Source organism: Gorilla gorilla, chromosome 8 (assembly GCF_029281585.2).
Source record: "Gorilla gorilla gorilla isolate KB3781 chromosome 8, NHGRI_mGorGor1-v2.1_pri, whole genome shotgun sequence".
In the NCBI taxonomy this organism is placed as follows: domain Eukaryota; kingdom Metazoa; phylum Chordata; class Mammalia; order Primates; family Hominidae; genus Gorilla; species Gorilla gorilla.
In genome coordinates, this window is record NC_073232.2 from 101180970 (window position 1) to 101469327 (window position 288358).

Here is a 288358-nt window from a genome sequence, read left to right on the forward strand (position 1 = left end):
CTATCACCTGATGTTCACCTGACATTCCTGGTGGGTGGGGGGAGCCCCCTCCTACTCTGCTCATGTCTGACTAGCTACTTACTGTAAAATTGGCTCCCATTGGAGAGATTTGAGTAGAGGAGTGTTGTGATCAGAATTTTATTTATATAATAAAGCTCACTCTGGCTGTTGTACAGAGAGTGGATCTGAGGCAGGAAAAAAGAAACAGCAACTAGTTAGGAGGTTATTGCATTAGGTCAGCTGCATGATAATAGTTACCTGGGGCAGAAGAGCAGCAGTGTGGATAGAGAGAATAGGATAAACTCTAGAGTTTAGGAGGTAGAAATAACAGACTTTGCCAACTATGAGTTATTAAGCTATCTCCTAGCATTGAACACACTTTTCTATGTTTGGTTCTTCAATGCCTACCCTGGCATTCTGCAAGCTAGCTTTTTTTTTTTTTTTTCCTACTGGTATGTGGAGACAAAAGTAACTTCATCTTGGATGCTAATCCACCATGTTGACTTCTCATTAACCCCAGTCCCATAAATGCCTTCGGATTCCTACTTTATTTACTGTCCTTAGTGTAAGAACACATACTTACTGTAAATCCTGCCTTTAGACCAAAGCAAACTTGATGTTATCACACAAATGATAGGTTATGATGCACATAGCACTCATGCCTGTTCTGGGGGGGTTGTCTTTAATTGTCTCTATAGAGCATGTATCCCCTTTCCTTATGATATATAAGCCCTGGGTCTGGGGTGTATTGGTGTGGAGATCTATTTGTTTTGCTACTGCAGGCCACACTTCCGTCTGTAAGTTCCCCCAATAAATTACCCTTTATTAAAAAACTGATTTTGTCTGCCTTATTATTTGGTTTCTTGGCTCCTTCCTTGTTTGGAGATTGCTTTGCATATATGACCCTTTCATGAAACCTGGTCTATTTTCTAAGGAGCACTCCATGTGAGATTACAACGCTAAAGAGGGAGAAAGAGATCTACTCATTTCTATATGCTTGCAATCCTATCGGCCTCATCCCACCAATAGCTCTTCATCCAAGAAAAAGCAATTGATCGAGCTTATTTTCCACATTCCCAGAACCAGCCTATTTATACCTTTCAGAGGTGCCCAGCACTAATTGTTTCTCTCCCCGAACCCAAATTCATGCAATTCCTTCCTTGCGATTCTGAGGTATGAGCAGCTACCAAGAAATGGCCCCTCCTCAAGGCCTGGGGCCCAGAATTTCAAGGCCCTTTTCTCTCCGAAGTTCTAATAACCCCAACCTCACTCTGTTCCCTCAGTCCAAGGGGTGGTAGCTGCTCCTGCAATTCTATCTCTGCGTTACCTTAATATTCTCTTTTTATTTTCTAGTCTTCCAATACCTACTTAACCAATTCCAGACATTTAATTCTTTGTGTTTAAATAACTAGGTTGTTTTCTTTACTTAAGTTGGACTGACATAGTACTATGGAGCTGTTTAGAAGCTAGAAATAACAGAATTATTCATCTGATATAAGATACATGGGAAATGGCAGAACAAGGATAATATGCATGTATCTGGCTTTGGAAATTTGGTAGATTTTTATCTTTCACAGAAAACTCTGGAAGAGCAAGATTAGGGAAAGGCTGGGAAGAGATGATTAGCTCAGGTATGCACAAATTTTATTTAAGGAACATATTTCTAGCACACTAAGTGGAGATGCCAATAGAAAGCTTGTTATATGATTCTGGAGTTTTAGAGTAAGGGTTACACTAGAGATTAAGCTTTTTGAGGGTCATTAGCATTAGATTAATAATCCTCAATGTAAGAAATAGAAGAGTTGGGAAACCTTATTAAAGTTATTTTTTCCCTCTAAAACTTTGTAAAGTCCTTGGTTGTACAGAGTTATTTCTTCTTTAACTCACTCAAGGACATTTTTTATTGTATGCCTTTTAATGTTGACAGTTACTATTTAATTAAATAAGTACATTTGCTAATCAGGATGTTTATGTTTCTGAGTTTTAAGCATTGGAACCCTGCTATCTTTTTCTATTTTTCTCTTACTTGTGGAGGCTTTTTGATTTTGAATGTTAACTTTAAGTTAAGTACAGGAGTCAGAGGCCAAATTGCAATAGTAATTATTGCTTTACACTAACATAGGGTCTTTATTCCTTTTAAAAGGTAAACTGAGGTACAATAAAACTCTAAAGAGTTGATTTGAACAAATAACAATTCATGTATTAGGCGGCACCAAACCAGAAGTGGTTTGGGATCTCTTTGGAGGAAATGCAAGGGGAACAAAGATGAACATGGAATTAAAGCAAAGAAAATATTTGATTGATTATAGTAATGCAGTTGCCTTATTTGGTTTATTCTGCTGAAAAGTCCCTAGCCATATGCTAATTAGCTGGTGACTTCTGATTAGCTAACTTTAAGTTTCCTTTTTCTTTAATATAGAGATTTAAAAGAAACAGCCCAAATAAGTTTTGCTTATGTTTGCTAATCAAGCAAGGTTAAGGTCACTTATGAGGCCTGACTGACTTTGTGTGCTCAGGGATTCTTCAGGCCTGGTCTCTAATTTAATTCACTTTAACTCTCCCAAGACTCAAAAAATCTTGTAAAATTTGGAATCAATTTTGAATTTTCTAGTAACTAAGAAACTTGTTCTAATGAAGGAGGAAATGGTATCAGCCAGTCCTTAAAATAAAAATATTGGCATTATAAGTTTAAATTAAAAATAAGCCACTTAATTGTTTACCACTTGTGCAACACTTAATTTCTTGCTGTGTTCTATTTCTTTGTCATCCTCTACCATGTACTTGCAGCATTAGTTATTATCATTTGCTTTAATGAAAACACACAGAGTACATGTCATGATCAAGGTCCCATAGTCATTGAAATGTTGTGATTTGTGTTTCTTAATTTATGAGATAACTTAATATATCTAAGACAAGGGAGTTTACATTTCTTGGTAAAAATAGAATAAGAAATAACTCTATTACTGATAAATCGTTACTGAGAAATCCTGTTGTGCTCGATGACTCTTTCCATAAATAGTCACCTGCTTCTGCAAACTGTCCATTACTCCTCCAGTGACTCAGGAATTGTGTAGTAAAACCAGTTTCACAGTATGAGACAAGCTATACTTTTTATGGTATAAGTCTACTACTCTGACCTAAGATGAAGGGTGCTGCCTACTTTAAACTTTGCGCTACATTTTTTTTCTTATTTCACGTGCCTTTTCAGGTTGAAAAAGAGATGTTGTATCTCAACTCCCTGACAGGTCCTTAATGTTCACGCATCACATTCCACTCTGAGTCTATAAAATGTAGTCTCACATTTTCACAAGGTTTTGTCTGTTTATTTGTTTTGTCCTTTTTTATATATAATAAAGGGCTATTTGGACTGTGTTGGAGGGAGAAGGTTTGCTTCTCTTTTTAAATTAAGTTGTTAAGGTCATGGCAGTCTGCCTTTAGGTTGGCCAGATGCCTATCCTTCCTCTCTAAAATCCGACCTACTTCCCCGCTACTTCTTGGTAATACTCCGACATTTTACAACCAACCTTTTATCATGAAATAAGGCAGCTATCCAAAGAAATACTATCACGTACCTCATTATCAAATCAAAACATTCTTTCTTTTCCTCTATCACTCACAAATCCACCAAAACAAGTGAACAGAACCCATTCACCAACCTGAAAGAAAGCATTCTATTCTGCCGACTTTAAAATTGCTTTGAAAGGACTAAGAATTGAACATCTAAAAGACTTAAAAACTATAAGACTAAAACTTCATTCATGGCCAACCATTTTATAAGGCACTTATCATACTACTATAGAAAAGATTTTTTCCATGTTCTTAGCCTCTTTTCTCCTCCTCTACTTTACATTTCTTACCCCCACAATTATGTTTTGAGCCAGGTGTATGATGCAGTATTTAAAAAGACTAATAAAACTGTGACAGAGAGAAATTCAGTTGACATTTAGTGTATAAGAGACATCACACGTCTTTATTTTTAAATCAAATTATAAGTGTCTTGAGCCTTTCCAAAGCTTTGAAGAAATCCAGTATTGAACCAGTTTCCTAGGATTTCCTTTTCCTTGAGATGAGCAAGAATTCTTGGTGTCTGGCACACAGTAATCTCTCTATGTATTTTCTCTATCATTGTCATTAGTATCATCCTCAGCATCATGGTGTAATGTGCCTAAGAATAACTTGGGGGCCACACACGGTGGCTCATGCCAGTAATGCCAGGACTTTGGGAGGCTGAGGTGGGCTGATCACGAGGTCAGGAGTTCGAGACCAGCCTGGCCAACATGGTGAAACTCCATCTCTACTAAAACTACAAAAATTAGCCAGGCGCAGTTGGCACACGCCTGTAATCCCAGCTACTTGGGAGGCTGAGGCAGGAGAATTGCTTGGACCCAGGAGGTGGAGGTTTCAGTGAGCAGAGAGCCAGCCACTGCACTGCAGCCTAGGTGACAGAGCAAGACTCATCTCAGAAAAAAAAAAAAAAAGAATAACTTGGGGGCTTACTAAAATGTAAATACCCTCCCGCCCCCCACAACATGAGAAGTAATGAATCAGAATCTCTAGGTGAGGATGTGGGAACCTGCATTTGAATAAGCATTCCAATAAGTGATTCAAAAGTTAGGGGTACGGGGCCACTTAGAAAAAAGACAATTTTTGATCTTTCCAACACAAAAGCCTAGAGAGGAAATAGCACAATCGGAAATTTCACATTTTATCTGGCTTCAGGTGCACTTTTGCACTTATATTTAAATGTGTTTGGGTTTGAGATTCTGATAATTCTTTACATAAAATTAATGAAGGTGTATAATGAATAACGTTCCTAATCTTACTCTTTCAACAGCTGTACTCATCTTTTGATGGGCATTTTTGGGGCCAGAACTGCCTGCTCATTTCTATTCCAGGCGTGAAACTCAAAACAGCCCTTGTGGTAAATAACCCATGAAATATCAACAGGTTTGTTTGTGTATCTGAATTGCTACTACCAGGATTTTGACCTACTAAACTTCCTAGACACTATAGCTTTCTTCTTTGACTATTAATATGGGGTTGTTTTTTGTATTTTAACTCATACATTCTCAATGAGAGTAATATTGTTTTCCCAGGAAATGAGATTTCTTCCTGAGGGGAAAAAAGTCTATTATCCTTATAAACATAGCACAGATAGAAATATAATATGTAGGGGAGGGGGCAAAAAACTTTCTTCTGCCTTCTTTATGTTTAGCCACCAGGGCCCGTGAATCAGACTAACAAAAAACAGATTAACAGGAGAAAATTACAATGTTTATTCATTCATGCAACATGCGTACATGTGGGAGAGCTTGGTGATGAGTAACTCAAAGGGGTGGTTAGAATTTGGGGCTTATATACCATTTTAATAAGTAAAGGGATAAAGGCACTTATGGGAAACAAATGACTTTTTGGAAAAATAAATGCATTTGCAGGAGGAAAAAACAGGCAGTAAGAAAGTTTGTGAAAATGTCTACACAGGACAAAATGGTCTTTCATCCCCTTCAGGGTCATAAAACCCTCCTGGAGAAGAGATTTGGGGTAGGTTTTATTTTCTCTCTCTCTTCTGGGAGTAGATATGCCCTGAAAAGGATTTGTGACAATCTTGTTTCCCAGAAGTTGCTCCTTTAGTCAGAAAAGGGAAGCTTCAAAGTTGCTTTTTCTTTTTCCTCTTTTCTAAATTTGTTCAATCACAAATGTCTTCAACTTAAAATTATCTTTTTACCAATGTAGCATATTTTGGAATGGCATATTCTGGTTCCCTTCAAGTACATAAATGGATATACAGTATATATATATGGTAATAAAATTTATGGAGGAAGGATAATTTAAAAGAAAAAGTCTACAAAGATTCCTTGGGGAGGGACAATGAAAAAAGATTGAGAAATACTGCTTCAACTGATCCCAACTGATTTTCTAGTCTTTAAAATAAAAACTTTGAAATTTGGAAAATAGAAAAGAAAAAAAATTCCAAGAATTCTGCCACATACATATAATACACACACACATAGCATCTTCAAATATATAGATAGTATTTGTTGTACCAGAAAATAGTCTAACCCCTTTACGTGTACTAACACTTTTAACAGGGTCAACAATCCTGTGGGGTAGGTACTATTATCATCCCCTTTTAACAGATGAGAAAGCTGAGGCACAGAGACATCAAGTAATTTGTCTAGGGTCACACAGCTAATACATGATAATACAAGGATTCAAAGCCAGGAGATTTAGCTTCAGTATCTATTACTTTAACCATTAAAGTATATGACATCTCTTTGGGTATATAACCTAATCTCCTTCATATGGATATGTACACAATTTATGTATTTGCAAAAAATGAGACTTTGTGCACATTTTACAATCTACACTTGCCTTTTAAAAGTATATAATGACATCCTTCCATGTTATAAAATAGGCTTCAATATCATTTTTAGTGACTACCTAGCATTTACTTGATACTGATAGTAACAGTCCTCATTTATTTAGCACTCAGCATATGCTGAGCCCTCTGCCACGTGCTTAACACATATTGTCTATTCAGTTGTCATGATAGTCTCTTTAGATAATAATGAAAAATAATGGCTTTTTGGAATAACGTTTGTAAAAAGTAGTAATAATGGCTAGTACTCATTGAGTGATTCCTGTTCACTGGACATAGCTCATGAACCTTATTCACATGGCACCCTTTAATGCTCTTTTACAGTAGCCCTAGAAGACTGACACTATTATTAGTCCCTTTTTACCGATAAGGAAATTAAGACTCTGAGAGGTAAAATTATCTGCTCAAGTGAACAGACATCAGGTAAAATTATCTGCTCAAGATGAACAGACATTATCTCAGACTCAAACTCAGATGTTTGCCTCTAAAGTCCTCCTCTGTACTATTATACACTCCTGCTCCCCCTAGGAACTGTAGTTTATTTCATTTGAATGTGCTTTATTCCTTAAACGCAGGTAGACTTTCTGCTATCATTAATGGTTTCTCAGCTTCCAGACCTTGACTCGCTTTGGCCTCTAAGAACCATTGAACCATTGACACTCCATATTGCTAATTGTGATCTTGCACTCCCTGACCTTTCTATTATAAAATACAACTTAACCAGCTATTGTCCTGTTGCATTACAACACTGGTGTTATTAACACTATATGTAAATGTCATGGTGGGCAAATTCGCAATTCTTAATCTTTCCCTCTCAGAGCAAAACCCCTCTGACACTGGCCCAGAGGCAAACAGCATGAGGCAGAATCCTTCACAGGTGTTCCAACAAGAAGGATGAATTAGCTAGGAGCTGATGTGAGATTTTCTGTACATTTTCCCAGCCCTTCACCTCAGGGATCCTCTCTCCCATGGCTCCTGGTCACATAGAACAGGTGGAAACAATCATTACTTCACCTCTGCCTCCTGGATCGCCAAGCACATCCAAGGGGCTCAACACTCAGCAGGTCATAACACTCAGATGTGATAATGGGGAGCCCTGCAGGCACGGCCACAGATGCTGAATTATTTGGGTGAGCCGGAGTGGCAGGTGCTTCTCTGGGGCTTTGGATGTCTAAGACCAGTATAGGACCTTGGTTCAAGCTCCTGCTCTGATCCCTGTATGAATTTAAACCTACTTAGGCTTCAGTTTTCTCTTCTGGCCCTTGAACTCAAAGTTGTTTAAATTTACACCCACATTGTATCCTAACCAATACTGCAAAAACGAGAAATGCTGTAGGTAACTAAAAAGAACACCATCTTCTTCGAAAAAAAAAAAGAGAGAGAGAGAAGGAGATCCCTTCCCTGGCTTTATCATTACAAGATTGATGACTTTGGGCATTTATTTGACCTACAGATTTCTGAATATCAGTTTCTTCATCTGAAAAGTGGAAGAATAAGCTGGGCACAGTGGCTTATGCTTGTAATCTGAGCTACTTGGGAGGCTGATGCATGAGGATTGCTTGAACCCTGGAGTTCAAGATTAGCCTAGGCAACATAGCAAGACTTTGTCTTTAAAATAAAAACCATCAAATTTGAAGAACAGTGAAATAATAGTCATCAAAATTAGATGAACTAATGATTTGAAGTGTCAAGAATATGAAGAGTGTAGGAAATTGTCTGCAAAGGTGGCCACCAACAATTGCTCCTATACCTGTGCCTGCAGACTGCTCTTGCCGTCAATATGGGCTAGCCTTGGGACTTGCTTTGACCACTAGGATGTGCCAGAAGGGATGGTATGCCAGTTCTGCACCTAAGTCTTAAGAGGTCTGCCAGTTTCTTTTCTGGCTTCTTTTGAAATCCAGCCACCACAAAAAGAAACCCAGGTTAGGCTACCAAATGATGAGTGGCCATTATCTTTCCCTGTCCTCCAAATTTTTCCCATATAATCAGAATAGGAGAAAGTAGGGATATGACTCTGGTACATATATTCAAAGTTTCTCAACAGATACAACTTACCCTGGAAACAAAGGGAGAAGCCAACCTGATTAAGTGCACTTAATATGAGTTCTCTGGACTCAAGAAGAGGCTAAACCTGGGATGAACAAGGGACCAGCCTTAGACGAGGTAACTCATTGACCTTGAATGTTTCTTTCAGCTCTTAATTCAGTTGCTTGGACCCACAGCTGGATTACCCATATGGTGTAGTCGGGATATTAAATGCTAGGTCCAACATGCTTGGTTGAAATAACTGCCACTAATGTATTTGCATCAATACATCAGCGATTCAGAGAGCCCAGAAAAACATTTAGATTCTCCTTTTAATGGATCTCCTGTCCTTCCAATCTCCATTCATCTCTTGTTTCAATAGCTCTTTATGTATCTTAATCTTGGTGGAGCCTCATCAATTAGTGTAAAAATTGAATTGAACACTTCTCTTCAATAGTACAGTGTAGAAATTAAAAGCACATGGTCTAAACTCAGAGTTGAGTCCACTTGTTGTAGAACAAATTACTTACTTTTATGTATTAATTCTGTCAATAAATATGTATTGAGTATCTACTTTGTGTGAAGCATGCTGGTCTTCCACATTTAACTTCAGTGCAGGTAGGAGTATAAGTTGCTACAAAACTCTGGATTGTTTGGAAGTATGTACTAAATTTCTACACATGAACATCCTATTACCAAGAAATTTTCCTAGAATCTACCCAATCAAAATATAAACATGCCTGCATCAAGACATACAAAAATGTTCAAGTGACATTATTTGCAGTAGACAAATGTTAGCTTAACCCCAATTCCATCAATTGTGGGACAGATAAGGAAAATTTGATACACTAATATAATAAAATACTACATAGAAATAAAATTTTAAAAATTATTATTACCTGCAAAAGCATAGATAAATTGCACAAATATAATATTGACCAAATAAGCCAGACACAAAAGAAGATGTAATTCCATTTTGATAAATTTTAGAAGAGGCAAACTAATGCATGATGTTAAAATCAGAGTAGTGGTTACTTTTGAGGAATGAAAAGGGATGGTAGTTGGAAAACAGCTTTTAGGGAGTTTCTGGGGTGTTGGCAATGTTCTATTTCTTGATTTGGGTTGTGATTTTGTAGGCATATTCACTGTAGGATAATCAGTTGACTTTATGATCTGTACATGTTTCTATATGTATGTTGCTCTTAAATTTAAAATACACACACACACACACACACACACACACACACAGAGGTCGAGCAGGACAAATGGGATTAAAATTAGTTCCCAAGAACTGTGATTTTCTAGGACCCTCTCCCCTGAGTGCTGCTTTCCCACTCCCACTAACTCACCATCCTCTAAGAGAATTCCCATCCTCAGTCTTTCCACCTTCTTGCTGTCCCAGGTAGTAGTGGCTCGGTCCCACCTATGGTTATGTAAGGGCTTGGACACCCTTAGCACATGCCTCATCCAAGCTCTGAATCACCCATGGCACCACTGGAAGCAATCTTATTTAAGAAGCGTGGTAGGAAAAACTGGGATGTATCCCTTTACTTTTCCTACTTTTCCTGGACTCCGATGTGCACTGACTTGCCCTCCCATTAATAGGCTATGGGGGATGAAAACACTTCATTCAATTTAGTTAGAAGAAAACAGAAGTAGAATTACAACTTAGAGTGCCATCTGGTGTATTTTTGCCAAGTGACACAAACAACTCTGCTAAGAGCCATGGATTGTAAGGCCTTTCCCTGAGGGATGTTATAGACCTATTTTTGTTATTGTTGTTGGAATGAGCCTTTGACAGAGTCAAGTTCCAATTATGTATCAATTTAAAAAATACAGAATGACTGCTAACAGTAGATGTTTGTCTATGATTTTGGCTGCGGTCCCAAGCAAGCTATGTTTGGAGAATTTCCTACCACGGAAATTGTAAAAAAAAAAAAAATAGACTTCTCAGATTCCTTTTCACCTTAGACATATGACCTGGGGTCCAACATTGTAAAACAATTAGAAGTACCTGCCATCTGAGCATGGCATTAGAAACTCAGAAGAGAAGAAGTTGATATTCTGCCATTTCCATTCTAGTGTCTGCCTCTAATCTCTAAAAGCAGTAATGGCAACAATTCTAGCAGAAAGATGCAAAAACTGTGAAGGTTTTGAGATTTTACACTACTCACTGGCTACCAGGTTAATCTGCCATTTTAAGGAATGCTGGTAGAAGACATGAGACCCACGGGTCATAGAAAAAAGTCTCTACTACTCAAGGCACATCAAGCCACATGAACAAAGCATGTACCCTGTTCCCCCTGACCTGCATTTTTTTAGAGAAGATATGGATGGGCTCACATAGATGCCTGAACAAACAATGGCTGTGTTACAAAAGAGGAACCTGAATCCTTTATAATGGGCAGTAAGCATGTCTGCCCTTTGCTCTGGAGGAAAATACTGTATCTTCCAAGGCTTTCGCTACATGAACATACTTGAAAAGTTAATCTGGAACAAAGGCAAACCAGTGCTTCTGCTTCTGCTTGCAAGATGTGAGGAAATGCAAGACACCAGTGAAGAATTGTCTCCTAAGACAGGTTTCAATAACCAGTGTTGGCTCAATGATTAGTGACTCAACCTGACAATGGTGCCAGTGGTATATCCACCAGACCAGTTCTGCCGCATAATTTTCATCATTGGCCCTGGCTGCATTGTCTTCAAACCTGATTCTTGGACCCATCTGGAGTTTGTGAGCTCTACCCAATATTTTCTGCTTGGTTTCTTTCATTCACAACTATTAACCCTGTCTAAAACACTAAAGAAGTGGTTGCTTCTCCTTAGAAAATGCCTATACACACCCATTTCTTGTCCTTTATTTTGGTTGATTAATTTAGCCTCTTAGACATTGGGTAAATCATCTGCCTTCCCATTTACTAAAGCCAGGTGTAAGATCTATCCTAGGTTCAATCTTAAAGAGAAAGGAACTGGGTATTTATATCATCCAGAAGGCCTGGACCTGGGGTAAACTCTTCAAACAATACAATTTATAAAAGTGTTAAATCCCTGACCTGCAAGTTTCTAGAATCTTAGAGATTTTATCTTAATCTATATGAAAAAACACTTCTTCATGAGGACCACTGATGAGAGTAACTGCTTGTTGGTTGCTTACTCTGCAACAATGCTTCCTAGAATAGTGTTTCTCAGTTCTTGTGAGATACAATTTTTGCTCCTTGATTTATGCAAGTACATTTATACTAGTTGAGTAATGATCTAAGTTTAAATATTTCTTGATTAACGTACACTTCAATGCTGAGATTATAAAATAAAGTGTTATACCTGAAGGATTGCTTCTCAAAAAGTTCACAATACAGACTTTCTGATCTAAAAGTGTTCTGCCTCGTCCTTATAGTAAAACAAAATAATATTTTTCTAGCAATTTTCCAAAGTGAATTGTACATATTATATCATCTTCCTTCTAAGATAAGTTGCTTTGATTATGTTCCCATTTCTATAACTTACATTAATTAAATGTCACATTGCACTCTGTCTTAAAGAATTATAGACTGTTAGAGTCAGAAGGGGCCTTATGGATCATCTTCTGGTTTACTGCTCAATTTAAACAGGAGGAGGGAATTCCACATGCTACAAATTCTTGTTTGTACTCTTATTTTTTTTTAAACATAACATTTGCTAGATTTTAATCAAAGCAAAAAAGTAACACTTGCTTATTTTTCTAATTGGAAAATAAAGAAACATGATTCTAAAAACTCATTTAGGGAAAATTCACTATCAATATCTATGTGCATTTTTTCCAATCATTTTATTTCTCTCTGTGTATATTTTCACATGCTTTGATTTAAAATGCATATTTTATTTGCATCTTGATTGTTTTACCAAGCTGCATGTCACTTTTTGTTATTTAAGTGCCAATGATTCTAAAGATGTAAAGATGTCCTCCCTCTTTCCCCTAAGTGGTGAGAAAAGTGTATTAGGGTTCTCTTAGAGGGACAGAATTAATAGCAGATACACACACACACACACACACACACACACACATATATGTACATGGGAGTTTATGAAGTATTGACTTACACGATCACAAGGTCCCACAACAGGATGTCTGCAAGCAGAGGAGAAAGGAGAGCCAGTCCGAGTCCCAAAACTGAAGAACCTGGAGTCCGATGTTCGAGGGCAGAAAGCATAGCACGGGAGAAAGATGTAGGCTAGGAGGCTAGGCCCATCTGGTCTCTCCATATTTTTCTGCCTGCTTTATATTCGCTGGAGGCTGATTAGATGGTGCCTACCCAATTAAGGATGGGTCTGCCTTCCCCAGCCCACTGACTCAAATGTTAATGTCCTTTGGCAATACCCTCACAGACATACCCAGGATCCATATTGCACCCTTCAACCCAATCAAGTTGACACTCAATGGTTACATTGTGATGGTTACATCACAAAAAAGTTAAGTTTTATAAAATGATTGTATGATATTACATTGTTTTCAAATTTATTTTTTGCTTTCATATGAATAGTCTGTTGTTAATTTTTTCCTAATAGTAATTTTGAATTGGGCTTCCTTAGATTTGAATGGAATGGTAGGCATACAGTGTATATGGCTATGAACAAATATAAAGTTAGATTTTATGTGTCTTTACTGATGTAAATGAAGACTGGGCTGATTATTTCCAGACCAACACAGTGGCTAATGTGCTGTGAAACTATACAATGCCCCAAGAAGGGCAAAGAAGACAGGAATTTTCACTGGAAAATGGACTACTGGGTCAGGATGATCAACGCCTTTGAAAGATATGGTAGAGACAAGCTCAATAATATTATAAATAATGCTAACAGTGATATTTAATACTGACTGTTTACTACATGCTAGGAACCTTGATCAGCACCTTAAGTGCATCACCTTAATGAATCACCCCACAAACACTAAAGTCAATATAATGTTCATTGCTATTTTAGAGATCTGGAAATTGAGACTTAGAGTCAGTAACTTACCTAAGAATAAAGAGCTTGTAAGTGGCAGAACTGGGACTCCTGTAACATCTCTCAGTGCTGGACATTTAGAAGTCATCTGGTGACAATTTGTTGAGCTGATGTAATTGGATGTAAAGATTATAAGATTTTTTTTAATGTAGGAAAATGTTCTCCATTTGTTAAAAGAAAAAAAGTTATTAAGGAGCATGTATATTCTAATACTAATTTGGTAAAATAAACATAGAGTGACATATGGAGTAGTACGTGTGTTTGTATAAATAGATGTATCTAAGAGTAGATAAGCCAAAGTGCTGGATCTTTCTGGGTGGTGAGATCACAAGATGATTTTAATTTTTCTGTTTTTAGATCTCTATTTTAAAAACATTCTAGTTTTATATGAAGAAGAGGTAAATAGTTGGCTGTTTGCCTCAAAGTTTGGTTGGGTAATTCATTAAATGGCATCCTAAAAGTCTGGGGATAAGAGAGGCGAAATGTTTGTCTGATCAGAAAAGGGGCAGTGTAGGAGGCAGATGTGAGTCCCAGCAGTTTTTCCAGAGCCCCCAGGCTCATCCTAGACCTCCTCTGTCAGGAACACCTAGTTTAAGGCAAGTCCTCAGGGGCATGTCCTAGATCCCCTCATCAGAGGACTCACTGGAGGTCATCAGCTCATGGAAATCCTTTAGAGCAACCAGATTTGTCTCCTGCAGCATTAAATATCTTTATTCTTCAATGATATATATTTTTTCTTTTTTTACAGTGAGCAGGAAGACCAAAATGAGAACATATTGGGGAAAGACCTAAGGTTTTACCATCTTAAGCCCAGATGATTGCTTCAAGTCTGTCTCCTCTCCAAATCATCTTGAACACAGTGGCCTGAAGCCACTTTCAAAATGGCCTTTTACAGTGGTGTATTAGTTAGAGAGAAGATGTATTTCTTTTACAACTTTAAAAATTTTTATTATTATACAAATAATAGATTTTTTTCAGAAATATTGGAAAAGTAGAGAAATAATACCATTCAAAAAATAAAGGAAAAAGAAGAAACTGAAGATCACACGTAATTCCATCCCCTATCATCCAAGAGCTTCTGGAATTCAAATCATTCTCCAGGCACTGAGATAATGCTAGAGGAAGTTATTTATGTTGCAAAAGCTTCCTTAGGCTAAGTCAATATAGATTTTAATCAAGCTAGTATCAAATCTTAATGAAACATGTGCTAAGAGATGCATTTTGTTTCCAAATGTCTCTTTTTGGCCCTGACATCAGGGCTGAAACAGAAACCAAATACTTAAGTAAAGTGCATCATTGTCCAGAAAAGTAAGCCTGGATATTTGCATGTTAAATTCCCTGTAAATACAAAGACAGATTTTGCTTCCCCCACCACACACAACTTCCTATTGCTGTGTGTGTGAATTAATGAACTTACAGGATAGCTCAGGGATGTCTCTTCATCTGTTTCAGCCTTGACTACTACTTCCTAATTGAGAATTGTCTTTTACTACTAACCATGATGATGATAATTTATTGGGTATCCACACACGCTAAGCACTTTAGTAGACCAGCTCACGAATATTTACAAACTTTCTTTAAATTAGGATTATTCTCCCTGTTGTATAGATGAGGAAACAGAAATTAATTTACTGGCTCAAAGGCCACAGAACTGCAAAGTGGCAACCTAAGCTTCCCAGGTCTGTCTGGTTCCAGAGCTTTTTCTCTTAACCATTGGAGTAAATAGCTTCACTTTCTGCCAAAGTGGCTTGTGCTCATGGTTCCAATAATCCAAGTAGAGAAGAACATTTTGGATCAAGAGAGTGTAAAGGGTCATCGACTCAACATTAATTTTCTAAAGATCACACCTGATGACCTAAAATTCAACTGTCTTGGGGCCAATAATGGCTGTTTGGTTGAACACAGGTGCCTATCGAAATTTTTTTTTATATATGTACTTTAAGTTCTGGGATACATGTGCAGAACGTGCAAGTTTGTTACATAGATATACACGTGCCATGGTGGTTTGCCGCACCCAACAGCCTGTCATCTACATTAGGTATTTATCCTAATGTTACCCCTCCCCTTGCTCCCCTCCCCCTGTCACGCCCCCGTGTATGATGTTCCCCTTCCTGTGCCCATATGTTCTCATGGTTCAGCTCCCACTTATGAGTGAGAACATGCGGTGTTTGGTTTTCCGTTCCTGTGTTAGTTTGCTAAGAATGATGGTTTCCAGCTTCATCCATGTCCCTGCAAAGGACATGAACTCATTTTTTATGGCTGTATAGTATTCCATGCTGTATATGTGCTACGTTTTCTTTATCCAGTCTATCATTGATGGGCATTTGGGTTGGTTCCATGCCTTTGCTATTGTGAATAGTGCTGCAATAAGCATACGTGTACATGTGTCTTTCGAGTAGAATGATTTATTATTCTTTGGATATATACCCAGTAATTAGATTGCCGGGTCAAATGGTATTTCTAGTTCTAGATCCTTGAAGAATTGCCACACTGTCATCCACAATGGTTGAATTAATTTACACTACCACCAACAGTGTAAAAGCATTCCTATTTCTCCAGCATCTATTGTTTCCAGCATCTATTGTTTCCAGACTTTTTAATAATCACCATTCTAACTGGTTTGAGATGGTATCTCATTGTGGTTTTGATTTGAATTTCTTGAATGACCAGTGATGATGAAGTTTTTTTCACATGTTTGTTGGCTGCATAAATGTCTTCTTTTGAAAAGTGTCTGTTCATATCCTTTGCCCACTTTTTGATGGGGTTTTTTTTTCTTGTAAATTTGTTTAAGTTCTTTGTAGATTCTGCATATTAGCCCTTTGTCAGTTGGATAGATTGCAAAAATTTTCTCCCATTGTGTAGGTTGTCTGTTCGCTCTGATGATAGTTTCTTTTGCTGTGCAGAAGCTCTCTCTTTAGTTTAATTAGATCCCATTTGTCAGTTTTGGCTTTTGTTGCCATTGCCTTTGGTGTTTTAGCCATGAAGTCTTTGCCCATGCCTATGTCCTGAATGGTATTGCCTAGGTTTTCTTTTAGGGTTTTTATGGTTTTAGGTCTTATGTTTAAATCTTTAATCCATCTTTAAGAAACCTAGGTAGTAGCAAGTTAATCATGTTTCCTGATCAGAATGGAACAGGTAACTAGATGTAGTACAGTCTTCAATGACTTGGATAAGTTATTGGCACTTTCAAGATCTGTTTCCTCTTTTATAAAGTAAGGAAATTGGACTAAATGATATGTCTGATACCTTCTGATACTAAAACTCGAAGGTTCTTCTTGCTCAGAGGGCACCCTGTTTTCCATCTCAAAGAATGGTAGCGGTTTCTCTGATTAAAATAAAATTATTAAGTCAAAGAAAGACAGTATCAACAACTTATTAGAAATTCTCCTTCTCTTTTTGGAGAGGGGCATGCATTTCTTTGTGTTCACTCAAGCCTCTGAAAATATAAATAATATATTATGACAGAGTGAATTCTGATGACAAAGTTTGGCATTTAATCAGAAAAATTGAATAAATTAATGTATAAAATGACCAATCCATGATTACAACTCCTTTGTAATGCTGCAGTTCCTCAGAGACTGGTATGCAACTATGTGGCTTCATCCAAGGTTTATTTTGTACTTACTTTCAAATGGCAAATAACAGGTAACCTCCCAAAATTCATATGTGAAAGTTCTAGCCCCCAATGTGACTGTATTTAGAGAAAGGGTTTTTAGGAGGTAATTAAGGTTAAATGAAGTCATATGGGTAGGCACCAATCTGATAGGACTGCTGACCTTACAGAGATCTCGCTCTCAGCCTTATGAGGGCATAGCTAGAAGGCAGCAATCTGCAAGCCAGGAATAGGACCTTTACCAGGACTGAATCAGCAGGTACCTTGATCTTGGACTTCTCTGTCTCCAGAACTGTGAGAAACAGATTTCTGTTGTTTAAACCAACCAGTCTGTGACATTTTGTTATTGCAGCCTGAACAGACTAAGACATAGTGTTGCAGCATTATGAGCCTGAGTGTTAAGCCCAGAAGCACATGCCCAAATATGTACTTAGGGATTTGCAATTTTTAATATTTGTCCTTGGAAAGGTCATGTCTTTGTTGATATAGCCATAGATAAATTTAAGAGTTGCATTTTAAGATAGCATTATTTACTCCAGTAAAATATCCAGTGGTCACATTTTTCTTTAAACAGATTTTTTTTCCTGACCAAAGAAAATTTAAATACTGATACAGTGCCATCTTGTATATCTACCACTTTTCTTTTAAAAGGAAGCTGCTCAAACCTACTGTATAGCTGTTAAATAACAGCAAAACTCTATGATGGAAGGATTTCTGTTGCACCGGAGCAGCCCCAGGGGAGATGCAATTTTTACAGAGTATATTTATATATTTTGATTGTGGGGATCAGATGCTGTTCTATGACCTCCCGCCAGGTCTCCTTCCACCGTTCTGCCCTTGTAAACATATATTTTACATTTGCAAATCAGCCTGCAAAAAAAGGTATTTTTAAAAAATCTAACACCCCAAACACTACTAATATTTGGTCCACATTTACCAATGCCTTATGTACCTAAATCGAAGAGGTTAAATAATATCAGCAGAAAAGAGAATTTACATTTTTCATCAAATGTCTGCCTGTATATTGAAATGTTTACTAGTAGTAAGCCTTATATTAATATCTGCAAAGCACATAATTTTTCAGAATGCTTTTTCACTTCCTTCATAACTACCTTAAGAGCAATCCAGAGCCATTATTCCCCGTTTTCAAGTGGGAAAAAATAAGCTCAGGTAGGTTAGGTCCAGGATAATTTGCAAATGGCAGCAGAGGAAAAGATTCCATGTATTTCCCAAACCTCATTCAGTATCCGGATATGGGGACATAATGGATACAAAATTGTCTTAGTTTAAAGTAACAGGAAGAAAGCACCAAAATAAATCACATGAGTGGAAAAAATTAACTGTGCCTGCCATTTCCAGTTTTGGAGCAATTGAGTTGCTTCCTGCATTTAATGACACGGGCTAAATTACCATAGTTATAATTCCTCAAATAAAAAAATAGGTTATTTGGAACTTATTACTCTTTAATAGCATAGACCAGTGTTTCTCAAACGTTTTGGCCTAAAGGTTTCTTTATGTTTTTAAAAACTATCTTTAAAAATGATTGAGGATTCCAGAGAGCTTTTGTTTCTGTGGGTTATAGCTACCCATGTTTACTGCATTGAAAAATAAAGCAAAACTTTAAACATATTTTATTAATTTATTTAAAAATAGTAAATTAATGACGTTAAACTAAATAAATATTCACATTTTTATTATAATTTATTTCCCAAAACGAAACAAAAATTAGTGAGAAAACTGTCATTGCTTTCTATTTTTACAAATATCTTTTGAGTCTGGCTAAAGAGATGACTGGATTCTCCTATCTGCATTTGCATTCTAGTTGTGGTGATATCATACGTGTAGCTGACACACTCCACTGCAAATCCATGAGAATGACAGTGAAAAAGCCAAATAATGTGTTTGTGGTTTTTTTAAAAAATAGTTTTGATCTTACAGGCTGTCAGGGATCCCTAAGCCATATTTTGAGAACTACTGGTAAAAACAATAACAAAGCCAGAATTTTAAAAATATGTGTTTTCAATAATATAACAATTTCTGAGGTACATACTTTAAAGTGCATAATAATCTCTGAGAAGGATATTTTTTTCCAATAGAATCATTTGAGTCCTAGTTCTTTTCTTTCCCTGGATGCTTTGTGTTTAGAGATAATCCAGAGCCAGGAAATTCTAAATTTGAAACAAAGAACAAGGACTCCAGCCTATCTGGTGTCAGCAAGAACAGTCAATGAGAACCACCACTTTGTGTGCATACACCAAACGATTCCAGTACAGTATATGAAAATAGTTTTAATCTCCTGATTAAGGTAAATTCAACACTAAATATTCTCTTTTTGTATCATCAGTTCCAAGAAATAAGATCCTAGTAGGGCATTGCCAGATGGGGAGACGAGAGATTACTCCAAGCTCATGGCCTTTGGGGTACCTTAAAGATAGAGTGACAGACCTCCATATTAAGACCAGTCAGAGGCAGGAAAGGTCCTCTTTGTCTTGAATACCAACACTCTGAGGCTATGGCAGCTTCTCAGAACAGATCTAGCTCTGATGTTGTAGAACAGAAAAAAATCTGAGTGCTGGCTACATATTCCCCTTTCAGTGAGAAAGGCATTAATGTCTTGTCACTTGTCATCAGTTGGGAAATACTCAAATGCAGCATTAGTTAATGAACCAATTTAGAATGTAATGGCCTATTTCCATGTATGGCATAAACTAAGCAAATGACAGGGGAGACACAATCACTCAATTCATCACTCTTCTTTATGAAATAATGTGCCTTTCCTTCCTTCCTCTCTTCTTTATTCTTACCTTTGTCCTTTTCTCAAATATTTATATTGTACCCATCATGAATGAGGTACTGTGGCAGATTCCACTTCATATTTATCTGGCTGCCCAATCTGTTTTCTTTTTTTTTCAATTTTTTGTTTTTGGAGACAGGGTCTCATTCTTTTGCCCAGGCTAGAGCCCAGTAGCAGTATCACAGCTCATGGCAGCCTCAACCTCCCAGGCTCAGGTGATTCCCCCACGTCTGCCTCCTGAGTAGCTGGGACTACAGGTGTGCACCACCATACCTGGCTAATTTTTTGTATTTTTAGTAGAGGCTGGTCATGAATTCCTGGGCTTACGTGATCCACCCACCTCAGCCACCCAAAGGGCTAGGATTACAGGCATAAGCCACCACGCCAGGACTGTTTATTTTTTAATTACTAAATGTTTTTTCTTCCAAATTAAAAGGAAAGCATGTCCTTTATAGAAAAATTAAAATTATAGTATAAAGAAGTCAACCATAATTGCCCATAACCAATCTCTAGGAGGCCATTTAAATAATTTCTTCTGGATTTCCTCCTGTATTCTTATCTATTTAAGATTTACCTACTTGAGATATATATGCATGCAATTTTGTGTCGTTTGCTTAACATTGTATCATAAGCAATTTCAACATCATTAAAAGTCCGTCATAAACATAATTTTAATACCCAAAGTTGGTGATAAATATCTCAGTGGAGGAATCTTATTCTTTATTTCAGATTTCCTTAGGATAAATTGCTTCTTAGAAGTGGAATTACTGTAGGCGATGGGAAGAGTACATTTTAGAATGTTCCTTGACACACTGACGAATTCCTTTCCAGCACTGTAACAGAATCACACCACTAGATAAGAGGGCTGATTTCACTGGACCCTCACCAGAAATGAAGAAATGTTTATTGATAAGCAACATTTGTTAATATTACTGGTAAGAGAAAAAAAATCCTATCTTTTAAAAAAGTCTGGAGTTGGTATAGTCTGAGACAGTATGGCTGCGGCATTTTGGTCCTCCAGATGAGCTCTTCTGCCAGCGCTGCAGATTTCAGTGTATCCCGGGATGAGAGGCTCCGGCTCCACCTGCTGCCACTGTCCTCTTGGAGCAAAAAGATATCTACTTACAGATAATATTATGAAATTAAAAGAATTTCAGCATAAGAAGGTGGCTGTTGAATATAATCTTCCTGGCACCAAAGAAATCTATTTTAGAAACTTGGAAGAGAAATTGAACTAGAACAAGCTCATCTTGAAGGGGAAGTTGAGAACCCTACTTCATTTGCGTGAGTCCTGGGACCATGTGGAACTGGCTAAAAACATCACTTGCAAGTACCATACAGAAAACAAAAATGTCACTTTGGCGGAATTTAAGTTTGGACCACTTTTCATAAGACTGTGTTACGACTCGAATCTTGAGGAATCTTCAATGGAGCTCAGGAAAGATGAGTATTTACAACGGTTCTCAGACTCCACACAATTTACTATTTTGATGGTTTTGTTATTTATCAAAAGCAAATATATAAGTGCTTTGGAAATATTGACAGAGATGAAAAACCCAGATGGAAAGTTCACCAGGATACCTATGTTCTTGATTTTGCAATTGGCTACAAACTGAATAGCTCTGAATCTTTAAAAGTCTGTACTACATTAAGAAAAGAAGCCCTAATCAAAGGAGTTCTCTCCAGGAGAGCATCCTGTTTCCTGTGACATCAGAACCAAGTGGCAAAAGCTATGTCCATTTTTTTTCCTCACATCATGAATCCAGAAAGCATAAAGTTTACTAAGTTAAACATGATCATCCATATCCAGTCAAATACGTTAGCAACTGTGATGGAGATACTAAACGGCGTTGCAGAAGGAAATGTATCAAGATTCGTTGAAAGACGTGAGTTCTCAGAGGAACTGCTGGCCAAAGTGAGGGAAAAGGGAAAGATGCGCTTGTCTTTGTGGCCAGATTTCATGAGATGTATGGAAAACTGCACATCGTTGTCCAGGTCACCACTTACACTTTGGATGTTCTGCGACATCCCTTTAAAAATGTAAGGGACGGGAAATCCCACATGTTGCCGTAAAACAACAGGATGGTCACCTGTTAGACCTTCCAGGCACTCGGCCAGTCCCTGTTGGCTGAGTAAACCCTAGTTTCAATCCACCTATGGGTATGAAGACCTGCTTCCAGTGAGTTATTGGCTTCCCTAAGAAGCAGGCATCACACTTCAGCAGACAGTACAGTGACACTTGATTTCCTCCCTAAAATCACTGAATGGTGGCATGCTGCTCTCTGAAAAGTTATGTCGTGCCACTGTAAAGATCTAGATACAAGCACAGAAAGCTCAGCTCCCTCAGAAAGCAGGCTTCCCCTGTGCACACTACTGAGGATCCGTGAAGAAACATGGTCACTGTCTCCAGTCCAGCTTCCAGTACTGGAGTGGAACCCAGTAGGCACTATCAGGAATGAATTTCACTACAAGTGTGGTCAACTCTGATTTTCAAGGGAGTAATTACTTGCAAATTATACCCTTGCTGAATTCAGGAGGTCCGAAACCCTGTTCTACCATATCAGAAAATAGCCCAGGATTTCCTCACTGCTCTGCCTTCACGTATTCTGTAACTTGAGCCCTCATTTTCTCATCTGCAAAATAATAGTGCTTATGTGTATTTGCACATACATTTGAAATCTTCATTCAAGGTTTAGTAGGGTAAAATTGTCTCAAAAATAAGAGAAACAAAGGTTCTGGAGCAAAAAGAAATCTGGATTTTAAATTACTATTGAGATTGAATCTTTAAAAATGCAAGTAAAACTATAGGTCACTTAAAAATTCTCTAAGATAAAAGTTGTATAAATACACTGGTGCTTGCTCTTCATGAACTCAATTAATAAAAGGGAAATAACTTAAATCACACCTAAAGTTGCTATATCAGAGTTCTTGGTCACAACACTGAAATCATTTCTGGCTAACTGAATCAGAAGAGAAATATATTGGAAAGTCATTAAGTAGCATACCAAAGAGACAGGAAGTTTGGCAAATAAGGCTCCTTACACAGGAAGGGAAGCTTAGCAGCTGAAATTAGAACAGGTGGGTCATCACACCATTCAAATAGCTCACTTAGGACACCACTGACAGTGCCGCAGTGTTACCTCTGGCACCACTGTCCCTGAACACAAAACCCACTTCACAGATAGTGGAGACATTTCTAAAATGTTTCTTCTTGAAACACATAATCCAGATTCAAATAACTGTACAGGAGTCTCTGAGGCTGATGTTGGGTCACAAAATGGTACTCTAGCCGCCGGGGAGCAGGGGACGATGGGTATTGGGCCATTTTGGCTTTTATGAGAATTTGGATGCCAGATAGCAAGACCATGATCAATGACCACTCTAAATACGTATGTGGAATTTTTTGTTTCATAATGCTTTTTAGGAATCTAGCTAACCTTCTTAATTACCACTGAATTTTAAATTGTCCAGTAGGTCGTGAGATTATCTGGTTCAATACTGCAAACTCAAATGCCTACCATATTCTCAAATGTCAGTGAGGTGGGGGTGTATGGGAGTGGTGGGGACTGTGGAAAACTGAAGAGTGTCTTCACAGTCTAAAGGCGACACCTGCTATTCAGCTTCAGCTGATGGTTGCTAGAACTCGCCATGGACCAAATGTCTGATGTTACAATTTTACAGAAAATGTGAAAAGGCTGAATTTCTGTGAAATTTCCTAACTTCAACATTTGGAACCAACTTCAAACTAAGCAAAACAACACTTGCTTCTTAAAAATCAAGGCTGCAGGCTGCCTCCAACAATCAAACTCTTCATTTAAAAAAAAAAAAAGAATCCAGGGAGATGAGGCTTAAGAAGGTGAAATGCCTGAGACCAAATAACTCAGTTGGTAGCTGAGCCAGGGCTAGAATTTTGGTTTCCAGAGGAAAGGCTAACTAAGAAAAGCCAGTGTTTCCCCACCCCACTCTGCAGCCATTTCTCTCACTTGGAAGTAAGCTCCCAACCAAGCTCAAGAAAAGCGACTCTATTTCATCCAGCAGCAGCAGTCTCCATAAAATGTTTATCAGTTAATAGAACCTGTGAAGCCAATAGAAACAGCTTTCAGTGTTGGATCAGAGTTTAAATTTTAGCTTCTACTGCTTTCTAGGTGAGTAACCTGGGATAAATTATTTTACTTCTCTGTCTCTCGTTCATGGAAAAAACAAAAACAAAAACAAAAAATGAGTCCCTTTTATATACAGGGTTGTGGCAGATGGAGTAAGATTTTGTGTACCGACTGCCTGACACAGTGCCAGAACTGTAGTAAGAACACCACATGTGATAGTAACATAACATCCAGGAGATAATTCTAATACTTCGTATTTTCCAAGTACACACAAATTGGGGGTAGGGGGAAGAGCTAAGATGCTTAGTAGTGGGCGTAGCCAGTTGTGGATAAATATCAAAAAGGGAATCCTAACATGAAGCATAAGTGGGATTTTCACCAAAACCCTATCCTTCCCCAGACTCCCAGTGACAGTTTAACGGTCAGCTGCATCAAGGCTTGTGTACTGTGCAGTCTTAAAAGGCACCACTCCTGTCTATCTCGGTGAAATTCATGGTGGAGCAAAAGGGAGTTTAGGTGGTTCCGGCCTGGGGAGAAGACCTGCAGGGTTTCAGATGCGAAAGTCGCACCCAACCGCTTCACTCGGGCTCTAGGCCATCCGCAGGGGCCCTGCTTCCTTCCACCTGCGAGCTTTTTCTGCAGAATGCGGGAAGCCGCCGCCGCCGCCAAAGAGGAGGGGGCGGAGGCAGAGGCGGAGGCGGCACCCAGGGGCCGGGGCAGGGGAGGCCGGGACCATCGCAGTGACAATTTATTTTCCTGCAGCAGCGGCAGCAGGGACGGTTGCTGCAGGTTCGGGGTCGGCCGGCCTGCGCGTGGGCTTGCGAGGACGCTGTTCGTCCCCTGCGCTGGGGTGTCCGACAGCGAGGAGGAGAACGACGCACGGAGCCCGCGCGACTGGAACCAGCAAAGCTCCATCTGTCGGCAGAGGAGAAGGGGGAGGAGGCACGGCCGAGGCAAACGAGCGGACGCCTAGTCGCCGGGTGCCGGTATCACCCCGCTGCAACGCCTTCCAGCAAAAGCCACCGCGGCCCGGGTTGCAGCAGCCGGACGGATGCCAAGGCCACACGGCAGGCACGGGGGCAGCCGTCGCAGTCGCCGTCCCACACGGGCTGCGGACACCGAGTGTTGCTAGTGAGTAGCGGCGCGCGCGCGTGAGTGAGAGCGCGCACCGGACGGGGAAGTGCGCACGGCGGGTGCGTCTGCCTCGTGGCCTGGCGCGCGCCGGCCCTTCCGCTGGCAGCGTCCGGTCCCGGGCTGGCTCTGGGGGAGGAAAAAATGCACTTTGGCGGCTGGTCGCTTCCTTCCTGCCAGTCATGCAATCGGCCGCCTCCAAGGGCGCCGCCTGCATGCGCCCCTCCGCTGGGCCCTCTGGGTTAGTTTCACCTTGATAGGGAGGCAGGAAGCCCTGGCTGCTGGTGGCAGGGCGGGACTCTGGCCGTGACCTATACGTGGGTGCGCCCGTTTTTTTGGTTCAGCCCTGGGTTGCAGCCTTGGAGATGATGTCGACCTTGGGAGAGACCACTGCACTGTCTCTAGCGGCGCGGTGTGGAGGAGGGAGGGGCGAGGGTTAGAAAAACGGACCTTTACCCCGGCTGAGCAGGTGCCATGCCTTTCCAGATGATGTTACTTTTATGCCGTTTATGAGCGACTAAGAAATTGCCCCTCACCTGGATAACTTAAAGCTTTCACCGAAAGCCCCCAGTGAGATGCACAAAGAAATGGAATGTCTCCAAAACATATTTTTTTCAGAACTTTCTCTAAAACAACCCACGCTGCTGATACCCCCAGAGCCTAAGGTGCCATAATTGCTGAAGTTTAAAAGAAAATTTATGTAAGGAATAAGTAATTCAGGAAACGGAACCCAATCTAGAGGTTTGAAAAAAAAAAAATCAAGTGCCTGGGAAGTGGGGTGGGGTGGCTTGCTTCCTGGAAATCAGTGTTCGGTAGTAAGTAAAAAAGACAGCTTTCAAAGTAAGCCCCAGTGAGCACACTGCTTTCCAAACATCTTGCTCATTATTGACAATAACGTGAAGTCCTGGATTTTAAGCTATTTCCGAAGACATAATAGATATCACTAGGATGCTTGTTTATGGTGTCATGATTTAAGGCCCTGTCAAGGTCGATAACGTAGATTTGTTCCAGCAGATAAATTATACCTGAATGTTTGATTGTTCGTGTCAATTTTTTTGAGGGTAGGTTTTGACGGTTGTTTTACACAGAAATTAAGCCACCGTGTTTTGTTTTTATCCCGACCTTGTTTCCATTGGAAATTTTGTGTTTTCAGGATGGATGCTACATTGTACTTCAAAAATATACTCTGCCACTGGATTATAGTGGGCATTTTGTAGCTACACTATACATATCTTTATTTTTAATACAAGTTAATGTGTCGCTGAGCAGTAGGCTTTTTTTGTTTACCATTTGCACCATGAGAGCTTCTCCATTCAAAGGCATAAAATGTTATTGGAATCTACCTGGAAAATGAATTGGCTGATTGTTTTCTGTTCAGACACAGATACAGCAAATTGCCACTAAGAATCTGCTTTTGCGTATACTTTGGCTGTAATTTATGTAGCAACTGGTTCTTGGGAATTTCAAGAAGAAACTTGTTTTCTTATCCTCACCTATAAAGTAAGCACCAAAATTTAAATTATAAGGCAGATAACCTAAGTCCTTTACCTCTATCTCAACCTTCAAGGCCTGTTTATTGGTACTCTTGCCCTGTTTCATAGGATTCTTACGGTTTGTGGGAGGCTTGGGGGGGAGTAGTGAGGAACCAGTTTCCTGAGGATGTCCTCAATAGAGAGATTTGCTTCTGGAGGAGAGAGTGTCTTTGGGGTTGATTCCTAAGAAGGACTGATAAAAATAGTTATAAAGAATTGTTAGTAATAGTTCTCTCTTCTTACTTTCAGCACATAGGACTTAATTAACACCGTTTGATCATTTCCTTCCTTTAGGACCCTTCCCAGCTGTAAGAATTTACAGCTACAATCCAAGAAATGAGATTGCATTTTACAAGAAAAGAAAACTGATAATTCTTGCCCAAAACATGAGGAGTAGAAGGAATGTGAGAGAAAATAATGTAGATTCGGTCCAGGAAGTGCTAGGTGCTTTCCTGGTGGGTACATTTACGAATTAGAGACATTTTAATTAATCTACTGGATTTGTGATTCTGTCTACTACTATCATCTTTTTCTTGACCTTATGAAAGATTTATAGATGGCTTCAACTGAAACTACAGGAAATGACTCATGGTTATCCCTGAAGATATTAGAGCCAGCTTTCCGTTCCTTAGGGCTGATGCATAGCAGCTCTTGGATAAATATTGCTAAATAAATGACAAATTTTAGAATGTCTTTTTATTATTATTGTACTTTAAGTTCTAGGGTACATGTGCACAACGTGCAGGTTTGTTACATATGTATACATGTGCCATGTTGGTGTGCTGCACCCATTAACTCGTCATTTACATTAGGTATATCTCCTAATGCTATCTCTCCCCCCTCCCCCCACCCCACGACAGGCCCCGGTGTGTGATGTTCTCCTTCCTGTGTCCCAAGTGTTCTCATTGTTCAATTCCCACCTATGAGTGAGAACATGCGGTGTTTGGTTTTTTGCCCTTGGGATAGTTTGCTGAGAATGATGGTTTCCAGCTTCATCCGTGTCCCTACAGAGGACATGAACTCATCCTTTTTTACTACATCACCTCTTCTGCTATTTTTTAAATCATAACTTTATATGAATCACCAAACATTTCATCAAATTGAATCCCAGTTCATATAATCAACTAAGAAGGCCAACATCCTCGATTGAAGAAACAGTAACAAAATCAAAACAAAACCAAAACCAAACTCTAAAACAAAACAAAAACCAACAAAAAATACTATTGGTACCTGTTGACTTGCTTATTCCACCTATCTGAACATGTGAACTGTCCAACTGAACGTGTGAATGTACATTCAGAAATCCTGAGTTGACATCAGAATGTTCAACTCGGGAATAATCTGGATGTAGCTACATCTGGATGTGGCTTTTGTCAGAAATTATTTGCATTTCTAAGCAAATCAGATTAACGTCTAGTACAATCTTCCATCTCTGCATGTCAAGTGGACAGGCCAATTTAACATTTGGCATACTGCTGAGTCTTCAAAACACATATTGTTTGATGCTCTAACTTTTAAATTAAATCCGTGTTATTTTTTTCCATTGATGTGGTTGGCTTAGAGACATTAATTTGACTGGTGGTTGCTTAGTAACTTGTGTTTATTAAAAGAAGTCCCTTGATATAAACACCAGTAATTCTTATGTCTTGATTTGCTGTAGTTAACCTTTCAAGGTACTGTTTTGGAAATGGGTGCATTGTCTTGAATATTAAGGATGTTATGACTCCTTTTTTTTGTTTTTGTTTTAGTTCTGACTTTCCATCTCCTATCATTAGAAAGTCTCCCAGTTATTCATTTTCCACTTTCAGGATGACAGATTAGAAAGCTATCTGAAATTTACCTGGATATTAACTTTCTAGTGGGTAATAATAATGCAAATTTTATTCCTGAAATTCTTCCTTTTATGTCCTCTGATCAAGCTTGTTTCATTCTGAATGAAAGTAAAATGAGATTCTCAATTTATTTTAAAAAATTGGGCTATGTCCAAAGATAAATACATTAAAGTAAAATATTATGTAAAATAAAAAACTGCTTATCACTGTTCTGAAGTAGCACAAACACTGCTATTCTCTGCATAATGAAACGTGGCCATTCCTACCAAGTATTTATTTGACAAGTAGGCTCTTGAGCACTTGAACAGAAGTGAAAAGCGGGTTTCCTCCATGTCATATTAAGGCCCTTGAAAGGTGGGGATGGAATTTTGATTTGAGGTGGTAGCCAATTGTAGGTTCCTTGAAAGGGAGCAAGTGAGGAAAGCATGTTGTCAGAAGAACACTTTGGCAGTTGGGTGGAGAGTGGATTAGTATTAGGGAGTGAAGGCAATAATCCAGTGTCTGATGATGACAGCCTGATCTCAGATCCCATTGAGATGGAGAAAAGAAAACCTTAGGCAGATATCAGGATTCTTTGTTTTATGTGAAAGAGATTGAAAACCTGTGGCACAAGTGTGATCACTAATACCTTCCACACCCACAGAGACATCACCAGTGGATTACAGCATTCTTTCCTGCGGAGCCCTGGTGTAACCTCAGAATCTTGCAAACATTTGACAAATATTCATTAATAGCTGTTAGTTATTGAAGATGTGCTATATGCCAGGCACTGTACTAAGCCTTAACACAAGTTTATCTCAATGATGATGGAGTGGTTGGAAACAGGATATTTTTTCCCCACGTACTAGTAGTGTATCCTTGGGCAAGTTACTAACTTCTGTGAGTCTCAGTTTCCTTGCTTTTCAATTGAAACGTTAGTTTCTATCTCAGAAGGTTTTAGGGAGGATTAAATAAATAGCTGTAAATGCAAAGTGTTTAGAACAATGTCTGGCACAAAATTAAGTGCTATATGTGTTCGTTGTTATTCTTGTTACTATTCTTTAAACAACCTTATGCCTAAGTACCATTGTGCAGATTAAAAAATGTGCAAATGAGCTATGTGAATTGCTCAGCATCATAGGCTGGTAAATGATAGAGCTGGCCGTCAAACCCAGGCAATATGACTCCAACACCTATTTTCCTAACTTGTATGGATCTCTGTCTCCTATACTGCATGCCAGGAGCTGGGGATACTGATTAGAGCAAGAAAAGTAGGGGCTTGTCCTCATGGATCTTCAGTGTTCCAGTCCTCTCTAATGTAGATCTGCCATCTCCAATGTAGAGTTAGTAGCCAGATTATAACGTTTTTCCTTGATGTTTTCGTATTTTGTAAGTAATGTTTTTATTAAGTTCTTTATTAAGAAGTGCTCCAATTTGTGTTTTCATATATGCTTTAAAAATGGATTATTTTCTGGGTCTTTACCCTAACACAGTTGGCATATACAATACTTATGTCTCTCCTTATACTCAAGGCTTCTTATGCCTCCCTCATATAATATATCAGATTCTGGGGCAAGCTTTAGTATTCTGAAAAACTTCTATGCCATCCACTTCCCTCCATACTCCCAGAGTCTCAGGTGTCTCCCATTGTGAGCTGTGGTGGAGTGATAATGACATTTCTAACCACCTTTTAATTCAGCTTATTCAGAATATTTTATAGAGTAATGGCAAAGCAAATTTTAGTTGTTCTTTGACTTGTTGAAGTAATTATGCCTAATTATAAGAAGACAGATTTTATTTATAGGTGGGAAGACTCCTGTGGCAGTGAAGAATAAGCAATTCTTAACTCCTTCAGAGCTTTAGGATGGAATCTGCCATCACTGATTCCAGTATTTTGACTTTATTGCATTAATTCTTATAAATGTTTGTTCTCATAACTCTCAGAAATCTATAGCTAGTATTGTGTTGTTCTAAGTAAGTGAAACTTTTTCTTGGTCTTGTATAAAGTTGAATTTGCCTCCAGCAAAAAATCATTGAGTAGAAGGAGAGATATATGTGTTGTGTATGTCAACAGTGTTACATAAAACAAAAACAAAATAATCAATTTTTTAAAGCATAGGTGAAAACGCAAATTGGAACACTTCTTAATAAAGAACTTAATAAAAAGCATTACTTACAAAATACCAAAACGTCAAGGAAAACTAGCAATCATCTGGATACTAATTTTACATTGAAGATGATAGATTTACTTTGGAGATGGTTGGAACCCTGAAGTGCCGTGAGGGCAAGCCCCCACTTTTCTTGCCCCAGTCAGTATCCTTGGTACCCAGCATGCAAGTATAAAACACTAATAATTTTGATGAGGGAAATTTTGAAATCTCACCCTTAAAAATATACTCTGCATCCTTTGATTTACCTTTTTGTGTAAGTTACACATTATATTATTTGGCAAAAGTTCAATTCTTTTTAAAGAAACATTTTAAATTTCATGAGTTTAAATTTGATTAAAGATGAAAGAATTTGAGATTTAGTGAATTTGGCTTTTTTTTTTTTAAACGGCTGCAATGCTTAGGTTTAGTGGCATCACAGTAACTAAACCAGATTCAGCAAAAGCCCAAGAAAGAGAGAACTGTTAAGAGGCCCATCAGGAATTATTCATTTTAATTGTGTGATTTGATGCTTCTCTGGGTTAATTTAGAAACAGGAGGCCAGTGATGACTCATTTTTAACCCTTTTTAGCTCCCTGTGAACACTGCCTGCCTGTTTTGCATTTGGCTGTGTTCAGAGACAGGCTCAGGTGCAGGTTCCCCTTTAGAGTGTTACATTTCAAACTTGCCTGGTAGTGCACTAATCAGCTATGCACCTTTAATTAAAAGTGTAGGGAAAACTATAGCCAGGAATGATGATTATGGCTAAATTTGGCTCATCTGAGGACCCTGTGATTCTATTTATCCTGTCACTACAACTGTATCATTTAACACTAGAAATACAGAGAGGCTGTTCTGCCTTTGGGCTCATGCTTCGGTCTTCTGGTGGGTTGACTCTGGCTTTTTTTCCCCAATCTGTTTTGTCCTTGAAAGGTTGGGTTATAAATTGTTCCACAAGATAAGTTTTCTTTAACTATAGGAACAAATGGACATGGTGGATGGAACGAGATTGGGAAAGAGAGGCCTGAAATGTGCCCTTCCTATGCTAATGTTCCTGTTAACCTGGGCAAAGAAACTGCTTACTTAATCTATAAAGTACTTAAGCTAAATAAATAAATTGATAAATAAGATGAAAATCACTCAAAATCATTGGTGGGTGTAGAACTTTGTTTTTTTTTCAATTCATGAAAAATTTAATAAATTAAAATGTGGATCTTGAAAGAAATATAACTCTATCATATTCTTATGGCACACGTAGTTATTTTTCTTTTGTCAAGTATAATATTACTGAATAACTTAGGTAACTAGGGCAGTGATTCTCAAACTAGGCTCAAAATAAGAAAATGTCCTCCATCCCACCCCTAGAGATGATTATTCAAAAGGTTTGGGTGGAGCCTGGCAGCCTTCTTTATATCTTTTTAAAACAAGGGTCGTGGTCTGTCACCCAGGCTGGAATGCAATGGTGTGATCATAGCTCACTGCAGCCTTGACCTCATGGGTTCAAGCGATTAGCCTTCTAAGTAGCTGGGACTACAGGTGCGTGCTGCCACACCTAGCTATTTTTAATTTTTTTTTTTTTTTTTTTTGTAGAGACGAGGTTTCACCATGTTGCCCAGGCTGATCTTGAATTTCTGGGCTCAAGTGATCTTTCCACCTCAGCCACTCAGAGTACTGGGATCACAGGCATGAGCCACTGCACCCAACAGCCTTCCTTTTAACAATCTTCTCAGGAGATTCTGATGCAGGTGCTCAGTAAACCACCCTTTTGAGAAGAATCTGCTTAAGAGCTAAATCTAATCTTATATTCAAATTCTTTCTTCTACTTTTATGTTTTGAACATTTGTTTCTCCTGATTTCGATAGACAGTTTCATGTAATAACATATATGTCAGTGCTGCCTTGGAGTTCTCATAAAGGTACGATATATTGCCTTTCCCAGTCTTAATATGATCTATCTTTTGATGGGTGAAATCAGGAAACCACAGGGTTGGTGGGAATTTTTAGAGATAATGTACATTCTTCTGAGTGACAGATATTTGGATAGGGCAGAGATGGATTTGATCAAAGGAAAGTAAGAGAAGACATTAGTAAGTAGTGGAAGACACAGAGAAGGGGAAAGGCTCAGATAACAGAGGGCACTGAAGGGCTGGCGAGGGTTTAGACCTCTTCTGGCAGGCGCTGAGTTACTATGGTGCAGTTTTTGAGCGGGGGACTAACTGGATGCAAACAAGTGCACACCTGAGCTAGAGACACACAGTACCTTGTCCAGAAACAGAGGATCAAGGAACAGGTGGGTGAAGCAGGCTGGTTTGTCACCATAAAGGCAGAAAGAAGCAAGGGTGAGGACTTGGGGCCCAGAATTTGGCAGGACTGACTTTCAAGGGTTTATGCAGTAGGGTTCTCCAACTCTGTGTTCCTAAAGGTCTATAGCTTTTTGGTAAATTGCTTTTTTCTACTATTGATGTTATGGTGTATACATGAAGGCCACCCAGCTCAGCTTCAGGCCAGGATTTAGGAAGTCCTTGAACAATTGCTACAACTACCAGTACCTTAATATTGTGAGGCAAGGAAGGCACAATTATTCTTAACTTTGGACGAGAGAAATAGACTCAGAGAGAGAAGTAATTTACCAGAATTTACACATGTAGAAATTGGCAGGGCTAGGATTCAAGTTCAGGGCAACCTATTCAAAACTTGTAGGTTTTATAAAAAAGTATAATTTGTCTGATTACATAAAGTGATACATACTTATAACAAATTGCACAGCAATGAATAAATAAAAAGTGAAAGTCCCTCATGATCCCACCCTTGAGAGAACAGCTGAGAAAAATTCAGTAAATGTTGTTCCAGACTTGTTTCTTAAAAAATTCCAGTATACTTAATGAATACATTTGTATTCATATTACAAGGATGGAGCTATATTTTATATGTTATTCCACAGCTAGCTGTTTTCACTTAATGCTCTAACTTGGATGACATCCTGGTTCAGTACAAATAGATGTAAGTCCTTTCTAACAGCTGCATATGCTACAGAGATTCTTTAAGTATTCCTCTTTTGATGGCTATTTATTTTTATTTCCAAAATTTTAATATTTTAAAACCATGCTGCAGTGTGTGTGTATATATTAAATGGTCAAGGAAATCTATGGGGAGATCTTAGAATTGGAATTGCTTAGTCAAGAGGAATGCATATTATTTTAAAAACTGACATTTTTTTCAATCCTCATCCATATTGAGTTGGACCAATCATATAAATTTGACCAATCAAATACATTAAATGCCTGGCTTAAATTCAGTTTCTTAATTACTAGTGAATTTAGATGTTTATTTCTTGTGACTTAACTGTTTATATTTCTCTTATTACTTGCTCATGTCACTTGCCCATTTTTACTCTTTTTCTTACTGTTATGCAAATGTTTCCTATAGTTTAGAGATAATAGATATTATAGCTGTCAGTGGTACAAACTTTTTTATTCTTTTACTTGTTGAAAAGATTTTTAAAAGTACTATTCAAGCATTTACAAAATATTTTATTTTAAAATAATTTTAGACTTTCAAAAGATTGTGGAAAGAGTACACAAAGTTTTTATACAACCTTTACCCTGATTCCTCAAATATTAACACCTTGCAAAACCACAGTAGTCATCAAAATCAGTAAATTAACACTGACACAGTACTATTGTCTAATCTACAGATCTTATTCAAATTTCACCGAAGTCCTTCTGGGCAAGGATCCTATCTGGGATCATACATTGAATTCATTTGTTATGCCTCCTTAGTCTCTTTTAATCTGCAATAGTTCCTAAGTCTTTCTGTCTTTCATGATCTTGACACTTTTTAAGAGCACTGGCTGATTGTTTCCTAGAAAATCCCTTGATTTGGGTTTATTTGATGTTTCTTCATGAGTATGTAATCAAGAGAGTGACCTAGTCTGATGATGGTCAAAAATAACTTGCCTGAAAAAGAGATGCTTAAGCTAACACCAGAAAGATGGGTAGAAAGTGGAAGTATGAACTGGGGATGGGGTGCCTTTGCATTGACTTTGCATAGTGCATCTAAGCAACTGAAAGAAGCCAGTGGAGGAGGTGGTGTGAAAGAAGGCTCTAAGGAGGCAGTCTGGTCAGACCCAGCTTTGTGGGACTTATTAAGGTTATAGGATATTAACAGCAATAGAACATCATTCAAGGGCTTTAAGCAAAGGAATGGCAATATCTGAATCAGGTTTTTAAAAGATCACTACAGGTAGATTCTTCACCAGGTAGAATTTATCAAAGGGGAGCAAGATAGAAACAAATACAACAACTAGAAGGCAGTTCTAGCAATGCAGGCAGAGAAAAGGGTGGGGTGTACATTAAGGAGCCTCCCCGCAAAGACGGTGAAAACCTGCAGTTTTGAGAGATGTTTTGGAGGGTGAATCTGAATCTGCACATGCAGGTGATAGATTGCATGTGGGGTTAAGGGAAGGGGTAGGTGCAGGATTGCTAATATCAGCGTTTGCCAGATTTTGTGTAAGTGATTGGATGTTGGTACCATCCATGGAGATGAAAGAGACAATTCTTCACCTCTGATAGTGAAGTCAGAAGCATCACCATCTCCAATTCTTTTAGATGCCAACATTTACAATATATTTGCTTATTTATGCTTCTGTATCTCATTATAGCCACTTAGCTTCCAAGTTCTATGGTTTTTCCTCAGAATCTTTCCCAATAACTGTTTGTCCTTCTCCATTTCTTTCACTGCTCTTCAGTTTGGACAAGGGTTTCCTCATTCCAGTGTTGCATACTTGCTTCCTCTCTGGGCTACCAATTCCTCTATTCTCTGTAACTTTATCCATCGCTTCCAGAGTATGTGCGTTTAATAAATATGTACTAAGTGCCTCGTTTGGGCAGATCACTTTGTTGGGAAGAGTTGGGAATAAAGTAAGTTAAGTATATTTCATGGAACTGGAGTCAATTCCGAGTTATAACTGAGGCAGAAGGAAAAAGGCCATTCTGCCTAGCGGTCAAGAAAGGACCATATTCTTCTTTCACTCCTTACAAAAAATAAATTCCACACAGGTCAAATGTATTTATCCAAAAATGACTAACCACAGAAGTACCAGAAGAAAAGATCAGTAGATGTATTTTAAAATTATGATGAGTAAGTTTGAAGACCTTTTAAAGAATGTTGAGAAACCTAGATACCATAAAGAAAATAGGTCCACTTGAAAGCTTAAATTTTAAAAATTCCATGTAAAAATTAAACAGCTTTCAAGCAAGAATGTCAGCTGAACTAATAATTATAGAAGGAAAAATGGAAATAGAAAAATGGCCACTTTCAAACACCACAATAATTGTCTCAGGGAAAAAAATCTTCAAATGCTAAAATTAGTGGGCAATGGTATATTTGCATAGTTTCCCTACAAGATACTTTTCAATTATAAAGAGAAAAATAGTATCGTGGAGAAACCTGACAGATATAACTTAAACAAATATCAAGATTAACATTATTAATAATTGAACAAATCAATAACATATGTCTCCTGATACATCATGGAGGATACACCATCACTTATAAGGTATTTTTTGCCAAAAACTCTCATTGTTTTCTGTATTTCATCTTTGTCACAGTTACCACAATCTTTATTAGATAATTGTGTAGATAATTATTTATTATTTTTACACCTCTCTGCCCCATTCCTGGTCCCTAGCAGAATGTAAGGTCCATAAAAGCACAAAGTAGGGGCTTTATAAGTAACATTGAATAAATGAATGAATAAATAAATTTATTTGGAGCTATCAGTTTTTACAGGAAAGATCCATTTAGCCTTGGATTGTATTGAATGAAAAATCACAGTTGGGTATCTTGGTGGAAGTGGATGGAGGACATTTGAAGGTACAATGCTAAAGCTCAAATTAAGCTGAAGCCATGAAAAAAAAAAAAGGTGTCTTATAGACTGAAGATATATCAAGAGAAAAAGATGAAATATTAATATTTGAGATGCAGGGTGAGGGAGGAGAAAGGAAACACTCCACTTCAGAGAGGCCAAGGCAGGAGTTGATTTTAAATAGGGAAAGTTCAGCTGATCAGGGCCAGGTGCTTAGTGGGGGTTTGTAACTGTTTAATGCTGTGAGTCTCAAGTTTTAATGTGCATAAAAACATCCTGGGCTAGAGATCCCTGGGGCACCTTTCCCAGAAATTTTGACTCAGTGGGGCCTAGAAATCTGTGGAGTGTGTGTGTGTGTGTGTGTGTGTGTGTGTGTGGCCAGCACACCCCTCCTCCACCAAGTCATTGTAATGCAGGCAGGTTATCCAGGAACCACTCCCAGAGGGAACATGGCATCCAAATCAGGGGGATGTCAGCTCTATGGCAGGAAGGTAGGAAGGGGATGAGTGGTGAGCAAATTTGAACAGCAGATGACCACTTGCTAACAACTTTGCCAGAACAAGGAGCTCTTCAAGAAAACTCTTTAAAATGGATTGCCAGGGAAAGTTAAGAAGGAAACTTTTTTCTGTTTCTGCCTACTGCATTGAAGAGATTGTCCAGTGCAAAACCAAATGTATGAATACAGCTTCTGCTGCGACATGTTAAACAGTTAAGATTCTTGTGGTTGGAGAACACTGGAGAAGCAGTGGATGAGAAGTACTTCAGGATGGCCCTCTTTTGCTTTTGAATAATAGTGCTGGACTCAGTTCATTTTGTAGAACTACTGTCCTTAAGAAAGTTATGAAAATTAAATAAAATTGATTAATAATGCCCAAGGACTAACTCCATTTCTGAGCTTTCAGACAACTGGCAGGCAGGAAAATGATGCTATTTCAAACATTTATTTGTGACTCATTATACTTCATTGAACTAAGTATCTTTTGGATAGTATTTTCTTAAAAGCAAATTCCAATAAAAAAGGAAGTATATTAAAAGGTACATTAAAGTTTAGTGCCTTATGGGTAGCTTATCTTTAGAAATGCATTATTTCCAGGAATGTTTAGCATTTTAACAGGAGGAGAGCACAGTTAGCAAGTTCACATGAATTTGTGGTGAAAAAATATCTGTGTACAAATATGAATCTCTCTCCAGCACCTCAAATTCATTTGCCAAGTGTTTTATAATGCATATCAATTGAATCATCACATTTAGAAAAGAATCTAAAATTAGCACATTGATGAGCATATGAAATGCCTTTGATATAGCACAAAAATGTAGAATTTATATTAAAAACCAGCAAATATTTTGAATTGAACTGTGTCTAGATAGAATAATTATGGATTTGAATTTCTTAGCTACATATACCATGTAGTCAGTCCACAAACACTGAATCATTCTGCCGATGAAAAAAGTGAAGGGAGCTGGGCACGGTGGCTCACACCTGTAATCCCAGTACTTTGGGAGGCCGAGGCGGGCGGATCATCTGAGGTCAGGAGTTTGAGACCAGCCTGGCCAACATAGTGAAACCCCATCTCTACTAAAAATACAAAATTAGCCAGGCATGGTAGTGCATGCCTGTAATCCCAGCTACTTAGGAAGCTGAAAGAGGAGAATCGCTTGAACCTAGGAAGCAGAGGTTGCAGTGAGCTGAGATTGCACCATTGCACTCCAGCCTGGGCAACAAGAGTGAAATTTCCAAAAAAAAAAAAAAAATGTGAAGGGAATGAATGTCCTTTTATTTCTTTGGCAGGGAGGAGATAATGAATCAGATAGTTGTAATGCTGAACTGAAATCTTCATTTCCACAGTAAATTTTTTCATTCTTGTCCAAGGCCCAAGGATGTGACCTTCTCTTGGATTTTCCTGATTATTATGAGAGGCAAGTCATTAGTGTTGCTGTGTGACTGTGAGTATGAGCCCTGAACTCCTGTGCACCTAGAGTCCCTGCTCTGTCATTTGCTTGAGTTACTTATCTCTTCTAGGCTTTAGTTTTCTTATCTGTAAAATGGAAATCATGGTCGTAATCATTTGTCGAGTGTTTCCTGGCACCAAGCATTGTGCTATATGTTTTACAAGAATTATCTCACTTCACCTTCTCAGTACCCCTATTCATTATCAACTTCCTTTGCAGTTTGGGAAGCTGCAGTTCTGCGGTTAGTGGTTCCTGGAGCCAGAATTTGAATTCAGATGTTCTAACCCTGGAGACTGCAATGTCTAATCCCAAGGCTCAACTACCTCCTATTGGAAAAGGCTAACTGAGATCATGTGTGTTCATGCATCCAGTTAGCCAGGGAACGAAAGCATTCTGCTAATGGTAGCTATTGTTTTATACAGTTTTTTTTTTTTTTGGCTATCTTTTTCTATTGAAGGCGACATAGTACCTTGCCTGCCCAGAATTCAGCTCACTCTTACCTAGAAGGCAGTCTAGAAAAAACAAGTAAGATAAAAGGCATTTTGAGCAGCAAAATTAGAAATCATGTAGCACATTCACTGTAATCAGCAGGTGGTTCACTCACAGAAGATCTCTCCTGATGCACACCTAGTCTATACTTTCATTCTGTAAATAATTTCAAATAATTTTTATCAATGAGAGAAAATAGATTAAAGGAGGAAAAAGACCAAATTCAAGAAGTTTAGTAAATAAGTTGCCTTTTAATTGATTTTTTTTCTAAATGAATGACAGATTAAACGGAGCAAATTAGAAATGGAGGGAAGCATTGTTAATGTTGAATTATGAAGAAAGGGTTAATGTTTCTATTGTAAGTTAAGGAGTAAATAATATATCTTAGAACTGTTTCCTTCAAAAATATTTAAATCTCACAACGTTTTATGATTATTATTTACTATTTTACTATTCAGAATCACCTCTTTTGTCATGGGATTCATATAGCTAAAGATTTTCTTATATTTCCAGAGGAATCCTATGCTAATTAGGGAGCATATTACAGAATCCTAAGAGTGCCTTTTGTAATGGCATTTTAAATCTTATATAATAACAATTTAGAAGAGAACAGTTTTAGGGTAAGATCAGCAGCTCAGCCATGTGAGCAAGGAGCCAGGCTCATTCCACCCTTGGGCTCTGCCATCCTCCAGACACTGGCTGTCCTTGGACTTGACCCTTCTAGGTTGCAAAATGGCTGCTGCCTTTTAAAACTTATGTGAAGTCACATGTTCAGCTGATGAAAAGGCATATATTCCCTAGGATGTCTCTTTGTATTAGAGATGAAAATTTCTCACAGAATCCTCCCAACAGATTTCCCCTCAGGTCTCATTGTCCAATATTTGGTTACTTGCCAACCAGCCAAGTCCTGACTACAAAGGAGACTGAGAAAGTGACTATCTCTAGTGGGACTGGGCCCTGCTGGTGAGGAAGAAGTAGTGGTGGCTAGGGGATAGATGACTGTCTGTCAAAAGCTCATTGCAAAGAAGCAAGTAGTTACACATCAACCAACCATCTGATATCTGTAATAGAAGTCAACTTTTAGCAGAGGTCATTAACCTCACCTCTCCAACATTTGCTGTGAGAAAGAACTGATTTTCTTTGAGTTTCTTCCTGCAAGCTGGGAACTGTAATGGAACTTTATGACCTCATTTAAGCTTTAGTTGAATTCTTCTGGAAAGCTATTGTTGTCCCTATTTAATAGATGAAGATAAGATGCACAAAAAGGTTAAATAAGCTGCTGTAGCACTCCCAACTAGTGATAGAAACTGGCCCCTCCTAAAGTAGTATACGGCCCCCAAACCTGAGCTCTTCGTGCTAAGGGCACCGAACCACTTCATCTTGGTGGCTGGATAAAAAGTTTGTATTACACTATGCAAAATAATTATTTTATGGCCCAGTGTGTGACTTTCTTGCACTCACAGTAGCCTAGATCCACCTCAAGGTAATTTAACACATGCATCAGGAGTGGTTTGTTTAATCATCTTTCCTGTAACAACTGCATTCTTGCTCATTGATCTAATATAAACCATTCTGTTGTGACTGGTATATTTAATGTGGAATATACCTCTAGAAGTAACAGACAAGCACCTGGCACCTAGTAAATGATAATATATAGTACTTACAAATATAGGGAAAAAATCCAATAAAAGCTATTTCTAATATTATGATCATTTCGTTTTTATCTTATCAATATTTTAGTAAAGATAATTTATCATCTAGGTCACAGCGTGTTTCTGATTGCAGATATTACAGAAGATAAGTGTAAAAACAAATCAATGTAATCTTTGCTTTTGATGTCTGAATTTTTAAAATCCTTCAGAAGGGACATGAAGTGTGGGCCTAGATTTATTTATTTTTCCTGAAGTAGGGCCCAATCTGTAAGACTGTGACTCAGGAGATCCTTCTTTGTGTCTCTGTCATTTAAGACATGGGAATGACCCTTTACCTCCCTTTATCTACATCAGATTAGGTCATTGCAGCCTACAGGCTGAGTTACAATAATTTTCTTTGTCTACCTCCAACTGAGTAAATTGCACCATGTTCTTCCTGGAAAACATGACCACTAACCCAGTGGCCGTTGGTTTGGCCAATTAGAAATGAGACTGCTGGAGGTGGTATAAGGTGCTCTGTCCTCTCTTAACTGCCAATGGGCCACACCTACTTATCCAGGTCACTAGGGCACTCAAGTCAAAAGAAGTGCCTGGGAGAAAATGGCACATTTGGGTGATGGTCTCGCTGGCTGTTTACTGTATGCTGAGTCTCTTAGGAGACCGTTCACTGCCTGGTAATCACCTCCTTTCTGAATTCTGGAAAATATTTCTCTGGATGAAAATGGGTCAGGATTCTGAACTTTGCCGCACACACACAAACACACACATGCACGCACACACACACACACACACACACTATTTTAAGAAAAAGAAAGAAAGAAAGAAAGAAAAGGAAATTAAGGCTGAAAAAATCACAAAATAAGCACTATGCTAGGTCAGATATTTTCCTCTGTTCATTCTTGCATTGTTTGCTGCTGATTTTAAAGGGCAGAATTGTTGAGACTCTTCCATGTTTCCCTGGGGGACTTCAGACTTGGAAACATTGCAGGGACACAAAAGCCAAGAGGATTTTGCTATGGTTATGTAGAGAATAAACTGTTACAAGCTCAGAGCTGTGAAATACCAATTTGGAGAGGATACTTACCCCCTCCCAGGCCACTTATGGATGAGATGGCATTTTGGCCACATCCCCTCTGGGCACAGTCGACTGCTCAGTTGGTTCTGGGAGCTACTTATTAGCTGAATCTCTGGGACAGGGGTTGGCCTCCATGTGCTCATTGTGAATATGTATGGTTCTGACACCATGATTCCCCACATTCTTGTGAGTCGGATTAACAGAAAGCAGACACTCCCCTACTCCTCTATAAAAGGTCAGATTAAAGAAAAAAAATGATGATGTCTTTGGAGGTTATGGTCAGGAAAAGGGGCTAGCAATAAAAGCAAGAAGGCAAGAGCTCTGAAGCAAGAACTCTCAAGAGATATCTTACAGGTTAAACAGATCACAAGGCTGTAGTTCAGATGTTCAGATGTTATCAAGCCACAGGAATGTGAGGTAGAGGTCAGGGAGTAGGCTGAGATTAAAGCGGGCGTTTCTGATGAATGTTTTCCATTAGTTTTAAGCCACTCTAAAAGCAGCGAAGTGTGGCTGTGACAAGTGCCCTGCCGAATGAGTAAAGTAAACCTTGGAGGGGGCTCAGTAAAGGATATTTAGCAAGCAAATGATAGAGCCTAGACTCAACACCCAGGCTTATCTCACTCCAAAGGCTGTTTGCACCGTGTGCTTTATAGCACTTTGGACCTCCACTTTGGAGGGGGAATTTATTTTATTCTTGCATGATACTGAATACTTCCCATTAGTTAGCATCTGTGGATCTCAAGTACTATGAGATGAAGTACCTCTTACTGTACCCTCAGTTCAAATTTTCTAATTGTTTTAGTAAGACCACAGTAGCACAAATGGAAAGTGGTACTTGCTGTTAATTTTTCCTGTTTTAGATTCTCCTGGCCCACTTTATTTCTAATTAGATTGAGGTAGCATGGTGAGTTTTTGTTTTGTTTATTCATTTGCATTGTTGATCTAGAGCCATGGTTTTCAGACTTTATTGGTCTTGGAACCCCTTTACACTCTTAATTATTAAGGACACTAAAAAGCTTTGTTTATGTGAGTTATATCTATTTATATTTACTGTATTAAAAATCAAAACAGACATTTATAAGAGTATGCAAGTAAGCATTCCATTAACTCTTGTACCCTCTGGAAATCTCCACTATACAACTGTGAAGGATTGATATTTAAAAAGTCGAATAATGTTTTAGTAATATTATGAAAGTAATATTGACCTCACAGACTCCCTGACAGGATCGTGGGGAACGTGGACCACATTTTGAGAGCCACTGAACTAGAAAACATACCTGTTTATGTTGATCTTGCAATTGTTTATAATGCAACTGTAAGTGCCAGGACTAGGGGGCAAAAGATAAAGGAATTAAGACAGGACCATCAGCTAATAAATGGTTCAAAAAATAAGTTGACTGACCAGTCTGTGAACTTCTTTCATCTTAGATTTGAGGGGAGTTGGCTTCTATTTCTGAATTATTAATATATTCATATGTGGGAGTGAATAGTTTTTATCTATAGTAATTTAATAAACTCTGATGTTTAAGATATGTTAAAACATTTCATTTTACATTTTACATTTTACAAAAATGTTTGTTTCATTGTTTCTGCTCACACTTAGCATTGTTTTCTGGTCACCCAGCCCTGAATCCACCTTTCCTCTCTTGGCATATCCCACTGCCTCCTACAGGAGGATAAAGTGCTAGATATTTACATCTTCGGCCATCTTTTCAGCCAGGCTGCAGGCATGGGGCCCAGACTTTGCCAGTCAGACACCTGCATCTCATGCTTTGAAATAGAAACTAGAGACATGCAGAAGTACATGGCGGCTGCACATCATTCCCAGGGCAGCAGCTAGTTGCTGGAGTTGCTGGTGTTGGTAGTAGAAACTATAGAATCCCCTGTTCATCAAGTGATAGAGATAGCAGAGGTATTTTCACCAGACCAATGCTGCTGTGTAGTCTGGGGCAGTGTTCTTGGATATGTAGCTTCCAAACCTGATTTCTCTGGCCTTCCTAGAAGTTTGTGTTTTTTTTCATTATCCTTCTATGAATTCAAGAGTCAGACCTTTGCCTGCAATTAAGAATCCTGCTTAATTCATTCTGAAATGCAGTGTCTCTCAAAGTATTGTTTGGAAACCTCATGTATTGGAATGACTGGGCCATATCTGACAATACCTACTTGTGGGCTTAAAACCGATGGATTCAGAATCCTTAGGGTGGGTCTTAGGAGACTGCATTTTAAACAGATCTCAGGTTTATGTGATTTTAGATGCAGTAAAATGTAAAAACCGCTATCCTAATATTTTCAACCTTTTAAAGTCTATGCTCTCTCTTTATGGATCTGAGCAATCATCAAAAGAAATAATTCTACTTTTTAAATATTTTATTTTTGAGCTGGAGTCTCGCTCTGTCACCCAGGCTAGAGTGCAGTGGTGCCATCTCAGCTCACTGCATCCTCCGCCCCATGGATTCAAGCAATTCTCCTGCCTCAGCCTCCCTAGTAGCTGGGATTACAGGCATGCGCTACCACACCTGGCTAATTTTTGTATTTTCAGTAGAGACAGAGTTTCACCACGTTGCCCAGACTGGTCTTGAACTCCTGACCTCAGGTGATCCGCCTGCCTCGGCCTCCCAAAGTGCTGGGATTACAGGTGTGAATCACTGTGTCTGGCCAATTCTACTCTTTTATAAGGCCCTAATAAATGACTTACTAGTGTTTTCTTGTTCCCCTCCCACCCCGGCTTCACATTCCCCATAAGCCTTTGCTCTGTCTTTTTAACGCTTTTAACGTCTTTTTTTACTGGTTTATTTCTTCTCACTGAGAAGTATTAATTCCTCGGTTGGGATTGCCTACATTCAGTGGTGCCAAAATTGTTAACTCAGCTTCTAAACTACACTGTGATGAACCATGTTTTTTTCTTTCTTGGGCATTTTTTAGCCTGCAGGCTTAGAGCTCAATGTTTACCCCAGGGATTACTGGAGACAATGGAGAGGAAAGACTGGAATACAAGAGTAATTTTTCTTGAAGGTCTCCTCCACCATGGATTTAGGCCAGAAAATAGCACTGGAGCTGTTGATTGATCTACTTCTGAGATTTCTAGAATCACTGAATATTATAACTGAAAAGAATCCATCTTAACCCCTTGTTTCCTAAATGAGGAACTGAGGAGAAGACCCATGTTCAAAGTCATCTAAGTGATGAGTGGGGTATAAAGGACAAAATAAATTTAGAAGTGGAAAGTGGTGATACAGAGCTTGACCTAAACTAGCATAAAAAGGATGGGAATTACTAATATTTATTGAATTAATATTTAAACTTGGGTACATTCACTTGACTTCTCTGAGCCTCAGTTGTCTCAACTATAAAATAAAGATTCTAATAATAGCTAACATTGATAAAATATTGACTATATGCTAGGAACTATTAATACTCTAAGGACTTTATGTGCTAACTCATTTGATCCTAGAACAACCACATGATGTAGGAACCACTGTTTCTCCCATTTTGTAGATGCACAGAAAGGCTATATAACTTCCCTGCAGTCACACAGCTAAACATATTTGTTTTCTATTGCTGCTTTACAAATTTTTATGAAATTAAAGGCTTAAATATACATGTATTATCTTGCTGCTTTTTGGTTCAGGAGTCTAGGCACAGCTTATCTAGGTCCTCTGCTCATGGTCTCACAAGGCAGCAATTGACTTGTTGACATGGGCTAGAGTCTCATCAGAGGCTTGCAGTCATCTTCCAAGCTGGTATGATCATTGGCAGAATTAATTTCCTTGCAGCTTTGGAACTTGTGGTGGTGAGTCTTTAAGGCCAGCAGGAGAGAATCTACTTCTTTTAAAGGTCTTACCTGATTAGATCCAGACCACTCAGGATAATTTTTCTTTTAATTAACTTAACATTATTAGGGGGATTCTTATATCTACAATATCTCTTCATCTTTGCCATGTGATTCAACATATTCACGGGAATAATATTCCATGACCTTTGCTGTCTTCTATTGGTTAGAAGCCAACTACAGGTCTTAAACACACTCAAGCGGAGAGGATTACACAAACCTACAGATATCAAGGGGCAGGAATCACAGAGCTATCTTAGAATTCTGCCTGTTATAGTTCTAAGGTTGAGTTTAAGTCCAGACTGGCTTTAGGTTTAACAGTCCATGCTTCTAATCAATATTATCTTCTTTATTCCTTTGAAGAAAGCAAACCTACTTTATAACCTTGCATAGAGTTCTAAGTAAGGTATCCCACAGCAGATTCATACTGGGTGCCAGTCAAATGTGAATTATTTTCACACCTTCACTTTTAAAGATCAGCTTCCGGAAACTATAACCACTTGCAGTTTTGTATTTTCAGGAAGAGATTTCCAACAGTCTCTCTAAACACTCAGGTTATATAGGTTATTTCAATTTGTTCCTGTTTGTCTGAGGCAGAGATAACCCTGGGGTTTGGGATTTCAAACTTGGGTCTCAAAAAATAACTTTAGTTCTGCTTCTTGTTTTTGAAACAGATGAAGTGATTGAGAAGAAACAGTGAACATCCTCATTTCACAGATAAGACAACATGGATCAGCCTTTTACTGTGAATTCTCTGGTAAGTCACACCAGCTGATATCTAACATTTGGTTGGAAAGCCCAAAAAGAAGAACAGAAACATACAAATGTGAAATGAGTCACAATTACTTTAAGAAGTTTAGCACTTGTAGTTTTTCATCCATCTGTGTGGTTGTCTTCTTTGAGGAAGTGACTAATAAAGCTATCTTTGTAAGACTTAAAAATAAATTTTATTTTCCACAAAAGTCTAAAATTTTAGTTTATCTAGCTAGATTCCAGGAGTGTAGTCCTTTGGCAAAACACTGGAGAGAAGAATTTCAGAGTTGATATCTGAGGAGCTACTTAAAGCTCTTTGTGCCTCAGCTTCTTTATGGATAAGAATTGGAGGCTCATCTTGTATGGCGTTAACTGAGAAAAACATACATAACACCTAGGTATTGCTTTGGATCCTTGTGTAAATGTCTTTGTACTTGAAGCTCTTGTTCTCACTTTTCGCCTCACTGCCCAGCACTGTGCACACTTTCTCTAGCTACATCACATGGGCTTATTCTGTGTCCTAGATCAGTCTCTGAGTGTGAATATAGACACATTATGTAATCTCCATGGCCCTGATTTTGTACTTTTTGCCCAATGACAATTGGAAACAATATTTTTTGATGCTCCTAGCCTACCAGGATGGTACGATAAATGGAAACTGTCATTCCCATTTTCCTCCTCTTGATGACCCTCCCCAGCCACTCATGGTGACCTTGTAGGAGTAGCCCTATGAGCTGCAGTATACTAAATACCCTGTACGCACAAAGACTAGCACCAGGACATAAAGGAAGAGAGGGCCTGGTTCTTGTACTGAAATAGGTTGTGACCTAATGTTTTTTCTTTTTTTTTTTGAGGCGGTGTCTCGCTCTGTCACTCAGGCTGGAGTGCCAATGGCACGATCTCGGCTCACTGCAAGCCCCACCTCCCAGGTTCTTGCCATTCTCCTGCCTCAGCCTCCTGAGTAGTTGGGACTATAGGCTGCCACCACCACGCCCAGCTAATTTTTTGTATTTTTAGTAGAGACAGGTTTCACCATGTTAGCCAAGGTGGTCTCCATCTCCTGACCTCGTGATCAGCCCACCTCGGCCTCCCAGATTGCTGGGATTATAGGCGTGAGCCACCGCACCCGGCCCCTAATGTTTTTTCTTGACTAAGAAAGTCATTCACAAAACTTAGTTGTCTTCAGAGTATGTTTGGAAAGGTAGACAATTGCAGAAACATTTTCACTTTCTGTCCCCATGTTGTTGTTCCACTATGGTTAATAAAGACTGACCCATTTCCACCTCTCCAGAGGAAGGAGTCATACTTATGAGATGTCTTCTATGTTTTTCTAGAACATTATATAACAATAATTAAAATTTTATTGTATATGTCACTGTAAAAATGAACACAAAGGCTTTTTATCTGGAAAATTTGTGTTTTCATCCAAGAAGCCTGCATGCAAATGAAATATTATAGGTTGATGAAGACTTTAGGTTATTTTCCAGCTTATCTTTGAAATCAGTATTAAATTTGGGAAGGATAGGACCATTCAGAAGAGGAAAAATCAGTCTAATTTTCATTTTCAGGGAAAAAAACTAATTATAATCTCTTGTTGCTTCCTTCTCTCACTTCCTTCTGTCTTTTATTTGATATACCTATTAATCATCACTTATGTGGCAGGGAATATGCTACATTCTAGGGAACAGAGACAAATGGAAAATGATCCCTTTTAAAACCCAAAGGAGTTCATAAGGGATCAGACACACTTGTACAGAAATAATTATAACTCAGTGTGGACTATATAGTAGTAAAATATGAACACATTACTTTCATACATATGAGAGGCTGGAACCCCCTTTAGAGAACATTCTGATTTTCATAGATTTTTTTTCTAGTCATTTTTCTGATGTCATTGAAGCAATTATCTGTGTCAAATGACAATATTTTCTTTTGGTGCTGTTGAGTTCTATAGCTGAGTGTGGTTAGGGAAAAGTGGATGGATTGCTGTAGGTTTTGAGACATCTCAATTGAAAAGACTATATACTGAATCCCGAGGCTCAAAGTTCAGAAACTCCAATTTCTGTCTCTGATGTGGGGAAGCCACATAATAAAATGTACAAGGGACATGGTATGGTTCTTACTTAATGAAGCCTTGAGAAACAAGTTTATGGGTCTCTGGTTACATATTAAACCTTTAGGACCAAGAATCATTTCAGATCTCTGGGGTTCTATTGGCTATAAAATTACCACCAAAGTAGACCAGATGGCATTGGAAGAACTCCAGATATCTAATTCACTATACCCTGTCCCTGAAGGTTGGCTCGGTAATTCATGGCCAGACTAAAAGTATGCTTACCTTGACTTCTTTTATAGCTTTCTACAGACTTGAATGAAGTGCTCCACCCACACAGTAGTCAGACTTGCAACCTACCCTTAACTGACCAAGGCGGCCTTGAGAAGCTAAATTTGCTCTAGACTAACTCTGTTCTGGGAGCATCCAGCAATGGTAGAAGGGGTTGTTTTAAAGCCTTGCTTCTCAAACTGTACAGGCATAAGTACCTCTGGAAAGATGGATTAAAACATTGATTCTCCTGCCTAACTCCAGAGATCCTGACTATAGGTCTGAGGTGAGACCTGTTAGGAATTTGCATTTGTAAGAAACTCCCAGTTGATGCTGATGCTGCCAGTACATGGACCATGCTTTGAAACATGCTGGTCTAAAGCAGGGGTCAGCAAACTATGGTGTAAGGGCCAAACCACCCACTTGTTTTTATAAATAAAAATTTAGGGGACACCGCCAGGGTCATTTTTTTCCATATTGTTTATGGCGACTTTCATGCTGAGAGCTGAATTCAAGTTGCAATGGAAACCATATGGCTAGCAGAGCCTAAGATACTTGCTATGTGGCACTTAACAGAGAAAATTTCCTTTCTGAAGCACTGACTTTTTATTGAATAATTATTCTGAATTGTATATGTTCTATGCTTTACCAAAAGTGTATAGATGCTGTTTTTATTAATAAAATTCAAATTGCTATCACTGACATTTCTTAGTAACATATCATTATTTTCTTAGTCAAGGACTAATTTAACAGTGTAATTACTATTATATGGAGGTCTGAGATTCTTTTTATGTTAAAAAAAATGGGAGGGGCATTCTTATGCTTGAAAAGGCTTCTCCAGGACTTACTTGTGGGTTGTTTTTTTTTTTTTTTAACTCAATGAAGATGGAGAGAAGCCCTGAAAACTTCTTACTAAACAACACTTATTCTGGAATAGAATTGAATCTTTATAGTAACTTGAATACAAGTTACCTCCTTGGAGACCCTTCAGAGTAGACTGACATGAACCCTACAATGGCAGGAATTCATCTTATGACCTGCTTCAGATGATCCCAGATAGAAGCATGCACAGGGATATGAGGAGCAATGATATTTTACCTAAAATGACCTGAAACATTTGCATACCCTGAAACCTAAAGTGAGATCCCACTCCAATAGAACTGTATGTTTACCCTGGAGGTTTGTCTTTTTGTTGTATAAACCATGTCTTTTTGTTGTATAAAGCATGTTTAAGCAAAAATGCTTTACTTTGATTATATCATTAACTTATGAAAAGATTTCCTTAGGTAATGGTGTTAGGTTCCTCATAAAGAACATATGTCCATAATATTAGTCATATCCTTTTCTTACTATAATCAACAGTTAATCAGAGATTTAAATTTTGCTTTGCAGAAAAAGTTAGCTGCTATGCCTGACCATACAGATGTTTCCCTAAGCCCAGAAGAGCGAGTCCGTGCCCTAAGCAAGCTTGGTTGTAATATCACCATCAGTGAAGACATCACTCCACGACGTTACTTTAGGTCTGGAGTAGAGATGGAGAGGATGGCGTCTGTGTATTTGGAAGAAGGAAATTTGGAAAATGCCTTTGTTCTTTATAATAAATTTATAACGTAAGTGTTTTAAAGGCCTCTGAAGTGAGAAAATTGGAAAAATATTTACGTAGTTATTTTGATGTGGCAGTTTGGGTATCAGTAATGTTTTCATATTCAGACCAATTGCACAGTCTCTAGGAGCATTAAATGTTCAAGTTTTTAAATTACCAACTAATGTACTCACAGTCATCCCAACACCATCTCTGAGGCTTAGGGTCAGGGAGGGCGGGAGGCTCAGGGTTATCAGATTTCCTTTCCAAGGCCAGCATAGTGATCTATTTGATACATGTTTCACTCTTCTTAAATATAATTTATTTTTTCATGCGATTTTCCCCGACAGAAATGGAAGCTTTATGAGAGCAGGAACTACAGGGCAGCTCCATTTATAGCACCTAGAACATGCCATCAGCATTTAAAAAATTTGATTTGGTGGGTTGAGTCTAGGGGACAAGTTGGGAGACACAGGAAAGATCTGATTCAGGTTCAGGGATAGGTTCAGGAAACTCATTCAAGTTTCATATAGCACTTATTATTTCTCTTTAAAAAACATTTTATTTGGCTATTAAGAACACTATGTACAAAAGAGCTGTCAAAATGTTGAGTAAAAGTGGCTACATCAAAACAGCCATGTCAAAGTATCATGTTTCCTATTAGACAGATATTTGTTAGTGACATATCCTAGTTTAAGAGTTAACAGAAATGGGACTTCATCTTTCCTTACTATAAATCTGGTAACTTACTAGTTGAAAGGATGTCCTGTCATCAATAATTATATCTTCTAAGATGAACCTTCTTTTTTTAATTGAAAGTCACATGCCGATTACTTTTGCTAGCTTATTATTTATTAATTTTATTTAAGTTGACAAATAAAAATTATATGTATTTGTGGTATGCAACATGTTTTGGTACATATATGCTTATATTGTGGAATGACCAAGTCAAGACAATTAACATATTTATTACCTCACAGACCTTTTATTGAGACAGGGTCTCCCTGTTGCACAGGCTGAGTGCAGTGGCACAATCATAGCTCACTGCAGCCTCGACCTCCCTGGCTCAAGTGATCCTCCCACCTCAGCCTCCCGAGTAGCTGGGACTACAGGCATGTGTCACCATGCTGAGCTAATTTTTTGTTTTTGTAGGGACGGGATCTTACTGTGTTGCCCAGGCTGATCTCCAACTCCTGGATGCAAGTGATCCTCCTGCTTTGACCTCCCAAAGTCCTGGGATTATAGGCATGAGCTACTGTGCCAGACCCAAGCTGCATAATTATGCAATACATTGTTATTAAGTATAATCATCATATACATTGTACCTCCTGAACTTATTCCTCCTGTCTAACTGAAATTTTGTATCCTTTGACCAACATCTCATCCCCATCCTCAACTGCTGGAACTCTGATAGCTACCAGACTACTGTCTGCCCCCCTATGAATTCAACTATTTTAGATTCTTTCTACATTATAAGTGAGATCATGCAGTATTTGTGTTTCTGTGCCTGGCTTATTTCACATATAATTTCACTAGCTTAGTCAGGGGCTTAGCCTGAGAACATTTAAGAAGTTGAAAGATACAATATTTTAAAAATTGCCTTCCATGATTCTACCGAGGGCAAAATTAAAGGCAGTTTACATGGTATGCAAAAATTGAGATCTGCATTTTATTCAAGTTACTGAACTTGAAAATTTAGAGAATGGTTGGCAACCTTCACCCTACCTGGGAAAATCACTTGTTTTTAGAAAGTTAAGTAATAAATATGAAATTAGAAGTTATTCTCCACCGTTGATAGCCAAACTTTTCCAATAATTTTTGTTTCTGAATAAGTCACCAATTAATAATATTTCTTTTTCACCTTCTGCTCTGATCTTGCATATGTTCCTATGGAATTGTGAGCCTGGTGAAAAGGAAAAGGCCCCTATATCTCAGAATTACTGTATAATCAAAATATTTGAATTCTCTTGTATTATTAGTTGTATGATAATTTGTAATTCACTTATTCTTCCTGGGCCTTAGTTCCTCATCTACAAATGAAAGATTTATGGGAGAAAATCTCTGAGGTCCCCTCTGCTCTAAATGTCTTTGAATTTATTCTATTTATAAGGGCTTAGATAGCTAACAACTTTTAAAGCTTCTTTAAGCCTTAATTTTCTCATTTAAAATGGGAATTATGCTAACATTTCTGTTTAACCTATAGCCTTGTCATCAGATGAAATTAAATGATGAGTATATGTGTGTATGATTTGATTTACAGAATCAGTAAGTATAAGGTATATTGTTTGATCAGAAATAGCATTTACAGCTCATTATGATTTATCAAGGAAGGGTTATTCATTCATTTTGCAAATATTTATTGAGCACTTATTATGAGCTGGATGCTATTCTTCAGGCTGAGGATACATCAGTGCATAAAAAAGAGAATCCCCTGCCTTTGTGGTAGCAGTTTCTTCACTTTACCTGGAAGCGATGCACCTGGTTTGCTGTAGGAATTTCCTTTCACTGCTGCTGTCTCTTGTTCCTCAAACGGTGACGAAAAATAATGAATTCCTAATTAGCAACTCCTAATTCACTAGGGATTCTGGTTGTCACTTTTCTTAGTTATGAGTTTTCGGTTAAGAGTTTTTTGATACACGATGGCGCTGCTGATTCATCAGTGGTCGTTTGAGTTTTTTTCAAGAGTGAGAAGGGATTTACATCACTCTTTCCATGCTCTGATATTTTTATGTGATTCTCTCTGTTGCCAGCAGTATGCAAAAGTAAGGTGGTGCTCTTTTGGGGTTAAGCATGCAGTACCTGAGAAAGATCAAAGTGACTTGATCTGTTTAGAAAGTACCCTGACCTTAATCTTGTTAGCTTTGGTGCTTAGTTTGTTGAGCTTAACCATTAATACCAAAATAATACTCATGCCAGACTTTAGTGAAAAGGCAGATGGCAAGACTGAAGGTAAATGAATAAGTTATTAAACATGTCATTTTTGAAAAAGGATCCTCATTCCCTTATTAGAAACCATTATTGAGCTTTTGCTGTCACATAATGCTAAGGACATGTTTTCTCTTTCTTAGCTTATTTGTAGAAAAGCTTCCTAACCATCGAGATTACCAGCAATGTGCAGTACCTGAAAAGCAGGATATTATGAAGGTATTGTGGGTTTTCTTCTCCACTGTGGAATCAAATGCTCCATAAGTATCCATTATTGATTCACCCTTCCCCTTCCTCCCCTTTCTCTTTCTCTTGAGAGTTTGAGCGCAAGAAATTCATTCCATTAACTATGATGTTTCGATTTTTTCTTAGACATTTAATGATCATCACTGAGCCAGTGTGGTTTGTCTAATTGATGCTGGGGGAAAAGAAAGAAAGAAAAACGTTACCTAATAGTGTGAGGAAGGAATTATTTTACAATAATCTCTCCCAGAGGTTAAGAGAATGTTGTATATTTCTGTGAACTTCTTTCAGATGGTCATTTTGGCTGCTTTTGATTATTTTATACAGCCCTGAACTCAATAACTGTTTGAAAATTAGTGTTAGTTATTAAGGCAGCCACAAAGTTCTAGCTATTTACATCTTATAGAACTGGAATTATAGATTATAAAGTGTTGTGGGGGAAGCAGGAGGTGGTAGACTAAAATACTATCAAGGAAAAAGAGTGTTGCAATTTATCATCAATTTTTTAATGATTTGTTTATCACCAATAATTGCTATCTCTATAATTTTGGTTATGTCTAGCTGTGAATATATTCTTTTAAATAAACATTTACAATGTTTCCCATTTATTTGTCTTTAATAGTTTGTGTTGGTCTTATATGAAGGAAGATAAAATCATGTACACAAAGCCAATTGTAGCATGAGATTTTAAATAATTTTTGAAAAACACTTTACCAAATAATGAAATAAAGGCTTTCCTATGGGTATTTTCAGACCTGAGGATGCATAAGCAAAATGCAGATTTTGTCAAATGGTCATCTACATTATTTATTTATTTATGTATTTATTTATTTTGAGTCAGAGTCTTGCTCTGTCACCTAGGCTGGAGTGAAGTGGCGCAATCTCGGCTCACTGCAACCCCCGCCTCCTGGGTTCAAGCAATTCTCCTGCCTCAGCTTCCCGAGTAGCTGGGATTACAGGCACCTGCCACCATGCCCAGCTAATTTTTGTATTTTTAATAGAGATGGGGTTTCACCATGTTGGCCAGGCTGGTCTCGAACTCCTGACCTCAAGTGATCCACCTGCCTCTGCCTCCCAAAGTGTTAGGATTACAGGTGTGAGCCACCGCACCCAGCCAACTTTTTTAATGTCTACGGTCACTTACCTGAAGTATCATTTATTATCATGTCTTTGTGTAACATTTCCCCTCAGTTCTCTTGTTCATTCAACCTCAGAGAGTTCTGTTTGGAAACCAAAGGTACCAGGCTGTCACGGTGACTCGTGTACTATAATTTAGGGTTATGCTTATTTTTTTTGTAGGAGAAAAATTCTCCAAAACCATATACATTTCCCTTGTGTATGCTTATTGAATAGATATATGAATAAATACATAAATGAATGACAAAGGATTAAGAGAATAGAAATTTGGTGAAAGAGCTAGAGTCAGGAGACTTGAGTTCCAGTCCTAAATGGGCCGCTAGCTGGTTGCATAATACCGAACAGGACTTTCAGTCTCTCCAGGCCTTTGTATCCTCAACTCTAAAAAAGAAGAGGTAGTTGGACTATATAAGAATTCGCAGATTTTCCTGCCACTGACGATCTCTGAGGAAGCTGTTTGAGATCCAGATTCCCAGACCCCTTCTCTACAGGTGTTAATTCAGTAGATCCAGATTAGGCTTGAGGGGGTCTGTATTTTTATAAAAAGTGCCCCAGCTATTCTTTTTACAGTCTAGCATGTCTGGAAATACCTATCCACCATATATTCTCTCACATCCCTTCTAATTCTGATGCTACATGATTTATGTACTATAGAACAAGTCATTGATCTCAAACTCACTGCCTAAAAATGGGGTACCACAAAGGTAGCCACAAAGTTCTAGCTATTTACATTTTATAGCATTGGGCTATAACAAAATGCTTATCTAATCAGTGGGGCCAATAAAGGTCTTATAAAAGGGATAATAGTGTTTCTTTCCTGCTGGAAAGTTATATTTTAGACCCATAAAAAAGAGAGATTTATTTTTCTGCCATCATCTTTGGTTACTCATGACTTTATTTGCAATATACCTACCAGCTGTTTTTCTTTCTCACCTGATGATCTGAAAGAGTGTATTGAAAATCCCACTAATCAGTATGTATATATATTTTTAAAAGAAACTGAAGGAGATTGCATTCCCAAGGACAGATGAATTGAAAAACGACCTTTTAAAGAAATATAACGTAGAATACCAAGAATATTTGCAAAGCAAAGTAAGTTCTGTTGGTACATTTATTTCATGACTATTTTATGTACAAGTATTTTTTGAATTTCATTTTTATGTGATGAGTTTTTCAAATGTTTTGTGCATTTAAATTAAAAATTAAAGATGCAGTGATATGAAACCAATAAAAAATTTATGCTGATATCCAGGTTAAGCAGTTGCACCGACGATGTGGTATTTCTATTTCCCTACAATATCTAACAAAGCAATGTGTTAGAAAACAGATTTCCTGCAGCGATTTAAGTAGAACTTTTTGATTAACTCTTGAGCCAGATAACCTTGAGCCAGATGGCTGCTCTTTTGCCAGATGAACAGCCAGTAGGAGGTAGGGAGAGCAGTATATGGTTTCTGATGTGCTTAATGATGTAGGCCTTAGAAATGTGAATTTGATTCTTAGAATGTTACAGTCAGTATTGCATTGAGATAGAATAACAGCTAACCTTGTGGTTGAAATGTAATCATATCACCCAAAAGTGGTGGCTTCTGGATTGTTATTAATAAAGAGTGAACATTATGATAATGTCTGAGAGGCAGAAAGGCACTGGAAGAAGAAACTGGCCAGTGAATGTATGGGATACTCACGTTCAACATAGCATCATTATAAATGTTATTTTGCTTTTTTGTTTGTGTTTTATTTGCTTTAGGGGTTACCACCTTCACTGACTCTCACTTCAGTTCAATCTCATCAGCTCTGAGAATGCTCATTGAGCTTTTTGACTTTCTATGGGCATAGGTGGAAGGCTGGCTTGAGTGGAGAGTTTTAACGAAGTGGTAGAGGGAATGGTGAAATTGGAAATGTCCCTCAAGTGTGTATATTAATAATGTGACTTGAAATATGAAAGATAGAAATTATCTTGGAGGGTAAGACAAAGCAACAACAGCAAGGGAGACGAAAGCCCAGTTCAAGTCTTCTTTCCACAGTCAGCAATGTGTATGATCTTCCTCTTCATGATCTTCCTGGGAGGAACAGGCTCTGCAGCTGTTGCATGTTCTGCCTTTGATACCAGTCACTTCATAGCCTACAGTAGTGTCCCATGTGGGAATCTCTGTGGGTTTAGAATAGCAGGACTGAGCCTAGGAGAGATGAACAGCAATGCCTGTGAGCCCTTGCTTCACCAGCATTAGCATCATTTGGAAGCTTGTTAGACACGCAGAATCTCAGGCCCCACCCCAGACCTGCTGAATCAGGATTTGCAGCTGCAATTAGCCCCAGGATGATTTGTATGCACCTGAATGTGCCACTATAAACTGTGTCCCCCATGCTACCGCCATCTTACGGTAGCTCCCAAATCTAGTTTCTATCAAAATCACCTGAAAGTCTCATTAATATTTCATATTATCTGACCTGATAAGCCTGGATATTTTGTTAGAACTGGAGAGCTTGGGACTCCTCCTTTTTAGCAAAAACTCTGGGTTAGTGGTGACAGAGAAGGTTGGAACACATTTTAATAACCATTTTTTAGTGATTCCTTCTTATCCATAAATTTCCAGCAGAGTATGAGTTCTAGAGTCAAATGCGAAAGGTTCTAGGGCAGCACTGTTCAATAGAACTCCCTGTGATGATGGAAGTGTTCTGTTTGACACTTTTCAATATGGTATCCACTAGCCACATGTGGCTTCTGGGTACTTAAATGTGACTAGCGTCCCTGAGGTACTGAATTTCTAATTTTGTTTAATTTTAATCAAGTTCAAATAATCACTTGTGGCTAGTGGCCACTATATTAGAAGTGCAGTAGGGGTGAGATATTTTGTTTCATATGGTCTTGTTGGTCTGACTGAGCAAACAACCTTGACGTTGATTTTCCCGTATTTAAAAGCATTCGGGAATGAAGGGATCCTGATTGTCATGGCCTGTCTCTGGTAAAATATCAGTGGATTTAAAACTGCTATGTTAATCAGATCAAGGGGCTTTTGCCCTGATGTTGTGTATTTCTCTCACTGTTCCCTGAGTGTCCCTGTGGGCATATCACAGTATCTAGCATTTTCTCTGTCTGCTTGAAGACTGAAAATGTCTCATTCCAGTTCAATGTTTCTCCTTGGAAACTAACCTTCTCTTCTGGCTGCCACACTTTTTAGAACAAATATAAAGCTGAAATTCTCAAAAAACTGGAGCATCAGAGATTGATAGAGGCAGAAAGGAAGCGGATTGCTCAGATGCGCCAGCAGCAGCTAGAATCGGAGCAGTTTCTGTTTTTCGAAGATCAACTCAAGAAGCAAGAGTTAGCCCGAGGTCAAATGCGAAGTCAGCAAACCTCAGGGCTGTCAGAGCAGATTGATGGGAGCGCTTTGTCCTGCTTTTCCACACACCAGAACAATTCCTTGCTGAATGTATTTGCAGATCAACCTAATAAAAGTGATGCAACCAATTATGCTAGCCACTCTCCTCCTGTAAACAGGGCCTTAACGCCAGCTGCTACTCTAAGTGCTGTTCAGAGTAAGTGATGAAATGCACCCATGTGAGACACTGAGGCTCATCGGATGGAACCATATTTCTATAGCATCTGGGAGGGTCCTTCTCATTTCATTATTAATTGTAGTACGACCCCTGCATAATATGGTATGAATGAAAGAATTAACCTTTCAATACTCTCTGGCTTTTACTATATATAATCTTAAAATTCAGGAAATATGATGCCCCCGATAGAGCAGAGACTCTATAATAAATGGGAAGTATTTTGTCATTGAACAGAGGTTTTAAATGAGAAGAATTTCAAGTACTTTTGTCTTCTATGTATTTTAACTAAGAAATACATACATCTTAAATACATCCATCTTTCTGGGGAGAAAAGGTGTGAGAAGTTGTTTACCTAGACCTTTGCTCAGCAATAAATGTTTATACTCAATATGTTTAGCATCATCCTTGGACTGAGAGAATCTCATACACATAGATAATTAACCTCCAAATGGACCGTGTGTTTCCGCAAGAATTAGTGCTGCTCAGTACTGCCAGATCAGTGCTGGCAAGTTTCCAAAACACAGAATTCTTCTTCGCAGACACTGTCAGATAGAATTTGTGTTCCCATTTATTTGAAATGAGTGATAATAGGCAACCATTTTGAAAGTTACTTTACTGCTAATTGTTTACCAAAACGTTGTGCTTTCACTTACTGATCACCAACTTTCATGAAGATAGAAGTAACATGATAAACACAATATTTATCTATGTCTTATAGGATATGAGATGCATTCTATGCAGCCTATGCATTTAACCCTATATTTGCTTCATGCCTAAAGATAACATAACATGTAAATAGTTAACCCAAGATACAAACATGTAAAAGTGCTTGTATCTTCTGATTTTGCTTATAAAATAATTTATATACATAATTTAATTTTACTTCTAGTTAATGTTTACTTCTAAGAGTTTTAAAATAAAATATGGAAAGTGGAACACCTGATACTTTTATTTTTGAAATTTATGTCCAACTGCAACTGTTTGCCAATAACAATTTTGAAATATGGGACATATAGTTTGTTTTTTAGCCTTTTCTCCCTTTTTTGTTTCTTAGATTTAGTGGTTGAAGGACTGCGATGTGTAGTTTTGCCAGAAGATCTTTGCCACAGATTTCTGCAACTGGCAGAATCTAATACAGTGAGAGGAATAGAAACCTGTGGAATACTCTGTGGAAAACTGGTATGATCTTTTTATATATGTATATATATATCTGCGTAGGATACTTTTAATAGTACTAGATTTCTTCTGATAAGTGGAACAGAATAAAACCATCCTAAGAGTTATCAATATTATGAAATTAACGTTACACAGATTAACTTTATAAAACTATTGTCATTACTAATGGAATGATCCTTTTAGAAAACAGATTGTAAAATTTCAGAGACACTATAAAAACTTGTCCTAAAGAATCAACCTATAAATTAAATCTTTGATTAGAAAAATGGTATGAAATATAGGTCTTCAGATTTCCAAATCTATCTGGTTGCCAAATCAAATTTTCATTGCAATTGTTAGTTTCACATACATTCATATAATTAACTTCATCTGTGGCATGTATTATCTTGCTGTTCTTTTTCAGATACACGTGGAATAAAACTAGGATTTTGTTGTTTCCTTTAGTTTAAGGCAGTAGTTTCAACAAAAGCCTATAAGCACAGGACATACTTAATTATGGAAGATGTCATCATAAGTATGTGATGAAAGACAATGTCATAATAGAAGGGATGAAAGAGAGGAGATGCATTCAATTTCCTATCTACAACAAAGATAACGTTTCTTTGGACGTGTCCTTTCATAGTCTGTTTTGAGTACCAGTTTATATATCTGGGTCCAGGTATATTTTCAGTTCTCGAAATTTAGCTTAGGAACCTCTGCTTTATTGAATAATAATACATTGTATTCAGTACACAATCTCCTGCTGCATTCCAGTGTTTTGTCATCACTTTCCCTCCGAGAGAGAGGAAGCCATTGGTGGCAGCACAGGAGAATGGGCGTCTATAGTCGCCTCTGTTGCACTTAAGGGGACAGTGTGCTATTGAAGCATTCACCCCCACATCGTGTTGTATTCAGATTGATTGACTGATTCATTTGTGATTCATTCACTCCATTGTCAGACAAACATTTACCGAATATCTAAATGTGCCAGGCACTGTGCTGGTTATTAGCATTTGGTATCCTGCAACAGCCACGGTCCCTGCCTCACGATGCTTACGATGCTGTGAAGACCCAGACAGATGACTAATAATAAGTAGGGCTGAGTGCTGTCTGTGCAAGTGTAGGGCATCATGGGAGTGTGTAACTGGGAAATCTAACCTTGTCTGAGGGGTCAAGAAGGGTTTCCCTGAGAAGTGATGTTTGAGCTAGGCCTGAAGAATACATAAAGGAGGAGGTTGGATGGAGGGAAGAGTTGAAATCAGGGCAAAGGAGCAGTGCATAGTGTGCAGGAAAGCCCTAAGGCTAGAGAGAGGATGGTCCTCTGGATGGGAGAAAGGCCAGCCTGCCTGGGGGAAGACAGCCTCTCATTGCACAAACATCTGTTCCTTGAGGATCCCGTGGCACTTCACAACCCTCTTCCTCTCAACTCTTATCTTTTGCCTAAGGGGGGTAATTTGTTTTTTCCTTTCTCTTTATCTGATTGCAAATCCAAAACATTATCTTAATTACAGAAGATCCTAGTAAGTCCTCCAAACATTCGAAGAATGTCTTAAGTCTTGAAGTGACATTAAATATAATTAGTAAAACAGAAACAAAACCATCAACCTTCACAACCCTAAGAAATGCCTTTTGGTAACATCACAAAATTATTTAACTAGTATCTCCCCCTCCAAATAAATCTGTCTTTGTTTTGTTCAGTTTTTCCATTATAGATATATCAAGACATCATTTATTAACTAAACTTCCACACACCAGCCTGGAATGCAAGTTCCTATTTCTGTTATGTTTTCTATTGTGAAACTGGGTTTCAAGCTACAAACAACTGATTCTCAAAGTTTTGGCAAAGAATCCATTTTTACTGTTGGGACTTTGTTTTTGAATTGGAAAGGGTGGTGTGTCCAGGTACAGGGAGGGATGATGTAAGTGGTCCCTGTACCTGGACACACCCCCCTGCTGGGGGACTCTTTAGTCTTAAACATTTCATTTCCTGTTCAGTTATTTTTTTTTTTCTGTGAGATGCATGTCATTCTTTCTGCTATTGTTTTTTAGACACATAATGAATTTACTATTACCCATGTAATTGTGCCAAAGCAGTCTGCGGGACCAGACTATTGTGACATGGAGAATGTAGAGGAATTATTCAATGTTCAGGATCAACATGATCTCCTCACTCTAGGATGGATCCATGTACGTTTGACCTTTTGGGTTTCAGTTTATTTTTGTGTGGCATGCTATTTTCCTCCTTGAAAAAAAGTTTAGCTTCATTTAAATAGCTTCTTCTTTTTAATTTTTTCAAATGTAATAAAGGTTGTCATTTAAGTAGTGGTTCTCAAGCAAAGAGAAAAGAATAACAGATATTAAAAAAATAAAGGTCATCATATTATAGCATATTTTTCAGTGTTAGACTGTGCCTAAACCTGTCAAATCTGGATTTGGAGAACGTGTATCTTATGCTTTTTTGTATCATCTAAAGTTAAAAGACATAGAAAGAAAGCGAGTAACATTTGGAAATCAGTGATTTGTTTTAGATGATTTTACATAGCCTAGTGAAGGCTTAGCCAAATTGTTAACTGATTTGGCTAGACAACTGTTAGTGTGGGTCTAAATTAGATTATTTTAAGAAAATATCTGAAAGTGTTTCTTTTAAACATGTGTTTGTATATATCAGCTACACTCCCTGACACCCCTCAGACAGGCAAACAATGTATGGATCACTGTACAAACAGCCACATAGTAAGGCAGGAGGATAGGGCCCAAAACGTTGAATTCCAACATCCACCAGGCCATCATAGGAGCAAATCAAGTAGACATGAGGTTAAATCTTAGCTCTGGTAAGAATTCACTGTAGGAGCATTGGCAAGTTATTAAGCAATCCGAGCATCAGTTTTATCATCCATAAAGTGGAGATCATAATAATTGACTTCACAGGATGTTTCATATTAAATGAGATACTATTGGTGAATTTCATAGCACATTTTTTGAGGGACTCAGAAAATTGTAACTGTTATAATTGGTGATAATAATCTATCCTTTCTAGCCATAGTGCAATCCAGCTGAGGGAAGTTTTTTCCATTCAGTCTTACATAAGCTGGATCTAGGATAATATCTTGGTGTGTTTTTGCTGCTATAACAAAATGCCTAATACAGGATAATTTAAAAAGAACAGAAACTTATTTTGTCTGGTCTTGGAGACTGGAAAGTCCAAGATCAAGGCACCAGCATTGATGTCTAGTGAGGGCTGCTCTCAGCTTCCATGAGCAGCCTTCACTAAACACCCATGACACCTTGTTGCTGTGTCCTCACAGGGTGGAAGGCAGAAGGGCAAGAGAGCACTCCCTTCAACCTTGAGCCCTTTCACAAGGGTCTTAATACCATTCACTAGAGTGGAGCCCTCATGATTAATCACCTCCCAAAGACCACACTTCTTAATACTGTTGCACTGAGGATTAAGTTTCATCATGAATATTGGTGGAGACCCCACCATTCAAACCATAGCATGTTAAGATAAGCCATCCCACTAAGATGGGATACTGGCCAAGAAAATTTCCAGGACACATTGTGGGGACCTCCAAGTGCCCTTGAGGAATGATACATGATCATTTTGTATTTTACTTGCTTTATAGAGAAGCACTGGGGAGGAGCAGCATGCACACACACACACACACACACACACACACACACACACTTCCTAAGCATTTGGTATTATGCAGTTCTGGAGGGTACAGGAGACTTTAGTCCCAACTCTTCCTGTAAATTACTATGTGCTATCAGTTAGGACTTCTAGCCTCATTTCCAGATTTCCTCATTGACTGAGTGAGGCTAATGAATACCTTCTCTCCTCACTGGATTTCTGTGAACAGGAAACAAGATACCAGGTGTGAAAGCTCTTTGAAAAGTATAAACTGCCTCTCAAATGCAAGAAATTATTTATAATGAAGAGTTTGTAAAACTCTTCATATGTCTATTTGTGTTACTTAACAGTAAGTAATATGCATTACAGTTTGCCTGGAAATTGCTATATTATTTAGCTTAACATGATTTCTGTAACAAGAATGCATTTTAAAGCAAAACAAATTCTAGCAAGAATGACAGTCCATTAAATTATGCATTTACATTGACAAGTCAATGTTAGTTTATCTAACAAAACATTTTCCAAATTAGAAACAAAAATTTTCCCCTTATGACCTACCATGGACATAATGCATGCAATTATGAAGGTAAGTTGTTTAATAAGTTTAGCATAATTCTTGAATTTTAGGACTTTTTGTTAAACTCATTTCACCGTATCAAATTATTATGGTTGGATGAAAATACAAAAATGTTACATTTCTAAACCTAAGTGATTGTAATGAGTTTTTATGATGGTTGTTATTAAGTATAATAATAGCAACAAATTCCAGAGCTGGCTTTTTTCAAATACAAATTAGTCATAGGAATAAAAGGTCTGAAACATAGTCAGACAGACATGTATTTGACTTCAGACGTTTTGGTTTAACTAGTTTTATGAGCGTCAGCAAGTTACTCACTTTCCTGCTTACCTCAGTTTCCTCATCTGCAAAATGGGGATAATAGTAGTACTTATCTTGTTGCTGTGAGAATTCAATGATATGACTCATGGAAAGTGATTAGTTCACATTATACAGTTGCAATAAATGGCATCTGCTGCCATTGTTATCATCATCATCATCATTTTCATTTCTGTAGAGTGAGGGAATGGGAGCCTCATTCTCCCATGGGAAAACTGTCCTAATTGGAATAGACATAATTCCTTTTGGTAGAAATGAAGGACTCAGGTCATGTGGTGTGCATTCTGTGTGGAAACAACTTGACAAGCAGAGTGATTTGTCTGTTTAATAACCTGCTTGCTACCTCCACAGCACTGTAGTTTCTTTGAACAATGTTTAATTTCTTACGAAGACATAGAAGGCTCTATTTTACAAAGAGAAGGTATTCCTTGTGAGATAACAGGCTGTCAGATACTCCCACTCATACCCCCTACTGAAGATTTGCATTTTAAAAGTTAGGATAATTTCCATTCCTTTGTTGATCTAAGTTTTTATATACCGTGTTATTTTTTCCTTGCAGAACATGTACCTTTCTGTAAATCATCATCTGATTTTACCTACATTCTATTAAAGCAGAAAAAAAACGTTGTCTTGCCTTTTTTTTTTTCAAGACAGGGTCTTGCTCTGTTGTCCAGGCTGGAGTGCAGTAGAGTGATCACAGCTCACTGCAGCCTCAACCTCCCTGGCTCAAGCGCTCCTCTCACCTCAGTCCCCTCAAGTAGTTGAGACTACAGGCACATGCCACCATGCCTAGCTAATTAAAAAAACTTTTTTGTTTGTTTGTTTTGGAGAGATGGAGTCTACCTATATTGTCCAGGCTGGTCTTGAACTCTTGGGCTCAACTGATCCTCTCACCTTGGCCACCCAAAGTGTTGGGATTACAGGCATGAGCCAGTATGCCTAGCCTAAAAATAGTTTTAACATCTTACATTTCTTTAATAGAATATAGTTTTGTGTAAAGGCATTTAGCTACTATTATGGCTCTGTGCCTTTTAGTTAATAAAGACATTAACATAACAATAGCAATAACAACAGCTAATGACTTTTATTTCTATGTGCTAAGCACTGTTCCAGGAATTTTAATGGACTGTCCTATTTGATCTTCATAACAATCCCATGCAGAAAATATTATCCCAGTTTTACAGGTGATGAAATGGGCAAGAGAAGGTTAAGAAATCTTCAGTGTCATATAGCTAGTGAGTAATGGAGTCAGGACCTAGATAGTGGTGCCAAGAATCTTTGTTTCATGATTAAAATAGTCACATTCTTTTTTCCAAGAGTAATTAGGGTTTAATATGAATTTCTACAATAAGTAGGCGTGCATTTATTTTTTGTATTCAAATATGAACCTCCGATTGGCCATGCATAAACACGTTTGTATATAGCCAGAAACTTGGCAGATTTCTTGTAATTTATAATCCCCCTTTTTTTCTCCTCATGTATTTAGTTGCTATGCAAGATTAGTCCCAAATACCTTCAACAAATTGGAGTCTCCCATTCTCCCATTTATAGGAAATGGCAATCCACAAACGGATACACAGCAACATGTGGTCTGTTTAGTGAAAACTTTCTTTTAATGTTCATAATGTTGTATATATGTATCTTGTGCCCAGGGTTTCCAATCACAGCTCTGCTCCTTACCAGCCGTGTGACCACAGGCAAGTTATGTAACCTCCCTTAGTTTTGGGATCCTTGTATGTAAAATTGAGATAATAAAATAAGTATCTCATAAATGAGTTGTGATAATTATATGAGAATCTATTTAAAGCCCCTAGCAAATTAATTTCCAGCTCTTTCTTTCCCAAAAAGAAGAAAGTACACTAACACTTCTAGGACTCTTCTCAAAGTTGTAGTTATTCCAAAATAGCAAATAATTGGCATAAAGGGAAGGATTATGTCAGCAAAACCTTTTTAAAAATCCTTATTTGATTAATGATGGTAAAAAATAAAAAAAACAGTGTTTTCTATTAAAATAGCCTATGGCCTTGGCTAAGACAGCTATCCTAGTAAGATTATCTTATTTTCTATTTATAGACGCATCCCACTCAAACTGCATTTTTATCCAGCGTTGATCTTCACACTCACTGTTCCTATCAACTCATGTTGCCAGAGGCCATTGCCATTGTTTGCTCACCAAAGCATAAAGAGTAAGTGTAACTCTTCAGGGGAGACCAAAGAAGGCTTTGTCCAGGGCTGCTGGGTTCCTGTGTGTCCAGACACCAGGTTGTGGTACTTGGATTGGCAGGCACACAACGCCCTCGGGAAAAAGAGATGGGTAGTAGTCAGCTGCCATAGACCTATAGCTCTGCAGTTTAAGGTCCTTTCAGTGACAGAATTACTGATTTTCTTTCTTCAGTTAGCGTGACTTTGAAGTGAACAACATTTAAGAAAGATGCTATCCCGGTTAGCCTTTTTAGGACTTATTTCTACTGTATTATGTTCTACCATAAGAAATGTTCTTGCCTTAGCTGAAAAAAAAATCTTTCTAGCTTTGGGGAACAATGATTATTGTAGAGTAGTAATGAGCATGGGAATCAAAAAAACATATTGAAATCCTGGCTCCACCCCTCAAGTGGTGTGTTAGGCAGGATACTTGACCACTGTGGGTCTCTGCCTCTTCATCCCTGATACCTGCCCATCGGGGATGGATGTAAAGATGAAATTAGATAATAGTTTATGTACAGTGCTCAGCATAGTGCCTGGTACCACAGCAGGCACTCAATACATATTTGCTATTGCTATAATCTGTATTAACATAATTAGAAGATTCGAAATATCTGCCACTTGTAATTTCCTCTCATGAGACTCTCTGGTGGGGCTTTGGCCTTTCCTCTGGGGTCACACACGATAGCTTATTTGCCTTGTTCCCTTAACGGTCCTGCAGGCTCTTAGCAGCAGCATTGCCTCCTCCTGGGTTTCTCTCCTCTGGACCAGTCATTGGTTTAAATAAAAAATCACTATGGAATTCCTAGTTTGTGATTTCTCAATCCCATCTGAGGAATATGTATGTGTGTGCTGTTCAAATAAAGCATCTGGAATGCCCAAATGATCCTTAATTTTTCTACCTTGTTTTTACTCTGAAATTTAGCACTGGCATCTTCAGGCTCACCAATGCTGGCATGCTTGAGGTTTCTGCTTGTAAAAAAAAGGGCTTTCATCCACACACCAAGGAGCCCAGGCTGTTCAGTGTGAGTACATCATATTAGTTATTTTTCCAGGTATTTCTTGTTCACTGCCCCCCCAATTTGTTTTTAAATAAATAGTAGCAGTCTAATATAAGATAAAATACTGTACTGCTTAGTTTGGAGTTTTATCTCAGAAAATTAATCTATCTGTATACTTAATTTCTGATTTATTCTCAAAATAATTGTATTTACAAGGAAACATCAATATTTCTGTAGCAGAATTAATGGTGCACAAAGTTACCTTTCCACTTATGTATATGTATGATATTTAAAAGTTTTCTTCAGAGTCCAAATAAGTAAACAATTATCATAGAAAATGACATTTAAAATGTTGCATGAATTCTTTCTGCTTGATATGGCCAAATTAGTTTTTTCATAGCAATTGGATGGAAACTACGATCATACTTCTTGATTACCTTTGCATAGTCCAAAAGAAACATTTGACTACGCCTTTTTTTTTTCTAATTTTCTTGGAGGTTCTGTGGCTATAACATCAGAGAACATTATATTGACGTTAGAATTTACTTAAAATGAAAATTATTTGGCAACCCCTGTAAATATTTTTGTTGTTGTTGAAAATGAATAAATGTGATTGTATTTGTTCTGATTGGAAATATTTTAAAAATCAGGAAGAAATTAAAATTAGGAAATCTATACTCCCTCCCTAAAGAAAATCATATGGTAAACATTATGGTGAAATCAAACATATGGTAAAACCAATTTTTTCTTTCCTAGATATGCAAACATGTGTTGGTAAAAGACATAAAAATAATTGTGTTGGATCTGAGGTGATATGTTCTGAATGTAAGCACCGTCAACATCAGACACCTACTCATGGACATGTGGTTGCCGGATTTTCTTAAGATGTTTCCAGAAATGACTGATATTTTATATTTATACATTTTAGATGACAAAGCTTGATATTTATTGCTGTCGCACATTTTGAAGTTTTCTTTTTGGGTTGCTCTGTGTCAAGAGAGGTTACATGGTGTTAAATCGGTACCTGATAATGTACCCAAATACTATGGCCAGATAATAAATTGTGCTGCAAACAACATGTCTGGTATTTATAGAGGTCTCTGCATACATTTTTAGAGCTTTAGATGATTTGCTATATTTTTTATTCATGTAAAATGTAATTTCAAATAAGAAATTCTGAGTGTATATAGTCTCCAAAGCAGACCATCTGTTTCTGAAACCTTCCCCTGAGGTAGGTGAACAGCTTCCATGTGTAGATGAAATATGGCTGCCATTGATAATGCTTGTTCTGTGTTTTCAGTGTCATGAAATCCCAGGCTCAGAGAGATATCTCTGCAGTGAATCATTGTGTAAGATACAAGAACAACAGGCTTCTATTCAGGGATCAGGTGTCAGAGGGCCTAGGATAGCAGACAATTCATTAATTTGATTTAGAAGACTAAAAGTAGAGAAGCTTGAGAGAGGATTTTTTTTAAAAAAAGACTCAGATAAAAGTACAAAGCCTGTTACTGTGAAAATGAACAGGGGTGATAGGAAGAAGAAATGAGACATAAGAAATAACTGATAATTCTTAGTCAAAAAGAATGAATCAGAAAATAATTTGGAAAGTTTTGTCATTAAAGGTATCTCTATATAAGTTAGTCCCCAGAGAGTGAGAACCAAGTAAGTTTGAAACTGAATAGGGTGACATAAATATAATGTTTACTAAGGCTTGAAATGGCATTTGTGGCCATTACCTAGATAGTACAAGCATTTATCTGGATAAAGAGACAGATTAAATAGAAGGAATGAGAAACTTGGATACTCTGTTAGTGAGTTGAATTGGTAGGAAAAACCTGAGGATGGAAACAGTGTGGAGAAATCTTAGCTGCAGATACACAGAGGGCAGAATGGAAGTGATATTGTTGAGTTATTTGAGAATAGGTCCTTCGGGACACTGAAGACTAGTTCTGCAGGTGAAATCTTTATCTTGGAAGACATCACTCCCAGGCACATTGGGAAATCCTGGGCTGACAGCCCTTTCCTTGATCGAGAAACTTGTGATCACTTCTTAGTCTCCCTTCTCATCCTTTAGGGCCTTACCTTACTCTAGTCTAGCTTTCTTCTTTTTTCTTTTCAACGTTTAAGTTTCCTTCTCCAGCCATCTCTCCCTGGATCTCCACGACTTTTCAACAGGGCCAAACTAGTCCTATGAAACCTTCTGTCTTCCCAATGTCTTCTGTGCCAGCCACAGCTCTCCCTGCCTTTGCTTTCCTCATGACATTGTATCTGAGTTGCCTAAACAACTCATGTTTCCATGTACTAGCTTCCACTGCTTAGTTCAATGATTTCCGTATTCCAGAGTGGTATTTCCTGTACTGTGTGCTTGGATGGGTTAACATCTGATATGGTTTGGCTGTGTCCCCACCCAAATCTCATCTTAAATCATAGTAGGAGGGACCTGGTGGGAGGTAATTGAATCATTGGGGTGGTTACCTCCATGCTGTTCTCATGATAGTGAGTGAGTTCTCAGGATATCTGATGGTTTCATAAGGGGCTTTTTCCCTTTTGCTCAGCATTTCTTCCTGCCATTATGTGAAGAAGGACGTGTTTTGCTTCCCTTTCCGCAATGATTTTAAGTTTCTTGAGGCCTCCCCAGCAATGCAGAACTGTGAGTCAATTAAACCTCTTTCCTTTAGAAATTACTCAGCCTTGGTCAGTTCTTTATAGTAGCATGAGAATGGACTAATGCATCATCCCTCCCTGCTTGTCTAGTCCTCAATTCTGGTATCATGTCACCTGAATTCTGTTCCTGTTCTCATTTATACAGAACCACCTACTATGGGCAGGTCAGTGGCTTGTTTCTGTTTCATGGAATCTTCTAGCTATTGAGAGCTTAGGTATCAGACTTCAGAAGTAGAGCTTGGCTTGCCTTGTGCATGGAGACTTTAGTCTATGGCCACCACTAGTTAAGAGCCGATTAACTCTGCAAGGCTGGCTCCATAGACACCTCACTTTTTCCTGAGTGGTGCTGTCCTCAGTGTCTTAACACTTAAACACACTATGATATTCTGATATGCTTGATCAAAGGAAAATGTTATATACTTTATTCAAGTAAAAATAATTGTTGGGACAATGGATAGTTGAGAAATGAGTGAGATCCTTTGTATAGAATTAAAAATTATAGTAATACACTAAGAGGATGTAAAATGAGAGTTGTCCGATGAAAAAGCTATGGACATTGAATGGTGCCTAAAGATAGAAAGGACTCAGTTGAGAGCCAAGAACATTTAGCATCTTTGATTTCCAGAAAGACTAGAAAGAGAAGCTATGAGTATGCAAAACCATTATGTCCCTTCTGAATAGCAAACTAGAAGAGAACTCATTTTCACTAAGAAAGTATATTGTATTTCCTAAATAAAGGAGACATTCTTGGCACTTTTTTTGTGGGTTTTTTTTTCTTTTTTTGCCAAGTACAAACCAAATTAACCAGGATCTCATAGAGTGGGACTGTTGGAGGCGGCAAACCAGAGCCTGACTTTGGCTGGCAGAATGAGGCCCTGGGGCTGTGTCTGAAAGAACCAACAGAAATGTGACCACATCACTAAGTAATGGACCGGTCGTGAGGCAGAGACCCTGTTAACCAACCTGGAGACGCCACTACACACACATGTGCATGAGCACCAGTGTTCATTGGACAAACTATCTATGGAAGTTCTCTTTCACAACAGGCAGACAGCACCTTCTCTTTTTTTGAGACAAGGTCTCACACTGTTGCCCAGGCTGGAGTGTAATGGTATAATCATGGGTCACCGCAGCCTTGATCTCGTAGGCTCAAGCGATCCTCCCATCTCAGCCTCCCGAGTAGCTGGGACTACAGGCACTCACCACCACACCTGGCTATTTTTTTTCTATTTTGTAGAAATGAGGTCTTGCGGTGTTGCTAGGGCAGGAGATCCTTCTTTTGAATATGAATCAGTTCCAAAGCTCCATTTGCCACATCCTAAGGCAAAGATGGTTCTTCATTTCTTTTCAGATTTGTGTTTCTGTAGAAAAAAATGAAACAATTAAGAACTTCCTTTGATTTTCAGTGCTAGTCGGTTTGCACACAGTGCCTGACACCTCATATGTATTTGTTATAGGCTGAATTGTGTCCCCCAAATTCATGTGTTGAGGTCCTTAACCCCCCATTACCTCAGAATATGACTGAGTTTGGAGATAGGGCCTTTACATAAATAATTAAGTTAAAATGAGGCTAGTAGAGTGGGCACTAATCCAGTATGAGTTGTGTCCTTATAATTAGAGATTAGGACAGACATACACAGAAGGAAGACAATGGGAAAACAGAAAGAAGACTGCCATCTGCAAGCCAAAGAGAGAGAGATCTCAGAAGAAACCAACCCTGCCAAAACCTAGATCTCAGACTTCCAGCCTCCGGAACTGTGAGAAAATAATTTTCTGTTGTTTAAGCCATCCGGTCTGTGGTATTCTGTTTGGCAGCCCTCACAAACTAATGTAGTATCCGGTAAATATTTGCTGAAGTTGTTTGTTTCCTTTTCTCTTACAGACTGAATTGGAAATGGCTTTCTTTGTTGTCATGCAGGGCAGAAATCATTCTTTCCATAGGCCTTGTCAGTTGTAGAAGAGCAAAGCAGAATGTTTGTGGATTATTCTCAGCTACTCAAATTGTTCCTAATTTCTTTTTAGTAGGATTTTGCTTGTGGAAATTTGACATTTTATTTGAGGCCACACTGGTTCACTTCTGTTTTCTCCCAATTCATTTCACATTGCAACCACATCAACTGTGTTGGAGACTTTGTTATTACAATGATTTGACCTTAGGTTGAGGTTTCTGTTGCAAAACCAGCTGAGGAGGTCCTAAATGTGGAAAGCAGATGTTTCTCTTCTGGCATGTCTTGCAGAATTATCTGGCAAGAGAATATCTTCTGTGAAAAGAATGCTTGAGAAATGTCATGCATTTGGCAATGATTAAGAAAGAAAGGTAAACCTTCAACTCTTTGTTCTTAAAAGAATTTGGCTTGTTATTTACTGGGAAGACAACTAAGATGCAAAGAGCTTTTATGCTCTTTGCAACAAATTTCTTAAAATTTGTTTTCTTTTCTACTCTTTTGTTCTTCATAAGGCCAGAATATATTTTCTCGGGGAGAGCTGATGAAAACACAACTTAGTGGCTCTTAGAGATTTAGCATACTGATGTCCAAGAAGACGTTGTTGTTTTTTAAACTATCAAAAGGCAGGCCTTCATTTGGACTGCTACAACAAAAATACCATAAACTGGGTGACGTAAACAACACTGTATTTCTGTCACCCAGTTCTGGTGGCTGGAATTTGATATCTGGGTGCCAGCATAGTCCAGTTCTTGATGAGGACTCCCTTCCTTATTCGCAGGTGGCTACCTTCTTGCCCTACCCTCAAATGGGGGAGAGAGAAATCATCTCTCTCATGTCTCTGCTTATAAGGACACAAATACTATCACGAGGGCCTGACCCTACCTTCATGACCTAATTATCTCCCAACGCCCAATGACCCCACCTCCAAATACCATCACAACGAGGATGAGGTTTCAGCATATTAATGGTGGGGGCACCAATATTCGATCCATAACTATGCGAGTGCCAACTAGCTAGTTTCTTGTCTTTTTTCAGTGCCATATGGAGGCTCTGCTGTACATCTTCTGAGATCCCATAGTTACTATATTAAAAAGTACCATTCTGATGAGAATGTGAATAGCTTTTATTATATTACCTTTGATCTGGTGTGAAGATGCCTTCAAATAGATTTAAGAAATTATTCATTAAAAGGATATTTTTCAAAAGGAATTGCCAGTTGATTAAATAATACTAGGTATTAAATTTTACTTCATGGAAGAACCAACTTGTTTGACAAAAAAAAATTCTTAATTAAAGCCATATATTTTCATATTAGTAATGTTGCTATATAATTATAATATTTTTAATTTTATAATGTTTTTATAATTAAAGGACTTAGTAAAATCCATATTCCTGTATATGTTTGAATAACCAGACAGAGAAATGGAAAAGGGAAAGAAAATCCAGGGAAGGGAATATTATTTAGAAAGGAAGCCTGTGATACTCTTAAGGTCTGTCACTACAGCTTGCTGGACTTCAGGATGGGGATAGGAGATGCAGAAGACAAGAGAGGAAAAAACAGAGAAGGACTCTGGGGGAGGGAAGGTAGATTAAGAGCATTGCAGACTGGCTTTATTTAATTTGTTTGTTTGGAGTAAATGCCTTGACATTATCTGGACGACAAGACATTCTAAAACCAAATGGAGATAATTAGATTTTTTTTTCTCAATCAAGGAGCATTACCCGTGTGTCTCTATCAGGTAGACAAGAGATGGCCGTGAAAAATTACAGTTGTTTACATGAATTAGTCATTGTCTCACTGGGTCCCAGATGTACCAATGGAATGCATGGTGAATTCATATTCTTGAGCCTGAAGAGGAGGTTTAAAAATTCTCCTTTGCACTTTTTCCAAGAGAAAAAGGCATTTACAGATTGATTTAAAAAGAAAAAAAGCTCAATTATGTTTCCTCCTAATATAAAGGCTGACGGACAAGGAAAGCAAAGCAAGCAACTAGAAGACATTTGCTGTGCTTTTGACTTTGGGAAAGACCATGGGCAAATTATATCACTTTTAGGAAATTTAATTTCCTTACCTACAGAAATAAGGCATGTGAATCAACTGATTCAGCAGGCTCTCTTCAGCAATAAAATTTTGTACTTATCAAGGTTCTTTCCAAGGCAGGATGTTTTTTATTTTTAAAAAATAACTTATTGAAGCTCAGTTCACATAACTTAAAATTAACCATTTTAATATGAACAATTTAGTGGCATTTAGCACATTCACTGTTGTGCAACCACCATCCCTATCTAGTTCCAAAAGATTTCTGTCACTCCAGAGTAAAATCCCTTGTCCACTGTACTAGTCTGTTTTCACCCTGCTGATAAAGACATACCTGAGACTGGGTAATTTATAAAGAAAAAGAGGTTCAATGGACTCACAGTTCCACTTGGCTGGGGAGGTCTCACAATCACGATGGAAGACGAAAGGCGTGTTTTACAGGGCAGCAGAAAAGAGAGAATGAGAGCCAAGTGAAAGGGGTTTCCCCTTATAAAGCATCGGGTCTCATGAGACTACCACGAGAACAATATGGGGGAACCACCCCCATGATTCAGTTATCTCCCATTGGGTCCCTCCCACAACATGTGGGAATTATGGGAGCTACAATTCAAGATGAGATTTGGGTGGGGACACAGCCAAACCATATCACCCACTAAGCAGTTGCTCCCCTGCCCTCCCTCTCCCCCCCAGCTCCTAGCAACTGTCAATCTGCATTCTATATGGATCCATCTATTTTGGATATTTCATACAAGTAGAATTGTACAATATGTGAGCTGTTGTGTCTGGCTTCTTTCGCTTAACGTATCATTTTGAAGGTTTATCCATGTTGTAGTATGTATCAGTCCTTTATTCATCTTTATGGAATAGCGTTCCATTTATGTATGTACCACATTTTGTTTATTCATCCGTTGATGGACACTGATGGACATCCATTGATGGATATTGATGACATTTTGTTTATTCATCCATTAATGGGCACAATAACCAAAAAGACATTCCTTTTGGTTATTGTGAGTAGTAGTGCTATAAACATGCAAGTACATGCATTTGTTTGAGTACCTGTTTCAATTCTTTTGGATCTATACCTAGAAGTGGAATTGCAGGGTTATCTGGTAACTCTAGGCTTAGGTTTTTGAGAGACCTCCAAACTGTTTTTCACAACAGCTGTACCATGTTATATTCCCAACAGCAACATATAAAGTATCTGATTTCTCTACATCCTATTACAGCCATCCTAGTAAATGTAAAGTAGCATCTCATTCTCCTTTTGACAGAGCAATATGTGATCAGCTTAATTCCTCTAAAGTCAAATTTTAGTAGTAAAATAAAGTTGATGATGAAAATGTCTGAGGCCTCCAGAATTCACTCACTCCAATCACTCTCTTAGTGTTGTGGGACACCAGTTCTGACTCTTTATCAAGGTCACTAGCACCATGTTTAGAGGGAGAATTTATTTTTATCAAAGATAGTCAGGTCAGCTGTTTCAGCTGGGTAGGATTAGAAATACAAAGAGAGAGCAACCAACAAAAGGCACTAGTCATAGCACTTTAGAATACCACTCTTGCTTTCCATCAAAGTCAGTGGTTTAAGCATTCATAAGGAAGAATACTATGTTGAGGCATCTCTCTGAAATCACGGACTTTTTTAAATCTTAAGAGCAAGAGCTCATGCTAAATTTGAAAAATAGAGTTTACTTGTTTAATATATTTTTGCCTGAGTAGGTGATGTCATTTTTTTTTTAAAGGAAGGCCTGAAGTTACATGATTTTAGGTCATTTTGTAGGGAATTTCAGGTTATGGCATATGCAGAGAGGTCTTAAAGGAAGAAAAATAATTGATTCAATGAAAGGACAGAGGACTAAGGCTCAAAACTAAATGTGCGGGGAAAGAAACAGAAGGCAAGAACTAAGAAGAGTATAAAAAGAACACCTGTTGATGTGGTGTGTCTGCAGTACCACATACTTTTCTCCAAGGATAAGGAAATCTGCTTAAGGACCCCTGAGTTTTAGGCCTCCGGAAAACTGTCATTAACCTCATGATACGGAAGCCTGTTCCATCATCAGTTTTCCTTAAGGATAGCATTGTTTCAAATCCAGACAAATAGTAATCATTTTTATTCCCTTTAGCCAAGAAGGGGCTAGAAATTGCTCTAAGGAGGACATTCTGGGAGAGCTACAGCCTCCATGAGTAAATTAGACTGAGAGGTGGCGATGTTTGCATGTTCATTTCCCAGATGTGAGATGAATAATTTAACCTGAAAGGTGAAATGCTCAGGAAAAGCGATAATTTAACCTGAAAGGTGAAATGCTCAGGAAAAGCAGATGGTCCAGAGATGCCATACTTCTCATTCAACATTGCTTCCATTGCATGAAATTGGTGTCTGATTTTTTCATAGAAAAAATGTTATGAATATTACTTTGGAAAATTGTAGTGAAGTCATGGTCACACTTGTGTGTGTGGTCCAGTTCTTTGGGGTTCTCTTTTTCCCAGGTATGCAGCACTCTTACATCTCTGGGCCTCTGCTGGGAACACATCCCGTGCAGGTCCTACTTCCCCTTCCCAAACCTTAACCCCTTCTAGCCCCCAGCCTTTTTTTTTTGTCTACCCAATTCTTACCCTTTAAGCTTCTGCTTAAGCACTATCTTCTCAGGGAGGCAGCCTCTCCTGAGCCCCTGGCTCAAGTTAGAGCCCATGGCTATAAAAGCCAGTACCCCATATAATTCTTCTTTTGAACCCCTTACAATGTGCCCAACTGCTTATTTAGTGCCCATCTTCCTCACTTGGCTGCAGGTTCCATCCAGGCAGAACCTTGCCTAGTTCTATTTCCTTGACACTGCTCTCTGTCCTAGCTCATAGTGCTCTTCAGACATTACTTAAGTTGACTCTGCTCTCCCAGGAATAAACATTACTTCATACTCTGATAAGGAAGAACCGTATCTCAGGCTGCCCCATTTTCTCTCCCTCTCTTTTTTTTTTTTTTGGCTGTCTCTTTCTGAATAAACTGAGCTGCGCTGCAGCAATGGCTTCTGGTTGCCTGCAAGTGTGTGTTGGTCCAGACAGCCTCCTCCCTAACTACAGTCAGACGTTCTTCTCCAGGCTGTTCTGTTAGAAATTCTTCTAAAGAGAATTTCCTAGCTGCACAAATGATACCACATTAACAACAGAGGATTATTATTATTGTTATTGTTATTATTATTATTATTATTTTGAGGCGGAGTTCCACTCCTTTTTGCCCAGACTGGAGTACAATGACGCAATCTTGGCTCACTGCAACCCCTGTCCCCGGGTTTCAAGCAATTCTCCTGCCTCAGATGCCTGAGTAGCTGGGATTACAGGTGCGTGCCACCACGCTTGGCTAATTATCTATTTTTAGTAGAGATGGGGTTTCACCATGTTGGCCAGGCTGGTCTTGAACTCCTGACCTCAGGTGATCTGCCTGCCTCGGCCTCCCGAGACAACAGAGGATTATTTTTAAGTAAATAATGCCTCTTCCCACACATCTGCTCACAGTAATGGCTGCATGATGTGAATTAATGTCATTAGAAACCCATGCTGTCCTCCAGAGTTGCAAAAGCCTGTCACAGGAAAATTTTGTAGTCATAGAAGGATGTTCCCCTCCTTTGAGAGTCTGGTTTGCTATTGTTAGAGGAGAGAAGAGGATTCAGAAGGCTGCCAAACCTGTATGTTGCTGGTTTTGTCTCCTCTGGAGATTGGTGTGACGCTCATGAAGGGGACTCAGCCACCTGTGCAAAGCCCAGCCCTTTATTAAGTCACTGGGCATCTCGTGGAATCAGGGGATGAATTACCGATCGATGACTGGGAGGAGGGTGCTTAGGCACTGCAGCTGAGTGGCTCACAAGGAGCTAACATTTCACTAACGCGTATTCAGTGGGTGGTTCTGGTTTGCCTGATTTTTGCCTCTGGGCATGGCTGTTTCAGCCTGAGAGGCTGTTCCAAGAATGTTACTTTACTAGGAGCTCATGCCGCCTGGTGGTAAATATGAAGTACAGCAGTGCAACAGACCAGTTTTACTCCAAGGAAACCCTGTAGAGATGACAGCAATGGTTGGTGATTTCTTCCTCAATTATGAAAGTGATCTGGTGGCAAGTATCTGCACACTAATCCTTAAGTTTAAATCTAGTGGCTATGAGGTGCCCCTGCATGGCAAGCATGAATTTGCAGCTGGAAGATTTCCCTCGATCATATTCCAGTGGTTCTTAAATTTTGATGTACATAAGAATCACCAGGGAAATCTGATTGAAGTTCAGGTTTCCAGCTTCAGCTCCAGAGATTCTAGCTCAGCGGGTGTTAGATGTGACCCAGGGCTCTACCCATTTAAAATGAGCTTCCGATGAGGTTGGTCCATGTAGCCTATTCTTTGGGAAATGCTGGCCTAATGGCTAAAAATATGAATTGGAAACCAAGCACAAGAAGGAGCAAGCTGATACTTCTGCCAGCAGCATGACATTGGGCTGCTGCTAGCCTCAGTTACTCTTCTGTAAAAAGGCAGTAATGGCCAGGTGCTGTGCCTCACGCATGTAATCCCAGCACTTTAGGAGGCCAAAGTGGGAGGATTGTTTGAGCCCAGGAGTTCAAGACCAGCCTGGGCAACACGGCAAGATCCCATCTCTATTTTTTTTTAAAGTCAGGTGAAATTCATAGGGCTGTTGTAGGAGAAAATGGGATCCTAATATAAAGAGCTTGATTCAGGCTCTGGTCATGGCAGGCACCAGTACATCCCAGCTCTTATTATTTGTAGTATTAATCCTAATTATCTGCAATTTACAGGGCCAGAGAAGACTAGGGGAGTTCGGGTTTTCTAGACCAAACAGACACTCAGTCCTGGGCCTGGAGGTCTCTGCAGTGAGGTGCTGCCACAGACAGAGCCACCTTAACTCCTCAGGACAACCAGTGGCTGCCGACACACACTATGCACTGGAGGGCAAGCAGCTCCCAGCTTGGGAGCAACTGAGGATGGTGAACAGCCTGGGCAAGGAGTGCTCTGAGGCTAAGACCCTGAACGGCAGGGTCAGTATTTTTTTATATCTTTGTGCCTTTCAGGCCAAATGGAAGTTGGTAGCTCTCCTATCCCATTGCTTTTCTAGAGCAATCTCTGTCTCCTCATCTATAAAGTGCGCTGATAATACTTCCCCAGATAGTTGTGAAGAACAGCTGAGAGATGATATGTGTAAAACCCTTACCTGATGATTGATGCTAATGGTCCTTGGAAAATATTGTTCTCTCTCTCATTCCTTCTGGTGTGAATATATCCATAGTATCCTTTTCAAAGACAGATAGATCAAGAGAAGGGAAACAGATGGTCCAGATGTGTAGTGAGATTTTAAGGCAGTGTTTCTCAACGTTTTTTAAAAAATCCGTGTTTCCCTCAATAAACATAAAAGTCAGACCACCTGTTTCTATATGTATATATGTATGTGTATATATATATATAAGTTTAATAGTATATGCATTAAAAGTCATATCTTGTATATTAAAAGTCACACATATATATGTATATATGTATGGGAAATGTATCTATATGTGTGTGTGTGACTTTTAATATACAAGATATGACTTTTAAGATATATAGGCACAGCGGCTTATGCCTATAATTCCAGCATTTTGGGAAGTCAAGAGGTGAGAATTGCTTGAGTCCAGAAGTTTAAGGCTTCAATGAGCTATTATTACATCATTGCACTCCAGCCTGGGCGACAGAGTGAGACCTTATCTCTAATACACACACACACACACACACACACATATATATACACACACACACATATATATATGTACACACACACATACATATATATGTGTGTATATGTGTATATATACGTGTGTGTGTGTGTGTGTGTGTAATTATTTTCTTTTCACCCATCAGGTTACCAGTACTGGGGTTATGAGTGTAAAGTAATATCACTTTGCAAGTTGTGAGGTACTGTAGATTATCCCATTGATACACTTTAATCCATGTTATTTTTTAAAATCTCCAATGTATTCTCAAATTATTCCTCTTTACAGAACCGAAGTGCAGCTCCCCACTTCAGGTAATGTGATTCTACCCTTTGCCTGAGAAACATATCTATCCTAATTGCCATGTGCTCAGCTGGACCACTAGAGGGAGCCATCCTGTAACGGGTGAAGTCAACCTAACAAATGGTATCAGTCGAGTATTGATCGGAGGCCAACGCAAGAAGTTACCAGTAGCCTATTTCAGATTTATTAAAAAACACATAGGTAACGAGTCAGAGCTTTGGCTAGGAATGATTTGGAAAAGAACTGAAGGCATAATTCCACAGAACATTCACAGTTGTGTGCTAGAGACAGAGAGGAGCAGGAAAGTGTTTTAGAAGCATTTGCGGTGGACAATGGAAGGCCCGGCTTCATCGTATTCCTGTTTGCTGATCCACATCTGCTGGAAGGTGGACAGAGAGGCCAGGATGGAGCCACCGATCCAGACAGAGTATTTGCGCTCCGGAGGGGCAATGATCTGTCAGTCAAGATGAAAAAGAATGGTCATTAATGTCATCATTAGTGCAGTCATTAGTGCCGTAGGACAGAGCCTGGATGTTCTACCATGGCCTAGTTTCTTGTTCAGCAGGGACACAGTCTTGTCTGTTAGATGCCAATTGTGTCCTAATTGTGTCATGTTCTTGGCAGGACCGCCAGAGGGAGCCATGGATTTAGAAATTCTTCAGTAAGCACATTCGTTTTTCTCACCTGTAATTCTTCGACCACATTATTGAGCAAACTGAAAGTTGGCTCCAAATCCAGCCATGGCCCCCACTTAAGAACCCTGGCAATGCCTCTGATTTCCATGAACTCTGCCTCAGAATTCAACACGATACACTTTCTATAGAAACAAACCTTAGCCTATTCAAAGGAGAAGTTTTAATTGTGCTAGGACTTAGTATACAAATGTGTTTCCACGTGGTGAAGTGAACTACCACTTTTCACCCAGATGCTCTGTTTAACATTGGGGGACTCAGGGTTCCCTGCTGGGGACATTCCCTTGCAATAGGTGCCTCTTAAGCTGCACTGGTTGGCCTTTCCCAGTGCACAGGCCTAATCTGCAAGGCATGCTCATGTTTCTTAAATAAATGAATGGTTTAGGCACAGAGAACAGTGAAAACTGGCTAACCAGTTTAATCTTTATCTTCTGAGCGTTTACTTCTTAATACAAAGTACTGATATTTACTGAGCATGTAATTATATGCCAGACACTATGCTAAGCATTTTACATGTATTATCTCATTTGATTCTCATAAACATCTTGAGGAATAAGTCTTAAATTACTCCCATATTACATATGAGGAAACAGAGGCTGAGATAGTTTAAGTAACTGGCCCAGGTTAACACCGGTTATATCAGTGTCAGATCTAATATTCAAACCTGGGTTCTCCCAGGTGGTTTTATGTTTTGGTTTGGTTTTAAAAATAACCTTTTTATTTTGGAACAATTTTAGATTTTCAGAAAAGTTGTAAAGAATTTAGTATAGTTTGGATATCTCCTCCAAATCTCATGTTGAGATGTAATCTCCAGTGTTGGAGGTGGGGCCTGGTAGGAGGTGTTTGGATCACGGGGGTGGATCTCTCATGAATGGCTTAGGACATCTCCTTGGTGATAAGTGAGCTCTTCTTCCGAGTTCACATGAAATCTGGTTATTTCAAAGTGTGTGGCACCCTCTCTGTTGCCCCTGCTTTTGCCATGTGAGGTGTCTGCCCCTGCTTCGCCTTCCACCATGATTCGAAGCTTTCTGAGACTGAGGCCTCCCCAGAAGCTGATGCTAGAGCTATGCTTCCTGTACAGCCTGCTGAACTGTGAGCCAGTTAAACCTCTTTTCTTTACAAATTACCCAAGTCTTAGGTATTTCTTTATAGCAACGCAAGAACAGCCTATGACAAATTCTATGGAAGTTCCCATAGGTCTCTCATCCAGTTTCATTTTTGCCAAATGTTATCATCTTATTGTCCCAGGTTTTTCTTGGTTCTCTATACTATCTCATTACATCGGAGCCCAGAGTTTCACATTCATTTCTATTCAAGAAACCAAGTTTGGAGAACTAGGAACTGCCCAACTCTAGCAATAGCCTCTTTCTGTTATTGACCCTCATGAGATCAACTCAGTAGTGAGCCCAGCTACTGGCTTCATTCACCTCCCTCTTGTGTGGAAGTAAAGGGGGTAAGAGCTGATCAGAATGGCATCCAAGAAAGACAAACCCTGTTGGAAAACAGTCTCTCTTCTCTCATGCTGAAGTCTTTTAGGGCAGGACTAGCCAGAGCCTATCATGGAGAGAGAAAGTGTGCATGTTTCAGTCTAGCACACTCTCTAGTGTTAGCTGCATACTCCTTCTAAAAACAGAAGGGAGTGCAAAGAGGAGAGAATTTGTTTAAATACCCACGTGTGTGAACTGCACTAGAATTGCCCCTCTACTTCCTGTGACATGGGTCAGAGGGTCCCAAGTGTGGCCTTCTGGCTTCAGAGAGTGATAATAACCTTTGAGAAGTGACCAGCCACAGGTTAAGTTTGCCTCCAAAGAATTATCTCCATTTAATCCCCGAGTTCCCTTCACTAGGGCTCAACATTCACACCACATACAGGGGCCACATACAGGGCTCAGGGACTGAGCTTGGTCATCCTGGAGTCATTCTGTGCTTTTGAGCACCTGTACCAAAAGATGTGCTAGACAGAGGAATGAGGATAAAATTTGAATTCTTGGCCACAGGATTGAGGTTAGTAGTGGAGGAAGAGTATAAACTCCTCCTAAATCTACAGTGTTTGAAGTTCTTCAGAAATAAGTCTAGGTCATCTGTATTTTTAAAAAATGTGTTACATGCACGATGCACTATTTTTTGTGTCGAGAAAAACAACAAAATGCATATTTTAAAGAGAGATGAGCATGTGGGGAGCTCTGTTGACCTTGACTGCAGCTACTGAAAGTAGCTGATAGACAAGGATAAATAGAGATCAAATTTTATATAAAGTAACTCAATTTTTCTTATGAACTAGATTGACTTACATCCTGTAAAATATGAGATTTGTGTCCACTACCTACCCCTAAAACCCACAATTCCATGTCACCAAAATACAGTCTCTGAAGAGTTCTTATCTGTGGTTATAGGGCTGACAATGCTGGTGGCATTGCTACTGGGTCTGTCACTGAACAGTACCTTGATCTTCATGGTGCTGGGTGCTAGGGCCGTGATCTCCTTCTGCATTCGGTCGGCAATGCCAGGGTACATAGTGGTGCCCCCTGATAGGACATTGTTAGCATAGAGGTCCTTCCTGATGTCAATATCACACTTCATGATGCTGTTGTAGGTGGTTTCATGGATGCCTGCAGACTCCATCCCTGGAAAAGAGACACAGGCCATGGTCCTTAAGTGGAGAATAAAACCCAGGCTAGACATGGAAGACCAGACTTGAACATCTGGATGATCTTGCAGTGGACTGAGGCTGGGAAGACATAATAATCTAGGAACCACCTGTCTGAGAGACCAAAGGGCCTTGTTATGCTCTATGTCTTCCTGCCTGCCTTCTAACGAGGAAGGCCTGCTGCAGCATCCTGAGGTGCGGGCTACAACAGGTATCACTGATTTTTTAATAGACTCTCTACTCACTCCGTGTGGTTTAAATAAGGGGTGAAGCCTTCCGATTCCCTGCAAAGCTTCCACGCTGAGCCAATGTTGCAACAACTCTTCAGAGCTCTCCCAGGTCTCCATTTAACAGCTACGTTGCATCTGCCCCAGCCCCCAAAGCTAATGGGGCTGGATTATCAGGGAAACTTATTCTATTTTTTATCCTATTGGAAAAGGCTCATTTTTCCAATCTTGCTAACATTTCTTTTGGGTGGGGGTGGGGATCTGGACTTTTGTTAATTTCTGATGCAGGTGTTTTCAAAAAACCTCTAGATGCCCTTTCATCTTCTGCAGTGCTGTGATGTAATGATAACGTTAACAATAGCATTACCTGATTATTAATTACTAGTGATATCTGGTAATTATTGAATGCTTGCTTTTGCCAGGCAGTGGGCTAAGTGCTCTTTATCTATCTCCTGTAATTCTCACAGCCATCCTAGGACATAAGTAATATTACAGTCTCCACTTTATACATGAGGAGACTAGTTGGGAAGGTTAAGTGACTTTCCCAAGATCAAGAGAACTAAGACTGAAACCCAGGCTCACCCCTCTCAGAGCCTGCCTCTGTAAACACCTATGCAAACCTGTCTCTCCAAGACAATGTGAATGTAGGAACAGACTCACTTTGAGTGCTCTTCTATTTTTCTCTCCCCCAGCATTCCCAAATTCTCAGCATTCAGCACACCCTTGCTACCCTTTCCACTGTCTCCAAAGCACAGGCATTATTTAATTCTTTCATCATACACCATGAATGCTTTGGGCTTAACTGCAACATAGATAGTGTTTTCTTAGGAAGAAAACCTCTTTCCTGGCCTCATTATGTCTTCTCACCTTGAAAATGTGGCACTTTCCCTTTTTCTGGTTTAGAAATGCTTTTGGTCTTGGGGCAACCGTCACTTGTCTCCATGTTCTGGAGGCTGGCTTGATATGGAAGAAGACAATGACTCCCCTTCCCAGGAAAAGGGCGTTTGTTGCCTACCAATGAAGGATGGCTGGAACAGGGTCTCTGGGCAGCGGAAACGTTCATTTCCGATGGTGATCACTTGCCCATCAGGCAACTCGTAACTCTTCTCAAGGGAGGATGAGGATGCGGCAGTGGCCATCTCATTTTCAAAGTCCAGAGCTACATAACACAGTTTCTCCTTGATGTCCCGGACAATCTCACGCTCAGCTGTCAACCAGATACAAACATTGTGGCAAACATTAGGGTCTGCACAGGTGGCAAAGATTCACCTGCCCTACTGCAGTCTCTCCCTCAAGACATGTGCCATCAAAAAATGTGTCAGTTCAATATTCTGCAATCCAAAATCCACAATGATAATGACGTAGTAGGGCCACCAGGGAACCACCTCTGTTCCCAGGACAGTGTCTCATGCATAGTAGGCCCTCAGCATGCATTGTCTGGGAAATGCATAACAAGAATAAAATGAGCTAGCTAGAGAAAGGCACACAGTAGGGGATCCTTTTGTACCATAACATTTTTTGGGGTGGGTGGGCAGGATAACTACTCTGTCTTATAATTATTTTATAACAGAAAGTTTATTATATTGTATTTTCAGTTAACCAGGATATCTTATGCTGAATCAGCTCCTCAGGGGCCTCACAATTTTCAAAAAGTCTGAGATCCTGTTGCCTGGGACAGTAGATAGCAGCTCAAACCTTTGGCACATTTCTCACCCTCCAGGAAAGAGGTGGTGCTGTCTCAGGACCAGGCCTAGTCCAGAAGGTTTCAGTGGTGCATACTGAACGAGATATGGAAGAAGTGGGCAGGGAGAGACCTTTCAGACTTCTGCTCTCTGAAGTTCTAGGCTATTAATTATATCTGAGGCTCTAGGAACATTTTAGAGGCATCTTGGGATTCTTTGTAGGGAGCAGAGGAGGAATGCGATTATTCAACTTCATATTGCAAGTGGAGACTTTAACATTGGCAGGGTTCAAGTCTCAAGCCTCAAATTTGGAGCATAAAATAAGCCTCAGGCATGTTCAGAAACCTAAATGTTTGGACAATACCAAATTGCTAAGGGGAGGACAGGTAGCTGGAGCCACCAGCACTGAGGTCATACAATGTTTCTGGCAATGCTGACACTTTCCTCTTGTGAGGGAGGACTGGGTGCCCTGGCTTAGAATCTGAATACACATATGTCACTGTGTTAGCTATTAATATTTATCACTGTTAATAGCTAACAATTATTGAATGCTTACTCTATGTCAAGTATTCCACATGCATTCTTCCATTTAATACTCATAACAATCATGTGATATAGGATCTATTATTATCCCCATTTTACAAATAAAGAGACTATGGTTGGTTAACTTTTCCAAGCTCACAGAGCTACTGAGTAGCAGAGTTGGGACTCGAGTCCTATCACAATATCTCCTGCCAATCACCACACCATGCCATCTTCAGTCTCTGCACAATCTTCTTCTATTTGCTAATGGAGGGGATTAAAAAAAGATCAATTATACAACACTGACTAATGCATAACACTGGGTGTCTATAACTGTTCTCCTCAAGGAAATAGTGTAATCATTTTGCAACTTCACATAGCAAAGAAAGATGTGCTTTGCTCTGTGCATTAGAGCCAGGCCTTGCCATTTGCAAATCTTCATCCCATCATCTCCTTGGATAGTGAGGATGGTCCTGGAAGTTACTGAGCAACACACTGCTCCCCTCTCCCCCTTATCTCCCACAGGCCTCACCGGTAGTAACGAAGGAATAGCCACGCTCAGTCAGGATCTTCATGAGGTAGTCAGTGAGATCTCGGCCAGCCAGATCCAGACGCATGATGGCATGGGGCAAGGCATAGCCCTCATAGATGGGGACATTGTGGGTGACACCATCTCCAGAGTCCAGCACGATGCCTGGGAAACAATTGGGCGTGATAAGTCACCATGGCAGCTGGCATGTGGTTACTTACTGGCCAAGTAGAGGGAAGCCTTGGGGAAGAGGGAATTTCTGAGCCTCTTATTTAAAAAGAGAAAACAGCATGTGATAGGAGAGGTGAGGTGGGACAGGGCTCGGGGAAGATGAAAAAAAGGAAAGAACAGGAAGAGGAAAATAGTAGAAAAAAGTTCTGCTAGAAATATGAGATCAAGGGCTTATTTTGAACACGAGAAGAAGATCTTTTAGGGCTGCGTTCAGCCATGTCCATTCTAACTCTACTCCAGTCCCTCACCCCCACGTGTTAATGACCATTCAATCCCATCTCTGGCAGTGTGCTCCGACCAGCTTGCTGTCCCTCCCAGCCACCTACCAGTTGTGCGTCCAGAGGCGTAGAGGGACAGCACCGCCTGGATAGCCACATACATGGCTGGGACATTGAAAGTCTCAAACATAATCTGCAAAGCAATCCAAAGAGCTGAGTTAGTGAAGGTGCCCATCTGACAAAGAATGGTCAGGAGAGCACACCTGGTTGATGGATGCAGAGGGGCCTGACCTGTTCTGGGCAGAGGAGGCCAAAGTAAGGAGGTTCAGAACAGCCCTGGTCACGTTAAAGAGGAGAAATGAAGGTGTGAATCGGGAGCCATCACATCAATGGCCTGACAGGGTGGGGAGGGGAAGAAGCAGTGTGCACACAAGGTTTGGCCAGGGGAAAGGAAAGTCTAGCTTTTGGCTCTGGTCCTGGCTTTGACTAATAGTCACCAAACTAATAGTTGATTAATAGTGGCTTCATTCCAGGTATCTTAACTATAAACAGAGGAGGAGTTTGGACTAAATGAGATCTCCCGTTTTTCCAATGCAGACATCCTAGGGCTTGTTAACTATGTCAAAGCCAGAAGAAAAAGAGAAGACAACATCCAGGTTTTGATTTCTCTGGTATAAAGAAAGAGAACTTTTAAATCTGAAGCTCAGGGTGGCTAGGATTAGCCCCATTTCTGTGATTTGCCTGAGGTTCTATTTAATCTATTCCACTTTTTTATGTAGTTTCTGGGTCAATGCTAACCCTAGAATCTGAGGCCATTCTGGTTGCAGTGGGAGAGGCCCTGATTCCTGGAAGACAGGACCGGCCCACTGGTAATAGAGGACCACATAGAATGTCAGTGCCCCAGTTGGTGCAGTCCAGGGACAAGATTAGAATCAAGCCCCTCCAGGTCACTTGTGAGAAGTTTGTGCATCAGGAGATGTCCGTGGGTCTTCATTTCTCCATCTGTAAGACCCTTCCTACTCTATTAACCAGAATGTCTGACATCATTTGCTAGCGAGCCATAATTTCCAACCATTTTTTTTTTTTTTGCCTTCACACCACTGAAAGGAACAATAACTCATCAGAAGCAACAGCTCTTGCGACACACAGTGATTCCCAGGCCCACAGATGTTCCCCTGTAGAGAACAAGTGCTAGTGGGTTGGTGCAAGCACCAGGAGCTCTTCTGAGGAAAAGGCCTTGCAGTTATTTACATTTATGATTCTTCAATGCTGGAAGATCGTGGATCAATCCCAGGCTCTGCCAGTTCTAGCTATGTGACCCTGGGAGAATCACTTAATGTATCTGAGCCTCAATTTCTTCATTTATGTAATCAATATAGTCATAGTTCCTGCTTCACATTGCTAGAACTTAAAGAGACAATGAATGTAAAATGCTGAGCCTAGTACTTGACCATAACAAGTATAGAATTGACATTAGATGTTGTTATTTAATAGCTCATCCAAACTAGAAAACTCAGAGCTCTGTCTGGTGGACTGGATGGGATTCTATTGTGAGGTCTTTAGCTTCAAACAAGTAATAATAATGACAATAGTAACTACTATATTTTGGATGTTTATTAGGAACCATGATATACATCTGTCATTTCACCTCATTAATGTTCACATCAATCCTTGGAAAAATGATAGTATTAATATTACTCCCAACTTATAGACAAGGAAACTGAGGCTCTGAGAAATTAATGGAGTTCTTTAAGGTCACATAACTGATAAGTGGTAGATCCAGTTTTCAAACCTAGATATGTCTGACTCTAGAACCCAAATTCCTATTGTATGTGATGCTGCATTTTGAAGTGACTTCTCCTTAGACATTATAACTTAAACGTGGCCCCTTCTCAATGAAATCTTTTAAATTTCCTATTGCTTTTGGAGACAAAGGGCTGGTCCCTGCAGGAAGGATGCAAGTGCTTTCAAGCTGTTCCTGTCCTTTGGGATCCCTGAGTTCACTGAAGGCTGTTAGTCTGTTGGTGGACTCCTAGCTCCGGCCTTCTCTCTGCTGTCCTGCATAGCCTCCTTCTAACAGAACTTTCCCCAGACCCCAAAGTGTTGTGTGCTGGGGTAGCATTCTTACTTGAGTCATTTTCTCCCGGTTGGCCTTGGGGTTCAGGGGCGCCTCCGTGAGCAGGGTGGGATGCTCTTCAGGGGCAACACGAAGCTCATTGTAGAAAGAGTGGTGCCAGATCTAGTGAGTTGGGGGACAGAGGAGAAACACAATGATGTGCTGTCATGAGGTCCTGCATTTCCCAAAAAGGGACCAGAAGCTACTTGAAACCAAGACCAAAGGAAATGCTACAAGTACTCATGCATGTGTCCATGGTTTTATAGATGCAGAGACTGAAGCTCAAAGTGTGTAAGTACCTTCCCAAAGGATTCACATCTACTAAGTGACTGAGCAGAATCCCTAACCCAGATCTGTGAGGCAGGATGGTATAGTGGTTAAGGGCACAACCCTTGATCAAACCTTGGGTTCAAAGCCCAGCTCAGACACTTCTTAGTTGTGTGAGCTTAGGCAAGTTTTTAACCCTTCTCAGCTTCAGTCTCATGATTGGTAATAGGGAGATGAAAATAATTAGTGTGTACCTCATTGGGTCTTTGTGTAAATAAATAAGGTAACCCTCGAGTTATTGTTCAGCCCAGTGTCTGGTCCAGAATCAATGTTATTATTATTCAACTCTATTTTCTTTGTTCTCTCTTCCCATTTTAATGTTCATGGGAAAATGATTTAATTTTGTAAATAAAAAGACAAATGAATGTATATATGAATAAATGACGCTTACTCGAAAACCTAATTGACACTTTTAATGCTTCTAGAGAAGTTGCCCTTTGCAGTGTACATGAAGAAGAGAACAGGGCTCTCTGACTCTTGCCTCCATCACCCTCTTTGCTCTCGAGGGATGAGGAAAGCTTCCTCTATCAGCACACTCTGGATCTTCCACTCACAGTCAGACATTTGGCCTTCAGGTGTTTCCAAAAGGCCCACGCCTGTGTATAGTGTGTCTATGTGAAGGTACTTTGGACATAACTACATTTGATTTATGGTTGAGCACTTTCTTTAATTCCTAGATGCCGAAAAGAACAAACCATTGCAAAAAGGACTAAATTAATTAATCTTTAAAAGCATGAAAATTCTCCACCAGAGCCAGGAATATGAGATTCACTCAAAATCAAAACAGAGCAAAACAAGAACTGCTGGTGAAAGCTTATAAATTAGCAAAACCAAGATTAGCTTTAAAGACTATCTTATTCCACTTTCTTTTGTTTTGGATTTGTGGTTTATAGAAGGGAAATGAAACTTCTGAAAGTTTTGTTTCTTTAGTGGAGTGAAAGCAGCAGACTGCTCAAAAAATCCTGCCAGTCACAGCAAGCAACCCTTCTCCTCTCTTTCTCTTGTCCCCACCAGAAGATACTTTGAATTTAAATTTTAGAAATAAGGAAAGTTTTTTCTTCCAATAGTCTCTCTCTAGGAGGATACATTCTAAGATGTTGTCAGCTCCATGGAGAAATTCTAAAAGAATATTTTCCTATTGATATTGATATCTTTTTCTCTGTGCAAATTGCAATCTTACCAAATGTAGAATCCTCAATTAAGCAAACCTACTGATATGAAATTTTTGTAGAAAGATAGAGCTTGGAGCATTACTGCTGATAAATTCTAACAACATTATGTATTTTTCTTTTAAGTGATAAATTGTGTGTGTAGTAGTAGTAGTGAGCCGATAGATAAATAAAAGGCCAGATGTTGTGATTCTGATATATCTTGCTGCATTTAAAATTTTTTATGTCACTTTCTCATTATTTCTTCTGTTTTTTTTCTCTGATCAGTGGTATCTGTAATGTTTAATGACCAAACATCAAAATCTTAGAATTTAGCTCTTCTTCTCATTAGCTCTTTTATTAAGTGTCTGGGAGATAAGGCCGCATGTAATGCAACACAGATAAATAATTTTTAAAATATTTATCATATAGCTGTTTTCAGTGGCTCTTGTGCTTCAGTGTGTGGAGAGGCATTCAGAAATGTACCAAATCTGCAATGTTACACTCCTGTTTACTATAGTGAAAACAAAAACATTTTTAATTTAGATGTTTAGAGTGAGTTAATGAAAACCTTTCAAGAATGGGCTGTTTAAGGCTACTCCCAGCATTTCAAGCCCCTTTAGCTGTATTGCACTGAGAGGGATAACCATGCAGCCCCTGATGAAAATGAAAGGAGGGTTTTTATTCTCTGAGCTGCTGCTCATGCACTGCTTGTCCTAGGAGGGCAACCGAGTTGACATGAGCAACAGATGATTAATTCCCTGCAGTGGCAAAGGGCTACTCTTCTCATCTACAGAACTGTCATCCTCTAATTAGTTAATAAACCCTAATAGGCAAGGACATTTTTTTCCTTTTCTGTAGAGACAGAGTCTTGCTCTGTTGCCCAGGCTAGAGTGCAACAGCTGATGGTGTGATCAGCTCACTGCAGCTTCGAACTCCTGGGCTCGAATGATCCTACCACCTCAGCCTCCTGAGTAGCTGGGACTACAGTTGCATGCCACCACACACTGTTAATTAAACCTTTTTTTTTTTTTCAGTAGAAACAGGGTTTTGCTATGTTGCTCAGGCTGGTCTCAAACTCCTGGCCTCGAGTGATCCAGTGTTGAGATTACAGGTGTGAGTCACTGTGCCCTGCAGTATTTTTTTCTTCTTTTTTTTGAGATAGGATCTCACTCTGTCACCTAGGCTGGAGTAGGATCTTGGCCCACTGCAGCCTCCATATCCCAGGCTCAAGTGATCCTCCCACCTCAATCTTTCAAGTAGCTGGGATTGAGGTGTGTGCCACCATGCCTGGCTACTTTCATTTATTTTTTGTAGAGACAGGATCTTACTATGTTACCCAGCCTGGTCTCAAACTCCTGGGCCAAGCAATCCTCCCACCTTGGCCTCCCAAAGTGTTGGGATTACATGTGTGAGCAACCATGCCTGGCAAGGGATTTTTTTTAAAAGAAACATTTTAGGATTTTTTTTCTTTTTTTTAAAATTTTATTATTATTATACTTTAAGTTTTAGGGTACATGTGCACAACGTGCAGGTTTGTTACATATGTATACATGTGCCATGTTGGTGTGCTGCACCCATTAACTCGTCATTTACATTAGGTATATCTCCTAATGCTATTCCTCCCCCTCCCCCCACCCCACAACAGTCCCAGGTGTGTGATGTTCCCCTTCCTGTGTCCATGTGTTCTCGTTGTTCAATTCCCACCTATGAGTGAGAACATGCGGTGTTTGGTTTTTTGTCCTTGCGATAGTTTGCTGAGGATGATGGTTTCCAGCTTCATCTATGTCCCTACAAAGGACATGAACTCATCATTTTTTATGGCTGCAAGGATTTTTTTTTCAATGGGTAATAACCCAGAATGAACATTAACAAGTAAAAGTACAGTTGAGCAATGTGAGCCAGTTATTTCCCCAGCAGTAGTGTGGTGTTCTGTATCAGAGAACACAGGGATTATGCATCCTGAGGGCCCAAGCTGCAGCAAACCTCCCATACCTTTTCCATGTCGTCCCAGTTGGTGATGATGCCATGTTCTATCGGGTACTTCAGGGTCAGGATTCCTCTTTTGCTCTGTGCTTCGTCACCCACGTAGCTGTCTTTTTGTCCCATTCCCACCATCACCCCCTAAAAAGGTTCAACACATTATGAGTCAGCATCTCCCAAAACGTGTGAATCAATTACAGCCAAGCCACGAAAGGTTAAATCATTGAGATGGAAAGTTCCTCTTCTGATTATCAGCAACAATAAACATATTGAGTCTCATTGCCACTATGCTCTTAAGCAAAATTCTGTAGTTGATTGGAAAAAGACCTGAATTGCCTCCAAATAACAGGAGATGTTGGGGGAAAGTCAACTTTACTTTGTATTTTTATCTCCTATGTTCCTTGATGAGCTTTTTTAGGGCAGAGATCATGTCGGTCTTGTCCATCACTATAGCAAATTGCATGGCACATATGTGGCACTCAATAATTATTTGTTGAAAGAATGTATACAATTTTACATATTTGTTAAATGGCATTTTGTGTCTTATAAATCCTTTAAACTGTACTTTTAAAGTCATCACCTACCCAAAAGAATATGAGCGTTATTTTCTATTATCAGCAAAAGCACTGCATCTACAAATAACCACTTGAGGCTTGATTTCTAATGGATAAGTTCATACCAATCAACTGTTAAGACATTTGCCTAAATTAGTCAGCTGCATTTTAAAAAAAATCATTAAGGTGAGGTTCTTAAAAAATTATTGTTACTAGATTTTAAATTGCACTGCAGTGGCTATTTTAGAACTACAAAACAGCCATGGCTACTATGGACCCATAAAATAGCGGCTTGTGCAGAATATCTCCACTGCATAAAGATCAATGAATTCAGACAGACTGCATTCATTGGGAGAGGTTTCTACTATTTATTCTCGTGAATATATCCCAAGCAGAGAGGCATAAACATCAATCAGATAGCCTCAATGCACAAACTACATTTCTGATGTGAAGGAGAATTTCTGAGATGAAATTACTGAGTTTTTACCATGTGATGCCACCAATACTTTGTTTACACATAATGTGTAAAATTACCATGCGGCTGTCCAAATATATTTTGTTGACAGCTAATATTATGTAAAATTGTATTTGGTATCAATGCTTGCTTTCATCTAACATCAGCCCTGTATGGTTAAGTGACCTGGACTTTTATTTTAGTTTCTTTCCAAACAGTAGCTTTGGTATACATCAGGATAATGTATAAGCATTTCTGATGGTGATGAAATGATTTGATGATGATGATGATGATGATAATGACTATATTTAGACAAAAAGGACATGAAAAAGGGGCAGACTTTGTATCTGATAGGCGCCCATCAGATAATCTGTCTACATTATATGTGAAATTGGCATTTACTCCTGGACCTTAATCATTAGAGGTCTATTTTTAACAAGGTTACATAACTTCTGGGCAGAAAGAGATAGACAATCTGGGGATAAACATGGACACAGAGGAACCTAATCTGTGTCCTGTTATGTTCCAATCATAATTTTCCTCACCTGATGTCTGGGACGTCCCACAATGGATGGGAAAACAGCCCTGGGAGCATCGTCCCCAGCAAAGCCGGCCTTACAGAGCCCAGAGCCATTGTCACACACCAAGGCAGTGCTGTCCTCTTCTTCACACATAGCTGGAGCTGCTTCACAGGATTCTATAGAAAACAGGGAGGAAGCAGCCTCAGCTGTAATTGGGCATTTGTGGCACTTACCTGACAACTCCCACCTCCAAGGCTGGGTTTGGGGGCCCTCCTCTGTTCTCCTAGTGCTATCCCCTGACCCTTATCTAATATAGCATGTATCTGGAAGTACTTTAGTTACACTATAAGCTTTCAGTAAGCTGAAACTCTGACTTCCAAAACTCTGACTTCTATGTTGATACGACCTTAGTGTAGTGACCGGCATATCATGTGTTCTCGTGAGCACTTTAAAGGTGGATAGAGCCAGTGAATGAATAAACAAACTGCAGAGCACAGATGGGAAATCCAGAGTCTGAGACCAGATCTTTGCAGAGACAAGTTGCCTACCTTATGTTAAAGAAGCATCTAGATTTTCCTGTCTGTATCAACCCAAATGCACATTTTTCTAGATATGCTATACCTTTTTGAATTTTTTTCAAAAAGCTAGATTTTTGAGGGAGAGGCAGCATGTAAAAATTTAGAAATGTTAAAATCGTCAAGTGTTTAATGGAAAAATCTTTTTGAATCATGAGGACTTTAACTTTACCCTCAGAGAAGCTTTGAAATAAAATTTTCTGAGAAGGTGCTTTAAATTTTAGGGGCTGCAATTATCCACCGTTAATAAAAGTCACTGTTAAGCTAACAGTCCAACAAGTGCGGGTGAGCCTGATGGATTATATATCATATGGTAGAATACTTTACTGCCATTAAAAAGGTAGAGTAAGAGGATAAGCAAAAGGTAGTTCTTATGTAAGAGTAATAGGTTAGAAAAAGTAACATTGTAAATCTCATTAAAAATGTATTTTTTATGCATTGAAAAAAGATTAATCATATTTACCAAGATGTTGACTGAGGTTATTATGAAGTGGTGGGTTTTATAGGTGTTTTTAATTATTTTCCCATGGTTCTGTCATATTTTTTAAATTTTCTATATTGAATGTGTATTTCTTTGGTAATAAAACAAAATTTTAAATAACCCATTTTATACTTGGATCTTATACTTGGATCCTTTCATAAAATTAGAAAGGCTGGAGCAGCCTATCAACTTACAAATTTGAGAAATTGAAGGCATATTAGAGGACATTTTCATCCAATGCTCTCATTTTCACAAATGAGAAAATCAGGAAGTGATTGCTCAAGGGCACACAGGGCATTAGAGGCAGAGCTCCAGCCAGACATCAGGTACTGTTTAGCCACCCCTTGGCTTCCAGTTCAAGACCTCTTCCACTTTTCTAATCACAATTAGGTCGAAATGTTCCGTTAAGAGAAGGACACCCAGAGTTATCTGCCTGGCATTGAGATCTCAATTAGGATTTCAAATTGAGAAAATTTCTTCTTCTAAATGGGTGAACTGATTGCACGTCCAAATCCATATAAAAAAGGCAGTTCTTTTAAGGAAACGTCTGAGAAGTAGGGAAATAAAATAGCTATTACAGAGTTGGAGTTCTGCCAAAACATTCCCACAAAATCAAACCTGCATCTTGCCAAAGGCCTAAAACTTCCTTAGCAGTGCTTCATGTAAAATAACTCTTTGCAAAGAACATAAAACTGCAATTGAGATGACATATTTTAAAGTCAAGGCATGTAATATTATCTTCAACTGACAAGGAAACCAAGGCTTAAGGAGTTGAAGTGACTTGTCCAAGAGCCTTGAACTGATACATTTAGGACAACGAAGATTTCAGATCACAGTGATTATGAGCTTAGACTCTGAAGTCAGACTGCCTGGATTTGAGTCCAGGCTCCAACAGTTAAAAGCTGTGTGATTTCAGTTATTTAACATCTCTAAACCACAATTTCCTTCCTATAAAACAGTAATGATATCAGGACATACCTCATGGAGTTCTTATAGAGATTGGATTTTTTAAAGTGTTTAAAATAATTTATAGTGGCAGAGACACTCTAAGTTCTCAATAAATACTAATTTCATCATCATTATTATTACTATCACTGTGTGATTATTTTCATTATCCAGATCTCTTTGTTTCTAACCTTTGCTTTCTTTCCACACTGCTCCAGGCTTAGAATAAAAATAATCAACGTGTGGATTCCACTTGCAAGAATGGACATGGGACTCATGAATGGCTTGCCCTTTCCTTTCCCGCCCTTCTTTTCCCTTTCCAGATGCTGAATTATTTTGGCATTCCTGTGATTTGGCTTCCCTCATAGCAGATTAAGAAGCTTTAGAAAAGAGGCAAGAACTATAAAGGAGACAAAAGGGAAGAAGCCTAAGAGCCTGGGGTATCTGTCAGAAGCAGCCAGCCCCAGGGGATAAGCAGGCACTCTATGGATGTGCTAAGTGCATTTTCCAAACCAAAAGTAAGGGCTGAAAAGAGGATAAAACATTTCAAATTAGGATGGTCTCTGAAAATGGGAAGGTATGGTTACCATGAATGCCGGGATATTTTTAATAACTGTTTTGTTGGGCAGTGATGGCTTGGGAGGAGGGGTTGACTATACTCAGAAAAAGTAGACTGGCCCTCAGCATCAGCAAGAATGCAGAAAAATGTTTTTTACTTGGCCAAAAAAAAAAAGAAAAAGAAAAAGAAAATCTAGGAAGAATGTTATAATGTCCAAAAGGAGCACTGTCATTGAAGAAGTCACTGTGTCCCCGGAAAGAGTCAGCTCAGTGGCTTACAGCTCCTCTCTAACCTGAATGAGCAGTTCGGTTTGGAGCAAAGCATTTCCTAATTAGGTAAAACACGCTTGAGTGTCTGCTTTTGGAACTGCACCCGGGTCAGGGGGTTTGCTCCAACTGACTAGAGTGCGTCTTGTGCCAAAAATGAGTTGATGGGAGGGGAAAGAACAGTACAGTTCCCAGCTCATTGGTCTTGAAACACAAACCATATTTAGTCATGAAACACAAAATGCTAGGAAAATCTCAGCATGAAAACTGCAGTCTGGGCTGAAGCTGCCAAGCCTTGATTTGCAGTGAAACTCAGCCTGGGGTGGCAGGGCTGGCTGCACAGTCACACTTGCCTCACCAGGCTGAAGGGAGTTTTAAGCTGAGAGAGATGCAAACCAGATATCCGGCCGGGAGGCACACACAGCTGTCAGATGCAGGCTCTGCTCCCTCCCTCTTTCTTTCCAGAGAAAAATTCAGCAGGTCACCTGCTGTGCTCTGCTGCAAATGACCAATGATGTAGATCCAAACTTGTAAGGTCACACATACACATTTCCAACAAAAAGAGATATACATTTCCAACAAAAGACACTACCAGTTAGAGCCAGGGAAACCCAGAAGGGAATACACAAATTCAGGCACAATCAAAGACTAGGCAACTATTCTTCTGTTCACTTCCAAAATCCACTTCCAGACACCTTAGCTGCACCAAAAATACAGCCCAGTGAAAGAAAACCCCTACAACAAATCAGAACCAGAAAGAAATCTGAGTTTCCAGTGCCTAAATACAAATAAATGTATAACTTACTGCACACAGCTAACCTGCATACCTGTATTGTGCTGCAAGATCTGGGCTGTTTGTTTAGGATGAACATTTTACAGATGACATGCATTAATAAAATTTTCATCTTCTTCTCTACCCCTTCCATCATACCAAACTACATATTAGCCCTGTCTTTAACATTAGATCATTAAAGCCAAAAGCTACAATCATTTTAGTAATACAGTCTTCATTCAGAAATATCAGTGCATGAACCCAGCCAAATCCCTGCAGATGATGTCTTATTATACCGGGTAATTAAAAGAGCCACTGGAATCTATAAGTCACATCCTTGGGCTGGCGCCACTTACCCTGACAGTGCTTGGCTGGGCTGCTCCACACTGGGTGGTGTTCAGGGAAGCTGAAAGCTGAAGGGTTATATAGCCCCTTGGCCTGCTCTCCTCCCACTTGCTTCCCAAACAAGGAACAAAGACAGACTTGAGCCTGTCGTTCAGTCTAACACAACCATATAGGGACCTCAGCACAAAACTCTCTAATCTGGGTGGCCGGAGGCCTGGGTCTCCTCCACTGCATTCCACTGGTCTGCTCATGAAACGGGAGGCGGTTCAGCTGCCTGTGGGAGATAAACACGCCAAGCCTTCAGAACAACTGCAGAAATGCCCAGAGACACTGAGCTAGGGTAATGGGCAGATGCAGGCATGGTTTGCACATTCCACAGAGGATGCCAGCTTGCTATCATGCTGGAATTTCAGGCCATTTCCTAATAAACTGAGAATAGAAAGGGGCAGAAAGGGCTGCCTCTGCCTAGCACGGACTTTTAAAACACAGGAAGGGGAATATCGCACTCTGGGGACTGTGGTGGGGTGGGGGGAGGGGGGAGGGATAGCATCGGGAGATATACCTAATGCTAGATGACGAGTTAGTGGGTGCAGCGCACCAGCATGGCACATGTATACATATGTAACTAACCTGCACAATGTGCACATGTACCCTAAAACTTAAAGTATAAAAAAAACAAAAACGAAAACTCTTCTACCACGGTAGCATGCAAGGAAGAAAGATATTCCTTCAGTCGTCTATAAATACATAGAGGGAGTGATGATTTTATGGTAGGCACACTGTTTATAAATCAAGTTCTTGAGGGATGTGAGTGGAAATAGGAATTGAAGTATGGAGACAAGGTTGACAGGCCTATGTCTTACAAAGAGGAATTTGGATGTTAGCATTACTATAACTACATTCATTTTTTTGGTGCATTAGCTTTGTCTACTAATTTGTCACCGAGCAATTTAGCAGCATAAGTAGGGACCATCCTTTGACCAGAGAGTCTACCCAGCAGCCTGTCAAAGAAGCAGTTTGGAAAAGAAAGGAGGTTGTTCAAAGGAAGCCTCTGTAGCCCTCCTCTCTGCCCACTAACCTCCTTGACAGGAAGTAGAGAGACCAGGTGATATGGTTTGGTTCTACGTCCCCACCCAAATCTCGTCTCGAATTCTAATCTCCATAATCCCATGTCCGGAGAAAGGCTAGGTGGGAGGTGACTGGATCATGGGGGCGTTTTCTCCCATGCTGTTCTCCAGAAAGTGAGTGAGTTCTCATGAGATCTGATGGTTTTATAAGGCAGTTTTCCCTGCTCTTGCTTGCTCTCTCTCCTTGCTGCCATGTAAGACATGCCTCTTTCCCTTTTGCCATGAGTTTAAGTTTCTTGAGGCCTCCCCAGCCATGCAGAACTGTGAGTAAATTAAACCTCTTTTCTTTATAAATTACCCAGTCTTGGGTATGTCTTTATAGCAATGTGAAAATGGACTAAGATACCAGGTGACCCTCTCATTTCTCAAAGATATAAGCCCTCATCTCAAGCATCAATGAATAGCTTCAATGATTTTATATTTGTCTACTAGGTTCTCACTAAACTCATAAAGAAATATTTTTGTGGGTACTGTGAGTATTTCTGGACTGTGGACATGTGAGAAAAATCCCAAAATAAGTGGCTTTATTTTACAGCCATGACCAGCTGTTCACTCATGTTACTATGTCAGATCTGTTTGATTAATGGTGCCCACACATATACATACATACATATCTTTGAAGAATTGCATTATTGATTAGAAAATTTTAAATAGCTTAAGACTAAATCATAACAGGATTTCTCTATACTGCTTGGGATTTGTCTATCTTTTACCAACCAGAAAACACAGCCATTAGAATGTTAAAATATAAAATCTACACAGTACAACATAAAGTTGGGCATATGGGGTTAATTCATTAATTTTCATCACAGGAATCATGTGAAGCAAAATTTCCGTATTTTCTTGAGTAGGAGGGCAATTTGAGTAGAGGAAGGATTCCCCTTCTTCCTGCTTTTGACTCACACAGTGTCTGTGTAGTCCTTGCGATCTTTATGAAGTGACTGTTCATCTAAACACCAAAGAGAAGAGTTTTTGCATTCACTTTTATGATTCTTACATCATTTCTACCATTAGTGTATATCCAAACCTCTGATAATAATCAGACTATGATGAAATAAAGAGACATACTGGAAGAGGACTCAAGGTTTAGTTTTTCTTGCAAGATTTTTTTTCAAATAATCTATGACACTAACCAGGAAAGACTTATAATTGAAAATAAATTTCTAAACAAGTGATTAAATGATCTTATTGCCTGGGTTTGAGATTTATAGTTTCACATCCCATCCAAGTCTCTTCAGTGAGAGAAACCAGCACTGCATGGGTATGAGTGTGTGTGCAAAGATATCTCCAGCCAAGCGGCCAGATACTTCCTGGGGCCAGCAGCCATGTATCCAAGGGGTTATGGAACAATTAGAAAAACAGTAGCGTCACACACACACACACACAAAAAAAAAAAGAAAAGAAGAAGAAGGAAAGAAAGAAAAACAGTAGTGTCGGATAACTTGGTTGCAGTTCAGGGACACTATAAAATAAATTCCAAGCTAAAGAACATATCCAACAATCATTTCCAGACACGTTGTTCTGCAAACATCATGCACCATCTTAGTAAGATTATTTAGTTATGATTTATTGTAAATTCCTTGAGCACTGGGGCAGCACTGTGTAGATTTAGATTAGGCCATGTAACTACTGGCAAATAGCCGTATAATATTGATGTCTGGTAAGGAAAATGATTTTCTGCTGGTGCCGAAAAATTGGGCTGTAGAAATTGTTTTTTTCTAGACTGATCATATGCATTGGCTATTTTGTTTGGTTCATAAAATTCATTTTTCTGAGAAGACACAGTGAGAGCAAGGAAACCTTTCCATTTCCCACCTTTGGAATTCCCCAGGAGAGTCATAAACAGTTCTTCTAAGATAGCCCATGAAGACAAAGGCATGGAGTCTACGCTGGCACAATGGCCATCCCGCCACATCTGCAGGGATTTGCCAGGCTCTGCTCTGTTCCTCATTTGAGCATAATTAATATTCTTTATGGGAAATTTGATTGGACACTTTCTATGAAGGTCTAAAGGCTGGTATTTCACGGATTTATTTTCATAATGTTTTCATTTATTTCAAAATGTGAGAAGATCAGAGAGAAGATACATGGTATATTAAATGTGAGAAAAACCATGCAACATGAGGATGTGATGAAGGAATGCAGTGACAATTGGCCCTCAGACCTTGACTTTGTGTAAAGGCAAACATTTTGGATCAATACACGGGGGTTATGATTCAGAGTTGAAATTCCAAAGCTATCATTTACTACCACTGTATCCCCTCTGTGCCTTAGCTTTCTTATAAGAAAAATAAGGTTAATATTCATGCCTTATCACAAGGTGGCAATGAGATATGAGGTGTTAATAGGTTAGAAGCACCTAGAACACTGCCTGGCTCATGGTGAGCACGATGTAATTATTAGCTATTATTATTGTCAGATGCTCCATAATGAGGAAGTTAGTTCTAGAGGTGAGACAGACACTTTTTCAGACAAAAGTGCAGAGGTAAACTCTTACCCAGAAGACTCTGACACCCTGTGTTGGTTTCCTATTGCTGCTCTAACAAATTATGACAAACTTACTGGCCTCAAACAACACAAATGTATTCTGTTACAATTCTTGAGGTCACAAGTCCAAAACAGGTTTTCAGTGGGCTAAAATCAAGGCATTCCTTCTGGAAGCTCTTGTGGGGGTCTATGTCTTTGTATTTTCTAGTCTCTAGAGTCCACTTGACTCATGGCTGCTTCCTCTTTCTTCAAAGCCTGCAGCAGAGCATCTTCAAACTCTCTTTCTGACACTAATCCTCTTGTCTCCCTCTTAGAAGGACCTTCGTGAATATACTGGGCTCTAATGGATAATCGAGGATAGTTCAACGTAATCTTCCCATTTTAAGATTATTGATTTAATCATATCTGCAAAGTCACCATTTTGTGTGTAAGGTAACATATCCACAGGTTTAGGGGATTAGTAGGTGAACATCTTGCGGGAAGGATTCATTATCCCGCCTATTACATACCCCCATCTCACCACCCAATGTGTTTCCCATTACATGTCAAGGCTTTTATACCAGTTTCTCAGTTTCCAAAAAGTATTTCTACCAATGGTGTTGGCATCAGATGTACTTACTACACTTAAATAAACACTACCTTAGACTGTTTGTGCTGCTGTAACTAAATAGCTGAGACTGGATAGTTTATTTAAAAACGAGATTTATTTCTCACATTTCTGGAAGCCAGGAAGTCCAGGATCAAGGTGCCAGCATCTGGTGAGGGCCTTCTTGATGTGCCATCCCATGGTGGAAGAAAAGGTGAACCTGCTCCCACAAGTCCTATTTATAGTGGCATTAATCCATTCATGGAGGTGGAGCCCTTATCAATTAAACACCTCCCATTAGGCCTCGTCTCTCAACACTGTTGCCCTAGGGTTTAAGTTTCCAACACATGAATTTTGGGAGACATATTAAGATCACAGCAGACACTTAAGACACGGTACACAAGTCTTATCTTAGGAAAGGGATCAGAAAACTGTAAAGCTACATGCCCATGATCTGTAATGGCCAACTAGGAAAGTGGAATAAACTTGTATCACTCCTTTATGCTTTTCAGAATATCTAGATAATGTAATGTATTTATAAGATTCACGAGGCACCTTCAAGAACTTTATTGCATTTTATTTTTCTTTATGAAAGAACAAAATACATGTCAGATTGCAGAATAGCACCTGTTAGATTTAGGAGACAGAACAACTTTTAGCATTCTCTTTGTCACCAAAGGTAACTTGAGAAATTAGGTTTAACTATGAAGAACAGAGAGCTTTAAAAGATGTTTTAAATTCCTGGAAAAGAAGGAAAATACCTATTACTCCTTTGTCAATTGCACTTACATTTTTTCCTGCCTCTCCTGCCTTATCTACCTCAACTCAGAACTAATATGTGCCAACATTGCCCCGGTGATATGGAACAATGGACTTTCCCATTAACAAGTCAGACAAGCTCTTAACTGAGGACCTTTGCTCATGCTGCTCCTCTGCCTGAAACAGTATTTCCCCCTTTTACTCCTCTAACTCCTTTCCTAATGCCATCTCTTCTTTTAGCACACTTTACATATCCTCCTAAACTCAGCTTAAGTATCCCCTTCCCCTAGGAAGCCCTCTCTACCCACTTCTTTTTTTTAGAGCTGGAGTCTTGCTCTGTCACCCAGGCTGGAGTGCAGTGGTGCGACCTCGGCTCACTGCAACAACCGCCTACCGGGTTCAAGTGATTCTCCTGCCTCAGCCTCCCAAGTAGCTGGAATTACAGGCGCCTGCCACTGTGCCTGGCTAATTTTTGTATTTTTAGTAGAGACGGGGCTTTACCATCTTGGCCAGGCTGATCTCAAACTCCTGACCTCGTGATCTGCCTGCCTCAACCTCCCAAAGTGCTGGGATTACAGACGTGACTCCCTAGCCTCTTCTACCCAACTCATTTTGGTTAAGGGTGCCTCCTCTGTTTATCCATACTACTTTGTGTTTGCCTCTCTCATAGCACTCACTATATTGTTCTATAATAATATGTCCAACTATAATATGTTTGAAGGCAGACTAAATTGATTCCGTCTTTGCATTCCTAGAACCTGGAACATTCAGTAAATGTTGATTGAACTGAACTGAATAAAGCACAGAAAATGCTTAGCAAATGGTCAAGGATATTCTGAAGTGAGGGCAAATAAAAATAAGTCAACTAATAGTTATCAGACAATGCTATGAGCTATTTGCTCTTCATACATAAACTCATTTAATCCTCACAGCAGCCATAAGGAATACTATTTTTCCCATTTACAGATGAGGAAATGGAGGATCAGATAAGCCAAATAACTTGCATGGCCCCAGAACTGGTAAGTGGTAGAGCAGGGATTCAAACCCAGACCCATCTGACACCAGAAATTGAGTTCAAGCACATGCACAGAGGTGTGGGTAGTGGCCTGTATGTCAGGCTCCACCCAGGTAGTAGGGAGCATGAGGTTAAATCATCAAGCAAAAGCAGATGACCTCACTATTCAACATCCCTGCCTCATGAAAGCCTGGGCACACAGGACAATACTGGCACCAGCTAGCTCAAGTGAATCCAGTATTAGCTCTTTTCTCTCAAGCTGACTAGACCCAACTGCCCCAGCTTCCTACTGATTGAAGCTCTCCTTCACAAAAGACTTCGGATCTACAGGATGACCAAGGTTCCTGGTGTACCCGAGGGGTTTCCTCGGTCCTCGGGGGGAAGGGAGGATATGAGACTTTCAGTGCCTTAAAAGTCCCAGGAAATCTAGGATGAGTTGGTTATTTGAATCATCACCAATGATTAGAGCAGCCTGTCCTGTATATTACTCATAGGGACTCTTCCTTTTAGAAGCCTTTGGAGAAGACCACAAACAGCCATTTATACCAATGGTATTGACCAGCGTTGTCCAACAGAACTTATTGCAATGACGGAAATATTCAACATCGGTGCTGTTTAATACAGTAACTACTAGCCACATGTGACTATTGATCATTGAAATGTCCATAGGCATTTTTAAATTTTATTTAATCTTAATTACATTTTAATTTGAATAGCCACATGTGGCTACTGACTTCCATATTGGACAGCACAGGAGTAATAAGTTTTAAATTTGGCTGCAACTGAATTGCCTAAGGGGCTTAAAAAATCCCAATGCACAGGCTACACTCTAGATCAATTAAATCAGAGCATCTGAGATGGGACACAGATGTCTAATGTGTATCCAAGAATAAGAACCTTCAGAATAGACCAGGGATCCCAAAATATGGCCTACGAATTGACTGCATCAGAATCAACAGAGGAGTGTATTAATAATATGCAAAGCTGACTCTCTTTCCCCTTAAAAACACCTCCTAAATTACAATCCCTGGAGAAGACCTTAGAGTCAATTTTCCAAAATAAACTTTTCATATTAGAATAGAAAAGTTGTGAAGATAATACAGAGAGTTCTCATGTACCCTACACCTAGTTTCCCCTAATATTAACATCTCACATTACTGTGGTACATTTTCCATAATTAATGAACTGATATTTATACATTTTTAAGGAATCTTCAGAATTCATTCTGATTTCCTCAGCTTTTACTTAATGTTCCTTTTTTGTTCAAGGATACCATGCTGCATTTAAGTCAAGTCTCTTTAGCCATGTCCTCTTAGCTGTGACAGTTTCTCAGACTTTTCTTATTTTTAATGACCTTGACAGTTTTGAGGAATATTGATCAGATGTTTTGTAAACTGTCTCTCAGTTTGGATTTGTCTGATGTTTTTCTCATGATTAGACTGAAATCACATGTTTTTGGGAAAAAGACCCTAGAGGTAAGTTGCTATTCTCATCCCTTGATATCAAGACAAGATGCTACCAGGATGACTTATCACTATAGATGTTCATCTTAATCACTTGACTAATGTTTGCCAGGTTTCTCTACTGTAAAATTATTTTTCTGTCAGTATCTTCCATACTATACTCTTTGGATAGAAGTTACTAAGTACAGCACACACTTAAAGAATGGGGAGTTACACTTCACCCCCTTGAGGACAGAGTATTTATATAAATTATCCAGAATAAAAATCTATTTTTGATACAATCCTCAATAATTCTTATTCATAACAAAATTTGGGAATCACTCAGACAAACAGCTGAAGGAGGCAGAACCACATGACATCCAGTTTGACCCTGATTCTCTGAGTGTGGATGACATGGTGAACTGGCAGATTTGCTAGACTTCTGTGAAGACTAGCTGATAGTCACTTATTTAGTCTAGAAACCAGATCACTGCTCCTCTAAACGCAAAACAGTGAATAAACATAGAATTGTTGATATTACCACCGAGTGTTTTGGAGTTGGAATCCAGCATACTGGAGGAGAAAAAAGCCATACCAAGAAGGATACATATAGTGCTTTGGACCAAAATCATAGCGACCAAGAGGCATTCCCTAAAGAAGACAAAATATCAGTGGTATCAGGTAGAGAAATAGGGAACTGGTGGCCCAAAGGTTCCTGGAATATATGGCCATGTGAAGAGGACCACCATGACCCATAGGCATGTACAGGACACTTTAGAGCTACAATACCATTATTGACAACAATGACAAACATTCACTAAGTCGTTAGCAGAGTTAGTTTACGGTGTAAAGGGTGATTCAGAAACTCATTTGTCACTAGTGGATTCCTTGAACTAGTAACAAAGCTATCTTACCAAGGGGAAATTGTTTTACTATTGCTGCTTATAAGCCACAGAAAGTCTCTGTTCTCTTGGATCCCTGCTTGGCTTTGGTAAAGCTACAGTTAGATACTCAACCTCTTAGTTTCTCAGAACATTAATTAGTGCATTGTTCAATTTTAATAATCAAGGAGTGTGTGTGTTGAGAATTGTGGGAGGTTTAGAAGCCTGATCACACCCAGGAGCAGCTCTGAGTAACTGAGAATGCTTAGTCAGAAGTGAGGACTATGGGGAGACACTTAATGCACTGAAGTGATGTGAGGTAGAAAAGCGAGCGTCTTTCATGTTCCCTGTGAAAATATAAGTAGCACTCATGGGTTATGTCTACAAAGAAATAGATTTCCTTCACCTTCACCTAGAAACATAAGTTAAAGTTTCTAACAACCTAGCAACACAGAGGACAGATTGCCTTATAGGATAGTGAGTGTTTTGTCCATTGAATTAAGTAAGTGGATGCAAGATGACCTCAGGGCTATTATAGAAAAGGTTTGTGTACTATGTAGAAAATGTGAAGAGACTTTTAAGTATCCTTTAATTCTTTCACTTTCCATCCTCTTGATATAGTATAAGTGACACCTTGCCAACTGTCTGGGATGTCACTGCTCATCTCTGTTTCTTCATCAGTGTCAGCTGTTACACATATGCAATGTGCACTTAGAAGAGTGTGATGCTTTTCTTAATCTGGCTAATTTATACACATCAGAGGAAGACATAACTTAGCCAAGAATAGCCACAGAGTAAGAGAGAGACCCTCAGTGTAGAGATCCACAGTCCTGATTTTGCCATCAAGATGCTACTATGAAAGAGGACAAGATCTTTACATCTCTGAATCTCAATAATCTTTCCTAAAATGAAGACTTTGTGCTAATTCACCTCTCAGTTTTCTTCTAGTTCTGACATTCTATGCAGTCTTCCCTTTGTCCTTATTCTGTAATGGTGTTTGCTACGTTTCAATGAAAAGGTACTAGGCTTTATTATTCAGTGAAAATCACAAACCTTAGTGTTTACTGATGGTGCCTTAGAAAATATAAATGACAGGATTATAATGGCTGCATTGATTTGCCTTTCTACTTCTTAACTTCTTCTCTGTGTGCACACCCTTTATATGATATTTTTGCCATGCATCAGTAATCTATATTCCAAAATCTAAGACAAGTTTTGCAAATTCAGATGCCTATTGGGGCACGGATGACTGAAAAGGCCAAGTGGTACTTCTGATAAACAGAGGACCTAGGTCTCCTGCAAGGGATTGGCCACCACTCAGCCCCATCTGTTGTTGTAATGCTAGTTCAGAGTTTCCAGATCTTCCACTTTTTATGAGAAGGTAGAAATTGTAACCTTTTTGCAAAAATCCCTTCATTTAAAATGATGGCAATTAACTAACATTTTTAAAAAAGGACAACAGGCTAAATCAATGTTTGCTGTGGGTCTTCAGTTTGTAAATTCTGATCTACAAACAATAACCAATCCAATCACAGCTCCAGTGCTTCCTGACAACCCAACCTACAGTATTTCAATAGGTAATTAAATAATAAGAAAACAAAAGTATGAAATGTCATCAAGGATTAGTGGTTTAAAAAAAGAGAGGAGATAGTCTCAGTTAGGATATTTCAGACAGGCATCTGCCTGCCTTACTTTGTTATCAGCTTCTTAGATGTGGTTCTGTAAGTTTTGCTTAGGAAGGAAGTAGTAACAAAAGCTCTTGGCTAATTGTCTTTGGTGACAAATACCACAGATGGTGTTATATCCCAAGTGTATGAACGTAAGAGTGTCACACACTATTTCAGTGTCTAAAATAAAAAGAAATGACCATTTTATCAGCACGTGATTACCATGATGTGGAATAAACTTCGTAAGTGTATTACTCTGTTCTCATGCTGCTAATAAAGACATAACCTGAGACTGGGTAACTTATAAAGGAAAGAGGTTTAATGGATTCACAGTTCCACATGGCTGAGGAGGCCTCACAATCATGGTGGAAGGTGAAGGAAGAGCAAAGGGACTTCTTAAATGGCAGCAGGCAAGAGAGTGAGTGCAGGGGAATGCCCCTTTATATATATATATATATATATATATATATATATATATATATATATATTTTTTTTTTTTTTTTTTTTTTTTGCAAAAAGTCACATGGATGAAGCTGGAACACCCCTTTATAAAACCATCAGATCTCATGAGACTTATTCACTGTCATGAGAACAGCACAGGAAAGACCCACCCCCATGATTCAATTACCTCCCACCAGGTCACTTCCATGACATGGGGATTATGGGAGCTACGATTCAAGATGAGACTTGGGTGGGGACACAGCCAAACCATATCAGTAAGAAAATCGGAAAATTTCCAGGATGCCAATTTTCTGGGAAGCTTTTGAGCAGCATAGGTTTGGAGCAAATGCCTACTAATGTCTTAGTGTAAATTTATCTCCAGAGATTCTCAGAGGGGAATGGAACTTACATTTATTTAATGCCTACCATGTCCCCAAGTATAGTACTTATTACATAGATAATAAGATGAATAAAGTAGTTTATTTCTTACTCTTCAGGAGTAAGGGATTAAACAGTAAGTCTGACTTACTAGGAAAGGGATGACTAGAATCTCATGAGAATTTTAAATTTTTTACACTCACCTTATTTTATTTAGTCAAGACATTTTTGTCCCTCTCCTAGAGGTCACTCTGGGAAGTTCAGCAGTTTCAGCAATGCTTACCAATGCTCAGATCTCTGGACCTATTTAAACCAATAGCAAATACTTTTGGATCACTGTAGTGTTGGCACATCTCTGTCCCTGGAGGGTGAATTTGATTTTTGTCCGCAGCCAAGTGCCATTCTCATTGGAGGCTAGTGAAGAAGGTGAGTTGACAAGCTTGGGCATTACCATTTTGGGTCAAAAAAGAAGTAGGTTCTGGAGTAATCAAACTAATATCCGTGTTTGGCTTGTAAAGAACCAGGATGGGATGTACAGTCTTCGTTTAGCTATACATTCTGGCAGGTTTTCTTAAACTTTTCTTTTTTTCTGCATGTCCACACTTTATTACAATGCTACAGTTTCTAATCATCTTTTAGCTAGACTAAAAGGCTCTTTCCTACTTTGGCGTCTAATTTTGTATTCCTATTTTTTCCTAGCAGGCCCTATCTAAGTTTAGTTCTATATTAGTTTACTTTACTTTGGTTTAGTTTCATATGTTTTTATATTTTTTTATTTTATTCTATAATTTGTGTATTTTGTTATATATTTTAGTTTACTTTAGTTTCATATATTTACTTTAGTTTAATATATTTTAGTTTAGTTTCATATATTTTGCATTGTTTGGGAGGAAAAAAGAATTCTCTCTCTATTCTTCCGAATTCTTATCTGGAACCCCTGCAAAAAAAGGCAGATTAAAAAGAAAAAAGCGAACAGAAGTTTATTAACAAATAGCCTTCACGTGTATATGGGAGATACCCAGGGAATGAGCAATTCTCAAAGAAGTGGCTTAGAACTCTGGTTTATGTGGCATCATCAACGAAGAACAACACATTGGTGGGGAAGTAACAAGACAAGGGGAAAGGATCTTGAGTTTCTAGGGGAGGCAAATTGTGGGAAAACAAATACATGGGAAACTAATGATAGATAAAAGGTTATATAGTAAAGTCTGTTATGTAGATTTCCCTGTGCCATCTTCAGGCAAGCAAGGGCCTAAGGTCATCTCTGGTGATCAACCTTTGTCCTTCTTGGTAGAGAGGGAAGGAGGGACACCTTTATAAGCGTATGTCCTGCTTTTAAGGAAATAGGGGTAGGGCAGAGAGATTTTTTGTATCTACTTCTCGATTGCTTTCAACCCAAAATAATCCTTATGCCAGAGAGGCATATTTTGGGGTGGCATATTCAGCTACCCTTCAGCAAAAAGTATCTACATATCTTGTACCAACTGGTCTCTTTCCCTGTCTGCAGCTGTACAAATTAAGCTATTATGAAAGCATGGTCATTCAAAGGAGGCACCCTTTTTGCTGCTCCTTTGCAACTTTCTTTTGCCCGCCTGTTTTTCCTTTGCCCTCCTGTTTGCTGCTCCTTTGCAACTTTCACTCCAAGCTTTACAAACATTTTTAGTGTCTTAAGTTTCCTCCTTCCCCACAACACACAAATTCATATAGTCCAGCCCTTGTGTATTCTATTTCCAGAGCCGGGGATAGCTTCCCTTTTCTTCTTCTGCCAAATCATGTTTCTGCCTTATTTTAAAAGTCTACTCAAAATTCATCTACAGCAAACCTTCTTAGATGCATTTTTTCTACAGGGAGAATGCTCCAATCGCTCCAGTGATTTCATCAGCACACTTACTTGATGTAAGCTCTTATATTTTCTCACATTTGCAGTATATTCACCATTAGGTTGTAAACTTTTGGAGGCAGCCAGTGTGTTCATTTTTCCCTTAGGGCACCCTGCCCTTCTACATATAGTAGAAACTCAGGAATTTGGTTAAGCAACTTTCTATTTTCCCCAAACCTTAAAAGAGCTGTCTGCAATGACCATCTCAGATGTTGTTATTTTCAGAAAGTTTCCCTAATTTATTTTAAGGAAAGAACAGATAAGATGCGTAAGATAAGGGACATTCTCTGGCTGTAGGCTTTCTTTAGCACATTTCAGGATTATTATAACATAAAAGCCTTGCCCTATTTTCCTTAAGCAGCACGCGGCTGCCTAGTGTACTTGCTTTAGGAGGTCAAACACATTAGGTATACCAACATATGGACCACCAAAAGCCAATGCACAGAACAGAGGTCCTCAGGCAAGCAGGTTGAACCATAGTTGCAAGGTCAAGCCATTAAGCAAAGCATCCAAGGGTGACCATCATGCTTTCCCCTGCGTTTCTGCAAAGCACAGATTTTCCCAGGGATTGCTGAGCAAAGAGCCCCTTACTAAAGAAACAGCAGACTCCATGGAAGAGTGTCAATTTTATGATCCACTGCTGGTTTGGGCTGATTTGCTTTTAACTAATTATTGATCACCGTAATGACTAACTTTTGAGAGAGCCCTGCCAAAAATAAATATTCCTTAAATGAGGTACACCAATGTTTTTTTCCACTCCAGTCCTTGAAAATGGTGAGTTAGAGCAGAGTTTCCTAAAGCATGGCCTGAATTTATGGAACCATAGTCAACAGAATCACTTGGGCAATTTGTTAAAATGTTAATACATTTTAACAGTTGGTGCAAAAGTAATCACGGTTTTTGCCATTGAAAGTAAGGGTCCTAATACATTCCTGGGGCTCACCTGAGCCAGGCTTTCTGGCATGGGGCCTAGAAATCTGCACTTAAACAAGAGCCACACAGAAGCACTTGGACAGAGGGTAAGAAGGGAATGTGATATTGAAGTCTCAAAAGTACAGAAGAATAGTGAGGAATGATCTTCATCAATATTATCATAGCTTTTTCTTGTTAGATTATAGGATCCCAGGCTTATGTCCTCAGAGAATAGAATGGAGAGCAGATTTATAGACAGGGAAGGGGTTTGGACAGGACTGTGGGCCTGCATTCTATTTTAGGCCCTGCCTCTGATTGTCTGTGTGGCTTTGAAGAGTTCACTAAGCCCTTTGGCCCTCATTTTGTAATCTATAAGTGTGTGGGCCTATTATTTTAATATTCTGTCTACCTCTAACAATTTCTGATTGAAATGTTGAATTTGAAAATATAAACAGTCAGTATAAACTCTTCTGTTTATCTGTGGCGTCTGTGAGGTAATAAGCAGAAGAGGTTGATAGTTTCACAAAAGGAAAGCATGACTTAGACAGAGTGCCTAAAATTCTGTCCCGGGAACCATGACCTCCTCATCTACTGGCTGTCTGTGTTTGGGCAATCACCTGCATATCAGTTTCCTCATCTGCAAAATGACAATGGCACTTGCCAGACACCACTTTTCAGGGCTCCTGAGCAGGTCAAAGATGTAACCTGCTCAAATGTTTTGAAAACTATTAAGTGCCAATCAGATTATCAGTTGTCACTCAAATTTGGATTAATTAGGTCAGATATTAGGTGTCAGGTGGTGTTTAAATCCTTGTTGTCCAGAGTGACATGGGAAGCAGTGGAAGCTTAGGATACCATTAGGAGATCCTGAGGCTTGAGTGAGAAGATCCCATAAAGAGCAACACGGCTCAAACAGCGCCAAGAGGGCAGGCTGTGTGCCAAGATCAGCCTGGGAGTTTATACAACACTTATTTTAGCGTCAGACATACTTTAGCCCCTAGAAAAGAAAGTGAACAGGAAGAGACCCTCGAGATATCTTTGGATGCATCAAGAATTTTAAAAGCTGCAACTTGGAATTCAAAGCATTCACTTCCTTTTCCAACAAAATTGAGACCCTATAGGGTAATTTTATACTGAAGAGCTCCCAGTTCTTTAAACCTGATTGGAATTTGAGATAGTTGGAACAGGACAAGACTCTTATTACCTATGATAAAAGGCATCATCAGGTAGGGGCAAGAGTATGGACTCTGGAGGTAGGTTGGATTCATATCCCAGTTTTCAACAATTTATTCTGAGTCCCTTGGCAAATCATCTAGCATCTCACCTCAGTTTTTTCATCTATAAAATGTGAAGGATGTAACACCTGCTTCATCAGGTGGCGATGAGGACAGATGCGAGAATACAGTGGAATACTGAATTCTGGTGACTTTCAATATTCTATTCCTCAGCACTAACCCATGCTTACATGCATTTTATGACAATCCACGTTACCTAAGCCCAAATTATTACATGCAACACAGCTTGGCAACCTTCAAACACTAACCAAATCAGGTATCAGAGCCCTTGTTCCTTGAACTTTCAAAGACAGAAGATGAACATATAAAATAGAATATTTTGTTTCATGATTTTGTTACTGTAAGCCATGTCTGGTAAAGACCAATACAAGGAAAATGGGCTGAATCTGTGAATTACATCAGCAGGTTCAGAATAAATGATGGCTCACACACCTGAACTCATTTCAATCATCCCTAAATTTAAAACAGGAAAATGGTTGGCAAAGTTGTTCCCTTTCTTCCTCTGGAAAAACTACTTGAAATAAATATGAATTTGAATTTTACATGAATGATATCTCAAGAGTTTGTTAGTATGATTATCATACTTCAAGTTTATGGCTTATCCAGAAATCAAACAACTATAGTAACCAGATAAAAGTCCTTTTTTTTTCTGTAACATATAACAGTAATTAGAGTTTTCTACTTGTGACCTTAAGGTGTGTTGTCATGGTCTTGACATTTCTGCAGAAGTAAACTATTCAATTCAGTAGTTTCTGTGTTTGCAGTTATTTGTATTTAACTTGTATTTTGCATATTTAATTTGTATTTAAATCGCTAAAAACTGGTAACTCAGAAATGTTATGTATAGACATCCTCATTTATCCAGAATATTTGACTAACCAGACACCTAATTATGTTTTGAGTGGTCCTATCTATGCATTTAATGAATGTTCTTATTTTGTAGCCAGGATATGTAATACAGGTGATTCCTTTCAGCGATGGGAGCTGGACAAATCTATATGCAGGGTTTTTGATCATCTTGGGTTTAAAACTCATAATGGAGCAATTAAAACCATGTTTGTTTTCCTGAATCCATGACAACAATAACTTTATCCCAAAACCAGCTGTGAATGTTGGTAACACGGGCACTCTGCTGACCTGAAAGAATGCAGGCACAGTGCATTTTGCACACATATTTGTCGGTAGAGTACTTTTTTGGTAGAGAGGAAGAGAAAATTCTGGCTTCTTTAGAGAAGTGGATGTAGGCAATCCCTCCTCCAAAAGGAGTCAAAATACCACTCCAGAGAACCTTGACTTTATAAGGGAAGGCAGCTTCTGAATCACTGAAAGCCTTTTCCTCCTTAATTCTCACTGGCTAGCCTGGAATGAGGCTCTGCTAAAAATGTTACAGGCAGCTGTTGATATAGGCATTTCTGTCCTCTTTTCTAGTACCATAATGTGTGCATGTTAAAGAGATTCTGCAGGTCCCTTATACCTTACTCATCCCTTTTAAAGCCTTCTTCTTGGAAAGTAGATGTGGAGGATCTAGAATTGGAAAAGTTTCTGTCTTTCAGAACTTTGTGTAGGTTTGGTATTCATAAAACATTACATTATTTGATGTCTCCCCCCACCCCCTACCCCGCAATACTACACAGAGATGAAAAATGTGTTTAGGTAGAAGATCCTCCTAAATATGAAGGAAGGGTTTGGAAAGCTGTTATCTGGGTTGTATTACAACTTTGTGTTTTTTTCTCTCTCTCTTATTAAATAATACTCAAGACAAACACTTTTGTAAGTAGGATCTTCCTTATTGAGGCAAGAAGTATAATCTTAAGCAGTGAGAATGGGGGAAATTGGAACACATTGTTATTTCCATAGGATCAGCATAGATTTCCGTAATGTCCAAATTACCTTGCCATTTCTTTCATTTCCCAAAAAAAGCTCTTTAGTGTCAATTTTCCATCAAAAAAAAAAATCTTTGGAAGAAGTGAGTATTTCCACATTCTGCTATGCCTTAGGGCATCAGCTGTGCCCAAACTCATGCTTGTAAGGCTGAATGGTCACTCTGCTTTTGATGTCTCTATTTGAAAAAGCCTACAAATCCAAAGAAAGCATGCCCCCATTGGCATAGTCTCTGTTGTGCAAAGGAGACTTTCAGAGCTTTAGGCTCCATCTGTCATGATCATTTTTCAAATAGACTATTTTTTAGATCAGTTTTATGTTTGCAGCATCAAGATCACTTTTTTTTTTTTTTTTTTTTTGGCTGGTTTACTCCTACTCAAATTGTTTCTGGCTCTCTGGGATGACCAGTTTCTCAAGGAAAGAAACCTCCTCTGACCACCATATCATCCTCCCAACTATATCTTTTCATATACGTTAATAGCACTCTATCTTTCCTTCATAGTACTTACTGTAGTTTGTAGTAATACATTTGATACAATTATTTCATTCGTATACATCTTCCTCACCAGCCTAGGGAAGGGACACTGATTGTTCACCATCGTATCCCAGTATCTAGTACAGTGCCTAAGGGATAGGAGGGGCTCAGTAAATATCTCTTGCAAGGATGTTGTTAAATTGTAAACTCTGCCAAGGCCTTTATGTTGAATGAATGAATGAACGAATGAATGAATGCCTCTAACTCTTCACAAAATAAACACTTTTTGGAAAAAATTGCTCATGGCAGACGTCAGATGTAACCCCACTGATAACTGGAAAGAAAAATGAATTTAGATGGGTTTTAGAGATAGAACAATGTTTCTAATATTCAAGCAGTCCATAAATCCCTTATACTTAATGTTAAAATTCAGGATATGATACCTAAAGAAAGGTTTTACTGTACCTGGATCAAGGCACCTACCAACTTTTTCTCTACTCATAGGCAAAGTCACTACCCTGTTTAAGGAGGTCTTTGGACGTTTCCATCTCAAGAAACATCTCTTCAATCTCTCCCTTGTATTCCACCTTCCAGAACCATCCAGAAATTCCAGTAAAGTCTTATTGACCTGATTGTCTGTCCTCTTCACTGAGTTCCTTTTGAATGCAGCAAATCGCTGTGCCCTTTTCTGACTTCCATTTCACTTTTATCCAGCTTCATAGGAGCTTAGGCCCCTGCTTGTTGAGGAGGGCATTCAGTTAGTGCTGAGACTACCTGAATAGGTCTGGCTCTAGCTACTCACAACTCAGAGGGGTAGTGAATGCTAGGAGGTAGAAAGAAGGACATTCAACCAGAATACTAAAATTGCATTTAGATAGTCCAGAAATTAGACAGTTTGCACAGCATTAGAATTCCCCATTTATCCTTACAATAGTTTGCTGAGAATGATGGTTGGGAATTGAACAATGAGAACACTTGGACACAGGAAGGGGAACATCACACACCGGGGCCTGTTGTGGGGTGGGGAGAGGGGGGAGGGATAGCATTAGGAGATATACCTAATGTAAATGACAAGTTAATGGGTACAGCACACCAACATGGCACGTGTATACATATGTAACAAACCTGCACGTTGTGCACATGTACCCTAGAACTTAAAGTATAATGAAAAAGTGTGTGTGTGTGTGTGTGTCTGTGTGTGTGTGTGTATATATATATATATATATATATATATATATATATAAAGAATTCCCCATTTAATATTTATACATCCAAAAACTGACAGAAAGAATGTCTGAACTCATGTCTGACATTCGGATTCCTCCGCCCAAAGGCAATAAATAAAATAATACTAAGATGTAAAGGCAAACCTTGTCTTCTGTCATGATCTACAGATGGCACAAATAATAGACATTTTCCCGAATAATGGCATCTGATTTTCAAGCAATGCTTGGCCAATTGTAGATTTGGGCAGAAAAGGTTTGTACCGAGCATTTGAGCTGGAAAAGGCAGATATTTTTCTTGACCTCACTTTTCCTAAAGTTCACAACTTCTGCTACTTAAATGAGTATCTCATCTCTAAGTGTGTGAAGTAACAAATGATGTATCTGTTTTCCATCATCAAAGAGTTAACTTGATAAAATAAGTACAGCTAAGGACAAACACAAACACAAAATGAGAAAACTTCATGCAGTATGTTTTGTGTTTTGTAAAGGGTGCCAATGGCATGGAGCCATCTGATTCTGTTGCAGTCTTTGGCAACGTGGCCCATTTAAATTCAAGTTAGGATCTGAGTGTTTGGGTAAACAGAATAAGCTAAGAATGAGTGGCAGGCATATTTCCTCAAATCTCATCTGATACAGGTTTAGATCCAGATTTTGTCATTTGACTAACTCCTTCCTTTTTTAGATGATTTGGATTTGCCTTTTTTTCTTATAATAAAAGTCATAATGCCAACCACTTTAAGAGTTCTTTTGCTGCTCTTTTTTGTTGCTATCTTTTTGTAGCTAATAGGACATTTGTAAAAGTAAAACTATAATACAGACAGGAGTCATAGCATGTAATGGCTTTAGCAATTTGTGCAATATCCCTCTTTTTGTCCTTCCTGCATATTTTCTCCCTAGAAAGCAGCCAAGAATTGGTGTTCAGAGGGTGATGCTCTGATGGTGAGCAGATCTACCGTTTGTCTAACAGTTTATTTAAGCCAAATTTATAGTTTCTGAAGCGCTAGAAGGCTGCTGTCCAAGGGGACTACTTTTTTTTTTTTTTTTTTAGATGGAGTCTTGCTCTGTCGCCAGGCTGGAGTGCAGAGGCGTGATCTCAGCTCACTGCAACTTCTGCCTCCCCAGTTCAAGCTATTCTCCTGCTTCAGCCTCCTAATGAGCTGGGACTACAGGCTTACACCACCATGCCCAGTTAATTTTTGTATTTTTAGTTGAGACAGGGTTTCACCATGTTGGCCAGGATGGTCTCAATCTCTTGACCTTGTGATCTACCCGCCTCAGCCTCCCAAAGTGCTGAGATTACAGGCATGAGCCACCATGCCCAGCCAGAGACTACTTATTAATTGGCCATTTAAAATGAAATGAAACAAAGTCCTCAATTGCTAACAATTAAGGGGAGAGGAGTGTAAATTCAGCTATTGTCTTGTCTTCAGGCAGCAGGAAATTAAGGGATTGGTAACTGTTATTTGTAATAGTAATTGATGTCACAAAAGGAGTTTTGAGAACAGGGAGTTTAGGAAAAAAATTGATCTCCTTTTATTTTTAGTCTGTTAATATTTAATGTAATATTTGATACAGTTCAATTTAGATTTACTGTTCTTTGATCTATTTTTATTTTTTGCCTTTTTTGTTGTTCTCTTTCTTCTCTCCTGCCTTCTTTTATATTGTTTAAATTTTTTTCTAAATTTCATTGTAATTTATCTATTAGCTTTTAAACTATATCTTTTGGCATTATTTTTACAAAATTGCTCTAGGGATTACAATATACATCCTTAAATACTCACCATCTACTTCATGGAAATTACTGTAACCTTACAAATGTATAAATCGATTTTACCCTTGTTCATCCCATTATAATGTATATTATAAGCCTCATACAATGGTATGATTTTTACTTTTTCTCTGTGTTGTTTCTAGTTAACTATATGTGCTATCAAAGTGAGACCCCATTTATCTTTTAATCTGTTTCTGATTGTTTTTCCAGTGTCTACTTAACTGAGACTCTTACAGGTAATTTTGTAGGATACTAGGTGTTTTAGATGGCAAATATAAAGATTGTGTTTGTGTATGTGTATGTGTTTATATGTGAGGGCCAATCTATTGAAAAGAAACATTGCAGAATACTAAAGCAAAATTGAAACCATTTAGAGTTTGTAGTTGTTTTATTTTAAAAGCTAACCTTGTAAGTACTTAGTCTTTCTAAAAATAATTTTAACTTCTGTGTTTTATTTTTCTATTTTAATTTTTCCTGGGCCTTGCCTCCCAATCCTCCCACCTTCCCTTTCTTCTGTGTGACCTATAGATTCAGAAATTCCTTCCTGGGATAATTTCTGGCACTGCTTTGGAGAATGGAGCCCCTGAAAATTGGCTATGGACCAAATGGATTCCCAGTCTTGGGGATCTCTAGGTCATCATCACCATCTGAACAGCTCTGAGAGAGACAAGAAGTGGAATGGAGAAGGTGATTAGGTAATCCAAGAATTGCCAGGGGAACAATTGTGAAAATCTTTCATAGAGTTCCCGATGAAAACAACTCTTTCTTGTTAGCCATTATCTCTGCCTTTCCTTTCTAAAGAAAAACATGTCATTTCATCTTGATTATCAATTTCTCAAGTACTCATGGATGTGAGGCCAGGTACCCTGCCACCTTGGCTCTGTTTGGGATGCAATGTTGTGTTTGTCACCACTTCCCATTCCCCAAAAGCATCTTTAACATAGACCATTCATTCTTCAGATTCAAAATGCTTAAGCTGAACTAACCTCAAAGGGCCCTCATTAATTTACAGACATTTGAATAACACCCATATTCATTTCTGCTACTGAACCAAAGCCTTTTCCAAAAAAATCATCTAGCAAACTGTTTTTGCCAGGCGAAATATTAACAGGTATATATATTTGCATACATAAATATTTACCTCTATGTCTTGTGTGTTTTTGTTATGAGACAGAGTCTCGCTCTGTCACCCAGGCTGGAGTGCAGTGGCACAATCTCAGCTCACTGCAACCTCCACCTCCCAGGTTCAAGCGATTCTCATGCCTCAGCCTCCCAAGTAGCGAGGACTACAGGCGTGCACCACCACGCCCAGCTAGTTTTTGTATTTTTAGTAGAGATGGGGTTTTACCCTGTTGGCCAGGGTGGTCTCGAATTCCTGACCTCTGATGATCTACCTGCCTGGACCTCTCAAAGTGCTGGGATTACAGACATGAGCCACTGTGCCCTGCCTCTGTTTTGTGTATTTGCATAAATACATGTCTCCAGAGCTTTAAATTCTTCTTAAATTTTTAAACTAGAACTAAACCAGATATTGAGAGGACCCAGAAATATACCCTGACTAAAGTGGGTGGAATTTCATTTGGCTTGACTCTTTGGTGAAAAAAAAAAAAAATCAGGCTCTCAAGGACTCAATTTGGTGAACCAATGCCAAATAGAAAAATGTTCTTCACATTCTCCCCAAAATAGATGTCTAAAGATTTTGCACTTTAAATTGGTACTTTGTGTATTAAAAGTGATATTGAAACTAAATTCCTACCCAATTAGTTGAAAAATATGAAAAAAGCAATTGCTAGAGAATGCAATTTATTAAATGTTGGTGGTCTTTTAAAAAATGAATTCCTCTTGTAGCCAGTGAGATCAGTTATTTATTTATTTATTTTAATAGTAACAGGGTCTCACTATATTGCCCAGGCTGATCTTGAACTCCTGGCCTCAAGCTATCCTCCCATCTCAGCTTCCCAAAGTGCTGAGATTATAGGCATGAGCCACCATGCCTGGCTAGTTAATGGTTATTAAGTAATACAAACATTTCTGTGAATTCCACCAGATCATTGACTTTGGCATAGTTCACTTAAGACTTTGTTTGATAAAATAAATCTCTTTCACTCTAATTAGGAAGCATTTTTGGGAACCTGATTAATGCTCTAACGTTGTGGGGCCAAAAAATATGTGGAACGTGGCCCTGCAGTTAGATGAGCTGAGATCATTATAGTACTATATAGCGCTCTAAATCCTAAATCCTAGATCACTGTAATACTGTACAGATCAGCCACTTGCTGGCTTTGTGACTCTGGGCCATTTACTTCACCTCTCAAAAGGCATATTTAAAGTGAGGAAAATAATAAGTTTATTTTGGAAATTCAGTTAGATGATGCAAATTGTTTACTGTAATTTCTAGCATGTAGTTCGTGCTCCATGCATTTAACTGTTATTACAGGTTGTATTAGTATCACATTAAATTACCGACTGAAGTGAAAGTGAAACCAGAATGCTGTCAACGATTAAAAAAAAAACAAACTCTCAAGCAAGAGCAAACAATGATACTGCCTCTACATTTTCCAAATCTTTGAACACTTGGCTATTTTAAGGTTTGTGAGGAAAAGATTGCTAAATTTATACAAAAGGAAGGAGATAAATCAGAGGCGGAAGAAACCGTGTACAGAGCAGCGCGTGCATTTGAATGAGGTATTAGCTCCATGCAGAAAAATTAGTTAGAAGGACAATAGCACTGTCATACTTTTTAAAAACTGAAAGTACTGAAAGTGTTTGTTTTTTTCTTATTACAGACTAGACATAATAACAATTTTCCTGTCATTCCTGCTTTCCCAGTTCTCCAATACATAAAGAATCAGGTGGAACAGTAGAGATGGTACAGGAAGGGGCATGGAGAGCAAAGGGAACTATCAGCAAATAAATGTGTGGGCTCTGGGCTTAGGAAAATGGGGCCCTGACTACTTTTCCACTGGATTGTAAGTTCCATGAGAGTAGGATTTTTTTTTTCAATGTTGGTCAATGCTGCGCCTCCAGGTCATAAAACAGTGCCTGGCACATATTGGCCTCTTAATAAATATTCGAGAATTAAAGAAAGGCCACAAACGAGGAGATACTTGACAGAGCAGGAGGTGACTTGGTGACTTGAGCTTTTGAGGCTCACCTCCATTGAATCTGTCCTCTATGCTTAGATTCGGGGAGTTTTTAGTGCACTATCAGTATACAGTACTACTCCCATTGTGTTATACCATAATACTATGCAGTGAGATTAATAGAAGCCAAATTTCATTCCTCTTCATTTGGCTGACAAATTAATTGTCACCAAAATCTGATGTCTCTTTCAAGTTTGAGGCAAGGTCAAATGACCCAGCCACTGAATCTTATGTCTCATCCCGATTAGGACCCAACCATACATTACTATTATGAATTAATTATAGTGATAATATAATGTGTAATACAGGGGTGTCCAATCTTTTAGCTTCCCTGGGCCACATTGGAAGACTAAGAATTGTCTTGGGCCACACATAAAATACACTAACACTAACTATAGCTGATGAGCTAAAAAAAAAATCGCCAAAAATCTCATAATGTTTTAAGTAAGTTTACGAATTCATGTTGGGCTGCATTCAAAGCCATCCTGAGCTGCATGTGGCCCACGGGCCGTGGGTTGGACAAGGTTGGTATAATAGATAACATATAATTAATATAGTGATATTATCACAAATGCCAGAGTAAACAAGGGGAAATTATTTAGTCTCTAACAAAAGGATTGATAGGCCAAGGAAAATATATTGGTTCATTATGAGGATCACGGAAAATGGAGAAAATTAGTACATTAATTACATTTGAATAGTCCTTCCATTGTACTGAACTAATTCAAGTGTTTTGACCCTAAAATTTTGTAGTTCTATAGCAAAAACCCACTTCCTTTCCACTAAATTGAAAATGACTAACATATCTCTAATGTACCCTGAACATAATGAGCAGCAATTCAGTGATATTGTGTTATTTTAAAATACACACCAACTATTGAGACAGATGATTATAATTTTAAATTAACAAAATTGTATTCATAATTAAGAAGCTATGATAGAAATAAAGTGTTGAACAGAATTTCTTGAAAGTATTTTTACTAAATAAAACCAAATGTAAAGGTCCAGGTGCTGGGTATAGTTGAAGTTTGAAAACTGAGTAAAATAATTCTTTCATTAAATATTATTAGAGATTCTTAGAGGCTCAGACCAATGCTGATGTTTGTAGAGAAGTTGCATTGTGCTTGAGATCCTTATATCTGGTGAAGGTAATTTTTGCCCACATTCCCCAGATTCCTTTAGATTAGCAGCAAAATGTATGCCTACATATCCCAAAGGAGAAGCTTATTTTCTGCTATTTTGACATCTAATGAATTAATGCTTGTGTGGACTGAATTGTTAAAAAATTTAAGATAATTTTCTCCCATTTTGTAGGTTGCCTGTTCACTCTGATGGTAGTTTCTTTTGCTGTGCAGAAGCTCTTTAGTTTAATTAGATCCCATTTGTCAATTTTGTCTTTTGTTGCCATTGTTTTTGGTGTTTTAGACATGAAGTCCTTGCCCATGCCTATGCCCTGAATGGTAATGCCTAGGTTTTCTTCTAGGGTTTTTATGGTTTTAGGTCTAACGTTTAAGTCTTTCATCCATCTTGAATTGATTTTTGTATAAGGTGTAAGGAAGGGATCCAGTTTCAGCTTTCTACATATGGCTAGCCAGTTTTCCCAGCACCATTTATTAAATAGGGAATCCTTTCCCCATTGCTTGTTTTTCTCAGGTTTGTCAAAGATCAGATAGTTGTAGATTTGTGGCATTCAACCTGCTCATCTGACAAAGGGCTAATATCCAGAATCTACAATGAACTCAAACAAATTTACAAGAAAAAAACAAACAACCCCATCAAAAAGTGGGCGAAGGACATGAACAGACACTTCTCAAAAGAAGACATTTATGCAGCCAAAAAACACATGAAAAAATGCTCATCATCACTGGCCATCAGAGAAATGCAAATCAAAACCACTATGAGATATCATCTCACACCAGTTAGAATGGCAATCATTAAAAAGTCAGGAAACAACAGGTGCTGGAGATGATGTGGAGAAATAGGAACACTTTTACACTGTTGGTGGGACTGTAAACTAGTTCAACCATTGTGGAAGTCAGTGTGGCGATTCCACAGGGATCTAGAACTAGAAATACCATTTGACCCAGCCATCCCATTACTGGGTATATACCCAAATGACTATAAATCATGCTGCTATAAAGACACGTGCACACGTATGTTTATTGTGGCATTATTCACGATAGCAAAGACTTGGAACCAACCCAAATGTCCAACAGTGATAGACTGGATTAAGAAATGTGGCACATATACACCATGGAATACTATGCAGCCATAAAAAATGATGAGTTCATGTCCTTTGTAGGGACATGGATGAAATTGGAAATCATCATTCTCAGTAAACTATCGCAAGAACAAAAAAACAAACACCGCATATTCTCACTCATAGGTGGGAATTGAACAATGAGATCACATGGACACAGGAAGGGGAATATCACACTCTGGGGACTGTGGTGGGGTGGGGGGAGGGGGGAGGGATAGCATCGGGAGATATACCTAATGCTAGATGACGAGTTAGTGGGTGCAGCGCACCAGCATGACACATGTATACATATGTAACTAACCTGCACAATGTGCACATGTACCCTAAAACTTAAAGTATAATAAAAAATAAATAAATAAATAAATAAATAAAATTTAAGTTAAGCTCTTGACTGTCCTTTTCACATAAGTGGGTGAAGTTGAGAAAACATAACTGTGAATACATTTGTTGTACTCTGCTCAGGCTTTCATCACCCCTGCTCTGACCTGTCGGAAAGTGGTAAGAGAGAGAAAAGATTCTGTTCTATTGAAAGCCAATCTCAATGGAAAGAAGTGACAACCAGTCAGGCTCATGCTGAGAGATGGGTCTAGTCATGAGCCAGGCTCAGTTCATTTGCACCACGGCTCCAGCTCACCCTACTTCACGGAACTGAAGATGTCTAGGTGTCTGGGTCACGCTGAGAGGGGGAGTTTATTAAAATGAATCCTCTCTTCTACAAATTCATGCTAAATTGTTCCATGTCTAATGGTAATTTCTCCAAAAAGCCTTCTATGACACCTGAAGCTATTAGAAGCAACCTTCCTTATTCTTTCTGTCCTTGAATTTGATCTCTTCTCTATTATTATTATTATATTATTATTATTAATAGGAACTAATATTCATCAAGAATTTACTGTTTCTGGCACTGCACAGCATCTTTTCTATGAATTACCTCCTTTCATCCTCCTAATAAGCATATAAAGTTTATTCTGTTAATATTTGTTTTATAAATCAGAAAACTGAAAGCTCAGAAAACCTTTTTATGTTTAAAAACACTGTCCACTGCCTGAAACACTGAAAACAAAATGGATAAAAATTAAGTACAATTAAAATTATAGATTCTTTAGCTTCTACTAAGCTGGTTTTAATGGGTTATGATGTTGTGTGTGAGCATAGGGATCTGGGGAGGAGAGATAAGGAAGGGAAGAAAGTGAGTACTGAGACAAAAAAGCAGAAAAAAAAAATGAGGTCAGCGAGTTTCCCGGCTCTGCAGCAGGGTGCCTTGCCAGCCTTGGCTCCTAGGAAGGGAAGACTTGTGGCTCACCACAGACCAGATTCCTGCTGACTTCAAAGAGAGACGTTCACAAGGAGAAGATGCCAGCATTCAGGACAGATGAGAGTCTGGCCAAATAATTGTCAGGAACCCTTAAAATGCAGGCTACTCATCTTGGGATGATTTTAAACAGTAATAAGCATAGGCAGCCATAACCCTAATGAAGTATGGGGAAAGAGAATGTGAGAGTCTCACACTAGGGCTGTTCTCTCTCACTCTCCCTCTCTTTTAATTGTTAATGATGACTTTTTTTTTTTTTAACAAGTCTACATAACCTGAGAGATGGGGCGAGAACAGCATAAATGCCATGGTTTTGATCCTCCTATCAAAAATCAGGACAAAATCCAAACTCAATTCGATCAGAAAAGGTTACATGTGCTTGACTGTATAATTTGCTAGCCATTTGTTTAGTCCTGACTCTCTAATCAAATGCCAGGAGGATCCAGAGAGCAACAGCAAAGGTCATTTCTAGTGCCTGTGTCCTCACCACACACCTCCTCACACATGTGTAAAGCACCTACAAAGGCTTTGGGGTAGATCCTGGCAAAATGGAATAATAGAAGATATAGTTCTTACGTTCAAAGAGCTTCCAAGCTATTTATGGAGCTTGACAGATGCAGAAAAAGGCAACGCTAATTTGCAAAGTCTGTAGTTTCAGAAGATGGCCAGCTGAGCCAAAAGATAAAGCGGACTTCTTTCCACTTGAAATTTTATTTCATTTATTAATTTTTAAGTTTTGTTCACCACTTCTACTTTTCCCACCCTTCTGGTCTGGACAGAAATGAAATAGTTCAGTTTTAGGCACGATAAGAATTCAAGGTGGTGAGTGGAACATGAGCAGGAATTAAACATAATGCACTTTAAATGTAAAACTAAGAAGTCAGGGCATGAGGTATAGATTTGAAGAGCATCTGGGAAGAGGTGATGGTTGACACTTCAGGCCTTCTTTGAAGCTAGGGGACCTGAGGACTGAGGAGAGCACATTAGCAAGCATCAGGACGCTGAACATAACCACAGTGGAGGTGACAGGGAAGCAACAGCCAGGGATAAATGAGAGCCAGAATTGTGGTGTCTGGTGAGCCAAAAGAGAGACGCATTTCACAGGCAAAGAGAGGCCAGGTCTGATGCTTATAATTACTCTAATTTGTCATCCCCAGTAATCTGTAGAGTCCAGGAAGGCAAGGAATGTTCTTATCCTGCCTACTGCTATTTCCTGAGGCCTAACACAGTCCATGGTACAAAGTAGGTACTTGTAAGTATTCGTTTAGCTAAGGAAAATTGTTGGGATCTTAGACTTAAGCTCAAAGCCTCCATTCAAAGAAAGTGGCCAAAATGTCCCCCCTCTGGAGCAAGTTGCATTCTGATTAGGAATGAGACTCGAGCCATATAAAGTCAAGTACAGTTACAAGGCAATGATAAGAAAGAATGAGATAGCTCAATTCCAAATGAATCTGGATTTATCTGATGTGTAAATTTAAAAAGAGAGAGATAATTTTCCCAGACTCCAAATGCCAAATCAGTTTCACTCCCTCCTCAAAAGTGCTGAGAAAGTTCTAAATTTGGAAAGGTCACAAAGGGATAAAGTGAGTCAGAGGAGGCTTTGCTTTGCCTTATATGAAAAGTGGGATTTCAACTATGGAGGAATAGGGTCCTTCCAGAGGGGATGTTTGAATGACAGAGTAGGAACAGGGCATGGGGAGGCCAACTGCGAGGAAGTCAGCACAAGCAAAGGGCAGGCCCAGCAATATCCAAGAGAGAGCGGGGCCAGTCCACAGGGTGTTCAGTGTGGAGCCTCCAGACCTGTGTCCTAACTCGAGCTCTGCCACATACTAGCTGTGTGCAAATTACTTAAACTCACCTAACCTATGTTTCTTAATCTATAAAATGAGGATAATATTAGATGTTAAGATTAGGTGAGGATCAAATGAGACATTGTGTGCATAAAGCACTTTTCCTGTGCAGTTAAACCCTTGATAAATATTAGCCACTTATTAACCATCGGGTTAAGAGAGAAATGTCTTTTTTTTTTTTTTTTAAAGAAGTGGCCATTGCTTTATCTCCCATCATTGTGATTTATACTTTTTAACTATATTCACGCCAGGAAAAGTTGATAGTAAATTTCATTTTGGGTGAGGTCTAGACTAGTATCCGTGGAAAGGAAGGCAAATTGAAGAGGTATGATCCTAGGACAGAGGAAGAACCAAGGTCAAAACAGGGACATTTCCCAATTCAATCCAACAGCTGCTTTGTTAACAGTGCCACAGGCAGTGGGGTGGGCAGGGTGGGAGACGCATCATGTCCTGGGAAGGGAACACTGTAGGGAGGGAGAGAGAGGCTGGATGGGGGAAACGGTAGATAAAAGGTTGGGCAAAGTAATTTAGTCCCAGTCCCAGATACTACGTGTTTCAGTCTGTGCTCGTGGGTATGTAAAGGTTTCAGACGGGCTTTCCATGAAAAACAGCAATGAGGCAAACCGTAAAGACAGGAATTATCATGATACTGTGCAAAGAGCCCAGGCTTTAGAGTCAAGCAAATCTTGATACCTTGACACATGAACTTGATCGAGTTACCTCTATGTGAATCAGGAAAGTTATTCTTTCCCTGTAGGTGTGGGTATGAGAATTAAATAAGTTAGTATATATAAAAGGGTCTAACACATAGTGAGTGCTTGATTAACTGGTATGTGTTGGTTCAAGAAGGCAGTATGTTGTTATATGCGAGAAGCAATTGCTTTGGTTCAAATCCCAGCTCTACAGCTTACTGGTTGGGTGACTACTGCAAGATCCTCAAGTGCTTGGGCCCATGTTTGTTTCACCTATATTGTGCACACAATAAGAAGACCTACCTCCCAAGATTTTTATGAGCATTGAATGAAATCATATTTATAAAACCCACTAAATGGTACCCGGCTCATATTAAGTGATCTAAATGAAGAGGTATTATCATTAAGAAGCAATTAAAAGTTGCATGTGTATGAAGTTAACAGCTTTTAACATAAAAGACGATGGATTATTTGGTAAGAGATCTCACCGAGCTTAAATGTGTTTTTTTCTTTTTTTTTGAAATGAGGAAAGGAAGACATAAATGGCAGAATATGTGGTACAGAACTGTAAGATACATGTCCCACGACAGAAATAAAAAAGGCAGAGATTCACTGAGGGGGGAATTCATGGACATTTATGGTCACATTATCCTGATTGGCTGAGGGAGTCAGCAGGCTTCTAGCCAGTTTTCTTGCTATTCACAGAAATAAAAGCTCAGTGTCTTTGAAAATGAACTAAGTTTTTTTTTTCTTTTTCTTGATAGGAAAATGTATTTATGTAATCAAGTAAGACTTGTTTCTGCTAAGTAAAAATTCAGCCTAAGTAGTATAATATGAAGCTAAATGGAGACTGGATACAAATATGTTTATAATGAGATTACTGAATTTGTTGATTTCCCTACATTTCCCATCTACTACCACTAAAGAAGTGCTGTAATAATAATATAACTGGCCAAAGTGGTAAAAGTGGGGTTAATTGGTCCTTACCTGTTTGAGGTAAACAACTGAACTGATGAGTGGTTTCCCTGAGCAAAGACTCTTGCTACTTCATGTGTCCTTTCCAGAACGTGGCATCAACATCACATGGGAGCTGGTGAGAAATTCATAACCTCATACTTAGACCTACCGAATCAGAATCTTAATATTAATAATATTGACAGGTAGTTTATATCCATATTGAGGTTTGAAATGCACTGAGTTAGAGTGTGGAGTTATGGCCACACTGTCTTAATTAGATTATCTTTATTTCAATCCAATTTGCACGGCTATGTGAGCTATGATTCTTAGATAGAGGAGTGAACATAAACAGCAAAAATTCTTACTTAGCAGACTTACCCAGTGCAAGAAAGAGTTCCCTTAGCTCACTGTATTATGATCTTAGTCAATATGACCCGGAATTTAAGAAAATAATATGACAAGAGTATGGTTTTCATCAACCGGAAACCATGTGTTCAACAGAACAACAAAACAAGAAGGCTTTGTACTTACTTAGGGAGTTTACATCTTGATGATAAGGCCACTGAGGTAACCGAAGAGGAAATGGATTCAGCATAGGCTTTGGAAGTTCACTTCTGTTACCTAGTAACTGTGTGACTTTGGGCAAGTCTTTCCAAGTTTCTTTTCTATAAAATAGGATGGTAACAGGACCTACTTTACAGGGAGTTGTAAGGTTTAGATAAGTTAACCGGTTATGCAAAACAAACAAACAAACAAACAAACAAAAAAAACAAAACACACACACACAAATGTTCTGGACATTATATAAGCATTAGATATTACTGATATCTTATTTTTGTTTATTTTTAAATGTCTGTCCCTTTAAACCATTCCTTTCAACACATTTGTGTGATTTAAATAAAAATAAGTTTGAAGAAATTTCAGAAAGAACTTTGATAAACCCATTGAATGACTTGGAAATTCCAAGGGGATTTCAAAGCCAGGTGGAGGAATGCCTGCTTAGTGTCTTTCCTCAGTGCAAAGGCTGATAAAGGCCTCAATTTCTCCCTCAGTTTACTGTGATCAGAGACTCAGGCTGCCTAGTTATCCTTGTTGCCTGGACAAAAAACTCTTTAGATGCATGCAGGTTTGTGCAGAGTTTGTGGGGAGGTTTCAGATGGTAAAATGCCTCTTCCTACCTCAGGTGACGGGAGGGTTACTATCATTCCTTTTTCACGGAGCTATTCTAGTTCTGCTTATAAGTAGTGTTCTTTGTATAGTGGATGTTGAGCAAACACTTGTTAAACTATAGGAAGTTATAACATCGGGAGAATTTCTAACCACTGCAAAGTGTTCTGATATGTAATAAATTGCCTTGAGAAATAGTAGGAGCCAGTGCTGGAAGGAGTCAAGCTAAGGCTGGCGTAGTCTCCTAGGGCTGTTGTAGAGAAGAGTCTGAAGTGGGAGGTGTTGATCTTATGGTCCCAGAGGTCTCTCCCACACTATCTTTCTGCCTGTATAGGTCAGAATCTATTAAGAGTGAGTAGGAATGGATTACACCCCACAGCCATGAAGGGCCTTAAATGATAGTAGCACACTAGTATCATATGTCAAGTGGCAAATGACACTAGCACCAAATGTGATTCTGCATTTAAGTTCTAAGTATTAAATGCATCTATTTGCTATATGAAAACATAAGATATCCCAGTGTTTGCAAACTGGTTCAATATTGTGTTGATTTTTGTTTTGCTTTAATACACTAAGGGAACTTCAAAAGGCTGATGTGGTCCATGCTCTCTGAACCAGGCCTCTCTTGACTTCTTATGTTTAGTTATTCATGAAACCACTGGGCCTGTCTAAATGGCCAAGTCATGTAGGAAGAGACAGAGTGAAAGGGAGAACAAGAGCAAGAGCTAGAGTGAAAGAAAGAGAGAGAGACATCTTCTCACCTCCAGACGTGATCAGAGGCAATAATGGGAGACCATGGGAGGGGAGAGCCTGATCCAATGATTCCTTTTCAGTTATTTTCTGGAAAGTTTAAAAAATATGGTATTCTTCATGGAGAAGCCAAGATGTTAGGCTGCAGGCAGTGCTTATGCTCTCTAGCCTAGTGAGGAGGAAAGCAGTATAGGTAAATAAAATGGCATTTAGTTGGTAATATAGGCAGGGCCTATATCAATTGTCACCTATAAAAGGCGTTGGTGATGGTCTTTAGGGGGCCATTGGCAAATTGCTACAACAAAATAATAAAATAAATAAAATAACAAAATCCAAGTTTATCTCCCAGAATCTATCTGGGCATATCATTACTGTTGGAAAGACTTATGTTTACCAGGTGAGAAAACTGATGCTGAGAGGGGTTAAATATTATGCACAGCTTCTCACATCTAGTGAAGTAACTGAACTAGGATTTATATCTAGGGACTCTGTCCTTCATAGGACAAGTTGCTAATTTGGGGGTGTTCTCAGGGAGAGGAAAATGTCTATATGCTCATATGCACAGATTATCCAAATCAAAACTCTTTCTCCCCATTCTCCTTTCTCAGTTGAACTAGATGTTAATACCACTATTGTATTAGTCGACTAAGATTGCCTTCTGCAGAAAACCACCTATGTCTCCTTTCTACCCAAGTGCTCTGGGGCTCCTCCCCTGCCCTTTCTCCTCCAACATCCCATTCCACATTCTCTTTCTATCTCTGCAGGACTCCCTGTAGTCCTCCCTGCCCATCCATTATCTCCCTCAAGCTGTCCCCTCAGCCTTTTCTAACAGGGAAAGGCTGGTGCCCTGGTAAAGAGTCCCCCACTCCCTGGCACTAGATGGGCTTGGGAGACAATGACTGCCCCTCCCTCATGCTGTTCTGATGTCTCTTGATCCTTCCAGTCACCTCCCTTCCAGGCCCATGAGGAGGGCCTGAGGCCCACACTAGCTAGTCTTTTCTCTGGAGGTTGTTTAGGGGCAGGGAGGAAGTCTAAAGTAGAGAGAAAGCACTGCCATGCCTTAAGCCAACCTTTCCAGAAGTATAACGCCCTTGCCACTAGTAGTTTGGGAAACAATTTTTATTGGCATGCAGGCAAATATTTTGTTTCAATAGTGGCATATTTATTTTTATGGATACCTTCTATTTTTGGCAAGGAATGCTGATTTTCCATTTATGGTTATAATGTAATGTTTTATTTTAAAAACAAAATGACTTAGGGAACAAAATAAGTTGACTTAAAAATAAATTATTAGTTAAATATATATTTAGTATATACAAGTAGACTACAGAAATGGCAAAATAGACTGAAGTTGAAGAAACATTGCCTTAAGCTAAGCCCACTCAGGATGAAATTTTATCTGCCCCCAAATCAACATCTCTTGAAAAGTGGTCCCTATCTTTCCTTTTGTCAGTTCTTAACACCCAGGGGGTAGGCATGCTTCTCATGTTTGGTTTCATAGAATATCTGTGTTTTCAGGGGACCACCATATGCAAAAATGTCAGGGGAGGGGTACTCAATTGGATTAAGAAGCCAGGGCCCACAGAACAGATGTTTTCACCCTACTAACCCAATTGCTGTCTGCTTCTTAGTTGCCACAGTCTAAACATTCTTTAATGCATTGTCTTTTTCAGTCATTGCTCAAGAGGTAGGTTAGTATACCAGTTTTCATAGTGGGAAAAATTAGGAGACTTAATAATTTGCTGCATATCTTGGTGGCCAAGTTTTCCAGCCCTGGTCAGTTAGGCTTTAGGACACTTTTCCTAGCCTTCAGGAATGTGAGCATGGAAGTAGTACAGAAAGGAAGTAGTACAGAAAGGAAGTAGTACAGAAAGGAAGTAATACAGGAAGGAAGTAGTGCAGGAAGGAAGTAGTGCAGGAAGGAAGTAGTGCAGGAAGGAAGTGGTACAGGAAGGAAGTGGTACAGGAAGGAAGTAGTGCAGGAAGGAAGAAGTATAGGAAGTAAGTAGTGGAGGAAGGAAGTAGTACAGGAAAAGTGGTTGTAAGCCATTTAACTTACTTTTTTTCATCTGAACTGTGACCCCCAAATTATCAATTTGTCTTGTGAAGTCACTTCATTTAGGAAAAGCAATGTAAAAGTAAAAATTAGTATTTATTGTGTGTACTAGGTGCTTTGCATATGTCATTTCTTTAATCCTGTAGGAAATAATATGTTCTCCGGGAGGTGAAAATGTCTATATGATTAGATTCACAGATTACCTATCCAAATCTAAGATCTCCGTCCTCTCTCTTCCTTTCCCAAGAACCCATACATATTTCCATTAATTGGTAGAAATAATTATTAATAGACTTTGTCACTTGGCCACTGTGGGCTCTGATGCCCTCTAGTGACAGAAAAATTCTTTGGTAGAAGAAGTAATATCCCTAGATAGCAGTCTACAGAATTGTTTAAGCAATTATCTTTACTTGAGCTTGAAACTAGAATAGCTAATTTGTAACAATTAACTTTTGTAACAAAAGAATTATTATACTGATCAAAGTTCTGATAATTTATCAGTTAAGATTTTTTCAGTTGTAAGAATCTAGCTTAAGCAAAAACTAAGAATTTGTAGAGTTGGGTAACTTTGGGTGGTCCAGGGTTCAATTTCAGAACCAAATGCATCCAGAACTTGGATGGCTCTACCAACCTTGATCTTTCAGCATGGTTTCCTCTCAGTGTGGTTTCCTCTCAGCATGAGTTGATTGTTTTCAGCTCTGGCAGGGCCACAAGCTCCCTGCACAACCAACCACATCAGTTTCACATCTCACATATTTCTACTTCAAATCCAATGAAAAAGAAAGGGTTTGTGTCCCAGTGTTTCCAGTAAAGATCCCAAAATCTACTCCAACTGAATGTGATGTGCTGATGGGCTTAAGCCAAGTCACGTTTCCCACCCACGACCTCCCTCCACCTACATGTATACCCAAGCCCTGGGATTGGTACCAATGCCACTGTGATGGTTAATTTTATGTATCAAATTAGCTAGCCCATGGCACTCGGCTATTTAGTCAAACACTATCTTAGATGTTTCTGTAAAGCAATGTTTCCGATGGGATTAACATTTAAATCTTTACACTTTGAGTAAAACATTTGCTTTCTATAATGTCAATAGGCCTTATCCAGTTAGTTGAAGGCCTTAAAAAAGAAAAAAAAAAGACTGACTTCCACTGAGAGAGTGAGAATTATGCCAGCAGACGGCCTTTGGACTTGAACTGTAACTTTTTCATGGGTCTCCAGCCTGTTGGCCAATGCTAAAGTTTTGGACTTGCCAGCCTCTACAATCACGTGAGCCAACTCCTATCTATCTATCTTTCCATCTATTCATTCTCTTGGTTCTATTTCTCTAGAGAACCCTGACTAAAAGAACCACTCACATCAAATAGTTAAGAAGAGGTGAGAGGGACAGTTTTTCTAAAGACAACTTGGAAGTACTATTACTAGGAGGAAGAAGGAGAAAGGCAGGATAAACAGTCATGGATATACACTATAGCTGGGAGTTATTAAAATCAACTTATTGCAATTTAGTAAAAACAATTTGGTTGACAACATTTTTTAAACATTAGGTACAAAGGGGAAAAGAACAAAAGTCTTAGTGGTAAAAAGATGTAGAAGTTTTTTTTTTTTTTTAATCTTAACTCTTCCTGTTTTTTTACATAGTCAAGATTCTTGTTTAAGTGTTATTCAGCATGTTCAGAAACCAGGATATCTTTTGAGTAGAAGCTTTAACTTATATGGTATCATTTGAATAAGGATGGTTGTCCAAAATATCTCCAACATCTGTTGGAGTGCCTGAAATTCTATTATTAAAATTTTATTTCTTTGCCCTTGAAGGCCTGAGGACTCTCAGGAATATGCTGGTAAAATAAAAATAACCTTTAGAGATGCCCAAACTGTTTTCCCCAGAACACCAGCATTCATTAGGTGTTCATTCAATAGATTCTTCAAAGGGTTCCATAGGCAAAGAAGTTTGGGGAACAGTATATATAATTACCCAACCCTTTGACATTAGCATACTAAGGGCCCTGAGAAGTTTTGGATTAAGAAAGTTTTCAAATTAAAGTAACCCAGAATTTTCTAAGATTATTTGACCATGAGACATATGTCTCCCCACAAAGCACATATTCCTATCTCCTTGAACTTGAGGATAATTAGACGTACGTGGGTAGAGGGTAGGGGAAGGGGGTATGGCATAGAAAGAGCAGGACCTTGGGAGCAAGAATATCTAAGTTTAATTCCTGACTCTGCTATTTATTAACTAACCATCTTTGCCAATGTTGCTTAAGCTTTTTTGGCTACATTTTTTTATTTGTAAAGTAAGTTTAATAATCACTCATCTCACTGGGCTATAATGATAAGTATTAAGTAACGAAGATCCACATATGTGAGTTCCTGGCTTATAATTCACACTCAAGAGATACTGATTTTGTCAATTGTCCTTTCCCCTTTTTTTCTCTCTTCCCTCCTTCCATTCTTTCTTCCCTTACCTCTCCTTTCCTTCCCTCACACCCCTTTTCCTTCCTTCTTTTTACATTTTTTTATTTAAATGAACTTTTCATTTTGGAATAGTTTTAGGATTTCAAAAAATTTGCAAAGATAATACAGAGAATGCCCATACACCATCCTCCTTATCCCACTTCTTTTTGTGTCTATTAGATGCTCAGAGTGTGTGCACAAGGCTGGCATGCCCAGGGTCTTCCTCATGGCACTAACAGTCTACTGAAAGGTGGAACAGAGACAAGCATATCAACACCTACAAGACTGGTGGTAAGTGCAGTGACAGATGCAAAACACAGGGTGATGGAAAGCCCTCAGGAGGGTAACCTAACCTAGATTTGAGGGCCCAAACAGGCTCCAGATGAAAATGTCAACTGAGAGGAAGCCTGAAGGATGAACAGTGGGCTAAGCAAAGGGTTATTAATGTGTTATTAATGGGTTGAATCTAACTGGGAAGGGAGAGAGGTTGCAGAGTGAGGTGCAGAGCTTGGTGGACGATGCCAAAGGAATACTGAAACCTTTAGTGTGTCCAGTCTGGAACTGCATCCAAATTCAGGTTCAGTAATGATGTCATTATCCAAACATACCTTCTGTAAAATTCATGCTAAACTACCTAAGAGCTATCTACCGTTCCAAAACAATAGTGACTTTGAACAGTGTTCACCAGAGCACGAAAGAATTACAAGATTTTTTTTTTTTTTTAAGAAAATTGGCCAGGAAATAATGAGTAACGAAGGACAGGAAGTAATTGTGAATGTTTAATATAGCTGGGGCTGTGCGATTTGCCTTAAGTTGTTAGCTTTGTTTTCCTCTTGAGAAATAAAAACTAAGGGGCCCTCCCTTTTCGGGGCCCTCCCTTTTCAGTGCCCTATGGCGCAACATCTGTACTTTTTCATATGGTTAACCGTCCATTCCAGGAACGTCTGTGAGCCTCTCATGTTGCAGCCACAACATGGACAGCCCAGTCAAATGCCCCGCAAGTCTTCCTCTGATTGACTCCAGCAATTAGCCAAGGCTCCTGCACCCAGGCAGGACCTCTGCGCTCTGAGCTCCATTCTCCTTCAAGACCTCCCCAACTTCCCAGGTTGAACTACAGCAGAAGCCTTTAGAAAGGGCAGCAGGCCGGCTCTCGAGGTCCTCACCTGAAGTGAGCATGCCAGCCACTGCAGGAACGCCCCGGGACAGGAATGCCCATTTGTGCAACGAACCCTGACTCCTTCCTCACCCTGACTTCTCCCCCTCCCTACCCGCGCGCAGGCCAAGTTGCTGAATCAATGGAGCCCTCCCCAACCCGGGCGTTCCCCAGCGAGGCTTCCTTCCCATCCTCCTGACCACCGGGGCTTTTCGTGAGCTTGTCTCTGATCTCGCGCAAGAGTGACACACAGGTGTTCAAAGACGCTTCTGGGGAGTGAGGGAAGCGGTTTACGAGTGACTTGGCTGGAGCCTCAGGGGCGGGCACTGGCACGGAACACACCCTGAGGCCAGCCCTGGCTGCCCAGGCGGAGCTGCCTCTTCTCCCGCGGGTTGGTGGACCCGCTCAGTACGGAGTTGGGGAGGCTCTTTCACTTCGGAGGATTGCTCAACAACCATGCTGGGCATCTGGACCCTCCTACCTCTGGTGAGCCCTCTCCTGCCCGGGTGGAGGCTTACCCCGTCTTAGTCCCGGGGATAGGCAAAGTGGGGCGGGCGCGGGACGCGTGCGGGATTGCGGCGGCAGCGGCGCACGCGGGCACCTGGGAGCGGCGGGCTGCTGTGGGAGGCGTTGGAGACTGGCTCCCGGGGGCTGTTAGGACCTTCCCTCAGGCCCGGGTGCTCAGAACGCTGGAGGACTTGCTTTTCTTGGGCCTTGATGCGAAGTGCTGACCCCGCTGGGCAGGCGGGGCAGCTCCGGCGCTCCTCGGAGACCACTGCGCTTCACGTTGAGGTGGGCGTGGGGGGCGGACAGGAATTGAAGCGGAAGTCTGGGAAGCTTTAGGGTCGCTGGAGGGGGACCCCGGTTGGAGAGAGGAGCGGAACTCCTGGACAAGCCCTGACAAGCCAAGCCAAAGGTCCGCTCCGGCGCGGGTGGGTGAGTGCGCGCCGCCCCGCGGGGGCGGGGAGAGAGCCTGCAGCCTTCAGAACAGATATTGCTCATTTTCTGGCAGTTCTCAGACGTAGGAAATAAGTCAGCACCGAAGCAGTGGTTAAGCCGGAGGGCTCGGAAGAACGGCACCTTTTCTTTCTCGAAAAAGTTATATGGGGGCTGAATGAGCTTCTGGAGGCTTGTTTACCGTTTTTTATTGTCACACAGAAAAAGAAACTGCCTTGTCTCCCTTCCGGGAATTCTCTCTTTAAGACTGCAAGTCGCTGCCTGAGTGGTTTCATTTTGTTTTGTTTTTCTGCCCTTCTCTTTCTTCTTTTGCCCTTTCTTAGCTTGCACTCCCATGGTAATTTCTGCTTGGTCTCCTGCTGGGGTTGGTGGTACTCGTTCCCACCGCACAGAACCCGGCGCCTATTATTGGCCAAGAAACTTGAGCAGCCTGTTTTGAAAAGTCCCTCGCTCAGAAATGCCAGCTTGCAGATGGCTAATCAAAGAGACGTGGATCCAGGAGGCTCATTTGAGTACCGGAGCCTCTGAGAGTCCATGGATTTTTATTTTATTGGGCCCCAACAAAGTGCCAGGCATAGCGAGAGAAGTGTTTACAAATGTGATCTCCGTGGATTCTCACGAGAGCCGTGTAGTGGGGAAGATGACCACATCCCCATTTTACAGATGGCGAAATGAGGTTCAGAGAGCTTCAGTAATTCAGCCAAGATCACACAGCTAGTAAATGGGAGATATGGGATTGAAGTCAGATCTAATTCCAAAACTCAGGCTGTTCGCTGATTGCATCTGATATCCAGATTACACCAAGAGGCTGAGATGTCTGGGTCCATTTTATGATTAGAAAAAAAAAAATCCTGTTCCTTTCAGAAATAGTGTGCACTATTTGGGCTTCTTTAGAAACTTCCTTGGAGAAAATTAATGATTCAAGATTGAGAAAACATTTATACAACCTCAGGCCACACTCTTCTCTCTCTTGTTATTAACCATTGCACCACTGCAATGTTGGCTGCTTTGAAAATCTCATAGTTTTTGGACAGCAGTATTAGTAAAGTGTAAGAAAATTGTCAAAGCTTGGAGCTATGCTTGTTGAACTTTTGTACCAATAGCACCTTTACCAGAGGTTGCGTGTTTAAAGCCCGAAGAAAACTTTGCTTTTCTGAAAGAATACACACACACACACACACGCATATATAAATATTCATACATTTATGTATATATACATATTATAATACCTATAAGTTAGGTATAACTTATATTTGTATATGATATATGGCCTAGGAAATTAAGGCTTATTAAATAAAATTTATAAATGCAGATGAGTCAAATACAAAGATCAGACATAACTCTATCACCTAAGTAATCGTTGTTTACGTTTTGCAGTTTATCTTCCATTTCTCCCCTCTAATATGACTCTTTTAAATTTAGTTACACAGAAATTGGTTTTGCGCTCACGACATGCCTAACTTCAGGCCTTTATCCTTAAAGAAGTTTCGACACTCTTGTGTCACCTCATGTGTCTACAGAAAATGTTTGCTTTTATGCCTTCACGGTTATGTTTTCTTAGTAGTAGCAATAAATAAAATAGATGCAAAGTGCTAATTACTTGGAATACAGAAGCAAATTTTAATTCTATTAATGGGCTGGACATAGATGGGTGGGGAGCTGTTTTCTGCTTTTCCCCTCTTCCCCTAGTCCTCTGACTCTGGTGATAACTATAGTCAACAAGTATCCCCATCCTTAACCCCTTTTGCTTCTCTTTCTCTTTCCTTCTCTCAACCTTCCTGGTATTAGTTTTCTCTTTCTATTTCTGAGTGTTTTTACTCCGACACTTACAATAAAAAAGTTTGAAATCCCAAAAAGTTGACAAATTTCTAAAGGAGACAGAAAAAGAGTGAAACTTACTTTACAAATTAGTTTGAGAAATAGCTGTGGGTTGCATTTTTTTTGTTTGTTTGTTTTTTTGTTGTGCATGACCCTGTTATTGGCCAAGAAACTTGAGCAGCCTGTTTTGGAAAGTCCCTCACTCAGAAATGCCAGCTTGCTAATCGAAGGGATGTGGATCCATGAGGCTCATTTGAATTCCGAAGCCTCTAAGAGTCCATGGATTTTTATTTTATTGGGCCCCAACAGGTTTTGTCTTGCATTATTTAGGACATTGGCCAGGCAATCACTGGAGAGCCAGTTTGCTCTCCTTTACATTTTGTAGAATGGTTATCTTATGGTCAAAGGAAAGGAGAGGGCCTTTGGAAAATAAAGCTGTGTATTTACAAGCAGTCATACAGAATAGTTTTGTGGGGAAAATAAAGAACAGTTATTTAATTTGTAATTTAATCATTTTTCTTAAACCAACCCAAGGAACATAAAATGGAATATTTAATCATTTTTGTAGCTTAATTTGTAATTTAATAATTTTTCTTAAGCCAACCTAACGAACATAAATTGGGCTATTTATTTTCATTTTTAATGGGCCATATTTACATCACAAAGGACTTGAGAAGTCTTACAAATACAATAAAATGATAAAATATGAATTAAGACATTAGCAACCAGGATGGAAAAACACAAATTTGTAAATGATGGCCAGGTTTGCAAGCAAAAATTAAATTGGTAAATGGCAGCACCCCCACTACCAGCTACAGTTAGACTAATGAAAAATCCTCTAATGTTCATGCCTGAAATACAGTTACCACCCTTAGCAGCAAATTAGAGGCAAAGAAGTTCTGGAATTTGGACGTTGTCTCTGAGTAAGCTCTTTGAGACACTGGACAAGTAATTTCCTTCTGAATACTCTTATACTGACACATAGGAGAAGTGTCAGTGTTTCAAAGGAATCTCTTTGAAGGCTACTACAATGCTTTAGGGGTGCCAGATTACCAGAGTAAACTGCCAGTTTGAGAGAATAACTGTTTCTTAAGAGATGGTCTGAAACCTAACTAAGTAAGGAAATCCCCCCACTTGAAAGCCCCTAGGAAGTTAATTGCTTTTGGCAAATTATCTTGGGCCCCAAAAGTCCCTTGATGAGCACATGTTTTGTAATAGGTACTAAAGACTATTTACTTATGATGAAAAATAAAATAACACAATTTAAAACTTGAAATTGATAAAAAGCAACTTGAAACCAAATTTAGGACAGTGAACCCATCCCTTTCTTCTTTTTAAATAGGTAAATATAGAAAAAATGACCACATGATGTGAAACAAAAAGCAAATATTTAAAAACTACATTTATACTTTATCTCACCACACTAATGTAAAGAATTTTGATTTTACTTATAAATTCTTAGCCTTGTCTACACATATACATAATTGCATGTTTAATTTGAGCTATATATAGTCTGTTTTTGTTCCTTTGCATGTTACACAAACCTTTTTCTATTTCTACATAATTTTTATCTCATATTTTTTATTGGATACATTATAGAGAGAGCATTTATTAAATGAGCTGGGATTACTATAATTTTTATTATTTATTTTTTAATTTATTACTTATTTTTATAATTTACTATTAGAAAAAAGCATTTCTTAAATGTACTGGGATACATATATATATATGACTTTTTCTTGTTACTAAAAAATTACTCATAGAACTTACATATTAAAATTTTAGGACTTGTGATGAAAAATTATAAAATAATTTAAAACGATAAAAAGCAACATAATTTTATATGTTGTACCTTGTACTTCCTTATAAGGTACAACACTACAATAGCCTTAGTGTGTAGTTTTCTTTTTGCTATGTATGTATATATATATTCATAAAAGTGGAAAAATAACATTTAACAAATCCTCTTTATTTTCTGGAAAATCCTTGCTTTAAAAAAAGTCTTTAGCTTTTTATATAGTTCGACTTCTAACACCAATTAAATATCTTCAATTCAGTCTCAAGCAGGAACAAATCTTCAGTCCACTTGCCTACCTTTATTGTCTTTGAAGTGACAGTGTGAGTAGTAAAGCCCAAATCAGAGAGAAATTGACTTTTGTAAGATTGGTAACTTCACCTTCCCCGGAAGGAAATGAGGTGGTTCTTCCCTTTGATCACAACTGCTTTCTTGATTTGAAATAAACTGTTGTACAGACCAGTCACCCCATCTTTAGACATTTAGAAATGGCAATCATAGTTATATAGGACAACTAGCCTGAGTCCCACTAAGTAGAAATGATAGTGAATTTAGTATAAGATTATACCTTTAGGCTGGGCGGGTGACTCACACCTGTCACCCAGCACTTCGGGAGGCCAAGGTGGGTGGATCATGGATCACTTGAGATTAGGAGTTTGAGACCAGCCTGGCCAACATGGCAAAAACCCAACTCTACTGAAAATACACAAATTAGCTGGGTGAGGTGGCGTGCCTGTTATCTCAGCTACTCGGGAGGTTGCGGCAGGAGAATCACTGGAACCTGGGAGGTGGAAGTTGCAGTGAGCCAAGATCATGCCACTGCACTCCAGGCTGGGCGACAGAGTGAGACTCCGTCTCCAAAGAAAACAAAGAAACAAAAAATCATACCTTTAGAGCAAGGCCAGCCTTATGAATTAGCAAATCTGACTACAAATTCAATCAGCAGATATACTCAGCCCAGCAAAGTGAGCAAGCTTACTATAGGTTGTGTTAAGGCATGGACTGGGATAAACTGGCAAAATTAGAGTAAATTTGACAATTTGACATTGAATTCATTAATGATAGCCTGTCCTTCAATGAAGTCAGGCAGCATTGTGTTTCTATTCACCTCTGTGTTTTGTGAGGCTATAAAAATATAAGATATGAGAAATGTGAATACTTTTTATTTGTGAGGGCAGGTATCTTGAAAAAGAGAGCGAGAGGAAGTCAGAGTATGCGGGTGAAGACTCTTGTTTTTTTGCTGAGGATTTAGCTTTGGTTTTTAGCCATTCTCACAGAGATCATTGGTCCTAATTAACTGGTTGTTGTTGTTTTTTTTCACATGAATGTCTGTAAGGTTTTAGGCTTGATTTTAAAAATTGGGCCTATACTCACAGAAAGACAAATACTGCATGATCTCGTTTATATGTGGAATCTAAAAGGTTTGAATCCATAAAAGTAGAGAGTAGAATAGTGGTTACCAGAGGCTGGTGGGGGGCAAAGTTGGGGGATTTAGGGAGATATTGGTCAAAGGATACAAAATTTCAGTTAGGAGGAATAAGTTCAAGAGATCTAGTGTACAACTTGATGTCTATAGCTAATAACAATGTATTGTATACTTGAAAATTACTAAGAGTAGATTTTAAGTGTTCTCGCCACACACACACAAAAGAAAATGATAAGTATGTGAAGGAATGCCCAATGTAATTAGCTCGATTTAGCTAATTATCTTCCAAAATATGTACATAATTCAAGACATCATGTTATATACCATAAATATACACAATTTTTTTATTTGTCGAATAAAAATAATACAAAAAAACCCTGGGCCTATACTGCCCACAGGTAGTGGCCACAGGCAGAGCTGGTCCCAAGCCCCTCCCTCTCTCTGTAGTCCCTTATCCCAGGTTGCTTTATTCTTGTATGACCCACGTGGCCCCTCTGGGCTTGTAAGGGCTCTGGGGCTGTATTTTAGGACTCTATAGCCCTTACATTACCCATTTCCTCTACCAAAGGTCATTTCTCTTATCTTCAAGCTTATTTTTGGAAGGGTCATTATTTCTTCATGAGAAGTCAAATTCTGATTTGCAAGTGCTGAACACAGATGCCATTAGTCTATAAAACTCTTATATTCTCACATGTAAATGTAGTAACCTGCTAACCTCAGATTCTGCTTCCTCTAACCTAGTTGCCCTGCAACTGTGATGAACCTCAAAATCACCAAGGGTACTTCCCCATTCTCAGAGATCCTGATTACTTAGGTCTATGTAGGGGCCTTAGCACTTTTTATTAAATAATGCATCACTGCAGGATTCTGATGTCTGTTGGGGTCTTGAGAACTATTTTTCTGACTCTAGCACTAAACTCAAAATGTAATTTCAGATGGAATTTCCTAGGCTCATTCATTTTATTTTATTTATGGCTTGGCCAGTCATGGATCTAATCAGTAACTTGCAACTGTTGCTTCAACTACCTCTGTCCTGGACTTTCCAGAGATTGGCTTTAAGAAAGAAAGAGGACATCCCTGGGATAAGATTACCATGTGTATTTTTATGTACACATTTTGAAAAACATACAAACGAATGGGATCTTTGCTTATCTCTTCCATGTAGAAAAATTTATTTTACTTCTATTTCAGGTTTTCAATAATGTAGTAGAACAAGATGACATCACTATATCCCTGTTTTTTACACAGATATATTAGAGATGCATTATCTTATTGGAAATTTTAAACTATTCAATAATAAACTATTAGTCTTTTAGAATTTCTTTTTCCTCAATTGTTGACAAGTAACTGAAAGTCTACAAGCAGACAAGCAGAATTAGTCGGTGGAACTTCATTTCTTGCTCCATTTTTGTCCTCAGCAGTAGAGGGTGGTGAGATTTCAACCTAGCCTAGCAGGACCAATAAGTCTGGAAAGAAGTAGCTCTAGTTCATATTGGCACCTGCTAATTCTAGTTCTGAAGACCATGGGAAATCTCTTGCCTATTTAGCTCAGTGATCATCCAAGATGGGAAATTCTTGGGCTCAGCTGTGAGGGATCCCAAGTTTATATGTACCACTAATGTCTCACAAATCAAGAATCCAAGAGAATCAAGAGACTATAGTTCATTCCTTATATTAAATTCTTAGGACTGCCAACTGGGTGGCTACAGTTTTGGGGGCTAGAAGTCTGATATCAAGGTGCCAACTGGACTGGTTCCTTCTGAGGACCACGAGGGCAGGATGTGTTCAGGCTTGTAGATGGCCTTCTTTTCCATGTGTCTTCACATTATCTTCCTCTGTTTGTATATGTGTCCAAATTTCCTCTTCTTTTTTTTAATTTAGAAATTTATACTGTCTACAAGCTTTATATAGCTTTAGTTAAAAAAAAAAAAGCAAAAAAAAAAAAAATCAAAACAAAAACAGTGAAGCCAAGACACTCTTCCAAAGTCTGGACCCTTCCAGCCTTCCAAATACAAGAGCTCTGGAAGTTGTATATACCAAATTTCCTCTTCTTAAAATGTCACCAGTCACATTGGATTAAGGCTCACCCTATTAACACCATTTTAACTTAGTCACCTTTGTAAAGACCCTATCTCCTGATACAGTCCCATTCAGATGCTCAGGAAGTTAGGGTATCGGTATCACTACATGAATTTGGGAGTTGGGGGAGGACACAGTTTCGCCCATGACAGTCCTGAATCTCCTTTGCTAGATGCATGACTGGGCCAGTCACTTCACCAGTTGGGATACACTGCCATCTCTATCAGAAAAGGGGTTTGGGCTAGGTCATCTATAAAGTCCTTTCTGCTCTAAATTGTAAATTTAATGAGATACCAACATTTAGTTTAATTGTTTAAAATTTTAGAAGCCAACTGGATGCTTTGCTGGTGTCAACACTCCCCTTTACAAAAAAAAAATTCGGCCGGGCATGGTGGCTCACGCCTGTAATCCCAACACTTTGGGAGGCCGAGGCAGGCGGATCACGGGGTCAAGAGATTGAGACCATCTGGCCAACATGGTGAAACTCCGTCTCTACTAAAAATACAAAAATTAGCTGGGCCTGGTGGTGCACATCTGTAGTCCCAGCTACTCGGGAAGCTGAGGCAGGAGAGTCACTTGAACCCGGGAGGCAGAGCTTGCAGTGAGCCGAGATCGCGCCACTGCACCTCCAGCCTGGCAACAGAGCGAGACTCCGTCTCAAAAAAAAAAAAAAAAAAAAAAAAAGAAAAAAAAATCTCACTTTCTGTTTCTACTGTTCTCTCAAGTACCCCTCTGCCTTCTGTTACTTCTTTGCTGCATTCTGAGAGGAATGGGGTGGGGAGCACTCTTTCCTGTAGAACCCAATAACCCATCTATTTTCATCAATCTATTTGAAATTCAAAGCCAGGGGTTAAAATGTCCACTTTCAATTTGAGATGTCTAACTTTCAGATAAATCTATTAACATGCATTTCTAAGTGACTTTTAAGCTAAGCATTTTATTTTATTGAGCTCGTATAGAAGGGTAACTATTATACTTGTATAATAAAGTGCACTTTCAAAAATACTCGATTCAAACGTAAAATAATATTCGTAATATTTTATGACAAACCTCCTAGAACTTATATGTGTCTTTCTTCCCAGAGCAGTCTCTATGGGTGCCTAAACAATACTGCATTATTAGATTTTTTTCAGTTTATAAGCCACACAAGAAAGTTAACCCATGTCATCTCTAGAGGCATAAAAATAGACAGTTGTTCTGAGAAACATATCTGTTTATTCCTAGTTCAGTAACAGCGCAATGAGATCCTAAATTATGAGGTACTTTTTGTTTATCTTATTGTCTCATTGGCAACCAGCAACTCCTGTTGCATTTTTGACATGGGAATCTATCAGGGTGTGGTTAATAAAGTACATTTCCATGGTAAGTATTCTTTAAGAAAAAATAAACAAAGATTTCATCAGAGACAGAAATTACTGCAAACTGTACTTACCAGTTTCTGGTGATTTGTATAACTGAGGTTTTGATTTCAAAAATTAAAAAGTTCTCTTTAGTGTAACATATTTTTGTGTCCAGTAATTTTACTTCAAAAATAAAAGAGAATTTTCTTTACCATCAAACAACGTTGCTGCAATGAGTGGTGATATATTTAGTCCTAGACGACCAAAGAGAAATAAAATGGCTTTGATTATGCTGGTTTAAGAAAATATATCTGATTAAACAGAGGTTAATATTTGTGATGTTTGATTTAGTAAAATTATAAGACTACCAAAGAAAACTAGAAGAGCAAAATAACCAAAATGTATATAAAGAATTCAGTGTTGATAATTCGAAGGTTTAGAATTTTTTCCACCTTTCAAATACTAAGTTGCTGTTATAGATTTACTACCATTATTACCCAGATTTTCCATTTTACTAAAAAATAATAACACAGTTCGTTATGATAAATCAGTATAGATCTTTAGGCTCAACACAACCCTGCTACCTTTTAAACTTTTTTATTATACAACAAACACATATGCATTATCAAGAAAAGATGAGTTTAGCAAAATGAAGAAAAATAGTCTTAGCAACTAGAAATAAGCACCATTAAAATTTCTGTGTGTTAAAAGGTAATATACTGCTGAAACTTTTTTTTTCTTGAAATGTCCCTCTTTTCTTTCACTTTTCATTTTCTTAATCCCTAACCTTCTACTGTTGAATTTTCTGGACCACCGTTATACCCCCTCATCAAGAGGGCATTTTTTTCTGCAGTAGCTGAGCACAATGGTCATATTGAAGAAATTCCCTTGTGGGGGCTTTGCCTAGAGGTAAAATCCTCTTGGCCGGGTGCGTTGGCTCATGCCTGTAATCCCAGCACTTTGGGAAGCTGAGGCGGGAGCATCTTCTGAGGTCAGGAGTTTGAGACTAGCCTGGCCAACATGGTGAAATGCCGTCTCTACTAAAAATACAAAAAATTAGCCATCATAGTGGTGCATTCCTGTAATCCCACCTACTCGGGAGGCTGCGGCAGGAGAATTGCTTGAATGCCGGAGGCAGAGGTTGTAGTGAGCCAAGATCTAGATTGTGCCACTGCGCTCCAGCCTGGGTGACAGAGCAAGACTCCGTCTGAAACAAAACAAAACAAAACAACAACAACAACAACAAAAACAAAGTAAAACCCTCTTCACTGTGATGACTCTAAAGCTTGCTTTTGTCTCTCTAAATCACAACAAACCGTTTGCAGTGTGATGCTGTGCTCAAAATTGAGAATTCTCACTGACTGTTCCAGGCATCTGTCTACTCATTCTTGCCATGCTGAGGGCTGTCATTTCTCACCACTGAATGCTTTTTTTTTTTTTTTTTGCTTCTTTTTAAAAGTCTTTTCCTGTTTGCTTTGAACTTCAATAAAAACAGGGGGTAAGAAGGCAATATGCTTTTATTTTGTCTGTGGGGGTTTTTTTTTTCCTTCTTCTTTTGGTTCCTTTTCAGATCCTAGCTCATCAAGGCCATTTGCCACACTGACACTGGAATAAGCCTGAATGGGGGTCTATATTTCTTCCAGTAGTTAGTTTAATTCGGTCATTGAGCTGTTGCTCTATTTGTAACCATCATGCTAGATCCGAGGGCTGACTATTCCTGAGAAAGTGTGGAGATCCTTTCAGACTGCCATGGTGCTAGGGCAGAGTTTCAGTCATTATCTTCTGTGTCTGCTAATTCTTGCATCATTTCTTCTACTCTGTAACCCGGTTGGCTATGAAAAGTGATTCTTCCTCACTGATGCTGCAGGTAATGGGTGAATATCCAATCAGGTTCTTGTCGTCGGATACAAAGAACAAATTTCATGTGTCCCTATTTCTGAGAGGTTCAAAGGGAGCAAATGCACAGATTCTAGCTTAGGATGACTTCCAGCTTCTAACTATTTGTCTGTGCATTCCATTTCCTCACCTCTGCGAGAGGTTGCAGTCATGGTCACGGCTGTTCTGAGAAATTCAGTGCCCAAACTGGAGGGAGGGGAACACAAACTCAGCTTCTTCCCAAGCTTCAGGGCAGGGCTGGCAAGTTTTGCCTTCCCCGCCAGCAAGAGCCCTGGCTTTAGGGGTCTTGTTACAGTTTTCCCAGACTGGAGGTCTTGGGGCTGGATTCTGGTTCTTAGCGAATTCTTGCCAAACACCTCCCCTTTCCCCAGTATCCATTTGTTTTGAAGGTTCTTTGCAGGCTTCTTGCCAATAATTGTCTTAAAACAAATGGAGTTGTTTGCATGCCTAGATGGAGTAAAATATTTAGGAAACTATTCTACAAATATGAAACAGCCCAGATTTGGGCCAGAAGTCCTGGTTCTGAGTCTCTTATTAGCCACTCTTAACTGTGAATTATTGGACAAATCATTTCTCGCACTCTGTGTAATCTGTCACCTGGCTACTTGATGATTTAAACCAGGAACTGTGGCCCTTCTCATAATACTGTCTCCTAAATATTGGGTGAATTTAGTATATCAAGGAGGGCAGGGCACTATACCCATAGGGGACTCTCTCTCTCCCTCTGTCTCTTCGCCTTTCTCAGATACTCATCTTTGGTGGCAGACCTGGGGTTGAAACCACAGTTGTTTTGAAATTTCTCTTTCCTTCTCCACTATGCTCCCCCTCACTGAAACTTTAATAATAAAAGTAGCACACTTATTGGGCATGTATTTGTTATGTGCCAGGTTCTGTGCCAACGGCTTTAAGTGCATTATTCCACTTATTTTCACAACAAGCCTGTGAGGAAGAGGTTATTTCCACTTATAGATAAAGAAACTGAGACTTGGAGAATGTAAGTGATTTTACCCACAAACACAGGGCAGTAAGTGGAAGGCCCTGTTCACCTTAGAACACCTGGCTTCTATCATCCATGGTGCTGTTTCTAGTGTGGTTTGAAGAACCTGAGATCCGAACTGCTATACAAGTGACCTGCTGCTTTCTTGGAGAGAAATCTGAAGGACAGTGGAGCCCTCACATTGTCTTTGCCTGTGCACAGCAGATACTGCCAATTTTGGGTGGGTTACACTTGTTTACCACGTTGCTTACTTCAGAAATCAATAAAATTCTCTTCATGCGTTTATTTTACAGGTTCTTATGTCTGTTGCTAGATTATCGTCCAAAAGTGTTAATGCCCAAGTGACTGACATCAACTCCAAGGGACTGGAATTGAGGAAGACTGTTACTACAGTTGAGACTCAGAACTTGGAAGACCTGCATCATGATGGCCAATTCTGCCATAAGCCCTGTCCTCCAGGTATGTTACACAAAACATCCAGAGATTACAGTGAAAGTCACAGTTAGGAGTAGCACATAGTAATCATGACTATAATAATTTTACAGTTTTTGGTTCCCCTATATTATATAACATAACTGAGAGAAAAACAACTATGAAATTATTTTCCAAAGATGAGTTTTATTTATATTTATCACGCTTATTTGATGTGGTTACGGATAAATTTAATTTACAAGTGACATGCACCTCTGAAATGAGAAGATTGGTCTATTTGGCTCCATTTTTTTCTAAGCAAAAATGACTCATTTGTGAATATGGAAGCTTATCATGTCAAAACTGATTAGGATCTACCATAACAATAGTGGAACTCTGAAAGCAAGAGACTTCTACTTTTAAGGGATATGTCTCAGCACTTCCCTTCAATCAGAAGGTCTCTAAGAAAGCTGTCCTGGCACTGAAGCCTGCAAAATATATTTGCATTTTGCAGCTGAATAACAAGACGAATAAGAAAAGCAACAAGCAGAAACCAACAGCTTTTTTTTTAAATCAATACTTTGAAGAGCAAACTAACTTCAGATCACAAATCCTTCAAACACTGGTAAATTAGAAGCTAAGCAAAATGCAATTGTGCAAACATTTCTTCAACTTTGCGTAGAAAAAAGGAAAATAGCACATGGGTTCATGTGATATATTAATAGAACAAAAAAGGACTGTAGTATGTTTCATGGTTGGCCTCCCAGGCTTCCAGCACTCAAGCTGTAAAACAGGATGGGTCCTGTTTGTGAAAAGATTCTACCAGTCTCCCTGTGCTTCGTGTCCAGATTTTAATAACCCTTATGGAAAAATCTCCCCCATAACCCAACCCATTTATACTTAAACCCATTTACACTTAAATCTTCTCCAACACGAATAAAGAATGGCTTCCTGGCTTTATTATAACCTGCTAAACACAATCAATTTGCTCTATGAATTGAAATCTTTGTTCATAATTTTAAAACCTAAAATGTAAATTAAAATGAACAAAATATGCTTTGCACATCAAACTGTCAAGGATTTTTGTCTGTTGCTTTTTCGGTTTCGCTTTGTTTTATTTTAATTTAAGAAGTGAATGTAAATTGTTACAAACTTTTAAGAAAGACATTTGGATATATGAGTCAAAAATTTGAAAATTTTTTTTAACTTTTTTTTATTATTATTATACTTTAAGTTTTAGGGTACATGTGCACAATGTGCAGGTTAGTTACATATGTATACATGTGCCATGCTGGCGCGCTGCACCCACTAACTCGTCATCTAGCTTTAGGTATATCTCCCAATGCTATCCCTCCCCCCTCCCCCCAACCCACTGTTTATACTTGCTAAGATAGCAATTAATTTATACGAAAATACCCTGAGAAAATAATCAAAAATAAAGGAAAATATTGTACACATGATATTTCATTATCAATATGATGTGGGATTCCTTAGGTAAATTCTGGAATATTTAAAGACTGAAATAGTATGTATCAAAGTCATGTTTTCTGATATATTTCTCATATAATCCTCAATTATATAAACCTTCTTAAGTGATTTCCAACTGATCTGGCTGGATTAACTGATTCTCCCTGATCCATCTATAAAATATCCTGGATGGCATCCAACCATGTTAAATACTCTTCCCACTTCAATTCCCTCTTGTTGAATTTTAGGCTTATCAATATTTAAGTTGCTTCCAAATCTGTTTATGCTCATTAGTGTTGTGATATTCATATGTAATTTGATTTAATATTGCATAAATTAATGAAATACAAATACAGAGAAAAGACAGATTTTATTTCTATGAAAACTAGGTTGAGTGCTTTGGAGAATTCAATAAAGATGAGCTGCTAAAATGTTGTTGATGAATTTTGTGAGGGAAAAATAAAAGTTAAGTAGTAGGAAAAATCACAAAAATCTCTAAAGCCATTCATACAGATTATTGGTATGTTTATGTTTTCCCTTCATCAAAAATGAAGGGAGGGAGAGAGGGAGGGAGGAGAAAAAAAGAAGGAAATGAAAAAGGAAGAGAAAAATAGACAAACAGGAAATTATAGGTGATGCATTATGGATGTGACTTAAGAAAGAACCTGGGATTATAATAACTTCTATATCACAAGATTGCCAAATGATTATATAGTTATATTTTATAAATTAAAACAAAATATTTACAGTATTTTTAAGTGATTTCCTATGTAAATTGACATTTTTTATTAAATGATCAAAGAAGTCCTCCCCACATCATCATATTCAATAAGAAGGATTCTATGGTATACTGCACACATATTTCATATATACACATTGTACATATATATATATATACACCTGTTATATATATGCTCATGCATATACATGTATGTATGTATTATATGCATAGGAATGCAACAAAATAACGGCAATATCTCCAGATTGTTGATATATAGTTTTTTGTTTGTTTGTTTGTCTGTTTTTTTGAGATGGAGTCTCACTCTGTAGTCCAGGCTGAAGTGCAGTGGCATGATCTCAGCTCACTGCAACCTCTGCCTTCTGGGTTCAAGCAATTCTGCAGCCTCAGCCTCCCAAGTAGCTGGGACTACAGGAGCACACCACAACACCGGGCTAATTTTTTTGTGTTTTTAATAGAGGCGGGGTTTCGCCATGTTGGTCAGTCTGGTCTCAAACTCCTGACCTCAGGTGATCTGCCTGCCTTGGCCTCCCAACCTGCTGGGATTACAGACATGACCCACTGTGCCTGGCCTGATACATAAGTTCTTATTATACTTTCCTGCCTTTTCCAACATTTCTATAATAAGCATATGTACCATTATACTAAAAAAAAAGTATTTTAAAATCTGATTTTCAATAAAACAACTACTTATTTTCTTATTTTAATAAATTTTGTTTTCATACTTTGGAGGAACGAAAGAACCTGTGGTTTACTGTATCTCCATTATACCAAGGAAGTTGTGCTAGGCACATTCTGCAAGATAATTCATTAAAGAGACCAATTCATTCAGAGACCAGTATAATACCACTAGCAAAAAATAAAATTATACTTGGACTTGGGTTCTGTTTTCTTTAAATATTGCTACAATGTTATATAGCCCTATGCACTATTTTTGAATTTTGTTCTGGGAATCTCCAGTTTGTTTGTTTCTTACTATTGACAGACTATTATCTTTACTTACTAAAATAGCATATATATTTACATGTCATAATTTGCTCATGTAGTAAATATTTTGTTTTATCAAAAAGAATATATGAAGTTATTAAGGAATTCATGTTCCTAGGAAACACAGCAGAAATTAATTTTGCTGTATAGGTGAGCAGAGCAGATTAAATAAACTGCTTATATTTTTAAAACTAGTTATACCATTAACAATTAGAGTCACTAGTAATGTTTTTCTCACACTTCCCTTGATATTTTCTGTCACTTTCTTCTTAATTCTCTATTCCCTTACCTTCATCTAGCTTTCCCCATAGCATTTTTTTAGCACTTGATATCAATATATTTATTTGTGTATTGTCTGCCTGCATCCCAAGAAGGTGAAGTCTTTGGTGATGAAGGCTTTATCTTATTTCCTGCATCATATCAAACTTCTAAAAAGTTCCTAGGACTCAATAGGCATTTAAGAAACACCTATCAGATAAATGAATTTTTTAAGAGAACACATTACATAATGCTTTCTAATAGCAATACAGTGACAAACTTTATTTTTAAAGTAAATTAAAGCAAATGTGTATATTATTTAAAATTGTTTGTTTTTAAGATAACAAGCCTGATAGATAATAAATTTTGGCATAAATATGTTAATGCTTATCAAAACTCATCAGTACATACCCTGTCTTTTGATGAAAAAGTAATAGAAAGGGGAGAACAAAGAGAACTGTCATGCTCACTAGGCAGGCCGAGTGCAGTTCTGACAGCAGTGCAAGAGAAATATTACTATCTCCATCATATGCAGGATGAAATTTAGGCTTGGAGAAAACAACACTTTGTTAAAGATTTTATAGCTGCTCAAGATTTGACCAAGGCTTTTAAAACTTCAAATGTTCTTTTCCTTATTACACTGTTTCTTATCAGGATTTGTGGACTTTGGAAAGTAAAATGAAAAGTCAGAGCAATGTGAGTTAGTTTGATAATCTCAGTGGCCAGTAACAGCTATCCCCACTCTGAATATATACCAACCAACCTCTCCCCTTTCTCCAAGGAAGTTAGTTGTTGGCAAAGGCATTTCACGCAGTGTACTTTGTCATTCTAACCTTCGTTTTTTTTGTATGCTCCTGTTGCTAATCATCCTATTTCTATGGGCTTCAGTCACTCTTTTAGCTTTTGTCTTGGGAGACTTTCTGTCTGTTGACATGACTTTTAAAATAATCTTCTCCCCCATTGTATTTATATCTCATTAGCCTACCCCCCCTCCCCTTGTGTTTTAGAAGAGTTTTATTGTCTGTCATCCCTGTATACTTCCCACCCTGTTACCTGCCCGTGTCCTGTTCAAACACTTGCTCCTTTTTTCCTTGGGCAGGTGAAAGGAAAGCTAGGGACTGCACAGTCAATGGGGATGAACCAGACTGCGTGCCCTGCCAAGAAGGGAAGGAGTATACAGACAAAGCCCATTTTTCTTCCAAATGCAGAAGATGTAGATTGTGTGATGAAGGACATGGTAAGAGTCTTAAAATGCAATTGAAAGAGGCCAGTCTTGGAATTTCATGTAGAACCATTTATAAAACAATTTGAAATTGGGGCCTACTGTGGTGCTATGTTGACACACAGGAAAGGGAAGGACAGGTGGCTAGGGTACCGCAGGACCAGGTGCCGAGCTAACTACTGGTCTAGACCTTTATGAGTAAGTCTAGGCAATTCTTCCAGATATAGGAGAATGAGTAAATATGAACCCTAGGAACAGGGTTCATCAGCTCAAATCAAAAGCTCAGAAATTATTTTTTTTCTGGCCTCGACTTATGCTTATATAATGGTGCTCGTTCATGGCCAGAAAAATTCAGAAGCCTGCAGATACAAGGACATAGAAATCCAAAAGGTAGGTAGGAATGCTCCCCCTTTCTTTGGGGATTTAGTTTGTCCTGATAATTCCATCTGGGGACCTGAATTTTCATGGATATCTCAGTGTATTCGAAGGACCCAGATTGAAGTATAACAGAAGTGTTTCTAGTTTTGTTTGACATGAAGAAACCTCTGGACATAAAGCTTTTCCCATCCCTATTTAGCCTATAAAGCAATGTTTCTCATCCCTGGCAGTGCATTAGAATTGCTTAGGGAGCTACTAAAAATGTTTCATGTTTAGGTCCCACCTCAGGGCAATTACATCAGAGTCTCTGAGTGAGGACCTTGGTATTGGCCTGATGGAGTAAGTCTGGGGTAGAGCCTAACATTCTACATTTTTAACAAGCTCCCAGGTGATGCTCATGCTGCCAGTCCCCAAGTCACCCTTTTAGAGTGTTAAGGCTAGAGACTAGAGGAACAGGGGAGACGTCTAAGCAATGGTGAGGTTTGTCTTAGTTGCTGCTAAATGATTGCCGGCCATTTCAACCTGGGGTTTCCTGTTCTGTGTTTAAACACTGACTGTATTACTGGTGTCATGCTGTGACTGTTGATATAAGCAGTGGATCTCAAAAATCCATGCAGCTCCTGCCCACCATTTTCATAGTCTTCTTATAATTAGCTGCTATAACTAATAGTTTCCAAACTGATTTTCTAGGCTTAGAAGTGGAAATAAACTGCACCCGGACCCAGAATACCAAGTGCAGATGTAAACCAAACTTTTTTTGTAACTCTACTGTATGTGAACACTGTGACCCTTGCACCAAGTAAGTTTTAGTCTTTCTCTGATTAAAACACTAGATATAACATGAGAGTTATCATTTTCCTAGGGAAGTAACACTGACTGAGAGTTAAGAATTAGGGTTCTAGTCCTGCTTTGCCTCCAAGCAACTAGATGACTGTTTGCTCATTTAAACATTTGTGAAACTTCCTGTGTAGGTGACACTTTGCTGGCCACTTAAGCTAAAGATATGAGCCAGACATATGCCTGGCATCAAGGTATCAGTCCAGAAGCACAGACAGTCAAGGAAAGCAATGGTTATTGTGTTTCAACAGCATGAGAATAGCATCAGAAGAGACTTATGTTCCAGGTGTTATAAATTATACAGAAAAACTTTTCAACTCTGCCTGAGGAGATGGAGGTGAAGACATGAATGTGTCTCATGACTTGAATCTTGAAGAAAGGAAAGAAAGAGCATTAACAGGTGCACATGGATGGAATGCACATTATAGGCAGGGAAACAGCAGCTGCAAAGAGACAAAGGAAGCTCAGGAAAACAGAATACCTGGCTGGAGTGTAGGAAAGACTGAGAAGCGTTCAGGGCTGAATCATGAAGGGCCTTGTCTTTTAGGCTAAAGAGGTTGGTTTTGACCCAAAGTTAGAGAACCTGCGTTGTAAGTCATCTTGGGAAGCTTTTAGGAGTTCATCTAATAGGCTTAAGAAATAAGGACATGATGCCTTATGTTTTATTTGCCAGGAAAATTTTATGTACAGTTGTCCCAGGCTCTCCCCTGGCCACAAGTGTCTGAGAGTGCGCCTATGATGACAGGCTAGGTAGGCATTGGGGAAGCAACTGACTTAGTAAAATAATAACAATAATCGTAGTTCCAAGTATTTCATAATCTTGATTTAATTTTCTTTTCATCATAACCTTTTGAAATAGATAATATTATTTCCATGTTATTGATGAGATAAAAGGCTCATGGCAGTGTGACTTCCCAAGCTCACCTAGTCAGGTAATGGGCAGAGGCTGTGAACTCAGACAACCTGATTGTGAATGTTTGTCTGTCTGAAGGAAATCACACATGAACCTCTTGAGTCTCCTGATCACCACCGGTTGCTAAAAGTGGCAGCCTCTAAGGGCCAGCTGAGTACCCTCCCTGAGCTACATCATGGGCATGGCTATCGCCTGGCCATTTTCTTGGTCTATAGGAATTTTTTGAAATTACTTTTGGCAGTTTATTTTAAGAGCTAGTTTAAGCTATAGGATTTACGTGTTCAGTTTATTACCAGGTTTAAGTTTATTTTTGTATCTACTTCATCTCTCTTGTGTGTCACTATTTTCCTATCTTCCTTTAACTCTTGAAATCTTAAGACAGAGTCATTCCTTATGATATTTTTCATCCAGCCATCCAAATTATATTAACTTGTGCCAGCTTTAGAAACTAATTTAGAAATATTTGAGGGAATACGTTTGCCAGAGATGCAAAGATGAATAAAATGGCCCCTAATTTATAAGTGCCATTGAAAATGATAAAGGAATTATTCTGCCAGGCTTTTGAATTTCTCCTGTATTTTTTTTCTAGATGTGAACATGGAATCATCAAGGAATGCACACTCACCAGCAACACCAAGTGCAAAGAGGAAGGTAATTATTTTTTTACGGTTATATTCTCCTTTCCCCCAACCCCATGGAAAGATGTGAAGAAAAACCAATCACTCTTGATTACTAGAAAAGTCCTTTATTTAATCTTAAAGATTGCTTATTTTCATATAAAATGTCCAATGTTCCAACCTACAGGATCCAGATCTAATTTGTGGTGGCTTTGTCTTCTTCTTTTGCCAATTCCACTAATTGTTTGGGGTAAGTTCTTGCTTTGTTCAAACTGCAGATTGAAATAACTTGGGAAGTAGTTCACAAAGATTTGCCTCATTCTTACCTATAAAAAGCTACCACTTTGGTAGATTTATGTATTGTTAATTTCTTGCCCCTGAATGCAGCCTTGAGAGCTGACTGATAAGAACAAATGAAATTATTCCTCAGCTAGTTTCTGAGCAACAGTTTTGGGGCATTGAGTGGTATTCTCATCCTTCCTATAAACAAGTGTTCTCTGCAGCAGCAGAATTGGCCAAAAATCAGAAGTAATTCTTCACTATTCATTGAGATCTCCCTATGCAAAAAGAGAACACAAGAAGCAAAGGCATTCCCAGGAAACACATTGCAGGGAACACTTTAAAAACTTGTACTTCTCTGCCTCCTCTTCCTTGGCCTAATTGCTTGTTTTTAATTATTTCTCCTTCTTAACTTAAAATACTATGGGGACACATGTTATACAAAGGTGACTTAGTAGAGTCAAAATTAGATATTATCATAATTAGTCTAGAAAAATCCCTTTAAGTCATTCATCAACTACAGGGTCACACCAACTTTCAGTAACTTAGAAGTATCCAATTTTCCCTTCTCAGAACAATTATCTGTTTCTTCAGTTCAGTTGAAGAAGAAAGTTTGCCTTGCCTTTAGCGGTTGTTTAGCTGAAAATACATTTGGGATATTTAAGCACTGTAATTGTGCTCAGAGACATACAGATTCTTCTATCTCACATTGACTTTAATGCATACACCTATTGAGTATGTATACTTGAGTTATTTGTGTGTGTATTTCATTTCTGGGCATCCATAGCAAGTTGATGTTGACTTGCTTGTCCTACGGCTTCTGCATCCTGCCATAGTCTTGCCGTCCACATCTTTGCTGGACAGAGAGTGGTGCTTGCCATATGGTAAGTCAAAAGCCATCTCCTTGCTAGGCCAGCCTGTGGTAATTAGATGACTAATTAAGATATGTCCTTTCACTAGAACACTTGACTTAGTAGTACAAGAGTTCCAAAATCAGCGGTCTCCTGCGATGTTTGGCCACTTTTAAGTTTCACTGAATTTCTCCTTTTTCCTTCTTATATTTCTCTTAGTGTGAAAGTATGTTCTCACATGCATTCTACAAGGCTGAGACCTGAGTTGATAAAATTTCTTTGTTCTTTCAGTGAAGAGAAAGGAAGTACAGAAAACATGCAGAAAGCACAGAAAGGAAAACCAAGGTTCTCATGAATCTCCAACCTTAAATCCTGTAGGTATTGAAATAGGTATCAGCTTTCCTTGAAAAGAAAAATAGAGAAATTAGTGATTTGGCTTTTTGTTACTTCCTTTTACTTTTTTGTTTCTTGTTTGTTTGTTTCATTTTGTTTGAGATGGAGTCTTGCTCCATAGCCCAGGCTGGAGTGCAGGGGTGCAATCATGGCTCACTGCAGCCTCGAAGTCCTGGGCTCAAGTGATCCTCCTGCCTCAACTGTGACCCTGGGACTACAGGCATGCACCACCATGCCAGGTTAATTTTTTATTTTTATTTTTTATAGAGACAGGGTTCACTTTGTTGCCCAGGCTGGTCTCAAACTTTTGACCTCAAGCAATCCTTCTGCCTCAGCCTCCCACAGTTCTGGGATTATAGGTGTGAGCCATCACATCCAGCCTGTTACTTTCTTTATTTAAACATTGCTTGTGTGTGTGTGTGCATAGGTTAAAGGGGCCTCACAGATGAATTATGATATGGTACCCAAATTAAAAGTAAACTTGTACACAAAAACCGTAAGAATCAACAAAGGAGGGAATTGAGAGTGTGCTGAAAATGAGCTGAAAAAAGAACTTGGCCAACCTCCATGTTCAGTGTTGTTGTTATCCCTGCAGAGAAACAGCCTTTACCAGGCATGGGTTCAGTATCCAAGCCTGAGCAAAGAGATTGCTCTTAAAGTTTGTCATAAGGGCACAGCTTAACTTTCTCTGGCTGCCGGTTGACCTTATGTCTCACCATATCTTTTCCCAACATGGTATCAATATATTTCAGATAGCAAGAAATACACCGAGAAAAGAAACCAGTTGCACTTAATGGAATTATTTTCTTATTTGGGGCCAGGGCTCAGTGGGAGTTAGGATTCTTTAAATTAATATGGTAAAAAAAATTTCAATTTGAGCCATTTTCTGGTATTAAGAATAAGAATAGTTACAGGGAAGAAAATTTTAGAGTAGTTATATTTATCATTTATTTTAATAAGTCTATATGAAAAATAACCTCAACCTATTTTATGAATTCTTTAGGTTTCTTGCCTTTAAAAACCAAGACAATATTGCTTAGTTTCTGGCAAGGCCGGAACCTTTCAGAATAAAAATTGAATGGTAAAAGTAACCTTCTTAATCACTTAATCTAGCTTCCTAATTTTATACATCAAGCAACTGATTGTACTTCTTTCTGAATTAAGGAAAAATTAGAAGTTCACATTTAGAATATTCTAAAGATATATTTTTATTTGTCTTTCTCTGCTTCCATTTTTTGCTTTCTAGGAAACAGTGGCAATAAATTTATCTGGTAAGGCTTTTATCATTTTATTTCATAGAGATGGCATCCTTTAGAGTAATAGGCCAATTTCAGAGTAAAATAATGTTACTAATTTCAGTGACATATTATGGGATCTTGTTATTTCTCATACAATTCTACCTGCTCAGCATAAAGCATTTATCAGGCAGTTTGTTTAAATTTATAATGAATACTCATAGTTAAAAATAATCAAGTAACAATAGGACACAATAGTCTGAGGCTTAAGAAACTTTTCCTTCATAATCAGCTAGATGTATTACAGAACTCCTGCCTAAAAAGATCTAGAGGTTAAAGTGTACTGTAGACTCAGGTATCAGTGTACCCAACTCTATAACAACATACATGATTCCATTCAGTTGTTCTTTGATCTGTGATTTACAGATAAGATGATCATAAACTCTTTGCTTATACTTTTAGATTTGTGGGTCATTGATCATTGGATCCATAAGAGATGTTATAGGTGATCTTTTCCAATCCTCTTAATTTATAAATGAGAAAAGAAGATACAGAAATGTTATGTATTGTGGCCCAGGTTATTTAACAAATTACTGGGTATATGGCAGGATTTGGAGTTAGAAGTCAAGGTTGTCTTGTTTCTGTATTCCCCTAGTCAGCTCTTCATAGACCTTTAGGACTTAGCTATATTCTGAAGCAATATAAAAAGAGAAATAAACATGGTTTTCACTAATGGGAATTTCATTTAGAAAGACAAATTTTCAGACTATTTTCTATTTTTCAGATGTTGACTTGAGTAAATATATCACCACTATTGCTGGAGTCATGACACTAAGTCAAGTTAAAGGCTTCGTTCGAAAGAATGGTGTCAATGAAGCCAAAATAGATGAGATCAAGAATGACAATGTCCAAGACACAGCAGAACAGAAAGTTCAACTGCTTCGTAATTGGCATCAACTTCATGGAAAGAAAGATGCATATGACACATTGATTAAAGGTCTCAGAAAAGCCAATCTTTGTACTCTTGCAGAGAAAATTCAGACTATCATCCTCAAGGACATTACTAGTGACTCAGAAAATTCAAACTTCAGAAGTGAAATCCAAAGCTTGGTCTAGAGTGAAAAACAACAAATTCAGTTCTGAGTATATGCAATTAGTGTTTGAAAAGATTCTTAATAGCTGGCTGTAAATACTGCTTGGTTTTTTACTGGGTACATTTTATCATTTATTAGCACTGAAGAGCCAACATATTTGTAGATTTTTAATATCTCATGATTCTGCCTCCAAGGATGTTTAAAATCTAGTTGGGAAGACAAACTTCATCAAGAGTAAATGCAGTGGCATGCTAAGTACCCAAATAGGAGTGTATGCAGAGGATGAAAGATTAAGATTATGCTCTGGCATCTAACATATGATTCTGTAGTATGAATGTAATCAGTGTATGTTAGTACAAATGTCTATCCACAGGCTAACCCCACTCCATGAATCAATAGAAGAAGCTATGACCTTTTGCTGAAATATCAGTTACTGAACAGGCCACTTTGCCTCTAAATTACCTCTGATAATTCTAGAGATTTTACCATATTTCTAAACTTTGTTTATAACTCTGAGAAGATCATATTTATGTAAAGTATATGTATTTGAATGCAGAGTTTAAATAAGGCTCTACCTCAAAGACCTTTGCACAGTTTATTGGTGTCATATTATACAATATTTCAATTGTGAATTTACATAGAAAACATTAAATTATAATGTTTGACTATTATATATGTGTATGCATTTTACTGGCTCAAAACTACCTACTTCTTTCTCAGGCATCAAAAGCATTTTGAGCAGGAGAGTATTACTAGAGCTTTGCCACCTCTCCATTTTCACCTTGGTGCTCATCTTAATGGCCTAATGCACCCCCAAACATGGAAATATCACCAAAAAAATACTTAATAGTCGACCAAAAGGCAAGTCTGCCCTTAGAAATTCTAGCCTGGTTTGGAGATACTAACTGCTCTCAGAGAAAGTAGCTTTGTGACATGTCATGAACCCATGTTTGCAATCAAAGATGATAAAATAGATTCTTATTTTTCCCCCACCCCCGAAAATGTTCAATAATTTCCCACGTAAAACCTGCTACAAATGGCAGCTTATACATAGCAATGGTAAAATCATCATCTGGATTTAGGAATTGCTCTTGTCATGCCCCGAAGTTTCTAAGATTTAAAAGCCTTCTCCTCACTGCTATCCTACATTTAAATATCATTGAAAGTTTGTATTAAATGTGAATTTTAAGAAATAATATTTATATTTCTATAAATGTAAACTGTGAAGATAGTTATAAACTGAAGCAGATACCTGGAACCACCTAAAGAACTTCCATTTATGGAGGATTTTTTTGCCCCTTGTGTTTGGAATTATAAAATATAGGTAAAAATACGTAATTAAATAATGTTTTTGGTATTTCTGGTTTTCTCTTTTTTGGTATTTCTGGTTTTCTCTTTTTTGGTAGGGGCTTGCTTTTTGGTTTTGTCTTCCTTTTCTCTAACTTCTGCTAAATATAACTTGTCTTTAATGCTTCTTGGGTCCCTTAGAAGGTACTTCCTTTTTAACCTTAACCCTTTTAGTAGTTAAATAATTATTTCCATAGGTTGCTATTGCCAAGAAGACCTCTTCCAAACAGCACATGATTATTTGTCAAACAGTTTCGTATTCCAGATACTGGAATGTGGATAAGAAAGTATACATTTCAAGGGGTAGGTTTTATTATTAAGAAAGCCAAATGAGGATTTTGAAATATTCTTTCCTGCATATTATCCATTCTAGCTACATGCTGGCCAGTAGGCCACCTTTCTTTTCTGCAATTTAATGCTAGTAATATATTCTATTTAACCCATGACTCCCAAAGTATTAGCATTTCAACATGTAAGCATGTCGGTAAGATAGTTGTGCTTTGCTTAGGGTTCCCTCCTGTGTTATGGTCTGGAAAGTGTCTTTAGGCAGAAAGTCTGAGTGATCACAGGGTTCGCTCATTAATTTCTCTTTTCTGAGCAGTCACAGTCTGTGCTGTCTGCTCTCCAGTTTTCTATTTCTAGACAGAAGTAGGGCAAGTCAGGTACTAGTTATTCTTCATGGCCAGAAGTGCAAGTTCTACTTCGCAAGACAAGATTAAGTTAGAGAACACCCTATTCCACTTTGGTGAACTCAGAACAAGAACTTTTAGTTCCTTTGGGAGGAGGACAGTGGAGAAGTCTTTGTACTTGGTGGTGTGGTTTTTTTCCTCATGGCTTCACCTAGTGGCCCCAAGCATGACTTCTCCCATGTCAATGAGCACAGCCACGTTCCCGAGTTGAGGTGACCCCACGGTCCAGAATCATCCTCATTCTGGTGAACCTGGTTCTCTGTGGTGGGCATACTGGGTAGGAGAATCACCCACAGGTCACCCATGAGCTGCAGAAAAAAAGGCTATTTGCAGAAGGAGCTCACAGATCACATTGAAAGCATTGCATATTCAAACATCTTGGTCTTCTTTATTGGCATGCCCACAGGGTCTTCTGACCTCTGATTAGATCAGACACTTTTTAGATATTGAATCATCAGTTTCTGTACAACTATCTGAATAAGGCATATAATCAATGAAATTTAGAATTTTTTCTATGCTTACTCCTGATTGGTAATTTGTTTGGGTTTAGAATTCTATACAAGGCCATTTGTAATTTTCCTCAGCACTTTAACAATATTAAACCATGTTTTCTTAACATCTGTTGCTGTTGATTATGTCTGCTCTTGGTGTAAATATCATTCCTTTGTAGGTAATCTTTAATTTTTTTTCCTCTGGTAATTTTTAAAGCTTCCCCTACTACTTTCCTATGTGTTCTGCAGTTTCACAACAATGACTTTCAATGTGTATTTATTTTTATTTAATCTAATAAGATTTAATTAGAAAGGCAGGGCTTTCATCATTTCTGGAAAAAATCCCAGCTATTTTCTCTTTAAATAGTGTTTCTTTACCATTCTCATTCTCTTCTTCTGAAACTGTTATTATCTGTTGAAGCTTCTTATTTTCTAGGTCTCTAAATTTTTTTTAAAACAATAATTGTCTCCGTATGTTGCATTTTAGGAAATTTCTCATTACTCTTTTTAAATTAACTTTTAGTTTTTACTAAGCCCGGCTAGAATAGTCTATCCACTGAGGTATGTATTTTGTTTTCTATATTTTTCATTCTCAATGTTTCTTATTGTTCCTTTTACATTTTTACTTGTATATGTTTCATTCCTGCTTTTTTTTATTTTCTTTCTTTTTTCTCTTTTCTCTCTCTCTTTTTTTCTTCTTGCAGTGCAGACAGACTTTATTAGTACAGCAGAGGTGCCCACAGAGCAGGCAGAAGGGATCAGTGCCTGAATCTGTCTCTTCCTCCTTCTGCCCTCGCTGAGCCCTAGTGTGTCCGGAATTGGTGGGTTCTTGGTCTCACTGACTTCAAGAATGAAGCCGCGGACCCTCACGGTGAGTGTTACAGTTCTTAAAGGCAGCGTGTCCGGAGTTCATTCCTTCTGATGTTTGGATGTGTTCGGAGTTTCTTCCTTCTGGTGGGTTCTTGGTCTCACTGACTTCAAGAATGAAGCCGCGGACCCTCACGGTGAGTGTTACAGTTCTTAAAGGCAGCGTGTCCGGAGTTCATTCCTTCTGATGTTTGGATGTGTTCGGAGTTTCTTCCTTCTGGTGGGTTTGTGGTCTCGCTGGCTAAGGAGTGAAGCTACAGACCTTCGCGGTGAGCATTACAGCTCTTAAGGTGGCCCGTCTGGAGTTGTTCGTTCCTCCCGGTGGGTTCATGGTCTTGCTGGCTTCAGGAGTCAAGCTGCAGACTTTCGCAGTGAGTGTTACAGCTCATAAAAGCAGTGTGGACCCAAAGATTGAGCAGCAGCAAAATTTATTGAAAAGAGTGAAAGAACAAAACTTCCACCCTATGGAAGGGGACCCTGGCCGGTAGCCACTGCTGGCTCCGGCAGCCTGCTTTTATTCTGTTATCTGGCCCCACCCACATCCTGCTGATTGGTCCATTTTACAGAGAGCTGATTGGTGCATTTTGACAGGGTGCTGATTGGTGCATTTACAATCCCTGAGCTAGACACAAAAGTTCTCAACGTCCCCACTAGATCAGCTAGATACAGAGTATCAACACAAAGGTTCTCCAAGTCCCCATCAGAGTAGCTAGATACAGAGTGTCCATTGGTGCATTCACAAACCCTGAGCTAGACACAGGGTGATGATTGGTGTGTTTACAAACCTTGAGCTAGATACAGAGTGCCGATTGGTGTATTTACAATCCCTTAACTAGACATAAAGGTTCTCTAAGTCCCTACCAGACTCAGAAGCCCAGCTGGCTTCACCCAGTGGATCCCGCACCGGGGCTGCAGGTGGAGCTGCCTGCCAGTCCCGCGCCATGCTCCTGCACTCCTCAGCCCTTAGATGGTCGATGCGACTGGGCGCCATGGAGCAGGGGGCGGTGCTCATTGGGGAGGCTCGGGCATGGTGGGCTGCAGGTCCTGAGCCCTGCCCCATGGGGAGGCAGCTAAGGCCTGGTGAGAAGTCAAGCACAGCAGCTGCTGGCCCAGGTGCTAAGCCCCTCACTGCCCCAGGGCCGGTGGGGCTGGCTGGCCACTCCCAATGCGGGGCCTGCTGAGCCCACGCCCACCCGGAACTCATGCTGGCCCACAAGCACCATGTGCAGCCCCGGTTCCCGCCCATGCCTCTCCCTCCACACCTCCCTGCAAGCTGAGGGAGCCGGCTCCGACCTTTGCCAGCCCAGAAAGGGGCTCCCACAGTGCAGCAGCGGGCTGAAGGACTCCTCAAGCATGTCCAGAGTGGGCACCAAGGCTGAGGAGGCGCTGAGAGCGAGCAAGGGCTGTGAGGGCTGCCAGCACACTGTCACCTCTCACTAGGAGGATGGGGCCTGGCCTGGACCAGTTTCTCTTGTTCCACCTGAAACACATGAGAATGGAGAGCTCAGGGCTGGCCTTGCTTCTGGCTCCTATTGTCATAACTCTAATGTTATCACTTCATTGAAAAGATTAGACCTCTTCTTCCCCAGTCCCTAGGCAGGGAACCCCAGCCACTGGGGAGAGACAACTTTGTGGGGCCTGGGCTTAGGTATATCCTCTAGATACTTCCGACCCCGCCCCACACCCTTTAGTTCTCTGAGGCTCAACGCACTTTCTTTATTTTATTGACAATTTATCATAGTTTAATATATCTTATTCCATTATTTATCTTCTTGAAGATCCAACTGAGTTATTTTAAAGTCTTTTTTAGAGTTGCTCTATTATTTTAATTTTAACTGCAGTGATTTCATGCTGACTTTGTAGGCTGGCTTTCCTCATGTGATTTTCCTCATGAATTTTTGAAATTTGTAGGCTCATCTTGAATAGCCCATTTTTTTCTCTCTGCACTCACCTCTCCATATTTAATAGTTCTGTGTGTTCTTTTGCCAGTTCTTCCAGAGTCCCCAGTTCTGAGCCAAGATTTACTGAGATAACCTTGAGGCTCATACATCATGGTGATATCAGGACTATCACAGATTCAGTAATGCATTTGGGGGCAGCTTGGCTCAGCCACTGGTCATAGGCTGTGCCGAATCTTCTCAGACCCTTAGGCCTGTAGCTTTCTAGAAGCCACAGTCCCAGGGAGTGTTTGGCAGTAGCTCTGTCTTAGTAGCTCTGTCTTAGCTGTCTTCCACAAGACAGAAAGTTCAGAGAGAGAAGAAGGAAAAGAAACTGGTTAGGCAGACAGTTAGGAGGGGTCCTTGGTAAAACTCCTTCAAACAGAGAAATAGCCTGAAAAAATCAAAGCTACAGGCACAGATAGAGCAGCCTGGGGAAAAATTTAGCTTTAGCTGCAGAGATAAGGGAGCAAGGCCTAACAAAGAAGCCTTTGTTCTTTGGATAATCAGCGGGCTCCCAGGAAAAAGTTTCCTCCCCTTTTCAGACATGTACATGATGGGCTCCATGAGAACTTGCACAGGGAGAGGGGCTTACCTAAAACATACCCACAGTTTCATAAACAAGAGAATCTGTACTTTGTGCTTACCTAAGACATACCTGCAGCTGCACAGGTAAGGGGAGTTACACAGACAGCTACTACACAGTTAAGGGAAGTTACACAAACAGCTACAGAGATGAAAGGAGTTTTTTCTTATAAAAGCTTTTGGATTCAACTGTAAAAGTGGCAACCCTCTTTCGGCCTCCTCTTTGCTGCGGAGAGCTTTCTTCTTTCAATTATTAAACTTTTACTCCAACCTCACCCTTGTGTCCAGGCTCCTTAATTTTCTTGGTCATGAGACAAAGAACTCCAGGTACTACCTCAGACAAAAAGACTGAAACATTGTGGTGCACTGGCAAGACTGCAACACTTCTACATCAGCCCGTGATTTTAAGAAGGGAGCCTGGTTCCTGTTCTGCCTCAGGTGGGGCACATTTATTCTGTACCAAACCTAAAAGCAGGCTTTGCTTTGCTTCCAAGCATTGATCCAACTAAGCTTTGGCTTGTTGTGCCCAAGTCATCATCTTGCATTTGTTTCCATTCTTATACCATGAAAGGATTGATCTTCTTTTTGAGCTTGGCTATGCCTTTTTATTTTCCTTTAGAGACGTTCTATGTATCATTGCTATTTGCTCAGATTGGTAGGAGATGGCCCTCAAGAAATGAACTTACAATTTGGTATTAACCCCAGGGCCCATTAGATAACTAGAAACAATGTTTTGTTTTGTTTTACATTTTTAAGTTAAAACTAAGGATCAAGTTGTTTTTCAGTTATATAGGGCCCTTTGACAGGACTTGATATGGTTTGGATCTGTGTCCCCACCCAAATCCCATGTCAAATTGTAATCCCTAATGTTGGAGGTAGGGCCTGATGGGAGGTGATTGGATCATGGGGGCGGAGTTCTCATTAATGGTGTAGCACTAATCCTTTGGTGCTGTTCTTGTGATAGTGAGTGAGTAATTGTGAGATCTGGTTGTTTTAGAAGTGTGTAGCAAAGGCCGGGCACAGTGACTCACACCTGTAATGCCAGCACTTTAGGAGGCTAGGGCGGGCAGATCACCTGAGATCAGGGGCTCGAGACCAGCCTGGCCAACATGGTGAAACCCCGTCTCTACTAAAGATACAAAAAATTAGCTGGGTGTGGTGGCACACGCCTGTAGTCCCAGCTACTATGGAGGCTGAGGCAGGGAGAATCACTTGAACCCAGGAAGTGGACGTTGCATTGAGCTGAGATCATGCCATTGCACTCCAGCCTGGGCAACAGAGCGAGACTCCATCCCAAAAAGAAAAAGAGAAGTGTGTACCACCTCCCCTGACCCTTGCTCCTTCCCTGGTCATGTAAGACATGCATACTTTCCCTTCACCTCCCACCATGTTTGTAAGTTTCCTGAGGCCTTCCCAGAAGCAGAAGAAGCTACATTTCCTGTACAACTTCCAGAACCATGAGCTAATTAAACATCTTTTATTTATAAATTACCCAGTCTCAGCTGGGTGCGGTGACTCATGCCTGTAATTCCAGCACTTTGGGAGGCCAACGCAGGCAGATCACAAGGTCAGGTGTATGAGACCAGCCTGGCCAACATAGTGAAACCCCATCTCTACTAAAAATACAAAAAATTAGCCGGGTGTGGTGGCGGGCACCTGTAATCACAGCTATTCGAGAGGCTGAGGCAGGAGAACTGCTTGAACCCAGGAGGCAGAGGTTAAAGTGATCCAAGATTGTGCCATTACACTCCAGCCTGGGCGACAGAGCGAGACTCCATCTCAAAAAATAAACAAACAAACAAACAAACAAAAAATTACCCAGTCTCAGTTATTTATACCAATGCAAGAACAGACAAATACAGGACTCAGGAGAAAAGAAAAGAAACTGTAGGGTTTCCCACATAGATCTGCATCTTATGATAGTGGTGAATTGAGAGTCATACAGATCTGGGATCAAATATTTATTTTCCTCATAAAGGTAGAAACAAATGGCTTAATCTCCTCGAGTCTTCCTTATTTTTTGTGAAGATTAAAGTGTATATGAAGTATCTACCACAGTGTTCAGCTCTGTACCTTGATAGATGGTAACAACAACAATAAAAAACCTCAGATGCTTAAGCAAAATGGAAATTTATTGACATATGTTACTAGATGCTCAGATATGGGGTGGGTCTGACTAACCTAAACCAGTGCCTCCAGTCAAGATTCCTTGTTATTTTCTCGAATCTACCCTCTTCATTTATCTACTTCTTGTCCATCTCTTCATATATTTGCTTGCCAAACTGGTAGTGACAAGGTGCCTGCAACCATTCTCAACCTATCTAAATATCACAGTCCAGAAGAAATGACACTTATGCCCCCAGTCCTCCAAGCACCTCCCCTGACCCTTGCTCCTGCTGGTCCTTGCTGCTGAGAGACATTCTTATTCAACTGTTTCGATCATAAACGACCTCTGAATTAATGACTTATGATTGGAGAACTGGATATGTCGATTGGCTTAATCCACAGGCCCCATTCTTGGAGCCTGGCATAGGATCAGCTTCCCCTGAGTGTCAAAAGATTGGGAGTGGGGAGGCAGGAGGACTTCTGTTAAGAGGATGATAGAGGGTTCTGGGTAGGAGTGTCAGGATGTGTTTAGGTACTCAAGCTGACTTAAACTGTAGAAAAAAATGTATTACCTCATATGACAGGCAGTCCAAAGGTGTGGCTCACTGAAGCCTACTTGTACCAGCTCACAAGAGCTAATTACTAAATTCTTAGGAATTTTGAAAGCCAGTTGTTAAATCGTTGATAGCTTGATATTGTCATACTGGGAGTATTTACACTATAGAAATTGTCAAAGGCTACAGATCAGGAATCTCCCCCAACCCCCACAAAGACAGTTACTGGCTACTGGGCAGAAGTCAGTGTTGGTGGCTGATTCAGTGTCTCAATGATATTATCAGGGACACAGGATTCTTTTCTAGTTTTCCAATCTGTGGCTTCAACATTGGCGTTCGACTAGAGTTGTTTGTTTTTGCATGGTCATCCAATGGCTTTATCAGTGAATCAACAGCATGATTCCTTATCCATATTCAATAGCAAAGAAAAAGAGAGAAAAACATGAAAAAATTCTCCCCTCAGATATGGATCATATACCTGGCCTTTTAGTATGATTGAGCCAAATTTAGTCGTCTGCCTACCTGTGTGGTCTGCCATACACTGATTGACTCAGGCAACTCAGGAGCCACCTCTGGAGCTGTGGACAGGATCAGTTTCTCCTAATCTTTATGAGTTATGGGAAAAAGTAGACCAGAATGGAAATACTACTAGAAAAACAAAAGGGTGAAATGTATGCTGAATAGTTTCCTCCGTAGAAAAGAACAAACAATATCAACTACACATATTCTCCATGTCCCTCACAAGTTGAGTAAGCACTTATAGAGAAAATCTAGATCCTAGGGCAAAAGGAAGTTCATTGTTATTGGCCTTACTGTTTCAGAACCCCCAAAACAGACACATGGACTTTTTTATGAAGTAAAGATATATTCAAGAATCTTTACACCTTTTAAATGACTCTCAACTGAGTCTAGGTCAAGTCATGGCTGCTGGAGAATGTTTTTGATTGGATTTCTTTGAAAGAAGCCTTGAGGCAAGGTTTGGGTACAGGTGGTTCATTTAAGAGGTGATTCCAGGAAACATGGTGATGATGTTGTAAAGTAAGACAGGGAATAAGGAAAAGCCCATAGTGCAGGCCCTGATAACTATGCTATTGCTATAGACAAGTGGGGCCCAATTCTACTGGGGTCCCTCTTAAAGGCTATGTAGGACAAACCTCCACATTGTACCAACAAGGCACAGGGAAGCTGAGTCTTGACACCAACTCCAGTCTTTCATTGGTTGAGGGGCCTTTCTAGGGCATTAACTCCCTAATATCCCTAATACTTCTGGCCTGTCTTGTTCCCTCCAGCTTTGGTATCCTGAGGACAGACACCTTTAAGCGAGAGATGGAGGAGGCCATGTGTCACATTTGTTAGCAGGTGATCTCTTGATGATCCAGGGTCCAATAGTGTCTATGGCAAACAGCAGGCTGCTGAGATGTCTAAGTATAGAAGGACTAGGGTATCTCATGGGATAACTCGTTCTGCATGAAAAAGGTAATGGGCATGGTGAATTTTGTTTATTAAGAACACCTTAGTTGGTGACATTAATTTTCAGTATAGATTGGCGTCTATTGCTCAAATCTCTTGCCCATGGATGAAAGCAAAGAAAAATCAATAAAGAAAGTTGAAAGAGCTATTTTACAAAGCTTGGAAAAACACTGGTCTCTCATCCCTGTGTCAAAATATAGTGCAGATTTATCCAGACATCCAATCTTCCTTTCCTTTCCTCCCTTCTCCCCTCTCCTCCATAACACATGCATATTGTCCAAACCACCATCTTGCTTTGGTATAAGGGGAATTCCACTCTTGTGGGTGTCCAAAGGCCACTCCTGTGGAATTCTTACCCTTATGCCATCTAAACCATGCACCTCTGATATGCACTCACATATAATTGTCTTCTGTAGATGTTTAATTATCTCCCCTTTGCTAGGCCATAAGCCATCTGAGGGCAGAAATCATGATTAGCACAGAGTAGGTATTCAGTCAACATTTCTTGAATGAATCAGTTAATGAAGGAACATTATGTATGCAGTAGTCATTTGTGTTCTGTATGACTGGCATTTGATGGAAAAGTCATAGCGAGTGTTAGGGAAGCTGAACTTTTTTTTTAAAAAACATTGTATCATTAATTTATCACATGTATCCAAGCTCCTTTGAGTTTCCCTGCCCCCATCCCTGTGTCATTCCAGCCATATCCAGCTACTCCTTCCATGCTTCCCCCATTCTTGTTTCTGACTCTATTACTCCCAGTCCAAATCTTGCTCTTCACTGTCTGCACCTTGTGCTCTCCTCTCTCTCAAAAAAATCTACCCAAATTCCACCCCTCTTCACAGGCCCAGGGAAATCACTAGTTCCCGCAGGAGGCTGTAGGCTGTAACCAACTCTCTGAAAGCTTTGAGTCCTCTCTGAGGTCATCTGTGCTTGTCCTCGTTCCATCAGGCACTCCTATGTTACTTGACCTGTGGTCTGCATGTATAGATCTTGTACCCCATATATATTGTAAGGTCCTTGAAGGCAGAAAAGGAGGCAAAGTGGGTAGGAGTGTAGGCTCTGAAGACTGTGCATTTGAATCCCTGCCATTCCTAGATTTGGGACCTTGTCACCTTGGGCAACTTATTTACCTCCTCTGGGCCTTAGTTTTCTCACTTCTAGAAGACGGAAAATGGTAGTATCTGCCATGTAGTGCTGCTCTGAGGATTAAATGAGATACTCCACTTAGAGCACATGGAATGGTATCTGGCATGTGATAAGCGCTAAATATAGCTTTCCTATAATTACAGTAATGCCCTGGGCTCCACATGCCCAGCCCAGCACCAGTACAGGAATAGTATGACATTGATGCTAGAGTTGGCAGATTGAGGAGAACACACCAAGAGCTAATGATGTTCAAATACACATCAGATTTCACACAGAGCTTTGGGCTTGACTTCCCCAGCTGCAGGATTCTTCTGGCTATCTGCTTTATAAATAAAAAGCACAAGTCTGCAGTAAAATGCAGGGAAGTGACAAGAAGGCTCATTCAAAGGTCATGGCAAATGAAATAGCCACAGGTAAAAGTTTCCCTTCATTGTATGCTTTCCTTCCATTCTTGTGGATGCTGCTGCAGCAAGGAATTTGGGAAAGAGCCATTGGTGGGAGCAATGTGTCCTAGTCACCTAAATGAAAGACACTGAAGTGAGTGCAACAAAATGGACTTTCTTTTCCAGGGTGGCACCCTCCCACCAACCATCCAAACCCCTCTCTCTAAAGAGCACAGCTTAACCTCTGGATTATAAGGATTTCAGATTTGTTTCCTAAATCTGGAACTCAAAGCTTTCTCCTCCTCAGTCTACTCCCAATAACCTTGTCTCTTTTGGAAGCCTTCCCTGCAGTTCTAACAAACTAAATGGTTCATAACTTGACCTCATGAATGCCTCTCTTCTATATGTTTTCTTAGCTTTTGACCTGGAATTCCCTTCTTCCCATCCATGAAGGTCAAATGCCACCCCTCTTTCAAGTCTTAGTTGGAGGCCACCTCTTTATGAAACCCTCTCTGGTGTCTCAGGCTAAAGACACTGTAGGCCACATCTGTTTATTAGGGCCAACAATGCCTCCCTCATTTTTTGTGGTATGGATTAAAGACAATTCTCAAAAGCACCTAGAACAGTGTCTGGCTTACTCAAAAATGGTAGACATTATTATCATTATCACTCTCATCCTAATTAATTATATATAGAGCTTATTATCCTAAAGGCAGTGGAAGGGAGTAAGGATCATGTTTGACTAATTTTACAGGTCTAGGCATCAAAGAAAAATTTGCTGTACAAATGATCATACAAATTAATGAGCGAAAAGATATCTAACTCATCCCTGAGACAACATGAGGTGCAAACGACTGTGTGTTTCTAAATCTGCAGTACAACCCAGCAAGTATATCATTGTTTTTCCTCCTGATTATGAAGCCAGTACATAGTCATCTAGAAAATTCAAGCAATACAAAACAGTTTTAAAAAGAAAGTGCAAAAGGCCGGGTATAGTGGCTCATGCCTGTAATCCCAGCACTTTGGGAGGCCGAGGAGGGTGCATCACCTGAAGTCAGGAGTTCGAGACCAGCCTGGCAACATGGTGAAACCCCGTCTCTACTAAAAATACAAAAATTATCTGGGCGTGGTGGCACGTGCCTGTAATCCCAGCTACTCAGGAGGCCAAGGCAGGAGAATCACTTGAACTTGGGAGGCGGAGGTTGCAGTGAGCCAAGATCATGCTACTGTACTTCAGCCTGGGCAACAGAGTGAGATCTGTTTAAAAAAAAAAGTGCAAATTAATCCCAATCCCACTGTTCAAAGGTAACTCTTGTGAATTTTTAGATATCTACACACACACAAAGTTAAAGAAAGGTGATCACACCATACACGCTTATAACATGCTTTTTACTCAACAATGGGTTATGGTTGCTATTCCATGTTAATAAATAAAAATAATTTCTTTTTAATATTCCTTTTAAATATAATTGTTACGGTTTGGCTGTGTCCCCACCCAAATCTCATCTTGAATTGTAGTTCCCATAATTCCCATGTGTCATGGGAAGGACGTGATGGGAGGTAACTGAATCATGGGGATGGGTCTTTACCATGTTGTTCTTATGATAGTGAATATGTCTCATGAGATCTGATGGTTTTATAAAGGGGAGCTCCCCAGCACATACCCTCTTGCCTCCTACCATGTAAGACATGACTTTGCTCCTCTTTTGCCTTCAGCCATGATTGTGAGGCCTCCCCAGCCATGTGGAACTGTGAGTCCGTTAAACCTCTTTCCTTTATAAATTACCCAGTCTCAGTTATGTCTTTATTAGCAGTGTGAAAACAGACTAATACAATAATATTCTTTTTTGGTACATAGTATTTCACTGCTTTGGGGTATCATATGTTGGTAAAATACAAATGTTATCATAATTTATTTTGCTGAAATACAAATGCTATTAAAGAATGTGAAGACATTTAACCACTATGGGTCATGAACACTTTAGTTCTTACTTGACTTATTTAAACTTAAACTAAAGACTTGGTGGGGGAGGGCAAGGAGGCAATGCCCCAGGAATTGGGCATAGGTCTGCTGTGTTAGCAGGCTCAGGTGAACAATGTGTCTCCAGATGGCTGAGGAAAGGGAGAGCTCTGGACAAAGGATGAAAGAGAAGAGGTTGATGTTGAAATGGACTTCTCTAGGTAGATACACTTGGGTTGGCCCTGTCTGGGGCTTTGGGCCTCTCTAACTCTCAACTTCCAGTATAAGTCTAAGCCAAGTTCAAAGGTATAGGTTCTGGAGCTTCTCCCAACAGAACAAGGTCGTTTCCATATGACTCAATACTGGCCAAACAGCTAGCCAGTAAGTTATGGGGAGGAGGGAAAAAAAAAGAAAGTACTTAATTAAAGAGGGAGGAAATTAACTTTATTGAGTGCCTACTATGTACCATCGTATATGCTTACACGAAAAAGTGTTTGGCAAAATTCAATATCTACCTATGACAAAAATTTTTATGAAACTAGAAATAGGAGGGAACATTTTCAATTTGGTGAAAGGCATCTAGGAAAAACCATTGACTAACATCAGACTTAATGGAAAAGAATTGAATGTATGTTATCTGACTACTCCATCCAATGGTTCTGTTATCACCACCTTACAGATAGAGGAGACAAGGGCTGAAAATATCAATTAACTTGTATAAAGTTATACAAAGAAAATTCTAAGAAATCAGGAGGCTATTGTTAAGAACATTTGCAATCTTTAACGTCCTGCTAGGACTATAAAATTGTGTCTATCCTCTTCCTACTTTGAAATTTGAGTTGGATAGATAGGGTTTCAGCAGCAACTTGGAGATGCTAAACAACAAATAATATCAGATTCACTCTGGAGGCTGCAGCAGAAAGATCATCAAAGATATGGTTTGGAAGATGTGACTTGAGGGGAATAAAAATGAAGTTATTGAACCAAAATTAGCCCTGTTTATGGGTTTGTTCATTCACTCAATAAATGCTTATTGTATTTCTACTCTGTGCCAAGCACTGTACTAAGTCTGGCTTATATACATGGTTACCTCCTGGAACCATTAGTCAAGAGGCAGACACTAATGGGATAGTGACACAGTTAAATGCTAAACACAACTTTGGCAGATGTCATTAGAAGAAAATGTAATGTGGGAGCATGACAGGAGGACTTGACTTAGTGTATGAAGTCAGGAAAGTGACCAAGGATCTGAAATCTCACGAAAGGAAGGGCTTGCTAAAGTTTCCCTGGCAGGAGCAAGAAAGAGGAGCAGAGAGACTGGAGGAAAGGAGATCAAGAACAGCCTGAAGCCTGTTCATGTGGGGGTGGTCACTGACTGTGGCTTTACTTATACAGCAGCTTGGGAGGTTTGACATTCAAGGCAGGAGAAGCACTTGTAAAGATTGCCCAAACTGAGGACTTATTAATAGCTGACAACTTCCACAGATTCCTGGGATGGCTTGAGCAAACTTTTTTGTTATCTTGAAGGCTGAATGTTTCATGTTTCATGTCCGCCTAGCCATACAGCACTAGCTGTGTTTGGGGCCCTCCACGTAATTCTGTGGTCTGTATCATGTGTCTGCCAAGTGAAACCGCCCATGAAGATTTTCTTGTGAATTTCCAGATGTTAGTGTGTTGAAATTGAATGGAGAAGAGTCCCTCTTATCTCTGTATATTCCTGGGAATTGAAAGGGATGGCGGTCCCTCTTCCCAACATTGAAATCAGCCTTGGCTTCTTCAGGAAGATTTTGTAACTATGACAAATATATATATATATATTTAAAATTTTCATTTTAAGGCCAAAGTTCTAGAAATCTAGACATGTGTCAGCTGCAGAAAGTATCCACCGAGATGAATGGTCTTGGCTCTGCTGGCTATTGCATGGCATGATGACCTCGTGTTCCCAGCCCTAAATGAGTAAATTAACCTCAGCTAGGAGAAAAAATCTTAGCTACAAAACCAAAGGCCAAAGTCCAAAGGACTCGTCAGCTTCATCAGTAGAGAGTGAGGATAGCTCAACACAAATCCATCACTGAAAGCAGTGCAACCAAGGCAGCGGCGAGGTTAGTGGGGGCGGGGAGGAATCAACTCTAATGACGGACAAGGCTGTGCTTCACTTCCACATGGCCACAAGGTGGCAGTGTTTCTCCTGGTACTAAAATTTGCCCCTGCTTGTATAAAAAAGACTTATTCCCTATGGAAACAATGTCTGTCATTTCACATTTTGGTTCATTTTTTTTCCTCAACAGAGAAACAGGCCAGCATGGGGTAAGGCAAGGATTAAATGTGAAATCGGGTAGTCCAGGTTCTAATTCTAGCTCTGCCGTGAACTAACTGTATAACTTTGGATTTACCATGTCTGAGTTTCAATTTGCTCATCCACAAAATGGAGATACATCTTGCCTGCTCTTCTTATAATTGTCAGGCACAATAATAAACTATATATGCAAGTGTGATCAATTATAACGTACCATAACACTAGTTCTTAACTTTTAATATAAGAATCACATGAGGAAATTTTAAAAATACACACCCTCAAGGCCCAGCTTCTAAAGATGTTTCAAGAAGTCCAGGCCTATGCCTGAGAGTTTGTATACTACTACATATTCATCTGCAGGTATCAAGATGATGAAGGCCTAGGGACCACAATTTGAGAAACTACACTATGCAAATATATACCAGTAGAAAGTGAGAGGTTAAGGCACAGAAGTTTCTCTTACCTTTTCATGTAATGGTATTTATTTTTCTCTATTTTGAGTAAAAGTTTTACAAACACTCCACTACGCTTAGATTAACTAACTGAGGGCAGAAGTCTATATTTTATTCACCTCCTTATGTTCACAGCAATTGTTGGGATGTTAATTGGATAATAATCAGATAACAATGGTTATCTGAATCTTTGATGGAGGTAATCTGTAGAGCACCCCTAGCAATGTCACTCCATTTACAGGGATATTTGGTAATAGGACCTGGCAGACTCAATAGAAGTGACCTGAGCTTTGCCTTTGTACCTCCATGGGCTCATTTTTGTCACCTAGTAAGTGACCAGTGCCATTTAGCAATTGCTGAATCATGGGCTTCACTCTGCTGAAACAGTTGTGCAGGAAATTTAGCAACGAGGTTCCATAAACCTCCCGGAGTTTTCTGTCACTATGGTTATCACAGATCACCAGGGCTTTTCAACCAGCACCGGCAGCATTTTCAGGGTCTTTAAGAGAGACTTAGCCCCCTTACTCCTCAGAGGATGCTCCCTGCTGAGCTGTTGCCCTAAGAGAGGGTCTAGTTCAAAGGTGAATATAGCAGGAGAGATGTGCAGTCTGGCACCTTGGGCCTGTGGCCAGGGTACAATAGCTCGAATGTGATATCCCCAGCACCTGAATGTGGATATTCAAATCTCCTCTTAGGTAACAGCAAAGAAGACTCTTAGCAAAGTTGTCAGAGGCAGCTATGGAAACTTGCTGTATTCAAATTTCACATTGACAGAGAAAGGAAAGTGCTTAAATTGAACCATGGGCTTTTAAATCTTTCAGCAAATATTTATTGAGCAGCAATTGTTTTTCAGCAGGAACCATTCTAGGCCTTTAATTAAAATGTGAGTAAAATATCCAAAGACTCTGCTATTGTGAGGCTGAGATTCCAGCAGCAGGAGATGGAAAAATAATCAACATAATGATTACATAAAATACTTTATGTTAGGAAGGGATATATGATCTGGTAAGTAATGCAGGGTATAGGAGATTGGGGAGAAGTCAGTGAGGGGAAGAAGCAAGGTGTATTATTAAATAGAATGGTGAGGAGAGGCCCCTGTGAGATTGAAACAAAGACTTGAAGAAGAGTTGTTCAAACAGAGAAAATAACTAGAGCAAGGGTCTAGGGCCAGAGCACGCCAGGCACTCAGGAGGCATAGCAAAGAGGCCAGTGCAGCTGCAGTGGATGAGCTCAGGGAGATCACGGGAATCCAGACCACATAGACTTGGTCCTACTGGAGGACAAGGATTTTGCTGAAGATATCTTAGTATCCTCAAGGACAAATATTGTGTTTTGCTTGCACCAGATGCTCAAATGGATTGGCCTCAGGATAGGATAAAGTCTTGGGGGAGGTTGTGCCACAGGAAAGAGCTGAAGGGCTAGCCTTCAGGGAATGGGCACCCCTTTGGGAAAAGAGATAATTCACGAGAAGTGGGTATGGTATGCATGCTGGACTCAATTGCAGTGTGGAGAGCTGCAGAAGAGCATTTGCTGAATTAGTGGGACCCGAAATCAGTATGGGGAAAGGTCCCCACTGCAGCACTTTCTACACCCCATCCTCCCATATTCTACTTGTGCCTGTGGCCTTTTCTCCACCCCGCCCCCTGCCCACTCAGCACTCAACTGACCTATGCATAACACCTTAGTCATCCTTTCACTGAGAAAGGACTTTCTTAAGAACTTAGAATGCGGAAAGTCCCTTTCTCCTTTTCCTCTTTTTGTTTTCAATTGAGATGAAAATCACATAACATAACAATTAACCATTTTAAAGTATACAATTTAGTGGCATTTAGCACATTCACAATGTTGTGCAATCGCCACTTCCATCTAGTGCCAAAACATTTTCATCACCTCAAAAGAAAATCCATTAAAGCGGTCACTCCCCACCCCTCCCTCTCCTCAGTCCCTGGAAACCACTAATCTGATTTCTGTCTTAATGAGACGAACTCTTCCAGATATTTTATGTAAATAGAATCATATTCTGTGTAGCCTTGTGTGTCCAGTTTCATTAATGGAAATGTGTTTCTTAACTCTAAAAACAATCCAGTAAAGATGCAAATTTTAATTACTGCATAGTCAGGAAGGTAATGCAGTGGCAGCTAGTTATGTCTGATGGCAGCAGTCCAAGGCTTTCAAGATTTCTTCAGCTTCTGAAGGTGACATGAGGAAAATGAAATGTACATAATGCTTGTCAGACTTCTATTTCCTAGAGCCAGTAAGCTTTGGATAAAGATCCAGAATATGGACGACATCAGTAATAGCTCTGATAGATCACCTCACAGCCTTACCTCATGTTCCACCCTTAACTGTCAATAACAGCAAGTGTTAGAACAGGTAAGTTTACTGTGCTGGTTTCCTGTGGGGGGTGGGAGTGAAGACAGGTTTGAGGTTGTCTTATTCTTCAGTCTGTGGTGTATTATCATCAGTCCATGCAAGAACACTTGAAAACATTTTTTCATTTATGTATTTTATTCCCAGACTCCACTTCTATTGGCATTCCTAATAGGTAGCCATTCTAATGTATTTAAAATGCACCTTTCTCTTTGTGTGTAGTAATGTGAACTATTTATTGCTGTCTTGTGTATCTAAATTTTTTTTTTTTTGAGATGGAGTCTTGCTCTTGTTGCCCAGGCTGGAGTGCAGTGGTGCGATCTCGGCTCACCACAACCTCCACCTCCCAGGTTGATTGTATGTTAACATATCTCATGATATTTCCACTCAATATGATGTTTTGAAGATCAATCCATATATATGTACGTAAATAAGTCAATAAACTTTTGTATATTAACCTGTATATATAATTCATATATTTGCAAGTATCATGTATATCACACGCATGCATACACATACATCTAAATATGCATCATATATCATATATCATATGACATCATATACATCATATATATCACAGCACCTTGCACAAACTTGGTGTTAAATAAATTAGTATCAACAGAAGGATCAAGTTTTGCTTTTCATACCCACAAAATAGTTTCTTTCTAAACTAATCTACCTTTTTGAACTGCAGGATAAATATAATACTATTATTCAAGATAATAAAATCACTTCATACACACATGCACACACACACATATATATATACACATATACATACATATGTATGTATATGTATGTATATGTGTATGTGTATATATATACTGGAGGACAAGGACTTTGCTGAAGGCATCTTTGCATCCTCAAGGACGAATATTGTATTCTACGTGTACCAGATATATATATTCCATTTTGCAGTGGGTCTTATTACCCTCATTTTAAAGATAAAGAAACTGAGGCTCCAAGAAGATGACTTTGTACATATTCACACCTCTTTCTGCTGACAATTCAAACTGAATTCTTGTACTCCAGAGAGACTCCTGATACCATGAGTAGTGTCATTTCTTGGAAATCATGGTCATGCCTTCACTGGAAGCCTAATGAACTTTCACTGAACACCAACAGGCATCTGGCCTGAGATCTAGAGTTAACTGAGTGGGTGCTTTTCCCCAACCCCGAGTCAGTTCTCAACTGATGCTTTTTTTAAGGTGAACAGACCAGGCTCAGGTCAGCCAGGTACTTTCTGTGCCTCATACTGTCTTTCACAAATGTGGGGTGTGTGTGTGTGTGTGTGTGTGTGTGTGTGTATGTGTTGTGAAGTCCCTATTCTGTATTCTGTTTCAAGCTTACAAGATCCAGTGGTTTCTAACAAGAGCTACAGTGGCCTTGTTTGTTTCCAGGTGATTCTTTCTTGATGGCATTTGGCAATACAATTGAGACGACAGCTCGCTGACTTTAGAAACATATGTACACACCTGTAATGTTACATTTTGTTAACTGAAAAAATATGTATTGAATATTTGTCCAACCACATCCTAGCACTCATCTAAATGCTGCGCATATAGCAATGTACTCAATGTTATTACCACAATGAGTTTACCTCATGATGAAAATATACAGCAGAAAATAAATATAATAATTAAATATTTTCTACTCTAATAAAGAATATCAAGAAAAAGTACAGATGCTGTTAACTGATATAGCAAGAAAACCTTATTTAGACTGGGGCGTGGGTGGAAGATCAGGGAGAGGCTTCCCAAGGAAATGACCTATGTTTCCTTCCGTGTCTAAATGTATCTCTGTATAGACATGAACGGATAATCACGAAAACTTAAAGGTGACTGTCTCCAGGCAGTGGAATTATGTGGGATTATTTTTTCCATATATATTTATATAATATGGGAGGAAGGTTTTTCTCAACCCTCTTAGGGTCCCTGAGAGAGCTGACACAGACAGATTAGCAGGAGAGAAGCATTACAAATTTATTTAACATAAGTTTGATGTGACACAGAAGCCTTCAGAAATGAAGATCCAAAGACCTGTTGTCCCAGCCACTGGGGAGGCAGAGGAGGGGAGATCAATTGAGCTCAGGGGTTTGAGGCTGCAGTGAGCTATGATTGCAGCACTACATTCCAGTCTGAGAGACAGAGCTAGACTCTGTCCTAAAGGAAAAAAAAAAAAGATCCAAAGACACAGGTAAACTTGTTTATTTTTAATGCTGGGTTTGATGAGGTGGATGGACATGAGCAAGTAGGATTGGACAACAGTGGTATGATCTAACGGTAGTAATTGAGAAGAACTTAGCAAAGCCTGTTTGTTCAGATTCGTCTTGACATTTCTGTGTCTTTGAAGATAAGAATGCTTCTTTCCTCTGGGTATAGGGAAGGTACCTCTTGAATGAGGGTCTTATGACCTGCTTAAGGGGAGAAGGGCAGTGTAAGGTGAGAGTGACCTTCCCGCTTCTGCTATTTTTTCAAGTTCCAAGGTGCCATATTTTGGGGCAGAATGTCCTGAATCCCAACAATATCCACAAGAATTATATTTCAAAGGCATTTACTATGCAGATAAAGTACATAGGCATTTGTTGAAGGCACAATTGATTCAAATCTATAGGGGATTTACCCTTTGCTGATTTTGTGCCTTTGACTTTGTAGGATTGACTTAATCAGGAACTATTTGATACTTACAGAGGGACTTGGGAAATCTCAGAGACTGCATTTTTCTCAAGGGACAGATTGCAAAATATTCATTACAAACTTAAATATAGTCAGCGTCTGCTGGACTCTAATAGAAGCCATCACACATGGCTAATTTTCCTGCAGCACCAAGAATTGAACCTCCTTGATGAAGAAGCCACTCAAGTCAGAGCACCTATACCATGTGTGCATGCAAAGGAAGATGTTGAAGAGAGTTTGCACTACTTGGGAGCTTGCTGTCTAGTGGAAAAGCCAAGCCAAGCACATATAAACACATTCTGAGTGCACGTTGGTAGCATTCTTCAGCAACCCAGGATGGCAGGTTGGTCATCTTAACTGTGGTCATTTAACATACGGCAGCGAGTGTGCATGAATTACTTGGTGGGAGGGATCTTTAAAATGTGGAGGACTGTACTCATGCCTGAGATTTTAATTCAGAGGTGCAGCACAGAGATCTAAACCCCTAATGTGTTCCCATTGATAACCCCTTGAGAAATAAGGAACCCGTAGATGGTCTTCAAGGGGCTTGGAATCCTCTAAAATTATATATTAAATTTGGCTTGCAAATAAATTTGTCTAGGAAGCAGTGCCTTTTGTTCATCAGCTTTTTAAAATCCATGTTGAAAATAAGTTAAAAATCACCACCAAGAAGAATAAATATTGCTGCACAATTACCAAGTGACTGGCCCACAGCTGGACACTTTAGACACATTGTCTTATTCCAACAAAAACCCGTGAACTGTATTTATGTCTCCATTTTACAAATTATGAAACTGAGGCTCAGAGAAGTTAAATATTTCTTCTTCTCCCAAAACCCCCACCCCCTCTAGTTACATAGCTCATAGGTAAAGACAGAATTTGGACTATAGTCTTTTTTCCTTCTATCTCTTTACTTTGTATGTGTGTGTGTGCATGTACACATGGTTAATTTTTTAAAAATATTGTGGGTACAGAATAGTAATATATATTTATGGGGTACATGAGACATTTTGATACAGGCATGCAATGCATAAAAATCATCACATCAGAATAAATGGGGTATTCATCACTTTAAGCATTTATCCTTTCTTTGTGTTACAAAAAATCAAATCATACTTTTAGTTGTTTTTAAATGTACAATAAATTATTGTTGATTGTAGCTACACTGTTGTTCTATCAAATACTAGATCTTATTTATTCTTTCTAAGTATAGTTTTGTACCCATTAACCAGCCCCACCTCTACACTCCCACCCCCACCCCCACCCCCAATACACTTCTCAGTCTCTGGTAACCATCATTCTACTTTCTATCTACATGAGTTCAATTGTTTTCATTTTTTTAGCTACCACAAATAAGTGAGAACATGCAAAGTTTGTCTTTCTGTGCCTGGCTTATTTCAGTTAACATAATGGCCTCCAGTTCCATCCATGCTTTTAAAAATGGCAGATCTCATTCTTTTATATGGATGAATAGTATTCCAATATGTATATGTGCCAAATTTCTTTATTCATTCATCTGTTAAGGAACATGTAGGTTGCTTCCAAATCTTAGCTATTGCAATTAACATGGAGTGCAGATATCCCTTCAATATAATGGTTTCCTCTCTTTTGAGTGTATACCTAGCAATGGGATTGCTGAACCATATGGCAGTTCTTTTTTTAGTTTTTTGAGGAACCTCTAAACTGTTCTTCATAGTGGTTGTGCTAATTTACATTCCCACCAACTCTGTATAAGGGTTCTTTTTCTCCATGTTTTCACCATCATTCGTTATTGCCTATCTTTTGGATAAAAGCAATTTTAGCTGGGGTAAATGATAGCTTATTGTAGTTTTGATTTGCATTTCTCTGATATTGAGCATAACTGTTTACCATTTGTATGTCTTATTTTGAGAAAAGTCTATTTATGTCTTATGCCCATTCTTTCATTGGATTATTAGATTTTTTCCTATAGAGTTGTTTGAGCTCATTATATATTCTGGTTATTAATCATTTGTCAGATGGATAGTTTGCACACATTTTCTCCCACTCTCTTGATTGCCTCTTCACTTCATTGACTGTTTCCTTTGCTGTGCAGATGCTTTTTAACTTGATGTGATCCCATTTGTCTATTTTTGCTTCAGTTGCCTGTGCTTTTGGGGCATTACTCAAGATATCTTTGTCCAGTCCGGTATCCCATAGAGTTTCCCCAATGTTTTCTTTTAGTAGTTTCATAGTTTGAGGTCTTATATCTATATTTTTAATCCATTTTGATTTGGTTTTTGTATATGGTGAGAAATATGGCTCTAGTTTCATTCTCCTGCTTATGGATAGCTGGTTTTCTCAGCACCATTTATTGAAGAGACTGTCCTTTTTTCATTGCATGTTCTTGGCACCTTTGTAAAAAATGAGTTCACTGTAGATACATGGATTTATTTCTGGGTTATCTATTCTGTTCCATTGGTCTATATGTCTTTTTTTTATGCCAGTACCATGCTGTTCAGGTTACTGTAGCTCGGTAGTATAATGTGAAGTCAGATCATGTGATTCCTCTCATTTTGTTCTTTTTGCTCAGGCTTACTTCACTATTCTGGGTCTTTTGTGGTTTCATATAAATTTTAGTATTATTTTTCTATTTATGTGAAGATATCATGGTTATTTTGATAGAGATTGCATTAAGTCTGTAGATTATTTCTTTGGGTATTATAGACATTTTAACAATATTGATTCTTCTGATCCATGAACATGGAGTATTTTTCTCTCTCTTTTTGGTATCCTCTTCAATTTCTTGCATCAGTGTTTTTTAGTTATCATTGTAGAGATATTTCACTTCTTTGGTTAATTCTTGGGTATTTTATTTTATTTTTAGCTACTAAATGAGACTACTTTTTTGTTTTTCAATTTGTTAGCTAATGGCATATTGAAATACTACTGATTATTGTATGTTGATTTTATATCCTGCAACTTGACTGAATTTCAGTTCTCATAGTTTGTGTGTGTGTGTGTGAAGTCTTAGGTTTTTCTAAAAACAAGATCATATCATCTGCAAGCAAGGATAACTTGACTTCTTCCTTTTCATTTTGGAAGCCTTTTATTTCTTTCTCTTGTCTGATTGCTCTAGCTAGGACTTCCAGTACTAGGTTGAATAACAGTGGTGAAAGTGGGCATCCTTGTTGTGTTCCAGATCTTAGAGGAAAGGCTTTCAATTTTTCCCCACTTGATATGACACTAGTTGTGAGTCTGTTGTATATGGTTTTTATTATGTTGAGATATATTTGTTCTATACTCAGTTTTTTGAGGGTTTTTTCCATGAAGAGATGTTGAATTTTATCAAATGCTTTTTCAGCATCAATTGAAATGATCATATGATTTTTGTCCTTTACTCTGTTGATATGATGTATCACATTGATTGATTTGCATATGTTAATTATCCTTACATTCCTGGAATAAATCCCACCTGATCATAATGAAGGATCATTTTAATGTGTTGTTGAATTTGGTTTCGTAGTATTTTATTGAGGACTTTTGCATCAATGTTCATTAGGGATGTTGGCCTATAGTTTTCTTTTTTTGATGTGCCTTTCTTTGGTTTTGGTATCAGGGTCATATTGGCCTCATGTGATAAGTTGGAAAGTATTCCATCCTAGTCTATTTTTCAGAATAGTCTGAGTAGGATTGGCATTAGCTTTCCTTTAAATGTTTAGCTAAATTCAGCAGTAAAGCCATTAGCTTTTTTATTTTTATTACAGGCTTCAATCTCATTACTTGTTATCTGCCTGTTCAGGTTTTGGATTCCTCATGGTTCAATTTTGGTAGGTTGTGTGTACCTAGGAATTTATCTATTTCCTCTAGATTTTCCAATTTATTGGAATATAGTTGCTTATAGCAGCCATGAATGATCCTTTGAATTTCTGCAGTATCAGTTGTAATGTTTCCTTTTTAATCTCTGATTTTATTTATTTAGGTCTCTTTGTTTCTTAGTTAGTCAGGCTAAAGGTTTTTCAGTTTTGTTTATCTTTTCCAAAAACCAACTTTTTGTTTCATTGATTATTTGTATTTATTTGTTTCAATTTCATTTATTTCTGTTCCGACCTTCATTATTTATTTTCTTCTACCAGTTTTGTGTTTGGTTTGCTCTTGCTTTTCTATTTCTTTAAGATGCGTTGTTATATTGTTTATTTGATGTTTTTCTACTTTTCTGATGTAGGTGCTAATTGCTATAAACTTTCCTCTTAGTACTACTTTTACTGAATCCCATAGGTTTTGGTATTTTTTGTTTCCATTTTGTTTTGTTTCAAGACATTTTTAAATTTCCTTCTTAATTTCTTCATTGGCCCATTTGTCATTCAGGAGCATATTGTTTAATTTCCATGTTTGTGAAGTTTCCAAAACTCCTCTTGCTATTGATTTCTAGATTTATTTTATTTTGGCCAATGTTTTTGAATGTTTTAAGGCTTGTTTTATGGCCTACCATATGGTCTATCCTTGAGAATGATCCATGTGCTGAGAGGAAGAATGTGTGTTCTGCAGCCATTGAATGAAATATTCTGTAAATATCTATCAGGTCCATTTGTTATATAGTGCTGATTAAGCCCTATGTTACTTTGTTGATTTTCTGTCTGGATGATCTGTCCAGTGCTAAAAGTGGGGTGTTGAAGTCTCCAGCTACTATTGTATTGAGGTCTATTGTTCTCTTTAACTCTAATAATATTTGCTTTATATATCTGTTGAGTGAATATATATTTAAAATTGTTTCGTCCTCTTGCTGAATTGACCACTTTATCATTATATGATGACCTTTTTTGTTTCTTTTTATACTTTTGGTCTTGGCATCTATTTTGTCTGATATCACTACAGCTACTCCTGCTCTTTTTTGAATTTCATTTGTGTTGGATATCTTTTTGCATGACTATTCTATAGTTTTGTTTATCTTTTCCAAAAACCAAAAACTATTTTATAGTCATGCAAAAAGACATGCTTGCATTTATAGGTAAAATGTGTTTCTGGTAGGCAACAGATCATTAGGTCTTTCTTATTTATTTATTCACCCACTCTATGCCTTTTGATTAAAGGGTTGAGTACATTTGCATTCAGTGTTACTATTGATTGGTAAGGACTACTCCTGGCATTTTGTTATGTGTTTTATGGTTGTTTTGTGGTCTTCTCTTCCTTCTTTCCTTCCTTTCTGTCTTCTTTTTTGTGAAGACAATTTTCTCAGCTGGTATGTTTTAATTTCTTGCTTTTTATTTTGTGTGGACCTGTTGTATGTTTTTTGATGTTATGTTACCATGAGGCTTGTAAATAATATCTTATAACTTATACTATCTTATTACTTATACTATCTTTAAACTGATTACTTATAATTTATACTATCTTTAAACTGATGAGAACTTAACACTGATTGCATAAACAAACAAACAAACAAAGAGAAAACTAATAAAAACCCCACACATTAACTTCCTCCCCCCGTTTTTAAACTTTTTTGTTGTTTCTTTTTATATCTTATTATGTTGTATATTTCTTGAAATGTTTCTGTAGTTATTTTTTATAGGTTCATCTTTTAGTATTCTACTCAAGATATGAGTAGCTTACACACTTCAATTACAGTTTACAATATTCTGTGTTTTGTGTACTTACTATTACCAGTGAGTTTCGTACCTTTAGATGAGTTCTTAATCCCCATTAAGGTCGTTTTCTTTCAGATTGAAGAACTCTCTTTAGCTAGCACTTCTTGTAGGACAGGTCTGGTGTTGATGAAGATTCTTTGTAATTATGTCAGTCTCTTTGTTACATTTATCTGACAGGATTCTGAATTCCTTCTCTGTGTTATCTTGGAGTTCGTTGGGCTTCTTCAAAATAGCTATTTTAAATTCTCTGTCTGAAATGTCATAGATGTCTGTCTCTCCAGGATTGCTCTTGAGGTCTTATTTATGCATTTGGTGAAATTATGTTTTCCTGGGTGGTCTTGATGCTTGTGGGTGTTTGTTGGTGTCTGGGCATTGGGGACTTAGGTACTGTAGTCTTCACAGTCTGGGCTTTTTTGTACCCATCCTTCTTGGGAAGGCTTTCCAAGTATTTAAACGGACTTGGGTGTTGTGATCTAAATCTTTGGTCACTGCAGCTGTATCTGTTTTGGCCACTGCAGCTGTATCTGTAACACTGTGGCTCTTGCAGACTCATAAGTGTACTGCCTTGGTGGTCTGGGATAAAATTCAGGATAATTGCCTGGTTTACCAACAATTATTCTTCTCTTCTCTTACTTTCCCATTGACAAAGAGTCTCTCTCTCTGTCTCTCTCTCTCTCTCTCTCTCTCTGTCTCTCTCTCTCTCTCTCTCTCTCTGTGCCGAGCTGCCTGGACCTGTGGGGGTGGGTGACACAGCACCCCTGTGGCCTCCATCCCTGGGACTCCACCCAAAGCCAGCACAGCACTGGGATGCATCAAAGACCTGCAGTGACAAATGCCTGGCTATTGCCTATGTTCACTTTAGGCCCATGGGCTCTACAATCAGCAGGTGGCAAGACCAGCCAGGCTTGTGTCTTTCCCTTCAGGACAGTGAGTTCCTCCTAGCCCTGCGTGGATCTGGAGATACTTTCTAGAGCTAAGGCCTGGAGACAGGAACCTTAGGAATCTACCTGGCACTCTATTCTACTCTGGCTGAGCTGGCACCTAAGCTGCAAGACAACGCCCTCCCCACTCTTCCCTGCCGTTTCCTCAAGCAGGACTCCCCATGGCCACCACCACTCAGGCCCATGGCAAGTATTGCCTGGCACCGCCAATGTTCACTCAAGGCCCAAGGACTCTTCAGTCATTATTTGGTGAATGCTGCCAGGCCTGGGACTCTCTTTAGGGAAGTGGGCTCCCCTCTCACCCAGGGCAGTTCCAGAAATGCCATCCAAGAACCAAAGCCAAAAGTTGGGGACCTCAGGAGTCCACTTGGTGCTCTACCCCACTGTGGCTAAGCTGGTACCCAAGCTGCAAGGCAAAGTCCCCTTTACCCTTCCCTCTCCTTTCCTCAAGCAGAAGGAGCCTCTCCCTGTAGCCACCACAACTGGATTGTGCTGGGTCACACCCTAAAGCCAGCACAGCTCTGAGTCTCACCCAAAGCCTGCAGCAAGTACTACCTGGCTACCATTGCTGATTATGGAATGCCCAAGGGCTCTTTAGTCAGCAGGTAATGAATTCTGCCAGGATTGCCTCATTCCTTTCAAGTCACTGGCTTCCCTTCTGGCACAAAGTACATCTGTAAACGTTGTCTTAGGAGCTAGGGCCTGGACTCTGCCTGGTGCCGTATCCTACTGTAGCTTAGTTGGTATCCAAGTTATAAGACAAAGTCCTCTTTTCCCTCGTTTCTCTTCTCAAGCAGAGGGAAGGAATCTCTCCCATAGCTATGAGCTACACTTTTGGGGGCTGGGGAAGGGAAACACAAGCATTCCCTTGGCCACCTCAGCTGGTATCTCACTAGGTCGTGTGTTCCCAAAGTCCACTGTCTCTGAGCCAGCACAGCACCAGAACTTGCCCAGGAATTGCAGTCCTTGTGGACTAGACTGGTCTTTAAGTTTATTATGACCCCGGGGAATTTTAGCTCACAGTAGCAGGGCTTGACAGAACTCAGGTTCCAATAGCGGGGATGGATGATTTGCCTTTGGCTAGGGCTGGTCTAAATTCTTCCTCTGTATATGCTGGCTAAGTTCTGCCCGGTATTGCTTTCCGCTGTGACAGGTCCACACTGGGCTCCAATGCAAAGTCCTACAATCATATATGCTCCCTTCCCCAAGTTCGCAGATTGAACTTGGCTCTGTGCCATGCAGCCACTGTAGGGGAATCAGGGAGGGGTGGTATAGGCAATTCAAGACTACCTTTATGCTCCTCTTCAGTGCCTCTTTCCTTAATTTGATAAAGGTGTTCTTATTTGTAGATAGTTGTTAAATTTGGTGCTCCTGTGAAGGAAATAATTGCTGGAGACTTTTATTTGACCATCTTGTTTTGCCTTTTCTGCATAACTTTTTAAAAACAAACAAATTTTATTTTTTTTCAACTTTTATTTTAGATGCAGGGGATCTTTGTGTGGTTTGTTAGATGGGTAAATTGTGTATCACCGTACTTTAGAGTACAAATGATTTCATCACCTGGGTAGTGAGCATAGTACCCAAAAGGTAGTTTTTTGAACCTCATCCTCCACCTACCCTCTCCCTGTAGGTAGGCCTCAGTGTTTATTGTTCTCACCTTTGTGCCCATGTGTACTCAATGTTTAGCTTCCACTTATAAGTGAGAACATGTGGTATCTGGTTTTCTGTTCCTGTGTTAATTCATTTAGGATAATGGCCTCCAGCTGCATGCATGTTTCGGGTAAGAACATGATTTTGCTTTTTCTGTGGTTGCATAGTATTATATGGCTGTATATGTGCCACATTTTCTTTTTCCAGCCTACCATTAATAGGTATATAGACTGAGTCCGTATATTTGCTATTGTGAATAGTGCTGCGATGAAGATATGAGTGTATGTATCTTTTTGGTAGAATAGATATATACTTTGAGTATATACTCAGTAATGGGATTGCTGCGTCAAATGGTAGTTTTGTTTTTAGTTCTTAGAGAAATTTCCAATCTGCTTTCAACAGTGGCTGAATTAATTTACAGTCCCACCAGCAATTTATAAGTGTTCACAACCTCACTAACATCTGCTATTTTTTGATTTTTTTTTTTTTTTTTTTTTGAGATGGAGTCTCACTCTGTCGCCCATGCTAGAGTGCAGTGGCGCGATCTCGGCTCACTGCAAACTCCACCTCCCAGGTTCAAGCGATTCACCTGCCTCAGCCTTCCGAGTAGCTGGGATTATAGGCGCCTGCCACCGCGCCCAGCTAATTTTTGTATTTTTAGTAGAGACAGGGTTTCACCATGTTGGCCAGGCTGGTCTTGAATTCCTGACCTCATGATCCACCCACCTCGGCCTCCCAAAGTGCTGGGATTACAGGCATAAGCCACCGCGCCAGGCCTGACTTTTTAATAATATCCATTCTGACTGGTGTGAGATGGTATCTCATTGTGGTTGATTTGCATTTCTCTGATGATTAGTGATCGTCAGCATTTTTTCATGTTTGTTGGCCTCTTGTAAGTCTTCTTTTGAGAAGTGTCTGTTCATTTTCTTTGCTCATTTGTAATGGGGTTATTTGTTGTTGTATTTTTTTTTTTTTTTTTGCTTGTAAATTTAAGTTCCTTATAGATTCTGGATATTAGACCTTTGTTGGATACATAGTTTGCAAGTATTTTCTCCTATTCTGTAGGTTGGATACATAGTTTGCAAGCATTTTCTCCTATTCTGCAGGTTGCCTATTTACTCTGTTGATAGTTTCTTTTGTTGTGCAAAAGCTCTTTAGTTTAATTAGGCCCTGCTTATGAATTTTTGGTTTTGCCGCAGTTGTTTTTGGAGTCTTTTTCATGAAATCTTTGCCAAGGCCTATGTACAGAATAGTACTTCCTAAGTATTCCTCTAGCATTTTTATAGTGTTGGGTTTTACATTTAATTTTTTAATCCATCTTGGCATAATTTTTGTATATGGTGAAAGGAAAGGATCCAGTTTCAATCTTCTGCATACAGCTAGCCAATTATCTCAGCATCATTTATTGAATAGGGAGTTCTTTCCCCATTGTTCGTTTTTGTCAACTTTGTCAAAGATCAGATGATTGTAGGTGTATCACTTTATTTCTGGATTTTCTTTTCTTTTCCCTTGGCCTATGTGTCTGTTTTTGTGCTGGTACCATGCTGTTTTGGTTACTGTAGTCTTGTATAGTTTGAAGTTGGGTAGTATGATGCCTCCGGCTTTGTTCTTTTTGCTCAGGATTGCTTTGGCTATTTGGGCTGTTTTGTGTTCCATATAAATTTTAGAGTCTTTTTTTCTAATTCTGTGAAAAATGATGCAGATTGTTTGATAGAAATAGCATTGTGATCACTTATTTACTTCAGTAGTATTTTGTAATTCTTGTTGTTGAGGTCTTTCATCTCCTTGGTTAGCTGTATTCCTGGATATTTTGTTCTTTTTAAGGCTATAGTAAGTGGAATTTTGTTCTTAATTTAGCTCTTAACTTGAATGTTATTGGTGTCTAGAAATGCTACTGATTTTTGTACATTGATTTTATATCCTGAAAGTTTACTGAAGTTGTCTGTCAGTTCTAGGACCCTTTGGGCAGAGACTGTGGGATTTTCTAAGTATAAATCATATCATCTGTGAAGAGAGATAGTTTGACTTCCTCTCTTCCTATTTGCATGTCTTTTCTTTCTTTCTTTTGCCTGATTGCTTTGGCTAGGACTTCTAGTACTATTCTGAATAGGAGTGATGAGATTGGAAATCCTTGTCTTGTTCTGGTTTTCAAGGGGAATGTGACCAGCTTTTGTCCATTCAGTATGAACATGATATTGGCTGTGAGTTTGTCATAGATGGCTCTTATTATTTTGAGGTATGTTCCTTTGATGCTTAGTTTGTTGATGGTTTTTAACACAGAGGAATGTTGAATTTTATTGCAAGCCCTTTCAGTGTCTATTGAGATGATCGTGTGGTTTTGGTGTTTAGGTCTGTTTATGTAACGAATCACATTTATTGATTTATGCATGTTGAACTAACATTGCTTTTCAGAAATAAAGCCTACTTATCATGGTGAATTAGCTTTTTGGTGTGCTGCTGGATTTGGTATTTTTTTTTAGGATTTTTGTGTCTATATTCATCAGAGATATTGGCCTGAAGTTTTATTATTATTTTGTTGTTGTTTTGTCTCTGACAGGTTTTGCTATCAGAATGATGCTGGCCTCACTGAATCAGTTAGGGAGGAGTCCCTCCTCCTAGATTTTTTGAAATAACATCAGTCAGATTGATACTAGCCCTTCTTTGTACGTCTGGTAGAATTCAGCTGTGATTCGATTTGTTTCAGGGTTTTTTTGGTTGGTAGGTTTTTTATTAACAATTCAATTTCAGGACTCATTATTGTTCTGTTAAGGATTTCAATTTCTTCCTGATTCAACATTGTATGTAGTTTTTGGGATACCATTAGCTTCATAATTCTTTAATAACTACAGAAGCCAAGAATCATTGCATATGTAAAGTAACTCTTTTATTCATACTATGTAGATTCCTACCTACTTCATCTAGAGAAAATATGTGAGAATGGGCAGGAGATTTTAGTTCAGTTTTCTGAGACATTAAATTTTAACATAGGAAGTATGTTATAATGTAGCCTATAAGAGGACAAAAGCATAGAAGTTTAACCCTCATAAACAACTTTTAGTTATCTACTAGATCAGTGTGACCTATAGAAAAATCTCAGGTGTTAGAACCAAGCAAACTGGGTTTGAATTCTAGCCTCAACACTTACTAGCCATGTGGCCTTTGTCAACACATATTATGCCTCTGAACCTTAATGTCCTTATGTGTAAAATGTGTATAGGGTTGATGTGAAGATCAGGTGATATGTATCAAACACTTAGTGTGATGCCTCCGCCAGTGAAAAAGGATAAATTATGTATGGGACATGGATCTTATGACCCCTTCAGTTTCCTCCAACTCCACCTATCTTCACAACTACTACCCCACCTGTCACTACCCTAATTTCTCCTTAGTCCTCATTGTTCTGCTGCCTGAGAACACTCAGTAACTTTCCCTGAGTGTGTTGGATCTTTTGCCTTGGCTGAACACATGCACACCTGGAGTTTCTGGTTCTTACCATCAGTTCTGGTTTTAAATAAACACTGCACAGCAAAGTTTGGGAACTAGCATCTCAAGATGTCACTGAAGAGACTGGATGACACAACCCAGAAGTGCAGGGACATTATCTCCTTGTGGGACAAAAATTTGACCATTGGGAAACAGCAGTTGGGAAGAATCTTGGCAGACAAATACTCTCTACATCCTGTTTTCTTACAGGAGAGTTTCTCCTTGCCACCCAAAAGGGTAATATCCAATTAGACATGCCTTCTGAGCAATACTTGCTTATTTTCATCACTTGCTTGGAGCAGTAGGCAGCATCATTTCAGAGCACATCGTTCCTGGTCAGGAATACTTAGACATGCATTTCAGAAGAGTTCAGGTCTACATAGTATTGCCATCACTTCCCATCTTGGGCTAAGATGTTTTTATGCAGATTCTGGGCAGGAAATTGCTAAGGCCTGTGACACAAACTGATAAACTAATAGAAAACTCATTTCTGCATCATAGTGTTCCTGGAAACCTCTTTTGCAGAAGATTAGTCTATCTGGAAAGCTGGAAATAGTAACATAGGGAAGAAACACCCCAGCTGTGTGTTTCATCTTAATGAGGAATTATTTAACCTAGAAAACTCAAGCATCCTCACCATCTTTTTCTCTCTCACCTTCCACATCCTATCTATTACCTATGCTGGTCAATGTAACTTATTAATACTTTCCCTGTTCTTTGTCTCATTATGGTTCAGACTCATCACTTTCCTGGACAAAATCCTCAGACCTTCTGATCTGCTAGCCTCCAACCTCACCCTACTTGAACCCTTTCTCCAAACTACTGTCAGGTCAGTCTTCCTAAAATATAAGGCATATTCCTTTACCCCTCTACTCACAAATCCTCAATAATCCCTCACTGCCTTTTACAGAAAGCCTCTGGTTAAACTCATTCTATGACCATTCCCCAACCCCCAACCCCCTGCCATTACAGAATAATTCCGAAACAGTGTAATAAATATTGCAGAGGGAAATGCTAAGTGCTATTCTCTGTTATGTATCATAACAGTATGCACTCATGAATGGGATTAGTGCTCTTAATAAAAGAAACTCCAGAGAGCTCTCTCACCCCACTTGCACCATGTGAGGGTGCAAAGAGAAGATGGTCATCTACGTACCAGAAAGCTGGTCTTCACCAAACACTGAATCTGCTGGCCCCTTGATCTTGAACTTCCCAGCCTCTAGAACTGTAAGAGACAAATTTCTATTGTTTGAGAGCCATCCAACTTATGTTACTTTGTTATAGCAGCCCGAACAAAGACAATAACTTCAATTTCACCTGAAAGTAGTGTCAATTCATCTTATCAGGTAATGTCATGTTAATAGTATTACTCTGGTTTTCTTTACACAAATAGTTTTTCATCCCTGGGAAATTAATAATAAAAGGTAAACCAAACTTGTATATTTACAGTTTATGTGCTAGGTTTAAGAATAAGTGACCAGCCTGGCCAATATGGTTAAACCCTGTCTCTACTAAAAAATACAAAAATTAACCAGGCATGGTGGCACTCGCCTGTACTCCCAGCTACTCAGGAGGCTGAGGCAGGAGAATTGCTTGAACCTAGGAGGCGGAGGTTGCAGTGAGCCAAGATCGTGCCACTGCAGTCCAGCCTTGGCGACAGGGTAAGACTCTGTCAAAAAAAAAAAAAAAAAGTTTTGGATAGTCTCCCAATATTTGAATTTAAAATGTTTGTAGTGTTTAAGAGATTGTGACATATAAGGCTTGCAATTCCTAATAAACTATGTGATTAATTTTAGAGTTTTGGAATTAAGCTGAATGTTATAAAATAATTTGCCAAAATAAATAAACTGTATTGTGTGCTTAAGGTATTTGAGATTAACTATATTTGTAAGTTAATTTATTAAGTGTATGATTAAGTATTTAGGAAAAACTTGATAGGGCTCCAAATTTTAAAGTATTTAAAAAGAAAATTGAATGTAATTAGGAATGCATTTAAAATATTTAAATAATTTAATTTACTAAATTTGTAAATAGTCTAATTTTTAAAAATTGAGGTAATTGAACACTTATCAAAGCCTCTTCCGGAAGTAATAGTTCTTATTTGTAAAACATTGACTCAATACATAAGTTTATAAGATTGACAAAAGACATAAAACCTTGAAAAAAACTAGGTTTTAAAATTTCTACTGTAATAAATGAATATTAATTTAAAACCCAGGTAGCTTCAAATAGTTTATTTAAACTTGAAAGCTTTTCTCCAAAGACAAAAACTGGAGATCAGAACTCAATTTCCATTTTTCAAAGTATAGGAATTTCAAGTCAGAACCCATTACAATTAGAATTAAAGTTCTTTTATTTATGGGGACAAGAAAAGAATAGTCTGAGAGATTTTGCAAAGACGCAAAAAATACAATAGCCATATACACTTTTTAGGAAAAAAAATGGTTCAAACGTAAACTTTGAATGGCAAAGAGATTTATTAAAATTAAAATATCAGGAATAAAAATGTGAATGTACATATTCCTTACAGGTCTTCATCTTTACCATCAATTTAAAACTAAAAATTCCAGACTCTGCTAGTAAGATTCTAGAGTTTGGGGGCCACTGCTTGGCTGTGTGGTGTCTTACTTAGTTTTCCTCTTCTGCTTTATTCTCAGTACTGAGAAATGTGTTTTCTAGAACCTCATTCTTCATTCCATTAGTTGGTTGGAATCTCTTGCCATTTTTTGAGTAAAAATCATAATCATCCTACCGGTAATATTCTATTAAGTAGCTGTACATCAACAATGGCTTAGCTCTTTATACTTTTAGGTATTGGTCTGTATGAATTACAGAGAAGGGATGTATGATAACCATTTTAATTGCCAAGTAATTTGCAAAATTATTTTTTTAATAAAAATGTTATACTAAGTGATTTGAATCATTGATCACATCTTACAAAAAAACACTTACAAAACACACAAAAACTTCCATTCTAAGAGTTTATCCTTGTGCCTTGAATAAAGTAGGAAGTTAAGATTTACAGCCTCAGGAAAATTAAAATGACAATTACAATACAAAATTCTAAGAAATAGGAACTTATTAAAAATTGTATGCTTAAGAGAAAAGAAAAATATATATATTTCTATTTTTTTCTTTTTTTTTTTTTTTTGAGACGGAGTTTCACCCTTGTTGCCCAAGCTGGAGTGCAATGGCACAATCTCGGCTCACTGCAACCTCTGCCTGCTGGATTCAAGCAATTCTCCTGCCTCAGCCTCCCGAGTACTGGGATTACAGGCGCGCATCACCATGCCCGGCTAATTTTTTGTACTTTTAGTAGAAACGGGGTTTCACCATGTTAGCCAGGCTGGTCTTGAACTCCTGACCTCAGGTGATCCACCAGCCTCAGCCTCCCAAAGTGCTGGGATTACATGCCTCAGCCACTGCGCCCAGCCTATTTCTCTTTTTAATTAGGAAGAAATCAATAAATAATTCAGAGACAAATATTCTCTTTCATCAACATATTTTCCATATTGTGTTCCTTTGAGGACCAAATAATGTGTTAAGTAAGCTTAATATGTTAAAATGTTCATACTGAGTTATGTGCTGTATATGACCTTAGGTTTTTATGCATTTTGTATTATTAAATCTATCTCTCATAGCATGTATTACTTTTATAATTTGAACAAATTGACATTTAAAAATGAATATATACAACAGTCTGAATGTCATATAAGATAGCATACTTATATAAAAAATATGCCCTGCAGGAACTAACTAAAAGAGCTGCCAATGGCTAAAGCTGGAACAATTTGAGCAACAAAATAACATAGTACTGGATTATAACTTAAAGTAGAAAATAAACATCCACAAGTCCACACTGATATAAACAGATAATTGAATAAATTAATAAATAGGGGAAAAGAGACAAATTCTCCATGCAGAAAAATTCCAAATAATTGATGTAGACACTCTCCACTCCTTAGGCATGGGCTGTGCAGGGTGACTTCCCTTGCAAAGAGATTAGAGTCAGTGGGGGTGGGGGGAAGTAACTTCACAATGGAAGAACTGAACAAACACTATCACATCCAGGTAATTGAGGCCAACATCAAAGCCATTAACCGTGTTGATAGTATGAACCCTAGATATGATGTGGTGAGAATGGCACTTTACCTATGTGATCGTCCTTCCGAGACCCATAAACCCAGTATAATCAAGGGAAAACATTAGACAAATCCCAGTTGAGAGACATTCTACAATATACCTGACATGCAGTCCTCAAAACTCTCAGTCATTAAAAACAAGGAAACTGTCATAGCCAAGAAGAGCCTTAGAAGACATAACAACAAAATATAATCCAGTATCCAGGTGGGATCCTGGAACAGAATAAGACAAATGCTCCCTATTCCTGAGACCAACTCTAAATCCTGTCAATATTTAAATATGTAAATTCATGTTGATGCTGGGTGCAGGATGTTACTGTGAGGAGTGTTCCTGCTGCCAAGAATTTGGGAGTACAATAACTTGGGAAGAGTTTGTGTCTATTTTGAAAAATTTAATTGTAATACAATACTATATATTTCATATGTTTACAGTACATAGAAGTATAATATAACATTATACAATATAGTACATTAATAAAATATTTATGTTCCCATTACCCAGGTGTAATAAATATCAGCAGTGTGTCATATTTGTTTCAAATTTTAACAAAAGAAAAAACTAAAAATATTTTCCAGAAAAAAAACACTTACAAAACACACAAAAACTTCCATTCTAAGAAGTTTATCCTTGTGCCTTGAATCAAGTAGGAAGTTAAGGTTTATAGCCTCAGGAAAATTAAAATGACAATTACAATACAAAATTCTAAGAAATAGGAACTTATTAAAAATTGTATACTTAAGAGAAAAGAAAACTATCACATGCGTTTCCTCTTAGAGTATTAGGAAGTCATTTACTTGAAAAAAATACGGAAAGACTAAAACACAATGTTAGATCTACCTTTCCTGGAAAAACAACAGAGGTGCAAACACACACACACACACACACACACACACACACACACACACACACACCGGCACATCCGCACACACCCTCTCTCTTTCTCTCTTTAATTTGCTCCAGTGTTTTTTTCTTCCTGGAACTTCCAAAATCATCAAGAGGTCACATTACATTTACTTTGTTTCTAATTCCTTTGGCTCTTACTGTTTAGACAACCATCACCTTATCATTTATTATGACATTCCTTGATTTAGACAGCTAAATGGTTTATTACATAACTCTATAATGCTGTTAGGTCTCATCACTAATCATTTTATAATTTCATGTCTTATCTCTTCAACTGGGTTATAAATTATTTAATAAGCGCTTGAATAATATTATGATTTTGGAGTCTCAGAGTTTACTGATTTAAGAAATTGTGCACATTGTATTTATTGAATCAATAAATATTGCTTAAGTGAACTGGTATTTTTAATCTACATGTTCAATGGGTTCTTTTTAAACTTCCTGTATTAACTCAGAGCAAATGCTTTCTATTCCTGAGACCATCTCTAAATCCTAAAAGTCCATCTCAAGCCCATACTTCTGTATGAAGACTTCTAAAGTCCTCCAAAACCACAGACATATTTTTAATCTGTACAGTTCATTTGGAAGTTTATCATGTACTTTTGGGGGATAAATCTTATATTTTAGTTTACTTAGTGCATTATAACTTATATTTTCATATTTTGTAACCATATTGTGAGCAATTTGACAGCAGAAATACCACATTATAAAGTCAGAGGCCTGGCTTGGAACCATGGTTCAGTCACTGATTGGTTACAGAACCTCGATTTGATGCCTAGTAGGTGCTCCCTGAATGTTTGTGGGACACATGGATACGTAATTTAGACCATCTGAGTCTCAGTTTCTTCATTTATTAAGCAGGTGTAATTGTACATAACTTAGAGGAATGTTGTGGAGACTAAAAGACATACTGTGTTAAATACAATCATCTATAATATAAAATATGTTTATTTCAGGACATACTACAGGTATTTACCTGCCTTTACGTTTTCCACAGACTTAGTGTGTTTTCTTTGTTAGGATTCCCAAGACACCTTTCTTTTTGCCTTTGAAAGAAAATAAACTGAATTCATCTTTTATTCCTTCCCTCATTGTACCCCATTTATTGCCTTCATGGCATTTACCCTGATGCATATTTTTTGGTGTTCTTAGGACTTTATTGTTAGTGTGCTTCTCTAAACATCCAACCACACTGTGTGTTGTTCACCTCTATGACCCATGTGCCTCTTGGCCAGAGCCTGCCAACCCACTTGGACCTTCTTTGGAGGCTTATCACATTCAGGCTGATTAAATATAGACTGTACTCCCAGGTCACTTGTGTGAGTCACCCTCAGGATAAGAGGAAACAACCTCTGCTGCCAGCCCAACCCTATGGTGAGACACCAAGAATGAATTATCCTTCCCTAGGAGGCTGTGTTGGAGGGTCCCTGGCGGGAGCTTGTGGAAAATTCCCCACCAAGGCCTAGAAGTGCATTTGCTCACCAGAGAGGTCTATTAACTCAGTCAGAACAAACAGACTCATTCCCTAAGGACCATCTTTAGCAGGAGTGTTCTAATATTTGAGTGTATAAAAATATTTGAGTACATAAAAACCACCAAAGGAATTTGTTTAAAAATTCAGAGGAGTATCACCCGGGAATCTGCATTTGACAATCACAACTCTTTCCCCTGCCCATTATGTTGTTGCAGGTGGTCCCAGTTCAGGAAGGGTTGTCAGGCTACCAATAATTCTTTTCTCCACATTGGTCAGCACCTTCCTTGGCAGGGCCACGTCAGTCCCAAAGCCACATATAATACTAATTGTGCTGGTAGGATGATTTTTTTTTTTTTTTTTTGTGACAGAGTTTTGCTCTTGTTGCCCAGGCTGGAGTGCAGTGGCACGATCTCGGCTCACGGCAACCTCCGCCTCCCAGGTTCAAGCAATTCACCTGCATCAGCCTCCTGAGTAGCTGGGATTACAGGCATGTGCCACCACACCTGGCTAATTTTGCGTTTTTAGTAGAGACGGGGTTTCTCCATGTTGGTCAGGCTGGTCTCAAACTCCCGACCTCAGGTGATCCGCCCGCCTCGGCCTTCCAAAGTGCTGGGATTACAGGTGTGAGCCACCGCAGCTGGCCAATATGATATCTTTACTGCTTGACTGGTTGCTTTGGCAACATTAATTCTAGCAGAACCAGAAGCAATTAACAGACTTAGCCTTTTGGATTTTCAACAGTTTAAAAGATAGACTCATGACACCTAAAAATTGTTTCCAGTTCTACATGACTTCCGGTATATGTTCAGAAAAAAAGATCAAGTCATACGTGGAGTGGCTGGCAGATCTGAAGGGCCTGGGGACCATGGGAAGAACGTTGTCTTCAGGTAGCTAAACCAATGTTCTCCCAATGTTGTGAGAAGTTGGGGTGGGTGGTGGGGTCTTCGTCTGTGCAGCGCCAGGAACGCAATGAGCCCAGCAGAATGCATCCTGATCTACACCCAAGTCTCACTGTGTTCAGCTCAATAATTTGTCTCACAAACACCGCTGTGACTACTATGGTATCAGTTTACAGCCAAAACAAATTTAAATAATGATCAAAATTTGGTCAACTCTTTGAAGTTGAGAATACTATTTTACTTTCTAAGGAATTTCAAATTGTCCTTATCCTTTCCTAATTCTATCTCCAGGTCTTTGCTGACTGAGTTTCCACTCTCTGAGATGTTTTTCTTTCTGCTTCTGTACCTGGTGAATTCCTACTTATTTTTAAAATTAAACAATTCCTCTGGGAAACCCTCCTTAATTTCCAGGCAGAGCTAATTCTCCATGGGTCTTGTGTTTCTGCCTGCCTAGTGAGTGAGGCACCAGCTGTCCTTTTGTTCCTCTCTTTTTAAGAATGTTTACGTGGCAAATAGCTTTGGAAGATAGATGTAATGTCTCTCTCTGAAGGAAACGGCAGATTTGCTTACCGTGTGGTATGAAAGACACAGGCTCCCTAAGCTCAGGGGCCCTCAGCTGTGAAATAAATCTACTGCTTGTCCAGCATCTATCTAAAGCGCTCTTGTGGGAATGGTTGGGAAAAAGGAACTGAAGCAAAGAGGGCACTTGCATTTGTGTCATGAGTAATAGAGTTCTTCGTCTTTGATGCTATAGTCTTGTGTCTTTTGCCAGCTTCTATGAAATTGTGTTAGATTAATTTGTTAGCCTGCTAAGAAAATAAAATTCCAGATCCTTCACAGCTCTTGATAAGTGCTCCCCCTTTTGACTGCTTTTATGATAGTATTGTTCATCTTTTTTGTGGAAATACTCAGCTTATATTGTGAGATCCTCAAGGGAAGTGGCTGTTTTATTCATCTTTGTACTTCCAGCATCTAGTACATGATAAGGTCTCTCATTATACAATAGAAGGTCTTCTGGGCCCGGTGTGGTGGATCAGCCTGTAATCCCAGCACTTTGGGAGGCAGAGGTGGGCAGATCACTAGAGGCCAGGAGTTTGAGACCAGGCTGGCCAACATGGTGAAACTCCGTCTCTACTAAAAATACAAAAATTAGTTGGGTGTGGTGGCGGGTGCCTGTAGTCCCAGCTTCTTGGGAGGCTGAGGCAGGAGAATAGCTTGAACCCAGGAGGCAGAGGTTGCAGTGAGCCAAAATTGCGCCACTGCACTCCAGCCTGGGCAATAGAGAGATACTTCATCTCAAAAAAAGTGGGGGAGGGGGAAGGCTTCTGCTTAAGAACAAGGGAAGCTTCATAAGGCTGTTTGTTTCAAAGTTTAAAGTGACATACTAGTGAATGAGAAAACTGTTAGTGGTAGAAAGGGTTAATATGCTTTTGCTTGTATGTATACCTTGTGTGAATGTTTATAAATTTAGAAATTTATAACTAGAGGAATTTGATTCACCTCAACTGACCAATGAATTGTGTTGAATTAAATTAAATTATTATTTGCAATTCCTCCCTTTAAATGTACTTGTTGAAAGTAAACTTCTTAGAATAGAGAAGACTAGGAGGAGTGAAAATGAGGGTGAAGTTATAAAAAATCAGGAGCAATTTAAGGACACATATTTAGGGCTAGGAGAAAGGTCCTTCAGAGAACAAGAAATGGATTGGTCCAGGGGAGCATTATTACGTTATTACATCCAGCCAGCCCAATGTTCAGTCAGGATCTTCCCGCTAATATTTTTCACCTAATTTTTACCCCTACTTATTTCCAAGTGGTTATCATCTATCTCCCATGCCTTTTCTGATTCAGTACCATAAACTACAGGAACACATGACCCAGGATCAGAATCGGTACTTACCCCAACACACATCCATAGTGAACATCTTAGCATTCTTTTCTGCTAAAGCAGGAATCAGTTTATTAACCTAGTTCTCCAGCTACCCATACTCATCAAGAGGAGTTGATACATGCATTAAATCAATATGACATTCCAGACAAATCTCTCAGGGATAATTCTGTGGAATGTGGTATACATAAACGATAAACTCACCCAAAAAGGTAACTCTGAACTAATGATAAACCTAGGCACTAGGCCCAGAAGAAGTGCAAAAAATAATTTTCAGAATGAAGAATCAAACACCCATGGAGATAAGCACCATATTCCATAAAAAGCACAGACACCCTTGACCACAGCAGCTCCATAGCTCTTTGGCTCACTGTTGTCCTTTGCTCTGTCAGCTGCTTTTTCCTCACAGAGAAAGGAGGAATGAGGTGAGGCAGGAGGAGTTACTGTCCTGCCTGCTCACCATGTAACTAAACCATAGTCCTTGGAACCCAACCATTTCTTCTCTCTCAAGGTTTCTTTCCCCAGAGTAGAACTTATATCCCTAAGCTGCACCAACACTCCCAGCATAGCTCCAGCTCTGTGATTGCTGTCTCTCACTGCATGCCCCTCAAGTTTCCCTGCAGCACTGGTATTTGGCCTGTTACAGGCCTACACAATCTAAGTCAGTCTCTCTGTGCCTTCAGTAGGGCTCATCTGATTTAATCCATCCGTGGTACTATACTTTTGCCATAGGGCCTCACTCTCCTCAGAGGTTACAAGAGTATTTTAGCAACAGTCTTCCAAATGAAAGGCCAGCAACTTTGTTGTCTGCTCAAAAGTGTGAGTCTTTGGAGACAGTTCAGTATAAGCAGGATTATCTCTGGATTGTATAGAAGGTTCACTGAGTGAGGAGGAATAGTGGAACACAGCATTTAAGAACTTTGGCTCTCCCATCAGATGGACTGCATTGAAATGCTAGATTTGCCACTTATTAACTGTGCGGACTTCAGCAAGTCATTTGGTTTCTCCCAGTTTCCTTTTCTATGAGGTCAAAATGAAAATTACAGTGAATGAAGTCCTGCATTATACTTGGCCTACTGCCTGGTACATAGTAAGCACTCAATAAATATTAACTGGTCTCACTACTTTTATTATTACTTATGTCACATCTCATTTCACATCACAGAAATAGCAACATATCTGATAGTATAACCCATCCAGATGGATCTTGTTCAGGAAGTCTCCTCCTCAACATTTCTACTGGATGCTAGAAGCCAGAGGTCTTGCCATTTTGTTTGTCCTTTCTTTTCCCATGGAATATGCATAGTATAATTTTTTAGTAGACCCTACAAAAATTGTGGATGATTGATTTGAGCTTTTTCTATATTGTTGGTTGGTCCAATGCTTTCTTTGAACTACTTGGGAAATCATACAGATACCAAGACTTGAAGATTTAAAATTTGCTTCTCGAAGTTTTACTTGATCTGCTCAGACAGCTATGGTGCCAGATAAATGACTTCAGACTAGGAAGGTCTTTTTCTTTTATGACAGAGCTACCATCTTGGCATCTGAATTTGAAATCCTAGTAGCTTTTGCCTCTTTTTCTTCCCCTTTTTCTTTATTTCATTTTAGGAGTGACCTTTTTGTCTGTAAAAGTATCCTTATGAAAGGAATATGTGTTCACTGTAAGAAAGCTGAAGCGATTAAAACATACATAAGGTGAAAACAGAAGTTCACTTGGCTCAACAATAATTCCACTTCTCCTGTATTTCCTTCTAGCCTTTTCTCTATGCATATATACATGAAATCATGTATAGAAGTGTTGGTATAACTAAACATTAATTTGCCTTTGCAAGATAATGGAGTAATATTTTAGATATTGTGGCAGGCACTGCCAATTGCCCACTCAATGTCTATTATCCTTTCTTAACTAACATAAACTCCAATTTTGTTCAAAGCAGCTTTGTATCCAATTCAAAAACTACTTTTCCTAACATTACTTATAGCTACGGATCATCTTGTGCCACAGTTCTAGCTAATGAGATGGAAGCAGAAATCTGCTGAAGATTTCTAAAAGTTTTGCTCTCCTGATGTAGGTGCCATCCCTGCTTCTTCATTTTTCCTTCTCACTCCTACCTGAAAGGAAAATGAAAGACCAGAGATGGAAACTTGTGGCTAAAGCTTCCTGTTAAGGATCACAGAGAAGAAATATAGGAAGGAGCTGGGTCCCTGATGAAATTTGTGGTGCTTTACACTAAGTTGTCCCTGGGTTTATGCCCTTTGATTCCTTGTTACAGAAGAAAAGTAAGTCTTATTATGTATAGCAGGGCCACAGTTGTGTAACAGCTATGCGGAGATATTGATCCTTGCAGCCCTCTGAGTTGAAATGTAAAAGAGAGGATGAGGGGGCCTGGGAATAGATGTCCTTAGTTGACTCCTTCAGTCTACAAATAGCCCTCCCTTCCCATATTTTATAAAAATATAATATATTTTATATGATATTATAAAAATATAATTGTGTATGAGTATCATGATGGAAAAAAGAAATTAAACCTGCATGTGTAGATTTCTGTATTAGATTTGAATCAGTCCTAATTGATACAGCTATTGGTCTTCATTTTCCTTTTTATACTACAGAATATCTTAACTATCTATTCATTCATATATATAGCATTTTCTTTACATATCAATACAGTATTCTGTGCCATAGATGTTCTATGGCATGGCATTCTCTATATGATAGTTGTTCATTTTCTTTTTTCTTTCATTCTCTCTCTCTCTCTCTTTTCTCCTCATTTCACCAATACTGCACTGAGTATTTCTATGAGTATTTGTGCACTTTTATAATTTTCCCTTCAGAAAAAATTTACAAAAGTGGAATTGCTTGGTGAAGAATATGTATCATTTAAGTGTTTAACTGCTCACAGATACTGACATAATCAAATTGCCTTTCAAACTGATACCAATGTACATTTCCACCAACAGTAAATCTGCTTGTTTTCCCAACCCTAGCCATTATGGGTTGCAATCCATCTTTTTATTCATTATCAATCTTATTTTTTCTGTTTTGCCGTCTTTGGTCTGAAGGTTGAAAGCAGAGAAAAAAATAGAGGTTGAGATATCTAAAATCTTCATCCCATCATATGACTGTAATATGAGAAAAACGCTAGAGGAAAACTAACCATGAAGCTGTATCTCCTAAAGAGCTTATGTGGCACTGAAGTTTTCAGGGGAAATTTGGGAAAATGCATTTTATATTTCTGGGGAAGATTACCAAATGTAGTTTATTGCCAACACCATTTGGTGTTCCAGAGAAATGGGCCCTTTCTTACAATGTTGTGGTTTATATCAATTGGTGTTAACATTTCATAGTAATTTTGCAATGAGAATCAAACATTTAGAAGTGTATCCATCTCTATTTCAATATTTTAAAAAAGCTCTAATAGTCATAAAATCAAATATTTATTTACGAGGATGTTTGCTATAGCATTATTCGGAATAGAAAAAATTATCTGAAAATAAAATTTGAAACTACCAATAAGTACTTTATTAAATAGTTTATTTGATACCCACACATTTGATGCCCATAGTATTATTTAGTAATTTAAAAAGTCATGTTTAAATGATAATTTTTGAGTGAGAAAATATTTCTGAAATATCAAGAGACAAAGAAGGATACACAAGAATATATATATAATATGACACCCTTTTAATGGTACATATGGAAGATATTTACACCAAAATATTCACCATGAGTATAAAAGATATGATATGGCTTGGATCTGTGGCCCTGCCCAAATCTCATGTCAAATTGTAATCCCCAATTGACATTGGGGATTACAATGTCAATTGTAATCAATTCCCATGATTGATTACATTAGATCATGATTAGATCTAATTGATTAGAATTGATTAGATCATGGGGGCAGTTTCTCATCAATGGTTTAGCACCATCTCTCTTGGTGCTGTTCTCATGAGAGAGTTCTCATGAGATCTGGTTGGTTAAGTGTGTCTGTAGCACCTCCCCACCTCTCTCTTGATCCTGCCCTGGCTTTGTAAGAAGGGCCTGCTTCCCCTTTGCCTTCCTCCATTACTGTAAGTTTCCTAAGGCCTCCCTAGAAGCCAAGCTGATGCCAGCATCACGCTTGTTGTACAGTCTGCAGAACTGTGAGCCAATAAACCTGTTTCCTTATAAATTACCCAGTCTCAGGTATTTCTTCATAGTAATGCAAGAATACACTAATACAAGATGGTTGAGATTGTGAATGAAATTTTATTGACTTCCTCTCTTCTTTTTTAGTAGTTTAAAGTTTTATACTTTAAATAATTATTCTTTATGCAATCAGAAAAAGGATATATTAACAAAATAGTGAAAAACTTAAAAATAGTAGTGATGTTCCTTTAAATTTCCTAGGGAAGATGGTGTGGCCTTTTTATTTTCACATCACATAGGTAACATGCCACAGTCACAACAATTTTTGAGGGAAGCACATCTCACACATGAGCCTAAAAACCCAGTCACACTTGTGAGATACAAAAGAATCAATGTGTTCTTTTGAGAAATACAAGTAAGGTTGAGAAATATAAGTAAGTTTGAGAAAAAGCTGAAAGCCTAATAAATAAGTACTAAAGCCATGCTAATGAATAAAGAGACTCGACATGGTAAAAATGTCTACAAATTTAATGAAAATTCAATCAAATTTCAAACAAGTTTGTGTGTATGTGTATGTGTGTGTAAGTGTGTACATGTAGAAATTAACAAGATGTCTCTATAATTTATATCAGAAATGCAAAATGTAAGAAATGCAAAAATCTAAGACAATATTACAGAGGAAAAACAAACCTTACTAGCTTATACACTACTAGATGTTAAGAAATGTTGTAATTAAGCAGTTTCAGTGTGGTACTTGTGCAAGAATAGACACACAGACCAATGAAACAGATAGAGGGTCCAGAAACAGACCTACATATTCAAGGTCACTTGATTGTTGGAGTGCAGTGGGGTAACGGAAAGGATGATTTTAATAAACGATGTTGAGTCAAGTGTATATACCTATTGAACAAAATAAAGTTTCATTCCTAATTTTTGTTTTCACTGGAAATAGAAATTAATTTCAGATGGACAGATGGTAGACTGAAATACGATAGGTAAAGCAATGAAGTTCCTAGGTTAAAACTTAGTAAGAATGTCTTTATAACCTTGATGCAATCTAGAAGCACTAACCATAAAGAAAAAAAGATACATTGGATGCCACTGTAATTAAGAATGAGAGTCCATCAAATCATATTTTTAAGGCAGTGATAAGACGAGCCACAGAATGAACAAAGATATTGCAATACAGATATCACCAAAAATTTCATATACAGAATATATATTTTAAAACTCCCAAAAGTGAATAGAAAACAAATCAGATAACATAATATATAAAGTAGGCAAAAGAAATGAAAAGACACTTTACAAAAGAAGATATTCAAATGACCAGCCAACATAGGAAAAAAGTTCAAATGCTGATTGAAACCAATATCATTTCACAATGACAAGAATAGCTAAAATAAATAAGCAATCCCAAATGTTGGTGATTTTGTGGATCAACCAGAACTCTCCTAAATTCTTGGTGGGAGTATGGGTTGATATAAATACTTTGGAATACTATTTGACTGTATCTAGGAAAGCTGACCATGAACATTCTCTATGACTTGGCAATTTCCTTTGCGAGCGTATGTCCAGAAGAAAGGCATACATATAGTCACAATAAAACACGTAAAAAAATGTGCATGGCAGAATTTTTTGTGCCAGCACCAAACCAAAACTATCTCAAATGTCCATCAAGAATAGAATGAATGCCTAAATTGTGGAATTTTCATACAACAGCAGAACAACAATGCTACATGTAACATATATAATTTTCACAAATATAATGTTGAACAAAAGAAGCCAGTATAAACTGTATTATTTCACTAGTATAAATAAAAAGCAGGAAAAAAGTAATCTATGTGTTATATATGAGCATAGTGGCTATCCTTGGAAGAGCAGTACCTGGTAAGGGGCATAAAGGTACTGATAATGTTTTATGTATTGATTTACATGCTGATTATCTGGTATGTTCACTTGTAAAATTTCACTAAGCTGAACACTTGAATGTGTGTTATACTTTAAGAAAATGTATACTTTAAAAGAAGCTGCTAAAGAAACCATTTGTATGTTTATATCAAGTTACCTGGTGGAGAAATTAGTTAGAACATGATTTAAAAACATTTTTTAAGTTTAAGATAAACCTAGTTGCCAAAAACCCAGTGTGGCCTCAAGCTTCTATATGTGTTGAAGTCTTGAGACCTAGACAGGATATAGGTTCCAAACATATTTTCTTCTTCAAGTTTCCTGATCTCTGACTTGGCTCTTCCAGTAAGTTCTTGACTTGGCCCCTCTTGGTAATTGTCTGATTTTGGTGCTCCAGTCCTTGGCTTCCTGCCTGACTCCAGCTTGGCTCAGCCCCAGTGTGTGATACCAGGTCCCAGTCCATGACTGACTTTTTGTCTGAATCGACTCATGGTTTCATCTCCCCAGTTTTTGCCCCATACCAGCAGTGTCTGATAAGCTTCCAACATGGGTTGATGAAATCACTTTTCAGATAAACCTTGAGAGAAAAAATTAAAACATTGAAAAAGATTTGTCAACAAGAATAGATTTTCTCTCCATTATGACTTATATAAAAGAAACAAAAGCAGAAACAAAAACTTTTGCTTTACCATCTTTTTTCTGTGATAGAGATTCTTTGCTTTGTTAGAAACAAAAAGCAAAGAATCTCTATCACAGAAAAAAGATAGTAATAAGCACAGATGCCCAAAGAAGCCAGGCAGACTTTTTTTTAAAGGTTTAAGTTTTATATAAAATGAACTTTTCTAGTAAAAGAAAAACAGATGATTTTTTTCCATTTTTTTCTAGAATTATACAGCTCTCAGTCTAAATTTGTAACACAGAGAAATATGTGCTTACTATATATATGAAAAATAACAGTGCCAATACCTATTAATAGTAATTCCTTTTAGGGAAAACGTGGACTGTAGTAAGTTGTAGAGCCTATGCCTTATCTACAGCAAGTAGCTGCTATTCTGTTCCATGTGTGTGATATTTTGGAGATGTGCAGACCTAGTGCAAGAAGAGATAGAACCTATGCTTTTAGGTAAAATCTCCTGGTTTGTAAATTTAAATTAAAACAATTTAAAAGACCGTGAATAACAAATAAAATATGTTTGGAGCTGGATTTGGCTCAGAGACAATTAGTTTGTAACCTCTTCTAAGGGTTAGCTGTATATTCAAGATCTCTTCTTCATTAAAGAAATTCCGGAGGACTATTCATGATGAAAATAACTAGAGATTTCAGTGTCCTGTACAAGTCTTGGACCAATCAAGGAAGAGTCCATTTCAACCACTTTTTTTTTCTCAGATTCAGGGACAGAATCAGATTTAAGTAGATTAGCCCATTCATTCATTTATTTATTAACTCAACAAGCATTTATTTGGCAGCTGCTCTTTCCAGATGTACCTCAACTTGTTTCAATTCAAATTATTTAATTAGTTTCAAGTGGAAAACCAAATGAAAGCAAATTCACAAATAACAAGATTTTGCTCAAATGATAGCCCTAGGCTTAAGTTTCAAAACCATGACCCCTCTCTGCAAAAATATTTGTGCATCAATTGGCTTTTATGGTAGTAACTTAGAGGTCATTCAAGGAATCTGGAAGAAAATTAAAAGCCTCTGAAAGCTGACTTTTTCAACCAAAGGGAAAAAAAAGACTCAGTAGGCACAAACAATTAAATAAATGCATGCATGCAGAATGATATTTAGAAGTGAAAATAGCAATTAGGGCTAAGGTTCTAAGGGTCAAGGAGAGTTTTAAGAGTAAAATTTTGTACGTATCTAAGTGGTCTCACTATTCCACTTCCAAGTCTATTTTTGTTTTAAAGGGAAAGGCATAAAGAATAAAATGTCAGTCACCCCAACATTTTTTTTTACTTTTGTGTGTGTGTGTGTGTGTGCTTTTTCTTCCCTAATAGGAGGAGAGTTGAGATCACTACTCTTTTCTCTTGTTATTGTCTCTGGGGTCTAGTTTTTCCTTCTACAGGCCAATCTTTAATAAATATTTTTCTTCTCACAATGTCACTCGAAGAACCCAAACACTAATTCTTTTAAATGACAATGATTATCCTTTTATGCAACATCAATTCTCCAAGCTACTCGGGGGCTTCCCAGAGAAGATGTTGAAGCTGCCAACTCAACTCTTATTGAGTGGAGTCACTGTGAATTCTTTCCTGGAACCAAAGTGCGTCTTTTCCAAACTCTGTTTACAAAATTCAATTTCTTCTCTCTTCAGTTCCAATACAGTTTCTGACAAAGAAAAACGAGCACATTCTTTAGCAATTCCAAGGTCAAGATCATGGGACAAAAGGGCTCTGTGGTTTGTTTCTTCTTACCAATATCTTGTGCAGATGAAAAAGGGCTGGTAAATTTCCCTATAATAAGGTAGTCAAACTCATGTTTGATTCAGAGGAAAAAACTGTGGACTGTATTTTGTTTGCTTAGCCCTCATCCTAAGTAGAAAAGAATGGAAATGCTTGGAAAACTCTCCCTGGCAAGCTCTCCCTGTCTGCCCGTAACCTTCCTGAGCCTGTATTCCTTTCTCCATACCTGCTTCTCCTGGCCTCACATCTGCTGATGTATGAGCATAGGATGATGCCTTGGTGACAATAGGATATGGCTCCCTGCCTCCTAGGTTTCTCTGCAATTACATTTTCTAGAAGAAGACAGTCTGTGAAGGTTACCTAGCATGATATTTTAAAAGTCCTAGATTTAGAGTCAGAATTCTAGCTGGATAAATCAATCTCGATAGCTATAGTTTCCTTATCTATATAATGGTGTTAAATATCCACATCACACAATTGAAATAAAAATTAAATTAATTGAAAAATATAAAATATCCAGAATGGTGCTTTGTGCAAAGGAAGTTCTCTATTAATGATGGCTGAATTTGAATTCCTAAGAGAAATGGCATCTTGAACATTGATCATGTATTATTTGCAAAACTTTAAGAGAAGAGGCAATGCAAATTATCCACAAATATGTCTGTTTTCTTTCTCCAAAAGAATTGAATATATTACAATATTAGTAAACTAAACACAAATTATTTTGTCAAAATAGATGCAGACTTCCAAGTTGTATAGTTAGTAACACTATCACTGGAAAACTCACATTTTTCCCCAAAGAAACCCCTACAAGCTTTGAAATTCCAAATTCAACTCTCCAGAAAATTAATATAAAGGTCAATATGGGACAGTCTTTCTAGTTGAAAATACTATTGATTTTTTTTCCACTCAACCATTTTCGAAATCTGAAAAACAGCTTAACTGTATTTTAAACATTCACTTTGGTCTATCTGGTTCTTCTATGGTTAAAAGGTTATGGGATCTGGCCAGGCTTTTCTCTGGAATCAAGGATCATTGTCTGAGAAAGATCAAAACCACTCACTGTCTTGAGAGACTGACAGTTTGCCCTCTTCACTGAGCCTCTGCAGGGAAAACTGCATACATGTACTTTAAAAGCATTCTATTGAAGTACAACATACCTGCAGAAAAGTATGTACATCCTAAGTGTTCAGCACAACAAATTTTCACAAACTAATCACATTTACATAACCAGAAGCCAAATAAAAAATCAGGATAACAACAGGATCTCAGAAACCCCCCCCCCCCCCATGCTCCCTCCAGCCCTGCCCATCCAGGGGTAACCTAGCAGCATAGAGGAGTTCCACTAGTTTTTGTGTTATATAAAATGGCTCATACAGTATGTACTCTTTTTTGGTCTGGCTTTTTTTGCTCAACACCATGTCTGTGAGACTCCTCCATATTTTTTGCATGTATCTGTAGATCAGTGTAATATTTCATTGTGTGGATATATCACATTTGTTCACCTATCATGCTGATGGGTATTGGGGATTGCCCCCCACACCCAGTTTTTGACTTTTACAACTAATACTGCAATAAGCATTTCAGTGATTGTATTTTGAGGAGCATATTGCATGTTATTTTGTTGGTTATATACCTAAAAGTGGAATTGCCAGATCAAAAAATAAGGATGCCTTCAGCTTTAGTAGATAATAAATAATAACTGTACAAAGTGGCTGTTTCAAATTATACTCAACTGAAGTATGTGAGAATTCTGATTGATCCACATATTCATTAATCCTTACTGTTATCAGTCTTTTTAAATATTAGCCATTCTTGTTTGTGTATAGTGATATTATATAGAAATCTCATGTGTATTTATTTTCAAATACATTTATTTGAAGGAAGAAAAAAGTGATATATCATCCTGATCCTGAAGAAGTGCAATCAGAGAAGGAATTTTTAGAATCAATAACCAAACTCCCACAGAGATGAACTACCAACATATTCACGGAGACATTTGAGCACAGCACAGCTGTGAGCTATTGGTCACAATTTAGAGCTTTTGAGGCCAGGGCTTAGGTAGATTGAAGCCACAAATGAGCAGGTTAACTTTCCATGAAATAATTATTTTCCTCTTCAGAAGTGGCATACCTAATGTTTGCTAGCAACCTTGTAAATAGAGGCCAGACATTCTTAAGAACTGTGGAATACAGTAGGTGGATGGATCACCGCAAAACCATCAAGGAGATCACAAAAACTCATAGTTATGAACTCTATGATTATGTAACCTCTATAAAATTCACCATTATATACTTGACACAGAATTCATTTTACTCTCTTAATGTACTTATTAAGCATGTAGTCTGGAACCCGGCTCTCAAGATTTGTTCTGAGTCTACCACTTACTAGCTGTCTGACCTTGCCTAAGTTTCTCAGCTTCTCTGCGCCTCAGTTTCCTCATATACAAAATGCAGATAATAATAGTATCTACCTGAAATGCTGTAATGGGGATTAAATGCAAGTTAAATGAGTTATATAAAGTGCTTAGAACATGTCTAGCACATTGTAGGCATTATATAAACATTTGCCATTATTTCATAGTATTACATCATTAAACTATATTTCATCAACTAAGATAACTCCCCAGTGGTCCTTAAATATGGTGTTAACATGTGGGAAGATTCTCCTCCCAGAGAATTTCATAGACAAAGAAGGAGAGGTTACCAGCCTTAAGGTGAATCAGGAGTCATGAATTACCAAGTCGACCATGCTGATAAGTATGACTTCTGAATCTCTTGCATTTGTGAGATTCTCTAACTCTGAAATTTAGAAAGCCAGGAGTGAGTTTTTGAACAAGACAGATGGTTTACTATCTGAGCTTGCCAACTTTTTAACCTTTGAACTTCTTGCCTGTTTCAAAGTCTGGGGATGAAATAGACCATTTAACCCAGACAGAGAAGACCTATCCTTAGAGACCTTTTCTCGAAGTCAATTGGGACATAAAGATTGGTCTATCTAAGCAGTTGTATCTGTTAGGATGCATGGTTGAAATAATAGAAAACCCAACTCAAAGTGACTTAAATGATGAAGGAAAATTGGCTGTGGATAATCAGGCTTCAGGCGTCTTTTGATCAGTGCTCCAACCCTGTTTCTCTGAAGTTAATTCAGCAATGTCCTCCTCCATGCCTCAACACGGGTTCCAGAAAAATCATGGTTACATGCTTCCTTGTTCACATCCAAGGTCAGAGAGAGCATCTCTTCCCAATTAAACCAAAGTCCTAGGCAGCACTGCAACTGGACCTGCAAGATTGACTCTAGGCAAGTGTTGTGGTGAAGAGGACAGAAATGACTTAAATGGCCTAATATGACCAGGGTACACCTTGGAACTTGGGATAAGGTAAATCACTTCCAAATCTCAATGGTGCATGTTTGGAGAAGTGTGGAATCAATATGGGAATGGATGGGGACAAAAATGATGTTCACTTCATAAGAGGAGGTTGTAGCATTAATACAGATGTGGAGGATTGAGATAAGAAGTAAAGAGAAGGGTAGGCATTGGGGTCCCATAAAGATCATACCTGAGACCAGTTTTATTTAACCTGTTCATAAAATAATTAGGAAGAGAGAACCAAGATTGGAGATTGGACAAATCCTCCAATTTGCTGATAATACATTCTTATAGCAAAACACATAAATTGGAAATAAACTGGGCTGAGCTCCCATATTTGGTGCTTGACCTGTACTTTACCAGAATGGATCCAGGTGGGCCTAAAGAATGCAGTGAATAAACAAGATTTACACAAGGTCTCTGCCTAGAACTCAGTCCTTTCAGAGCACTTTTCCTAGCTCCTGGCCATAACAATAGAACTGGAGGAGGGGCTTTGGATATTTCCTCCCAAAATACAGGCAGAGGAGAGTGGGTCTGACTACTGGCCACTTTATCTTATTCAAGATGAAAAGATTTGGAAATTCAAAAAACAAAATTATTTCCCTGGCCATTTTGTGCTAAATAGTTTTTAAGTTTCACCGTCCCATTATACATATTAAAATAATTTAAATTATTAAATCTTCACTATCAGAAATGAGAAGATTAGTATGACTCTAAAATACCGAAGCTGTATTTTCCAAGAAATTTCTCAATATACAAGCAGACATGAGATTTTCTCTATTGCTACTTGTTTTTTGGTGAGTTGGATCTCAGGAGCAGAGCTGTAGCCATCATCGTCTTCACTTTATACCATGTTGTCATATTATTGGTCTATTTACAGACATCTTCCTTTTGTTTACATTAATTTATTTAAAATGTATTTATTTATTTATTCATTCATAAAATTTATGTTGCCTTGGAAGCACCTGTCCTAGTTGCTGTTTAAAACTCTATGGTTTGATCCCACACATTTTACCTCTCGAATCCCCAGTGGTGAACTTGCAAGTCACCTGCAATTCCAAGCCATCAGGAACAATCCTGAGATTGACATCATTGTACATGATCCCTTTTGGACCTGTATGCAAATTTCTTTGGGACATGATCTCAGGAATTGAACACTGGGTTATAGGATCTGAATATACTTGATTTAATGTGGATGCCAGGTTGCTCCCTAGAATGGCTGTCTGTCCCTGTCTCCATGAACATCAACCACACAGAAGCAGTTGTGATTCTATACCCATATATTTGCCCACGTGTAATATTATCCAGCTTCCTAATTTGGGCCAGTCTAACAAGTAAGGTGACAGTTGATTTTTTTTAATTTGAATTTTTCCAATTATTAATGCATTTAGTTCTTCATCTGTTTTTGTGTTTCCTCTCTTGTAATTAGCTTGCTCATCTATTAGTCTATTAGACTACTTATCTAGTAGCCTATTATTGTTTTTCTTGTTGATTTGCAGGAGCTTCTTGTATTTTCCAGATATTAATCCCTTACAAGTTTTAAATACCAAAAGCTTCCTATAAGCAGCCATACTTATGAATTATTTACAGTACTCATTTAATATATCTAAATTTGTGTTGTGTCCAAAATCCTTTTTCATTCTGTTTCACTTATACCTTCCCTTTTTATTATTGATCAGTCTTGCAAATAAATAAGAATGCTATTTATAAAAGGATAAATGTAGTGAACCAGAGTCTATAAATGTATCATTTCTTCTCAAAATAATTTCCAAGTTTAATATAATCAATTGAAAATATCACTAGATGATTTTTTAGAAACCTGGTACAATGATTTCAAAGTTCATCTGTATGAATAAAGATAATGGAGTAGTTAGGAAAAAAATTGAAAAATTAAAACAGTGAGAATTGACCTCACAGGTATTAAAATGCATTTGAAACTACCAAAGGAAAGAAAGAAACAGAGAATGACATTGATTCATGACAGAACAGGAAGACCAGGATAGCAATTAAAATAATTTGAGTATATGTACTCACATACACATTAAAGGAAAATCACACAACAGCAAGAAAAGTGTAAATTATTAAATAAATGAGATTGAAAGGCAGTATAGGAAAGTGCACCGTGGACTCTGGAGCCCACCTGCCTAACTCCAAATCTGGGCTCATCTATTTACTCCAATTTTTTTTTACCTAAGATAAGTCACTTAACTTCTCTGTGTCACTGTTTCCTCATTCGCAAAGTGAAGATTATTAGTTATTACACGAAAAAATGCTTTGAACAGTACCTGGCATATACAAAGTACTATTTAAGTGTTAGCTATTATTTTTCTCTTTTAAGATGCCAAATTAAAGTTCTAATCATTTCCTTCTTTGTGATTCAATACAAAATCACAAAAAAGGGACAATGAAACACAGAATCTGTAACCCAAGCCATTACAGAAGAAAGGCTATCAAGCATAGGGAAGATCAAACTAAGCTTTGAAATGCCACTGAAGGAGAATACCTAAAGCTGGCAGAGAAGGGGCTGCAAAGGAAGTGATACAACCCAGGAGGCAAAGTCAGCAATTCTTTGTTTGGAACGGGGCATGAAGGCCAGAAGCTGAAGTTTCCTTGGTCTTATTTGTCTCCATGGAAGAGCAGAGAAGAGATAACTGAAGGGGGAAACTCACAAACCCACAATCTTTGTAGGAAGTAGTCTGTCAGTGAGACAGGGAAAGGAGAGAGACTAAATTCTGAGCAACTCTGACGTTGCTGTCCTTGTTTTCTGGCGAGAAGTAACATTAATAGCTAAAAGAATTCTCTTTTAATGCTTTTTTATTACGATTATGAAACACAATGGGAGATTAAAGACCATTAAGACCATTAAAAACCATTAAGACCATTAAAAACATATTAGGTGTATGTTTATTTAACAAACACAATTTGTTGATTGTGTTTGGTTTTTAGTTATCTTCACTAAATAAAGCCAAACACAGATAGAGAAAGATTTTTTTTAAAGCAGTGAAAAAAGAAAGCACAACAAAATTAAGACATAATATATCTGTATTATCAAAAAAATGTAAATAGGATAACATTACCTACTGCAGGGACAAGTTGACTTCTGGGCAGAAGACATTGGAAGAGACGAATAAGTGTCCTATATAATGATAAAATGTCAAATCCATGTAGATGAATAATAGCATCAATATTCATAAAGTGAAATTGTAGAAAACACAAGAAATAGAAATATAGTCACAGTTGAAGATGTTAATTTGTATCTATTGACCTACAACAGGACAAATTCAAAAATCTGAGAAACAGAGAACAAAATAATTTAATAGATTATATGTTCATACACATTCACAAACACATAAACATTCACAGAATTTGTACATTTTTTAGTGATTATGAAACACAATAAGAGATCATATATTAAGATACAAATAACACTGAATAAATTCCAAAAAATAGAACATACACATGATATTTCCATAATATAATAAAATTAAAACGTAAAAACAAAACTAGGGGGAAAAGCTTATCACCTGGAAATTAATTTTCTTAAAAAGCCCTCTTTCTTCAAATCTAGGAACAAAATAAAAGTCAACATCTAAATTACAAAATATCTAGAAAATATTAGTTAAATTTGTCTATAAGAGAACCCATGGAGGTGCAGCTATTCTGCTCAGAGTGGGGTAAAGTGATGTTGGGGAATTCAGATACTTTGGGATAAAATTTTTTAACCTCTTAATCTGAAACAAAATAAGTTTGAGATGGATTGAAGAATTAAATGTATTAAGAAGTTGGAGAGAGACTACAAAAGAGAGATACAAAGGAGTATAATGGAATAGTATACAGCTGACAAACACTCACACTGAAAACAATTAGAATAGAGAAAAACTAGCAGAAAACATCTGCTTTAAGCCACCAGAAAGCTTTCAAAGTAACCGGAACCTAAGACAAAATACAGAGAAGGGATCACTGCAACAGAGATGAGCTGCCATTCTGAATCCATTTTTTCATTCCAGGCATTTGCTACTAAAAGAAATTGAGTATGCGGGTAGAAGGCTCAGGCCACCTACCAGGAAGCAGAAAAGCCAGCAAAGCTTTTGGCTGACTCTTTGGGTTAGACTAACCAAAATTAGAGAACTTGAGGGCCAAGAAGTCTCCTGAAAAGGAAAGGGTAGCGAACTGAGTCCAATGTTCTGCTATCTTTCTCCTTAAGACATTTGTTGAATTCTGAAGTTGCACATGGAAGGAGGCTAAGAAGTGGAACAGAAAACCTCTGCGAAGCAGAGAGGCATTAGGGCAGTTTCCAAGCATTGATACAACAGCTAGAATGCAGGATCCACCTGTAGCAAGAGATCCCAGAGACCAACTCTGGATTTCAAGTAGGCCACTGGGAGGCCATATTGTGTTAACAGGGTCCCTGAGTCCCTGAGAAATAAGCCCCTTGCCTACCTGGTGTTCAGTCTCAGGGGTTAAGAGGTAGCTGCTATTTCCTGCTTACTTAGGGTTTTAGCCCTAGTGACCAGGTGTGATAGCTAATTTTATGTGTCAGCTTGGTGAGGCAATGGTTTTTGAACACTAGCCTGATGTTGCAGTGAGGTATTTTGTAGATCTGATTAATCTTTACAATCAGTTGACTTCACAGACAGGAGATTATTCTTGATAATGGAGTGAGCTTCATTCAATCAGGATTTAAGAGCAGAAACTGAGGGTTACTGAAGAATAAGCATTTTTGCCTCAAGACTGAAACATAGAAATCCTGCCTGAGTATCCAGCTTGCTGGTCAGACCTACAGATTTTAGACTCAGGACAGAGACTTCCGACTCTTGCCTGAGTTTCCAGCCTGCTACCCACACGAGACAGTTCAAACTTACCAGCCCCACAATGATATGAATTAATTCTTTCAATCTCCCCCCCTCTCTCTTCTCTCTCTCTTTCTTACCATATATATTAATATATGATATATATCATACATCCAGCCACCAATCCCAACAAGGCCTTCACATAAAGGAGATCCCTTAAAACATGTCTGAATTCTGAGGGCCCACAAATAATGGTACTTTATCAGGGGAAACTCAATATATTACTTGTAACTTATAAACTCACTGAAGGCAAATTTGTTAAAAGAGACTGACAGTACCTTCATTTCAATATGAGGCTGTGTTAGGCTGTGATTAAACAGGTCAAATTAGGCACTTTTAAATGACATATTTAACAAACCCATTTATTGTAGCTTAAAGGACCAGCTGTAGACACTTCTAATATAGCTGCTTGAACCAGCTGCAATACCACAATGATTATTTTCAGATTGAATTGCTTATGTTTTAGCCTAGTTTATGAAATATTTTAAGGTCTTAATTTGTATTAAAGATAACATGCATTGTATTTAATGCTATAGCCCACAGAACATATTGCAGGGATGGATTTAATTTAAGCTAAAAATTCTTTAATTACTGCATAAGGAACCACCATGTTGAGTGCGGAAATTGAACTTGCATTCTGGGGCAAAATTTCCATGAGAGTAATAAATTAAATTGAAGCTGAAAAATTGCCAATGTTTCTCTTTAATTACTGCATAAAGAATAACCATATTGAGTGCAGAAATTGAACTTGCATTCTGAGGCAAAATTTCCATGAGCGTAATAAATTAAATTAAAGCTGAAAAATGCCGATGTTTCTTTATTGAGTCAAAATATAATATTTGTTTTGAAGGCATCTATGTTTTGTATTAAGCACCCTCTCCTCTATCTCAGCATCTGTAACTCAAGTATGTCAATCATGGGAAGACCCTTTTGGACCTCTGTCCCCTCTCTCCTTTCCCACCTTCCACCACACCACAATCTCCTCCATCAGCCTCTCACGGTCTTTCTCATCTTCAATATATGAGATGCGTTCTACTTAACAGCATTTTCAAATCAGTTGAAATCAGTTAAAATCATTTCAAACAATACACTAAGTTATTAATCTCTCATTCTGAAAGTCCACATTCAGAAAATGGAAGTTAACTAAAATATATTTTCATTGATATACTATTTTTCTTTGTTAGAATCAGAGATAGGATTCTAGCCCAAATATAAGTTCTCTGAAGGCAAAAACTTATTCATTACTATTTAACGAACATTTGAATTTTCCTCTGTAATACAGACACGACTTTATTATGGATTTTAATCACTGTACAGCAGTTTTTTTTGAAATATTTATTTGTGATAGAAATACACGTAACATAAAATTGACCCTCCTATTATTTTTAAGTGTACAGTTCAGTAGTGTTAATTACATTCACATTATGTGCAACCAATCTCCAGAACGCTTTTCATCTTGCAAAACTGAAACTTTGCATTCATTAAACAGGAAATCCTCTTGTCTCCTCCAAGCCCTTGGCGACCACCATTCTACTTTCTGTCTCTATGGATTTGAATATGCTAAGTATCTCATATACGCAGAATCATATAATATTTGACTTTTTGTTACTGGCCTATTTCACTTAGCATAATGTCCTAAAGGTTTATCCATATCATAGGATGTGTCAGAATTCCCTTTCTTTTAAAGGTAATTTTATAAATAATATGCCATTGTATGTACCTGAGGAGATTTTTTGTTTTTATTATCATTTTTCATTTAAATAAGTTTTGGGGGAACAGGTGGTGTTTGGTTACATGAGTAAGTTCTTTAGTGGTGATTTCTGAGATTTTGGTGCACCCATCACGCAAGCAGTGTACACGTACCCAGTGTATAGTCTTTTATCTCTCACCTGCCTCCAACCCTTTCCCCAAGTCCCCAAAGTCCAACGTATTATTCTTATGCCTTTACGTCCTCATAGCTTTGTCACACTTATGAGTGAGAACATACGATGTTTGGTTTTCCATTCCTGAGTTACTTCACTTGGAGTAATGGTCTCCAATTCCATCCAGGTTGCTGCAAGTGCTATTATTTCATTCCTTTTTATGGCTGGGTAGTATTCCATGGTGTATATATACCACATTTTTTTATCCGCTTGTTGATTGGTGGGCATTTGGGCTGGTTCCATATTTTTGCTATTGCAAATTGTGCTGCTATAAATATGCATGTGCAGGTGTCTTTTTTGTATAATGACTACTGTTCTCTGGGTAGATACCCAATAGTGGGATTGCTGGATCAAATGGTAGATCTACTTTTAGGTCTTTAAGGAATCTCCACACTGTTTATCATAGTGGCTGTACTAGTTTACATTCCCATCAGCAGAGTAAAAGTGTTCCCTTTCCACCACGTCCACACCAACATCTATTATTGTTTTATTTTTTGATTATGGCCATTCTTGCAGGAGTAAGTTGATATCATATTGTGATTTTGATTTGCGTTTCCCTGATAATTAGTGATGTTGAACATTTTTTCATATGTTTGTCAGTCATTTGTATATCTTCTTTTTAGAATTGTCTATTTATGTCCTTAGGCCACTTTTTGATGAGATCATTTGTTTTTTCTTGCTGATTTGCTTGAGTTCCTTGTAGATTCTGGATATTAGTCTTTTGTCAGGCACCCCATTGCAGTAGCCATGTTCTCTTTATTGGAAGTGAGTTACTAGGTCCTGCTGACATTCAGGAAAGTGAGATTACACAAGGGCATGAATATTAGGAGGCAGGGATCAGGGGCCGTTTGTAGAGGCTGCCTACCACTGTACCCAAACATGGTAGCAATAACAGAGCTAGCATTTAATGTGAGTTTACCACCTACCAGGAAAAACACACTGTACATATTATTCTCACACAGTCCTGTGAGGGAGGTAAAGTTATTAGCCTCATTTAATGAATGAGGAAACTGAGGCAAATAAAAGTTAAATAATGAAAGTCCCACAGTTTGTGTGTAGCATCCTCAGGCTTCAAAATGTGATAATCTGACTCCAGATACCATGCGTTTAACCTCAATGCTAAATTTTCTCTGATTAAATAGCTCAACAAATGGTAGCCGTTGTCATTAAATGCAAGGGCAATTGATGTGGCAAAGAATATTAAAGGAGGGAGCAGTGGGGAAAGAAAATCCAGGAGATGGGTTCACCAGCTATCCTGGGTAGCTCTACTCAAGAAACTGAGAAAGGAGATGAAATTCCCTAGCCAGGAGAAAATATGGCAATTTCCTTTGGGTTAAGTCCAAGAACCACCATTAAGTCTTGGAGACTAGGGTTATCAGGAGAGCATCTTTAAGGCTAAAAGGCAGGGGTCTGACTCAGAAAGAAAAGAGCCTTGCTAAAGACAGCATTGTAGTCTCAAGAGACAGGACAGCATCCTAGACATGGATACTTGGGAAAGAGCTTTAGAGCCTTAAACATCGGCAACCAAATTGTGATTTTTATTTTCTAACTCAGAGGCCTTTGGGGTAAAAGTTTTGGTCTGGGACTCCCAGATAAGGTTATTGTTTTTGGCAAGAGAGAAAAAGAAAAAAAATAGAGCATTTACTGAAATAACATGTACTCTTTCATCTGTTTCCTTATATTTGAAAATGTTGTTTCAAAAAAGATTCATGATTCAAAGGCTAAGATTGCATTACATCCCTGGAAAGGAAATAATGGCCATGCACGTGACACCTGGCAAACAGTTCCGCCACCCAGGGCCTTGGGAGCACTTATCATTCTAGCAAAAACTGGCTTTTAGGGAGTGAAACAACAGCCTCTCCTTTCTAAGCCAAACATGTGGTCAGAACATTTGGTTAGAGGGCAGGAAACAGCAAATAAAGGTAATTTCATTTGGACTCTTGCTCACTAGTTACATCCAAAAAGAGATTCTTAATGGAAGTCACAGCTGGTGATCAGGTAGTTAGTCAATGGTGCTAGCAAAATCATAACAGACAGTGGCATATGTTACTGGGTTTTTTGAGGAAAGAGAAAAAAAATCACTTCTTCACTACTGTCCAATTCAGGGCCAGAATACAGAGTGGAGAAGTGTGAATAGCATGTAACAAGCTCTTCTCATCTTGAGGTATGGTTCACTTTAAGAATGCAATGTGAGGTTTTTTTTTTTCAATTGGAGAATGAATTATTTTAAGGATAACTACTTTGCATTTATGAGTATTGTTTAATTTAGGAAAAGATTCTATTAAGACTTCAGAGTTCCCATCCATCAAAATTTTGTTTGGAAGCATGCTTGAAATCACGGCCTTGCAAAATTTTGAAGCTCAAGGAGACACTGGAGGTCAGCATAGATCTGGGAATCTTAGGGATCGTTGTTTGGGGAATAGAGACCGTGAAGGAGATCACATTGTTACTAGCAAAATAAAACTTTCCTTAACTTGATTGTGACAGGTCGGAAATAAGGTTGGGACAAGAGGCAGGCTGGATGTATCCATGGAATTTGTTTCTTTCCCTAACTAATAGCTGTAGTTTGAAAGAAAGATTCATCAAAAAATTGTCTTTCTGAAGTTTTTGCTTTGTATTTACTGGATTTTCTTCATCCCAAAGCGGTTTAAAGGAATCTCTTTATTCCTGAAGAGAATCTGATATCCAAGTTCTAGTAAAGGGGTGAGATCTCAGATGTGTTGAAAATTGTGGAATTCTGTAATTTTCTTTGATTACTATTATACCACTAGTTCACTCTTCACCACCTCAATCAGTATAAAACATCTAAATATAAACTATTTTAGGTCTTTAGGTCAGACTTCACTCTATGTCATCTTTGCATTCACCATTCTGCCCAAGATGCTCAGCATGTTGCTGTGAACATTGGGTAAATGGTAACACTTTCTAGTATGTCAGTAGTGAAGGCTCAGATCAGACACAATGCCTGCAGCCTAGTAACAACAGTCTCTGCTTCTCACAATCTGAGCAAATTATACCCAAATACAAGGGTTGAAAGCATTGAAGGAAAGTTTTTTAAAGTCCTAGTTGATCCACAAGAACATGCATCCATTAATTAACTTTTAAAAAAGTTATTGAGCACCTGCATTTCAGGCACTCTCCTGGGTGCTGAGGCTCACAGTATAAGCAAGACAAAATACTTGCTAGAAAAGGACTCTTTCTCTTACATTAAAAACATAATTTGATTTATACAAATTCTGTTTACATTTCACTTATCAAAAATATGTGTATTTTTACCTACATCTGTGTATATCTGTAGTATCATTTATTATTAAAAGACGCCAAATAATATGCAATCTGGCCCTGGAATTACCTCATCATCTTTCCTTAAGGATGGGAAATGGTGAGAGCTATTACTTTGGGAAATGATCCCAGTTTCATCTGAAATAACTTTGCTTCTTTTTCTTCTAACCCTTTTGTATCTTCTGTATGTAGTTTGGTCAAGCCAACTGCATTGGAATAATTATTTTCAGGATAACTTTCAAATATATTTTACAATCAGTATAGCTCAGGCAACAATGGGACATAGGCCATGGAGCTGAAGCCCTATTCTGAGTGCCCCTTGTTAATCTGGATGTACTTTCTTTAGATTCTGGGTCTTCAGGGAATTCAGAGTAAGGTCCTGTGGAGGGGGCTACAGTGTTAGAATGATGGAAATGTTCAGGCTCAGGACAGTACCTACCTACCAAGCTATAAGGGAGTATCTCAACATTTCCACAAATGGCAGAGACACACCAGATGCTACATAAAGCATCTTTATAGCTAGTCTCTGGCTACTGCAGAGTTCCATGTAATGCTGAGTTATAGGAAATCTTACTCTCTTTCCACATACTCTGCAGAATGAAACTGACCACCACTATAACCCACATTTCGAAGTGTCATATGCAGACTTCTACATATACATACAAGCCCTTTACTTTTTGTTAAAATGGCAACTTTTATTTTGTGCCTACCCCAAACGGCTCTTCACTGGGTAGAAATTGCAGCATAGACCTAGTATTACATCATGTGGATTTCCCAGACTGGCAGATCATGCACTGAAAGTTCTAAGATGTTGACATTTCAGTTGCTGTTATACCTTGTTTATGCAGATTGTTATTTGTTTTTTAAAAATTGTATGGGTTTCTTCTGGTTGTTTGGAGTCAGAGGAAGAATAAGGAAGGCAAGGAATAATTGTTCTTTTCCAGTTCAAAACACAGAGATGAGCTCATTTTGCTGTAGAGGTTTGGGGGATACCTGGAGAAGCCAGAGAGGTCAAGTGGAGGCCCCTTGGAAGGTGGCTGCTCCTGAGACATGGAGAAAAGACAAGGGACAAGGGCAAAAACTTACCCCCACCCCGGCCCCCATGAGGAGATGCAGCCTGGTGGGTGCCCTGCTTTTTGCAAAGTTTGAGGAAAAGTTTACTGTGCACTAAACTGAGAAAGACCAAGAGAAAAAGAAACAATTGTGAGGAATAACAATGCAAAAAACGAAGGAGTGTGATGGCTCACGCCTGTAATCCCAGCACTTTGGGAGGCCAAGGTGAGTGGATTGCTTGAACCCAGGAGTTCGAGACCAGCCTGGGCAAATGGTGAAACCCTGTCTCTACAAAAAAGACAAAAATTACAAAAATTAGCTGGGCATGGTGACACAGCCTGTGGTCCCAGCTATGTGGTAGGCTGAGATGGGAGGATTCCCTGAGCCCGGGAGACAGAGGTTTCAGTGAGTCGAGATCACGTCACTGCACTCCTGTCTGGGTGACAGAGTGACACATGTTTCAAACAAAGATAAAAATTAAAAAATAATAATAATGCAAAAACAGTCTTGTTTTACTTGGACTTCTGGCTTTTCCCAGCTTAATGATCAGTTGTAATATCAATTCATTTAGCACAATGAAAAAGGTTTTAACAATGTTAACAAAATAAAGAGAGTGGCAATTTTGACCTACGGAAATAGATTATTCACCCTCTTTCATTTTCCTCCCCCTTCTCTATTGTTTTCTTCCCTCCTGTCTACTGAATCCCTCACCTCTTACTGTCTTCCTTTCCTTTCTTTTCTCCTCTTTCTTCTCCCATCCTTCCCTGAAGGAAGAAAGGGACTTTTTAGTTGGCTTCCACAAGGCTTAACTCAGAAATGCAGTATCACCTGTGCTCTCTAAAAATTAAATCTCACTAGTAACCAATGTGCATCTAGCACCTAGTATGTTTAAACAGATAACTGCAATATTTGCCAAGGTTTTCCTGTTTGCCGGCTTTAGCCACACCCCACTCTCCAACCCCAACCCAACACACACACTAAGACAACCTTCAAGTGTCAGCTTAAGCTGAGAAGAAATCCATGACTTGCTGATTTTTGGAGTACAGCAGACCATCAATGCTCTCACACTGTTTCTCCATTTCCTAGCATAATACCTAACACAAAGGAGGCATCCAGAGAAAATTTCTCAAATAAATTATGACAAAGTCATAAATATTGTCTAAATACAGAAAGTCTAAAATGTAAACTTCCTACAGTGCCACATTTTCATGAAAAATCTTCAGCATTTCCTGAGCAATTTCACAACAAAAGTTAATTGATTTTAGCAAGTTTTACCCCTTACCTCGAGGTCATTTTTACAACAGAGAGTTTATTACTTGACAAGAATTATATGGTGGCAAGCAATAAGCAGCAACGTCAGAATTCTTTTTTATTCAGCAGGTATGTATCATGTTAAACACTGTGATGGGTGCCAGGGATAAAATCATGAAAAAGAATCAGTTTGTGTCCTCATAGAACTTATTTTCTCGTGGGTACTTAAGCTGCCCAGACTGGGAAATGGCCCAGACTCTTCAGAGCTGGGTGATTCTCTCCAGCATATTATTTAAAACTTTTAATTACTACATGTGACAGATAGTCACTGGCAGAAAACTGTAGAAATTAATGTCATGAATGCTAAGTTATACCACATGTACATCTAAGCACTTAGCACATCCAGTGCCTCTGGAAGACGGTCTTCTCTTTCTCCTAGAATCAATGTCACTTCCTTATATCAATCAGGGAAGTGCTTTAATATGCATCTTAACTTTTTAGCTCAGAAAATAATAATTTAGAGTTTGGAATTTGCTCCATTTTCAAATTGTCTGAATGCTCAGTTGTCAATTGTCTTAATACCAAAGTTTCGACAACTGATCTATATTCAGTCCAGTGTACAAATAGAGTTTTTTTTCCAAGACTGACATAGATTAGTATTATTTGCACCACATCTTAGGGCAAGTTTCCTCTGCAAATAATTGTTAACATGTGGAAGTCAGACCACGGGTGTAGCTCATCTCCTGGAACAAGTTTTTGCCAACCCAAAGTGGGAATGGCTTGTGGTGGGTTTAAAACCACTGTGCAATCCATTCCTGGGCCCAGCTCAGGGCCAGGCCTTGCCCATGGAACTGCCTGTGTGTGCAACACACAGTGAGACATGGCTTCGGTCCCGACCAAAACAAGCAAACAAGCATCATTACTCACAGAGTTGTTCATGGAATAATTAAACCAAAAGCAGAAATCCACGGTAAAAAAAATGTTTTTAAAGTCGGAAGTATGGAGACCAAACTGAAATAAAAATGGTGGAGTAGGAGGAGTCTGAATATCAACAGTCCAATATTAGAAAGAGGAACAAATACAGAAAACTGTTTCAAAAAGAGAGACAGGGTATGTCAGGGTCGAGGCACAGCAGTAAGAATTCAAGAATAAGGTCTTGAACACCAAGTATTTTTAAAAATTCTTGTGCCCTGACACAAAATGCAAGTCATGGCAGTATATAAAAAAGTAGAAGCAGGCTAGAAAATAACTTACATAGTTTATATGGATATGACTTGCTCTAGGAAAAAAATCTGCTTTCAGTATTCCATTCATTCTCAATTACTGAACCTCCCAGACAAGACCTCTTCTGTCTTCTCGCCTTCCTAAGGCACATTACCCCCACCGTAATTACATAAAAATGTCTGTTAACCAAATTTTGTCCCTTTGCCTTGAGCTCCTGATGTGATTAGAAATCGTGGTGAAAGGACAGAATAATATGAATAATTGCAACGGAGATTAATAGTTCTCTTGGTCATCCAGATGCTTAAACATATCTAGATTTTTGTCTCCATGCCAAGAAAACATTTGAGATAATTTAGTGCATTTTGCATTTTTCCTCCATGGGTGAAATCACAAATAATTTGTGCCTATTAGCCACATTCTTTCCAAGAAATGGAAAATTTTATCCCCAAAATTAAGATTCCCAAGATACCTAACACCTAAATCTAATTATTTCCAAATTCCCAAAGAGAATTTTTCTCCAAATAAATTTGTTCAAATAAATGTCTTTTGATGTACCACCCATTTAGAGAAGCTTGTGATGAACACGTTGCTTGATGAACAAGTTTTAAATAGACCAGTCTTCTTAATTCTCAGACAAAGACACAAACAAATAAGTCAATAAATAAAAAATGAAGATAAAGTTGCATTAGGTGAACCAGTGGTCTCCAGTCTTATAACTTAAGGGGGCCTGTTGATCTTAAAACTTGACCTAATATGTAGCATGTGATGAAGTTATTTAAAGAAACCTAAAACACTAAAATTGATTAATGTTTCCTGGCTCTCTCAGTAATGTTCCAAATGATCTCTTACATGTTTCTATTATGGCACATGACACTTTGTCTTCTAGCTATTATTTACACATGTGGCAGGAAGCTACTCCAAATGACTAATAGATGTGCTCCTTTTCCCCCTGCTTCCTCTCCTTCCAAATCCTGAGGTTATCCCAGTCCTGTCCTTGCCTAGGACATCATGTGTCACCTATTGCCTTAGGTAGGGTAAAGTCGCAGAGAAAAACCACAGAAGCAGCATCTCTGGGCTGTGAATTTAAAAACTGAAGGGAAGCTGTAAACTGAAAGATTTGGAAGAATAGAGGAACTGTTTCCTCCTTCTCCTAACATCTACTAGACCAAGAATGGGGAATGGGGAGAGAAGAGAGATTCCAAGAAAGGGGAAAGCATAAATCGAGAAGAGTGAAGTCAACATGAAGAAACAATCTACGTTCATGCATTCATGCAACTAAGCATCACTAATTGCCAACACCAGGAAATTTTGTGGGGGTTGAATTTGAAACCATCAACCTTAGGATCTCCATTTGAGGACATTGCGTGTATGCAGCTGGGGAGCTGCATGGGTTTTCCTTCGCACTGTACTCCTTCGAGAAGCATCCATGGGTGGTAGCCAGCATCTCACCTGTTGACCATCCTACAGTATGAATGCCCATCTATGTTTCAAAACTTTGCTTAGGACCTACCCCACCCCCCACCTCCAGTCTACCTACTTCCTGTTGATAGTTCTTTATCCTGTGGCCCAAGTTGTTCATAGCTATCTCTTACCCTCCAGAAACTTAGATTGGAGTTGATATTGTAGGAAGAAAGTGCTCTCACACATAAACAATTTGGAAATAGATAAACATTTGTGTTTCATGTTGAGTCATTTCTGGTTTATCATACTTTTCTAGTAATTTCTTCATTTTGTTTAAGTTTTTAAAGTTGTTCACTTATAATTGTTAATAATATTACCTTATCTTTTTTAACTCTCTGCTATATCTGTAGTTGCATATTCTCTTTTTTTTCCATATTATTAATGTGTGCTTTTTCTAATTTCTTGTGATTAATCTTCTCAGAGTTTGGTCTATTTTATTAGTTTCTTTAAAAAAAAAAACCACCCTTTTTCTTTTGTGTTTTTTTCTATTATATATTTATTTTCTATTTCATTGATTTCTACTGCTATTTTAATTATATCTTTCCTTCTACTTTTGGGGGTTTATTCTATTTTTTTTCTTTTCTTGTCTCTTAAGGTGCACATTTAGCTCTTTTTTTTAATTCTTCCTTTGGTTTTCTAATATAATTATTTATGGTTACATCTTTTCTTCAAAACACCATTTTTTTCTATATCTACAAATTTTGTTGGTCTGTTAAAATATTATACAGTACTGTCTTTGAAAATCTTTATTATAATTTATTTTATAGACCATGAATTATATAGAAATTTGTTTTTTTCTAAATATGTGAAGTTTACGTATTAATATATTTAAAATGAATTTGTAACTTACACTTGTGGTCAGAAATCATGCTCTATGTGATTCTGATTCTTTTAAATGTGTAGAGGCTTTCATTATGGCTTAGTGCATGATCAATTTCTGTGTGTACTTGAAAAAAATGTATTTTCTCTATCAGATGTAGAAATCTACATGTGCCTATTAGATCAAAAATGGTTTTTTTGTATTATTTAGATCTTCTATATCTTTGCTGATTGATGTGTCTAACTTAGTAATGGAGAGTGATATGTTGATCACCTTCTATGATAATGAGTTAATAATTTTATTCCTACAATTATATCAATTTTGCTTTATCTATGGCAATACTTTTATTAGATGCATATATGCTTAAGATTGCTCTATATTCTTAGCAATTTGAAACTTTCATTTGTATATAGTGATGGTCTTCATCACTAATAATATTTTTGTTTTAAAGTCTATTTCATCTGACATAAGTAGAGCCACACCGCTTTCTTGGGCAGTTACACCAGTTCAAGATCTTGTCCCTACCACTTACCTTCCAAAGAAAATGTTTTGGAAATAATCCCCCAACAAATGCATATACACATCCACACACACACACACACAAATACATCCACATCCACATCCACACACACACATCCACACTCATAGACAGATATATACCTCCCCACCCGACAAACCGAATTTTAACTCTGGAAAGTTTAGAGAGCATTTGGGATGAATCATGTTGGCAGGTTTATGTTATGCTATTATTGTGCTTCCTTGTTCCCGTTACTCCCCCTCCTTTTCTAGAAACGAAGTGCTTTTAATACTATTGTATGCTATTAACAAATAGTTTAACTCTCACATATGCATGTTCCAATTCACCAGCTAGACTTTTTGATAGGAGTCCTAGACAGTCAAATTCTATGACCTGATATTCCCCATATATTCTGGCATAATAATATGAGCAGGTGTTCCCCTCTCTGACCAGAGTTGAGGCTGCTGATACCCTATTTTCAGCTGAAAGTTGCTCCAACTTCTGCCTCTTTGAATTGTGCTCCCTTTTTAAAGGTCTTTCTTCTCTTCATCCTTTCTGTTTTGTGCCTATAAACTCACCTTCTGCCCAGCTATTTTTTTCTTTATGTTTCATGTTTTAATTTTGAAGATAATTTTAATTATAAAATTCTATTAATAATGAATAATGTAAATAAGATATTTTAAATACAAAAAAAATTTAATATCTCCAGCAATCACGCCTCTTAGAGACCACCATTACTAATATTTTGCTATATCCCCCCAATGATTCATATATATATATATACTTTTTTTTTCATTACCAAACTGCCATTACTTTCTACATTCTGCTTTATGGCTTTCTTCTTACTTAAGATTATATCATAAGTATTTTATCATGGCAATAACTACAGTTAAGGACATGTCTTTATGTTAGCATTTGGTTGCAATTCTTTTTCAGTCATATAGCTATACCAGAAGTTATTTAATTTATGTTCTATTCTTGGACATTTGGGCTGTTACCAATTTATTGATATTACAATGCTGATATGAACATGCTTGCTTGTAAATTCTTGCATCCATCTCTGATTGGTTCCTTATGACAAAGTCTTAGAAGTGAATGTTAACCAAGTGTTTTTCCTTTTTTAAATTTCACCGGGTTGCTATGTTTTATATCATTCCCTTTGACAAGTGACCATCAACTTAGGCTTCTACAATATTGCATCCCAGCCAGAGTCTATGGCCCCATCAGGCTTCAGTTTGGGAAAAGAGAAGAAATGCATAGCAGATGCTCCTTTAAATTTTATTCATGTGTAAGTCTTCTCGAGGTCATAAATGTAGCCTATCCATTTACAACATCAAATTCATAGCAAGAAATAGTGAGAAAAGATCCTTTATAACCCTCCTTGACTAGCACCTAATGATATGGGAGCACTGGCCACTTTTTCAGTCATCTTGTGCCTGGTTATGAAAATTATGGTTAAACGTCATGACTTTGAGATAATTTGAAGCATTTGGAATCCAAGTTTGTCTCTTCTTTTAATCTAGGTACATTTGCTGGCATCTCCTAATGTTCTATCTTTCCATAGTTAAAATTTGGGCTGAGCTTTAAGGAAATTAGGGAAAGACTACTTTCACCTTTTGAGGCTCCCACTGTTCTGATAGGCAAGCTTGAATAGCTAGGCTACAGGACAGCGCATTTTTCATTTTCCCATTTGGGACCAGAATTGCAGCCTATATGCAATCACCAAGACTAGTCTCTGAGGCAGTAGTCTCTGACCATCCACTTCAACTGCACTCCTGCATGATGCCCTTACATTTCTGTTGTCTGTGTTGAGGAAAATCTGGGACATGAACGCATGTGGTAAACTACAGAACAATAGTAATAAAATAGTTTTCATTTGTGAAACCCTTCTTTGTTCTAGAAGCTGTACTCTATAGTTTACAGGCCATCTCCTTCAGTACTGTCATCACCAAGAGGTGGATATTATTGTCCCTTCCATTTTACAAGTGAGAAAACTGAGGCCAAGTTAGGTGGGTAGTTTAATATAAGACTCTGCCTCAGGAGAGGTATGTAGGATTAAAAATAAATTTAGAGGTCCAGCGTGGTGGCTCACACCTGTAATCCCAGCTCTTTGAGAGGCCAAGGCGGGCGGATCACAAGGTTAGGAGATCAAGACCATCCTGTCCAACATGGTGAAACTCCATCTCTACTAAAAATAAAAAAAACTAGCTGGGCAAGGTGGCACACACCTGTAGTCCCAGCTACTCAGGAGGCTGAGGCAGGAGGATCACTTGAATTTGGGAGGCAGAGGTTGCAGTGAGCCCATATCACACCACTGCACTCCACCCTGGTGGCAGAGCGAGACTCCGTCTAAAAAAAAAAAAAAAAAAAGAAAAAAGAAAAAAACCAAAAATGAAAACAAAAAATAAAAATAAAAAAATAAATTTAGAAACTCACAGCTCACAGCCCACACAGATACCATGGACTTTCACTTTCCATGGTTGCATCAGAATAACATATGAAATAGAAAGTGAAAGAACTAAAGACAGAACTTTGAGCAACATCAATATTTAAGTGGCAGGAGGAGATAGATGAGTCAATGAAGGTGACTACAAAGAAACAGTCACATTAAAGAAGAACTGGAAGAAAATGAAAAAGGAGCGGTGGTTTTCAAAAAGGGAGGAGATGTCAACAAATATCACCAAACACCAGAGTAATAACATAAGGTCTAGAGATGTCTTTTATTCAAATGTCCATCAGTAGGAAAATGTATGAATAAAATGTGTTGTATTTGCATATATTTGACTAGTTATTATATAGCAGTAAAAATTAATGAAATCAATTGACATGCAACAGTATGGATGAATCTTAGCAATATAACATCAATTGAAAACAGTTTCTAGGAGAATTGTATATAGTATGATACTCTTTTAAAAAATGTTCAAAACTAAAATAAAGGAGTGATGAACATAGCATTTAATATAATGAGTTACCTGGGTGAAGGGAGTAAGGAGAATGAAATGGTGGTTTGAGCATAGTTAGGGGTAGGTTATTTTTGAGGCCTTGACTTTTATTTCATTGCTATATTTTAAAAATACTTTATCAAAATTAACTAAAGGTAAATGGGCATTGAATGACCAATAATAAATATGGCATGAACCAGGATTATGACTGACCTAATTCTGTGCATTGAAGGAACAAGAGAAAGGGCGAGAGAGTGGAGAGGAAAGGGAAAAAACATGTCTCTTGGATTGAGCAAGCTGGAAGTTAGTCACCAATGTCCCTAAGCAACAATTTCAGAGGACTGCAGAAACAGAAGACAATTTGCAATGTAGAAAGTGTAAGTAGTGCCCATGTTTTGAAAAGGTTGGTTGAGAAGTAAAAGGAGGAGGTAGAATGTTGAAGGGGGAGTACGGAACAGCCTGGTGGCCTCTAGGCCAGACTTCCTGGGTCTGATTCCTAGCTCTGACATTAATTAATAAACTAGGTGACTTCAGGAAGGTTACTTGACTTCTCTGTGTCTCAGATGTCTCAAATATGAAACTGAGAAAGGGAATGTTTAATAGTGTCACTATGAATATTAAATGAGTTGTGAAAAAATTGGAACAATACCTTATGTGTTTGCTAGATAAGCATGGCTAGAGGAGATGCAGAGTAAAGGAAGTTTTGTTTTGTTTTTTAAATTTTAAAATGAACGATATTGGAGAAAAAGTTTGACTGTAGAAGAGAAATGAAGTAATTAATGGAGTAAAGTCCTGGAAGAGACAGGCAGGAATGGAGTCTAGAGGACAGATAAAGAGATTTTTTTCTGGATAGGGAGAAGATCAGAACTTGTCCTAAGAATAGAGAAAAGGAGTGGTGAGTGCAGGAGGAGAGACTTGAAGAGGCAGCATAGGAGAGAGGTTCTAGGATAGGAAGTTTTGCCCCATGACTCTATAGTCATTATTATTCTCTAGGACAAGTGTACAGAGACACTTCCAGCTAAAAGAGAGGATTTTAAATGTTCTCACCAAAAAGAAAAGATAAATATATGAGGTGATGGATATGCCAATTTGACTGATTTAATTATTCCACAATATATACATGTGTTGAAACATCACCTTGTGCTACATTCCAGAACTTGCTGGAATGTCCACCATGAGTACTGAGAGAGGAAGCTTATTAGGGGCACACACATTCACACACAAAAAAATTGGGGAGTGGTGGTGAATATCCACTCAAGTTGGATACAAGCAATTATAATAATACCAATGCCCATAACTCTGTGTGCGTGTGTGTGTGTGTGTGTGTGTGTGTGTGTTTCAATAAGTGGTTGTAGAAGGCAGACAGTTGGATGGCACCCAGGTTTAGTACTTACAGGTTGGATATTTAGGGCAGAAAAGAGAGCTGGGATGTTGGAGATTCTGGCAGGAGGATGAAGTGGATTAAACAATACCTCATGGATAAGGCTTGCACACATAAAGAAGTAAAGTAGGAGGGGGTGGCATTTGGGCAAAAAAGGCAGTTGCAGAGGGACTAGAAATCTTCATTTGCTTAAAGTGACATCTTACGAATAACAGAGTTAAAGGGAGAAGAGGCTATGATCAGAAAACAGCATACTAGTTTCTGCTGCAGAACATCTCCAGTTGATGTAAAGAACAAGTATGACCATAGAAAAATAGAGAAGAATGAAAGTAAAGGCCATTGTAATCATGAAAATCAAGGAAACTTGAAGTGAGGAAGTTGCTTCAGTAATTCCTCCACCATCTTATATACACAACAGAGGACTCTACCCTGCCTACCAGCAGGGTGCCAGCTGCTTACTGGTAACAGCTGTGGTGGCAGAATGAACCTTTCTCATGGAAATAGTCATTGTCTTCTCAGTAAGCTAATGACATGATGCAATCAAAAGGAAATGGAGTGCGAGCTTACAGTCTGATGAATCTTCAGACCTCTTGGATGAGGACAGCTAATGATGCAAGTCAAGGGCGCAGCTGGAGACCCACAGAAGGCACAGCAGTGAGTCACGTGAGCTCCTCAGACCCGGCCACCAGAACTTCACCACCCGCCCTCACGCATGGCGGACGGAAGTTCTAAAAATGTCCCAGAAGGGGACTCAGTCCCAAAGGCAGAACCGCTTCTGGCAGACTGCATCGTCCCTCCCTAAGTGCTTTTGGAAATGTGGGAACAAACATTTTCTCTGGTCTCCGGAAGAACGTATGAAGACTAAACTGCTGTGGGTTTGGGAAAAACTGATGTCAGAGATGCTTATTTTCTCCAGTCACTGGAACTCATTCAAATCAGTAAATGCTTTTTGCTGAGCTTTTCCCATTTCCTTGAACGTAGGAGATCAAACCTCACCAACACGACTGCCTCCACCCAGCTACACAATGCAGCCCTCAGAAACAGATGTTCTCAGTTCCGGTTAAAGTTAGTATTTAGTAACCCTGCTCTCTTAAAGACACCAACTGTTGCCACCCACAGAGCACACAGATTTTCCACCCATATAAGAAGATATGGAGGGAATATTGGGGAGAGGGGAAGGGCAATGTTTTATGCTTCTGTGCAATGGAAAATATGAATCCCAGAACCCGTTAGATTTGAATGTGAATCCTGGCTCTATTATCTTAGGAAATTAACCTCTTTCAGCCTCAATTTCTTCATCTGGAAAATGGAAACAATAATATTTTATAGAATTAATGACAGGATTAATCATGATAATATGTGTAAAATGCTGTGTATGGAAGGAAGAGTAAGTTCTGATGTTCTATTACACCACACAATGACTGCAGTTAACAATAATGTATATTTCAAAATAGCTAAAAGAGAGGATTTTTTTTTTTTTAGACGGAGTCTCGCTCTGTTGCCCAGGCTGGAGTGCACTCGGCTCACTGCAAACTCCACCTCCCAGGTTCAAGCGATTTTCTTGCCTCAGCTTCCTGTAGCTGGTATTACAGACACATGTCACCACGTCCGGCTAGTTTTTGTACTTTTAGTAGAGACATGGTTTCACCATGTTTGTCAGGCTGGTCTCGAACTCTTGACCTGGTGATCTACCCACCTCAGCCTCCCAAAGTGCTGGGATTACAGGCATGAGCCACTGCGTTTTAAATGTTCTCACCAAAAAGAAATGATAAATATTTGAGGTGATGGATATGCCAATTTGACTGACTTGATCATTCCACAATATATGCATGTATTGAAACATCACCTTGTACTCCATAAATATATGTAAATATTATTTGCCAATTAAAAATAAAACAAATTAAAAATAGTAGGTGATCAGATAATGAGCCTACATATTCTCCTCATATTACTTTTTATAAGTGGCATGTCCTGGGGACAGTGACATGGCAGGATATAACATGTCACCTTATATTCTGCTATTAAATTCCTAAGATTATAATATACTCATAATTTCTCTCCTGTGAGTTGATTTTTACATTCTTTCAATTGTTACTTATTTCCCAGTTGACCTCCACCTCCTTGCATGATTCTTCATCTTCTGTCTTTAGATGGTGTTTACCATAGGAAGACAAGCTCTTCGGGATATCAGTCTCTGGAATACTAGCCAACAGCAATGCTAGATACTATGTCACTGCCGAACACATGCAGTGCACACTCAAGGGTTTTTGAGTTATTAATCCTTTTGAAATTACCTTCACAATATCAAAAACTCACTAGAAATGCATGTAAATATCAGACTAGCTTTTTAAAAATATGTGATCTTGTTAGAAATCTGAGCATCATATATGCAAACATAGTTATTTACATATTATAGTTAATTATCCTTCAGAGTTAGAAATCAATTAGGACAGGAGTTCTCAAACTTTGCTGCACACTGGATTCACATGAGGACCTTTAAGAAATACAGGTTTCTCTTTGCCACTTTCAGACATCTGTAACTCAATTATTACAAGGCATGACCTGAGCATCTGGATTTTTCCAGATAACTCTAACATGCAGCAAAGTCTGGGAACTGCTGTTAGTGGCTATTATCCACCCAAGGACCATCATTAAAAGATGCTTACATCTGTACATGTGTGTTTATATTAATGCTACTCAGCTTGCATTCACTGATTCATTCAATAAATATTTGTATAAGACATTAGGAGATACAATATTGTTAAAATATATTGTTTTTAAGAGTACTACTTCCTCACAGTTGGTTACATAATTAGGGAAAACACCTTATTCAAGATGCAGCATAAAATTTATCAGTCAAGAAGAGGACTTTTTTCGGTAAAAAGATAAGCCTTACCAATTATATGACAAAATAGTCTGCTATCAGACTTACCTCTTTCTCTCTCTCTCTTTTTAACTTTTAGGTTCATGGGTATATGTGCAGGTTTGTTATATAGGTAAACATGTCACAGGGATTTGGTGTACAAATTATTTTGTCACCAGCTAATAAACATGTACCTGATAGGTATTTTTTGTGATCCTCTCCCTCCTCCTCCCACCTGCTACCCTCACGTAGGCCCCAGTGTCTGTTGTTCCTGTCTTTGTGTTCATGTGTTCTCATTATTTAGCTCTCACTTATAAGTGAGAACATGTGGTATTTGGCTTTCTGTTCCAGCATTAGTTCACTTAGGATAATGGCCTCCCTCCAACTCCATCCATGTTCTCTCTCTCTCTTTTTCTTTTTTGAGATGGAGTCTCTCTCTGTTGCCCAGGCTGGAGTGCAGTGGTGCCATCTTGGCTCACTGCAACCTCTGGATCCCGGGGTCAAGCGATTCTCCTGCCTCAGCCTCCCAAGTAGCTGGGATTACAGGCACCCGCCACCACGCCCAGCTAAATTTTTGTATTTTTAGTAGAGATGGGGTTTCACTATGTTGGCCAGGCTGGTCTTGAACTCCTGACCTCAAGGGATCCACCTGCCTCAGCCTCCCAAAGTGCTGGGATTACCGGTGTGAGCCACCACGCCTGGCCTGTCTCTCTCTTTTTTAACTCTGCTTTTAGCCTTACAAAAGTCTAAAGCCAAGTTGAGTGAAGGGTAGTGTGTGTGTGTGTGTGTGTGTGTGTGTGTGTGTGTGTGTGTTCGCTCAGGTACAGCAAGGCTTACTTATGGCTTATAAAAGCCACGGTGACACATTTCCCAGTTTCCTCCTACTCTACCTGTCTCTATTTTCTCCTCCTGTTCTACTCATCCTCAATCCCTTTTCACCTTCCATTTCTCTCTGCCTCATCCCCACTTTCCATAGAAATGAGAGAGCACTCATCATGCACAAGATTATGGAATGAATGACTGTCCACATCTTTCCACCTTTGTATTTGCCTGGAGATGTGGTGGGAGATTAAAAAGTTGGAATAAACTGAAAATGGGCATTGGAGCAAAAATAGCTTGTTAATTTAACATTCGATATTTGTATTTTTGTGCATGACTTATGTCACTTAACATAATGGCCTCCAAGCGCATTCATGTTGCTGCAAATGACAGAATTTCATTCCTTTTTATGGCTGAATATTATTCCATTGTGTGTATATATGTTATTATATATATGTTATATATATTATATAATATATATGTTATATATTATATAATATATATGTTATATATTATATAATATATATGTTATATATTATATAATATATATGTTATATATGTTATATAATATATATGTTATATATGTTATATAATATATATGTTATATATGTTATATAATATATATGTTATATATGTTATATAATATATATGTTATATATGTTATATATATTATATAATATATATGTTATATATGTTATATAATATATATGTACATATATGTTATATATTATATTATATATGTACATATGTTATATAATATATACATATATATGTTATATATATTATATACATATATATGTTATATATATTATATACATATATATGTTATATATATTATATACATATATATGTTATATATATTATATACATATATGTTATATATATATTATATACTATATATGTTTTATATATATTATGTACATATATATGTTTTATATATATAATATTTTCTTTATCAATTCATCCATTGACGGACACAAGTTGCTTCCATATGTTGGCTGTTGTGAATAGTGCCGCAATAAACATGAGAAGTAGTTATCTCTTTGATATACTGATTTTCCTTCTTTTGGCTGTATATCCAGCAGAGGGATTGCTCAATCTTATGGCAGTTCTATTTTTAGTTGCCTTAGGAACCTCCATACTATTTTCCACAGTGGCTGTACTAATTTACATTCCCATTAACTGCCACAAAGTATTTTGGCTGCTCGTTTTGGTGTTGTTAGGAAGGAGAATACTAGTAGAGCTTAAATGTTGGCATAACAGATGAACCAGTGAAAAGCTTAGGAATGTTATGAAACAGAGAGACCAAAAGCAAGTAGCTATGGTTGTTTTTAAGAGCCTACCCCTATTCAATCCATTAGATGTGGGTTCACATATCAGTACAATTAGCTTGATATTTAGTTCCCTGTTTTCAGGACCTCTCATTCTCCAGTTCAAGGAAAAGTAGGCTATAAAAAGCAGAACAACGCATTTTCTTAGTACTAACTTCCTTTGTTCTAAGAATACTTTTGTAATACTTTCGTTTATCAAGAGTATGTGACCTTTCATGTTAATTATCAAGAATGGAACAAATAATTTTTTAAGTAAATTCAAATCATTTCGGTATACTTTTCAAAGGAGGAATCTGGGTTGTTTATAATAGCGGTTATGCATATCCAGAGATACCTTTTGTCATTCACACGAATCTGTAGGCTAATCTTTAATTTTCCCTGTCTGGAAAGAACACGTAGAAGATAATGCTGTCATGCTCTGGTTTTCTTTTTTACATAAAACCTATGGGAGGCAAAATTTCTGAATTATCCGAAGAGAAATAACTATGTCGACAGAACACTACCATTTAGCTTGAAAGGCATTACAAGTATCCTCTTGCATAATTTAGGTATTTCAGCTCAAGCAGGCTTGGTGATCTTTCATATATGAGTCATGCTTAGGAGAGAGATGTCAAACATAAATTTGAAGGGGTCCTAAGGACACATAGTTCGCAGCCTAGCCATCTCTGAAAACAATTAATTTAAAACTCAAAGAACCTTTGGAGCTTCTGTACCAGCAGAGCCTCTGCAGGGGTTGCTTTCTTACTCTGCTTGGTTGCTTAGACATGAGGACAATATCTCCTTGGCTTTCTAAACTGGACTGCCAGCATTCAAATCCGGCTATTCAAGGGGCTAACTGGACTAGTACATGTCCTCAGCGGGCCCTGGGAGGCTGCAGAATGGGAAGTTGTTAAAACATCAACTGCAGCAGAGATTCCAAAGTGACCTAAAGGAAATGCGAATTTCTTCTGCCCCATTTCCTATATGCTCAGAGTCAAGGCCCTGTTCTGTGTCACTGTCTCCTGTCTGCAAAGAAGCATCATTTAGTGGTGGCCCTCCTCGCCTCAGCTTCTCTCTTCAAGCTTTCTCTCTTACAAGTACTGCCACAGCTTGTCACGCCAAAGCATTTCATGGTCATCTTTTTTGAGGAGCAAAATAGTTTCCTACACATGTATGACCTGCCAGAAGATGCTAGTCCTTTCCTATAACCAAAACAATTGGGTGTTTTTACTCATAGAGTGCTTTTTTCACTTGTCCTTTTAAAAACAAACAAACAAATAAACAAAGAACTTGCTCCTGTGTCCACACCAAACATACTTGACATACTAGGCTATACTATATGTTAGAGAATGTGCTGGGTTTTTTTGTCTCTACGAAATAAACTATTTATGCCCATATATATATATATATACTGTTGTTGTTGTTTTTGTTTTTTCAACTTCTATTTTACTATCAGGGTGTACATGTGCAGGTTTGTTACAAAGCTATAGTGCATGATGCTGATGCTGAGGTTTGGGGTATGACTAAACCTGTCATACGAATAGTGAGCATAGTGCCCAATAAGTAGTGTTTTAGCCCTTGCTCCCTTCCCTCACTTCCCTGCCCTGGTAGTCCACAGTGTCTATTGATTCCATCTTTCTGGCCATGTGTATCCAATGGTTACACCCACATCTTTATCTCTGGGTTTGCTCTGCCCAATCATCTGGCTCTGCCAAGTCCTCCTCACTTGGGATCTTGGTTAGGGCACTTTTCTCCATTTTAACTCAGTACTTTTTCACTCCTAACCTTTCTCCCTGTCTCTATACCTGGCCCTCCATGTCCATAAAGAGGCAGGAGCCCTTAGTTTTGGGCTCCTTAGCAGCGAGGTGACTTTTCCTGTCTGAGCTGCATGTCATCTGATCCTCAGCAGTGTCCTTCCTTGAAGAAAAGTGGAATACTGAGGAGCCAGTGCTTCTCTTTTGGACAGCTTGCTTGCATTGCTACAGTGAGTTTTAAAAGGCTTGATTGTTACTTTCAGTTTGGTTGATTGTCTTAGCTGAGCACTTTGACACTTGGAAGCTTGGCAACATTACCTGGACCATCGTGGCTGTGCAGAGGCACTCATGTCCAACAGCTTGGCTGTCACAGTGAAGGTATGCTCTTGGCTTGATTCCGATTCCGAGTGATGGAATGTTGTTGTCAGAGATGTGGCAAGGAAATGCACCTCCATTTAAATATCACAGTCGTGATTCCAAAAGATAACCCAGGTATCATGGGAAACTTCCCTAGACTTTGGTGAGTTTTTTTTAAACTTGACTCCAATCCCCAGTGTTTTAGTTTGTGTTAATTCAACATCCATTTTTTTTTCTTTTTCAACTTCTATTTTGATAGAAATAGATAATGATATCGATAAATCCCTACTCTTACTTCCCCAGGGCACCTTATCTCCTGTGCTGCCATGGGGCCTAGGCACTTTTGATCTGAACACAAAATTTATCTGTTTGCCATTTTCCACGAGAAATTCAATCTCAGTAAGCATATTATAATTTCTTGGCTTTACTAGTAATTTATGAGATCACAGAGAGGGAGCTCTTCACTTCTTTTGGGGACCCTTCCACTATACCGTGAGATAAACATTTTAATCTCTTATTCCAGAGGTTTCTTTCTTGGTTAGCAGCTCTGGCTTTCCAATCTGAATTCTCCAGCTCCACTAGGAATTCTACTAGATAAAATAGATAAAAACAGCTAAACTTTAAGATATTATGTTTATTCTCCGTGACCCACATGCAAGAGTCTCCGTGTGGACACTGTGTCTCAGGAGACACAATCCGGCAACCAAAAATAATCCCAAGGAAATTCAAGATGGTTTCTTGAGTTTTTCAAATACCACAAGGGTGATTCTTGCCTTCTTTTTCTATCCAGCTATCCAGTTTCCCCTCATGCCACAGATTCTCCCATTTCTCTTTCTCAAAACTCTTTGAAGTGTTTCTCCCATATCCAAGCAGCATGTTCCTCTTTGTATTCTCCATGTTTTCCAGATCAAAGGTGATGGAACTAAAGAGGTAAAACTCTTGTTAGTGGGTGAGTTTGGAAAGGATGTGGCAAAATCTTGTAACAGTTTTTGTCCTCTCACAACTATAAAAAGTGACCCAATGCTGAGCAAATCAACATCAACTAGAAGAGCACTGGTGTCAAGACAACAATGTTAGTTTAAACCTCACCTTGACTTTCTTTCTTTTTTTTTTTTTTTTTTAAGGCAGAGTCTCACTCTGTCGCCCAGGCTGGAGTGCAATGGCTTGGCTCACTGCAAGCTCCGCCTCCTGGGTTCACGCCATTCTCCTGCCTCAGCCTCCCAAGTAGCCGGGACTACAGGCGCCCGCCACTACGCCCGGCTAATTTTTCGTATTTTTAGTAGAGACGAGGTTTCAGCGTGTTAATCAGGATGGTCTCGATCTCCTGACCTTGTGATCTGCCTGCCTCGGCCTCCCAAAGTGCTGGGATTACAGGCGTGAGCCACCGCGCCTAGCCCACCTTGACTTTCAAGGTATTTGATAGTGGGAAATTTACTTAACTTCACTCAAAGTTCCTGTCTTCTTTTGTAAAATGTATGTTAATACCTACTTTATACCTGCTTTACAGATAAGGTTTGTAAAATATTTAGCTTTTGGACCTGGCACACAGTGAGCTCACAACGATCTGTAGCTACTGTCTCCCTGAAAAAAGTTAAATTGTTATCTGGAGCCAGATGTGGTGGCTCACACCTATAATCCCAGTGCTTTTGGAGGCCAAGGTGGGGGGATCACATGAGGCCAGGAGTTTGAGCCATCCTGGGCAACAAAGCCAAACCCCCATTTCTACCAAAAAAAAAAAAAAATTGTAAAAATTAGCCAAGTGTAGTGGCACGCACCTGTAGTCCCAGCTACTCAGAAGGCTAAGGCAGGAGTATAACTTGGGCCTGGGAGTTGAGGCTACACTGAGCTATGATCACGCCACTGCACTCCAGCCTAAGTGACAGAGTAAAACTTTAAAAGAGAATTTATCTGGAATCCCTTATTCCATGTTTCTGGTGCCCATCCAGTGTTCATAAAAACACTGTTTCCCTGCAAGGTTATTAGTGGCTCAAGTAATTCTGTCCTCTTATTCTGCTCCATTATATGAACCACAGGGAATCATGTGGCCCCTTCCTCAATTATTGAGAGCGCTTCTAAAGGAAGAGTCAGTGTGGAGGGCAAGCAGATAGCAGAAGATGAAAGTTGTACCAATTTTAAAACCTTTCTGCCTGGATGGAGGTGACTGATTTCTGTTTAGCTCTTTTTTGAACGTGATTTTGTTGTAAAACACAGTTATAGTAGGAAGTAATTAAATAAGATAGGACCTGATATACTAATTTAACACTGAGGTTGAAGGCAATTTTGTTGCCATTGAATCACAAGGTAAATTGTCCTCTTGAGTGAGATCTAGTTGTTGTATAGCCTTTTTCCATGATCTGAGGAAAATCAAGGGGAAATTCAAGTGGAAAACTATGCCTGCTATAATTCTCCATGGATTTGGTTAGAACTTTAACTTTCTTCGTAGCATTATTAAATCACTGCTTCAGTTCATTTCTCTAGTTTGCGTGCATTGACAAAATGAAAAAGAAGATTTCAAAGACAGTGAAAAGATCCTTTAAATAAATTAGACCTAGTGAATTTAATAATTGTAGGACATCCTGTAATTTCCATAAAACACAAGTGTTAATATAAGTCTCCAAAACGGTATTACAGAAATGGCAATATTGTGACATAACAGAGTAACAACAAACCTAGCCTATGCATGGATGTTATATAACATGCCCTCCTTCATTCTTTGAAATATTTTCCTCCCATGTAACAACAACAATCTCTGACATTATATTCATTATACTCATGATATTATACGCATTCATTAGCTTTTATCTGAAAACTACCAGATATCTGGAATCCTGAAAGCAGCACAATGATAGTGTAAGATTAGTGAGAGAAGAGGGAGCAAGTCAGGAAGGAAAGCCTGGCCAGAATTCAGACAATAAAAGTTAAGATTGGAGCACAGTAATAAAAGTATCATTCCAGAACAAAGCATGATCTGAAATACCCACACAGGTTTTCTACTTAGGTCTGGACTGACAGGTTAGGTCTAAAGATTTATAGTTGCAACCTAACTCTTTTGTCATAAGTATCATTCATTCATAGTTAAATCAGCATTTGGAGTGTACTGCTCAAAGCCCCTTAAGGCCTATTGTTAAAAATATGGGAAAGATACATTCCTTCTCAGTCTAATGTATTACATACCATGATGAAATGAGTTAGTAGCCAGGATCATTAAAATGTAAAAAGAAAAGAGAGACACACCTCAGAAATGAAGGATGCCAACTTCCTTGGTAGCTGGCCTATGTAGGTCAAGCCACTTTCATAGCAGGCTCCGAACTACTCACTTGACCTTTTGGTTCACAGACGTTTCTGTATATGGAACTATTTTCTGTTGTCTAAAGAGATAGAACTATTTTCTGTTCTCTAAAAAGATAGCTTTTTCTCCCAGAGCTTTCAGTCTGTTCCTTATCCCAAATATCTGGAAGCTGGGTTCAGCTATCTTTGCCTGGTATTCTTTCCCTGATGGAGTGTAATATGTAGACAGAGCGGGGCAACTGGCAACTCTGGGCTGAGGAAGCTCTCCAGCCCTGGGTGTAAAGCAGCCTCCACCTCCCACACTCCTACTGATCAAGGATGCCTCAAAAAAAGAGATGCCACTGAAATCACTCCTTAGAGTTAGTTTTCACCTGTTTCTACCTGACTTCAGAGGGTCAACTCAATAAGTCTGACTTTATTTTTTTCACTCAGTGTGATGGAAACTGGAAATAGGTGAGGTTGTGGCTTGAGGACAAGAATCATCTTTCATCCATCTCGGTATATGCAGGGCCTAGACTGTTGCCTGGCATGTGACAGGCGCTTAGTAAAAGTTTAGTAAAATAAACATAAATGAAATGAGAATATTTAATGAAGGGATGCTAAAATGGAAGGAGGAAAGTTCCAGAAAGTGGAGATCAATAATTCATCTTCTCTCTGTCTTTGCTAAAACTGATCCTCTAGGATCATCTCACTTGCCAGAGGCCTCTATACACTTTCTGCTAACAAGCTTCCAAGACAGACTACCCTGCTCTCTAGCACCATTCCTCCCTCCTCTCTCATTTAGAGGTCCTCAATAGTGGAGACGTCTCTCCAGGAACTTGAATCTGCAAATCTTTGCATTCTCAGAAGATACATTCTACATGATCTGGGAGCAGGAAGACAACAGCTTAACCTACAGTGCATGAGAAAGGCAAAAGCAAGAAAGTTAGATGTTTGGATGGCAAGGCTAACTGTGCACCTCTGGGGTACTTTAAACTTCACAAAGAGATAGAGACATGGGTAGTTTTAAGTGAGACAGTTTTCAGATCCTTGCATGCTTCTACCCACTTTTAATATTTAAAAACTTCAAAAATGCAGAATAAAATCCATATGACCTTTACCTAGATTCAGCAATTGTTCACATTTTGCCACATTTCTCTGGCCCTTCTCTACACAACACACACACACACACTTTTTTTGTTCAAGAATTCGGAAGTTTCAGATACCATAATATTTATTCCTAAGTACTTAAATATGCATCACCTAACAATAAAGGAATTGCTCTATATAACCACAATTTGTCGACATGACCAGCCCAGGCTCCTGATTGCTTTGTCGCAACTTTTTACCAAAAAGAGCACTAACAAAGGCCTGGAGGTAAAGAGTAGAAGCCCAACATCACATCATTATCTCACCTAAGAAAATTAATGCTAATTTATTAATTAAATTAATACTAACTTATTATTAATATCATCTAATATTCAAAATTTTCTATAGTTGTCCCCCTAAGCATTCTAACTTCATAGTTTCATTTTTTTAAAAAAAATCTTAGATCTAATTACAGTTTATTCTCTGTAATCATTTATTATGTGCCTTTCACCTAAATACAGTGATTCCCTCTTATCCACACAGGATATGTTTCAAGACCCACAGTGAACACCTGAAATTGTGGATAGTACCAAACCCTATATATACTGTTTTTTTCTGTACGTACATACCTATGATAAAGTTTGATTCATAAATTAGCTACAGTAATAGGTTAACAATAACTGGTAATAAAACAGAAAAATTATAACAATATACTGTAATAAAAGTGAATGTGGACTCTTTCAAAATATCTTTTTGTACTGTACTCACCTATATCAGACAGCGGTAATGCACAGGTAATTGAAACCACAGAAAGTGAAACTGAACTGAGGATAAGTGTGGACTACTGCAGTTGCCCCAACTATTCTTTTTATGACATGGATTTTTATGTTGTTTTTAATAATTCATGTCACCTGACTTCTAGAACATCCCATTTTCTGAATTTGTACGATTGATTGTTCCTCATGATGAGATTTAGGTTAAACTTTTCTGGCAGAAATACTACATAGTTGGTATTGTGTCTCTCTTCTGATATCAGAAGTCACATTATCTCAGATTGTTTCATTACTGGGGATGTTAAGTTTGAGCACATGGTTAAGGTAGTGTCCCCCAGATCTCTCCATAGTAAACGTACATTTTTCCTTTTGTCATTAATAAATAACCTGCAGGGTCATTGCTTAGACCACATAAGCCGCTGCTCCCCATCTGTTAGCCAGCGATTTTACCATCCATTGATGATTCTTGATGCTTGACACAAGAAACCTTTGAACCCAAGACAGCCAATGGGGTGTAGGCTGTGACAGGGTTAGCTACGCGGAATGATCATAGTAATATCCATGGTGGTGGGATAACCAGAGATCTACCATTACTACTGCCAGCAGTTCCCAGCTCAGGTGCCAAAAGAGAGAGAGAGAGAGAGATGCACAGCTCTGATCAAGCTTCATGCTGACCCTGGCATCCTTACAGACTTCTGCTGACTCCCTCAGGCAGTCATGCCCCTGAGACGTGAGAGAGACTCTCTTCCTCAGTCCTCTCCCTCATCCCTATCTCCATCACCTATTCAAGTGGAATCCCGCCGCAAAGTGGCTTCAATCCTGAAGTGTTAACAAAATTCGCTGAGAGAGCTCTTTCAATTCAGTCAGAGTCCACTTTCTCCAAGGTGTATGTACTCCTATTTCCAGGTGTGTCCATCTCAACTACAGGCAGTAGACAGAACTTAAAGCTCTCTCAGCCTTAGGCCTTGACCAGCCCAGGCTCCTGATTGCTTTGTCACAACTTTTTACCGAAAAGAGCACAAACAAAGGCCTGGAGGTAAAGAGTGGAAGCCCAACACCAATTGGCCCCAATGCACATGGTAGCACAGGGAGAAGAATGTTGTCTCTCTCCTGTCATCAGTACTATGCAATCATAGCTCCAGCTCAAAGACAACAGGGACCAGCTGACACAAGAGTGTATCCAGAATGATAATCAGTGGACCTACACTTGTCAGATTTTAACCTCCACCTAAACATTAGGGCAGAATCATTTAGTTCATTCCCTCACTTTATACATAAGAGAACTAAGGTCCAAAGAGAGGAAAAGACTTGCTGATGTTGATACAACTTGCAAATAAGAGAGTTAGAACTTGAATAGGCAACTTTCCTGGGCCAAGATAGGTGCCTTGTCTGCCAGACCGATCTCTCTCTCTCTCTCTCTCTCTCTCTCTCTCTCTCTTTTCTTAGCAGATGGGGTCTTGTTCTCTCTCTCTCTCTCTCTCTCTTTTCTTAGCAGATGGGGTCTTGTTCTCTTTCCCAGGTCTGGAGTGCATTGGCACAATCACAGCTCACTGCATCCTTGAATTCCCAGACTTAAGTGATCCTCTCACCTCAGCCTCTCAGAGTAGCTGGGACTATAGGTATGCACCACCACACCTGACTAGGCCCTCTCTCCTTTATAAGACTTCTTTAAAAATTCTGTTTTGATGTTCTGCTAAATAAGGGGCCTGTGTTTTGTCTAGAACAAATTATCAATTTACGAATAGTCCATGAGTCAGTAGTCATAAAAGTTGGGGAAAATTTAAAGACATGAGACCAATCTAGTAACAATTGTTTTAGGTCAATGACTCAAAGGAGCAAGGACATAATGAGGTTTCTAAATTAATTTTAAATGGGTACTTAAATAAATTCTGGGGCTAATGTTTTGAGATGTTTCCCCCCATGCATTAGGTGGTGACTCAAAGGTACTAGCAAAGCCACTTTCATTTTAAGAGGATCTAGACAATATACTAGAAAATTAGCCCAAACCTTCTCCTTGCCCTATTCCTACCACAATCAAGGAAGAGGGACAAGGTTTTCCATTCCCTTCATCCTCTGCAGTGATGATTTTGTGGCTTAATTCTTTTCTTCAATGCTCTTGCTATTCAGCTTATATTGATATCACTTGGAGAGATTTGTGTCGTAGGCACAATGGATTCATTCACTTGGAATAAATCAAGCGAAACCTCCCTGCTCTTAGTTCCCAAACACCCTGTTGCTCTTTCTCTCTCAACTTCCAGAAAGGATTGAAGTACATGAAATTTTAAGTATATAAAAAGGAATATTTAAAACATGGCTAATGTCCAAAGAAAGACAATCAAATAAACATAGGTATACCTACCACCCGGCTTAAGAAAGAGAATATTGATTGGGATTCTGACCCCTGCTTGTCCATCCTGTCTTTGTCCTTCAGCCACCCTCCCCCAACAGAGTATCAGCAATCTCAAATTTTGTGCTCATTATTCCTTGCTTTCTTATTGTTTTATTACCTATGCTTATATTCCTTGCTTTATTGTTATTTTACCACTCATGTTCATATCTCTGAACAACAAGGAAACACCATGTATCTGAAATTTTTATAACTAGAGTCATATCGTGTTTATTTTCCTCCTTTCATTTTTGTTCAATATTGTGTTTCTGAGATTACTTATAACTAATATGCAGTTCCAATTTAGTCCTTTCTGCCATGATATAATGTTCTACTTTACGAAAATACTACAGTTCATCTACTCATTCTTCTAAAAATGGACACTAGGACTCTTTCCAATCAAGAGTTATTTTAAACACTACTGTAGTGAATGTTCTTACGCATCTGATAAACATGCACAAAAGCTTCTCCACAGTATGAGCACTGTGGTGAAATTCTTGGATCATAATTGACCTTTTCAAGTACTATTGCTATTACTACTAGTAATAGCTGAGATTTTTAGAGCACTCAACAAAAGCTGATCTTAGATTAAGCCTTCTGTTTCATTCCTTTTTAAAATTTATTTTTTACTTAACAAATACAAATTGTATATTTGAAATATGTATACATTGCTTAAGACTAAATTTAACTAATTAACATGTAAAATTGCCCCACATGCTTTTTATGTTTTTTGTAGTGAAAACACTTAAAATCTACTATCCAAGTAATTTTCAAGAATAAAATACATTGTTATTAACTATAGGCACCATGTTGTACAATAGATCTCTTGAACTTATTCTTCGTGTCTGTCGGGAATTTTGTATCCTTTGACCAACATCTTCCCAACACTGCCCCCTCCTCCTTGTAACAGCCATTCTCCTCGATAGTTCTGAGTTCAGCTTTTAATTTCTATATATAAGACCACATGATATTTGTCTTTCTGTGTCTGGCTTATTTCTTAATATAATGTCCCCCAGGTTCAGCCATGTTGTTGCAAGTGACAGGATTTTCTTCTTTTTTTTCTTAAGGCTGAATTCTGTTGTGTATGTACCTGCTTTATTTCATTTAATTTTCACAGATGACTGACATAGGTGTTATATCATCTTCCATTTGTTAAAATAATAAGTTGATGGCAAAATATAACACACAAGCAAATAGATGCATGAGACATAATGGTATATCCTGTTGAGTAATTACAAACAAAACACTTGTTTAACAACCACCCAACTCAAAATATAAGAAATGGCCAGCACACAGAAATACGCCCTTCCTGCTCCTGCTGTGCAGATATTAAAGTCTCTGCTCAGTTAGTTTGATGGTCAGCAAATGATTGGACAGAGATTTCCTTAAATTCCTTGAATGAATATGCTTCCCAGCATTTGCCAAGGGAGTTGGGTTATGTTGGGTTATGCCTTCAACACTCGGGCAGACAGTTTACAACTATTCCTTGCGTTTACTTTTTGCTTGCACTGAGCCACACAGTCAGGCAAAGACAAGAGATTAGGGCCTTCTGCTGTCTTGAGCATATGCACAACCCTGAATATGCCGGTAGCCTTTCAGATTCCCAGGAGTATATATGAGCTTTTCAAAGTCTAGTATGATGTGAATGTTTGTGTCCCTCCAAAACATGTGTGTTGGAACCTAATACCCAATGCCATACTATCAAGAGGTGTGGCCTTCAGGAAGTGAGTAAGTCACGAGGGCTCCATCTTCATGGATGGGATTAGTGACATCAAAAAAATGCCAGGGAGCTGTTTGCCCCTGCCACCTAAGGAGGACACAGCTAGAAGGCACCATCTACAAGGAATGGGGCCCTCACCAGACATGAAATCTTCCTGCACTTTGATCTTAAACTTTCCAACCTTCAGAATTGTTAGAAATGAGTTTTTGTTTATAAATTACCCAGCCTACAATATTTTTGTTATAGCAGCCCAAACAGACCAAGACGAAGCTGATTATGGACATCTCATTTCTGTTTTTCAAGTTTTCTTGGTCAGTCTCTTGTTAGCCCCACCTGGTATCCATAGCACAGGCACCTGTGGTGTTAAACAATTCCTGCTTCTTGTTTTCAACAAAAACCCTGGGAATAAGACTTTTTGCACAGAAATAGTGGTGTTAAACAATTCCTGCTTCTTGTTTTCAACAAAAACCCTGGGAATAGGACTTTTTGCCCAGAAATAATTCTAGTCAAGTCAAATAAAGCCAGGCCCTGAAGATGGAGTTTTTCAGGAAGCTGCCAGACAGGTCAAATGGTTACAATTCTCTTGGATGCAGCTTTTTTAGGGAACTCCAAACTCATTTTCCCCCTTTCCCGCCTCCAGTGGCTGCTAGGCTTCCGGTTGTCAGTTATCATAGGCATGGGGAGGATAGTTTTCAAGACTACCATGGAGATGGGGAGAAGGTGATGGGAGTAGGGCAAGTTAAAACTCCACACAGCTCACTCACTGTGCTTACTGATATTTAGTAATTTTTCTCGAATAAACACTCCTTGGAGTGTTGCAAACCTTTGATTATTTCTGGAGTTCTGAGAAGCTGATGTTGGCAGTCTTTACCAGCGCTCCTGTTACTTTTATGGAGCAGATTTTAAGACATTCTTACTCCACTATTTCTGAAGTGCTTCTGTTCCCTTCTATGTTAGTTTTCTAGGGCTGCCACAACAAAGCAGCAACAAAAATGTACTTTCTCACAGTTTGAGAGGCTAGAAGTCTGAGACCAAGGTTTTGGCAGGGCAGGTTACTTCTGAGGGCTCGCTCCTTGACTTGGGGATGCTCATCTCCCTGTGTCTCCACATCATCTTCCCTTGGTACATGCCTGGGTTCAAATTTCCTCTTCTTATAAGGACACCACTTAGATTAGTGGCCATCCCAATGAATTCATTTTAACTTAACTAACTCTGTAAAGGCCCTGTCTCCAAATAGTCACAATTCTAAAGTACTAGGGATTAAGAATGCAACAATGAATTTTTAGATAGACATATCCATGCAGTTTTGCATAGATATAGTTTATTTTTGCTACTCTGTTGCATTCTTGGTATGATTATACTACAAATTATTTATCAAATTTCCTGTTGATAACTTTTTTCCAAGTTAGTGTTCACTGTGAATTATAATGCATGACTATTCTTGTAGATGTCTTTTGTGGTCCATAACTTTTTTTTCTGGATATATATCTAGAAGTAGAATTCATAGATCGTAAGTTAAGCATATGCTCAACTTTAATAGATAAAGTCATGTCTTTCCAATGTAGTTGTACCAATGTTGGAGCATTATTACATTGTGGTTCTAATTTGTTTCCTTAACAAATGAATTTTATTGCATTTTTTATTGGGTTGCTTGTCTTTTGCTTATTTCCTGTATTGTGAATTTATTTTGGATCTTAACCGTCTATTATATGTATTGCAATTATCTTCTCCAATTTTGTGGCTTAGATTTTCACTCTATTATATTATATTATATTTTGAAGTGTTTGATTTTAGTGTGATTAAATTTATTTATCTTCACCTTTATTCGTGCTTTTAGCTTCTTTCTTTAAAAATCTTTGCTTGCTCTAAGGCCTATATTAGTATGTGTGTGTACACATATATTTGTGTGTGTATACATATATATACACACATACATGTATACATACATGTTAATATATAAAAAACATATATAGAGTATTACATATGTATATATATGTGTGTGTGTGTGTGTGTGTGTATATATATATATATATATATATTTCCTCTTCTAGAATCTTAATTATTTTACTCCCACACTAAAATTCACAACCACTGGAATTGATTTGTCTATATTTTGTGGTAAGGGCTTATTTTTTCATTTTCCATATGAAAATTCAATTGACCCAGCATCATTCCTGAATATACCATTTCTTAATAGAGCCACAGTTCTCATAAATCAAGTATCTGTATTTCTGAGGGTCTGCTTCTGGACATTTATTTTTTACATATTTCTATTTGTTCTTATTCCAATGCCACATTTTTAACACTAAAGCTTTACAAAGCCTCAATAATTAATAGAGCCATCTTCCCACTTCATTTTTCTGCTTCAGTATTATCTTGGTTTTGGCTCTTTTTATTTCCACATGACTTTATCAACTGGTTTCTCGATTCTCACAAAACTGTCATGTGGATTTTAATTGGTATTCCATTGAATCTGCAGATCACTTTGAGGAATTTGATACCTTTATAGTAAAGAAGCTTACAATACATTAACCTGGCATATCCCTCCATTTATTTGTCTCTCAATAATGTTTGATGGATTTTTCTGTACCTATCAAAAGCACATTTTATCAGATTTATTCCTAGCTATTTTATATTTTTGATATTTAGCAATTGATAAAATATTTTACTTCATAGTTTGCTTGTCATATGCAGAAATGCAATAGATTTGTCAAGGTTATGCTTATATTTAACATCTGTGAAACTTACAAATTCTATAATTTATCTGTAGATTTCTGCTCCATGTGCATACAATCATGTAAATAATGGCAGTTTTATTTTTTCCTTTCTAATTTTATTCTTTTGTTCTTTTTTGTGCTTTATTGTGCTGGTAAGTGCATAAAGAGGATAAATTATGGTATTGAATATCATTTTCTTATTTCTTATCTTGGAAATTTTTCAATGTTTCACTGTTATGTTGTATGTTTGTTGTAGGATTTTTATGCATATTTTTTCATATTAAGGAAGTTCCTTCTACTCTTAGCTTACGAAGAAATCTTATCATGAATTGATATTGAACTTTATCAAATGCTTTTTCCACATCTATCAATGCAGAAAATTATATTGCTCTTTGTTTTGTTAATATGGTCAATTATATTGATTGAATTTCCAATATTGAAACCCTTGCATTTCAGAAATAACTTACTTTATTAGTCAGGGTTCTCCAGAGGGACAGAACGATCACAAGGTGAAGTTCCCCAGTAGTCCATCTGCAAGCCAAGTCCTAGTCCCAAAACCTCAAAAGTAAGGAAGCTGACAGTGCAGCTGTCAGTCTAGGGATGAAGGCCCGAGAACCTCTGGCAAACCACTGGTGTAAGTCCAAGAGTCCAAAAGCTGGAATTTGGGGTCCGATGTTTGAGGGCAGGAAGTAGCCAGCATGGGAGAAAGATGAAGTCCAGAAGACTCAGCTAGTCTGCACTTTCACCTTTTTCTGCCTGCTTCATTCTAGCTGCGCTGGCAGCTGATTAAATACTGCCCACCCAGATTGAGCGTGGGTCTGCCTCTTCCAGTCCACTGACTCATATGTTAATCTCCTTTTGCAACACCCTCACAGACACCCAGGAACAATACTTTGCATCCTTCAATCCAATCAAGTTGACACCAATATTAAACATTAGACTTATTTTAACATTTTACTCATTTTAATTTTCCTACACTTCATTTCTATATAAGAAGGTATTAATTTTTATTCAATTACTTTTTTAAATTTTGTTATTATTATACTTTAAGTTTTAGGGTACATGTGCACAATGTGCAGGTTAGTTACATATGTATACATGTGCCATGCTGGTGTGCTGCACCCATTAACTCGTCATTTAGCATTAGGTATATCTCCTAAAGCTATTCTTCCCCCCTCCCCCCACCCCACAAAAGTCCCCAGAGTGTGATGTTCCCCTTCCTGTGTCCATGTGTTCTCATTGTTCAATTCCCACCTATGAGTGAGAATATGCGGTGTTTGGTTTTTTGTTCTTGCAATAGTTTACTGAGAATGATGATTTCCAATTTCATCCATGTCCCTACAAAGGACATGAACTCATCATTTTTTATGGCTGCATAGTATTCCATGGTGTATATGTGCCACATTTTCTTAATCCAGTCTATCATTATTGGACATTTGGGTTGGTTCCAAGTCTTTGCTATTGTGAATAGTGCCGCAATAAACATACGTGTGCATGTGTCTTTATAACAGCATGATTTATAGTCCTTTGGGTATATACCCATAATGGGATGGCTGGGTCAAATGGTATTTCTAGTTCTAGATCCCTGAGGAATCGCCACACTGACTTCCACAATGGTTGAACTAGTTTACAGTCCCACCAACAGTGTAAAAGTGTTCCTATTTCTCCACATCCTCTCCAGCACCTGTTGTTTCCTGACTTTGTAATAATTGCCATTCTAACTGGTGTGAGATGGTATCTCATTGTGGTTTTGATTTGCATTTCTCTGATAGCCAGTGATGGTGAGCATTTTTTCATGTGTTTTTTGGCTGCATAAATGTCTTCTTTTGAGAAGTGTCTGTTCATGTCCTTCACCCACTTTTTGATGGGGTTGTTTGTTTTTTTCTTGTAAATTTGTTTGAGTTCTTTGTAGATTCTCGATATTAGCCCTTTGTCAGATGAGTGGGTTGGGAAAATTTTCTCCCATTAAGAATAAAGAACTCAATGTTTTTCTGTTTCTTTTTGAGTCAGGATTGTGTTTTTTTCCTTTACATTTTCAAGTTAATGTCATATTTGACATTAATTTATTCATAATAATCCTTTACTATTTTCTTACTATCTGAGGGATCAGTAATAATATTTCCTTTTTATTCCAGATACTGATCGTTTTGTGACTTTTAATTTATTTTGAGAATTCTCAGTAGGGGTTCACCAATTTTACTCATTTTTAAAAGAAAGATTTTGGCTTTATTAATCCATTGACAATGCATGTTTGCTTCATATTTGATTTCTCTCTGCCTGGTTTGTACTAGTAACTTCTTTCTACTTTCTTTGCGCTTAATACTAGCTTTTTGATTGATGTTTAGATCATTGATTATTATGCTTTTTTCATTTTTAATATCCATTTAAGGACATAACATTTTCTCAAAGTTCTTATTTAACCATATAACACAAGATTTTAATTTATCACACTGACATTGTCATTCAGTTAAAATATTTTATAATTTGTCAAAGTTTCTTTTTAAAGACATTGGTAACTTGGAAGTGAAATGCCTGATTTTCAAACATAGGTAGATTTACTAGCTATCATTTTGTGATTTACTACTAATTGAATTACAAGAGGTCAGAGAAATTTGTAAATTTCTTGTAATTTGCTATGCGTTATTTTTGGCCCAGAATCTGGCTAATTTTTGTAACTTTTGTCTGTGTTCTTGAAAACATATATTTGGCAAAATAGACTCTGTTTGGCATATCCTTACTGATTACACAGTCCATGTATGTCCAAGCAAGAAAATTAATATTAAATTTGATTGAAGATGGAAGAATATTCCGGAGGTGTATTCCCACAAGTGTTTCTTAGGAAAAAAAAATAATAACAAAGATGTGGTCAGAATTTTAAAACATTTTAAAATTATTCAGGAGAAAAATGTACCATGACAGAGTCAGCGAACATTAAATAGTGATTAGAGCCCCACAAATTTTAGATGATGGAGTTTTTCAAAATAAAATTAAAATAAGCATGTTTAAAATGATTCAAGGCAAAAACTTAAAAATCAAATTTCCAAGAAAAATACAGGCCATTTGGGAAATAATAAAGTAAAACTTCTAGAAATAACAATTTAAGTGAATAATTCAATGGATACTCTCAACAGTAAGTGTATAAAAGTGGTAAATTCTCTTGATCTATATCCAAAAATGTCTAATTTGTCTTCACATTTGTGTAATTATTTGGCTGGTATAGAATTATAAGTTGACAATTGTTTTTTCCCAGAACTTTGAAAATATTATTCCATTATTGGTCCAGTGATTCAACACTACTAAAGACAGAATTGGCTATCTGGAAAGAAAACTTCCCACAAAATCAGAAGAGAAAATTAAAGCTATGGAGAATATTTAAAAAATTTTTAAATATAGGCCGGCCATGGTGGCTTACGCCTGTAATCCCAGCACTTTGGGAGGCGGAGGCGGACGGATCACCTGAGGTCAGGAGTTCAAGACCAGCCTGGCCAACATGGTGAAACCCCGTCTCTACTAAAAGTACAAAAATTAGCCAGGTGTAGTGACGGGCACCTGTAATCCCAGCTATTCGGGGGGCTGAGGCAGGAGAATTGCTTGAACTAGGGAGGCGGAGGTTGCAGTGAGCCAAGATCGCGCCATTGCACTCCAATCTGGGTGACAGAGCAAGATTCTGTCTCAAAAAGTAAAAAAAAAAGTAAATAAAATGTACAAGTTAAAGTAAAAACGTTGAACATTTTACTTTTATTTGTATAATATAATTTCTAAAAGAAGAAAAGGGGGCAACAGTGAATAGATCATATTCAAAGAGATAATGCTAAGAGTTTTCTAGAATTATTGAAAAAATAATTTCTCAGATTAATGAAGTTTTTAGAAGAATAAATGTAAGTAAATCCATACTACAGCTGACCTTGAACAACTCTGGGATTAGAGATGCCGACCTCTATGCAGTCAGCAATCCATGTATAACTTTTGACTTCCTGAAAACATGACTAATAGCCTACTGTGGTGTTACTGATAACATAAACAGTCAACTAATATGTATTTTATGTTATATGTATTATTATATACTGTATTCTAAAATAAACTAGATAAAAGAAAATGGACCAATGACTTTCTTAGCAGAATTGTAAAAAACTACTTTAAAGTTCATATGGAACCAAAAAAGAGCCTGCATTGCCAAGACAATCCTAAGCCAAAAGAACAAAGCTGGAGGCATCACGCTACCTGACTTCAAACTATACTACAATGCTACAGTAACCAAAACAACATGGTACTGGTACCAAAACAGAGATATACACCAATGGAACAGAACAGAGCCCTCAGAAATAATACCACACATCTACAACTATCTGATCTTTGACAAACCTGAGAAAAACAAGAAATGGGGGAAGGGTTCCCTATTTAATAAATGGTGCTGGGAAAACTGGCTAGCCATATGTAGAAAGCTGAAACTGGATCCCTTCCTTACACCTTATACAAAAATTAATTCAAGATGGATTAAAGACTTAAATGCTAGACCTAAAACCAAAAAAAAAACCCTAGAAGAAAACCTAGGCAATACCATTCAGGACATAGGCATGGGCAAGGACTTCATGTCTAAAACACCACAAGCAATGGCAACAAAAGCCAAAACTGACAAATGGAATCTAAGTAAACTAAAGAGCTTCTGAACAGCAAAAGAAACTACCATCAGAGTGAACAGGCAACCTACAGAATGAGAGAAAATTTTTGCAATCTACTCATCTGACAAAGGGCTAATATCCAGAATCTACAAAGAACTCAAACAATTTACAAGAAAAAAAAGCAACCCCATCAAAAAGTGGGCAAAGGATATGAACAGACACTTCTCAAAAGAAGACATTTATGCAGCCAACAGACACATGAAAAAATGCTCACCATCACTGGCCATCAGAGAAATGCAAACCAAAACCACAATGAGCTACCATCTCACACCAGCTAGAATGGCAATCATTAAAAAGTCAGGAAACAACAGGTGCTGGAGAGGATGTGGAGAAATAAGAACACTTTTACACTGTTGGTGAGACTGTAAACTAGTTCAACCATTGTGGAAGACAGTGTGGCGATTCCTCAAGGATCTAGAACTAGAAATACCATTTGACCCAGCCATCCCATTACTGGGTATATACCTAAAGGATTATAAATCATACTGCTATAAAGACACATGCACACATATGTTTATTGTGGCACTATTCACAATAGGAAAGACTTGGAACCAACCCAAATGTCCAATAATGATAGACTGGATTAAGAAAATATGGCACATATACACCATGGAATACTATGCAGCCATAAAAAAGGATGAGTTCATGTCCTTTGTAGGGACATGGATGAAGCTGGAAACCATCATTCTCAGCAAACTATCGCAAGGACAGAAAACCAAACACTGCGTGTTCTCACTCATAGGTGGGAACTGAACAATGAGAACACTTGGACACAGGAAGGGAAACATGACACACTGGGGCCTGTCATGGGGTTGGGGGAGCGGGGAGGGATAGCATTAGGAGATATACCTAATGCTAAATGACGAGTTAATGGGTGCAGCACACCAACATGGCACATGTATACATATGTAACAAACCTGCATGTTGTGCGCATGTGCTCTAAAACTTAAAGCATAATAAAAAATGTATAAGAAAGAAAAATATATTTGCTATTCATTAAGTGGAAATGGATCATCATAAAGGTCTTCATCCTCCTTGTTATTGTTCAGTAGTGCTGAGGAGGAGGAGGAAGAGGAAGGGTTGGTGTTGATGTCTCAAAGGTGGAAGAGGCAGAAGAAAACTTCCTTATAAGTGGACCTACTTAGTTTAACCGTGTGTTATTTAAGGGTCAACTCTGTGTATATATTGAAGTGATACTGTAGAACAATAAATGCAAAGAGAAATTTTTAAAACAATCACATACAAAGATAATTTACCTACAAAGAAACAAACATCAGGCAACTGCAGATTCTCAAAAGCAACAAGAGAATTAAGGAAAGTAATGAATATTTTCAGATTGTGGAGGGAAAGTAAATGTGACTTAAGAATTCCATACTATCCAAACTATTGTAACAGAATGAAGGAAAACAATCGACATTCTCAAACAAAGACTGAGACCGTCTATCACTCTCCTACATTTGCTGAAAGAGCAATAAATAAATATATTTCAGGAAGAAGAATTTGATGGTGTATATTATTTTGTGCTTATGGTTAAATGTTTCAAAGTTAAAAGTTGAGGATAGAGATGCCTTCATACCACTAAATTGCAAGTTTTCATAGAGTAATGTCTTTGTTTTATTAAACTTTGTATGCTCAATCTTGTCTAATGCCTGTCATAAAATCATGCCCCCAAAACATTTTTTGTTTGTTTGCTTTCATTGAATTGACAATAACAAAAAGAGTAAGACTGACGGAAAAATCATTGGATTTAAGTTATGGTAGTCCCTCAAGTTTTCCTGGAAGTTTTTTGTTTTATGACCTGCATGCCTTTGTGCATGCACACACACACACCCACACACATTAATGTGGGATAGTTATCACTGAAATAGTCTATTGTATGACATGTATTTGTTAAGCTGGTAGGGTGGATTGTTTACTGCATTAGGATATCCCATTCTTATTTCCCTTCTTCATCTCCACACCTAATTGCTTGAAACAATTATCAGTCTCACAACAAACTGCCCTTTGTTTCCTATAGAAAGAGGCATAATTTGTTTCAGCTGGTTCCTTTTCCTGCCATCAACCTGCTCTTAGTATAGTCGGTCTTCTGCCAGTCCTGGACAAAGTCTTTAAACGTTCATGATGTAAAACTTTGAAATTTTTCAGAAAAATTTTTTTGTAAATGTGAGTTTATATCATGTATCTGAGAGTTCCTCTAAAAATTCGAAAGAGCAACCTGGTCATAAGTCATGTGCCTATGTCCTAAGAATTCTTTTCATGTATTGCAGTTGTAGAATGTGAAAGAAATTATTTTGGTGTCAATGCCAACATATTCAAATTTAAATTTAATTCTTTAATTTGAAATAATATTTTTTAAGCAGAAAGGAAATCAAGGTTATTAAAGGGATGTAAACTTCAATGGGTAAACTTTAATGGAAAAGCAATGTTGTCTGTTTAATAAGAGGTAATTTTATTTGTATAGTATTTTTAAAGTCCTGAAGGAGGTAACTTTTATGAAAACCCACAGGAAGTAAATATTTTCTCCTCTGGTAATGAAAGTTCAAATGAGGTCATCTATGTATGTGCCTGGTGCAGAGGCTGGCATGTGCATATTGAATTTGATGGACAATCAATAAACTTTCATTCTCAACCCTCTGCTCTACTTAAAATTGACTAGGATAATAGCTAACAATTGTTGGGCACTTATACATTACCAAGTATTATCCTACGATTTTTACTTAAATTATCTCATTTAATTTCCATAAAAACTCTGTGATAAGTACTAGCTTAAATCCATTTTAGATCTCTGAAAGTTTGAAGCATCTAGCCATTTGTAATTTGCCCATGGTCACACAGCTAGTAAGGGGTAGACCAAGAATTTGAACTCAAATCCGTCTAGCTCCAGAATGTGTACTTTTTTTTTTATAATTGTCTATAGCTGTATGGTACAATGTGTTTTTTATATAAGTATACATTGTGGAATAATTAAATGAGGCTAATTAGCACATCTATCACCTTAAATATTTGTCATTTGCTTGCAGTGAGATTATTTAAAATCTCTTTTAGCTATTTTGAAATATACATGATTATTACTTACAGTCACTGTGCAATATAATAGAACACCAGAATTTATTCCTCCTATTTAACTGAAATTTTGTACCTGTCTACTAATGTCTCCCTTTTCTTCATTCACTCCCCACCCCCAGTCTTTGGCAAGCACCATTCTACTCTCTACTTCTATGAGTTCAACTTTTTCACTTAACATAATGTCCTCTATGTTCAGACATGTCAAAAATGACAGAAGTTCTTGTTCTTCTTCTTCTTTTTTTTTTTTTTTTTGAAACAGAGTCTTGCTGTGTCACCCAGGCTGGAGTACAGTGGTGTGATCTCAGCTTACTGCAACCTCTGCCTCCTGGGTTCAAGCAATTCTCCTGCCCCAGCCTCCTGAGTAGCTGGGATTATAGGTGTGCGCCACCACGTGGCTAATTTTTGTATTTTTAGTAGAGGCAGGGTTTCACCATGTTGGCCAGGCTGGTCTCGAACTCCTGACCTCATGATCCTCTCACATCTTTCTTCTTTTTTAAAGGCCAAACAGCATTCCATTGTGTATATATATATATATATCATGTTATAAAATTCATTCATCCACTAATGGATTCTTGGGTTGTTTCCATATCTTCCCTGTTGTGTATAGTGCTGCAATGAAGATGGAAGTGCATATATCTCTTTGACATACTGATTTCAATGCCATTGGGTATAGAACCAATAGTGGGATTGCTGGGACATATGGTAGTTCTATTTTTAGTTTTGCAAGAAATCTCCATGCTGTTTTCCAAAATGACTGTGCTAATTTACAATACCACCAACAGTATACAAGTGTTCCCTTTTCTTGACATCCTCACCAGCACTTGTTATCTTTCATCTTTTTGATAGTGGCCAATCCATTAGGTATGAGGTGATGTCTCATTGTGGTCTTAATTTGCACTTCTCTGATAATTAGAGAGGTTGAACAGTTTTTCATATATTTGTTGGCCATTTTTATGTACTCATTTGAGAAATGTCTATTTATGTGTTATATCCATTTTTATACGGTTATTTTCTTGCTATTGTGTAGTTTGAGTTCCTTGTATGTTTTGAATATTAGCCCTTTATCTGATGGATGATTTACAAATATTTTCTCCCAATCTGTGAGCTGTTTCTTGGCTTTATTATTTACTTGGCTATGCAGAAGCTTTTAGTCTGAGGGAATTCCATTTGTCTATTTTTGTTTCCGTTGTCTGTGCCTTTGGAGTCATAACCAAGAAATCACTGCCCAGACCAATGTCATGCGGCTTTTCCTATATGTTTTCTTCTAGTTATTTTATAGTTTCAGGTCTTATATTTAAGTCATTAATTCACTTTGAGTTGATTCTGTTACAAAGGGTGAGATAGGAATTCATTTTCGTTCTTCTGTATGTGGATATAGTTTTCTCAACACTGTTTTTTGAAGAGACTGTACCCACTGTGTTCTTGGCACATTTGTCAAGAATTAGTTGACTGTAGGCAAGTGGGTTTATTTCTGGGTTCTCTACCCTATTCCATTGTTCAGTGTATCTGTTTGTATGCCAGTGGCACATTTGTCAAGAATTAGTTGACTGTAGGCATGTGGGTTTATTTCTGGGTTCTCTACCCTATTCTATTGGTCAGTGTATCTGTTTGTATGCCAGTGTCATATTGTTTTGAGGACTATAGCTTTGCAGTACATTTTAAAGTCCAGCAGTGTGATGCCTACAGCTTCATTCTTTTTGGTAAAGATTATTATGGCTATTCAGGACGTTTTGTGGTTCCATACAAATTTTAGGATTGTTTTTTCTATGTCTTTGAAAATGCCATTGGGATTGTGTTGTTGTTATTGTTGTAGAGACAGGGTCTCACTGTGTTGCCCAGGTTGGCCTTGATCTTCTGGTATCAAGCAATCCTCCTACTTTGGCCTCCCAAAGTGCTGGGATTACAAGAATGAGCTACCACGCCCATCCAGCATTGGAATTTTAATAGAGGTTGCATTGAATCTAAAGATTTCTGCGGGTAGTATGGATATTTTAACAATATTAATTTTTCCAGTCCATGAACAAGGATGTATTTCCACTTATTTGAGTCATCTTCAATTTCTTTCATGAATGTTTTATTGTTTTCAGTATATAGCTCTTTCACTTCCTTGGTTAAATTTACTACTGAGTTGTTTTTGGTGTTGTTGTTGTTGTTTTTTGCTGCCATTGTAAATGGGATTGTCTTAATTTCTCTTTCAGGTAGTTGATTGTTAATATTTAGAAACGCTATTTTTGTAAGTCAATTTTGTATTCTATAACTTTACTGAATTTGTTTATGAGTTCTAACACATTTTGTTGTGGAGTTTTTAGGATTTTATCTGTAAGATCAAGTCATCAGCAAACAGAATTGTGCTCTTTGTGTACTATGCCTTTCACCTCCAAGCTATCATTTTAGCTTGGAATGGCTAGGTAAAAGCTTCAAAGAAAAGAAACCATAATGTAAGTCTGTACATCAAGTCTGCAGTACATCACAACATTTGTATAAATATCAGAAAGTTCAATCAGTAAGGCATGTTGGAAAACATACAGCCACTGTAAGAAATTCAGTTTTTATTTATACTGCCAAAAATTAAAGAGACATTGTCTAAATTTCCAAGTTGGAATGTAAAACTTTGGCCACTGGATTTCCAGTTGACTCTGACAAAATTCATACCAGAGAAAATATAGTAAACTTCAAGAGATGAGAATCGTGTGTAATATACACTACCATCTTTAGAAAATCAAAGTACAGTAGTAAAATTCAGTACTTTTAAAATCCAACATGGCTTTTTATCTAGAACTAGTAATACAGATGCAGTTGCCTAAGGTTTAGTTGGGTAGCAGAACAAATATAATTAGATGTTATTTAATCAGAAAACATCTGGTCATCACTAACCTAGATCAAAGTACTGTGTTTGGGGAGACCCACTAAACAAAAGTAAATTAAATAGATCTGCATGCTACACAAGGAGTTTGTAATCTTAAGTTTATAATAAAATGAATTCACTGATGGCAGCAATCCAGAGAAGTATGCTAAATTCATTGACATGTTGGTAATTATCACCAAAGTTGTACAAAGAACAAAAGGAGTTCAAAGAAGGAGGAGAGATCACCTAAAGTTCAGATAATCAGAGAAGAATCAAGGTAACATCTGAGCTGAGCATTGAATGGATGGATAATATTTGGGGAGGAACTGTCGGAATGAAAATCCAGACATTTAGAAATGCAAGCAAATCATTCTGGTAACTAACTACCAGGCCTTGAATGTACCTGAATACACCCCTATTAAAGATTTCACCACTTTTTTATTAGTTTACTTTACTAATGTTTTACAAATCTAAAAAAAAATTGATCTCTACTGAATGTACCTTAATGTTCATAAAATTTATTCATTCAATTATTTCTTCTATGTGTCAGAAACTGTGTTATGGCTGAGAGATAGGCAGAAGAAAGCCCATCTCCTGTCTCTAAGGAAACTGGTTTGTTTAGTAGCAGACAAGTAAGCACATTGTTAATTAAATATATGTGTGTTTATATATATAATTAAATATATATGTGTTTATATATATACACACATATATAGTAATAACACAATTTGAGATTTTCTGGATTTGGGAATAAAAGATCATGTCAAGCTTGTAGAAAAATAATTTTTAATGACTCCCAAAAGAATCTACTAATCTCTAAGTTAAAAAAAAACTATTTTTGTCTAGAATAGAGAACAATGGGGAGGAAGGGCAAAGGGACTCAAATATCTGTAGTTAAAGGAAAAGGAAAATGAGTCAGAAAAGGTATTAAAAGAATTTGAAGAGAGTTTTGGTTTGAGAAGAATAGCATTTTGGAATAGCAGAAGATTCCTGGGATCAAGGCAAAGATGACATCCAAAGAAAGAATTCATGTCAGGAAACCTGGTAAGAGCCAAATTAAATGAAATAACTACCAAAACTATCTATTCCAGTAGCTGCTATGCATGTATCACCTTATAATGGATTTGGGGGATGGAAATTTCAGATTAAAAATATGAACTCTATATTACTATGATCATACATTGACAATAAAATTTTTCTCTCTCCTCCTGATGACAGAGCTGAGATTCACTAGTCTCAAAATTTTAAGTGTTTTAATCTCTAAAGTTGTTGTATTTTTAAGCCATAGGAACCTCATCAAGGCATAATATTTGTTGTTGTTGTTGTTGTTGTTTGAGATGGAGTTTTGCTCTTGTTGCCCAGGCTGGAGTGTAATGGCATGATCTCAGCTCACTGCAACCTCTGCCTCCCAGGTTCAAGCGATTCTCCTGTCAGTCTCCCAAGTAGCTCGGATCACAGGCATGCACCACCATGCCTGGCTAATTTTTTTGTATTTAGTAGAGATGGGGTTTCACCACGTTAGTCAGGCTGGTGGTGAACTCCTGACCTCAGGTGATCCAACTGGCTCAGCCTCCCAAAATGGTGGGATTACAGATGAGCGCCACCGCGCCCGGCCGGCATAACGTTTTAATATATACTATATAAAGAAAATGGTGACTAAATAAAATATATAGCATTTTATACCAAATTATCCATATTGGAGAAGAGAAAGTATTGAAGGGTAACTAATCAAAATACATATTAAAATAATAAGGTTGGACACTGGGAGAAGACAAGTTTGGCTGCCAATCTGACAATGGCCCTTGGCATTTGCACTGTATAGGGTCCTGTCCTCTAGTCGCAGTTCATTAAAATAGTGATGACATCTGACTCAAGAAATGCCGAAGAGTCTTTTCAAGAATTTAAATGACTCATTGACTCCAGGGAGTCAACTCCTGGAACTTGAACTAAGAAGCCCTGTTGGGAACTGGGGTAACCATGAGCAAGCAGAGAAAAGCACCAAGATCAGACAGAAGCAGGGAAGGGTAATGAGAGAAAAGGAGAAGCACAGAAAGAAGTCAGTACACACCATTTGGAGATAGGGAAGTCAGTATAGGAGAAGGTGGTGAAGAGAGAGGGGAAAGTTTCTGATGGCTTTCCTTCTTTTGCAGATGGTTCTTTGTGTAGTTCAAATGTGCTTCCTGCCTTGGATTCTACAAACCACTGCATTGAAATTCCCCTTTATTTCCAAGCAAGCTATTTTGAATAACTTTTTAAAAATTAAGTTAGTGTGAATAAAAAGAAGTAGCCCCCGAGAAACAGAATGTCCTATATTTCAAAGTCATACTATTTTAAAATATTTGTTCTTATTCATCCAGGTCATGGTGTCACTATCTCTGATATCACTAAGGATTTCATATCTCTGCTATCACTAAGGATTTCATAATTACTTGCTACTCCTTTTAAAAAGGGTGGATAGAAGAACTTCTCTAAATGTCTAGTAACTTCAGGGTTTTTATATATTAAAAGATGCCAGGTGAGAGAAGACAAAGAGAAAACAAGTGGAAATATGGTTTTCTGTGGAAGGTATAATAGAATAATGCCCCACTTCCAACCCCAAAGATGTCTACATCCTAATCCCCAGACACCGTGACGTGAATGTGTTACTTCACATAGTCAAAGGGACTTGCAAATGTAAAAGTGAAGAACCTTGAGATCTGGAGATTATCTCAGACTATTCATGTGATCCCTACTAGGGAAGAAGAATGTACCAGAGAAGTGAGATGAAAGGAGGAAAGATTCAAATACAAAAGGACTTCAAATCACAGTTTCTGACTTTGAAGATGGAAGAAGGGAACCATAAGCCAAGAAATGTAGGGGCCTCTAGAAGCCTGGAAAGGCCCTCAATGGATAACTGCAATAAAAAAGGAGACCTCAGTCCTAAAATCACAGGGAATTGAATTCTGCCAACGGCCCAAAGGAGCAAGAAAATGAATCTTGTCCTAGAGCCTACAAAAGGAATGCAGGTGCCCTGCCAATGCCTTGATTTTCAGTGAAATTCATGCCAGACTACAGAACTGTAAGATAATACACTTGTGAAGTTTTAAGCCACTAAGTTTGTGGAAAACTGTCACAGCAGCCATAGAAAACTACTATACCTTTTAAATCAAATTCTATGATTCTGAGTCTAGTAGGATATGACAGAAATATGAAGTTAGACTTTTCCCTCAAGAACTGTTTTATCTTCAGTTGCTTTAACGATCACGTTTTCCTACTATGGTGCTGATTAGTTTTTTGGTAAGATTCTTGATCACAGAAGATATCAAATACACAGACTGAAGTTCAACACTTATTTTGAAGCTAGAAAATAAAAATATATATACATTCTTGGAATAATCTATTGCATACATACAGTATGAAAAAAATGAAGTAACTTCATAAAACAATATCCATTTGTAAAATTCACTAGAGAATTCCAGTGTATTTCCATGGAACTATGCATTGTCAAGTTTTTAATTAGTCACACTAATTTCCTCCTTTGGTCTTAACTATCAAAGCATACTCAAATCTTCCTCATTGGCATTACACATTGGAGTTGCTCAATAAATGTATGTTGGACTTCAGTGTGGTGTTCTGCTAAGTACTTAAAATTCAATAGGGAAAAATAATCACAAGAATTTCTGTTAGGAGTTTGAGATAATTTGGTGGATAATTATGTGCCTTCCTATTACTGCTGGAGGGTAACAGCTGTCATGTATGGCCCAAGTGCTGTTGTGAAGTGTGGCTTTGTGCATTCTTCAAAGATAACTAAGCATCTTTCATGTGTTACGACTTGTGTAGTCCTGAGTGATGAATCACTTTGACCCTTGAATCAAATGGGCTCTTAGGTGAAAGAAATATAAACACTTATGCAATGGGACAAGGGCTATAATTCAGTTATCTATAATTAACTTATTAAGAATCTACTATGCACTGGGTACTGGGAAGGGGGGTAGGCCCTGGGGAAACATAGATTAATCCCCTTGAGTATGGGCCAGGCTTCGTGACTCGTTTCTAACAAATGGAAGCTGCATGGATGAGGCTGCTGACTTCCAGTTCAGGTCATAAAAGACATCCTGCTTTCACCTGGTTCTCTAACCCCTCTTCCTGCCACTGTTCTTTAAGGAAGCCAAACAGCCACATGGAAAGACCACATTTAGGTGTTCTGAACACAGTCCCAACTGAGCCAATATCAGCTGTCAGACATGTAAGTCTGTGATATCTCAGATAATTCTAGCCCCCAGTCTGGGAACTGCCACAGGTGGCAATGAAAGGACCAGAGATGAGTTATCATTGGTGAGCCAGATCCATACTGCAGATTTTTGAGTAAAGTAAATGTTGCTTTAAGGCTCTAGGCTTGAGACAGCCTATTACATAGCTATAGATAGTAGAAACATGCTTTTTAAGAAAATATATTATTTATACCTACATTTATTTATGTTCTGTCTTTTTCCGTTTAACTTTAAGTTGCTTGAGGACAGAGAACCCATCTGTTTTCAGTGCTTGGGACAGTAGCTTGCTTGCGTATAATGGTTGGTTAATATTTCTGAAAAAAAGAATGAATTTATTATATGATATACATCTTAGAAAACACTATTCTGGCTTTGGAAAAGATAATTATATAGATCCAAGACAGGAAGACAAGCTGGGAAACTTGCAATAATCCAGGTAAGAACTGACAGTAGAAACTGTGGATACGATTGAAATCACTAGGCAGAAAATGTAGAATGAGGAGGAAAGAAAAAAAAATCCAGAATCAAAGCTTCAAGAAAGGCAAAGCAAGGAGCAATTAATGGTTAAAGACCTTTTTAAAAAGTTTGTTAATTACGGAAAATTTCAGATATTCTCAAAAGTAGACAGAATAGTAAAATGAACTCTTATGTATTCATCACCAAAGTTCAAAATGTAGCCATTTTGTGCTGTTTGTATTTGGTCTACAATTATATTATTTTAGGCTGTTCACAAGGATATAAAAGATTCAATCAATATTTCTTGGTGCCTGCTATTGAGAGGGACTACTTAGTGGTTTAGGATGATAAAAGTATGAATAAAACTGGGTATCACAGATTTTGGATTGCTGATAGAGAGCTGGGAAAGTGTACTATATCAGCAAGTCCAAGAAGAAAACACATACACAGGCAAACAGCATATCTAAGGAGTGTTTAATAAAGGAATTATTTACAAAGCTGTGAGTAAGGTTAAAGAAAACAAACAAGGAATGGTAAAATACACCAGCAAGGGGGTGTTTCTATCCTTAGGCCTGAAGAAGCAAAGGGAGAGAGCTCAGAGAGGGTAGCTGCAGCCTTTGCCAGGGCCAGCTAAAAGAGCCATGGCCTTTAAGAGAGGGAGGGAGCCAACTAGGAGCAGCTGGCAGAGAAGGAGGGGATAAGTAAACACTCCCTCCTCACTCTCCTTTCACTCTGCTCTTGCTGGTGCTTCCTCTTGGTTGAACCCAACTGGAGTAAAAGTAAGCTTATTGACACACTCAATCCAGGAAAGTTTCCTGGAATACAGAGTGTGCCAGAGAAGGAAGCAAAGGGAATCTAAAGGGGCAAACAGAAAATATCCAACAAAAAGGCAAAATATCCAACAAAAATGTAGCCCTGTACATTTCAATTCAGTGTGACCAAAGCAACTACAAAGAAAAAATGCACACAATACAGAGATAGCTAGAAGTAAATAATTCCCTTTATCTTGCAAAAATAGTGCTTGAGTTGGCTTTGGGTTTTCTTTCAACTTTTTGTTAAAACATATTCATAAAGGTTAAAAAATCATAATACATCTCAATAAATTTTCAGAAAGTGAACACACATATATAATTAGCGCCCAGATCAAAAAAGAAAACACTACCAGCATCCCAGAATTCCCCATATTGCCTCCTCCAGCCATTATTCTCCTCAAGGGAAACCACTATCCTGTCTTCTAATACCACAGACGAATTTTGTATGATTGTTGAACTTGATATGAAGTGAATTAAGTAGCATGTATTCTTTTGTGTCTGGCTTGTTGTGCTCAATTATTTGTGAGTGTTACCTATGTTGTTATGTGTAGTTGCATTCTGCTCTATTTCATTGTTATATAATATCCTATTGTGTGAATATACAACAATTTATTCATTCTATGGTAGTGGAAATCCGTAAGATTCCCAGTTTTTACATATTAAAAATAACACAGAGATGAACATTTGGATTTTGAACAAAGACTAGGAAGTGACATTTGCGAAATGGACACAGAAGTGGGACTTTCTTGTGAAGGACAAACCGTGAACAATGGGATGGAGGCATGAAATAGCACAGCGCTTTGGGGCACCTCTAGGAAGTTGGACATCGCTGGGTTGTGGCAGGTGAGGTGAGAGTGACAGGACCTGAGTCTGGAGAAGCAGAAAGGGTCCAGATTCTTCAACAAGGTGTGGGGATGGGCTTCAGTGAAGACTGAAAACAAAGGACTGGCTGTACCTGATAAGGATTTTAGAAAAATGACTGTCACAGTGATATTGAGAATGGATTGGAGTAAGAATCAGTCAGAAAACAGGAGGGCTATTTCGTGGGTTTCTTCCACATTCCAACACGGATAATTAACTGTGCTACAATGTTTAAATACTGGAATTTCCCCAGTCTTTAGAAATATCCTCCTTAGGAATGCTGCATTCTTGTGTCCTCAACTTTTGAAAGACTTTGGTTCTAGGTCAGCTTGCGTTCTCTTGGGGCTTTGATGCAGAAATCAGCATAAGCCACTTGAGCCTCAGCACAAAGTGGAATCTTCACTACAGTTTTATATATTTATTTAAGTATTTATGGGGAAAAATCTGGCTTCTTATGTATATAAGAATACATGCTGGATGGGGAATGTAATCAGGCTAGAGCAGGAGAATCTTGTCCATCATAAAGAGTAGTCACTTCCCTTTTAAGATGCAGCAGGATCCCAATGGCAATAGCTGAAGTTGAGCAAAAAGGCTCAGTAAGTCACATGGGGGAAGCGGTTCCTGTAATAATTTGGGGGTAGTCAGCAGGGAGATGGTGTTGTTGTTGCCTCCACTACGTTTTGTTTTGCTTTATTGAAAAATAGCACTTATATGAAGATTCATCTATCAGCAGTAAAATATTAGGTTCTTGCCTCACACCTGCATACGTTGTAGTTCAAAGAAAGTACTGGTGACATATAACCAAAGGACACAAAACATGACACTTTACTTTCATGAGTGCACAAGACAGAATGAGAGAGAGAAGTAGATGGGCAAGGATATAGACAATATCATTACAAATAATGAAAGTGCTACTTACAAAGACAAAGCCAGTTAGTGCTATTTTGCAAGTCAATGCTAAACCAGACTAGGATTAGTGAATTTAGTGAATTTTAAGAAGTTAGGAAGGGTGATGTAATCAATTTAGACAGAAAACAGAACAAATATTTTTGATGCAGGCTGTTCAGAATTGGTGCATAATTCTGGACTTCCCATGCAATCAAGCAATTTCATGGCCATGTTGGGTATGGGGTCTATCACCAGCCAGAAACTTGCAGAGCAGGCAGCCATTCAGAAGTATTTAATAAAATCAAAATTCTTTAAAAACTATAATATTTAACTTTGTGATCTGATGGTACCTGAAGTTTTAATAGGATCTGGGGCTCAGCAAAAGAACCCATGACCAAAGCTTGGCACCTCACCACATTCAGAAGAATGATTGAGACAACAAGTGGTTTTTGAGTTTGATTATGTATCTAGCTCTTTGCAAAGAAAGAAAAGTAAGGGGAAAAATAAGACATGTGTCCTATCCCTCTCACATACACTCTGTTATCAAATATCAAAATCCATAGAAGGGGTCATAAATGTTCAATAATAAGAGAGATCAATTAGGATGAAATGGAGAAGGCTTTTGGAACAGATATGAGGCTGGAAGAACTGGTAGAATTTGGACATGTGAAGAGGAGGAAACCAGTTGTTCTGGAATAGAGTGTGTATATATATGTATGTGCTATGATCTGGGAGTTTTAGAGGAACAGTAACAGCACCAATGTGTCTAGAAGAAATGAAAAGTGCTCAGCCTTAGACAGTGCTCAGCCTCAGCAGAGGTTCAGATGATGAAGGCCCTGAACAATAAAGCAGAGGGGTGGGCCTTGTTAGGCCAGGCAACAATGAGTCATTGTAATTTACTGGCTAGGAGGAAGGTATGGTGTATTAGTTTCCAGTGGCTGTATAACAAATCATCACAAATTTAGTGGCTTAAAAGCAACACAAATTTATTATTGTACAGTTCTGGATGTTAGAAATCTAAAATGAGTCTCACCGGCCTAAAGCCAATGTACAGGTGGGACTGTACTCTTTCTGCAGGGTCTATGAAGTAATCTGTTTACTTCCCTTTCCAGCTTCTGGAGGCTACGTACATCTGTTGCTTTGTTGCCCCTTCCTCCAGCTTCAAAGCCAGTAATGACATCACTCCAGCTTCTGCTTCCATCCTGACTTCTCTTCTGACTGTCTTGCTTCTCCCACCTTTTGAAGATCTTTGGGATTATACTAGGCCCACCTATATAATCAAGGACACTCTCCCTATGTTAAGATCCTTAACTTAATCACGACTGCCATGAAAGGTAACCTATTCATAGGTTCTGGGGATTAGGATGTGGATGCTTTTGGGGGACCATTATTCTGCCTGCCACATATGATCTAGTGACCTAATCCTAGCCCTGAATCAGTAAATAGATGTCAGCTCTTTAAAGTTGTCACTGATGCAAAGATACTAAGGTGGAATGTATAACAGGTCTTAATCTTTATAATGACTGCTTTCATCCCCCTGTGTTTCCAATGCACATAAAAATTCCAGAAACCACCTGCATAGAAGAGAGTACTGTGTGCCTGAAAAATACACCTTTCTCTCCATTCCTCACCACGGGGAATTCAGACTGGCCTACAACTTGCGAATTCTGCAAGCACAGACAACTTGGAAAGGACAGAACCCCCAGCAGATGGAAAATTACAGTACTCTGAGACTTTAGGAAATGGTACAGTCATATCTAAAATGAGTGACCGTAGGAAGGAACCAGATCATGTTAACAAATCCACTGAGTCCTAGATTTCACTTCTTCTTTTAACATTAGTTTTATTTCCTTCATCGGTTACAAATATAAGTTGTTATTTTGGTCACATGAATGGAGGAAATGTCCATGTGTCTACTCCATTGCAAGGAGAAGTAATGACGTTTCTTTTCTTTTCTTTTTTTTTTTTTTTTTTTTGAGATGGAGTATTTCTCTGTTGCCCAGGCTGGAGTGCAATGGCACAATGTCAGCTCACTGCAACCTCTGCCTCCCAGGTTCAAGCAATTCTCCTGCCTCAGCCTCCCGTGTAGCTGGGATTACAGGTACATGCCACCATGCCCAGCTAATTTTTGCATTTTTAGTAGATGCGAGGTTTCACCATGTTGGCCAGGCTGGTCTCGAACTCCTGGCCTCAGGTGATCCTCCCACCTTGGCCTCTCAAAGTGCTGGGATTACAGGCGTGAGCCACTGTGCCTGGTGTAATGATGTTTCTAACTTATTTCATAGTAATAACTGAGAGCTAACTCAATCATTCTTTTAACAGATACATATTACAAACTAACTTAGTGCCAGACACAAAGGACAGAAAAATGAGCATCAGTCAATCAATTTCCTCATGTTTCTAGTAATCCTCACAATAGTCATGTGAGGTAGTTGTATTACCTCTCACTTCCAGGTAAAGGAAAAAAGCCTCCAAAAAGTTAAATAACTCATCCTAGGACATACAGCTAAGAAATGAAAGGACAGGAATTTAAACAGGTCCCCTTGTAGCTAAAACCCATCTTATTCCTACCATACCATACAGCTTTCTCCTGGCCTCAGACTGTTTTGTAAATCCTCATGTTTTTGGTTCATATTCTGCCACATGCTTATATTCACTAACATGGAGAGAGTTCATAACATTGCAAAAATTTACAAATCTTTTTTTTTTCTGTCACTCATATGTAACAGGGCCCTGGAATTCTGATATCTATTGACTCAGATGTCAGTGGTGTTTATGGTATGTTCACCCCGTCTTACACTGATACACACAGTTGATGATTAAAAAAATACTTAAGAGACCTTTATTGTCAGCAAATGCTGCTGGAGCTCAGAGTGGGCACATAGAGCTGTGGCCTGGGGAAGGTCAGTGAAAGCTTCAGGAAGAAGGTCAGATTTTGGCTGGGCACGGTGGCTCACACCTGTAATCCCAGCACTTTGGGAGGCTGAGACGGATGGATCACAAGGTCAGGAGATCGAGGCCATCCTGGCTAAGATGGTGAAACCCCATCTCTACTAAGAATACAAAAAAATTAGCCGGGCGTGGTGGCAGGCGCCTGTAGTCCCAGCTACTAGGGAGGATGAGGCAGGAGAATGGCGTGAACCTGGGAGGTGGAGCTTGCAGTGAGCTGAGATCTCACCACTGCACTCCAGCCTGGACGACAGAGCGAGACTCCGTCTCAAAAAAAAAAAAAAAAAAAAAGAAGGTCAGATTTTAACTGAGTCTTAAGGAGTGGTTCAAATTTGGAAGGCAGATGGGGTAAGAGCAGCCAGATCACAGAAGAGTAAAAGGCAAGAAAGATGGGAAGCCTATAGCCTTTTCAAAGACAATGAGACAATTAGTTTGGAAAGAGAAAGTGATAGGCAAATATGGAATGTAACCTAAAGGGTTGTACAAAAGCTCTTAATCCTTCCAGACAATTAATCCCTTCCTTCTCTATGTTCTTATAACATTTTGAAAATGTAGCATTTTCTATTGTAGCATTTAATACTTTGCATCATAAGTATTTTTGTGTGATATCTTTTTTACTATTAAATCCATGGCATGAAGCTCAAAGTAGGGCAGCAATAAATTATTAATTGATTAATCAAATCAGTGAATGAACGAATGAATACCTCTTCCATTAGTTGTGAACTCTAAGAACAAAGCTTGTGTCTTACTCATCTTTATATCTCTAGCTCTAAGCCAATGCCTATAGGTTCTCAATAAATGTTCATAGAAATGAACATTTATTCAGTCTAACTCCTACTCATTCTTTAAGGATTCTCCATTCTTTGCTTCTTACTTTCCTCCATTTTCCCCCTTTGAAGTCTTTTCTAATGACTAGCCAGACAAATGTAACACAAACCCACAAAGTAGGCAACCCTCTCCTCTGCACCAGTAGTTGCCCATGCACAAGGGTGCTATTTACAATGGTGTGCTGGAGCCACTGCATATCAGATCCTGAGAGCCGATTATAAATCATCAGGAATTTTGCAAACCAGTTGTTAAACCTAACCACTCTACAAAAGCAAATTGTATAAGCTTAAAATTAATTATATTTTAAAACTCATTACTTTGTGATTATTTTACTATATTTTACTATTATCTATGTCCCTGTGATTATTTATGCTGATCATAACTATATGGCGAAAATATATAACCATGAACTACTGTGCATCTCTTCTCAACTCCATGTTCAATGATGTCATGTAGGTAGCTTGAAATTGGCCTTGGAGTATTTACAATATGTAGATTGGCAAGCACTACAGAACGGAGTGTGATTTATCATTTTGTTGATTGTCTATGCCATGGATTAGTAAATTTTTTTATAAAGATCCAGGTAATAAATATTTTAGACTTATAGGCAATCTCTATTGCAACTACTCAACTGTGTAGTTGTAGCTTGGAAGTAGCTACAACTAAAAACAGAGACAATATAAAAACAAATGGGTATGCTTGTGTTCTAATAAAACTTTTTTATACAATCAAGGTGGATTGGGATGATGGGGTAGTTTTGGTTGTAATTTGACAATACTTGGTCTATACCTAAGAAAGCAATGGAGATATATTAACTATGCAGATTAAACTTAAAAGTGGATCATTGCTTTTACATTGTGAACAGTACCAACAATTAGGAAATATTCCTCTATTATTCTAAAACCAATTCAGCAACAAAGCCACACACAGAATTGGTGAATGAGTGAGGTTCTAACATATGTCATTGTTTTTTCACTTTCATCTTATTCATTAATGTACACAAAGATATCAATAACCATTCATAGCAAAGCTACCTTCTTTTTTCAGTTGTAACCAGAAGTTGATGATGGATACAAGAGTTCAGCAAAAAAAAAAAAAAAAAATTATTAGTAAAATTTATAATAATTGTATGTATGTATATATGTATTCCTCCTGCCCCCAGATTGCTGGTTGGTAAGCATTTACCAGCAGACACTGGTACTATTATTCACATAGTAATTTCCAATGGTTTATATACATCTTTTTATTTATCTCAAGACTTTGAGCATCTTGAAAATAGGGATCATGTCTTACTTATTTCTTTGGTCTCCAAGTCTAAGACAAAGTTTAGCCTTTATTAGCTCAGTAAAGATGTATTTTTGAAAGTAATTATATTAATGATCATGACGGCACTGTTATGTATACTAAGCCTTTACGATTTGACAGGAACTGTGCAAAGTACTTTATATGTTCATTTAATCCTCATAACAACTTACGAAGTAGGTGGTATTTTCTCCATTTTACAGCTGAGGAGACTGAGGATTTGAAAACCTAAGTGGCTTGTTCAAAGCAATACACTTAGTAAACACTGAAGCTAGAATTTGAAACCAGACAGTGTCACATCACAACCCGAACCCTCAATGATGGCTGTGGAGCTTCCACACCACCTCCCATTTGTATTAATATTTGCTGAATATTTTTTAATTGATTCACTTCTTTCATTTGTGGCCAGTCTCATTTGTGAAATCACAGGTTGATAATCTGCCCATATACTTCCAAATATATTAAAATATATATGCAACTATAAATAAAAATGTTTCACCTTTCATGGCTTACTTTTAGAAACATTAGTCCTTTCTATACTGCTCTGTAGGATGACATCAGTGAAAATGCCTGTTAGAATACCCTAAGCCATCACCCTATGCCACCCCAGTAGTGAGTTAGCTGGCTAAGGTTTCTCCTGAAGGACAGTGGCCTCTGTTTGTCAGCATGGAAGACAAATATAATTTGGGGTGTTAGACTGGTATTTGGGTTTAGGAACAATAAAGAGGTTGTTTAGCACACTAGCCAAACCACTTTCTCAAGTCTAGGTTACCAGGGCTGTATGGATCATGGTTTTGGACCCTAGATGAGATTAAATTAAATGGTATTTTGTCTTTTCCTATCCTTGGTCCTCAGTTGTGATTCAATCTTTGTTACTTAAGAGGTAGTATATAGTTATATCTGAGTCTTCCGGTCAAATGACACTGCATGGAACCCTAATCTCAAATTAGTGTATAAAAGACACATTTTCTGAAACCAACTCCGTGCCGACACAGACACTCTATGGAGAATTAAATTAAATTTTAGAGAGAATTAAGGATTGTTTATGAAATGGCTAAAGTCTTTAAACAAAAGTCCCATCTAAACAAGTTTTATTACTATTTAGTCTGACATACGTAATCCAGTCATCTTTTATTTTGTGGAAGCACAACTGACTTGATTAAACTCCACTCCAGAGTGGGTTTAAAAATAAGAGACAACATTCTGAGACAGGATGGCTTTAAAGGGGAGAGATAGTGTTTGATCACTTGCCCTGTCCCTCTGCTTTAACAAGCCATTATCCCTGCCAAGAAAGATATTTCTAGTTTGTTTAAAGCATTGAAGATTAAAAGATTATATAATAGCTTGGAATCAAAATGTTGTTTTGATGAAAGAAACACAGTGGTTGAAGAAAAATTCTCACCATATACAGTTAGTAGAGAAAAGAAAATTATGCTCACTGCTGCTCAGCTTCAGTGCTCAAATATGTCTTCAAATGAGTGTGTGTGACCAGTGTGATCAGCTCAGAGCCCTAAGCATCTGAGAACAGGCTTCCCTAAGAAGACTTCAGTGATGCTCCCAGGGAAACTCAGTCCCCTTAGCTCGATCATGTGGGGAGCACAACCCTAGGCTGGCAGTACCACGTTGGGTTGCCATTGTTTCTCTGGCTATTGCTCCATCTGTGAACAATTTGGCATGAAAAATTATATCCTATTACCTTTGTAAACCAATTCCTAAAATATCTGTGGATGCATAGTCAATGTCCTATAAAAATGTTATTGCCTGGAGGCATGAAAGTAAGTTAGAGAGTTTCTGAAAAGGTTAGGTGTCTTACTACCAGTTTTATGTCTTGTCACAATTGGTAAGTCTTACCAAATAATACTGTGAGAGTGAGAAGGCGGAAATAATTTAAATTATTTGATGAAAAAACAGAAACACAGGGAGGTTGAGTCTGACTAGTCACAAAGAAGTTGGCTGGAAGATCAGGAATAAACTTCTAGGCTTGATGCTAAGAGTTGAGTTATAATCATGACAGACAGGAAATTTAGGAGGCCAAATAGGGCATAAATTTTGATAATCAATGGATTATAGAAGTTGTAGATGAGATGCAAGAAGCTTGGCTTAAAAAGAACATTCAATAATGCTAGAAAAAATAATGATGAGTAGTTTTGTTTGGGTTTGTTCAGGCAGTCAGATACTTGAAAATTCCAATAATTAGAATTATTCCATAAAGATCACCTAAAAGAATAGGTTCCCTTTGCCTTTCCTTAAGGCAAAATGATTATTTTATCCTTTTAGCAAAGATTGATTTATCTCATTACCACACTCCATTGCTAACATTCTTTTTTGCTTCAAATATAAGCCAGGTATAATCAGAAAAGGGTTAGGCAGGTGTGGATCTGTTTAGGGCAATAATTCTCGATATTGACTATACAGCAAATCGCCAGAGAGGCTTTTAATAATAGAGATTCCCAGGCCACAGCCAAAGCATTTAGATTAGACTCTTTGGGAATTACACCTCAGACATCTGTCTTCTGAAAGCTTTGCGGATAACTATAATGCAGAGGTAATCCAGGTTTGTGGGTCAGTCATACCTCAGAAAACTAGATTCGCAGGGCTAGAAGGAGCTTACTTTTTAATAAATTATGCTAATTTCATGGATTAACAAATTTTCCTAAAACAATGGATTAGTCTTTAACTAGTAGTATAAGAAAAAACATGTGTTTCAACAGAAAACTACATGTTGTCTACAGCACACTGTTCCAGGTTATCTTAATGTAATTCTGCAGAAACTACTTCATAAATCTGAAAAGGATGAATAACTGACAAATAAATTATTGTCTATAGACTTGCAATTTTGTCCTGTCTAGTAGAGGCTTAATGGGCTTCTCTCTCCAACTAGGAAAAAATTAGTGTTGCCTCCTCATGCACATTCATTTCAGCATTCCTTTACTTAATATAAAAGTGTGCTTTTGTGACTTCTCCTTTTAACTGCTTAGAACATGTCCATAGTTATAACTGTATGAGTTAAATATTTAAGTTCATTTTTCATCCCTATAAGAGCGATGATCCTTTTATCCATTATCATTTATCCTTTTTTTGAAAATTAACTTTTAACAGTGATAATTCTCTTTAGAACAACATGGCAGGTCTTTTTACTTTCTGGTATCTTTCTGTGGGCCAGATTGCCACCACTTCCTGATCCCATACCACCCTTACGACCGGCCATGGTCCAGCCACAAATAGGATCTGAACTCACCACAGATGTTGGGCCTGGACCTAACCCAAGAAAATCATGCCCATGGCTAAGGTTGAGTAACACTATGGCGTGTCTGTGGTTTCATGTAAAACAGAACGCATACTGATGAAATCTTGGAAATCAAATTATATATAAAACTAGCAAACTGCTGAATTTGCTAATTCCTCTTTTATTTTTTCCTAACAGATTCAATTTCCAGTATTTTTTCTAGTCATGTGCTGCATTCATTTCAATAAACATTTTTAGGGGACTTTCTTTTCTAGCACCATGATGAAGTAGATATACTGAAAAACTCCCCCTTTAAAATAGCTGGAAATGACGGGAAAAATCAAATAAGGATTCTTTTAAATACACAGCTAAGCTTAAAAGGAAATAGGATGAATAGTGCTGAAACAATTGAACATCTACATGAAAAAAAAAACCTAGACCCACATTTTACACTCTTCATAAAAATAAACACCAAATAGATCATAGACCTAAATGTAAAACACAAAATGATAAAACTCCTTAAAATATAGCATAGGAGAAAATCTAGATGACCTGAAGTATGGTGATAATATTTCAAATACGACGCCAAAGATGCAATCTGTGAAAGAAATAACTGATAAACTAGACTTCATTAAAATTAAAAACTTCTCTGCAAAACACACTGTCAAGAGATTGAGACAAGCAACAGACTAGGAGAGAATATATGGAAAAGATATATCTGATAAAGAATTGTTATCCAAAACATATGAAGAACTCTTAAAATTCAACAATAAAAAAAAATTTTGGCCAGGCTCGGTGGCTGACGCTTGTAATCCCAGCACTCTGGGAGGCCGAGGCAAGTGGATCACCTGAGGTCAGGAGTTCGAGACCAGCCTGGCCAATATCACGAAACCTTGTCTCTACTAAAAAATACAAAAATTAGCTGGGCATGCTGGCAGGCACCTGCAATCCCAGCTACTTGGGAGGCTGATGCAGGAGAATAGCTTGACCCAGGGAGGCAGAGGTTGCAGTGAGCCAAGATCAAGCCATTGCACTCTATCCTGGGAGACAAGAGCAAAACTCCGTCTCAAAAAAAAAAACAAATTAATAACAAAAATCTGAACAGACACCTCACCAAAGATGATATGTAAATGGTAAATAAGCATATGAAAAGATGCTCAACATCATGTCATTAGATAAATACAAATTGAAACAATATTAAGATATTAATATCATTACCTATCTATTATAATGGCCAAAATTCAAAGCACTGACAACATCAAATGCTGGCGAGGATGTGAATTAACAGGAGCTCTCATTTATTGCTGGTGAAAATGTAAAATGGTACACCTACATTAGAAGACAGTTTGGCAGTTTCTTATAAAACTAAACATACTCTTACCATATGATCCAGCAATTGTGTTCTTTGCTATTTACCCAAATAAGATGAAAACTGATATCCATACAAAAACCTGCACATAGATGTTTAGAGCAGCTTTAAATGGATCATTTGGCAATTATAAAATCACCAAAACTTGAACACAACCAAGATGTCCTACAGTAAGTGAAGACATAGAAATTCTGTGATGAATCGAGACAATGGAATATTTTTCAGCACTAAAAAGAAACGTGCTATCAAGCCATGAAAAGACATGAAGAAACCTTAAATGTATATTACTAAGTGAAAGAAGCCAATCTGAGAAGGCTAAATAATTCCAACTATATGACATCCTGGAGAAGGCAAAACTATGGAGACAGTAAAAAAAAATCAGCGATGGCCAGGCATGGTGGCTCATGGCTGTAATCCCAGCACTTTGGGAGGCCGAGGCAGGCAGATCACTTGAGGTCAGGAGTTCGAGACCAGCCTAACCAACATGGCGAAACCATGTCTCTACTAAAATTACAAAAATTAGCCGGGTGTGGTGGTGCACACCTGTAATCCCAGCTACTCTGGAGGCTGAGGCAGGAGAATTGCTTGAACCCAGGAAGCAGAGGCTGCAGTGAGCTGAGATTGCACCAGTGCAATCCAGCATGAGCCACAGAGTGAGACTCTGTCACAAAAGAAGAAAAAGAAAAAAAAAAAAAAAAGATCAGTGATTACCACCGCAAAGTAATTACCAGATTATCAGAATAAGAGAGCACGGGGATTTTTAGGGCAGTGAAACCATTGTGCTGGATACATGTCATTATGCATTTGCCCAAGCTGTAAACTATGGACTTTGGGTGATAATGATGCATCAATGCAGATTCATCAATTGTAAAAAATGTAGTACTCTGGTGTGTATTGTTGAGTCCAGGATGTGGATGGGATTGGGTCCAGAGGATATATGGGAGATTTCTGACTTTTCCCCTAATTTTGCTGTGAATCTAAAACCACTCTAAAAAATAAGATCTATCCCGGGAGGTGGAGGTTGCGGTGAGCCAAGATTGCACCACTGCACTCCAGCCTGGGTAACAGAGCGAGACTCCATCTCAAATAATAATAATAATAATATCTATTTTTAAAAAAGATTAAAGAACAGAAAACATGAAAATTAAATCAAAGCTAACTAATCTTCCTACAAAGAAAACACCAGTCCTAGACAATTTTAAAAGGGAAGTATTCACGAATACTGAAATAATACATAATTCTAATTTTACACAAAATATGTCATACTGTAGAAAATTAAGGAGAACTTCACAGCTCATTTTATCAATTTTGCGCAATCTTGACAGCTAGCTCCAAAGAATAGACACTGTCTGTCTTACATTCAGCCTGGACACTATGAACCAAAACCACACCTCATGGGCTATGTTATCATGACTTGGTGGTATCCTTTTGTCTTCATTAGCATGACTTTTGCCTTCTAGGAGTATCTTGCTCAGACACATAGTCTTCTGATTCTTCATTATAGAAAGTTCCTAAAAGACCCAATAAATCTTCGATGGTAAACATCAACAAACAGTTTGCACTCTACAGTTGTTTAATCCTTCCCAGTATTTTCCCCTATGCTGAACAGTTACATCTTGATGTTTACCCAATCCTAATTAGCCAGCCTCCACCACCTTTGAAAGAGCCTTCTTTTTTTTCTATATATATATATATATATATATATATATATATATATATATATATTTTTATTAACTTTAAATTCTAGGGTACATGTGCACAACGTGCAGATTTGTTACATATGTATACATGTGCCATGTTGGTGTGCTGCACCCATTAACTCATCATTTACATTAGATATGTCTCCTAATGCTATCCCTCCCCACTCCCTTAAATCAAACTTCCAGTTCAATAAATTTGCCCTTACCTCCGCTCTTCAGAGACATTGCTAAAGCTCTGCAGAGTTAGTATTCTCTTACTGCTGTGAGCATTTGTCTCATCAAACTGTCATCTTTGTCTCATCAACAGGTTGTGTTGGTAATGTTTGGGGAGCCAGCTTTTGACATTTCAAAACAGTGAGCTACGATCATACCACTGCACTCCAGCCTGGGTGACAGGTCAAGAATTACAGGTCAATCCTACTTATGGAGATAGACACAAAAATTCTAAATGAAATATTATATAACTAAATATAGTAATGTATAATGTATAACTGATTATAATGCAATAACAATTAATATGTGATGACCAAGTTCTATTTATCCCAGGAAGGTAAAGTTGGATTAATATTAAAATATCAATTAGTGTAATTTGCTACATTAATAAATTAAAGAAGAAAAATTATTTGATCAACTTAATGCAGAGAACCTTCTGATAAAAGTCAACATTCTCACACACAATTAAAGTAAATCTAAAACCAATTTTTATCACAATTACAGAAATTTATTAAGCAAATATATATTTATAAGCGATTCAAAACAGCTTATATAACCTGTCCTAAACCTTGTACCTGACCAAATAGACTTAGGTAGGTCCATTACTAAGGATAGGTAAAGTAAACATATTTAATAGTAAAGTGCTGAAAGCTTTTCCTTTTAGATCAGCATGAGACAGGGGTACTTTCTATCACCATCTTTTCTTTTCAACGTTGTATTAGAAGTCCTAGCCAATGCAGTAAGAAAATAAAAGGCTAAAGATTAGAAAGGACAAAATAAAATCTCTTTAATTCGATGATAAATTTATAATCTTAGAAACCCAAGGAATCTTTAAAATGATTTGAATTTATCGGAGTTGGACTGATTAAGTGGCTGGGAAAATTTAAAAAGAGGGGAAAAAAGGAATTTATAAGAGTTTAGCTAATTGTAAAATCAGAATAATAAATTGTTTGCATTTCTATACAACACACAGAAACTATAATTTTAAGAAAAAAGACTGTCATTTACAATAACTTCCATAAATGTAAAGTACCTAATAGTACAGCTAACAAAAAACGTGTAAGATACTTATGGGGGAAAATTAAAACATTATTCAAAAGTGGTTTTAAAGACCTATATAAATTAAGAGAAAAAACAGGTTCAATGTGTTAGAAGATGTAATACTATAAAGATATTCATTCTTCTGCAAATTCATCTAAGAATTCAAAGTGATTCCAATCAGAATACAAACAGGTTTTTGTTTTTTGTTTTGGGGGCATTTATTTTTTAGAAACTGATAATGTAATGTGAAAAGTAAAAATGCTACAAATGCTCAAAACATTTCTAAAAATCAAAGAACAAGGAGGGGCAATGGCCCTTACTGGATAGCTAGAATTATTATAAAATTGTAATTATTAAAACCATGTATTATTAGTGGAAGAAAACCATAAAAGTGTGAATGAAACAATAGATTGCCTAGAAAACGAATGCATATGTATATGTACCCTTGATGTATAATACACGTGGCTGTGAAAATCAGGGAGGATAGTTTTTTTAAGTGTGCTGGGAAAATTGTTATCTATACTTTTAAAAGGTAAAATCGGATCACTATCTCAATCAAAATTAAATCAAAATTCTAGCAGGGTTTTTTTTTTTTGTAGAAACTGACAAGCTGATTCTAAAATTTATATGGCATTTAAAAAGGCCCAGAGGAGCCTAAACTGTTTAGAAAAAGCAGGACAAAGTAGCAAGATGTATATACCTGATTAAAAGTTAACTATACAATTACAGAAATAGAGTGTGGTGTTGATGTCAGAAGAAGCAAATAGGTCAATGGAGCAGAAGGGAAGTCCAGAAATAGATGCACACGTATGTACAGTCATTTAACTTTAGACCAGTTGGGAAATGGGGAAATGGAGAAAGGACTGTCTTTTTAACAAATGGTGCTGAAAACCTTAAATCTCTATATAGAAAACAACAAACCTGAACCCTTACCTCACACCATGCACAATAATTAACTCAATAGAAATCCAAAATATACACTTAGAATTTAAAATTATAAAGCTTCTAGAATAAAAACTGTAGAAAATCTTTGCAAAGTTGGCTTAGAATTTCTTACACAGGACCTGATCACTATGAACCATAAAATAAAACACTGATAAAATTGACTTCATCAAAATATAAAACTTCTTCTTCATGAAAGACACCATTAAGAAAACAAAAAGGCAAGTTACAAAGACAGGTAGAAAATATTCATAATAAGAATACTCAAATAATCTTTACAACTCAAGAATAAGAAGAAAACCAAATTTTTAAATATACAAAAAAATAGAATAGACACTTCATAAAAGAAAGTATATGAGGCCGGGCATGGTGGCTCATGCCTGTAATCCCAGCACTTTGGGAGGCCGAGGAGGGGGATCACGTGAGGTGACGAGTTCGAAACCAGCCTGGCCAACATGGTGAAACCCCGTCTCTACTAAAATACAAAAAATTAGCTGGGTGTGGTGGCTTCTGCCTGTAATCCCAGCTACTCGGGAGGCTGAGGCATGAGAACCGCTTGAACCTGGGAGGCAGAAGTTACAGTGACTGAGATCATGCCACTGCATTCCAGCCTGGGAGACAAAGTGATACTCTGTCTCAAAAAAAAAAAAAAAAAGTATATGAATGGCCATAGGACACAAAAAGATTCTCCACATGACTAGTCTTGAGGAAATTTAATTTTAAAAGGGCAATGTACCACCATACAGCCACAGAACAGCTAAAATCAAAAAGACTGGTAATTCCAAGGATTAATGAGGATGTAGAGCAACTGGAACTCTCATATTTTGCAGATGGATACACAAAATGGTACAACCAACTTTTAAAAACAGTTTAGAAGTTTCTTCTAAAAATAAGCATACATTTACCTGACTTACCTCCACACTCTTGATATCATAGTATATAACACAGCTTTGAAAATATTTGTTTTTTAAAGCATATTTAATATTAATATGTGAACTGATTAGAATTATAGTGATAATGTTTTTTAAAGAAACACACACTTACCATAAAACTCAACAATTCAACTCCTAGGTAATTATCCAAGAGAAATACTTATGCCCACTCAAAAAATTGTTTATAAATGCATAGCAGCTTTATTCATAATATCCCCAAACTGGAAATAACAGGAATGTTTATCAATTGATTAATGAATAAAAATAGTTGTGATATTGGTATTTCCATATCATGGAATTCTTGGTAATAAAAAAAATTGATACACACAACATGGATGGCTCTCAACAACATTAAACTATGTGAATGGAGTTAGACATAAAACAATACATAATGTTATTTAATTTTTGTGAAGCTCTGGAAAAGACAAATCTCATCAATAGTGATAGGAAGCAGATCAGTGGTTGCCTGGGACCATGATGAGTTGGTATTGACTGCAATGAGCATAAAGAAACTGTGCCAGGTAAAGATATATTCTATGCTATGTCTGTGGCAGTGATTAAATGATTGCATACATTTGTGAACTTGTATACTTAAAATTGATAAGTTTTATTGTGGATATATTATATATCAATAGATGAACGGAACAAAATAGAAATTAAACCCATTCATATATAGTCTGTTGCTCTTTGGCAAAAGTAAATTTCATTTTAAAATAAACATACAATGATAATAAAATGAACTGCAATATTAGGCAATGATATGCAAAATTAGAGTGACGAGATCTAAAGCATCATTGCATTAAGATACTAAGGGCATTGAACTGTTTAGGAAGAGTACAGGTGTTCATTTACTTGACTTTCTAAAGTGAAGCATACATTTTTAAAATGTTAAGTTTAGCCACCAAAATAGACTACAGTAGAAATAAAATGTACAGCTTCAAGCCACAATGAGAAGTAAAAATAATTTTTTTAATCGGGAAGATTTTTAACTCAGGAAGATTTTTTAAATAAGGAATAGAAAAACAGTTTAAATAGAACAAAACAAAACTATAGAAATAAATCCAAATACGTCCATTAATCGCAGAATATACATTTGCCCAGTAAAAGACAGATAGTGTCAGATTGTGGTGCCTGATATGTGCCAAGCAACACAGAAGGGGTAGCAAAGGTCAGGAGCTCATGATACAGTAAGAAGTCAGGCAATGATTACTCCATCTTTAGTACCATAAGGTTAGTCTGAGGGCAGACATCATCCCATGGTGTTACAGGAGCACTGACAAGAGGGGCACAATTCTCTCTATGATGTCACGTGTGTTGGCAGGTAGCCACTAAGTTGAGTTGCCCAGGTTAAGAAGTAGGGGAAGGCCATTAAAAAGTGGGCAAAGGACATGAACAGACACTTCTCAAAAGAAGACATTCATGAGGCCAACAAACATATGAAAAAAAAGCTCAACCTCACTGATAATTATAGAAATGCAAATCCAAACCACAATGAGACACCACCTCACACCAGTCGGAATGGTGATTATTGAAAAGTCCAGAAACAACAGATACTGCTGAGGTTGCAGAGAAAAAGGAATGCTTTTACACTGTTGGTAGAAGTGTAAATTAGTTCAACCATTGTGGAAAACAGTGTGATGATTCCTCAAAGACCTAGAGGCAGAGATACCATTTGACCCAGCAATCCCATTACTGGGTATACACCCAAAGGAATATAAATTATTTTATTATAAAAACACATACATGTGTATGTTCATTGCAGCCCTATTCACAATATCAAAGACATGGAATCAGCACAAATGCCCACCAGTGATAGACTGGATAAAGAAAATGTGGTACACATACACCATGGAATACTATGCAGCCATAAAAAGGAATGAGGTTATGTCCTGTGCAGGGACATGGATGGAGCTGGAAGTTATTGTCCTCAGCAAACTAATGCAGGAACAGAAAACCAAACACGCATATTATTACTTATGCGTGGAAGCTGAAAAATGAGAACACATGGACACAGGGAGGGGAACAACACACACTGGGGCCTGTTGGAATGGGTTGTGGGGGAGACCATCGGAAAGAATAGGTAATGGATGCTGGGCTTAATAGTTAGGTAATGGAATGATCTGTGCAGCAAACCACCATGGCACACGTTTACCCATGTAACAAACCTGTATGTCCTGCACATGTACCCCAGAACTTAAAATAAATGTTGAAGGAAAAAAGAAAAGTAGGGGAAGGACATTCTTGGCAGAAGGAACAGCCTGAGCACAAGCACAGAGGAGAGAAACAGCTTGCTGTTTTGGAGACAAGAACTATCATGTCACCAGAGGTGAGTTTTGATGATGATAAACTGATACGCTCTTACGTGCGCATGTCAGAAATTCATTTCATTCTCCATCTCAGAAGGACAGCGTTCCAGAAGATTATTCTGAGCATAGTACCTAACTCAGTGGAATTAAATAATGATCTTTATTTTCAAAAACTCCTGGGCCTCAAAGAGTTAGTCTAATTAGTACACATAAATTCATAAATCCAAGTTTGCAAATTGAGTGGATTTTGATGATTCATTTCTGTATCCTCTCTAACCCTTAAGACTGAAGCCACCTGTTTATCCTCTCTATGAATTTCCTTGAAAAAATTTTTCTCTGAGCTGTTAGTGTCTTTACATTTGGCTTAAGACATTTTCTATTTTCTACCTCATTCTTTACTTATTCGTTACCTCTACATTTCTGCAATTTCTTGGAAGACAGAGCCCATGTTCGTTTTATTTTGGTTACAATGCCTTGCACATAATGTCTAGGCACTTTAAGATGATGAAATAGTTGATAAAATTTCTGCAACTATGGAGTTATTAGTA

The 288358-nt window shown here is 38.3% G+C and overlaps 3 protein-coding genes, 2 long non-coding RNA genes, 1 other non-coding gene and 1 pseudogene across 24 annotated transcripts; 4 read left to right on the forward strand and 3 right to left on the reverse strand.

Moving 5' to 3' along the window:
- The first annotated feature begins 20687 nt into the window (after positions 1 to 20687).
- On the forward strand, positions 20688 to 21404 carry LOC101124514 (pentatricopeptide repeat-containing protein 2, mitochondrial-like; annotated as a pseudogene).
- A 2960-nt stretch (positions 21405 to 24364) lies between these two features.
- Positions 24365 to 67853, forward strand: STAMBPL1 (STAM binding protein like 1). 3 transcript variants are annotated; one of them, XM_063710298.1, is made up of 12 exons: positions 38253 to 38321; positions 38547 to 38729; positions 46047 to 46129; positions 49841 to 50058; positions 53099 to 53174; positions 55332 to 55427; positions 57515 to 57872; positions 58948 to 59072; positions 61098 to 61235; positions 65648 to 65760; positions 66702 to 66801; positions 67534 to 67853. In XM_063710298.1, exons 3-12 carry the CDS (start codon positions 46100 to 46102, stop codon positions 67588 to 67590), a joined length of 1311 nt encoding a protein of 436 aa, XP_063566368.1. In that variant the 5' UTR covers positions 38253 to 38321; positions 38547 to 38729; positions 46047 to 46099; the 3' UTR covers positions 67591 to 67853. The 3 variants fall into 3 exon arrangements, with proteins under 3 accessions (XP_018890245.1, XP_018890246.1, XP_063566368.1); XM_019034700.4 differs by lacking the exons at positions 38253 to 38321; positions 38547 to 38729 and adding an exon at positions 24365 to 25022; XM_019034701.3 differs by lacking the exons at positions 38253 to 38321; positions 38547 to 38729 and adding an exon at positions 25145 to 25263.
- An 11768-nt stretch (positions 67854 to 79621) lies between these two features.
- Positions 79622 to 136262, reverse strand: ACTA2 (actin alpha 2, smooth muscle). 15 transcript variants are annotated; one of them, XM_063710305.1, is made up of 13 exons: positions 135875 to 136222; positions 132295 to 132381; positions 129619 to 129776; positions 128222 to 128355; positions 127721 to 127823; positions 93336 to 93487; positions 91795 to 91923; positions 88337 to 88447; positions 86317 to 86401; positions 85763 to 85924; positions 84042 to 84233; positions 82595 to 82776; positions 79622 to 79914 (listed from the first exon to the last, which is right to left on the reverse strand). In XM_063710305.1, the coding sequence occupies exons 6-13, from the start codon at positions 93462 to 93464 to the stop codon at positions 79771 to 79773; spliced, it is 1134 nt and encodes a 377-aa protein (XP_063566375.1). In that variant the 5' UTR covers positions 93465 to 93487; positions 127721 to 127823; positions 128222 to 128355; positions 129619 to 129776; positions 132295 to 132381; positions 135875 to 136222; the 3' UTR covers positions 79622 to 79770. The 15 variants fall into 15 exon arrangements, with proteins under 15 accessions (XP_063566375.1, XP_063566370.1, XP_063566379.1 ...); XM_063710300.1 differs by having other exon boundaries at positions 135792 to 136222; XM_063710309.1 differs by having other exon boundaries at positions 128222 to 128383; positions 135792 to 136222.
- On the forward strand, positions 82771 to 84193 carry LOC134759227 (uncharacterized). Its single transcript, XR_010135261.1, has 2 exons — positions 82771 to 83010; positions 83930 to 84193. It is a non-coding gene; the product is annotated as an uncharacterized lncRNA (long non-coding RNA).
- On the forward strand, positions 134195 to 159933 carry FAS (Fas cell surface death receptor). Of its 3 annotated transcripts, none has more exons than XM_004049750.5 (9): positions 134195 to 135759; positions 147875 to 148040; positions 152543 to 152680; positions 153734 to 153842; positions 155383 to 155444; positions 155598 to 155660; positions 156832 to 156914; positions 158180 to 158204; positions 158953 to 159933. In XM_004049750.5, exons 1-9 carry the CDS (start codon positions 135730 to 135732, stop codon positions 159282 to 159284), a joined length of 1008 nt encoding a protein of 335 aa, XP_004049798.1. In that variant the 5' UTR covers positions 134195 to 135729; the 3' UTR covers positions 159285 to 159933. The 3 variants fall into 3 exon arrangements, with proteins under 3 accessions (XP_004049798.1, XP_018890250.1, XP_063566380.1); XM_019034705.4 differs by having other exon boundaries at positions 135681 to 136065; XM_063710310.1 differs by lacking the exon at positions 134195 to 135759 and adding an exon at positions 136125 to 136209.
- A 45878-nt stretch (positions 159934 to 205811) lies between these two features.
- Positions 205812 to 234946, reverse strand: LOC134759180 (uncharacterized). The gene is made up of 2 exons (XR_010135117.1): positions 234658 to 234946; positions 205812 to 208191 (listed from the first exon to the last, which is right to left on the reverse strand). It is a non-coding gene; the product is annotated as an uncharacterized lncRNA (long non-coding RNA).
- LOC115936146 (small nucleolar RNA U13) lies at positions 205999 to 206099 on the reverse strand. The gene has a single exon (XR_004071724.1). It is a non-coding gene; the product is annotated as a small nucleolar RNA U13 (small nucleolar RNA).
- Positions 234947 to 288358: the final 53412 nt, after the last annotated feature.

Bases quoted from the DNA above. Each gene is read 5' to 3' on its own strand.
- ACTA2 (XM_063710299.1), bottom strand. From the start codon at position 93,464: ATGTGTGAAGAAGAGGACAGCACTGCCTTGGTGTGTGACAATGGCTCT. The intron at 91,924-93,335 runs GTGAGGAAAATT...GAACCTTTTTAG, and splicing joins TGGGACGTCCCAGACATCAG to GGGGTGATGGTGGGAATGGG. The intron at 86,402-88,336 runs GTAAGAATGCTA...ATTGCTTTGCAG, and splicing joins ACCGGGAGAAAATGACTCAA to ATTATGTTTGAGACTTTCAA.
- STAMBPL1 (XM_019034700.4), top strand. From the start codon at position 46,100: ATGGATCAGCCTTTTACTGTGAATTCTCTG. The intron at 53,175-55,331 runs GTATTGTGGGTT...TATTTTTAAAAG, and splicing joins AAAAGCAGGATATTATGAAG to AAACTGAAGGAGATTGCATT. The intron at 61,236-65,647 runs GTACGTTTGACC...TTCTATTTATAG, and splicing joins TCACTCTAGGATGGATCCAT to ACGCATCCCACTCAAACTGC.
- FAS (XM_019034705.4), top strand. From the start codon at position 135,991: ATGCGAAGTGCTGACCCCGCTGGGCAGGCGGGGCAGCTCCGGCGCTCC. The intron at 136,066-147,874 runs GTGGGCGTGGGG...TTTATTTTACAG, and splicing joins CCACTGCGCTTCACGTTGAG to GTTCTTATGTCTGTTGCTAG. The intron at 155,445-155,597 runs GTAATTATTTTT...TCCAACCTACAG, and splicing joins CACCAAGTGCAAAGAGGAAG to GATCCAGATCTAATTTGTGG.